Source organism: Bufo bufo, chromosome 4, assembly GCF_905171765.1.
Source record: "Bufo bufo chromosome 4, aBufBuf1.1, whole genome shotgun sequence".
Lineage (NCBI taxonomy): Eukaryota > Metazoa > Chordata > Amphibia > Anura > Bufonidae > Bufo > Bufo bufo.
Genome location: NC_053392.1, coordinates 192,004,052 through 192,292,409, shown reverse-complemented (window position 1 = coordinate 192,292,409; position 288,358 = coordinate 192,004,052). Strand labels below are relative to the sequence as shown.

The following is a 288,358-nucleotide window of genomic DNA, read 5'->3' as shown; positions in this document are numbered from 1 at the left end:
GCAGATATAATATGCAACATGGTAGGGAGGTACCAAATATGTGTAGGGTGAAGTAGAGATTTTGTGAGCATATAATGAGTAGCATTTTGAGAGTATTATGTCTAATTGCACACAAAACTGTCTGAGTATGCTGATTATTCTGTTTTACTTAATTGTTCATATTTAATCACTTCAAAATGTATATTGAATGCTTGAATAGAGAATTTTTCTATGAATTTCTACATCAATCCTGGCCTTCATTGTCCCTCAGGACTGGAGTTTTCCTGGCTTAATGAATATTAACATTGATGAGAGTAATTACAGAAGACAATTTTGATGGTGGTCATTACTGTTTAGTAAATCTAACACTTCATGCTTTCATTCCAGTCTTTTTTGAAACATTTCAGCAGACGGAAAACTTATAACAGTGATTAATGAAATACAAAGGGCTTATAAACTTGCAATTTAATATAATTCCTTGGTACAGGTGCAGATTCAGGATTTTAATCAAGGGAAGGGCAGATACATTCTGGCTTTTAATGTGCCCCACAAAATATTTTCCTTACTTTGATCAAGCCCCATCACCACTCTGTAAAATAGATGATCAACAAGAGAAGGAAAATTAAAACAGATCATTACTCCTTACTTTTGTTTCCTGTCCCTACACTCTGCCCCTAAAAACAATAGGTTGCAGTTTACAGTAAACAAGTTGTACAGCGCCTCCTGAATATAATAGCTCCATACACAGTGCATCCTAGATATTACAACACAACACACTGTATTCCCCAAATAAAACAGCTCCAAACATTGTGCCTCTGAATAAAAAAAATGCTATAACTTAGCATTTTTACTTACAAATTTCCACCATGGCCTTGATTAAAGACAAGCTCCCACTGTAACCATGGGCGCAGCTAAAGGTTCATGGGTCCCGGTGCAAGAGTTCACTTTGGGCCCCCTTCCCTAAGTGATTTGTGGCAAGGGAAAGGGGTGCACCAAGCATTTCTGCTGCCTGAGGTAAAAATTTAAACGGACCTACCTCCCAAGCTAAATTCTCATCCTAACCCCTTCCCTCCAGCCGTACGGTTAAAGACATACTTGGAAAACATTACATATGCAGTGTTCAACTTCTTATTAGTAGTGGGGTCCTGTATTTGTAATAATGTCTTTATATGCTGTGTGTATGTAGCTGCAAATTCCTAATAACAGGCTGGTAAACAAACCACTACACCTTTCAGGGACGTTCCAGTGGCAGCTACCAGTAGATCGGAGAGACTGGCAACTCGTGGGTTAAATTGACAAGTTCACTGTGGATTTTATTGTGTCTGTGTTTTTGTGAATGAAACACCCCTTGCTTCAGGTGTTGCTTGTTGGTAATTTACTTTTCCCATAAGTAGCTGCTTCTCACTCTTGGAGGTGCGGTTTATAGATTTTCTTTCTGCCTTCTAACTAGCTGGTCGGTTGTACTCTGTGGTGCTTCTGGAGTTGCCAGTTTTCTAAGCAAGATCCACAAGCTCAGGCGTTTTCACTGGGCCAGGGATCATTTAAAATGGAGTGTGGCAAAATGGAAGACTGTTCTGTGGTCAGACGAGTCACGATTCGAAGTTCTTTTTGGAAATCTGGGACGCCATGTCATCCAGACCAAAGAGGACAAGGACAACCCAAGTTGTTATCAACGCTCAGTTCAGAAGCCTGCATCTCTGATGGTATGGGGTTGCATGAGTGCATGTCGCATGGGCAGCTTGCATGTCTGGAAAGGCACCATCAATGCAGAAAAATATATTCAGGTTCTAGAACAACATATGCTCCCATCCAGACGTCATCTCTTTCAGGCAAGACCCTGCATTTTTCAACAAGATAATGCCAGACCACATTCTGCATCAATCACAACATCATGGCTGCGTAGGAGAAGGATACGGGTACTGAAATGGCCAGTCTGCAGTCCAGATCTGTCACCTATAGAGAACATTTGGCGCATCATAAAGAGGAAGGTGCAACAAAGAAGGCCCAAGACGATTGAACAGTTAGAGGCCTGTATTAGACAAGAATGGGAGAGCATTCCTATTTCTAAACTTGAGAAACTGGTCTCCTCGGTCCCCAGACGTCTGTTGAGTGTTGTAAGAAGAAGGGGAGATGCCACACAGTGGTGAAAATGGCCTTGTCCCAACTTTTTGGGGATTTGTTGACACCATGAAATTCTGATTCAACATATTTTTCCCTTAAAATGGTACATATTCTCAGTTTAAACTTTTTTTCCGTGATTTATGTTCTATTCTGAATAAAATATTAAAAGTTGGCACCTCCACATCATTGCATTCCGTTTTTTTTCACCATTTGTATAGTGTCCCAACTTTTTGGGAATCCGGTTTGTATTATACCTTGTACCTCACATATATGTACACTGCTGTATATACTATATATATCTTAACACACTGCATCTATTATACCTCATACCTCACATATCAGTACACTGCTGTTTATACTATATATCTTAACACACAGCAACTATTATACCTCATACCTCACATATCAGTACACTGCTGTTTATACTGTATATTTTAACACACTGCATATATTATACCTCATATCTCACATATCAGTACACTGCTGTATATACTGTATATTTTAACACACTGCATATATTATACCTCATATCTCACATATCAGTACACTGCTGTATATACTATATATCTGTACACAATGCATCTATTATACTTAGTACCTCACTTGTCAGTACACTGTTGTATATACTATATATCTGTACACACTTCATCTATTGTACCTTATACCTAATATATCAGTGCACTGCTCGGTTTACTACATACCTGTGTCCACTGCATCTATTATACTGTATAATAGATGCAGTATGTATGGGGTGCAAACAAAGAGAAAGGAGGAGGACCTCCTCCTACCATTCCATTCTAGTCTCAGTGGAGAGCTGATCGTGCAGTTCTTCTTAATGCTGTTGGAGGTTGAAGGACCTGTGCTGATGCTCTGTGCAGTTTCTTTACTAGATTTACAGAACCTGTGAAGATGATGTCATCACAGGTCCTGGCAGATGCTCCTATCTAACCTGGAACTACACTATTTCTTGTTCAGTTCCTTTACTAGATATATAGGACCTGTGGTGACGTCATAACAGGTCCTTTAGCTTTCTCCACTGATGATAGGGATACTATGCTAGAGCTGGACAGTAATAAGTGTAATCAGGGGGTGGACCCTATGGTCCACTGCAGGCCCCTTTTCCCCACAGGTCCCATAGCAGCTGTGTGGTCTGCCTCTATTAGAGGTATGCCACTGTCTGTATACATGGTTATCATGTGCATAATGCCTAAGTAAAAAATTATTTTAAAAAATGTAGTTCAAAGGGGTTTTCCGGGAGTAGCATATTGATGACCTGTCTGCAGAGTACGTCATCAATAATCGGTGAAGATCCAACACCCAGCACTGTTATCGATCAACTGTTTGAAGAGGCTATGGTGGTCTAGTGAGCACTGCAGCCTCCTCACAGCATACTAAGAGACACTGTGGAGCAGCTTTGGTATTGCAGCCAAGCCCATTCACTTGAATGAGACTAAACTGCACATAGGCTATGTGACTGATGAAAGTGACCTCACTGGCCTAGGAAGAGACCGCAGCACTCACCAGAGCACCACGGCCTGCTCAAACAGCTGATAGAAAGGGTTGCTGGAAGTCAGACCCCCATAGATCAGATATTGATGACCTTTCATCAAAGAGGTCATCAATATTTGACTACTAGAAAACCTTTTTTAATGACTTGATGTTGGTTTCTTCCTCACTTTCATTCATACAGCTATTTTATTAATGTGATATTCTGTCAAATCTCTACTTTTAGAAATATGGATGCCATGTTTAAGAAATCTTGTAAAATCTGTATTTATCATCAGCCAGGGACATATTGTTTGTTAAAGGATTTAGACATTAAAAGGGTTGGCCACTTTCTTGTGACAAAGGTGTATTTAGGATGACTATATGGCAATTACTAATAGAGCTTGTTGATATTCTGTTACATTTTCTGTATTTCATAAGGTATGCCCCCTTGTTTGCCATTTTGTTTGTGCTGTCCACAAGATGGCTGTACATGGACGGTCATATGACCAGACACATCATTCAGCCTCCTCCATTCAAGCACACTAGGAAAACAAGTGAGCATTACTTAAAGAGGACCTTTCACCTATTCTTACTCTATGAACTAAGTATACAGCCATGTGGAGCGGCGCCCGGGGATCTCACTGCACTTACTATTATCCCCAGGCGCCGCTCCGTTCTCCTGCTATGCCCTCCGGTATCTCCGTTCCCTAAGTTATGGTAGGCGGAGTCTGCCCTAGCGCTGGCCAATCGCATTGCAGAGCTCACAGCCTGGGAGAAAATAACCTCACAGGCTGTGAGCTCTGCGCTGCGATTGGCCAGCGCTAGGGCAGACTCCGCCTACCATAACTTAGGGACTGGTATCTCCGCCTACTATAACTTAGGGAACGGAGATACCGGAGGGCATAGCGGCAGAACGGAGCGGCGCCTGGGGATAATAGTAAGTGCAGTGAGATCCCCGGGCGCCGCTCCACATGGCTGTATACTTAGTTCATAGGGTAAGAATAGGTGAAAGGTCCTCTTTAATGAAACATAGAAAATGACACAGAATTTCAACAAAGGCTATATTAATAAGTCCACTTACATGCAAATTGTCAACAGTAGCCAGAAAGTGGTCAAGCCCTTTAATGTTATATTTGTAAACATTATTATATAAAGCAATTTTAATGTCACACAAAAAACATTATTATACAAAGCAATCTTTCATATTAAATTCAAACTTAGTCTTCTAGTTTTTCAGCATAAAATTATTTGTTGCAAATTTAAGGGGTTCTGCACTTTGATTTAACTGATGATCTATCCTCTGGATAGATCATCAGCTTCTGATCGGCGGGGGTCCGACACCTGGGACCCCCGCCGATCAGCTGTTTGAGAAGGCAGCGGCGCTCCAGCAGCGCTGCGGCCTTCTCACTGTTTACCGCCGGCCCAGTGACGTCACGACTAGTATCAACTAGCGTGGGCGGGACTAAGCTCTGTTCACTTGAATGGAGCTTAGCCGCGCCCACGCTAGTTGATACTAGTCGTGACGTCAGTGGGTCGGCGGTAAACAGTGAGAAGGCTGCAGCACTACTTGAGCGCCGCTGCCTTCTCAAACAGCTGATCGGCGGGGGTCCCGGGTGTCGGACCCCCGCCGATCAGAAGCTGATGATCTATCCAGAGGATAGATCATCAGTTAAATGAAAGTGCAGAACCCCTTTAAGGTTTACTCATCATATGACTCATTCTTTCACAAAGGACACAGCTTCAAAAGGACATACTTACTGTAACACCATACAGCTTTCTATCATTATCTCGGATTATGTTAACAGATCACAAAGATGTAATGTCAATGAAAATATTAAGTATAACATTTAAAAGACACTATTTCTTTTTACCATTCCAATACATCAGAAGACTGATATGGGTCAACTATAATAAAAGTAAGCAGACAATAAGAGAAAATTTGCAAGAATACTTAAAAATTAAATTTTTTATAGTATCATGTTTTATAACCAACACAAATTGTTTAAAAAAAAAAAAAAAGAACAACTGCAAAAAAACAGGTGTTACATCAATTTTTAATGTGGATAGGGTCCTTCTGACTCTCCCCCAGATTGGGTTGTTGTATTTCAACGTGCTTGATTCTTATGTTCTTAGGGAGACAAGTTGCCACCAGAGGAGTCTGGCAGCGGTGTTCTTCCCTCTCCCCATTGATAACACATCTATTCTCATCCAAGCATGCATGTGTATGGGAGGGGGGGGGGGGGTTGCTGTCAGCTAAACAAGTATTTCATGTATGATGTGGATCGTAAATTTTTGTCTGGCATCTCCCGTTGCTGAGCACCACGCATTGGATTACCTTCACACCGCATCTACGCTGACTTTGATATTCAACAGCGGCTGTATTAGTGGGAGCAGTGCCGCCGTGTCTCTTTCTCTCCCTGCGCAAGTATTTCATGTATGGCCAACACCACCATTTTGAAATTCAAATACCCCAATCCTCAGGTCTGCTGTATTCCATATAAATTCACCTTCTATGTAATGTACAATAAACAACGAGAGACAGTATATACAGTAAGTCGTGTTGTAAAAGTTCATTTATTCTGGTACTATTATTTAAAATTCTGTAGTTCTCCTAAATAACTAAAAACTGTCTCTTTTAGGTGGCTACCCTGTTAAGGTCTAACCCTTTATAGAGCTTTGAAACATGACTCGGAAGAACAGCCAGTCTGGAGATACTCTCCTGTAGACAACACTGCTTTGAAGAACTTGCTCTTAATCAGTACAGAGTACAGTTCTGGTGCTGCATTTTTTTGGTTGGTGGAATGTGTACTGCCATTCTGAAAATATCAATAAAGATGGTTGATGATGGAGGTGGATCAGTACCTTCTGTGGTGCTATTATTTTATGTATAATTCTAGGAATGAACTGGATGAACGTATGTCTTTTTTCAGGCTTACAAACTATTGGGGTCATTTATCAAACCGGTGTAAATTAGAAATAAATTAGTTGCCCATAGCAACCAATCAGATTCTACCTTTCATTTTTGACTGCTACTTTGGAAAATTAAAGGTCGAATCTGAATGGTTGCTATGGTTAACTAAGCCAGTTCTACTTTACACCAGTTTGATAAATGACCCCATATGTTACTAAAATAAGAAGCATATGAAAGTACACATTCAAAAATCTATAATCCTTATAACTTTCACACACTGTTTGGGTGTAATTTATCAATAATAAAATTTTAACTGTGGTCTGCTTTATTATGTTTGGATCTGCTAGCATAAGCAAAGGCCAGTGACAGTGGAAGAAAAGTGGAGAAATGCAAAAGTGGGAAAATATTTGTGGTTTCTAGTTATTAGGAGCAGTGATGAGCAAACGAGTCAAGATGGCAATAGTAGTAGTGATAGTGGCGGCAGATGCTTTGCATTAATGTTGGTGGCAGTAAGCGATTAATAGCAAGCAGCAGCTGAGGCAGCAGTGGCTGCAGCAGCAGTCATATGGTACATGTTAGCAGGCAGGCAGCAGCATGTTTACGGAAGATGATGGTTGGTAGTGTTGAGCGCGAATATTCGAATATCGAATTTTTTTCACGAATATCGGCACTTCGCTAATTCGCGAATATTTCGAATATAGTGATATAAATTCGATATTTCGAATATTCGTTTTTTTTTTTTTATTGTTATATTTTTTTCTTTCCCACTTCCCTAAAGTTGTTCTTACCTGTCCTTTGGATTCCTGGCTTCCTGGCTGCTCCAGTCAGTGCCCGTTGCCGCTTCTGCCGACTTCCGTGCTCATGGAGCGTCCCCATCACCATGGGAACGTCTCCATATACTAGAATGTACTGTCGGATTTGAGAATTACGTGAAAAATCGCAATTCGATTATTTCAAGTTATAAAATTCGAATTTCGATTTTAACTTAGCACTGCTATATTTAATTCTAGCCTAATATGGAATATAGCAGTGCTAAGTTAAAATCGAAATTCGATTATTATAACTTGAACGAATATAACGAATGCATTCGTCATATTCCACAAAACGAAGATAACGAAGTATTCTGCATCTTCGTTTTAGCTACCTCTTCATCAACTTCGCTAATTCTAGCAATCATATAGGAAAGTTTACTATAGAGACAGCTATGTTTAATTCGCTATGCGATTATATTACTTTGCTTTTTTTTAAAAAATAAATAGAATAATTATAATAATTATCAGGTATTATAATTATTCTATTTTTTTTTTTTTAAAAAGCAGTCATATAATCGCATAGCGAATTAAACTTAGCTGTCTCTATAGTAAACTTTCCTATATGATTGCTAGAATTAGCAAAGTTGACGAATAGGTAGCTAAAACGAAGATGCAGAATACTTCGTTATCTTCGTTTTGTGGAATATGACGAATACATTCGTTATATTCGTTTTGTGGAATATGACGAATACATTCGTCATATTCGCTAATTCTACCAAGCCAACCATAGTAAACCAGGTCCAAGTTAAAATCGCAATTCGATTAATTCAAGTTATAATAATCGAATTTCGATTTTAACTTAGCACTGCTATATTCCATATTAGGCTAGAATTAAATATAGCAGTGCTAAGTTAAAATCGAAATTCGAATTTTATAACTTGAAATAATCGAATTGCGATTTTTCACGTAATTCTCAAATCCGACAGTACATTCTAGTATATGGAGACGTTCCCATGGTGATGGGGACGCTCCATGAGCACGGAAGTCGGCAGAAGCGGCAACGGGCACTGACTGGAGCAGCCAGGAAGCCAGGAATCCAAAGGACAGGTAAGAACAACTTTAGGGAAGTGGGAAAGAAAAAAATATAACAATAAAAAAATAAAAATAAAAAATTCAAGTTATAATAATCGAATTTCGATTTTAACTTAGCACTGCTATATTCCATATTAAGCTAGAATTAACGAATATGGAATATAGCAGTGATAAGTTAAAATCGAAATTCGATTATTATAACTTGAATTAATCGCATTGCTATTTCAATAGGAGAGTAGCCTTTAAGTTAAAAATCGCAATACGCGATTATTTAAATCGCATATTAATTGCGATAACAAGAATAATGACGAATATTCGATTTCGACGAATATAAAACGAATATTCTATCGAATATTCGCGAATTTCGTCGAAATCGAATATGGCACCTGCCGCTCATCACTAATGGTTGGCAGGTCGCAGCAGTGGCATGATGGCGGTGGTGGCATGACGGAGTGCACAGCAGCAGCTGTACAGAACATGATGGTTGGAAAATGGCATAAGTGGCATGAAGGAGGCCGCAGTATGCAACTGTAACAAAGAGCCTCCTTTCTGCGCCACTGGCATCCTGCCTCTGTGCAGGAGCGAGGAAGTGGCCGGCGTCCTCATCTCCATGGAGGCCAGGGAGTACATATAATCGTGTTTGAACTTCCACAGCTCTCACACAAGTTATCAACAGGGACACTCTCTTGACTGCCTGCCGTACGGTGTGGTGGGGTTTTATTGACACCTCTTATGAAAAAGGAAGACACCCCTCTTGGAATGGGTAGTGAAGACTGAGAGGTCTCCACTGAAAGCCTTTTTGGGGGCAGAAGGGAGGAGCAGCAGGATGAACTCTGTGATCCCCAGCTCTACGGCATGTTATTGGACTCTGAAATCAAATTCATGTCATCCTGCTGCGACTAAGAGGAGGAGTGAGCCATCCAATCCACAATCTCATTCTCTTTCTCCTCAACTATAATGTTGTGCTTTTTCTAAACCAGCAGGGACAACTGCAGCCTACTACTACTACTTCTGGCCGGATAGTTGGTGCTGCTACTACTCACAATTTGGCTCTGGGTGTTTCGTTTTGAACCCTTCTATAGCCGTGACATTTTTGGGCCTTTCAGATAATGTTATGCACTACCCTTTGTATTAGGCTTCTTTCACACGGGCGTCATATATTGGGCAGACTAGATGGGCCAAATGGTTCTTATCTGCCGACACATTCTATGTCATGTTTTTGGCCCGGATAAGATGCAGGTGCGTCGCAGGAAAATTTGCAATTTTTCTGCGCGAGTGCAAAACATTGTAATGCACTTTGCACGCGCGTGACAAAAATCGGCATGTTTGGTAGCCAAACCTGAACTTCTTCACAGAAGTTCGGGTTTGGGTTAGGTGTTGTGTAGATTGTATTATTTTCCCTTATAACATGGTTATAAGGGAAAATAATAGCATTCTTAATACAGAATGCATAGTAAATTAGGGCTGGAGGGGTTAAAGAAAAATAAAAAATGATTTAACTCACCTTAATCCACTTGCTCGCGCAGCCCGGCTTCTCTTCTGTCTTCTTCTTTGAGGAATAGGACCTTTGTTGACGTCACTGCACTCATCACATGGTCTATCACATGATCTTTTACCATGGTGAAGGATCACGTGACGGACCATGTGATGAGCGTAGTGACGTCATCAAAGGTCCTATTCCTCAAAGAAGAAGAACCCTTAAATTATTAACTCACCTTAAATTATTATAAAAAAAATTTTAACCCCTCCATCCCTAATTTACTAATTCTGTATTAAGAATGCTATTATTTTCCCTTATAACCATGTTATAAGGGAAAATAATAATGATCGGGTCTCCATCCCGATCGTCTCCTAGCAACCGTGCCTGAAAATCGCACCGCATTTGCACTTGCTTGTGGATGCTTGCGATTTTCACGCAGCCCCTTTCACTTCTATGGGGCCTGCGTTGCGTGGAAATTGCACAATATAGAGCATGCTGCGATTTTCACGCAACGCACAAGTGATGCGTGAAAATCACCGCTCATCTGCACAGCCCCATAGAAATGAATGGGTCCAGATTCAGTGCGGGTGCAATGCGTTCACCTCACGCATTGCAGCCGCGTGGAAATCTCATCCGTGTGAAAGAGGCCTTAGTGTAGTAATCACATACATATGCTGCTAGTCTGCTAGTTTGAATATAACTATTGACCAAAATATAAATAAATAAATAAAAATGTTTTAGAAAAGGGAAACAGATTTTGGCCTAAATTAGCTATCACTCCTAGATGTGTGCTACTCTATGTTTTGGTGTAGTAATCAGGTATATAATCTGCTGGTTTGAATATAATTAGAGATGAGCAAATCAAAGCTGACAAAGTGGAATTTGTTTCGAATTTCAGGAAAAATTTGATTTGCAACGAATGCGAATTTCCTCGCGCTTCGTGGTAACGAATCACATTTTTCCTAAAAAATGGCAACTACACATGTGAGGACTGAGGACATGGGGCAAGGATTTCTGGGAAGGCGGGATCACCCTGATTGTCAGCCAATCAGCAGCCAGCCAGCCCTGTAATGTCACAGCCCTATAAATAAGGCAGCCATTTTAGATTCTGCAATTTTCCAGCGTTCAGAGTGCAGGGACAGACGTGTGAAGGCGCTAGTGACAGCTATTAGAAAAACGATTGTGGGAAAAAAAAGAGCGTAAAAACAATTTATAAGTGCAGGGAAAGTATTGGGAGGAATCATTTCACAGCATCTTAGTGCAGGGGGAGACGTCAGAAGGCGCTAGGGACATTGATAGGAAAGTGATTTACAAGTGCAGGGAACGATTATTTGGGGATCCAAATAGTCATTAGACAGCTCTGTCATTCAAGCTTTTTGTTATTGGGCTGCAAGTCTTAGTATCTTATTCAGTACTACAAGAAAAATATATGCGCATTTCACTTCTGCATTTATTTCTGTTGAAAGGGTATAGGGGTGTATTTCAGTAGCAAAGAAAAATATATATACGCACTGCAATTTTGAAGTTAATTCTTGTGAAAGCGTATAGGGGAGTATTTCAGTAAAATAAGAAAAATATATGCGCACTTCACTATTTAATTGTTTTCTGGTTAAAGCATATAGTGGCATATTTCATTCCAACAAGAAATATATATTCTCAGGTCACTTCTGCAGTTATTTCTGGTGAAAGCGTATAGGGCCCTATTACAGTAAAAAAAGAAATATATGCGCACTGCACTGTTGCAGTTATTTCTGTTGAAAGCATTTAGGGCTGTATTTCAGTAAAAAAAGACAAATATATAAGCACTGCACTGTTGCAGTTATTTCTGGTGAAAGCATATAGGGGCATATTTCCGTAACAAAGAAAAATATATACGCACTGCACTGTTGCAGTTATTAGTGGTGAAAGAGTATAGGGACGTATTTCAGTAAAAAAAAGACAAATATCTACGCACTGCCTGTTGCAATTATTTCCGTTGAAAGCATATAGGGGGGTATTTCAGTAAAATAAGAAAAATATCTACACACTGAACTATTGAAGTTATTTCTGGTGAAAGCGTATAGGGGCGTAATAGAGTAAAAAAACAACAATATATTCTCAGTGCATTTATGCAGTTAATTCTTGTGAAAGCCTATAGGGGCGTATTTCAGTAAAATAAAAATATATACGTACTGCACTGTTGCAGTTATTTCTGGTGAGAGCATATAGGGGTGTATTTCATAAAAAAAAGATAAATATATACACTGCACTGTTGCAATTATTTCTGTTAAATGCGTAGAGGGGCGCATTTCAGTAAAATAAAAAAAATATATACGCACTGCTCTGTTGCAGTTACTTCTGGTGAAAGCATATAGGGGCATATTACAGTAAAGAAAAAATATATATAATCTCAGTGTATTTCTGCAGTTAATTCTGGTGAAAGTGTATAGTGACCTATTTCAGTCCAACAAGAAAAATATATGCCTAGTTCACTTCTGCAGTCATTTCTGTTGAAAGCGTATAGGGGTGTATTACAGTAAAAAAATAAAAATATATCCGCATTTTCACTGGTGCACTTATTTGTGGTGAAAATCTGCCAAAAAAGTGAAATTCTGAAATTTTATCTCTATATTCCATTAATTCTTGTGGAACACCTAAAGGGTTAACAAAGTTTGTAAAATCAGTTTTGAATACCCTGAGGGGTGTAGTTTCTAAAATGGGATCATTTTTGGGTTGTTTCTATTATGTAAGCCTCACAAAGTGACTTCAGACCTGAACTGGTCCTGAAAAAGTGGGTTTTAGAAATTTTCAGAAAAATTTCAAGATTTGCTTCTAAAGGAACTTAGGCAGCAGACGGAGTCACACAGGCCGGCGCTTGCTCCCCTGCATTAATCCCACTGGGGGGCTCATGTGACGTAGCAGGTAGCCCATGCGCTAGCCTTAAAGGACCCTGTCACCCTGACCCTGCACTGGTAAGCGGGCAGATTGGTGAATAAATTGTATCGGTGACTATATTGCGCTGCCGCCGGCGGGATGAAGGGGGGGGTGGCACGTGCAGACTCACGGCACGCTTGTAGTGGGTCGGCTTGAACAGGGCCGTCTTTAATATTGATTGGATCCTGGGCGAGAATTTACTTGGGCCCCCTGGATCCCACCTTCCCACACCCTAGCAGGCAATCACGCCCTCCACCACTATATATAATATAGCTTACAGTGAATGACTGTAAATACTTACAGTTCTGAAGAGCAGGCTCAGGATCAGTGCTCAGGGCAGCAGGGCTCATTGATGGAAGTGGGCACTGCTATGCAGTTCATGAAGGAGACTGGGGCTCGGCACACCCTAGCATTACAGTGCACCCCAACACCCCAAAGTATGCAGTATAGCACCCTATAGTATACAGCACCCCACAGTATGCAGTATAGCACCATATAGTGTACAGCACCCCACAGTATGCCTTACATAGTATAACACACCACAGTATGCAGTATAGCATCCTATAGCATACAGTATAGCACCCCACAGTATACAGTAGAGCAGTATAGCACTCCACAATATACAGCACCCCACAATATACAGTAGAGCAGCATAGCACCCAGTATACATCACCCCACAGTATACAGCACCCCACAATATACAGCACACCACTGTATACAGTAGAGCAGTATATCACCCAGTATACAGCACCCACAGTATACAGAAGAGCAGTATGGCACCCGGTATACAGCACCCCACAGATTAGCACCCAGTATACAGCACCCCACAATATACAGCGCCCCTCAGTATACAGTAGAGCAGTATAGCACCTAGTATACAGCACCCCACAATATACAGCACCCCACAGTATACAGTAGAACAGTATAGCACTCAGTATACAGCACCCCACATATGCAGCACCCCACAGTATACAGTAGAGCAGTATAGCACCTAGTATACAGCACCCCACAATATACAGCACCCCACAGTATACAGTAGAACAGTATAGCACTCAGTATACAGCACCCCACATATGCAGCACCCCACAGTATACAGTAGAGCAGTATAGCACCCAGTATACAGCACCCCACAATATACAGCATCACACAGTATACAGTAGAACAGTATAGCACCCAGTATACAACACCCCACAGTATACAGTAGAGCAGTATAGCACCCAGTATACAGCACCCCACAATATACAGCACCCCACAATATTCAGTAGAGCACTAGAGCAGTATAGCACCCAGTATACAGCACCCCACAGTATACAGCACCCCCAGTATATAATCTCATATAGCAGCCCAAGTATATAATCATATACAGCAGCCCCTCAGTATATAATCTCATACAGCAGCCCCCCAGTATATAATTTCATACAGCAGCCCCCAGTATATAATCCCACACAGCAGCCCCCAGTATATAATCTCATAAAGCAGCCCCCCCAGTATATAATCTCACACAACAGCCCTGTATATAATCCCACACAGCAGCCCCCAGTATATAATCCCATACAGCAGCCCCCCCAGTATATAATCTCATACAGCAGCCCCCCAGTATATAATCCCACACAGCCTCCCCCAGGATACAATCCTCAGACCCTTCCCAGTAGTCACATCCAGCCCAGACAGACTCTCTCCCCTCTACAGACGCTGCTGAGCAGCCATCCCTGATCTTCCTACTCTACAGACAGTTGGCCAGTGCCTGTGATAGTAGAGCGCTGCCGACCCACGTGACCAACCCTTCTTCTGCAGCTGCAGCAACACTGAATCCTGGAAGAAAGAATGGACCTTTGATTACCTCATAGCCAAGTGACCAGTAATATTGCTATGTTACTGGTCACATTGTGATCATGCCATGTAAGGTCCTTTCTCCCACAGCTCTCACTATCTCACAGTTCACTCTGGAGTGCCAGTGTTCTGTCAGAATACTATACCTTACCTGCACGCAGACAGGCATGGCAACACCCCCCTGTAGCTGACAGCCTGACACCTGGGGCGGACGGCCCCCTCCCCCGCGGCACGCCACTTGATGTAATTGAAATTGTGGGCATTGGTCAGCGGGGCTCAAGAGGCAGCTGCCTTGGGCCCCCAAAAACAATTGGGCCCGGGGCAGCTGCCCCTTTTATCCCGCGTTAAAGATGGCCCTGGGCTTAGGACAACATAAAAAAATAAAAATAAGGTGCATTAAAGGGGCAGGGGCAGAAGAGGGCAGGGGAACAAGCCCCTTTTGAGCCCTATGTGTGAATGTCCCTGCTCACAGAGCTTTTTCTTTCAACATTGCATATACAATAAAAATGCTGCCCTTTTATTGTATATACGATGTTGAAAGAGAAAACTCTGTGAGTAGAATAAAGTATACTGAATGCTTTTACCTACGGGTCTGCTATATTTTGGTTTCATTTTTAAAGGAGTGTATGAAAGCGGTGGCCGCAGGTCAATCTATATACTGTGGAGGAAATTAATATGCTCGTTGCTGGTCGGTACAGAGATTGAAAAGGTGGTGAGTAGGGATGAGCGAACCCGAACTGTATAGTTCGGGTTCGTACCGAATTTTGGGGTGTCCGTGACACGGACCCGAACCCGAACATTTTCGTAAAAAAGCCGGGTTCGGGTTCGGTGTTCGGCGCTTTCTTGGCGCTTTTTGAAAGGCTGCAAAGCAGCCAATCAACAAGCGTCATACTACTTGCCCCAAGAGGCCATCACAGCCATGCCTACTATTGGCATGGCTGTGATTGGCCAGTGCAGCATGTGACCCAGCCTCTATTTAAGCTGGAGTCACGTAGCGCCGCACGTCACTCTGCTATGATCAGTATAGGGAGAGGTTGCAGCTGCGACGTTAGGGCGAGATTAGGCAGATTAACTCCTCCAAAAGACTTCATTCTGTGATCGATCTGCAGCTGTGGATCATTGAAGTGCTATTATTGACTTGCTCACTTTTTTGAGGCTGCCCAGAGCGTTTTTAGATAACTTTTTTTCTGGGGTGATCGGCGGCCATTTTGTGACTTGTGGTGCACCAGCACAAGCTATCACCAAGTGTATTTAACCATCGATAGTGTGGTTATTTTGTGCTATATCCTACATCAGCTGCAGGCTGAGCCTGTGTCACCGAAGTGCATTTAACCATCAACAGTCTGCTTATTTTTTGGCCATATACTACATCAGCTGCAGGCTGAGCCTGTGTCACCGAAGTGCATTTAACCATCGACAGTCTGATTATTTTTTGGCCATATACTACATCTGGTGCAGGCTGAGCCTGTGTCACCCAAGTGCATTTAACCATCAACAGTGTGGTTATTTTTTGGCCATATATTACATCAGGAGCAAGTTGAGCCTGTCACCCAGCGCCTAAAAAATAGACCTGACATTTCTATTCAACCAAATCTGTACTGTTTTAGCTGGTCAAGTTATTTGTAGTGACCGTAAAAGCACACTTTTTTTTCTGGGTTAAAAAAACATTCCCAAATTTGCCATTATCAAAATAACTAGTTTCTGGTATTTGAGGCCTACTTGAAATCTATCCCAAAAAGAATATCTTACATTGAAGCTAGTGATAGTGTCATTCAGAAAAACCTAAGACACACGCTAGCGTGCTGATAGAAATCTGATTCTGTGATTAAACCTATACCTGTCACACAGCGCAAAAAAAACAGGCCTCACATCTCTATTTAACCAAATCTGTACTGTTTTAGCTGGTCAAGTTATTTGTAGTGACCGTAAAAGCACACTTTTTTTTCTGGGTTGAAAAACCATTCCCAAATTTGCCATTCTCAAAATAACTAGTTTCTGGTATTTGAGGCCTACTTGAAATCTATCCCAAAAAGAATATCTTACATTGAAGCTAGTGATAGTGTCATTCAGAAAAACCTAAGACACACGCTAGCGTGCTGATAGAAGTCTGATTCTGTGATTAAACCTATACCTGTCACACAGCGCAAAAAAAAACAGGCCTCACATCTCTATTTAACCAAATCTGTACTGTTTTAGCTGGTCAAGTTATTTGTAGCGACCGTAAAAGCACACTTTTTTTTTCTGGGTTGAAAAACCATTCCCAAATTTGCCATTCTCAAAATAACTAGTTTCTGCTATTTGAGGCCTACTTGAAATCTATCCCAAAAAGAATATCTTACATTGAAGGTACTGATAGTGTCATTCAGAAAAACCTAAGACACACGCTAGCGTGCTGATAGAAATCTGATTCTGTGATTAAACCTATACCTGTCACACAGCGCAAAAAAAAACAGGCCTCACATCTCTATTTAACCAAATCTGTACTGTTTTAGCTGGTCAAGTTATTTGTAGTGACCGTAAAAGCACACTTTTTTTTCTGGGTTGAAAAACCATTCCCAAATTTGCCATTCTCAAAATAACTAGTTTCTGGTATTTGAGGCCTACTTGAAATCTATCCCAAAAAGAATATCTTACATTGAAGCTAGTGATAGTGTCATTCAGAAAAACCTAAGACACACGCTAGCGTGCTGATAGAAGTCTGATTCTGTGATTAAACCTATACCTGTCACACAGCGCAAAAAAAAACAGGCCTCACATCTCTATTTAACCAAATCTGTACTGTTTTAGCCGGTCAAGTTATTTGTAGTGACCGTAAAAGCACACTTTTTTTTTCTGGGTTGAAAAACCATTCCCAAATTTGCCATTCTCAAAATAACTAGTTTCTGGTATTTGAGGCCTACTTGAAATCTATCCCAAAAAGAATATCTTACATTGAAGGTACTGATAGTGTCATTCAGAAAAACCTAAGACACACGCTAGCGTGCTGATAGAAATCTGATTCTGTGATTAAACCTATACCTGTCACACAGCGCAAAAAAAACAGGCCTCACATCTCTATTTAACCAAATCTGTACTGTTTTAGCTGGTCAAGTTATTTGTAGTGACCGTAAAAGCACACTTTTTTTTTCTGGGTTGAAAAACTATTCCCAAATTTGCCATTCTCAAAATAACTAGTTTCTGGTATTTGAGGCCTACTTGAAATCTATCCCAAAAAGGATATCTTACATTGAAGGTATTGATAGTGTCATTCAGAAAAACCTAAGACACACGCTACCGTGCAGATAGAAGTCTGATTCTGAGATTAAACCTTAACCTGTCACACAGTGCAAAAAAAAACAGGTCTCACATTTCTATTCAAGCAAATCTGTACTGTTTTAGCTGCTCAAGTTATTTGTAGTAACCGTAAAAGCACACTTTTTTTCTGGGTTGAAAAACTATTCCCAAATTTGCCATTCTCAAAATAACTAGTTTCTGGTATTTGAGGCCTACTTGAAATCTATCCCAAAAAGGATATCTTACATTGAAGGTATTGATAGTGTCATTCAGAAAAACCTAAGACACACGCTACCGTGCAGATAGAAGTCTGATTCTGAGATTAAACCTTAACCTGTCACACAGTGCAAAAAAAAACAGGTCTCACATTTCTATTCAAGCAAATCTGTACTGTTTTAGCTGCTCAAGTTATTTGTAGTGACCGTAAAAGCACACTTTTTTTTCTGGGTTGAAAACGGGAACAATGAGGAAAACATCTAATAAGGGACGCGGACGCGGACGTGGACATGGACATGGTCGTGGTGGTGTTAGTGGACCCTCTGGTGCTGGGAGAGGACGTGGCCGTTCTGCCACAGCCACACGTCCTAGTGTACCAACTACCTCAGGTCCCAGTAGCCGCCAGAATTTACAGGGATATTTGGTGGGGCCCAATGCCGTTCTAAGGATGGTAAGGCCTGAGCAGGTACAGGCATTAGTCAATTGGGTGGCCGACAGTGCATCCAGCACGTTCACATTATCTCCCACCCAGTCTTCTGCAGAAAGCGCACAGATGGCGCATGAAAACCAAGCCCATCAGTCTGTCACTTCACCCCCATGCATATCAGGGAAACTGTCTGAGCCTCAAGTTATGCAGCAGTCTCTTATGCTGTTTGAAGACTCTGCTGCCAGGGTTTCCCAAGGGCATCCACCTAGCTCTTCACCAGGGGTGGAAGAGATAGAATGCACTAACGCACAACCACTTATGTTTCCTGATGATGAGGACATGGGAATACCACCTCAGCACGTCTCTGATGATGACAAAACACAGGTGCCAACTGCTGCGTCTTTCTGCAGTGTGCAGACTGAACAGGAGGTCAGGGGTCAAGACTGGGTGGAAGACGATGCAGGGGACGATGAGGTCCTAGACCCCACATGGAATGAAGGTCGTGCCACTGACTTTCACAGTTCGGAGGAAGAGGCAGTGGTGAGACCGAGCCAACAGCGTAGCAAAAGACAAAGAGGGAGCAGTGGGCAAAATCAGAACACCCGCCGCCAAGAGACTCCGCCTGCTACTGACCGCCGCCATCTGGGACCGAGCACCCCAAAGGCAGCTTCAAGGAGTTCCCTGGCATGGCACTTCTTCAAACAATGTGCTGACGACAAGACCCGAGTGGTTTGCACGCTGTGCCATCAGAGCCTGAAGCGAGGCATTAACGTTCTGAACCTTAGCACAACCTGCATGACCAGGCACCTGCATGCAAAGCATGAACTGCAGTGGAGTAAACACCTTAAAAACAAAGAAGTCACTCAGGCTCCCCCTGCTACCTCTTCTGCTGCTGCTGCCTCGGCCTCTTCTGCTGCTGCCGCCGCCTCGGCCTCTTCCTCCGCCTCTGGAGGAACTTTGGCACCTGCCGCCCAGCAAACATGGGATGTACCACCAACACCACCACCTGCGTCACCAAGCATCTAAACCATGTCACACGGCAGCGTTCAGCTCTCCATCTCACAAACATTTGAGAGAAAGCGTAAATTCCCACCTAGCCACCCTCGATCCCTGGCCCTGAATGCCAGCATTTCTAAACTACTGGCCTATGAAATGCTGTCATTTAGGCTGGTGGACACACACAGCTTCAAACAGCTCATGTCACTTGCTGTCCCACAGTATGTTGTTCCCAGCCGGCACTACTTCTCCAAGAGAGCCGTGCCTTCCCTGCACAACCAAGTATCCGATAAAATCAAGTGTGTACTGCGCAACGCCATCTGTGGCAAGGTCCACCTAACCACAGATACGTGGACCAGTAAGCACGGCCAGGGACGCTATATCTCCCTAACTGCACACTGGGTAAATGTAGTGGCGGCTGGGCCCCAGGCGGAGAGCTGTTTGGCGCACGTCCTTCCGCCGCCAAGGATCGCAGGGCAACATTCTGTGCCTCCTGTCTCCTCCTCCTCCTACTCAGCTTCCTCCTCCTCTTCTTCCACCTGCTCATCCAGTCAGCCACACACCTTCACCACCAACTTCAGCACAGCACGGGGTAAACGTCAGCAGGCCATTCTGAAACTCATATGTTTGGGGGACAGGCCCCACACCGCACAGGAGTTGGGGCGGGGTATAGAACAACAGACCGACGAGTGGTTGCTGCCGGTGAGCCTCAAGCCCGGCCTGGTGGTGTGCGATAATGGGCGAAATCTCGTTGCAGCTCTGGGACTAGCCGGTTTGACGCACATCCCTTGCCTGGCGCATGTGCTGAATTTGGTGGTGCAGAAGTTCATTCGCAACTACCCCGACATGTCAGAGCTGCTGCATAAAGTGCGGACCGTCTGTTCGCGCTTCCGGCGTTCACACCCTGACGCTGCTCGCCTGTCTGCGCTACAGCGTAACTTCGGCCTTCCCGCTCACCGCCTCATATGCGACGTACCCACCAGGTGGAACTCCACCTTGCATATGCTGGACAGACTGTGCGAGCAGCAGCAGGCCATAGTGGAGTTTCAGCTGCAGCACGCACGGGTCAGTCGCACTGCGGATCAGACACACTTCACCACCAATGACTGGGCCTCCATGCGAGACCTGTGTGCCCTGTTGCGCTGTTTCATGGACTCCACCAACATGGCCAGTGGCGATGACGCCGTTATCAGCGTTACAATACCACTTCTATGTCTCCTTGAGAAAACACTTAGGGCGATGATGGAAGTGGAGGTGGCCCAGGAGGAAGAGGAGGAAGAGGGGTCATTTTTAGCACTTTCAGGCCAGTCTCTTCAAAGTGACTCAGAGGGAGGTTTTTTGCAACACCAGAGGCCAGGTACAAATGTGGCCAGACAGGGCCCACTACTGGAGGACGAGGAGGACGAGGATGAGGAGGAGGTGGAGGAGGATGAGGATGAAGCATGTTCACAGCGGGGTGGCACCCAAAGCAGCTCGGGCCCATCACTGGTGCGTGGCTGGGGGGAAACACAGGATGATGACGATACGCCTCCCACAGAGGACAGCTTGTCCTTATCTCTGGGCAGCCTGGCACACATGAGCGACTACATGCTGCAGTGCCTGCGCAACGACAGCAGAGTTGCCCACATTTTAACGTGTGCGGAATACTGGGTTGCCACCCTGCTGGATCCCCGGTACAAAGACAATGTGCCCACCTTACTTCCTACACTGGAGCGTGATAGGAAGATGCGCGAGTACAAGCTCACGTTGGTAGACGCGCTACTGAGAGCATTCCCAAATGTCACAGGGGAACCAGTGGAAGCCCAAGGCGAAGGCAGAGGAGGAGCAAGAGGTCGCCAACGCAGCTGTGTCACGGCCAGCTCCTCTGAGGGCAGGGTTAGCATGGCAGAGATGTGGAAAAGTTTTGTCACCACGCCACAGCTAACTGCACCACCACCTGATACGGAACGTGTTAGCAGGAGGCAACATTTCACTAACATGGTGGAACAGTACCTGTGCACACCCCTCCCCGTACTGACTGATGGTTCGGCCCCATTCAACTTCTGGGTCTCCAAATTGTCCACGTGGCCAGAGCTAGCCTTTTATGCCTTGGAGGTGCTGGCCTGCCCGGCGGCCAGCTTTTTGTCTGAACGTGTATTCAGCATGGCAGGGGGCTTCATTACAGACAGACGCAGCCGCCTGTCTACAGCCAATGTGGACAAGCTGACGTTCATAAAAATGAACCAGGCATGGATCCCACAGGACCTGTCCATCCCTTGTGCAGATTAGATATTAACTACCTCCCCTTAACAATATATTATTCTACTCCAGGGCACTTCCTCATTCAATACTATTTTTAATTTCATTTTACCATTATATTGCGGGGCAACCCAAAGTTGAATGAACCTCTCCTCTGTCTGGGTGCCAGGGCCTAAATGTGTGACAGTGGCCTGTTCCAGTGGTGGGTGACGTGAAGCCTGATTCTCTGCTATGACATGAAGACTTATTCTGTGCTGACATGAAGCCAGATTCTCTGTTACGCGACCTCTCTCCTCTGCCTGGGTGCCTGGGCCTAAATATGTGACAGTGGCCTGTTCCAGTGGTGGGTGACGTGAAGCCTGATTCTCTGCTATGACATGAATACAGATTCTGCGCTGACATAAGGCCAGATTCTCTGTTACGGGACATCTCTCCTCTGCCTGGGTGCCTGGGCCTAAATGTGTGACAGTGGCCTGTTCCAGTGGTGGGTGACGTGAAGCCTGATTCTCTGCTATGACATGAAGACAAATTCTGCGCTGACATAAGGCCAGATTCTCTGTTACGGGACCTCTCTCCTCTGCCTTGGTGCCTGGGCCTAAATGTGTGACAGTGGCCTGTTCCAGTGGTGGGTGACGTGAAGCCTGATTCTCTGCTATGACATGAAGACAGATTCTGCGCTGACATAAGGCCAGATTCTCTGTTACGGGACCTCTCTCCTCTGCCTGGGCCTAAATGTGTGACAGTGGCCTGTTCCAGTGGTGGGTGACGTGATGCCTGATTCTCTGCTATGACATGAAGACAGATTCTGCGCTGACATAAGGCCAGATTCTCTGTTACGGGACCTCTCTCCTCTGCCTTGGTGCCTGGGCCTAAATGTGTGACAGTGGCCTGTTCCAGTGGTGGGTGACGTGAAGCCTGATTCTCTGCTATGACATGAAGACAGATTCTGCGCTGACATAAGGCCAGATTCTCTGTTACGGGACCTCTCTCCTCTGCTTGGGTGCCTGGGCCTAAAAGTGTGACAGTGGCCTGTTCCAGTGGTGGGTGACGTGAAGCCTGATTCTCTGCTATGACATGAAGACAGATTCTGCGCTGACATAAGGCCAGATTCTCTGTTACGGGACCTCTCTCCTCTGCCTGGGCCTAAATGTGTGACAGTGGCCTGTTCCAGTGGTGGGTGACGTGATGCCTGATTCTCTGCTATGACATGAAGACAGATAAGGCCAGATTCTCTGTTACGGGACCTCTCTCCTCTGCTTGGGTGCCTGGGCCTAAATGTGTGACAGTGGCCTGTTCCAGTGGTGGGTGACGTGAAGCCTGATTCTCTGCTATGACATGAAGACAGATTCTGCGCTGACATAAGGCCAGATTCTCTGTTACGGGACCTCTCTCCTCTGCCTGGGCCTAAATGTGTGACAGTGGCCTGTTCCAGTGGTGGGTGACGTGATGCCTGATTCTCTGCTATGACATGAAGACAGATTCTGCGCTGACATAAGGCCAGATTCTCTGTTACGGGACCTCTCTCCTCTGCCTGGGTGCCTGGGCCTAAATGTGTGACAGTGGCCTGTTCCAGTGGTGGGTGACGTGAAGCCTGATTCTCTGCTATGACATGAATACAGATTCTGCGCTGACATAAGGCCAGATTCTCTGTTACGGGACCTCTCTCCTCTGCCTGGGTGCCTGGGCCTAAATGTGTGACAGTGGCCTGTTCCAGTGGTGGGTGACGTGAAGCCTGATTCTCTGCTATGACATGAATACAGATTCTGCGCTGACGTAAGGCCAGATTCTCTGTTACGGGACCGCTCTCCTCTGTCTGGGTGCCGGGGCCTAAATGTGTGACAGTGGCCTGTTCCAGTGGTGGGTGACGTGAAGCCTGATTCTCTGCTGTGACATGAAGACAGATTCTGCGCTGACATAAGGCCAGATTCTCTGTTACGGGACCTCTCTCCTCTGCCTGGGTGCTTGGGCCTAAATGTGTGACAGTGGCCTGTTCCAGTGGTGGGTGACGTGAAGCCTGATTCTCTGCTATGACATGAAGACTTATTCTGTGCTGACATGAAGCCAGATTCTCTGTTACGCGACCTCTCTCCTCTGCCAGGGTGCCTGGGCCTAAATATGTGACAGTGGCCTGTTCCAGTGGTGGGTGACGTGAAGCCTGATTCTCTGCTATGACATGAATACAGATTCTGCGCTGACATAAGGCCAGATTCTCTGTTACGGGACATCTCTCCTCTGCCTGGGTGCCTGGGCCTAAATGTGTGACAGTGGCCTGTTCCAGTGGTGGGTGACGTGAAGCCTGATTCTCTGCTATGACATGAAGACTGATTCTGCGCTGACATAAGGCCAGATTCTCTGTTACGGGACCGCTCTCCTCTGTCTGGGTGCCGGGGCCTAAATGTGTGACAGTGGCCTGTTCCAGTGGTGGGTGACGTGAAGCCTGATTCTCTGCTATGACATGAATACAGATTCTGCGCTGACATAAGGCCAGATTCTCTGTTACGGGACCTCTCTCCTCTGCCTGGGTGCCTGGGCCTAAATTTGTGACAGTGGCCTGTTCCAGTGGTGGGTGACGTGAAGCCTGATTGTCTGCTATGACATGAAGACAGATTCTGCGCTGACATAAGGCCAGATTCTCTGTTACGGGACCGCTCTCCTCTGTCTGGGTGCCGGGGCCTAAATGTGTGACAGTGGCCTGTTCCAGTGGTGGGTGACGTGAAGCCTGATTCTCTGCTATGACATGAATACAGATTCTGCGCTGACATAAGGCCAGATTCTCTGTTACGGGACCTCTCTCCTCTGCCTGTGTGCCTGGGCCTAAATGTGTGACAGTGGCCTGTTCCAGTGGTGGGTGACGTGAAGCCTGATTCTCTGCTATGACATGAAGACAGATTCTGCGCTGACATAAGGCCAGATTCTCTGTTACGGGACCGCTCTCCTCTGTCTGGGTGCCGGGGCCTAAATGTGTGACAGTGGCCTGTTCCTGTGGTGGGTGATGTGAAGCCTGATTCTCTGCTATGACATGAAGAAAGATTCTGTGCTGACATCAGGCCAGAATATCTGTTACGGGACCTCTCTCCTCTGCCTGGGTGCCGGGGCCTAAATGTGTGACAGTGGCCTGTTCCAGTGGTGGGTGACGTGAAGCCTGATTCTCTGCTATGACATGAAGACTGATTCTGCGCTGACATGAAGCCAGATTCTCTGCTATGGCATGAAGAGACTGATTCTCTGCTGACATGAAGCCAGATTCTTTGCTATGGCATGAAGAGACTGATTCTCTGCTGACGTGAAGCCAGATTCTCTGCTATGGGACCTCTGTCCAATTGATATTGGTTCATTTTTATTTTTTTTATTTTTATTTTAATTCATTTCCCTATCCACATTTGTTTGCAGGGGATTTACCTACATGTTGCTGCCTTTTGCAGCCCTCTAGCTCTTTCCTGGACTGTTTTACAGCCTTTTTAGTGCCCAAAAGTTCGGGTCCCCATTGACTTCAATGGGGTTCGGGTTCGGGACGAAGTTCGGATCGGGTTCGGATCCCGAACCCGAACATTTCCGGGAAGTTCGGCCCTCGAACCCGAACATCCAGGTGTTCGCTCAACTCTAGTGGTGAGAAAAGACAAAATAAACTGAAGATCAAGTGAAGGAGCCACCTGAAAAGTTTTTGAGCAAGTTTCTACTTTAGTGCATAACACGGACCTAATACTTTATATTCCTTATTACATGTTTGAACTATAGGAAATGTGGACCAATCTTCCTTCTTTTAGGACAGCAGCTAAAAATCTAGCCTCCTCATACTGCTGCCAAATCCAGACCTTGTCATTGGGCCACTCGGTAGTCTCCTCATGCTGCTTCCACCTCACCACTAGTGACGAACGAACATCGGCCGTGACAATCAAATGTTCGCGAACCACAAGTTCGTGGCGAGCACCATTCACTTTAATGGCAGGCGAACCTGAAAAACCTTCAGCCACCAAATACTTACTAGAAGTGCACAAATAGTCCCACAACATGGACAGTGACATACTAGAGGGGGATCAATGATAAAATTCCCACAAAAAATATGTATTTTAATCATGGGCCATTTTTATGAGTCTTAAAAGGAAATTCTCAAAAATGTGCCCTGCTAGAGCCTAGAATTTTTTTTTTTTAGGCCACAGGAGTACGGACCCTAAAAATTAGGCATTCACCTGACATAAAATACATTTTTGATTATGTGGCTCGAGGTACATTATGCGGGCACTGAATAACAATTGTACTGTAGACCAATGGAGTGCAGGCCCCAAACATTAGGCATTAACCGTACAGAAAAGATCAAATGATTATGTGGCTGGAGGTATTTTAGATTGTCATTGGATATCAATTTTACTGCAGGCCAGAGGAGTACAGGCCTCAAATGTTAGGCGTTCACCGGACAGAAAAGATCAAGTGAATATGTGGATGGAGGTATATTGGACGGTCATTGGATAAAAATTTTACTGCAGGCCAGTGGAGTACAGGGCCTAAACATTAGGCATTCACCGTACAGAAAACATCAAGTGATTATGTGGCTGGAGGTACATTAGGCGGTCAGCGTATAATAATTTTACTGTTGGCCAGTTAGATTATGGGCCCCAAAAATTATGCATTCATCGTACAGAAAAGATCAAATGATTATGTGGCTGGAGGTATATCAGATTGTCATTGGATATCAATTTTACTGCAGGGCAGTGAAGTACAGGCCCCAAACATTAGGCATTCACCGGACAAAAAAGATCAAGTGATTATGTGGCTGGAGGTATATTTGACAGTCATTGGATAACAATTTCACTGCAGGCCTGTGGAGAACAGGCCCCAAACATTAGGCATTCACCGGACAAAAAAGATCAAGTGATTATGTGGCTGGAGGTATATTAGACGGTCATTGGATAACAATTTTACTGTAGGCCAGTACAAATACATGTCAAATACATATGTTTAAAAGAACTAAAAATATAAAATTGGATTAAAAACATGGCGAACAAAATCCCCCCTTTTGAATAAACCCCAAATCATAATAGGTGAAATTCGATAACATGTGGTCGTCACAGGTGTTGAATTCCTTCAAGGCCCTAACAATTTGGCATTCACTGTACAGAAAAGATCAAGTGATTATGTGGCTGTTGGTATATTAAACGGTCATTGGATAAAAATTTTACTGCAGGCCAGTGGAGTACAGGCCCCAAACATTAGGCATTCATCGGACAGAAAAGGCCTTTTATGCAGCTGTATTTACATAAGACAGGGACCATTCTTTGTTCTAGGTGATGGTGGATATGTGTGGGCTGACATGGGAAAATTCTAATAAACGTGGTCATCACAGGTGTTAAATTCCTTTGAGATCCATGCCTCATTCATTTTTAGAAATGTGAGGTAGTCCACACTGTCGACAGCTAGGCGAGTGTGCTTATCGGTCATGATCCTGCTGCGCTGAAAGTCCTTTCGGACAGGACTAGAGATGACCTTGCGGTTCATGGCGAACTTGCAGCAGGCCAGGAAAATCTCGGGCCATTTCAGAAGATCTTACACGGCCATGGCTCGCCTTGCTGACATTCAGCGGTGACACAACCTGCCCGTCAGACATCCTATTTGTGACTGCCCGACGCAATGGAACTCAACCTCGTATATGCTCGATAGGCTGCTCCAGCAGAAACGTGCAGTTAACAACTACCCTGTATGAACTCTGCGGCAGGACAGGTTCTGGGGAGGTTGTTTTTTTTCCACCGCACCAGTGGCTGCTCATGCGTGATGCATGCAGACTTCTGCAGCCATTTGATGAGATCACCAAACTGGTCAGTCGCAGCCAGGGCGCCATCAGTGACATCGTAGCTTTTGCCTTCTTTCTGGAGCATGCATTGCGTTGTGTCATTGATCAAGCCGTCGAGGAGCAGGAGCAGGAAGATGAGGAAGTAGCAATGCTGGATGAATTCCCAGGGGGGCTACTCCATCTGAGACAAGTCAACAACAGGAGTCTGAAGAGGAGTCAGAGGAGGATGGTGCCGGGGAGGAGGAGGAGCAAGAAGAGCATGTTTTAAACCTTTCTGGGATCCCTGGTGTTTTCCGTGGCTGGGGGGAGAAGAACAAAGACAACATTATCCTGGATGATGAGCAGGAGCCAGGCCACTACACCGCTTCCAGTTTAGTGCAAATGGAGGCCTTCATGCTCCAGTGTTTTAAGAGGGACCCCTGTATAAAAAGCATAAAGGGCAAGGACCAGTACTAGGTGACAAAGTACTTAGACCCCCGGTACAAACAAGAAAATGGCGGAAATGTTCTACCATCACAGAGGACTTTCAGAATGCAGCACTTCCAGGCCTTGCTTAGAGAAATGCTGCATTCTGCTTTTTTGGGCACTGGCAGAGGAGTTTCCACTCTCAGAGAAACACTTGTGGGTACCAATCCAACAGCGCCTGCAAGAAGAGGGCGGTTTGAAGATGTGTTGGTCACTTCTGATATGAGAACATTCTTTCAGCCGACCCATCGACAGCTGTCCTCTGGATCCAGCCTCATGGAACGCCTAGACCGACAGGAGTCCGACTACATCGGGTTAACGGCCGATTTGGACGCTCTGAGAAGTGATGAACCCCTGGACTATTGGGTGGGCAGGCTTAACCTCTGGCCAGAGATTGCACAATTTGCAATGGAACTGTTGGCTTGCCCCTCGTGAAGTGTCCTGTCCGAAAGGACTTTCAGCAGAGCAGGGGGGATCGTGACCGATAAGCGCACTCGCCTAGCTCACGACAGTGTTGACTACCTCACATTTCTAAAAATGAATGAGGCATGGATCTCGAAGGAATTCAACACTTGTGACCAGTAGACAATTATTGATTAAAATTCGTCATGACCGCCCATATCCGCCACAAGCCATAATAATTTATGGTCCCTGTCTTCGGTAAATACAGCGGCATAAAAGGCCTTTTATGTACGTTGAATGCCTAAATTTTGGGGCCTGTAATGGCCAACACTTCTGTATTCTGTTAATGCCTAATGTACCACCAGCCACAGAATACAAATGTATTTGCTGTCAGGTAGAGTTGAGCGAACCCGAACTGTAAAGTTCGGGTTCGTACCAAACTTTTGGGTTTTCGGCACCCGGACACGAACCCGAACATTTACGTAAAAGTTCGGGTTTGGGTTCGGTGTTCAGCAATTTTTATGGCGCTTTTTGAAAGACTGCAAAGCAGCCAATCAACAAGCGTCATACTACTCGCCCCAAAAGGCCATCACAGCCATGCCTACTATTGGCATGGCTGTGATTGGCCAACTGCAGCATGTGACCCAGCCTCTATTTAAGCTGGAATCACGTAGCGCCGCCCGTCACTATGCTCGGATTAGTGTAGGGAGAGGCTGCAGCTGCAGCTGCTGTGAGGGAGAGATCAGGGAGAAATCTTATGAAGAACTGCTTTTTTACTCAGCGATCTACAGCAAATGTGTTTTGTGGGTGCAGTGCCCTGAGCCAACAACTACTGAAAACGAACTTTTTGTTCTTCAGTTATTTAATATTAATACATTTTATGCAATGACAGTGCACCAGCACAGGCTATCTGCATGTCTGCAAGTCCAGAAATACAGCTTTTTGCTTACTGGGGTGAAAAAAATACATCTGTTTCATATAGTGCACATCTGGGATTAGACGTGAATAAGTGAGTGTCACATTTAGGCCAGAAATACAGCTTTTTGTTTAGTGGGGTGAAAAAAATTAATCTGTTTCATATAGTGCACATCTGGGATTAGACGTGCATAAGTGAGTGTCACATTTAGGCCAAAAATATGACTTTGGCATACTGGGGTGAAAAAACCCTCTGATATACTGCACATCTGGGATTACACGTGCATAAGTGACTGTCAATTTAGGCCAGAAATACGGCTTTGGCATACTGGGGTGAAAAAAGCCTCTGATATACTGCACATCTGGGATTACGCGTGTATAAGTGATTGTCACATTTAGGCCAGAAATACGGCTTTGGCATACTGGGGTGAAAAAAGCCTCTGATATACTGCTCATCTGGGATTACGCGTGTATAAGTGATTGTCACATTTAGGCCAGAAATACGGCTTTGTGCTTACTGGGGTGAAAAAAAAACTCTGATATACTGCACATCTGGGATTACACATGCATAAGTGATTGTCACATTTAGGCCAGAAATACGGCTTTGGCATACTGGGGTGAAAACAGCCTCTGATATACTGCACATCTGGGATTACACATGCATAAGTGATTGTCACATTTAGGCCAGAAATATGGCTTTGGCATACTGGGCTGAAAAAAGCCTCTGATATACTGCACATCTGGGATTACACATGCATAAGTGATTGTCACATTTAGGCCAGAAATACGGCTTTGGCATACTGGGGTGAAAAAAGCCTCTGATATACTGCACATCTGGGATTACACGTGCATAAGTGATTGTCACATTTAGGCCAGAAATACGGCTTTGGCATACTGGGGTGAAAAAACCCTCTGATATACTACACATCTGGGATTACACGTGCATAAGTGATTGGCACATTTTGGCCGGAAATATGGCTTTGGCATACTGGGGTGAAAAAAGCCTCTGATATACTGCACATCTGGGATTACACATGCATAAGTGATTGTCACATTTTGGCCAAAAATACGGCTTTAGCATACTGAGGTCAAAACAGCCTCTGATATACTGCACATCTGGGATTACACATGCATAAGTGATTGTCACATTTTGGCGAGAAATACGGCTTTGGCATACAGGGGTGAAAAAAGCTTCTGATATACTGCACATCTGGGATTACATGTGCATAAGTGATTGTCACATTTAGGTCAGAAATATGGTTTGGCATACTGGGGTGAAAAAACCCTCTGATATACTGCATATCTAGGATTACACGTGCATAAGTGATTGTCACATTTAGGCCAGAAATACGGCTTTGGCATACTGGGGTGAAAAAGCCCTCTGATATACTGCACATCTGGGATTACACGTCCATAAGTGATTGTCACATTTAGGCCAGAAATACGGCTTTGGCATACTGGGGTGAAAAAACCCTCCGATTTACTCCACATCTGGGATTACATGTGCATAAGTGTTTGTCACACTTAGGCCAGAAATACGGCTTTGGCATACTGGGGTTAAAAAACCCTCTGATATACTGCACGTCTGGAATTACACGTGCATAAGTGATTGGCACATTTTGGCCAGAAATATGGCTTTGGCATACTGGGGTGAAAAAAGCCTCTGATATACTGCACATCTGGGATTACACATGCATAAGTGATTGGCACATTTTGGCCAGAAATACGGCTTTGGCATAGTGGGGTGAAAAAACCCTCTGATATACTACACATCTGGGATTACACGTGCATAAGTGATTGGCACATTTTGGCCTGAAATATGGCTTTGGCATACTGGGGTGAAAAAAGCCTCTGATATACTGCACATCTGGGATTACACATGCATAAGTGATTGTCACATTTTGGCCAAAAATACGGCTTTAGCATACTGGGGTCAAAACAGCCTCTGATATACTGCACATCTGGGATTACACATGCATAAGTGATTGTCACATTTTGGCGAGAAATACGGCTTTGGCATACTGGGGTGAAAAAAGCTTCTGATATACTGCACATCTGGGATTACATGTGCATAAGTGATTGTCACATTTAGGTCAGAAATATGGTTTGGCATACTGGGGTGAAAAAACCCTCTAATATACTGCATATCTAGAATTACACGTGCATAAGTGATTGTCACATTTAGGCCAGAAATACGGCTTTGGCATACTGGGGTGAAAAAGCCCTCTGATATACTGCACATCTGGGATTACACGTCCATAAGTGATTGTCACATTTAGGCCAGAAATACGGCTTTGGCATACTGGGGTGAAAAAACCCTCCGATTTACTCCACATCTGGGATTACATGTGCATAAGTGTTTGTCACACTTAGGCCAGAAATACGGCTTTGGCATACTGGGGTTAAAAAACCCTCTGATATACTGCACGTCTGGAATTACACGTGCATAAGTGATTGGCACATTTTGGCCAGAAATATGGCTTTGGCATACTGGGGTGAAAAAAGCGTCTGATATACTGCACATCTGGGATTACACATGCATAAGTGATTGGCACATTTTGGCCAGAAATACGGCTTTGGCATAGTGGGGTGAAAAAACCCTCTGATATACTGCACATCTGGGATTACACGTGCATAAGTGATTGGCACATTTTCGCCAGAAATATGGCTTTGGCATACTGGGGTGAAAAAAGCCTCTGCTATACTGCACATCTGGGATTACACATGCATAAGTGATTGTCACATTTTGGCCAGAAATACAGCTTTGGCATACTGGGGTCAAAACAGCCTCTGATATACTGCACATCTGGGATTACACGTCCATAAGTGATTGTCACATTTAGGCGAGAAATACGGCTTTGGCATACTGGGGTGAAAAAAGCCTCTGATATACTGCACATCTGGGATTACACGTTCATAAGTGATTGTCACATTTAGGCTAGAAATACGGCTTTGGCATACTGAAGTGAAAAAACCCTCTGATATACTGCACATCTGGGATAACACGTGCATAAGTGATTGTCACATTTAGGCCAGAAATACAGCTTTGGCATACTGGGGTGAAAAAACCATCTGATATACTGCACATCTGGGATTAAACGTGCATAAGTGATTGTCACATTTAGACCAGAAATACGGCTTTGGCATACTAGGGTGAAAAAACCCTCTGATATACTGCACATCTGGGATTACACGTGCATAAGTGATTGGCACATTTTGTCCAGAAATATGGCTTTGGCATACTGGGGTGAAAAAAGCCTCTGATATACTGCACATCTGGGATTACACATGCATAAGTGATTGTGACATTTTGGCCAGAAATACTGCTTTAGCATACTGGGGTCAAAACAGCCTCTGATATACTACACATCTGGGATTACACGTGCATAAGTGATTGTCACATTTAGGCCAGAAATACGGCTTTGGCATAGTGGGGTGAAAAAACCCTCTGATATACTCCACATCTGGGATTACACGTGCATAAGTGTCTGTCACACTTAGGCCAGAAATACGGCTTTGGCATACTGGGGTGAAAAAACCCTCTGATATACTGCACATCTGGGATTACACATGCATAAGTAATTGGCACATTTTGGCCAGAAATATGGCTTTGGCATACTGGGGTGAAAAAAGCCTCTGATATACTGCACATCTGGGATTACACATGCATAAGTGATTGTCACATTTTGGCCAGAAATACAGCTTTGGCATACTGGGGTCAAAACATCCTCTGATATACTGCACATCTGGGATTACACGTCCATAAGTGATTGTCACATTTAGGCGAGAAATACGGCTTTGGCATACTGGGGTGAAAAAAGCCTCTGATATACTGCACATCTGGGATTACACGTTCATAAGTGATTGTCACATTTAGGCCAGAAATACGGCTTTGGCATACTGGGGTGAAAAAACCCTCTGATATACTGCACATCTGGGATTAAACGTGCATAAGTGATTGTCACATTTAGACCAGAAATATGGCTTTGGCATACTAGGGTGAAAAAACCCTCTGATATACTGCACATCTGGGATTACACGTGCATAAGTGATTGGCACATTTTGGCCAGAAATATGGCTTTGGCATACTGGGGTGAAAAAAGCCTCTGATATACTGCACATCTGGGATTACACATGCATAAGTGATTGTCATATTTTGGCCAGAAATACTGCTTTAGCATACTGGGGTCAAAACAGCCTCTGATATACTACACATCTGGGATTACACATGCATAAGTGATTGTCACATTTAGGCGAGAAATATGGCTTTGGCGTACTGGGGTCAAAACAGCCTCTGATATTCTGCACATCCGGGATTACACGTGCATAAGTGATTGTCACATTTAGGCCAGAAATACTTCTTTTTGCTTACTGGGGTTAAAAAAAAACTCTGATATACTGAACATCTGGGATTAGACGTGCATAAGTGACTGTGAAATTTAGGCCACAAATACCGCTGTCATATAAAGTAAAAAAAAAAAAAAAAAAATTGAGTGCAATACCCTACATCAGGGTTTTTATTGGCGGTTAATTATTTTTAACAGACTTAACCACTTTTTACTTTGCTTGGTGAACGCTAACTATGAGGAAAACATCTAATAAGTGACACGGTCATGGTCGTGGTGGTGGTGTTGGTGGAGCCTCTGGAGCAGGGAGAGGACGTGGCCGTTCTGCCACAGCTATACGTCCTACTGAACCTACTACCTCAGGTCCCAGTAGCCGCCAGAACCATCAGCGATATTTGGTCGGGCCTAATGCCGTTCTAAGGATGGTAAGGCCTGAGCAAGTACAGGCGCTAGTCAATTGGGATCCAGCACGTTCACATTATCTCCCACCTAGTCTTCTGCAGAAAGCGCACAGGTGGCGCCTGAAACCCCTGCCCATCAGTCTGTCACATCACCCCCGTGCATAACGGTGAACCTGTATGAGCCTCAGGTCATGCAGCAGTCTCTTATGGAGTTTGAAGACTTTGCCGGCAGGGTTTCCCTAGGGCATCCAACTATCCCTTCCCCAGGGATGGAAGACATAGAATGCACTGACGCACAACCACTTATGTTTCCTGATGAGAACATGGGAATACCACCTCAGCACGTCTCTGATGATGACGAAACACAGGTGCCAACTGCTGCATTTTTCTGCAGTGTGCAGACTGAAAAGGAGGTCAGGGAGGAAGACTGGGTGGCAGACAATGCAGAGGACGATGAGGTCCTAGACCCCACATGGAATGAAGGTCGTGCACTGACTTTCAGAGTTTGGAGGAAGAGTTTTAGTGGTGAGACCGAGCCAACAGCGTAGCAAAAGCGGGAGCAGGGTGCAAAAGCAGAGCAGCCGTCGCCAAAACTGTTCGCCTGCTACTGGCCACCGTCACTAGGGACCGAGCACACCAAAGGCAGCTTCAAGGAGTTCCCTGGCATGGCACTTCTTCACACAATGTGCTGACAACAAGACCCGGGTGGTTTGCACGCTGTGCCATCAGAGCCTGCAGCGAGGCATTAACGTTCTGAACCTTAGCACAAGCTGCATGACCAGGCACGGGCTGCAGTGGAGTAAGCACCTTCAAAACCAAGAAAGGGCTCCCTCTTCTGCTGCTGCCTCGGCCTCTTCCTCCGCCTCTGGAGGAACGTTGCACCTGCCGCCCAGCAAACCAAGGATGTGCCACCAACAACACCACCTCCGTCACCAAGCATTTCCAACATGTCACACGGAAGCATTCATCTCTCCATCTCACAAACCTTTGAGAGAAAGCGTAAATTCCCACCTAGCCACCCTCGATCCCTGGCCCTGAATTCCAGCATTTCTAAACTACTGGCCTTTGAAATGCTGTCATTCAGGCTGGTGGAGACGGACAGCTTCAAAAAGCTCATGTCGCTTGCTGTCCCATAGTACGTCGTTCCCAGCTATCACTACTTCTCCAGGAAGTTTCGGATAAAATCAAGTGTGCACTGCGCAACATTATCTGTGGCAAGTTCCACCTACCCACAGGTACGTGGAGCAGTAAACACGGCCAGGGACGCTATATCTCCCTAACTGCACACTAGGTAAATGTAGTGGCGGCTGGGCCCCAGGCGGAGAGCTGTTTGGCGCACGTCCTTCCGCCGCCAAGGATCGCAGGGCATCATTCTTTGCCTCCTGTTGCCTCCTCTTCCTACTCGGCTTCCTCCTCCTCTTCTACCACCTCCTCATCCGGTCAGCGACAGACCTTCACCACAAACTTCAGCACAGCCAGGGGTAAACGTCAGCAGGCCATTCTGAAACTGATGTGTTTGGGGGACAGGCCCCACACACCGCAGGAGTTGTGGTGGGGTATAGAACAACAGACCGACGAGTGGTTGCTGCCAGTGAGCCTCAAGCCCGGCCTGGTGGTGTGCGATAATGGGCGAAATCTCGTTGCAGCTCTGGGACTTTCCGGTTTGACGCACACCCCTTGCCTGGCGCATGTGCTGAATTTGGTGGTGCAGAAATTCATTCACAACTACCCCGACATGTCAGAGCTGCTGTGTAAATTGCGGGCCGTCTGTGTGCACTTCCGACGTTCTCATCCTGCCGCCGTTCGCCTGTCTGCTCTACAACGTAACTTCGGCCTTCCCGCTCACTGTCTCATATGCGACGTGCCCACCTGGTGTAACTCCACCTTGCACATGCTGGACAGACTGTTCGAGCAGCAACAGGCCATAGTGGAGTTTCAGCTGCAGCATGCACAGGTAAGTCGCACTGTGGAACAGCAACACTTCACCACCAATGACTGGGCCTCCATGCGAGACCTGTGTGCCCTGTTGTGCTGTTTAGAGTACTCCACCAACATGGCCAGTGGCGATGACGCCGTTATCAGCGTTACAATACCACTTCTATGTCTCCTTGAGAAAACACTTAGGGCGATGATGGAAGAGGATGTGGCCCAGGACGAGGAGGAGGAAGCGGGGTCATCTCTAACACTTTCAGGCCAGTCTTTTAGAAGTGGCTCAGAAAGAGGATTTTTGCAACAGCAGAGGCCAGGTGCAAATTTGGCCAGCCAGGGCCCACTACTGGAGGATGAGGAGGAGGAGGATGAGGAGGTGGAGGAGGATGGGGATGAAGCATGTTCACAGCGGGGTGGCATCCAACACAGCTCGGGCCCATCACTGGTGCGTGGCTGGGGGGATACGGAGGACGCAGACGATACGCCTCCCACAGAGGACAGCTTGTCCTTACCTCTGGGCAGCCTGGCACACATTAGCGACTACATGCTGCAGTGCCTGCGCAACGACAGCAGAGTTGCCCACATTTTAACGTGTGCTGACTACTGGGTGGCCACCCTGCTGGATCCCCGTTACAAAGACAATGTGCCGTCCTTAATTCCCTCACTGGAGCATAAACGGAAGATGCGCGACTACAGGCGCACGCTGGTAGACGCGCTCCTGAGAGCATTCCCGACTGACGCCGTGGGACAAGTGGAAGCAGAAGGGGAAGGCAGGGAAGGAGGAAGAGGTCGCCAACGCAGCTGTGTCAGCACCAGCACCTCAGAAGGCAGGGATGCAGGGTTAGCATGGCCGACATTTGGAAAAACTTTGTTACCTCGCCGCAACAACCGGCCCCAACTGCTGATATGGAGCGTGTTAGCAGGAGGCAGCATTTGAACAACATGGTGGAACAGTACCTGTGCACACGCCTACACGTACTGACTGATTGTTCTGCCCCATTCAACTTCTGGGTCTCCAAATTGTCCACATGGCCAGAGCTTGCCCTGTATGCCTTGGAGGTGCTGGCCTGCCCTGCAGCCAGTGTACTCTCTGAACGTGTTTTTAGCACGGCAGGAGGCGTCATTACAGACAGACGCAGCCGCCTGTCCACAGCCAATGTGGACAAGCTCACGTTCATTAAAATGAACCAAGCTTGGATCCCACAAGACTTGTCTGTACCTTGTGCAGAATAGACATTTATACCACCATCAAACATACATTCTTGTACTCAAGTCAAGTGCAATGATACTTTGTTTTATTTTTTTTTTATTTGTCCCAATATTTTGGGTGCTACCTACCCCAATAATAAAAAAAAAAAAAAACATTGTTGGCTACCTCCTCCTCCATTGCTGCCTCCACCTACAACATCACATTCACCGCCTCCTCAACCTCCGACTCCATATCCACCTCCTTCTCTGAGTTGCAGGTTAATAATTTGTAATTTTTAGTTATTTTATTTCATTTTAAGTTTTTTCCCTATCCACATTTGTTTGCAGAGCAGTTGCCATGCTCTTAAGCACATTTTACTGCCTTTTACATCCCTCTAGTCTTTTCAAGGACTATTTTAGAGCCATTTTAATGCAAGTGGCAATTTTAGTGCCCTAAATTGAAAAAATTCTTATTTTCAATTGTCGGGTGACATTTTAACATTTTTGGCGTATACAAACCCCTGCTGTGCCTGGGTGACAGGGGCCTAAATCTCTCAAAATCCTCTGTTCTATTGCTGGGTGACTAGAACCCCTTTTTGCCGTGAATGAACCCCTGCTCTGCATTGATGACAGGGAACTAAATTTAGTGAAAACATCTGTTACTGATCGGAAGATGCGCGACTACAAGCGCACGCTGCTGATGGCATTCCCACCTGACAGCGGGGGAACAGTGGAACCACAAGGCGAAGGCAGAGGAGGAGGAAGAGGTCGCCAACGCAGCTGGTGCACCGCCAGCACCTGAGAAGGCAGGGTTAGCATGGTTTAAATGTGGAAAAGCTTTGTCAGCCTTGGAGGTGCTGACCTGCCCTGCAGCCAGTGTATAGTGTGAATGTGTGTTTAGCACGGCAGAGAGCATTATCACAGGCCACAGCCAATGTGGACAAGCTTCTGTTTATTAACCACCTCAGCTCCCCTAGCTTAAACACCCTTAATGACCAGACCACTTTTTACAATTCTGCACTACACTACTTTCACGGTTTATTGCTCAGTCATACAACTTACCACCCAAATGAATTTTACCTTCTTTTCTTTTCACTAATAGAGCTTTCATTTGGTGGTATTTCATTGCTGCTGACATTTTTACTTTTTTTGTTATTAATCAAAATTTTTGCAAAAAAATTACATTTTTCACTTTTAGTTGTATTTTTTTTTTTTTAAAACTACATTTCTATATACATTTTTCTCTAAATTTATTGTTCTACATGTCTTTGATAAAAAAAAAATGCAATAAGTGTATATTTATTGGTTTGGGTAAAAGTTATAGCGTTTACAAACTATGGTACAAAAATGTGAATTTCCACATTTTGAAGCAGCTCTGACTTTCTCAGCACCTGTCATGTTTCCTGAGGTTCTACAATGCCCAGACAGTAGAAAAACCCCACAAATTACCCCATTTCGGAGACACCCTAAGGTATTCGCTGATGGGCATAGTGAGTTCATAGAACTTTTTATTTTTTGTCACAAGTTAGCGGAAAATGATGATTTTTTTTTCTTACAAAGTCTCATATTCCACTAACTTGTGACCAAAAATAAAAACTTCCATGAACTCACTATGCCCATCACAAAATACCTTGGGGTGTCTTCTTTCCAAAATGGGGTCACTTGTGGGGTAGTTATACTGCCCTGGCATTTTAGGGGACCTAATGCGTGAGAAGTAGTTTGAATTCCAAATGTGTAAAAAATGCCCTGTAAAATCCTAAAGGTGCTCTTTAGAATTTGGGCCCCTTTGCCCAACTAGGCTGCAAAAAAGTGTCACACATGTGGTATCGCCGTACTCAGGAGAAGTTGGGCAATGTGTTTTGGGGTGTCTTTTTACATATACTCATGCTGGGTGAGAGAAATATCTCTCTAAAAGACAACTTTTCCCATTTTTTTATACAAAGTTGTCATTTGACAGAGATATTTATCTCACCCAGCATGGATATATGTAAAATGACACCCCAAAACACATAGCCCTACTTCTCCTGAGTACGGTGATACCACATGTGTGACACTTTTTTGCAGCCTAGGTGGGCAAAGGGGCCCAAATTCTAAAGAGCACCTTTAGGATTTCACAGGGCATTTTTAACACATTTGGATTTCAAACTACTTCTTACGCATTAGGGCCCCTAAAATGCGAGGGCAGTATAAATACCCCACAAGTGACCCCATTTTGGAAAGAAGACACCCCAAGGTATTCCGTGAGGTGCATGGCGAGTTCCTAGAATTATTTTTTTTGGCACAAGTTAGCGGAAAATGTTGATTTTTTATTATTATTTTTTTTCTTACAAAGTCTCATATTCCACTAACTTGTGACAAAAAATAAAAACTTCCATGAACTCACTATGCCCATCACGAAATACCTTGGGGTGTCATCTTTCCAAAATGGGGTCACTTGTGGGGTAGTTATACTGCCCTGGCATTTTTGGGGCCCTAATGCGTGAGAAGTAGTTTGAAATCCAAATGTGTAAAAATGCCCTGTGAAATCCTAAAGGTGCTCTTTAAAATTTGGGCCCCTTTGCGCACCTAGGCTACAAAAAAGTGTCACACATGTGGTATCGCCGTACTCAGAAGAAGTAGGGCAATGTGTTTTGTGGTGTATTTTTACATATACCCATGCTGGGTGAGAGAAATATCTCTCTAAAAGACAACTTTTCCAATTTTTTTTATACAAAGTTGTAATTTGACAGAGATATTTCTCTCACCCAGCATGGGTATATGTAAAAAGACACCACAAAAGACATTGCCCTACTTCTCCTGAGTACGGCCATACCACATGTGTGACACTTTTATGCAGCCTAGGTGCGCAAAGGGGTCCAAATTCCGTTTAGGAGGGCATTTTTAGACATTTGGATTCCAGACTTCTTCTCACGCTTTAGGGCCCCTAAAATGCCAGGGCAGTATAAATACCCCACATGTGACCCCATTTTGGAAAGAAGACACCCCAAGGTATTTCGTGAGGGGCACGGCAAGTTCATAGAAGATTATTTTTTTTGGCACAAGTTAGCGGAAATTGATATTTTTTTGTTTTTTCTCACAAAGTCTCCCTTTCCGCTAACTTGTGACAAAAAATAAAATCTCCCACGGACTCAATATGCCCCTCAGCGAATACCTTGGGTTGTCTACTTTCCTAAATGGGGTCACATGTGGGGTATTTATACTGCCCTGGCATTTTAGGGGCCCTAAAGCGTGAAAAGTCTGCAATATAAACGGCAAAAAAAATTTATGCATTTGGATTCCGTGAGGGGTATGGTGAGTTCATGTGAGATTTTTATTTTTTGTCACAAGTTAGTGGAATATGAGACTTTGTAAGAAACAACAAAAAAACAAAAAAAATCAATGTCTGCTAACTTTTGACAAAAAAAATTAAAAATCTTCTATGAACTCGCCATGCCCCTCAAAAGTGATCTTTTTATAGCGCCGCTGCGATTTTACGGTGTTTTTGCAGTGATCAGAAAAAAAAATATTCTGCCACTGCGGTGGGGCTGACTGAACGCAAGTGTGCGCACAAGATCAGGCCTGATCGGGCGAACACTGAGTTTTTTGTAGAGGCTATAGAACATGTCCTATTCTTTTCCGCAATTGCGGGCAAGAAAAGGCATTTTCTATATAGTTCTGGCAATGTGCGGATCCGCAAAATGCGGAAAGTACATTGCCGGTGTCCGTGTTTTGCGGATCCGTGGTGTCCGTATTTTGCGGATTCGCGGTGTCCGTGTTTTGCGGATCCGTGGATCCGCAAAACACATACGGACGTCTGAATGTAGCCTTACAGGGGGGTGATCAATGACAGGGGGGTGATCAGGGAGTCTATATGGGGTGATCACCCCCCTGTAAGGCTCCATTCAGACATCCGTATGTGTTTTGCGGATCCGTGGATCTGCGGATCCGCAAAACACATACGGACGTCTGAATGGAGCCTTACAGGGGGGTGATCAATGACAGGGGGAGTCTATATGGGGTGATCACCCCCCTGTCATTGATCACCCCCCTGTAAGGGTCCATTCAGACGTCCGTATGTGTTTTGCGGATCCACGGATCCACGGATCCGCGGATCCGCAAAACACATACCGACGTCTGAATGGAGCCCTACAGGGGGGTGATCAATGACAGGGGGGTTATCAGGGAGTCTATATGGGGTGATCAGGGGTTAAAAAGGGGTTAATAAGTGACAGGGGGTGGGGGGTGTAGTGTGGTGGTATTTGGTGCTACTTTACAGAGCTGCCTGTGTCCTCTGGTGGTAGATCCAAGCAAAAGGGACCACCAGAGGACCAGGTAGCAGGTATATTAGACGCTGTTATCAAAACAGCGTCTAATATACCCTTCAGGGGTTAAAAAAATCGCATCTACAGCCTGCCAGCGAACGAACGCCGCTGGCAGGCTGCAGATCCACTCGTTTACCTTCGGTTCCTGTGAACGCGCGCCTGTGTGCGCGCGTTCACAGGAAATCTCGCCTCTCGTGAGAGGACGCGCCGGCGCGTTCAGGAGGAATAACAGGGCCGCCGTCAGGACGCAATCCTGCGTACGGCGGTCCTGTAGTGGTTAAAATGAACCAGGCATGGATCCCACAGGACTTGTCCGTACCTTGTGCAGAATAGACATTTATACCAGCCTCAACCATCCATTCTTGTACTCAAGTGCACTTATTCTTTGTTTTATTTTGTTATATGTCCCAATATTTTGTGGGATACCCCAATTTAAAAATAAAAAATAACACAAATCAGTGTTGGCTACCTATTCCTCCTTCACCGCCACTTCCACCTACACCGCCACGTCAACCTGCACAGCCACATCCACCCATCCACCGCCTCCTCAACCTCCTACTCCTAGATCCAGATTGTTATTTTTAATTTTTCTGTATTTTATGTTATTTTAAGTCATTTCCCTATCCACATTTGCCATGCTCTTAAGCACATTTTGATGCCTTTTGCAGCCCTCTAGCCCTTTCAAGGACTATTTTAGAGCCATTTTAGTGCCCAAAAGTTCAATGGGGTTCAGATTCGGGGTCAAGTTTGGGTCAAGTTTGGGTCCCGAACCCGAACTTTATTTTCAAGTTCGGCCGAACTCGTTGAACCCGAACATCCAGGTGTCAGCTCAACTCTACTGTCAGGTAAATGACTGTCTGCAAATTTTTTGGGCCTGTAATGGTCGACACTTACTTCAGTATCCTGCGAATGCCTAATGTACCACCAGCCACAGAATACAATTTTATTTGCTGTCAGGAAAACGCCTGTCGGCTAATGTTTGGGGCATGTAATGGCCGACACTTACTTATGTTTCCTGTAAATGCCAAATGCACCACCAGCCACAGAATACAAATTTATTTGCTGTCAGGTGAACGCCTGTCGGCTAATTTTGGGGGCCTGTAATGGCCGACACTTACTTCTGTATCCTGTGAATGCCTAATGTACCACCAGTCACAGAATACAATTTTATTTGTTGTCAGGTAAACGCCTGTCTGCAAATTTTTGGGGCCTGTAATGGCTGACACTTCAGTGAATGACAAATTTTTCAGACTGGAATTTAAAATCAATTGGTTTGTAAACGTTTCTCTCAATTGTGGAACGGATGCGGACACATTTTACAGTCGTGTGAATGGACCCTTTATGTATTTGACATGTATTTACCGGCTGCTGTCAGTTCTGGCTGATTTAGGCTACTTTCACACTAGCGTTCGGAGCGGATCCGTCTGATGTTTCATCAGACGGATCCGCTCCGATAATGCAGACGTTTGCATCCGTTCAGAATGGATCCGTCTGCATTATTACTTAGAAAATTTTCTAAGTCAGAAAGTAGCCTGAGCGGATCCATTCAGACTTTACATTGAAAGTCAATGGGGAACGGATCCGCTTGAAGATTGAGCCATATAGTGTCATCTTCAAGCGGATCCGTCCCCATTGACTTACATTGTAAGTGTGGACGGATCCGCTCGCCTCCGCACGGCCAGGCGGACACCCGAACGCTGCAAGCAGCGTTCAGGTGTCCGCTCACTGAGCGGAGCGGAGGCTGAGCGCTGGCAGGCGGATGCATTCTCAGTGGATCCGCCTCCACTGAGAATGCATTGGGGCCAGACGGATGCGATTCGGGGCCGCTCGTGAGCCCCTTCAAACGGAGCGCACGAGCGCACACCCGAACGCTAGTGTGAAAGTAGCCTTAGACCGAGCTATTACACTAAAACCGAGCAATATTACAAAAAACTAAATACACGTTATAACTGTACAAACGATTTATATAACTTATTAGAAAAAAAAAAAAATTATGGCAACTTTTCCTGGCCTGGCATTGCCTCTTCTCCATGGCCTTCATGCGCTCCTGAATGGCCCGCATATCATTGCGCTGCTCCTTTTCCATTTTGGCAATTTTGGCCTTCAATGTCTTCATTCCTGTATGAAAAAAAAAATATTAAATAACATTATTTGCAACTCTTATTAAACCTTTAAACCTCATTTTTAGCAGAATGAACTGACCGATTGTTACTATTTTGGGGGGCATATGCCTTTTTTGATGGCTTGGTGTTGCACTTTTAGTGATGTTAGGTAGAATAAATTAATATTTTCTTTTAATTGTTTCTTTTATTTTTATTTTAAAGTGTTCACCGGAGGGGTTAGATCATAGTATATTTATATAGAGACGGTCGATATGTACACGGCGGTACAAAATATGTCTGTTTGTCTATTGTTTACCTTTTTTTTTATTTTTTATTTAAAGTCTTTGTACAAATTGACGATTTAAATCTCAATACGTTAGTTAGTGATCTTTATGATCATTATATAGTTTATTAGTTAGTGATATTTCAGTACAGTATAATTTTATTTTGTTTGTTAGTTAGTGATAGTTCTATTGAGTTTAATATGATTTATTTGTTAAATCAATTGTTTTAATGTAGATTAAAGAGTTATTGCCCAATGTTATTTTTTTGTATTACTATAGTGTATGTTCTCGCCTCATTGTTGGCCCTTTTAATGTTTATGCACATGTTATGGATACATAATCATATTGCTATGTGCACATATTTACCCTCCTGCCGGGGGCTGGTGATCACCTCCTTTTCCTCCGAGTCCTGAGATGGGGTGGTGCTGGAGGGTACAGCACTTTCCACCTCCTTCACTTCTCCCACATCTGGTGGGGGTGGCTCAAAAGGCTGGGAGGGTCCGGCCTCCTCCTCCTCTTCCGCCTCTACCTCCACAACCTCCAAGGCCTCCACCGATCACCTTCTCTGAATGGAGGGAATAGGAACTTCTGTGATCACAGAATGTCCAGATTTTAGATAAACAACTCCAAAATCTTGTGTTTAGATGGACAACATTGTGTACGCAGTCCAGTGCAATGAGGAATGCTCAGAACTGTATATTGGCAAAACAAAACAACAACTACATCAGGTATGGCTCAGCATGAGAAGAGCCAAAACCTCTGGTCAAGATTCAGCCGTGTACTTACATCTAAAAGAAACAGGTCACACCTTTGAAGACAGTCAAGTACGTGTTTTGGATAAGGAGGCCGATTGGTACAAACGAGGTGTGAAGGAGGCCATCTACCTAGAAATGGAGAAGCCAAGCTTGAATAGAGGCGGGGGGGGGGAGGTTAGACATCTATTTTCTGCCACATACAATGCTGTCTTGACACCTTTTTCTGGGAGGTCATCACCTACTGACTCCAATTAGGAAAATGGATTAACACCTTTGACCCCATGCAGGGTATAATGACCCCTGACCCCATGCTGGGTATAATTACCAGATGTTGATTCAGTTACATATTTATTCCCAGAGAATTCTTGTACAGTCACTCAGAATTGAGAAAGCTCGTTGGAAGAACAAGTGAAACGTTTTCAAGAAATCTACAGTAAGTCCAGTTGCCTTGATTTATTCTTTACAGATATACCATGACCTGGATAAATGAGAACCTTCACAGACAAACCAACACATTAATTAGGAGTCTCAGAGCAGAGTTAACACTTATTGCGTTTATAGATTCACACCATGCTACTTTAATGGGGAATTAAAAAAGATGAGGCCTATAAACTCAACCACAAATTCATGGTTTATTGTTCCCTCTAAACCAAATAGGTCAGAGTGGGGGTCTCCATAGTCCTGGGTCCATAGCCTGTAGGAATGAGGCTAGGCCTCAGGCTTCTACTGCAGACACAGTGATGGTTCAGTCCGTCACTTGTCTGGCACAAAGCCAACACATCACATCACCCAAAGGACACCATCCCCACAATGAAACATGGTGGTGGCAGCATCATGCTGTGGGGATGTTTTTCAGAAGCCGGGACTAGGAAACTGGTCAGAGCTGAGGGAAAGATGGACAGGTATATTCTTGAGCAAAACCTGTAATACTCTGTGCATGATTTGAGGGTAAGACGGAGGTTCATCTTCCAGCAGGATATTGACCTTAAAAACACTGCTAAAGCAACACTTGAGTGGTTTAAGGATAAACGTATAAATGTGTTGGAATGGCCTAGTCATAGCCCAGATCTCAATCCAATAGAAAATCTGTGGTCAGACTTAAAAATTGCTGTTCACAAGCGCAAACCATCAAATTGGAAGGAGCAGAATCAGTATGGCAAGGAGGAATGGGCAAAAACGCCTGTGGTAAGATGTGGTAACTGCTCATAGAGACTTATCCAAAGCGACTTGGAGCTGTGATTGCCGCAAAAGGTGGCTCTACTAAGTATTGACTTTAGGGGGGTGAATAGTTATGCACATTGACCTTTTCTGTTATTTTGCCCTATTAGTTATATGCTTTACAATTAACCAATTTAAAAGAAGGTCTAAGTTGTGGGCATGTTCTACATATTACATGATGGAAATCCTCAAACAATCCATGTTAATTCCAGGGGGTGAGTAAACGAAAAAAAGAACAAAGTCAAGGGGGTGAATACTTTTGCTTAGCACTGTATACATTATAGAGTGTTGGCAAAACATACAAAAGTTATTTACGTATGTACCTGGGCATTTTTAGTCCCGGATTCTTTTTATGAAACGGGGGTGTCTTCTCTTCATGTCTGACCATTTTTTTATAATGGCCAGACGGCGGTGTTTGCGACCCATTTGGCGCCACATTTCATAGGTCAACTCCCGCACAATCCTCTGTTTCTCGGCGTGGGACCGGGTGTGGTCGTAGCCCCGACCCAACATCCGCTGCAAGACAAAAATGCAAGCATATAATCCTAATTTTTAACAATAATAGTATTGAAAATAATTTACTCAAGTAAACGGCAAAAAGTATTTAATGCTTTGAGGTGGAAATATTAGATTTAGGCCGCCTGCATCGCCAGTATTTGCTGGTTCATTTAGAGTTACCCAGGGTGCATCCCGGGGAGACGAACCAGCTGTACACCCCATACCATACCGTCACTTCACTAGACAGGTACATCTCTGCTAAGCTGGACAGTATCTGATAGCTCAGACCCCACCCACATACAGTCATAATACAATCCCATCTTCTAACCGTAACAGCAAGGCCGCATGCACACGGGCGTGTTTTTTCAAAACTACGGACCGTACAAACCCATCCTGCCGTCCTGCAGAGTGGACAAGCGCATGGCGTCATTGGTTGCTATGATGACGTGCGCTTCCAGGCCACCACCGCTGTACTTTGATACACTTGTATGATCTATACAAGTGTATTACTGTACAGTGGTGGCGGCAAGAAGCGCACGGCGTCATAGCGAGTTAGCATTAGCAACCAATGACGCCGTGCGCTCGCCACTCTGCAGGGTAACCTAACATAGTGGGTGTAATGTCACAGGAATACTTAGTGCAAAAATCAATAATCTCTAGCGAGACATTATAAAATGTGAAGTTTGGTGCACTTAAGAAAAATTAGAATTGCAGAAGGTCGCACTGGCGATTTTTTTATAACACTCTTTATGCATATAAAGCGATTGTTAAGACATGCAGATGAAATGTAATCAAATACACTACTTTAATGTAAGATTACTTACAGTCACCAGGAGTTCTTCCTCTTCGTCATTGAACTTCGCTCCAACCATGGCATCCATCTAATTGCTAGTCGGTGCAAACCAGTTCCTGTTGGCCATGCCTTCCGAGCGCATGTGCTCTTGCGATTAATACTTTGCCGAAATTTTGCCGATAAAAAAAGAATGCTTGTCAATCGCAAATTCCCTTAATACTTCTGGTATGTCAGTGTCCATGTTGTGGGACTATGTGTGCGCATCTACTAAGTATTTTGTGGCTGCAAATATGACCTGGAGGTTTTTCAAGTTCGCCTGCGATTAAAATAAATGGGACCCACCATTTGAGCAAGTTCGAGCGATCGCGTTCGCAAACCGTCCCATCAGATGTTCGTTCATCACTAGAAGTAGGTGTATCGCAGCCCTCAATCATTATTTGGTGGAGGAAGGTATATAGCAATAGCACCCCTCAATCAGTATTTTGTGGAATAAGTTATATAGAACCCCTCAATCAGTATTTGGCTGAAACTGGTATATAGCACCCCTCAATTAGGATTTGGTGGAAACAGGTATATAGCACCCCTCAATCAGGATTTTGTGGAAGAAGGTATATAGCACCCCTCAATCAGGATTTTGTGGATGCAGGTGTATTACAGTCCTCAATCAGTATTTGGTGGAAGAAGGTATATTGCACCCCTCAATCAGTATTTGGCGGAAGGAAGTGTATTGCAGCCCTCAATCGGTATTTGGTGGAGGAAGGTATATAGCAAAAGCACCCCTCAATCAGTATTTTGTGGAAGAAGTTATATAGCACCCCTCAATCAGTATTTGGCGGAAACTGGTATATAGCACCCCTCAATCAGCATTTGGTGGAAACAGGTATATAGCACCCCTCAATCAGGATTTTGAACCGCACCGTGACATTACCTCCCCCTCCATCCTGCCTCCGGAGAATGACATGAATGTCAAAGACCGATTGGACTAACATGCTGACACCCTCTTCCGAAGGCAAACACAGGGAAATCGGAAGCAGATACCTGCACCGAAGCAGAGGCGACAAAACGGCCGCAGGCAGAGCTTCACCAGGAGAACGAGATCTAAAAAGATCTCAAATACGAAATTAAGTCAAAGGGATACAGAGGTACACGGGCAGGTTCACATGTGAAGCTGCAACCAGCACGCTGCCGCTAGCAACCAGCCAGTACGCCAGGGGGCGAGCAGCCAGCCTACATAACTATACGTCACGGTGAACCGCACCGTGACAACACATCGGCGGTCAGGACTTTAAAGATGGTGCCTAATCTGGGGCTGCCACACTTTAGTTGCAGGGCTCCATAGAAACTTTGTGTAATTCTCTAATGCATTGGAGTCTGGGATTAAAGCAATCTAATGATTGCTTGTTATAGTTCCCTAGGGAAACTATTAAAAAGTGTAAAAAAAAGTTAAAAAATTGAAAAAAAAAATTAACTTTAAATCGCCCTCCTTTCCCCAAAACTAAAATAAACAATTAAGGAAATAAACATCATGGGCATGACCACTGCAAAAACGCCCGTACTAATAAAATATAAAAATATTTATCCCATATGGCAAATAGCGATATGGAAAAAAAAAGTCAAAATGGCCAATTCACCATTTTATGGTCGCTTCACCTCCCACAAAAATTGAATAAAAAGTACTACACACTTCAAAATACTATCAATGAAAAGTCACATTGCCCGGCAAAAAAATACCCCTCACACAGCTCCGTACACAAACCCTAGAGGTGAAAAAGTTTTTTTTTTCAAAGATTTTTCAGTATTAAAACTAAAAAAAATATACTATGTTGTAATGTAATAATCATACTGGCTCGGAGAATGAAAGTAACAGGTCAGTTTTACCGCATAGTAAACACTGTAAAAACAAAACCCATAAAACTGTGGTGTAATTGTGTTTTTTTTTTTTTTTTTTATAATTCCACCCCAGTTGGATTTTTTTTCCTGCTTCTCACTACATTGTATGCAACCGTAAATGGTGCCATTAGACCAAATAGATGCCCTCGTACATCAATGTGAATGTAAAAATGTAAAAAAAAATATGGCTTTGGGAAGGCTGGGAGTAAAAAATGAAAATGAAAAAATGGGCAATCGCCGGATGATTAAGAGGTTAAAGGGGTATTCCAGCACAATCAAAAAGAGTTCCCCTGGGCAACAAATAGTATAAAAAGAACAAAGCTCTAAAACTCACCTCTCGATAGACCAGGAATGGCTAGAATTGCTTCTCAGCCAATCATTAGCTGAGGAGGGTTCTCACTGATTGCTGATAGACATTCCCAGCCATTTCCTGTACATTATAGGTCATCAGTGTGGGGTCGACATCTGGGATCCCCTTCGATCAGCTGTTTGAGGAGGTCTCAGCAATCCTGTGCATGCCACGGCCTTCTCGCAGCTAAGGCTACTTTCACACTCGCGTTTGGTGCGGATCCATTTGTATTATCTTTAACATAGCCAAGATGGATACGCCTTGAACATCATTGAAAGTCAAGGGAGGACGGATCAGTTTTCTATTGTGCCAGATTGTGTCATAGGACATGGATCCGTCCCCATTGACTTACAATGTGTGCCAGGACGGATCTGTTTGGCTCAGTTTCGTCAGACGGACACCAAAACTCTGCAAGCAGCATTTTGGTGTTCACCTCCAAAGCGGAATGGAGACGGAACGGAGGCAAACTGATGCATTCTGAACGGATCCTTATCCATTCAGAATGGATTAGGGCAAAACTCATCAGTTTTGGACCACTTGTTTGTGAGAGCCCTGAACGGATCTCACAAACGGAAAGCCAAAACGCCAGTGTGAAAGTAGCCTTACCCTAGGTCAGTGACGTCAAATTTGTTAAAAAGATCATGATTGAGCTATTTTGGTCTGCATAGCTATGTTCTATATTTCCAGAATTCTGCTTGTCATTGTAAACTGACTGTGCTTACATACATATATATATATATATATATATATATATATATATATATATATAAAATAACTTTTTCATGTAAATGAAGTAAGAAAGACTTGCAGTTTGGATAATTAATACTAAATCAGATACTGAAGTCATACGGTGGGGGTGGACACATTTTCCTATCTTTGACACAATCTGTCCTCTTCAGAATCCCACTTCTTTCACACATTGTGGGGTATTTTAGTGTAGAAAATGAATCATACCATAGCAAAGTCTTATTTTATATCAAAAGCAAGCCCAAGATCAGGCTGTGGCTAGAAGTAACAGATAGAAATCTGATTTTCACTCAGTGACAGAATTAATCCATCTTCTATGCTGAAAAAAATACAAATTGATGGCATTTGCCCTTTCCTAAGCATAAGTCTTTTAAGGGAGCATACTTTTTGTGTTGGCTGTCATGGTAGTAAAATGTCCAAATCATTTATACAAAATACTGTATCAGCGTGTCATCTGCGGCTCACAAATGAATATTGATGTGAGCTGTGTCAAAATATGTATTGATTTCAGGATATTTCAGAATATATCATTGTTATTTAGAGACATGGTTTGAATGTGTCATTTTATTGCAGAATAATGGTCTGTAGGTGCCACACAGACAAGATACTATTTAAAAACTGGCAGCGCTGACTATCAATCGACCTCATGGACTTAAAAGGTATCTGCGTATGTTCAGAAAACTCTTAAAGGGCATCTGTCAGCAGATTCATGCTGCAGTACTTCAGAGAAAAGATTCAGAGAAATTCAAGATAAATGTCTATCACTTCAGCTTGGGCTATGGGCAACAAATGGTTGCCATTTGGCTGGTAAGCCACTGGGATTACCGCTGGGAGGCCAGTGCGGCATTTAATATGGACTGCAGCTGCTATAGAGGAAGCAGGGGGAAGAGGCTGCTATGGGGCCTGGACTCAGAAGGGCCCCACCCAGGAAGAGGACTGAAATATTTTATTTTCAGGGCCCCCTCAACAGTATTATACAGTATAATGGCATTATATACAGTCACACTATATACAGTGACATGACATACACTATATGGAGCTTGGTCTGATAAAGCCATCTTGACTAGCCACAGGAGTGGGGGTTGTGAAGAAGTTGTTGGGGGGTGCAGGGCCTTTAAAAAAAAATAATCTGTGGGACCCAGTGATTTCTAGTTACGTCACTGACATACCAGCTACATTAATTATTGGGATCAGGTGGTGATCGAATTTCTGAAAATGTAAGATCTGTCTAAATCGGGTGTGTATTTAGATTTGAAACCAAATCAATTATACCTAAATCGAAAGTCCTTCTATCTCTATGAAAAACTGTGCATTACATTCTAGTCTCTTCCCCTCTCTCTCCTCTGAAAAAATAAAATCTCCCAAATCGAATTATTAGAAATCCTGCATCTATATAATCTGAATATTTTTTGACAATTTGGGTCAAATTTTATTCTATGCAATTAATTCTCTATTGTCTACTCAGGATTCTAGACCTTAAATTCAGCTTCTTCTTTCTGGTGGGAATTGGCACTCAGGACTCTATCCTGACATCGGCAGAAAGTGATGGATTATGATGTGGCAGTGGTAATTTTTTGTCCAATGTGGTTTTGATGTACTACTTTGTCATTAACTCCTAAGTGTGAGTATGCCATAAGGCTGGGTTTACACTGTGCATCTTGCTTGTATTTTGAAATGTAGTGATGAGCAGCATAGGAAATATTCAAATTTGTGATATTTCGCTAATTTTTGGCCGAATATTCGCCATAAATCTGCAAATTTGAGAATTCTTGATCTCCAGTCATTGTTTACTTGATTGCGACAAATCGGCAATGTAATATATTCGCGATAAATTCGTGATTAGAATATTCAACACTATTCTCGAATACGGATATATAGCACTATATTCAAAATATTCACAAATTTTCAGTGGTGATATTCGCGATTTAAATTTACGATTCGAATATTCACGCTCAACACTATTGAAATATAGGAAAACATGCATCTTGAAAATCATAAGTATGAAAGTAATTTTTGAACATGCACTTGCATTGATAAGTAAAAATGCCTATATTTTTTTAAAACACACAACATAGCATGAATCTAGCTTATCTTATTGGGTGAGGGGGCATATCCTGAACAAAAGATGGAGTGTCAATACATTACTTATCCTGTACTGATCCTCAGTTACATCTTGCATTATACTGTAGAGTGGGGGTGGATGGGTATCAAAACAAGTTTAGAGAGCATAGGGCCCATCATCTACTTAAGCTTAATAAGTGTCCTCCGTCTCCTGGACTCCTTTGCAAAAACAGGCCGCATCCATATGTAGTACAGTTTGCTTGTCATTGTTATCATCAGATACTGACCTTTTCTCACGCTCAGACTACTCCTCCTCCTACTCCACTCCATTGCCAGCCATCAATAATGGAATGTGTGGCCAGGAAACAACTTTGCGTGTCCAGCAATCTGCTGGTGCAAAAGCAATGTGCAATGTAAAATGTGTCACCAAAAATTATATCTGCCAGTTAAACCAGATGGCAACACATCATTTTTGTCTGTTTTTATTTTCTGATTGGATATTTTGTTATTCTATTTTCTGAACATGATTATGAAGGCTGCCATTTTGCCTGAGCTGTTCTTAACAGCATTTAGAACTCATTAAGAAAATTGCTTTATGAGAGCCCCATCATATTGCGCAGGGGTTCATGTACAAACAGTCATAAATAACATAGCAGCAGACAAGTCAATAATTAGAACAAGAGGAATGAGGGCCCTGCTCGCAAGAGCTTACAATCTATACAAATACAATACAAAAGTATTCAGACCCAGTACTGGTTTGAAAACTGTAAAATATTTTTCGTGGGACAACCCCTTTAATTACCACTTGGGCAAGTTGCTGTCACTGCCTTACCACTTAGTGGATTCTGCTTCTTTTAGGGAACTCATTTTGTGCGCTCAGCCTCAATGGAACATGCCTAGCCACAATGATTTCTCCAAAAAAGCTATCTCTGCCTTGTACTATCACATGGAGGAGAACAGGGGTTGCTCCTTGAAATTTCCGTTGTGCGGCAAGGTTCAAGTCACAATGTCTTTATGCCCTTTTTGGTCAATGTATTTTGTCGCAGCATCACAGAAGTGACAAAAATGTTTGTCTTGGCTATTTATCGCCAATAGTGATGAGCGGCAGGGGCAATATTCGAATTCGCGATATTTCACGAATATTTGGGCGAATATTTGCCATATATTCGAAAATTCGCGAATTCATGATCTCCAGGCATTATTTTCTTGATTGCAAAAATTCGCATGAACTGGTATTTTAAAAAAATCAAATATTCGCGATTACGAATATATTTAGCGATATTCTAAATATTCGCAAATTCTCGAAGTGCCGATATTCGCGATTAAAATTTGCAATTCGAATATTCATGATCAACACTAATCGCCAATCCCATCATGCCACAACTGTTGTCTGCCTACTATGTTGTTCTGTACTATATGGCTGCTGCCTCCACCGCCATGGCTGCTACTCCACCTACTGCCACCACAATTAGCCCTACCCAGCACCACATACCGCTAACCAACTGCACACACATCTATTCTACCACCTTGTCTGTGACCATGCTGCTCCTGCTGCTGCTTTTGCTACCATCCCTACACAGACACACACACATATCTATTCTACTGTCTTGTCTGGGGAGTGGGGAGGTAGTGGGTGTGAAAGATCAAAAATTTAAGAAAAAGAGAGAAAAACAGAATAGAAAAAGTATGAGTCCTAGGGGACCTTAAAGAACTCCCACCAAAAATGTTATTCTCTGACCTGTTAGAAAGGTACATGATGTAATCTGTAGTGAATGTAATTTTCTTACCAGTGACTGTATTTGTGAGTTATCCCCTCCCTTCTGCTTCTTACCTGTGTCATGTGACACAGCATCTTATGTGTGGCCAGGAAGTCAGTTTCTCTATGTATTCCTATAGGAGCCTCACTCTCGGTTTCATAGCAATGAATAGAGACATAACTGATTGCCTGTCCTGTGTCAGTTGGAGATCAGTGAGTTGATCACATGATATCATTTTCTAGCAGGTCAGAGAATAAACATTTTGCTGGTATTTCTACTCTAAGGTGTCATATACCAGTTTTTAATTGGAGAACTTTTGAAGCAAATAAAAAAATAAAAAATGAATTGAACGTAAAACAAATTTTAAGGAATTTGCTCGTCTTTAATATATTTTCTAAGCTTTGTTTTAGTGATGAGCGGCAGGGGTAATATTCGAATTTGCGATATTTCGTGAATATTTTGTAGAATATTCGTCATATATTTGCAAACTTGAGAATTTGCGATTATTTTCTTGATTGCAAAAATTGGCAATGTAATATTCGCTCAATGCGCGCGCAATACAGGCGTGGGTCACTTTTGCTACATTTTCCAAGCTGATAGAAGTTTCCTGAGACTGGAGAAAATGGTTGGCACGGTAGAACATTAAAAATGGCTTTATATGCAGATAGAGTGCTCCAATATATTCGCGATTGCTCTAGTCGGCACTAATGATGCAAATATTTTGGCGCAATACGTGAAACTTCACATTTTAGCAGGTCTGACTAGATATTAGCGATTGGTGCACTATGTATTTTTGTGACATCACAGCACTATGTCTGTAACATGTATGTATGGACAGCAGAACCTATCACACTGCCTAACACCATGCACTGGAACCTATCAGCTACACTATATCAGGATCTAACCTACACTGACTATCTGTATTATATATATAAGCTATCTATCTATCTATCTATCTATCTAATGTAATGAGTGGAAAGCACGGAGCACAGCAATGACACTGCTGTCTCTCTCAGAACTTTAAAAAACTGTAGAAAATGGCTGCTGGGGAGGTTAGTAAGTAACTTGTAGTTAGTAAAGGGTAGGCAACTTTCCTATTGGTTGCTAGGGATGTTGCTAAGATCAGACAAACACATTGCAGCCTTCTGATTGGCCCACAAGCAAAAAGCGGGGGGGGGGGGGATCATGGGTTCAGATGAGAAAAACATCTAGAATATTCGGAAATACGAATATATATCACTATATTCTAAATATTCGCAAATTCTCGAAATGCCGATATCAGCAATTAATATTTGTGATTTGAATATTCACACCCAACACTACTTTGTGTAACTGCTTGTGATCAAGCAATCAAGAGGGTTATGAGTCATGAGCAGGGAAAGCTAAACATTCTGTCTCCCACATTCTGTGTGTGCCACATATACCTATGTTACATCAGGAATGGACAACCTTTGTCCCAGGTGCCACATTTGGACTCCAATGCCATTCTGTCTTGCCCCTGTCTATTTGAACTCAGAATACTTGTCTGCATGGCTGCTCACTACAGTTTCGCTTCAGAAAACATATTGACCCAAGTTTACTAATCTGTCTGGATGTACACCAGATTTATCACAGTTGCCCAGGTTGGATAATACATCTGGCGCAGGATAGACATTTTTCTTATGATAATGTGGACGTTGGGTCAGAAAAGTTTCTGCATCCCTGTGTTACATGATAGTAGCATATTTTCCCAGTGAAATGGACTATTCATACTGTACTAATTTACCTCATGCTAAACCATGCCCCCAAAACCATGCCACTTTATTCCCATATACTCAAGAATCAGTCATGGCTGGAAGTGTTGGAACCCTTGAATTTTTTTTCCAGAAAATGAAGTATTTCTCCCAGAATATTACTGCAATTGTACATGTTTTGTTATACACATGTGTATTTGCTTTGTGTGTATTGGAGCAACACAAAGAAAAACTATCTAATTTCACGTAAAACTCCAAAAATGGGCCGGACAAAGTTATTTTCACCCTCAACTTAATATTTCTGATGCACATCCTTTGGAAGAAATAACTGAAATCAATCACTTTTTATAGCCATTAACAATCTTCTTACACCTGTCAATGGAACGTTTGGACCACTCTTGCAAGCTGCTCCAGGTGTCTTATATTTGAATAATGCCTTCTCCCAACACCAATTTTAAGATTTCTCCACAGGGATTCAATGGGATTTAGACATAGACTCATAGCTAGCAACTTCAGAACTCTCCAGCACTTTGTTCCCATCCATTTCTGGGTGCTTCTTGAAGTATGTTTGGCGTCATTGTCCTGTTGAACGCAAACCCATGACCTGGGACACAAACCCAGCTTTCTAACACTGGGCCTTACCTTGTGACCCCAAATCCTTTGGTAATCTTCAGATTTTGTGATGCCTTGTTCACAATCAAGGCACCCAGTGCTAGAGGCAGCAAAAGAATCCGAAAATATCTTTCAACCTGCACCATATTTGACTGTAGGTGCTGTGTTCTTTTCTTTGTAGGCCTCATTCTGTTTTTGGTAAACAGTAGAATGATGTGCTTTACCAAAAAGATTTATCTTGGTCTAATCTGTCCACAAGACATTTTCTTGGAAGAATTATGGCTTACTCACATACATTTTGGCAAACTGCAGTCTAGTTTTTTTTAATGTTTTTGTGTCAGCAGTGGGGTTCTCCTGCCCAAGGGTGTAACTACCATAGTAGCAGACCATGCAACTGCTATGGGCCCAGGACAAGAGGGTGCCCAGTCTTAGTTGGGATTATTCCCTCTTCTACTGGAGATAAAAACTTGGTCAGGACTCTACTTTCTAAAGGAACAACCTTTAGCAAATGAGGCAGTGGAATAATGGCCCAAGGATCATTGCAAAGGGTTTAGGTAGAAACCCTTCTGTCCTGTGTGGGAGGCCTGGTTTGATCCTAGCTATGTGACCCTTACTTCTCTATGTGCACCACTTCTACTGCCATAGCATTTAATTTCATTTGAATGTCGACAGATAGTCCGTGCTGAAACTGATGCACCTTGAGCCTGCAGGACATGAATTTCTTTGGAACTTGTTTGGGACTGCTTATCAACCATCTGGACTATTCTGCGTGACAATCTTTTATCAATTTTTTTATTCTGTCCACGTCCAGTGAGATTAGCTACTGTGCCATGGGTTGTAAACTTCTTGATTATGTTGCGCACTGTGGACAAAGAAACATTAAGATCTATGGAGATGGACTAATAGCCTTGAGATTTTTGATATGCTTCCACAATTTTGGTTCTCAAGTGATCAGACAGTTCTTTTCACCTCATTCTGTTCTCCATGCTTAGTGTGGCATACACAGGCATACAATGCAGATATTGAGTCAACTTTCCCCCTTTTTTTTATCTGGTTTCAGGGGTGATTTTTATATTGCCCACACCTGTTACTTGACACAGGTGAGTCTGAACAAGCATCACATGCTTGAAATAAAGTTGTTTACCTGCAATTTTGAAAAGGTGCCAACAATTTTGTCCGGCCCATTTTTGGAGTTTTGTGTGAAATTATGTCCAATTTGCCTTTGTTTCTCAGTTTTTTGTGTTGTTCCAGTACACACAAAGGAAATAAAGATGTGTATAGCAAAACATGTGTAATAGCAATCATTTTCTGGGCGAAATATTTCATTTTCTGGGAAAAAAATTGGGGTTGCCAACATTTTCAGCCATGACTATATGTGCTGGCGACTAAATAATGTAGACATATCTTGGGCCTCCTTGTACCAAACACTAAAATCCATGTCAGCTATGGTCTACAGTAGAATTGACCTAAAGTTCATGCCAGTGTCTGTCGTAAATTATAGTAAAGCTAGCGGGGTACAGAGGCTCCTCCCTCTCCCGCTAAGCTTCTTCCCCTATGTTTCACAAAAGCATGTTTATATTTTGGGTATGACACATTCAGTGATGAATTGTACATTTTTATGAGAATCATTTGTAACCCTTCTTTAGCGATCGACATTTCTCTGAAGAACTCAAGTTTCACAGTAAAATATGGTTCTTTGTAATGACTACTTTTACACCTAAATGTGTAAACCACATTACACTCACACCAGATATGTTATTAAGGTGTACCAGTTCATAAATGAGTGATAATGCTCTGTGTCTCTCTGTGACCTTTTTACTACAAAATCACAGTGAGATAAAGTTGTCACCGTGATTTTGTAGTAAAATGATCACAGAGAGGCAAAGAGCATTATGAATCATGTTAATGCTTCATGTCTCTGCTTTTCGGAGCAGGGTTTGGCATTCTTTCACACAGCAGATTCCACGCACGGCATCCGCTCGTCTCGTGTGAAACAGCCCTAAGGCCTCTTTCACACAAGCGAGTATTCCGTGTGGGTGCATTGCGTGACGTGAATCCGGACCCATTCATTTCTATGGGGCTGTGTACATGAGCGGTGATTTTCACGCATCACTTTTGCATTACGTGAAAATCGCAGCATGTTCTATAATGCGGGTTTTTCACACAACGCAGGCCCCATAGAAGTGAATGGGGCTGCGTGAAAATCGCAAGCATCCGCAATCAAGTGCGGATGCGGTGCGATTTTCACGCACGGTTGCTAAGAGACGATCGGGATGGGGACCCGATCTTTATTATTTTCCCTTATAACATGTTTATAAGGGAAAATAATAGCATTATGAATACAGAATGCATAGTACAATAGGGCTGGAGGGGTTATAAAAAAATAAAATAAATTTAACTCACCTTAATCTACTTGTTCGCACAGCCGGCATCTCTTCTGTCTTCTTCTTTGAGGAATAGGACCTTTGATGACGTCACTACGCTCATCACATGGTCTGTCACATGATCCATCACCATGGTAAAAAATATCATGTGATGGACCATGTGATGAGCGCAGTGACGTCATCAAAGGTCCTATTCCTCAAAGAAGAAGACAGAAGAGATGCCGGCTGCGCAAACAAGTGGATTAAGGTGAGTTAAATTATTATTATATTTTTTTAACCCCTCCAGCCCTATTGTACTATGCATTCTGTATTCAGAATGCTATTATTTTCCCTTATAACCATGTTATAAGGGGAAATAATACAATCTACACAACCTTGAACCCAAAACCTGAACTTCTGTGAAGAAGTTCGGGTCTGGGTACCACATTCAGTTTTTTATCACACGCGTGCAAAACGCATTGCACCCGCGCGATAAAAACTGAACAACGGAACAGTCAAAACTGACTGCAATTGGGTACCTACTCACGTGGGTTTGCTGCAACGCATCCGGACCTTATCCGGACACGCTCGTGTGAAAGAGGCCTAAGTCTTTGACTTGTGTTCCTGGTCGCTAACTGCCCATGCAGCAACTGAGCTAAACCCCACAGTTTCATACATCTAACAGCGTCACACTGACTTATCTGGTGAGATTTGCCAGTGTACTCATTTTTAACTGCTGACAATTCTACTACTACTGTGCTATTTTTTCAAAGAATATTTTTTTAACCTTTTTTGTCCTACTGGAGAACATGGTTAACAGTCCTTTGATCTCTTGTATAATGCCTTAGGATACATGCATTACTGTTCCAAAGCATTTTAGCGGCCCCTAAATGCCATGGTACAGAGAGAGCTCAATGACAGTCAATGAGTGATTAAATAAGTCACCCTACTGTAAGCTGAAAAAATGCTTCCAGCATGAACAAACGCTAAAGATTCTCATAAGAATGCTGCAGAATTGAGTGAATACACTAATTAGTAAATCACAAACCATGACATTTCTAATTGATTATTCTTTACATACTGTATTGGGTAACAAACTGCTTAGATCAGTGCTCCTATTAGTCTTGTTAATGGAAGACAGATGTACTTCAAATGGTCAGATTTTATTAAACTGAAGGTAAACTGGACAGGAAGCAGTTCTAGCTGCCTGGACCTCCCCTCAAGCAGTTGTTATCACAGTGGAATCCTGCCAAAACCTGTATATTCCTGGGGAGAAAATGTTGCATGCTTTACTTCAAGAATAGACCAGAAATCCACATTAATTACCATGTGTGATGGGGAAATAAAAATGCTTTTTGAAGTCCTAGTATGTACAGTAGGCAAAGGGATAACTGTACAGCTCGGACAAGCCCAAGCCCCCCACCCCAAACAAATGAATTCTATCATGTGAAACTGCTACCAGTATAATAATGTTGCAGTAACCTAAGGCCCCTTTCACACGAGCAAGTTTTCTACGCGGATGCAATGCGTGAAGTGAACCCATTGCACCCGCACTGAATTCATTTGAATCGCTCTGTGCACATGAGCATTTTTTTTTCAAGCATCATCTCTGCGTTGCATGATAATCACAGCATGCTCCTTATCAAGCATTTTTCACACAGACCTGGCTCCATAGAAGAAAATGGAGCTGCAAACTTACCGTATGTTACTTAGCAACAGTGAAGGTCTATGCAACAGGAAGTTGCTCTTTCAAGTATCTGCATCCTGCTTGTCCTGTGAGGAACAGCTCCAACAGTTTGCAGCCAGCCCTTGCAATGCATCTGCCACAATGCCGAAGACACCGAAATCTATGGATGTGGAGAACTTGATTATACTGATAGAAGAGAGGCCCTCTATTTGGGACAGCCGGACCGGGGAGTACCATGACTGGTACAAGAATGATGCTGCCAGGGTGGAGATAACCCAGGAGATCTTCACCAAAGTTTGGTCCAAGAGGACTGAAAAATCTCACCATAGTTTAGGTAATCAAAATGTATTTTTGTTTGTGAACATTACCTTATATTAAATAGCATAGTACATGTCATAAACTGTAGTGTGTAGCATGGCACATGTAATTTTTTTACATTTACTTTTTTAAATTTTTGGTTACATTTTTAGTTGATGAAGTTAATAGCAGATGGCGGAGCTACCGGGACCAGTTGTGCTAAGAAATGACCTAACAGGGCCGCAGTGGATCCAGTCTGCTAAAAAAAGACCTTATCTTTTTAAAGAGCAACTTATGTTCCTCATAGATCTTATTGATTTAATACCGTAAGTTGTATTCATTTTATGACCATAACATGTATATCTATGTTTGTCAAATATTTTATAATTGCAAGCTATAACCATAGACACTATAGTGAACAGACCGAGCGGCTGCTAGCCCTACTATGAGAGATCAGTCTTGACTAGCCACAGTAGCAGAGGAAGGCAAGAAGTTGTTTGGGGGGGGGGGGGTAAACTGTTTGAAAATGTGCACTGGGTCCCAGTCATCTGTAGTTATGCTACTGGGCATATGTGTTGGCCCATAACCAGTATACATTATAGGTTGAAACTTTTTAGTGACAAATATGCAATATGCAAGGTATTTTAATGTTTGCATTGTGCCTATGGCGCTTTTATAATTTGTAAGATGTTGCCCATGTCACTGCCCTTTATTGTTTGTTTCCTATAGCATTTTTTTAAACTTGTTATGTAATAAATAACTTACTTTCAGAGGTATTTTGGTGCATTGTCCAATTTCTCCATACACGCACACATGTTTAAGTACTTTATGAAACATTACGAGCACAAATATGAGTTACATAGTATTATTTTATTTGTTCAAAAAACACATATGTTCCAAACTTTATTAATAAGGTATTAGTGTATACTTGACACCTATTACTACAAAAAAGAAATGAACCTCAAATATGTAAGCTCGCAACCCACGTCAAGGGTCCTTATTGGCTTGCTAGTCCCTAACTAACACATAAACTAAACATTATTCTATCCAGGAAATGTGCAAATCAAAGTATTCTTGCGGAAAGTAAAAATACAATTTTGAGTATGCCAACGGGTACTGGACTGTTGTTGTGAAGGAAAGGAACATTGAGGGGACCTAATGTAATCTGCAAATAACTCCCTCAGCTGATCCTGCTCTTCCCAGGTGCAAGGTGTTGGTTTTTCCAGTTGCAGTAGAAATTTCCATATCATCATTATGCTGTAGTAAGTTCTGACAAAATTATGTAACACTATACTACACATGCTTTGATGACATAATTGAAATTCTCAGGATCCAGCTGAATAGATGATTGGAACACACGCCAATTACTAGATAAGATCCCAAAGGCACACTTGACGTACCTGCTTAGCCGATAATTGAATGTTTGACGTATGTCATCTAAACCATGCCCGGGAAACGGACACATAAGGGTGGAAGAAAGGGCAAACACCTTGTTACCAACTATTATGTATGGTACTGGGAGTCCTGAGGAGCCATGGAGATTACAAGGCTTGGGTTGGGCCAGTTGGTTTGCCTAAAGCCACCGACACATTCTGGAATCCCTGAAGAAAGTGACCACTACTGCCTAGTTGGTATTGGCATCACAAAAGGAGCATCCAAATTGTGGAACAGGTTGCCTTCACCATTCAAGCAATAGTAGACGTCCCCATCCTAAATTCATAATCCAGAGCAGTGAAAAAATTACACAATAGTGGCTGCAAGATATGGGTCACAGATTAAACATGGTGTAGGAAGGACAAAGAAGGTATTTACCTCAGGGTAATATTCACACACAGCGCCTAATATTTGTGTCTTGTAAAGTTATCCCGGGACGCAACTCCTCCAACAGCAGGTCAAATGTATTGATAGACATGAGGCAGTAATTGAAGAATTTAGGTGGGTGCTGCCATAGGGCCGCATATAAAGTCTGAAATTGGCCTTTTCAAGCCCGCTCAGAAATAATTGGATGCACCCACATCCGCTTCCTGCACAGTTCCCCCTTAACACATCTTTCTACAAACTCCAAACCGCTGGGGGACAAGCCAGGGAAAGAGGACATTCTGCTAAGGAAATTTAATCTCCACATTCCACAAACTAAGCAATATATGTAAACCTACACACAAAATGGAGCTTTCCTAAACAAGAAAGCATGCTGGGGCTATCTATATGTGTTTGGAGTTATCATGTGATAAATGAGGATGGAGGCGTTTGTTTGTTTTTTAACACGTGTGAAAGACGCATGGATTGCGGAGTCCACCCAGATGGAAAAAACTCACTCATGCAATCACATTCAAAACTGACCAAGTTTCACTGAGCGCATCTTGAATGCATCCTGACATACTCTGTAATGGTCGTGACAAAGAGGCCTTAATATTTGGTGTCCTAGGAAAAACCTCTAAATACTTTAATTTTTTTATATGCCCTCTTTTTCACAAATAAGCATAAATGTTCATAAAAATGAACAATGGACTGTAGAACTGCATAAACTTGCAAAATGACAAATAAATAAATGGAAGTTTTTGATCAGGGGTTAAGCTCATTTGGATCCAAATGCAAGTGTGACCCTAGCAATTCTCTCTATTTTTTTTTTTATATCTTTTTCTCAGTAGTATTTTGTGAACAGGAAAAACTATATCTTACAGAAACAGCAATAATCACTTAAGTCATAGGAGGATAGACTTTGTTTCAGCCTTTAGGCACCATATTGCAATAGGAAAAAGCCCTGAAGCAGGTGATGGTATTTTCAAAAATAAAATGCATGAGAGAGCTGTGGTTTCAAGCCAGCTTTTGTATAATTATAGTCAGTCATTCAATCAACATATAGGAACTGTGCTGTTTCTACTAATATGAATTTCATAATTCCATAATTAGTGCTTTATATAGTAAAATGGATGTAATTACTGTTCAACTCATTAAATCAGTTTCACTGTCTCATTGAATTAGAAAGCATGTTTTTTTTCTATCATGTGACAACATGTTTTTTTAGCAGGCTCTATAGACAACAAGACGTATACATAGAGCAGATGTCAGATGGTAAAGTTGTGTTGCTTGCAGATCATGTTGCTTCTGCCAAGTCTCGCGAGCTTTCATTCAGACACAGTTTCTATTAATGTCTGTACTATCGAATTTACAGAACTGAGGCAGCAGATGCACTTCTAGGCACTCAACTACTTAGGATCTTCACAGTTTCTAACTTAAACTTTCAAACATTTATACAGGTAAGTGTCACTATGTTTCTGTGTTTCAAAAAGTCTCTTAAGCTATGTGTTTTGAAATGATCTGTTGACTGAGAAAATTTCAGAAATAATTAATACTGTTTTAGTATGTGTTAGACTGTATTCAGCCTGCCGTCATCTGCAGAAGAGCCTGGAGTATTTATTGTAAAATGTATTTTCAAAATTGAACCTGACGATTATTTATTATGTTTTATTTTATTATTGTGCATGGTTTTCTAGTAGATAGATGGCAACAAATTATTTATTGATATTGCAATATTTCTTTAATGAATTATTTGAGCTGCTACATGGAGATGTACATATTTTGCCACTATAGAATATCTTTTATGTATAATGGAATGATTTGTATGACAATGTCCGAAACAACGTAAGATTACAATCTGAATTAAATTATTGATAAATATAATACATCATTTATAATATATATTATATAATTGCATATAACAATGTTTTATGTTAGTTGTTAAGTAATATATATTAATATAATAAAAAGATTTCTGTTAGTGGTCTGTAACTTGTGGCTCTCCACCTGTTCGGAGATTATTAGTTACAAGAAGCCATAAAAGCTGCACACTTTCACTGTCTGCAGACCTGTGATTTACACAGTTACATAAATACATACATAGTCAAAGTTTATATTTATAACTTTTTAGAATTTCACTCATAGCTATTGGAATTACAGATCCCTTCTGTTCATCTGACATCTGAACTAAATATTTAAAGAGAAGATAGATGATTCATCTATACAATATAACCTTCTAGAGTAGTCTGCCAGTGGCAAAATAAATAAAAAAAAAAAAAAAAAAAAAATATATACATTTAATATAAAATAAAACATAAATAAATAAATTGAATACTAGAAATATGTTGTTTTTTACCAGTTATTTTTAATCATTTTGTGAACTTATTGTGATATAGCTACTGCTTTCAGAACTTTGTAGAACAAAGTAGTACTTCACAGGGAACTTGCTTTCCAACTTTAACATCGTCAAGGATTCAAGCATGTTACCATAATTGGCTTTATTTATGTTGACTCTACTCTATTGTTAAGCCTGCCAATGAAATAAAAATGTGCACTAAAAATAATTTAATAATAACTGTGCAATGTGTTAACTTAGGTGGAAAATATCTTAGAAGCTAAAGGAAATTATAATAATCGCATCCCAGAAGCTCTGTGCACTTAAAGACAGACAAACAACACTGAAGTCCATTCTAATTAACATACACCATGAATAGATTTATTGTTATGGTAGCTACAGTGTGACAGACGAACATCAATACAGCTTTGTAATATATTTTTATAAACACTAGTTTATTACATTCTGTCTTCTTCTGACAGTTGTTAAGCTGTGCAAGAAATAGGATTAGTGCATCTAATATTAGAGGAAATAAAGTTATAATTATGTAAAGGGCATATGAGGGCAGTGGAGAATATTCGGTTCCTAGCTTCAAGACAATGCAAGAGACTATATTCTTATAAATAATGGCAGATAATGATTTTCCTTTCTGTAAATACAATGCTATCCAAAAGCATGGTTATTAGTGTTGATCGAGCACCAAAGTGCTCGAGTGCTCAATTAGAACACCTCGGGATGCTCGGGTGCTCTACCGAGCACCCGAGCAAAATGGAAGTCAATGGGAGAACCCAAGCATTAAACCAGGCACCCCCTGCTCTGAAGAGGAGAGGGTGTCTGGTTCACAGGAAAAGGTCAGAAATTAATGGAAACCCCACTGAAATGGTTCGGGAACAGCATGGGGAGGATGTCTGGATGCATCTTGGACTCCCAGGTCGCTGCTGGGAACAATGTTGTCAGAGTAGTACGCCAATTTTACAGACTGATAATACGCACAAAACCGAAGATAAAAATCGATTTTAGAGGAAAAATTGTTAGGAAACATTACTTCCTGTATATATACTTGTATATAAAGTGCAAGTGCTGCCAAAAATTACAAGCAAGAGGCACTCCAATACAACCTGTATATCACATAAAGGAGGGCCTCATTCACATTGTGGTACAATTGTTCAGGTAGTGGGACTCCTACACTCATAAAGCCTATGCACTAAGTGAAAGGGCTGCCAAAATTTACAAGGAACCGGCACTACAATACACCCTTTATTACACATAAAGGAGGGCATCATACACACCTTTGAAAAATTATGATTAATGGCTGGTGACTAGTGTTGAGCACGAATATTCGAATAACAAATTTTAATCGCGAATATCACCACTTTGATAATTCGCAAATATTTAGAATATATTGCTACGGTATGTATTTGTTTTTCGAATATTCATAATTTTTCATCATCCAAATGAAGTGAACAGTACACATGATTCCTCCGTGCTTAGGGTGTCTGGTTCCCAAAAAAACTGTTCTTATCTGTCCGGGCTCCCTAGGATTTCAGCGCCCATTGCCCATTTCCATGCGCATGGAGCATCCCCATCACCATGGAAACGCCTTGGGATTAGAATATACCATCGGATCTGAGTTGAGCATCTCACAACAGCGAATAGTCGTGTTCACTTCAGATGGAAAAAAATGACGAATATTCTAAAAAGTCAATATATAGCACTATTGCTATATATTCGTTTTTTATAATATTCGTCATTGAAGAATATTCTAAAAATACGAATATATAGCAATAGTGCTATATATTTGGTTTTTTTAAATATTCGTCATTTTTTTCCATCTAAAGTGATTTGTCATTGGCCCACAAGCAACTTAAGCAGGGTGGAATCAAGACTTCAGATGGAAAAAAATGACGAATATTCTAAAAAACAAATATATCGCACTATTGCTATATATTATTTTTTTTAGAATATTTGTCTTTTTTTTCTATCTGAAAACATGATTCCTCTATGCTTCTTGCTTGTGGGCCAATGAGTCATTGGCCCACAAGCATGAAGCAGGGAGAAATCATGTTTTCAGATGGAAAAAAAATGACAAATAGTCTAAAAATACGAATATATAGCAATAGTGCTATAGATTAGTTTTTTTGAATATTCGTCATTTTTTTCCATCTGAAGTCTTGATTCCTCCCTGCTTAAGTTGCTTGTGGGCCTATGACAAATCACTTCAGATGGAAAAAAAATCTGAATATTTAAAAAAAACCCGAATATATAGCACTATTACTATCGAAAAAAACGGAAAATGTCCAGCTCCAGAGATAGTGGTAGAAAAATCAGTATCTTTATTATGTGGTGGTTGAAATCTTCAGTACAGTCAATGCATTTCATACCATCATATATTCAAGGTCCTTCCTCCGTTTTTTTCGCTACTTACTATCGCCTTCAGGTGTGACTTCCGTGCTCAATATAGTGGATTAGCAGGTGAGAGCCGTCTTCTACCTTTATTGGGACTGTTTTCATAGCACTATTGCTATATATTCGTATTTTTAGAATATTTTTCACGGACGACTATTCTAAAAAACTAATATATAGCAATAGTGCTATATATTCACTTTTTAGAATATTCGTAATTTTTTTCCAACTGAAGTGAACACGACTATTCGCTGTTGTGAGATCCTGAACTCAGATCCGATGGTATATTCTAATCCCAAGGTGTTTCCATGGTGATGGGGACGCTCCATGCGTACGTCAATGGGCACTGACTGGAGCTGGCTGAAATCCTAGGGAGCCCATACAGATAAGAACTGTTTTTGGGGAATTAGACACCCTAAGCAGGGAGGAATCATGTGTACTGTTTTCTTCAGATGGATGATGAAAAATTACGAATATTCTAAAAATGAATATATAGCAATATATTCAATATATTGCTATATATTCATTTTTTCGAAGATTTGCGAATATATGACGAATATTCTACAAAGTATTAGTCAAATATCGCGAATTCAAATATAGCCCCTGCTGCTACACTACTGGTGACCCTCAAAAACATTAGGAGCAAGGGCCTGCTGGTGACCCTCTAAAACATTAGGGGCGAGGGCCTGCTGCTGATCTGACCAACTAAAACATTAGGGTGAGGGTCTGCTGCTGAGCTGACCATCTAAAACATTAGGGGTGAGGGTCTGCTGCTGAGCTGACTCTCTAAAACATTAGGGGCGAGGGCCTGCTGATGAGCTGACCATGGAAAAAAATATGGGCGAGGGCCTGCTGCTGAGCTGACCATGGAAAAAATTATGGGCGAGGGCCTGCTGCTGAGCTGACCATCTAAAAAATTATGGTTGAGGGTCTGCTGCTGAGCTGACTCTCTAAAACATTAGGGGCAAGTGCCTGCTGCTGATCTGACCATGGAAAAAAATTATAAGCGAGGGCCTGCTGCTGAGCTGACCCTCTAAAACATTAGGAGCGAGGGCAGCCTAATAAGCATGATATGATGGAGGAGGAGGATGAGAAAAAGAAGATTGAACCATATACCCTTTTTTGTGGTGGAAGGGGTGCATGAGAATACAGTGTATTCAATACACCATATAAGCCACATTTAAAGTGCCATTATGTTCAGCCACTTCCCTCTGGTTGAGTAGAGAAGTCAGGGGCATTCCAGGCCTTGTTCATTTTTATAAGAGTCAACCGGTCAGCATTTTCAGTTGACAGGCGGATGAGCTTATCAGTTATTATGCCCCCAGCAGCACTAAATACCCGCTCTGACAAAACTCTGGCGGCATGGCAGGCCAGCACCTCCAAGGCATAGATCGCCAGTTCGTGCCACGTGTCCAGCTTGGACACCCAATAGTTTTAAGGTGTGCTACGTACTCTTTCACCATCTTCCCAAATTTTTTCCTCCTTGTGACAGTAGGCCCCGCATCAGAGTAAGGTTGTTGGTGGGGTGTTATGAAACTGTCCCAGGCCTTGGAGAGTGTTGCCCTGTCTCTGTTGGAACTTCTGTGTGTTCCCCTCGTCTCCCTTCCTCAGTTGCCCAAGGAACTACGTATTCTGCCGCCAGCGTTGTCAGCTGGAAATTTTTGGAGCAGTTTTTCCACAAGGACCTTCTGGTATTGCACCATTTTCCTAGTCCTCTCCACCACAGGATTGAGAGATGAGAAGTTCTCTTTCTAGCGGGGGTCGAGAAGGGTGAACAACCAGTAATCGGTGTTGGCTAAAATGCGTACAACACGAGGGTCATGGGAAAGGCAACATAACATAAAGTCAGCCATGTGTGCCAGAGTCCCAACAGACAAGACTTCGCTGTCCTCATCAGGAGGATGACTCTCAATATCCTCATCCTCTTCCTCCTGTTCGGCCCATCCACGCTCAACAGATAGAATAAACCTGCTATACTTTTATAATGAGTCAAAAACACATAGATCTATATAGCGATCACCTGTAAGTCAGGGGCCTAGGGGCTAGGGGCTAGGGCCATTTTTATATGGGGTAAGGTTCTGGACGGGGTCCCTCTTATCAGGGCGGGTGGTCTGTGGTTAGGCTATCAGGGCCAGATTAGCACCCCCCTGTAGGGCAATATCAGGGACAGTTCTTTGCCCACCCTGTCCTTCAATACCACATCATCATCTTGCCCAGGGATGGATGTTTTTTGCTTTCCCTCCTGGATTCATCGATGTGCACTGGAACCCCCCGGATTGTGGTATGACATATGGTTTCTGATTTGGTGCCGCCGAGCACTTGTTATTGCCTACCACATCTATGCTTTTTGCTTAACTTTAATAATTTTATTTATTTTCATTTTGAGGGATATCTTTTCCATTCACACGTCCGCAAAATGGGTCCGCATCCGTACTGCAATTTTGCGGAACGGGTGCAAACCCATTCATTTTCAATGGGGCCGGAATATGCTGTCAGTATCCGCATTTGCGGATCCACATCTGCATTTGCGGATCCGCACTTCTGCATCTGTGCTTCTGTTTCCACAAAAAAATAGAACATGTCCTATTCTTGTCCGCAATTGCAGACAAGATTAGGCATTTTCTATTATAGTGCCGGCGATGTGCGGTCCACAAATTGCGGAATGCACATTGCCGGTGTTAGTGTTTTGCAGATCCGCAAAACACTTACGGACGTGTGAATGGACCCTCATAGTAAAATTATTAAAGGTTACGTTTTATCTTTATGTATATTGTAATGGATTGCCTTCCTTGTACAATGTTATAATATACTTTCTATGTTAGAAAGTATATTATAGTGCATTTATATTGTGCGGCAGTTGTGTGCGGTTCTGCTGCGATACTGCAGGTATATAGAGGGACAAGCGTTATTGGAACAAATAATTTCTACTAGTGTGATATACCAGTCGTCCCCAAAAAAAACTGATTGAAGCGGGGTGTTATATACCAATATACTTTCTTTATAGTGCATTTGGGTACTGTATAGTGCATTTGCGCATGCGCGTACGTGAAAATTATATTACCGATATTTCGCATTGAAAAAAAAAGTAATGGAGATCGCAAATTCGAATAATACATCTGGTATGTCACTGTCCATGTTGTGGGGCTATTTGTGCACTTCTAGTAATTATTTCTTGGCTGCAAATATGAGCTGAAGGTTTTTAAAGTTCGCCTGCCATTAAAATGAATGGGACCCGCCACAAACTTGCGGTTCGCGAACATTTGATCGCGTTTGCGCGATCGCGTTCGCAAATCGTCCCGGCAGATATTCATCCATCACTAGTTGTGACTATCTGATAATATTTTCAATCAGAGCAACCAGGTTAAGCGCTATGGACAGTGTTGCTAAAAGCTTTTAATTGTGGAATATTGGATAGCAAGAGGGAAGGGACAGTGCAAGGAGATCATAGGGAGAGTTTTTACACACTGTAGGGAGATCATAGGGAGAGTTTTTACACACTGTAGGGAGATCATAGGGAGAGCATAGAGAGACTGCAGAGACAGTGCATGGACTGTAATCTGAAGCTGAAGGGATCCATAGGAGACAGCACAGTTTTCATCAATCACTGTGTACGGCACAGAGATTTTTGAATTGGAGTCAATAATATCTAATTCTACTGTTATTAAGGTGTCCACCTTGTTTACTAGATAAGCAATTCTATTAGGCCTTGATTCTCAAATTGAGGTTAATATTCTCTCTACTTCTACTGTTATTAGGGTGTCCACATTGTTTAATAGATAAACAATTCTATTATGCATTGATTCTAAAATTAGGGTGAATAACCTGTCTACTTTTACTGTTATTGGGGTCTCTACCTGCCTGTCACAGTAACTGTTTCACTACCAGAGAGGACTAGCTATGCATGTTGCTGCAATGCACAATTTTGTACACCGAGAGACACTATCCCTGCATGCCTGGCTATAGCTTCATGACAAATTAATTCATAAAGCTAATTTCTAGGAGAAATTCAGCAAAGCGTTTGAATAAAAATTTTTAAAACTTTGCTCATCTCTAGTAATAATATACTTGAAATATATAAAAATATATAAAGGTATCTCTGAAAAGGGCAGACTTTTGTGGATAAAATTGAGCCACCACACAGCTCCTTAGACAAATATAATACATAAGGGTTCATAATATGGCATTGCAAAGCAAAAATCAGCCTTTAATTATTATTTTTTATATACAATTATAAAAACACAAGAAAATTATACAAATCTGGTAACAATGAAATCTTACTGACCCAGAGAAAAAGGGAATTAGCCAGGGTTTCCACATAATGTAAAAACAAAACCCAGAAAACTATGGCAAATTTTTTAATTTTTTTTCCATTGTCATCCCATTTGGAATATTTTTTCCAGCTTTCCACTACATAATATGCAATAACAAATGGTGCCATTAGAAAGTGCAACTTATCCCACATAAACAAGCCCTCATATGGCTTTGTTAATGGGAAAATAAAAGCCCGGAAAAAAAAAAGAAAACACAAAAAAAATGGAGAATTGCAGGCTGTTGAAAGGGTTGAAAAATGTAATAGACTTGGAAATGAACTACAAAACTCTGAATATTGGTTTGAATGAAATATGATTTAAAAATCAGAAAAATATCCAATAATGAATTACTGAAATATCTTTCTGTTCCTAACATGGTGATATTATGGTACAATAAGAATAATTTCAACAGCATAGGATGACTACAAAGTTAATAAATACGACATAGTCACTTCACTTAATGTGATGTGGTCTGCAGTAAACTTCTGTAATCTATGACTATAACTAATATGTTGATTGGGACAAAACCTGGGTAAGGTTTATTTGAAATACTTTATTTACTGTATTTAGTTTTTTAAACTCAGTACTCCATTCCACTGAAATTAGCTCCTAGTAGTCCAGCTGGCCTACTACCAATGTTAGGTTCACCTAGCTTATAGGTATGGCATCAAACTGTGCTGTACTCTTGCTTGCAGAGGCAACTGCCTCCAGGACACCTGTCAGTTATCAAGCTCATTTGATGACTCCAAGTGTGTCTTTCATAGTGGGTGCATGCACCACGGCTCCCACAGAATATGGTTGGATTGACAACCCTTTCTATCTGCTAGTAGCATAGCAAGCATTTGCAGTGGCTGTGTATTAGGCACACTTGATGAGTCAAAGAGCTGATAACATAGTGGGCTTATGCACCACGGTGTCCGCAGTTACTTGGTTGGATTGACAACCCTGCTTCACTGGTAGCAGCATCGCAAGCATTGTGAGCGCAGTACATTGCCTGTAAAGTGATAAGAGTGAGAGTTAGTGCACATGCTCTCCCCCCTCAAATTCACTGAATATTTTCCATCTGTCAGTGGAGTGGGGACTTAATTTTTAACCATGTTTTTTATTTTGGTTCGTTAATTATAATTAAATAAGTGTACCACGTTCACATTCAGATTTTAACTTGCAGTATCAATAAAAGCGAAGTATTAATTCACACCTGGGGCAAGATAGGTTCAACGCCTGTTCAGGCATCTGTAAATGACTATAACTATAAACAAATGTAATGGAGAAATGGAGAGCTTGTCCACCCGCATCAAACCAGATTGTTTTTTTCCTTTTAGCAAAGGATCACCAAAAACAGAGTGTTGGCATCCTGATTAGATGCTAAAGGCAACTAACTGATCAACATTCACCTAATATTTGTAAAGCATGTACAGTAGGTGTTCTTTAAAATGTATCTCCCCCTTTTCTCATTATTTCATTTTTAGGTCCATAACTCTAGTCTGAATAATTTATTAATATATCTTCATAGTAGTCAAAGCTAGAGTTAAAAGATAACATTGATGACTACCAAGAGTCACCACTGCAGGGAGCTTACTGCATATTGTCTTCCAAAATGTATCATTCAACTGTGCTGTACTGTGATCTTATTTATTTTTGAATTGCTGCAAACTGATGTACTTTGGTAGAAGTTTGTCTCAAAGAAATCAATCTCAAAGAAACAGATTTCATATACTGTATATACACCAGTGTCTTAGTCCAGTAATGATTTGTTTTTACAGAATCATGACATACAGCAAAAACAGCATGGTGCTGTGTTACCCAGAAACATCTATGTGATGTTAACTACTTTTAAGTTTAAAAAGCCAAAAGTACTATAGGAATTATACCATAACTTGCAACCATAAATTTTCTGGTTAGCCAATAAAGGTCCTGCTATAAAACATGAAAAATTAGAATGAAATAAAAAATTTTTAATAAATGATTGAGAAACTGGTGTCATATTCTGATACAGTTGTCTGAATATATATCACAAACACAAAAAAGAGGTGAAGAAGGTGATGATAAGAAATTAATGCATTTATAACAATTTGGGTCATTTTTATTAATGAACACTAGTGGACAGATAAGATGTATGACATTCAGTTTACTATGCTATTTTAGTTTAATAAAGACAATAAATTACTATGAATAACACTGTCAATTAAAATTTATTTAAAATCCCATAGTTATAGCCTCATTGGTGTATTTTTATATAGAGCAACACATTATTTTAAAGTCATAAGGGAAATGCTTCTATATATATTAATTTGTTTGAAATAAAGATTGTATTTAATTTATGTTTGCACTTACAGTACGTTCTCTACATGTCCAGGAATACTTCCATTGCTGTAGGCATGAGGATTAGTACACTGTTATTTAGTGAGTATCAGTATGTACTATGAAAAGAAAACTTCAAAAATTACATTCGGACAGTTCACCGAATTTTCCAAAAAGATATGATTTGATCCGAATTTTTTAATGACAAAACACATAAAAAAAACTGCTATTTCCTCTGCGGCAGAGAGCCTGTATATTGCTGCAGAACACTGTGAATTGCAGAAACATGCATAAGTAGTCGATTCACCTGTTTAGTCAGTTATGGGGCCAAAACTGGCCAAATTACTCAATTGTGAACTTAAACTTATAGGTCAATGTTAGCGTTAGGTATAAAGAACTGTGCAGTGGCCCAAGATTGTACTATAGAGTAAAAGAGTGCACCCCTTTTACACCATTGTCAGCTGATATGCTTATATAAGTAGTGGCCCCATGACACAGTGGAGAGGGTGTCCTCGTGGTTTATTTTTCCCTTCTTCTGATCCATCACAAGAACAACCCCCTGTCTTTTGAGCCTCCACCTTCACACAATTAGCATTTGGTCAGTAATCTACCAGTAGGCCAAAAAAAAACAGTAGTGAATCCAAAACAGAGATGACACATGATTGGAATATTTGCATGTCTTCTGTGTTTTGGCTTCCAAATTATGAGCATATCCTGATGCAAAATAGGGACCGTGTGATAGAGGCCTAACAGATGGTCCAAAGACAGGATCCATTGTGTTTTTTATTTTGGTCCAATCACAGTGGAGTGGTGAGGAGGCAACTGCATGAGGAGTCAACACAATGGCCCAGTCACAGAGTGATGAGGGTGGCAACAGCATGAAGAGTCAACACAGTGGCCCAGTTACAGAGTGGCGAGGGTTGCAAATGCATGAGGAGTCAACATAGTGGGCCAGTCACAAAGTGGTGAGGTGGCAACCGCATGAGGAGTCAACAAAGTGGCCCAATCACAGAGTGGGAAGGTGAACAACAGCATTAACAGTAACAGCACAAGATGGTGGGTGGCAGCAGGAGAAGATAGCAGCAGAGCCAGCAGGTGTGTGGCATCAAGTGGTGGCAGCATCAGAATAGTGTCTGAAGCAGGTGGCCAGGAGAAACGGTTCCCCCGGTTATACCTTTGTGAGAGGTGATGTGGCAACCGCATGAGGAGTCAACATAGTGGCCCAGTCACAGAGTGGTGAGAGTAGCAACAGCCAAATGGTGATAAAACGGCTGTCACTACACAAGCAACTCAGCATGCATCTGGCCATTTGCGCATTTGGACTCGGTGGGACGCCCTGTCTCCATCTCCACTGCATACTGCCACGGTGGGTTGGGTTCATCTTACTGTTCTTCCTCATTGTCCTGTACCCTCTCCTGCAACTAGAGATGTCCCGAACTATTCGCCGGCGAACAGTTCTGGCGAACATAGCTTGTTCGCGTTCGCCGCGGCGGGCGAACATATGCGATTTTCAGTCCGCCCCCTATACATCATCATTGAGCAAACTTTGACCCTGTACCTCACAGCAGACACATTCCAGCCAATCAGCATACCCTCCCTCCCAGACCCTCCTACCTTCTATCAAAAAGCAAGGACAGCATCCATCTTAGATTCATTCTGAAGCTGCAGTGTCACAAATTTGACTAAGTTGTAATCGCAATGCGATTAATACAGGTTATATTAATCGCATTGCGAATTCAACTTAGAGCTGGGTTCCTAATGGTTGTATTGCTAGAATATAACGAAGATTGAGAATATAGTGCTATATTCGTTATATTCGTCAATTCTAGCAATACAACCATTAGGAACTCAGATCTAAGTTGTAATCGCAATGCGATTAATACAGGTTATATTAATCGCATTGCGAATTCAACTTAGAGCTGGGTTCCTAATGGTTGTATTGCTAGAATATAACGAAGATTGAGAATATAGTGCTATATTCATTATATTCGTCAATTCTAGCAATACAACCATTAGGAACTTAGCTCTAAGTTGAATTTGCAATGCGATTAATGCAGGTTATATTAATCGCATTGCAAATTCAATTTTCCACACTCTGCTTCAGCTGCGTAATTTTCCATGGGAGTTTTGCCATGGATCCCCCTCCGCCATGCCACAGTCCAGGTGTTAGTCCCCTTGAAACAACTTTTCCATCACTATTGTGGCCAGAAAGAGTCCCTGTGGGTTTTAAAATTTGCCTGTCTATTGAAGTCTATGGCGGTTCGCCCGGTTTGCGAACATTCGCGGAAGTTCGCGTTCACCGTTCGCGAACGGAAAATTTTATGTTTGCGACATCTCTACCTGCAACTCCTGCTACTCTCCTGTCACTTATGCAGAAAAAACACCCATTTCTGTATACATTGCTTATGCGTGAAAGTCCTCCTCTCTCCCAGTTCAGCTCCCACAGGGCTCAGGTGGCACTGCTCATAAAGTCGGTCCAACATGTGGGGAGTGGAGTTCAAAGGGGGGAAATGTTGCATGTCAGGCAATGTTGGGGAACACTATTCTGCCCTTGCAATTCAAGGAGGGCATGTTTTGCAGGGTAAGAGAAGCTTAAGTGAATGCACAGTTTCCTGGCTATTTTCAGGATGTCTTGCAGTTGAATGGAAGACTTCAGGATCTGCTTTACAACCAGATTATGCATGGTTCAGCTCCCCTTGATGCAGCGCCGTCCATGTTTCCAATTTTCAGTGGGCGAGGATAGAACCAGGATTCAATTTCCTCTTAAAGATGCGGAACAGTTCCTCCCTGATGTGCAAAGCAGGTGAAGAACATTGTGACACCACCATGATCTGCACAGGTGCTATGCTGGAGTAGTACTCCATATTGTTCCCGCAGTGGAGGCTGAGGACAAGGTGGAGGATGAGGGGGCAGAGGAGGAAATTGACACATGACTCACAGCTCGAGAACATGGAGGTGGTAGTGCCGACAACTGGCCAAGTTACTAGGGAGGCTGGGCAGGAATCACATTTGCCCAGTGGGCCATAAAGGAGATACATTGCCCTTGACCATAGTTACAGCTCCACACTTTGGCGCTGCCATGAACTTTAGCAAACACCTACAAGCTCAAGGACTAGCACACCTTTTGTTCAACATACGTGTGCAGGGCGTGCATGGCTGGTACAGCCTTTTTGGGAAGTAATGACCGGTTAGGACTCTCCACCTTGGCTTGGCACAAGCCATCAGTTCTCTGAAAGGTGCAGAGTCCACTACATGGGAAGGAAGGGACTGTAGTACCAGCAACTTGGCCAGGAGCACGTTTAGCTTCTGTGCCGTTGGATGAGTGCACGTATACTGTTGTCTTTTTGCAATCTCCTTGGTGATCGATTGCTGGCGAATCAAGTGATGAGGAGTAGGAGTAGGAGATCAGGAGCATCAGGACTATCAGGACCAGTAGATGATGGGAAGGAAACACAGCTCCCTTCTGCTGAGGTGGTGGAGGCTTGACTGCTGGAGAAGTAGTGCAGGCCACTGGGTGATGCAGTGGTAGCTTCATCAGGCTGTGCCACTAAATTAGCACCACAGTTTTCCCAGGCCAATTTATGATGACTCTACATGTGTTGATGCAGGGCCGTGGTGCCAACATTGGCACCCTGGCCACGTTTCACCTTCTGCCCACAGATTCTACAAATGAAAATGTTTTTTCATCAATGTCTTGATGAAAAATTCCCACACCGGCAAGTATGGCATTTTCCCTCACCACTCCATGCTGACTGCCTGCTGCTGTTGCCTTCGTGAACCTGTACACCACTAGTTCTTTCTGGACAGATATTCTCCTGAGTAGCAGACAGTCTACTCCAGGCACATTTGGCTCCAGACCTCACACTGCTGCCACCCTGCTGACTAATAACCACATTAGCACCCTGCTGGCTCAGCTGCTGCCTAATGCTCAAGTTGCCACCTTCATCCCCTGAGGATGATGAATCCCCCTCTTCACCCGACTCCCACGTGCGATTAGCTACATCATCATCCACTACTTTCTGCACGTCACTAATGTCACCCTCATCAGTCTCAAGGCCACGTGCCTAATCTCTCGCACTACCTGATCCCACACAACTCTCATGCTGGCAACTAGATCCCCTACTGGAGAAAGCAGCGGATCTCTCCTCCAGATCTTGGCTGGGCAGTAGCTGCTGACTGTCCTCAATAAGCTCATCCTTGCTGAAAAGCAGAGGAGATCCGACAGCATACAATACTTCCCAAGCACAAGGAACAGAAATTATAAGAGGCAGGCTCAGAACAGGTGAGGGAAAATAGCTTGTTCCCAGGCCATGCCAACTAAGCTATGTGTCAGAGGAACCCACCAACTCCTGGATGGGGGTGTCTGATGTCACTTGACATGATGTTGAAGGCCGAATCAACCATTCAAGTACAGCTCAGTTACTGGTCAAAATAAGACCACTGGATGACACTGGCAGCTCTGGCCTGTCGCTGCGATAGCTGCTACCACTCCCTTCTTCTGCTGCTACGTCTGCCAGCTCTAGAAACATTTTGTGCAATGCATGTTCCCTTAGAAAGGCTTGGCACCTGTCTGTCAGATATACTGTACTATAACAGTAACTGTAAGTGTAAAATAGGAGTAGTGTCAGGCCGCAATTTTACCTCAATTACACAATTAAGGATTCATGGATTTCCTTATGTATAAAAGAACATAAACACCCTAAAATATGTAGTACCAGGCCACAATTTCACCCCAATTACACAATTAGGAATTAAAAAATTGAAATATGTGAAAAAGAATGCGAAAACCCTAAAATTTGTAATATCAGGCCACAATTTTGCCACAATTACACAATTAGGGATTAACAGATATACTTATGTATAGTGATGGCCTTGCAGTTCGCCCGGCAGTCGGTTTGCGGTGAACTTTGCATGTTTGCGATCCGCCGAACATGCGAACATATGGCAATGTCCGCGCGCACCATATTCTTTTGTATTGCGCTGAACTTTGACCCATGACACATCCATCAGGTGGGACAGGACAGCCAATTGAGATGTTTCAGCACATGGACACACCCCCAACCCTAAAACAGAACCCGATCTGGCAGCCATTTTACATTATGTGTTTTGCTGGTGTATTGAGAGGCTGCATTTTGGAGCAGGGACAGGCTGTTAGGAACTTAGGGACACCAAACGCTAGCTAATAGGGACACAAAAGTCCTTTTAAGGACTGGTAAAGTTGTGCTATCGATATGTGTGATACACAAAGGGGTGTGATATACTTATAATATACTTTCTAACATAGAAAGTATATTATAGTGCATTTGTATGCTTCCAGAAAATACTGATTGATGGCTGCGATCTATCAGCTTCCACAAAATAGTGATTCAGGTTTTCCATATACAGTACCTTTATCCACAAAATTACTGCTTGAGGGTGATATACCAGCTTCAACTAACAACTGATTGAGGCCTGCCATATATCAGCTTCCACAAAATAGTGATAGAAGTTTTCCATATACCTGCATCCACAAAATTACAGCTTGAGGGTGATATACTAGCTTCAACTGACAACTGATTGAGGCCTGCCATATATCAGCTTCCACAAAATATCAATAGAGGTTTTCCATATACCTGCGTCCACAAAATTACTGCTTGAGGGTGATATACCAGCTTAAACTAACAACTGATTGAGGCCTTCCATATAGCAGCTTCCACAAAATAGTGATAGAGGTTTTCCATATACCTACATCCACAAAAAAAAGATTGCGGGTTTTGATATACCTGCTTCAACTAACAACTGATTGAGGCCTGCCATATATCAGCTTCCACAAAATAGTGATAGAGGTTTTCCATATTCCTGCATCCACAAAATACAGATTGCGGGATTTGATATACCAGCTTCAACTAACAACTGATTGAGGCCTGCCATATATCAGCTTCCACAAAATAGTGATAGAGGTTTTCCATATACCTGCGTCCACAAAATTACTGCTTGAGGGTGATATACCAGCTTCAACTAACAACTAATTGAGGCCTTCCTTATCTCAGCTTCCAAAAAATAGTGATAGAGGTTTTCCATATACCTGCGTCCACAAAATACAAATTGCGGGTTTTGATATACCTGCTTCAACTAACAACTGATTGAGGCCTGCCATATATCAGCTTCCACAAATACTGCTTTTCTCTAGGGACTTTGGCACAGGGTCATTTTGAAAATGACAGGCAGAGGAAAAAGCAGGCCGTTCCGCAGGGGTGGTAGGGGTCAGGCAGGTGCACCCGGCCAGAGCCTAAGTGGGAAGTTGGAGAAGGTGCGTGCAATTATGTGAAAGGACGCACCAGCCTTAAGCTTCTGCACCCTCCTCATCCTCTGTATCTGCACCCTCCTCACTCTCTGCTGTATGCACCCCCAAAGACACCACCACCATAGCCCCTCCACTGGAGTCATAGGAATTATTTTCCCATCCATTCCCTGACCTTACCAATGCGCAGCCATTCTTGGCATCGGATGAGGAAGCGGAGGTAGCAACGGCCGCCACCCAGCGGTCTGACGACAGTACATAAATCAGCCCAAGGAGGGTGGTCCCCGCTGTTGCTGCCTACTCTGAGATCTATAATGTCAGTGGTGGTAAAGGTGACGATGATGACGTGTCGATGGACGTCACTTGTGCCCACAAGAGAGGAAGAGGAGGGGAGTTCAGAGGGAGAGACGAGCAGCAGATAGGGAGGAGAAGGAGGAGAAGCAGGAAGAACTCGCAGTGCACAAGAGGCAAAAAGCAGACTGCAAATGTATCTAGAGCGAGCCAGCCACCATGCATGGTCAAATCTTGCGCTCCCAGGATGCCTGCACATGGCTCCGCAGTGTGGGCTTTTTTTAACGTGTCAGCTGCTGACAATAGTGTTGCCATCTGCAGCCTGGGCTGTCAATGCATAAGTCGCTGTTAGCCCAACACTCACCTAGGGACGACCGTCTTAAGAAGGCACCTGGCCTCCCATCACCGAGCCAAGTGGGAGCAATGCTCAACGTCATGCCTCTTCTCCTTCTCTTCTCTCCTCCCATTTGTCCTACACTCCACCTTCCACCGTGCCATTGTCGCGTTCATCTGGCACAAGGCAGGCTTCCCTGGCCCAAATATTAGAGCGTAAAAAAATGAGGACGCTGGCTAATCCTATTGCCCAACGGCTGACCGCTGGCTTGTCGGAACTGCTAGCCCGCCAACTACTGCCATATAAATTGGTGGACGCGGAGACCTTTAGAAATTTTGTGGCCATTGGCACACCGCAATGGAAGGTTCCCGGAAGGAAATATTTCTCCCAGAAGGGCATCTCTGAACTATATGGCCACGTTCAGCGGCAAGTTAAAATATCTCTGGCACACAGTGTCGGTGCCAAGATACATCTGACCACAGACACGTGGTCTAGCAAACACGGGCAGAAAAGGTACATAACTTTTACTACCCACTGGGTGAACCTTCTGACGGCCATCAATCACATAACCCGTGGCACCTGTGTGGATTTGGTGTCACCGCCAAGGATTGCATGCAGGCCTGCCTCTTCTTCTCCACCTCCTACTCCATCCTCTGTCCCCTCATTGGTTGACTCCTCCTTTTCCACTAATACTGCCTCTTCCGCTGCACCCCCCAAGCTCCCCAGAACCTATTTGATGTGCCAGGTGAGACGTTGTTATTCTGTGGAACTCCACCTTGTATATGCTTGATAGGCTGCTCCAGCAGAAATGTGCCGTTAACGACTACCTGTACGATCTCTGCTGCAGGACAGGTTCTGGGGAGCTTGGTTTCTTTTCACCACGCCAGTGGCTGCTCAAGCGCAAAACACATGCAGACTTCTGAGGCCATTTGATGACATCAACAAACTGGTCAGTCGCAGCCAGGGTGCCATCAGTGACATGGTACCTTACGCCTTCTTTCTGGAGTGTGCATTGTGTCGTGTCATTGATCAAGCCATAAAGGATCAGAACCAGGAAGATGAGGAAGTCACAATGCTGGATGAATTCCCAGGGGGGGCTACACCATCTGAGACACATCAGGAGGAGTCTGAAGAGGAGTCAGAGGAGGATGGTGGCTGGGGGTAAAAGGAGGAGGAGGAGCAAGAGCAGCAGGCTTTTAACTTTTTGGGTATCCCTAGTGTCGTCCGTGGCTGGGAGGATGAGACCGAGGATGACATTCTCCTGGGCGATGAGCAGGAGCCAGGGCACTCCAGCACTTCCAATTTAGTGCAAATGGGGGCTTTCATGCTCCAGTGTTTGAAGAGGGACCCCCGTATAAAAAGCATAAAGGTCATGGACCTGTACTGGGTGGCAACGTAATTAGACCCCCGGTACAAACACAAAGTAGCCGATATGTTACCAGCATCACAGAGGGCTGTCAGAATGCAGCATTTCCAGGCCTTGCTGCGAGAGATGCTGCATTCTGCTGTTGCGGGCACTGGCAGAGGAATTTCCACCCACAGCGAAACAGATGCGGGTACAAATCCTACTGCGCCTGCAAGAAGAGGGCGGTTTGAAGATGTGTTGGTCACTTCGGATATGAGATCTTTCTTACAGCCAACCCATTGACAGCCGCCCTCCAGATCCAGCCTCAGGGAACACCTAGACCGACAGGTGTCCGACTACATTAAGTTAACGGCCAATGTGGACGCTCTGAGAAGCAAGGAACCCCTTGACTACTGAGTGTGCAGGCGGCTTGACCTGTGGCCAGAGCTGGCACATTTGCCATGGAACTCTTGGCTTGCCCCTCGTCAAGTGTCCTGTCCGAAAGGACGTTTAGCGCAGCAGGGGGGATCGTGACCAATAAGCGCACTCGCCTAGCTAACAACAGTGTGGACTACCTCACATTTTTAAAAATTAATGGGGCATATATCTCAGAGGAATTCAACACCTGAAATGACCATGTGTAATTGAATTTCCTCATGCCAGCCCACACATATCCGCAACCACCCAGAACAAAGAATGGTCCTTGTCTTATGTATATACAGCGGCATAAAAGGCCATTTATGTCAGGTGAATGACAAATTTTTGGGGACTGTACTGGCCGACAGTTACATATTTATCCTGTGAACCACTTAATGTACCTCCAGCCACAGAATCCAAAGTTCTTTGCTGTCAGGTGAATACCTATTGGCTGATTTTTGGGGCCTGTACTGGCCGACAGTAACATATTTATCCTGTGACCGCCTAATGTACCTCCAGCCACAGAATCCAAAGTTCTGTTGCTGTCAGGTGATTGCCTATTGCCTAAATTTTGGGGACTCTACTGGCCGATAGTTACATATTTATACTGTGATATCCTAATGTACCTCCAGCCACAGAATCCAACGTTCTTTGCTGTCAGGTGAATGCCTATTGGCTAATTTTTGGGGCCTATACTGGCCGACAGTTACATATTTATCCTGTGACCGCCTAATGTACCTCCAGCCCCAGAATCCAAAGTTATTTGCTGTCAGGTGAATGCCTATTGCCTAATTTTTGGGGCCTGTACTGGCCGACAGTTACATATTTATCCTGTGACTGCCTAATGCACCTCCAGCCACAGAATCCAAAGTTCTTTGCTGTCAGGTGAATGCCTGTTGCCTAATTTTTGGGGCCTGTACTGTCCGACAGTTAAATTTTTTTATCTCTAGCCGCATAATCACACCCTTGTCTTACTCCTCTGCCTCTCATTATGGTGGCGTATGAACCGAGTTCCCCATAAGGACCTTCTAATGTCACAGGGTCATGTGACTGTGCCCCCCACCCCATACTGTGCCCCCTTATACCCTGCATTGTGCCCTCTTACCACACCCTGTGTAGTGCCCCTAGTTATTCCCTGTACTGTGCTCTCTTATACCCTTTTATCCGGTCACGGTATGGCAGTGTTATCCGGTCACTGTACAGAGGTGTTATCCGGTCAATAGAGATGTCGCGAACATAAAATTTTCAGTTCGCGAACGCGAATTTACGCAAATGTTCGCAAATGGGCGAACCGGGCAAACCGCCATAGACTTCAATAGGCAGGCAAATTTTAAAACCCACAGGGACTCTTTCTGGCCACAATAGTGATGGAAAAGTTGTTTCAAGGGGACTAACACCTGGACTGTGGCATGCCGAAGGGGGATCCATGGCAAAACTCACATGGAAAATTATGTAGTTGACGCAGAGTCGGGTTTTAATCCATAAAGGGCATAAATCACCTAACATTCCTAAATTGTTTGGAATAACGTGCTTTAAAACATCCAGTGTGTGTATACGATCAGGTATGATGTTGTATCGATCAGGTAGTGTAAGTGTTACGCCCGCTTCACAGTGACAGATCAAACTCTGACAGACCAAACTCCCCGTTTAACGCACCGCAAACAACCGCAAAGAGTTGTCAATAGTTGACACACTCATGACATAAATTTTATTCCTCTATGCGTCAATCTTGGTGTAGTGATGACTGTGCTCGTGCGCACGTTCGGGAGATTGCAGGCAATGGCGGTTTTTCAAAGCCTATGGTCATGCTGAGGTAGTTCAGTGACAGTTAAGTGACCCAGAAAACAATGATTCTGCAGTGTGGGCCCATTGTTGGCATAGTAGGCTTTAATGATCACCTTAGATGATCACAAAGAAAATTTATGTTTTTTCTATGAAAAATTATCCAGCCGATCGCTTTTGGTCTGTTCACAATGAAGCAACGACCTTATCATCTGGGGTGTGCCAACATTGCCAACACACTCATAGAGGTGATCGCTTAATTGTGATACTCAAGCCCTTTCACCACAACAAGGTAACGAACACAAAGGGGAATTGACACATGTATGTGCCTTTTTTTTTGTTTTGTTTTTGCAGCCACAGTGCAGCACCAGAGGCCAGATAAATTAGGCATGTACACATGCCTGAAAATTAGGTATTGTTGCAAATTTATGTTTTCCAGGCAGAAAGTGTACTAAAACTTTGCGGCTTGAACCCTAGTTGGTGGCGAAGAAGTCACGCAAGTCATCCGGCATGCAGAGATTAAATACAGCAGCGTGGGGACCATTTTTAGGCTACTTTTACACTTGCGTTCGGTGCGGATCCGTCTGGTATCTGCACAGACGGATCCGTACCTATAATGCAAACGCTTGCAGATCTGATTTTTTCACATCATGAAAACTCAGATCTGACAGTATATTCTAACACAGAGGCGTTCCCATGGTGATAGGGACGCTTCAAGTTAGAATATACTAAAAGAACTGTGTACATAACTGCCCCCTGCTGCCTGGCAGCACCCGATCTCTTACAGGGGGCTGTGATCCGCACAATTAACCCCTCAGGTGCCGCACCTGAAGGGTTAATTGTGCGTATCATAGCCCCCTGTAAGAGATCAGGTGCTTCCAGGCAGAAGGGGCCAGACCCCCCTCCCTCCCCAGTTTTAAATTCATTGGTGGCCAGTGCGGCCCCCCCTCCCTCCCCAATATTATATTCATTAATGGCCATTGCGACCCCCCTCCCTCCCTCCCCAGTATTATATTCATTGATGGCCAGTGAGGCCCCCCCTCCCTCCCCAGTATTATATTCATTGGTGGCCAGTGCGGCCCCCCTCCCTCCCTCCCCAGTATTATATTCATTGGTAGCCAGTGCGCCCTCCCCTCTCCCCCCCCTAATTAAAATCACCAGGCCCCCCCCCATCATTGGTGGCAGCGGAGAGTTCCGATCGGAGTCCCAGTTTAATCGCTGGGGCTCCGATTGGTTACCATGGCAGCCAAGACGCTACTGCAGTCCTGGCTGCCATGGTTACTTACCAGTAGGAGGAGCGCCCGGCCGGTCACAGACATCGCAGGTAAGCATAATGCTTTTAAAATTGCTAAGTAACCATGGCAGCCAGGACTGCAGTAGCGTCTTGGCTACAATGGTTTCCGATCGGAGCCCCAGCGAATAAACTGGGACTCCGATCGGAACTCTCCGCTTCCACCAATGATGGGGGGGTGATTTTAATTAGGGGGGGAGAGGGGAGGCCGCACTGGCCACCAATGAATATAATACTGGGGAGAGAGGGAGGGGGGCCGCATTGGCCACCAATGAATATAATACTGGGGAGGGAGGGGGGGCCACACTGGCCATCAATGAATATAATACTGGGGAGGGAGGGAGGGGGGCCGCACTAGCCACCAATGAATATAATACTTGGGAGGGAGGGGGGCCGCACTGGCCACCAATGAATTTAAAACTGGGGAGGGAGGGGGGTCTGGCCCGTGCTGCCTAGCAGCAGCTGATCTCTTATAGGGGGCTATGATACGCATAATTAACCCATCAGGTGCGGCACCTGAGGGGTTAATTGTACGGATCACAGCCCCCTGTAAGAGATTGGGTGCTGCCAGGCAGCAGGGGGCAGTTATTACACAGTTCTCAGTATATTCTAACCCATGGTGATGGGGACGCTTTAAGTTAAAATATACCATCGGATTGGAGAAAACTCCGATTCTATGGTATATTAATAGGGACTCCTGACTTTACATTGAAAGTCAATGGGGGACGGATCCGTTTGCAATTGCAACATATTGTGTCAACGTCAAACGGATCCGTCCCCATTGACTTGCATTGTAAATCAGGACGGATCCGTTTGGCTCTGCACGGCCAGACGGACACCAAAAACGCTGCAAGCTGCGTTTGGGTGTCCACCTCCTGAGCGGAATGGAGGCGGAACGGAGCCAAACTGATGCATTCTGAGCGGATCCTTATCCATTCAGAATGCATTGGGGCTGTACGGATCCATTCGGAGCCGCTTGTGAGAGCCTTCAAACGGAACTCACAAGCGGAACCCCGCACGCAAGTGTGAAAGTAGCCTTAGCCCAAGGCATCTCATCAGGCCTTTTTTAGTCAAATGCATCCCCCACTGTCAGTCCCTTCGGGATCCATGCCTCATTCATCTTAACCTGCTCAGGACCGCCGTACGCAGGATTGCGTCCTGGCGGCGGCCCTGCTCTTCTGGGTGGACGCATATACTCGTCCTCTCGCGATAGCCGAGATTTCCTGTGAACGCGCTCAAACAGGCGCGCGCGTTCACAGGATCGGAAGGTAAGCGAGTGGATCTCCAGCCTGCCAGCGGCGATCGTTCGCTGGCAGGCTGGAGATGCGATTTTTTTAACCCCTAACAGGTATATTAGACGCTGTTTTGATAACAGCGTCTAATATACCTGCTACCTGGTCCTCTGGTGGTCCCTTTTGTTTGGATCGACCACCAGAGGACACAGGTAGCTCAGTAAAGTAGCACCAAACACCACTACACTACACTACACGCCCCCTGTCACTTATTAACCCCTTATGAACCACTGATCACCACTGATCACCCCATATAGACTCCCTGATCACCCCCCTGTCATTGATCACCCCCCTGTCATTGATAACCCCCCTGTAAGGCTTCATTCAGATGTCCGTATGATTTTTACGGATCCACTGATACATGGATCGGATCCGCAAAACACATACGGACATCTGAATGGAGCCTTACAGGGGGTGATCAATGACGGGGGTGATCACCCCAGATAGACTCCCTGATCACCCCCCTGTCATTGATCACCCCCCTGTCATTGATCACCCCCCTGTAAGGCTGCATTCAGATGTCCGTATGTTTTTTACGGATCCACGGATACATGGATCGGATCCGCAAAACACATACAGGCGTCTGAATGGAGCCTTACAGGGGGGTGATCACCCCATATAGACTCCCTGATCACCCCCCTGTCATTGATCACCCCCTTGTAAGGCTCCATTCAGACGTCCGTATGATTTTTACGGATCCACTGATACATGGATCGGATCCGCAAAACACATACGGACGTCTGAATGGAGCCTTACAGGGGGTGATCAATGACGGGGGTGATCACCCCATATAGACTCCCTGATCACCCCCCTGTCATTGATCACCCCCCTGTAAGGCTGCATCCAGATGTCCGTATGTTTTTTACGGATCCACGGATACATGGATCGGATCCGCAAAACACATACAGGCATCTGAATGGAGCCTTACAGGGGGGTGATCACCCCATATAGACTCCCTGATCACCCCCCTGTCATTTATCACCCCCCTGTCATTGATCACCCCCCTGTAAGGCTGCATTCAGATGTCCGTATGATTTTTACGGATCCACTGAACATGGATCAGATCCGAAAAACACATACGGACATCTGAATAGAGCCTTATAGGGGGGTGATCAATGACAGGGGGGTGATGACCCCATATAGACTCCCTGATCACCCCCCTGTCATTGATCACCCCCCTGTCATTGATCACCCGCCTGTAAGGCTGCATTCAGATGTCCGTATGATTTTTACGGATCCACTGATACATGGATCGGATACGCAAAACACATACGGACATCTAAATGGAGCCTTATAGGGGGGTGATCAATGACAGGGGGGTGATCACCCCATATAGACTCCCTGATCACCCCCCTGTCATTGATCACCCCCCTGTAAGGCTGCATTCAGACATTTTTTTGGCCCAAGTTAGCGGAAATTATTATTTTTTTTCTTACAAAGTCTCATATTCCACTAACTTGTGTAAAAAAATAAAATCTCACATGAACTCACCATACCCCTCACGGAATCCAAATGCGTAAAAATTTTTTGACATTTATATTCCAGACTTCTTCTCACGCTTTAGGGCCCCTAGAATGCCAGGGCAGTATAAATACCCCACATGTGACCCCATTTCGCAAAGAAGACACCCCAAGGTATTCCGTGAGGGGCATATTGAGTCCATGAAAGATTGAAATTTTTGTCCCAAGTTAGCGGAAAGGGAGACTTTGTGAGAAAAAAAAATAAAATATCAATTTCCGCTAACTTGTGCCAAAAAAAATAAAAATTCTATGAACTCGCCATGCCCCTCATTGAATACCTTGGGGTGTCTTCTTTCCAAAATGGGGTCACATGTGGGGTATTTATACTGCCCTGGCATTCTAGGGGCCCTAAAGCGTGAGAAGAAGTCTGGGATCCAAATGTCTAAAAATGCCCTCATAAAAGGAATGTGGGCCCCTTTGCGCATCTAGGCTGCAAAAAAGTGTCACACATCTGGTATCGCCGCACTCAGGAGAAGTTGGGCAATGTGTTTTGGGGTGTCATTTAACATATACCCATGCTGGGTATATGTGAGATTTTTATTTTTTGTCACAAGTTAGCGGAAAGTTATGATTTTTTTTTTTCCTTACAAAGTCTCATATTCCACTAACTTGTGACAAAAAATAAAAACTTCCATGAACTCACTATGCCCATCACGAAATACCTTGGGGTGTCTTCTTTCCCAAATGGGGTCATTTGTGGGGTAGTTATACTGCCCTGGCATTTTAGGGGCCGAATGCGTGAGAAGTGGTTTGAAATCAAAATCTGTAAAAAAATGACCGGTGAAAACCGAAAGGTGCTCTTTGGAATGTGGGCCCCTTTGCCCACCTAGGCTGCAAAAAAGTGTCACACATCTGGTATCCCCGTACTCAGGAGAAGTTGGGCAATGTGTTTGGGGGTGTCTTTTTACATATACCCATGCTGGGTGAGAGAAATATCTTGGCAAAAGACAACTTTTCCCATTTTTTTATACAAAGTTGGCATTTGACCAAGATACTCACCCAGCATGGGTATATGTAAAATGACACCCCAAAACACATTGCCCAACTTATCCTGAGTACGGAGAAAGCACATGTGTGACACTTTTTTTGCAGCCTAGGTGGGCAAAGGGGCCCACATTCCAAAGAGCACCTTTCGGATTTCACCGGCCATTTCTTACAGATTTTGATTTCAAACTAATTACCACACATTTGGGCCCCTAGAATGCCAGGGCAGTATAACTACCCCACAAGTGACCCCATTTTGGAAAGAAGACACCCCAAGGTATTCGCTGATGGGCATACTGAGTTCATGGAAGTTTTTATTTTTTGTCACAAGTTAGTGGAATATGAGACTTTGTAAGAAAAAATAAATTAAAAAAATCATCATTTTCCGCTAACTTGTTACAAAAAATAAAAGATTCTAGGAACTCGCCATGCCCCTCACGGAATACCTTGGGGGTGTTTTCTTTCCAAAATGGGGTCACTTGTGGGGTAGTTATACTGCCCTGGCATTCTAGGGGCCCAAATGTGTGGTAAGTAGTTTGAAATTAAAATCTGTAAGAAATGGCCGGTGAAATCCGAAAGGTGCTCTTTGGAATGTGGGCCCCTTTGCCCACCTAGGCTGCAAAAAAAGTGTCACACATGTGGTATCTCCGTACTCAGGAGAAGTTGGGCAATGTGTTTTGGGGTGTCATTTTACATATACCCATGCTGGGTGAGATAAATATCTTGGTCAAATGCCAACTTTGTATAAAAAGATGGTAAAAGTTGTCTTTTGCCAAGATAGGGCATAGTGAGTTCATAGAAGTTTTTATTTTTTGTCTCAAGTTAGTGGAATATGAGACTTTGTAAGAAAAAATAAAAATAAAAAAAAAATCATCATTTTCCGCTAACTTGTGACAAAAAATAAAAAGTTCTATGAACTCACTATGCCCATCAGCGAATACCTTAGGGTGTCTACTTTCCGAAATGGGGTCATTTGTGGGGTGTTTGTACTGTCTGGCCATTGTAGAACCTCAGGAAACATGACAGGTGCTCAGAAAGTCAGAGCTGCTTCAAAATGCGGAAATTCACATTTTTGTACCATAGTTTGTAAACGCTATAACTTTTACCCAAACCATATTTTTTTTACCCAAACATTTTTTTTTTATCAAAGACATGTAGAACAATACATTTAGAGAAAAAATTATATATGGATGTCGTTTTTTTTGCCAAATTTTACAACTGAAAGTGAAAAATCTCATTTTTTTGCAAAAAAATTGTTAAATTTCGATTAATAACAAAAAAAGTAAAAATGTCAGCAGCAATGAAATACCACCAAATGAAAGCTCTATTAGTGAGAAGAAAAGGAGGTAAAATTCATTTGGGTGGTAAGTTGCATGACGGAGCAATAAAGTAGTGTAGGTCAGAAGTATAAAAAGTGGCCTGGTCATTAAGGGTGTTTAAGGTAGGGGGGCTGAGGTGGTTAATAAAGGTGAGGTAATCTAGACTTTTTTGACCTAGGCGACTTCTCTTCTCAGTGACAATACCTCCTGCTGCGCCGAAGGTCCTTTCTGACAGGACACTTGAAGCGGGGCAGGCCAGAAGTTCTATCGCAAATTGGGATAGCTCAGGCCACAGGTCAAGCCTGCACACCCAGTAGTCAAGGGGTTCATCACTCCTCAGAGTGTCGATATCTGCAGTTAAGGCGAGGTAGTCTGCTACCTGTCAGTCGAGTCGTTCTCTGAGGGTGGACCCCGAAGGGCTGTTGCGATGCGTAGGACTTAAAAAGCTCTGCATGTCATCCTTCAACAACACGTCTGTAAAGCGTCCTGTCCTTGCCGGCGTGGTCGTGGTAGGAGGAGGATTACTTTCACCTCTTCCTCTGTCAGATTCCAGTTGTGCTGTGACATCACCCTTATACGCTGTGTAAAGCATACTTTTTAACTTGTTTTGGAACTGCTGCATCCTTTCCGACTTCCGGCAATTCGGTAACATTTGAGCCACTTTCTGCTTATACCGGGGGTCTAGTAGCGTGGACATGTTCAGTAAATTGTTGTACGTAATGGAGAGTGACTTTTTTAGAGGTGTGGTTAGTATAGTGAAGTTTTCTAGCCATGTGGGTTCTGAAAACTTACAATCTGAATCCTTTTCATATTGTATACAAATATTTCTGAAGTCCCACATTTGAATAGGGGTAGGAGGTTCTCTACCCAATTTGACATAAATGTCTTCCAGAGGCAGAATGTGATTAGTATCTATCATCTCACCTATTCTAACACCACCCAAAGAATGCCACCAACTTTTGTCTCTCCCTCCCATTTTGTCAAAGAGGTAAGGTAGTACATTAAGTGGGACTAATTTTGATAATTTACTTCCTTTTGGGGGAGCCACAGAGGAATTGCGATGACTAATGAGCATACTTTTAGACAGTATGCACATCCCCGGACAAAGAGAGAGTGGAACATCTTGTGACCACATTATAGCATTTCTGTGTATCCCTAGCATGGTTCTCTCTAGCTAGTTGAATGGCTCTATTATATAATGCCATATCGGGTAACGATATACCACCTTTATGCTTTCTTTGGGAAAGAAGTGAATAAGCCAGTCTAGGCCTTTTAGTATTCCATAAAAAGGTTGTGAATACACTCCTAACTTGAGCATAGAAAGAAGCAGGTATATGTATCGGAAGGGCTTGGAATAAATATAAAAGTTGGGGTAAAACAAATGTTGATAAAAGGTTTTTCCTGCCAAACCAGGACATGTATGGTACTTTTAGAGAGGAGATGAAAGATCTGATTTTAGAAAGTAGTGGGGTATAATTAAGTTTAAACAAAAGGTTCAGATTAGCAGGGACACGAACTCCTAAAAACTTAATTGCCATAGTGGGCCACTTAAACGCAGAGGAACGTTTGAGTGAGGCTAAGACACTATTTGGAATGTTGATTGGGAGGGCTTCTGACTTGGAAAAATTAATCTTGAAATTAGAGACTATACTATATTTATCGAATATGGACATGATGGTGGGTAAAGCTTCTCCAGGATTGGAGATTACTATTAAAAGGTCATCGCCAAATGCTGCAGACCTATGGTGCCTAATTTTAAGGAGAAGCATTTCTAAGCATAAGATGAAAAGGGAAGGTGAAAGGGGGCATCCCTGCCTGGTCCCATTTGTGATGGGGAAGGCATCCAACAGGGTCCCATTTACTAAGACTTGTGCCATGGGACATGAGTATAGCGAGAAAATGGCTGAAACAAATACAGACGGAAAACCAAATTTCAATAGAGTAGCTTTCATGAAGTCCCAGCTAACCCCGTTGAATGCCTTCTCCGCATCAGTCCCTAACAATAGCAGGGGTGTATTAGTAACTTGGGCGTTGTGAATTAGGTGGATCAGCCTCCAGATATTGTGTTTCCCTTCCCTTCCAGGGACAAACCCAACTTGTTCAGGATCAATAAGTTTGTTAAGCATGGGGGATAACCTGTACGCTAATAGTTTGGACCACCATTTCAAGTCGCAATTGAGTAAAGAGATGGGTCTGTAGCTCCCACATTCCTTTCCTTCTTTGTGCAAAATTGTTATATGTGCCCTCAAGGCCTGGGGAGCCAGCGACGAACCCCCTAACAGTGAATTGCAGAGTTCTGTGAAATGAGGAAGCAGAAGCTTTTTAAATTTCTTGTTGTAGATAATTGGAAGTCCGTCAGGTCCCGGACTCTTCCCTATGGGGATAGAGCTGAGGACCTTTTCTACTTCTGAAATAGAAAAGGGTTTGAGGAGTTGCTGTCGTTCCTCATCTGATAGAGAAGGGGAATTAATTGAGGTCAAAAATTCACCTATGAGAGTTGCATTGGTTTTCTCTAGTGGGTCTGAATCTGTATTTGGTACGGGGAGATGGTAAAGTTTAGAATAAAACGTCTGAAAAGATTTGGCTATAAGAGGTGTGGAAGTTACTCTTAAGGAGGGGCTGGACTTAATAGAAGGAACAAAGGTTTTCTCCCTCCTCTTCTTAATTAAGTGGGACATCATTTTGTTCCCTTTGTCCCCATGTTCATATATTTTACTTTTCAGGCGTAAAAGGGATCTGGCTTCTTTGATGTTGAGAAGATCCTTAACTCTACGTCTCAGAATAGTCAAAGCTTCTTTATGCGCCTCAGAGTGTGTTAATTTATGCAATTTTTCTTGTGTTTGTATCTGAGAGAGTAATGACATCAACTCTTTTGTGGATTTCTTTTTAACATATGAACCCAAAGCTATCAGTTCGCCTCTTATATAAGCCTTGTGGGCTTCCCAGAGTGTGGGGGTAGAAATTTCAGGAGTGGCATTGGTTTTGAAGTAGTTTTCTAGCTTATCTCCTAATGTGTCTATGTAAGCTTGTGTTTCCAGAAGTGTAGTGTTCAATCTCCACGACCAGGCCCTGTGTGGGAGGCACTGGAGAGAGAGCGACATCATAACGGGGGCATGATCTGATACCACCAGGTTCCCTATCTCTGCACCTTTTACGCATTGTATATGGGAATCTGGTAAGAATAGGTAATCTATCCGACTGTATGAATTGTGTACATGTGAAAAGAAAGTGAAATCTTTCTCTGAGGGATGGATAGTTCTCCAAACATCAATCAGGCGCAACTCTGCCATAGCCAACATCAGTCTCACCATTTGTTTTCTAGCTATATTGGCGGGTCTTTGGGTGGGGGTATCAAGTGAGATGTTAATATCTCCACCTACTATCAGCATGCTCTCAGAGAAGTCTTTAATCTTTTTGAGAGCCTTAATTAACCATGGGACTCTTGCCACAGAACTATGTCCGCTTTTTGTTTATATAGCAGGTTAAGAATCTTTCTTCTTTTTTGAAGGGCATTAAGCCCATTCACATTATGGGATAAAACATTTAAGTTAGCCATAACCTCATTAGGACAAGTGAAAGTGTTTGCGTACCATGGGCCTTATAAAAGTGAAAAACTAGGGTAAACCAATTTTTACAATGAACTTTGGCAAAGAACAAGGGGAGGAAATTATTGATTGATATGATCAATACCTGAGGTGTTAGCGTTTCACCTGATCCAACCATGTCATCCCCAGAATGTGAGTGAAGAGGACATGTCTGACCTGTGAGAACACCACACCCCCGCTGGGAGGGAAGGAGAACCTTTGGCATCAAGACTGGCTGCATTTTGTAGATATCAAATATTACACCTCATTGCATAACGGGTGAAAAACATGGAAACAATTGACTGCAAACCTAAAAAGGTGAAGAAGCCATATGAGAACTTTCATACCTTTCCAGATAGAATTAACTATAAAAAAGTAAGTGCAAATGAAGTTCCAGGCACACCCGCCATCATGAATTTGACGGCCAGTGAACCAAGAAGCATTTGTATGCTTAAAGGAAAATTTTAGCAAAGAGAGCATATAACTTGCATGAAACACAAATTCAGAACTGTTAAGCTAGAGCAAATATAACCCTTGAAACAGTTACAATCATGTGGTCGCCAGATGACCACGTAAGGTCGACTCTGATGGACGACCGTAAAAATGTAGGAGGGAGGATATGAGAAGCTCCACATCCTCCTCAAGTGATCTTTCTGTTCTTCGGAGACTTTGGCTTCTTAACGACCTGCCACGTTGGAATCTTAGGCAAGTCAGGAATACCCAGATCCTCTGGCACAGGCATCCATGGTTGGACTTCAACAGGAGCAATACCAAGTTTATCCCAGGCAGCTGCTAAGTCCTGTGGCGTTCTGATGACAATTTGCTGTCCTGCTTTGGATGTAGCCAGGCCAAAAGGAAACAGCCATCTCACTGGAAGCTTATGTGACCTGAGTGCTTCTGTAACCGGTTTCAAAGCTCTTATTTTCGCCAGGGTACTGGATGCTAAGTCCTGGTAAAATTTATAAGAGATATCTTTAGTTTCTCTTGCGGCTCTTAATATGGAAGCCGTGTCTAAATAGCTCAGTAGGCCACAGATTATATCCCTAGGGGGACCATTTTTAGGCAGTTTTGGCCTCAGAGCACTGAGGGCTCTCTCAATTATTATCTGGGAGGCTTTGTCCTCTCCCACTAGTGAGGCAAAAATGGCGGTTACTGCATTAGTGATCTCCCCAGGAGGGACGTCCTCTGGAACCCCTCTTATGCGGACATTCTTCCGCCTGCTTCTATTCTCCTGGTCTTCTAAGTGGAGAAGAGCAGAAGTGAGGTATGAGTTATGGCCTTTTCAAGACCTACGTACGGCCTCTCCATGGTTAGCTATAGCCGCCTGTGTCTCCTCTAACGCCATGACACGACCCACAATTTGCTTTACCTCTGTCTTTATGTCAGAAATGTCCTTGTGCAGGGGTTGTAGCGCCTTATATAATGTCTTCTTGAAGAAGGCTCTAGACAACGGAAGATCCACAGTCTCCGCTCCCTCCAACATGGCGCAGGAGCTCTCTCCATCTGAGTCCTCTGTCTGCGCGGCTGCTCTGGCACCTTCCGGCGCCATCTTGGACCTGTGTGCCATAGAGAAACTCCTCTTTTTGAGAAAACGATCCATCATTGATTGAGTATGGCACGATTTTTGTGTGACTGAAGCTGTGTCACTTCTATCTTTGTTAGGCTTCACCATGTTAGGGGGATAAAAACACCCATAATGCTGGAATAGCAGCGGCGTCTGTGAGGAACTCTGAGATCAGGCGTCCATCTCGGCTCGCGGCTAGCTCTGCCCCCCGTATCCAAGCCTTTTGACTAGGAAAAACTATCGACTTCAAATATTCCTTTAGTAACAGTATCCGTGTGATACTACCACCATTACCTTCATCATTTACCAAAAATCCACACATTCATTTGACTGAACATCAAAAAGTGCTTTGTTACTAGAACTTTTATAGATGGAATGTAATTGTAAATATCTAAAATATTCTCCTAACCCTTACTCTTTAAGAGTTCTAAGTTTCTCATATGCCAAAACCTTTCTATTTTTGACAACTTCTAATTAGAGATGTCGCGAACATAAAATTTTCCGTTCGCGAGCGGCGAACGCGAATTTTCGCAAATGTTCGCGAACTGGCGAACTGGGCGAACCACCATAGACTTCAATAGGCAGGCGAATTTTAAAACCCACAGGGACTCTTTCTGGCCACAATAGTGATGGAAAAGTTGTTTCAAGGGTACTAACACCTGGACTGTGGCATGCCGGAGGGGGATCCATGGCAAAACTCCCATGGAAAATTACGTAGTTGACGCAGAGTCGGTTTTTAATCCATAAAGGGCATAAATCACCTAACATTCCTAAATTGTTTGGAATAACGTGCTTTAAAACATCAGGAATGATGTTGTATCGATCAGGTAGTGTAAGGATTACGCCCGCTTTACAGTGACAGACCAAACTCCCCGTTTAACGCACCGCAAACAATCCATTTGCACAACCGCAAACTCCCCATTTGCACAAGTTTGGATATCAAGCTAGCCATGTCCCGTTCCTTGTCCTCACTGATGTCATTGAAGCTCTCTTCCTCCACCCAGCCACGTACAACACCAAGGGTTCCCAAAAGGTGACAACAAGCCCCCTGGGACGCCTGCTGTGGTTGGTCTTCCACCTCCTCAAAGCCACCTTCCTCCTCTGACTCCTCTTCTTCAGACTCCTCTCTCTGCGTTGCCTCTCTCTGCGTTATTATAAGGTGTGTTAAGTAGTACTATTCTTATCAGTTTAATTCCTGTTACGTCCCCTATCAGGGGACGTGTATATGGCATTAATTTTAGGAACGTGGAGATGGAAAAAGATGCTTGGTCGGTCCTCCTACTTCAAATTTGGGGCACTGCGCATGCAATCTAATGTGCCGCCAGATAGTTGTGGTGTGTTTTGTTGTTCTATTCTTATCAGTTTAATCCCTGTTACGTCCCCTATCAGGGGACGTGTATGGAATAGATTTTAGACAACCGCAAAGAGTTGTCAATAGTTGACACACTCATGACATAAATTTTATACCTCTATGTGTCAATCTTGGTGTAGTTATGACTGTGCTCGTGCACACGTTTGGGAGATTGCAGGCGATGGGGGCTTTACAAAGCCTATGGTCGTGCTGAGGTAGATCAGTGACAGTTAAGTGACCCAGAAAACAATGATTCTGCAGTGTGGGCCCATTGTTGGCCTAGTAGGCTTTAATGATCACCTTAGATGATCACAAAGAAAATTTATGTTTTTTCTATGCAAAATTATCCAGCCGATCGCTTTTGGTCTGTTCACAATGAAGCAACGACCTTATCATCTGGGGTGTGTCGACATTGCCATTGCCAACACACTCATAGAGGTGGTCGCTTCATTGTGATATGCAAGCCCCTTTCACCACGACAAGGTAACGATCACGAAGGGGAATTGACACATGTATGTGCCTTTTTTTTGTTTTGTTTTTGCAGCCACAGTGCAGCACCAGAGGCCAGAAAAATTAGGCATGTACACATGCCTGAAAAATTAGGTATTGTTGCAGCCGCTGCTGCAGCAGCGGCCGGAAAAATTGATGTTTGTTTCCCAGGCAGAAAGTGCCCTAAAACATTGCGGCTTGAACCCTAGTTGGTGGCGGATAAGTCACGCAAGTCATCCGGCATTCAGAGATAAAATACAGCAGCGTGTGGACCATTTTTAGCCCAAGGCAGCTCATCTCATCAGGCCTTTTTTAGTCGAATGTATCGCCCACTGTCAGTCCCTTCGGGATCCATCCCTCATTCATCTTAATAAAGGTGAGGTAATCTAGACTTTTTTGACCTAGGCGACTTCTCTTCTCAGTGACAATACCTCCTTCTGCACTGAAGGTCCTTTCTGACAGGACACTTGAAGTGGGGCAGGCCAGAAGTTCTATCGCTAATTGGGATAGCTCAGGCCACAGGTCAAGCCTGCACACCCAGTAGTCAAGGGGTTCATCGCTCCTCAGAGTGTCGATATCTGCAGTTAAGGCGAGGTAGTCTGCTACCTGTCGGTCGAGTCGTTCTCTGAGGGTGGACCCCGAAGGGCTGTGGCGATGCGTAGGACTTAAAAAGCTCTGCATGTCCTCCATCAACAACACGTCTGTAAAGCGTCCTGTCCTTGCCGGCGTGGTCGTGGGAGGATTACTTTCACCTCTTCCCCTGTTAGATTCCCGTTGTGCTGTGACATCACCCTTATACACTGTGTAAAGCATACTTTCTAATTTATTTTGGAACTGCTGCATCCTTTCCGATTTGCGGTAATTTGGTAACATTTCAGGCACTTTCTGCTTATACCGGGGGTCTAGTAGCGTGGACACCCAGTACAGGTCGTTCTCCTTCAGCCTTTTTATATGAGGGTCCCTTAACAGGCACGACAGCATGAAAGACCCCATTTGCACAAGGTTGGATGCCACGTACAACACCACGGGTACCAGATAGGTGACAACGAGCACCCTGGGATGCCTGTTGTGGTTGGTCTTCCTCCTCCTCAAAGCCACATTCCTCCTCTGACTCCTCTTCCTCAGACTCCTCTTCCAGCGTTGCCGCAGGTCCAGCAAGCGATGCTGATAAGGCTGTTTCTGGTGGTGATGGTGACCACAACTCTTCCTCTTCACGCTTATCTACGGCCTGATCCAGCACTATTCGCAGGGCACGCTCCAGGAAGAAAACAAATGGGATGATGTCGCTGATGGTGCCTTCGGTGCGACTGACTAGGTTTGTCATCTCCTCAAAAGGACGCATGAGCATACAGGCATTGCGCATGAGCGTCCAGTAACGTGGCAAAAAAATTTCCAGTTCCACAGAGGCTGTCCTAGCACCCCAGTCATACAAATACTCATTGACGGCTTTTTCTTGTTGGAGCAGGCGGTCAAACATTTGGAGTGTTGAATTTCAACGTGTCGGGCTGGCGCAAATCAAGTGCCTCACTGGCATGTTGTTTCGCCGCTGGATATCTGAAAAGTGCGCCATGGCCGTGTAGGAATGCCTGAAATGGCCACACACCTTCCTGGTCTGCTTCAGGACATCCTGTAAGCCTGGGTACTTATGCACAAAGCGTTGTACGATCAGATTACACACATGTGCCATGCACGGCACATGTGTCAACTTGCCCAAATTCAATCCCGCCAACAAATTGCTTCCGTTGTCACACACCACTTTGCCAAATCAACCCCAAGACGGCGTGACACTGCCGTATCCGAGATGTGGAATAGCCCCTGGGGAGCTGGGGGGGGTCCCGTTGATGTGGAGCAAGACGCAGCAGCAGAAGAGGACTCAGCCGAGGACGTTATGGAAGAGGATGGAGTAGGAGGAGTAGAGGAGGTGGCAGCAGGCCTGCCTGCAAGTCGTGGCGGTGTCACCAACTCCTCTGCAGAGCCACGCATTCCATGCTTGGCAACCGTCAGCAGGTTTACAAAATGCGCAGTGTAGGTGATATACCTGCCCTGACCGTGCTTTGCAGACCAGGTATCAGTGGTCAGATGGACCCTTGCCCCAACACTGTGTGCCAGACATGCCATTACTTCCTTTTGCACAATCGAGTACAGGTTGGGGATTGCTTTTTGTGCAAAGAAGTTTCGGCCGGGTACCTTCCACTGCGGTGTCCCAATAGCTACACATTTTTGGAACGCCTCAGACTCCACCAGCTTGTATGGTAAAAGCTGGCGGGCTAAGAGTTCAGACAAGCCAGCTGTCAGACGCCGGGAAAGGGGGTGACTTTGTGACATTGGCTTCTTACGCTCAAACATGTCCTTGACAGACACCTGACTGTGGGCAGATGAGCAGGAACTGCTCAAGGCGAGATACGGAGTGGCGGATGGTTGAGAAGGGCAAGGAGGACAGCAGTGGTTGACGTGGCTGAAGATGCTGGACCAGGAGGAGGATGGCGGCTTTGAGTTTGTGTGCTGCTTGTACTTATGTGTTGATCCCATAGGCGTTTGTGATGTGCGATCATGTGCCTTCGCAAAGCAGTTGTACCTAGGTGGGTGTTGGACTTCCCACGACTCAGTTTCTTTTGGCACAGGTTGAAAATGGCATCGCTGTTGTCAGAGGCAGAGACACAAAAAAATGCCACACTGCTGAGCTCTGCAATGACGGCATTCTGGTGGTGGCAACAGCATGCGTTGATTGGCGGGCTGTCTGGCTGACCCCGGGTGCCGATGCATGCTGTCCGACTGTGCCACTAGCTCCTTGCGACGACCTCCCCCTGCTTCCAACTCGTCTCCTCCTCCTCTCTGTCTCCCCATCTGAACTTTCCCCCTGTTCTTCTTCTCTTCTAGCGGGCACCCACGTGACATCCACGGACACATCGTCATCATCAACCGCTTCACTTGTATCTGACAACTCAGCAAAGGAAGCAGCAGCGGGTACAACATCATCATCATCACACCGTACGTCCATGTGTGTAATGCTGCCTGACTAAGACATATCCCTGTTATCTACATCCTCTGGCAATAATGGTTGTGCATCACTCATTTCTTCCAACTGATGTGTAAATAACTCCTTTGACAGATCAAGTGAAGCGGCTGTGGTGCTAGTGTTGGTGGTGGCGGCAGGCGGGCGAGTGGTAACTTGAGAGGTGCCCGAAGCTAAGCTGGAGGAAGATGGTGCGTCAAGGTTCCGAGCGGAAGCTGTAGAAGATTGGGTGTCCTGTGTTAGCCAGTCAACTATGTCCTCAGAACTTTGAGTTCAGGGTTTGTGGCCTCTGAACACTGGGCATTATTCTAGGGCCAAAGGGAATCATAGCACCACGATCACGATGGCCCCTGCGGGGTGGCCTGCCTCTGACTGTCATATTTTTTTTAGTTAAGTTGTACTATAATTGCAAGGTACTGTGACACCAGATATGAGTGGCACTGTGCACTGGCAGAAGTTGGCAGAGTAGACGCTGTAGGCCTGACGCACACGCTTGCAGACAACTAACTGCTATTCAATCTATTACAGTCAAAATTGTATTATTTTTTTTTTAATGTGCACTACTGTTACACCAGATATGAGTTGCACTGGTGTGACACTGTGCGCTTGCAGGCCCTGAAACTCACACTTGTGAAGGAAAATGACTGCTATTATTTCAGTCCAAAAAGTGTTTTTTTTTTTTAAATGTGCACCACTGTTACACCAGATATGAGTTGCACTGGTGTGACACTATGTCCTTGCAGGCCCTGAAACGCACACTTGTGAAGAAAATGACTGCTATTATTTCAGTCCAAAAAGTGTTTTTTTTTTTTTAAATGTGCACCACTGTTACACCAGATATGAGTTGCACTGGTGTGACACTATGTCCTTGCAGGCCCTGAAACGCACACTTGTGAAGAAAATGACTGCTATTATTTCAGTCCAAATAGTTTTTTTTTTTTTTTTATGTGCACCACTGTTACACCAGATATGAGTTGCACTGGTGTGACACTGTGCCCTTGTAGGCCCTGAAACGCACACTTGTGAAGGAAAATGACTGCTATTAATTTAGTCCAAAAAGTGTTGTTTTTTTTTAAATGCAAGCTATTGTGACACCAGATATGAATGGTGGCACTGGGCAAGTGGGCACGGTATACACTGTGAGCCTGTGACACACACACTGGCAGGCAGGCAACTGCAATTAGATTACACAGGAAAAAAAAAAAAAGCAGACTGATTTTCTAGCCCTAAAAAGGGCTTTTTGGGGTGCTGTCCTTACAGCAGAGATCAGATGAATCCTTCAGGACTGTAGTGGACACTGAATACACTAGCCTAGCTATCGATTTCCCTATTAAATCAGCAGCAGCTACACTGTCCCTCCTCTCACTAAGAATGCAGCTTCCGAATGAATCTAAAATGGATGCTGTCCAGGAGGTGGGAGGGTCTGGGAGGAAGGGTCTGCTGCTGATTGGCTGGAATGTGTCTGCTGACTGAGGTACAGGGTCACAGTTTACTCAATGATGACGAATAGGGGGCGGACCGAACATCGCATATGTTTGCGCGCCGTGGCGAACGCGAACAAGCTATGTTCACCGGGAACTATTCGCCGGCGAACTATTCGGGACCAGCCCATTACTCAGCAACTTAAATGGGTTGTCTCACTTCAGTAAGTGGCATTTATCATGTAGAGAAAGTTATTACAAGCCACTTACTAATGTATTGCTATTACCCATATTGCTTCCTTTGCTGGCTGGATTCATTTTTCCATCACATTATACACTGCTCTTTTCCATGGTTACAGAGCACACTGCAATCCATCAGTGGTGGTCATGCTTGCACACTATAGGAAAAAGTGTTAGCTTCTCTGGTAGCTGGGACCATGGGAGTACACACAGGCTAGTGCTTTTTCCTACATTGTGCAAGCACGACCACCACTGATGGATTGCAGGGTGGTCGGTAACCATGTAAAAGAGCATTGTATAATGTGATAGAAAAATGAATCCAGCCAGCAAAGGAAGCAATATGGACAATCAGAATAGATTAGTAAGTGGCTTGTATTAAGTTTCTCTACATTCTAAATGCCACTTACTGAAGTGAGACAACCCCTTTAACACCTTAAGGACCTTGCCATTTTTCACCTTAAGGACCAGGCCGTTTTTTGGAAACTTGACATGTGTCACTTTATGTGGTGATAACTTCGGAATGCTTTTACTTATCCAAGCCATTCTGAGATTGTTTTCTCGCAACACATTGTACTTCATGATAGTGAAAAATTTTAGTCAATATAATTCACCTTTATTTATAAAAAGATCCCAAATTTACAGAAAATTTGGAAAAATTTGCAATTTTCAAAATGTGAATTCCTCTGCTTTTAAGGCAGATAGTGATACATCATAAGAGAGTAATTACCTTACATTCCCTATATATCCACTTTCATGTTTGCATCATTTTGTAAATGTCATTTTATTTTTAGGATCTTATAAGGCTTAGAATTTTAGAAGCAAATTTTTAAAATTTTAAGAAAAATTTCAAAATCCACTTTTTTAAGGACCACTTCAATTATAAAGTCACTTTGTGGGGCTTACATAGTGGAGAAAACCCATAAATGACCCCATTGTAGAAACTACAACTCTCAAGTTATTTAAACAGATTTTACTAACTTTTTTTTAACCCTTTAGGTGTTCCACAAGAATAAAAGGAAATGGAGATGACATTTTTAAATTTCACTTTTATGGCAGATTCTCCACACATCAAGGGTTAACAGCCAAATAAAACTCAATATTTATTACCCTGATTCTGCAGTTTACAGAAACACCCCATATGTGGTCGTAAACTGCTGTACGTGAACACGGCAGAGCGCACAATTTTCGAAAGAAAAACAATCATGTTTTTATGTCTCCATTTTCAGAAAGCCAAATCTTTTTTATTTTTTGGGCGATTGTCTTAGTCAGGTTATAATTTTTTGCGGGATGAGATGACTGTTTGTTTGGTACTATTTTGGGATACATACAGGGAGTGCAGAATTATTAGGCAAATGAGTATTTTGACCACATCATCCTCTTTATGCATGTTGTCTTACTCCAAGCTGTATAGGCTCGAAAGCCTACTACCAATTAAGCATATTAGGTGATGTGCATCTCTGTAATGAGAAGGGGTGTGGTCTAATGACATCAACACCCTATATTAGGTTTTCATAATTATTAGGCAACTTCCTTTCCTTTGGCAAAATGGGTCAAAAGAAGGACTTGACAGGCTCAGAAAAGTCAAAAATAGTGAGATATCTTGCAGAGGGATGCAGCACTCTTAAAATTGCAAAGCTTCTGAAGCGTGATCATCGAACAATCAAGCGTTTCATTCAAAATAGTCAACAGGGTCGCAAGAAGCGTGTGGAAAAACCAAGGCGCAAAATAACTGCCCATGAACTGAGAAAAGTCAAGCGTGCAGCTGCCAAGATGCCACTTGCCACCAGTTTGGCCATATTTCAGAGCTGCAACATCACTGGAGTGCCCAAAAGCACAAGGTGTGCAATACTCAGAGACATGGCCAAGGTAAGAAAGGCTGAAAGACGACCACCACTGAACAAGACACACAAGCTGAAACGTCAAGACTGGGCCAAGAAATATCTCAAGACTGATTTTTCTAAGGTTTTATGGACTGATGAAATGAGAGTGATCTTGATGGGCCAGATGGATGGGCCCGTGGCTGGATTGGTAAAGGGCAGAGAGCTCCAGTCCGACTCAGACGCCAGCAAGGTGGAGGTGGAGTACTGGTTTGGGCTGGTATCATCAAAGATGAGCTTGTGGGGCCTTTTCGGGTTGAGGATGGAGTCAAGCTCAACTCCCAGTCCTACTGCCATTTTCTGGAAGACACCTTCTTCAAGCAGTGGTACAGGAAGAAGTCTGCATCCTTCAAGAAAAACATGATTTTCATGCAGGACAATGCTCCATCACACGCGTCCAAGTACTCCACAGCGTGGCTGGCAAAAAAGGGTATAAAAGAAGAAAATCTAATGACATGGCCTCCTTGTTCACCTGATCTGAACCCCATTGAGAACCTGTGGTCCATCATCAAATGTGAGATTTACAAGGAGGGAAAACAGTACACCTCTCTGAACAGTGTCTGGGAGGCTGTGGTTGCTGCTGCACGCAATGTTGATGGTGAACAGATCAAAACACTGACAGAATCCATGGATGGCAGGCTTTTGAGTGTCCTTGCAAAGAAAGGTGGCTATATTAGTCACTGATTTGTTTTTGTTTTGTTTTTGAATGTCAGAAATGTATATTTGTGAATGTTGAGATGTTATATTGGTTTCACTGGTAAAAATAAATAATTGAAATGGGTATATATTTGTTTTTTGTTAAGTTGCCTAATAATTATGCACAGTAATAGTCACCTGCACACACAGATATCCCCCTAAAATAGCTAAAACTAAAAACAAACTAAAAACTACTTCCAAAAATATTCAGCTTTGATATTAATGAGTTTTTTGGGTTCATTGAGAACATGGTTGTTGTTCAATAATAAAATTAATCCTCAAAAATACAACTTGCCTAATAATTCTGCACTCCCTGTACTTCTTTTTGATCGTTTGGTATTGCACTTTTTGTGATGTATGGTGACAAAATAATTAATTTTTTGGCACGGTTTTTATTTTTTATTTTTTACGGTGTTCACCAGACGGGTTTGCTCATGTGATATTTTTATGAAGCAGTTTGTAACGGATGTTGTGATACCTAATACGTTTTATTTATTTTTTTATATTTTGGTTTTAAACAATAAAAGCATTTTTTAAACAAAACAATTATGTTTTTATGTCTCCATTTACTGAAAGCCATATCTTTTTTATTTTTTGGCCGATTGCCTTATGTGGGGTCTCATTTTTTGTTACTTACTGCTTTTTGATCGCTTGGTATTACACTTTTTGAGATGTAAGGTAATAAAAAATGGCTTTTTGGCACTTTTTTTTTTTTTACGGTGTTCACCAGACAGGTTGCCTCATGTGAAATTTTTATAGAACATGTCGTTATGGATGTGGCAATACTTAATATGTCTGTTTTTTTAAATATATTTTGGTTTTAAACAATAAAAGCATTTTTTGAAACAAAAAAAATATGTTTTTATGTCTCCATTTTCTGAAAGCCATATATTTTTAATTTTTTGTCCGATTGTCTTATGTAGGGACTCATTTTTTGTGGGATGAGATGACAGTTGGATTAGTATTATTTTTGTGTACATATGACTTTTTAATCACTTGGTATTACACTTTTTGTGATAAAAAATTGCTTTTTTTTTTGCAGTTTTTTGTTTTTACAGTGTTGACCGGACAGGGTGGATTATGGGATATTTTTATAGATCAGGTTGTTACGGACTCGGCGATACCTAATATGTGTGTTTTGTTTTTTTTTAATATTTTTTACAATTTTATGTCTCTTTTTATGGGGAAGGGGCTTTTTTTAATTGAAACTTTAATTTTTTTTATTGTTAAAAACACTATCTCACTTTTATTATTTTTCATTTTTGTCCCACTATGGGACTTCAACATTTCAGGGTCTGATCCCTGTTTCAATACAGCACAATATATCTGTATTGTGCTGTATTGAACTGTCAGTGCCTTAGGCCTCCTGCATACGACCGTATAGCTTTTTCAGTGTTTTGCGGTCCGTTTTTCACGGATCCGTTGTTCCGTTTTTTGTTTCCGTTGTGTTTCCATTTCTGTTTTTCCGTTCCGTTTTTCCCTATGGCATATACAGTATACAGTAATTACATAGAAAAAATTGGGCTGGGCATAACATTTTCAATAGATGGTTCCGCAAAAAAACGGAACGGAAACGGAAGACATACAGATGCATTTCCGTATGTGTTCAGTTTTTTTGCGGACCCATTGACTTGAATGGAGCCACGGAACGTGATTTGCGGGCAATAATAGGACATGTTCTATCTTTAAACGGAACAGAAAAACGGAAATACGGAAACGGAATGTATATGGAGTACATTCCGTTTTTTTTGCGGAACCATTGAAATTAATGGTTCCGTATGCGGACCATATATACGGAACGCAAAAAACGGACAGTAAACGGGGAAAAAAACGGTCATGTGCAGGAGGCCTAACACTGTAAGATGCTGACAATTGTCTAGAAGACCCAGCCCTGGGGCTGGATCTCTTGGGCTTCCGTAGCTGGCAGTCCCGATGCCTGTGCAAGGCATTGGGATTGCCATAGCAACCATCGGATCCCCATTAACGCAGCATGGGGACCCGATGGGAATGTACAAGCTGCCGCAAACCCCCTGTATGTTGCGGTCGGCGTGATCCGCAGGCATCTGTGTTTTCACCAATGCTGGAAGATACAGCAGGGGCCCAGCTTTCAGTATCAAGGTCCTGAACGTGTTAATATACAAACTGAAAAGAATGGCGTGGTATTAAACAAGCAGGAAGTGCTCAAACCCACATGCAGTTGTGCATATATATAGGGGAGCAGATCCTGCAACTGTGGCCCCTTGCTAATGATGATCCCCAGCAAAAATGCATACAGTGGCGGATGCCTGCAGTGAACCACAAGTACCACAATAGACATCCTACACAAGATAGCAATTATGTGGATGTGATAATCAATATAACAAAATAATAACAAAGACAGGTGCACTCTGCGGTCTTACTAAACCCTCAAACTGATTTTAAAATTGAGAGATTAGCCAACATGTCCTACGGTGTAGGACATGTCTGAGCCCGAGCACCGCGCCAAGGTTTCTCAAGTAGCTCGGGGACCTAACACTCACCTACCTGTGCCATATGGGCAATACCAGGAGCCAGTGGGCAAATTACAGGAGCATGAGGCCGACTCACAAACAACTCACCAGTTACCTCCAGCATGTAGCCATGCTAGCAATGGGAGGAGGGAGGAGTCTGCAAGTCCCACTCAAGACTGGCTGATATGGCCCAGGCCTCACAGGTGCACCTAAATGTGGCCTGTAGATGGAAAACAGGCACATTTAAATTGGAGTTTATACACCTCCAGGCATCTCTAGATATACAAACTGAAAAGAATGGCGTGGTATTAAACAGGCAGGATGTGCTCAAACCCACATGCAGTTGTGCATATATATATATATATATATATATATAGGGGAGCAAATCCTGCACTTGTGGCCCGTTGCTAATGATGATCCCCAGCAAAAATGCATACGGTGGAGTATGCTTGCAGCGAACCTCAAGTACCTGAACGTGTTAACTAAGAAACTGCTAGCTGACTGTTTCCTATACATAGCAGTTTGGGTTACATAGTGTATAGATCATTGTCAGTATCACAGTGAACACTTGTACCACTTTAGTAATGAATCATAACATTAATCCTTTAACAGTGAACTAGCTGGTCACAGCATGTCAATAAAATGTTGGATGAAGGTAGTGCCAAGGATATCACCTATCTGAATGAAGCAGATCATGCAGCTCCTATGAGGCCTGTGGAGGTAAGGGGGCTTGGATGATAGACCACACCCACTTATAACAATTAATACATTAGCTTCAGTCCAAAATCCAGACTAAGTGCCCGGACCCTACCTTCCAGCTCCCCTTAATGCTTACCCTGTGCTTGCAATAATCTTCTGATACATGATTCCATCGTGGCAATGTGTTCATGACAAAATGTTTCAATTCATACGAATACCATAATAACATTGAAATTAATCTTATTCATATAATCCAAATTGTCCTTAATTACAGTGATAAAAAATATAAAGTGCAGGTGTGCAGAATACTGTACAAAATTAATCACCAACAAGGCTCACCCTTAGACTCCATGGACCCGATAGAAGTCGGAGTTGTAGTCCCCCTAGGGAGTAGAAAATCTAAACCAATATAAATATCAATTACATGGAATATAAAAGGACACATGTAACTCCTAAACCCTAGAAAAGAGAAAATGGAGGAGCAGAATACAGAGAGATTAACCTCCCCAAAAAAACTTCAACCAGTAACTTTAAATTCCACATTCTGGCCATTAGGCCTCAACATATTTTAATAGCAAATCCAGTATAGTTATTTCCTTTTAAGTATTGCTCCTATATCTCTCCCACATCTAGGTAAAGGAACATGGTCTAAAATCCTGAACCTCAAGTCTCTTTCAGTGAGTCCGGCATCAAAAAAAATGTGTGGACGCTGGCAAATCAAGTCTTTTCTGTCTAATTGTGTATCTATGGTGATTTAACCTGGTTTAGTTAAGTAATGTTGAATCATAATACTCTACCTGTGTTTTGATGCTTCCCAGTGTCCCCCTTAAAATGAGGGGCAGTTCACACAATTATTGCATGGATAATATTTTCTTTTTGAACCAAAATAACTGCTAAACTGAACTTTCTTTCCCTATATCAGCTCTGACGACCCTATTTTTCAAATTGTCATTTCTTTTGTAAGAGAATAGTGGAGGGTTAAGTGAAGTCTCATTCACACGTCTGTGTTTTGGTCAGGGATTTCCATCAGTGATTGTGATCCAAAACCAGTAGTGGAGCCTACACAGAGATAAGATATAAGGTAAAGATCTGCACCTGTTCTGTGTTTAGAGCCACAGCTGGAGGAAAAAAAGGAGACAATGCGGCAGCACTCTGCAAATCAGACAAAGTACAACAATGCTTACAAAAATTATGGTGCTAATACTACGCTTATTTATAAAAGCGAGATGCTTGGTCAATGCATTTTGTACAAAACCATCTAAGCCCGTATGCCAAACGTCAAGGCGATCTCTGTTACACGGGTCCTAACACTAAATACTACAGGTAGTATTTAGTGTTAGGACCCGTGTAACAGAGATCGCCTTGACGTTTGGCATACGGGCTTAGATGGTTTTGTACAAAATGCATTGACCAAGCATCTCGCTTTTATAAATAAGCGTAGTATTAGCACCATAATTTTTGTAAGCATTGTTGTACTTTGTCTGATTTGCAAAGTGCTGCCGCATTGTCTCCTTTTTTTCCTCTAGTTCTTTGCCATGGCGGCGTGCACCTGCGCACTGGGAGGTGCTGACTAACCCTCTTTTTTTGTAGAGCCACAGCTGGTTTTGGCTCACAATCACTGATGGAAGTTGCTGGCAAAAATACTGGCTGCCCAAAATTTCCCAGTGTTTTCTGATGATACTGGCCACCTTCTGGCGGTCTTCATTATACTGCGACACAAACGAAATCCTAGGACTATCACGGGACCTATTTGAAGGTGACATTAATTGCCTCCTATTTAAATGGTTGGCCCACTCCTTACACTTATGTACCAATTTCCCAGGATAGTCCCTCTGGTAGAACTTCTCGTCCATATGTTTATGTAATGTATGTGTGTGTGTATGCTTGTGTAATTGTAACGGTCATGTACACACACACACAGGGGGGAGGATAGTGACCACTGCGCTCCACCCTCACCCCTGGCCCTGCCTACTTGCCTCACGAGTCCTGATGACAGGGGACAACTGGACGGCAGTCCCTAACTTAGTATACGTGCGGGAAGGACAGACAAGACAAATAACGGATAGTGAACGGACCGGGTCAAAACCAAGAGGACAACGCAGTACAGAGGGATAAGCAAAGAAAGGTCAGGAGAAGCCGGGGTCATAAATACCAGGAGAGTCGAGAAGTACCAAAGGAGTCTGCAAAGAATAGTCAGGTGGAAGCCGAGGTCAATATACCAGGAAGGATGCGCAGTACAGGAGGAGCAGGCAAATAATCGTCAGGGAACAGGATCAGGTAAGTACACAGGTATCCAACAACTGCCAGGAACCTAAATTAACAGGCAACCTGTGGCCAGTAGGCTGCCTGTTTTTATAGTGGGGAGTGAGGGTCATGTGACGTGGCCAGCGTCACATGACCAACAGACTGACCAGTCGAGCACCGAGTGATCAGCTCGGCGCTCAAGGCAGACCTAGGAGCAGGGAGCCTCCCAGCTAGTAAAGCCGCCCTGGTAACGAGGTCAAACACAGATCCTCGCTCCCAAAGCTAAGCAGCAGGTCTGCGGCTGATGGGAGACCGAGTGTGCCTTCGGCACCCCGTTACAGTAATGGCGTCATGGGGGAGTCATTCAGGGCTTCCATTACATAATCTATGAAAATTATAGGATAACAATTTTTGCCTGGCTGAAACCTAGCACTCATGCCGGAAATCGGCTGGATCCCCGCCGAATCCCATTATAGTTTATGAGGTCTGGCTGTGAGCGGGAGAATCTCGGAATCCTGGATCCGGTGAACTCTTGCAGGCAGTTCTTTGTCAGAACACCCAGCTGGATACGTTCACCGAAAAAGTGAACTAAGTCTTAGATTGCAGTGCTATATTGTACATTATACCTACTAATATAACCCTACAGTATGTGTACATGTTTTTTCAAAAGCACCCCCACGTTATCAAAACCAGTAATGACGTATAATGTAGCATCAATGTATCTACTTAAGGCACAGTTCATGGGTGGGGCAGGGGAGGGATAAGTGATGGGAGGGCCAGGTAGAAGGAAGGCTAGGGAAAGGCCATGGGGGGCCAATTTAAATTCTTGCTATGGGGCCAAAAAAATTCCATGTAGCTGATAGATTTTATTATTCTTTTTAATTTGGACTGTTATTTAAATCCCCGGATATATATGTAAGGTTTACTTGTTTGCAGATGATAAAAGTTGTGCCATAGGGTTGATATTCCTGGAGGTATCTGCAACATGGAAATGGATTTAGGTATGCTGTGTGTCAAAATGGAGAATGTGAAATAAAAGGTCTAATGACTGTTATTTGGCATGATGGTTTTAGATGATTTCTAGATAGTAAAAATGTTATCCATTAGCTATAAGCAAATAGGAGCAAATGAGTACAACAAATAAGTTAATTTACTCTAGAAAAGGTCAGGGACCAGGGTCATACTGGACATTTTAGGACACTGTAATTACCATGATATATGGAATTTTAATGATTAATGATTATACACCCCCACACACAAATGATCATTGGTTGAAACCTGAATATTGCAAAGATTATACGCTGTTATGTAAAATGTTCTATAAATTTTGTGACTTTTTGTGGATGCACTTGTGGAAGGTGATCAGGGCATGACAGCTACTAATAAACTTATTTTATTTTTATTCTGACCCATTCCTTCAGACATCCAGGAACAAAGATTGTTGCTGACTGAGACAGTGGACGCTTGGGCACAAAGCAGGTGAGCATTTATTGCCTATACATATTGACTCCACTCTGTCTGCCAGTATGCATGTTCCTTTGTATTGCCTAAGGTACCATTTATATAATATTTTGATTACAATCTCCCAGGGGATATTTTTGTTTTACTGCTAATTAATGTGCCATATAAAAGTGCCGAGTACATGTTATTGATATCGTTGAGTCAATTGCATTAACTACCTTTGTATATTGTTCTGTCTTTTCCCTTCTGGAGTGACGGTAGCTCTATCCCCGTTGGTGAGTCAGGATAGCACTCTTGCAGTTCCATATTGTGACTATGAGCTCTGAGGCACATGGTCAGGAGTGACATAGGGATTCTTTGCATTACAGATAGAAGTGTATGTGTGCAAAAATGCATTGTTTCTTCTTTCTATCTTTTAACATGTTAATATTTGGGTCCATGCATTTTTTTATCTTTGCTCATGGTACTACATCTCTCTTTATTCAAGTTCAATATTGCCTGTTCTTTTTGCTCCACTGGTGTGAATATTACTTTTCTATACACCCTGTACAGAATTATTAGGCAAATGAGTATTTTGACCACATCATCCTCTTTATGCATGTTGTCTTACTCCAAGCTGTATAGGCTCGAAAGCCTACTACCAATTAAGCATATTAGGTGATGTGCATCTCTGTAATGAGAAGGGGTGTGGTCTAATGACATCAACACCCTATATCAGGTGTGCATAATTATTAGGCAACTTCCTTTCCTTTGGCAAAATGGGTCAAAAGAAGGACTTGACAGGCTCAGAAAAGTCAAAAATAGAGAGATATCTTGCAGAGGGATGCAGGACTCTTAAAATTGCAAAGCTTCTGAAGCATGATCATCGAACAATCAAGCGTTTCATTCAAAATAGTCAACAGGGTCGCAAGAAGCGTGTGGAAAAACTAAGGTGCAAAATAACTGCCCATGAACTGAGAAAAGTCAAGCGTGCAGCTGCCAAGATGCCACTTGCCACCAGTTTGGCCATATTTCAGAGCTGCAACATCACTGGAGTGCCCAAAAGCACAAGGTGTGCAATACTCAGAGACATGGCCAAGGTAAGAAAGGCTGAAAGACGACCACCACTGAACAAGACACACAAGCTGAAACGTCAAGACTGGGCCAAGAAATATCTCAAGACTGATTTTTCTAAGGTTTTATGGACTGATGAAATGAGAGTGAGTCTTGATGGGCCAGATGGATGGGCCCGTGGCTGGATTGGTAAAGGGCAGAGAGCTCCAGTCCGACTCAGACGCCAGCAAGGTGGAGGTGGAGTACTGGTTTGGGCTGGTATCATCAAAGATGAGCTTGTGGGGCCTTTTCGGGTTGAGGATGGAGTCAAGCTCAACTCCCAGTCCTACTGCCAGTTTCTGGAAGACACCTTCTTCAAGCAGTGGTACAGGTAGAAGTCTGCATCCTTCAAGAAAAACATGATTTTCATGCAGGACAATGCTCCATCACACGCGTCCAAGTACTCCACAGCGTGGCTGGCAAGAAAGGGTATAAAAGAAGAAAATCTAATGATATGGCCTCCTTGTTCACCTGATCTGAACCCCATTGAGAACCTGTGGTCCATCATCAAATGTGAGATTTACAAGGAGGGAAAACAGTACACCTCTCTGAACAGTGTCTGGGAGGCTGTGGTTGCTGCTGCACGCAATGTTGATGGTGAACAGATCAAAACACTGACAGAATCCATGGATGGCCGGCTTTTGAGTGTCCTTGCAAAGAAAGGTGGCTATATTGGTCACTGATTTGTTTTTGTTTTGTTTTTGAATGTCAGAAATGTATATTTGTGAATGTTGAGATGTTATATTGGTTTCACTGGTAAAAATAAATAATTGAAATGGGTATATATTTGTTTTTTGTTAAGTTGCCTAATAATTATGCACAGTAATAGTCACCTGCACACACAGATATCCCCCTAAAATAGCTAAAACTAAAAACAAACTAAAAACTACTTCCAAAAATAATCAGCCTTGATATTAATGAGTTTTTTGGGTTCATTGAGAACATGGTTGTTGTTCAATAATAAAATTAATCCTCAAAAATACAACTTGCCTAATAATTCTGCACTCCCTGTAGTAGTATAGCATGTACTTGATAGCAGGACCGCTGAAAGATGTATAACTGTTGGAGGCAAGTTAGGGTAATGCCTGAACTGTCTAAATTCTATGAGGGCCTTTTAATCCAAGAAGGGGTCTGTCATGAAAGGGTAGGTTACAGTGCAGCCCTCTACTCCACCTACACTACTGTCCCTATATACTTGCATGATCTTTCCTAAGTGATGGACCACAACTGGATGACAATCATTTCTTAGATAAGTGCAGGGGCATAAACCAAAATGGAAATACAGTAGAGTAGTCAGTCAGAGGAAAAATTTGACAGGTAAAACCAGGACCAGATCAGAATCCAAAATCATATACAAATATTCTGCAAAGTGAAATCAGGAGAAAACATCAGAGACAATAAAGTCAGCAGGCAGAGGCGAGGTCACAAATTAGCAGAGTCAAAAAACATGAGGTCACGTCAGAGGTACAATCAGTAACCAGAGGCAATGTCACAGAAACAGGCAAAAGGTCAGTGATCCAGAGTAGCAAACTCACAACTAGCTAGTGAGGCTTAGAAAACCTATCAGAGGGACCTGCGGCCATCAGCTGCCTATTTAAATAGCCCCCCCTCAGCCTCGCTGTCAGTGGGGCTAGTTGTCAGTGAGGCTACCATAATGTGGCTGGACTAGTCAAGAAAGTGTGTGACAGGGTCTGATTATGTGTGTTCAAATTCATGCGGAGTACATAGGTCTCTGGGCGTACACAGTATGAACAAGTAAAATTCTGAAAGTACAAAGTGCATTGACTGTGTGAATGTTTTCTGTACTACTATTATTGTTTCTAAATCTATGACTCATCCTAAATCTGTGATAGACTAAGTGTCTTTTTGACATGAGTTGAAAATCTGTCTCTCAATCGTTAGATCGACTAAGGCTACTTTCACACTAGCGGAAGCCTTCTCCGGCAGGTGTTCTTTCATACATCAGTAATTCCAGTTATCCTTAAAGAGGACCTTTCATGTTTTTTGTTTTTTTTATTCTAGATAAATACCTTTCCTTACAGAGTACCCCCTGCTGATGCTGCCATCCTGCCTGTTTTTTTTTCTTCAAATATCGCTCCTATGCCCTGCTGTGCCCCCCTGCAGTTTTCCCGCTCAGTATGTTAATCATAAATAAAATAAAAATATTAAATAATAAAATAAAATAAATAAATAATAAATCTGTACAGGAAGGAGAAGGGTTTCTCAATGGGCATCTCCTTCTCCCTGGCTGTGCCGCGATCCAATGACAGCGGAGAGCGTCACACACAGAGAGGGAAAAAAAAGCTCACCATCTCCCTGGCTGGCAGGGTGGCAACAAGGAAAGGTATTTATCTAAAATAAAAATAAAAAAAAAACATGATAGGTCCTCTTTAATCCTGCTATTGGGGTGAAACTGTGGTCTGACAGTACAGAATTTGGAGGGTTCACGTTCTTTTATATATCATAGCCAACAACCTTTTTTTTTTTTTTTTATTTGGGTAGACCCCAAAACATTGGTAAATATTAAAAATATAACAAAGACAAAGTGCGCTGGAGTACAACAATGGCTGGGTGAGGCCGGTATACATGTCTATTCTGCACAAGGTACGGACAAGTCCTGTGGGATCCCTGCCTGGTTCATTTTAAACTGCTCCACCATGTTGGTGAAATGCTTCCTCCTGCTAAGAGGTTCCATATCAGCTGGTGGTGCTGGTTGTTGTGGTGTGCTGACAAAGCTTTTCCACATTTTGGCCATGCTAACCCTGCCTTCTGAGGTGCTGGCGGTGCCCCAGCTGCATTGGCGACCTCTTCCTCCTCCTCTGCCTTCGCTTTGTGCTTCCACTGTGCCCCCGCTGTCAGGTGGGAATGCCATCAGCAGTGCATCTACCAGCATGCGCTTGCACTCGCGCATCTTCCGATCACGATCTAGTGACGGAATTAAGGACGGTACGTTGTCCTTGTAATGGGGATCCAGCAGCGTGGCCACCCAGTAATCTGCACAAGTTAGAATGTGGGCAACTCGGCGGTCATTGCGGAGACACTGCAGCATGTAATCGCTCATGTGTGCCAGGCTGCCCAAAGGCACCGACAAGCTGTCCTCTGTGGGAGGTGTATCGTCTGTGTCCTCTGTATCGCCCCAGCTACGCACCAGGGATGCCCATGAGCTGGTGTGGGTGCCACCCTGCTGTGAACATGGTTCCTCCTCCATCTTCTCCTCCTCATCCTCCACCTCGTTATCCTCCAGAACTGTGCCCTGGATGGACAATTGTGTACCTGGCGTATGTTGGTGCAGGAACCCACCCACAGAGCCACTTGTGAATGACTGGCCTGAAACCCTTGTAAATTATCCCTCTTCCTCCTCCTTCTGTGCCACATCCTCTTTCATCATCGCCCGAAAACTGACCATGTTGGTGGAGTACTCGAAACAGTGCACCAAGGCACACAGTTCTTTCATGGAGGCCCAGTCATTGGTGGTGAAGTGGTGCTGTTCCGCAGAGCGACTCACCCGTGCATGAAACTCCACTATCGCCTGCTGCTGCTTGCACAGTCTGGCCAGCATGTGCAAGATGGAGTTCCACCTTGTGGGCACATTGCATATAAGGCGGTGAGCCGGAAGGCCGAAGTTATGCTGCAGCGCTGACAGGCGAGCAGCAGCAGGGTGAGAACGCCGAAAGTGCTACACAGACGGTCCGCACTTTCTGCAGCAGCTCTGACATATGGGGGTAATTTTTCAGAAACCTCTGCACCACTATATTCAGCACATACGCCAGGCAAGGGATGTGCGTCAAACTGGCTAGTCCCAGAGCTGCTTCGGTCTGTTGTTCAAGGCCTGTCCACAGCTCCTGCGCGGTGTGGGGTTTTGTCCCCCAAACAGATAAGTTATAAAACTGCCTGCTGTAGTTTACCCCTGGCTGTGCTGAAGTTGGTGGTGAAAGTTACGCTGACCGGATGAGGAGGCAGTAGAGAATGAGGAAGCGGAGTAGGAGGAGGAAGCAACAGGAGGCAAAGAGAATTGCCCTGCAATCCTTGGTGGTGGAAGGACATGCGCCAAACGGCTATCCGCCTCAGGCCCCGCCACCCCTGCATTTACCCAGTGTGCTGTACAACAAGTTCTGATATCAGATAGATTCTTTCCTATTCTCTCCATCACAGCAGCAGCATACTATCCCTACACTAGTAAGAGCTGAGTGATGTGCAGCGCTACGTGACTCCAGCTTATATACAGGGAGTGCAGAATTATTAGGCAAGTTGTATTTTTGAGGATTAATTTTATTATTGAACAACAACCATGTTCTCAATGAACCCAAAAAACTCATTAATATCAAAGCTGAATATTTTTGGAAGTAGTTTTTAGTTTGTTTTTAGTTTTAGCAATTTTAGGGGGATATCTGTGTGTGCAGGTGACTATTACTGTGCATAATTATTAGGCAACTTAACAAAAAACTAATATATACCCATTTCAATTATTTATTTTTACCAGTGAAACCAATATAACATCTCAACATTCACAAATATACATTTCTGACATTAAAAAACAAAACAAAAACAAATCAGTGACCAATATAGCCACCTTTCTTTGCAAGGACACTCAAAAGCCGGCCATCCATGGATTCTGTCAGTGTTTTGATCTGTTCACCATCAACATTGCGTGCAGCAGCAACCACAGCCTCCCAGACACTGTTCAGAGAGGTGTACTGTTTTCCCTCCTTGTAAATCTCACATTTGATGATGGACCACAGGTTCTCAATGGGGTTCAGATCAGGTGAACAAGGAGGCCATGTCATTAGATTTTCTTCTTTTATACCCTTTCTTGCCAGCCACGCTGTGGAGTACTTGGACGCGTGTGATGGAGCATTGTCCTGCATGAAAATCATGTTTTTCTTGAAGGATGCAGACTTCTTCCTGTACCACTGCTTGAAGAAGGTGTCTTCCAGAAAATGGCAGTAGGACTGGGAGTTGAGCTTGACTCCATCCTCAACCCGAAAAGGCCCCACAAGCTCATCTTTGATGATACCAGCCCAAACCAGTACTCCACCTCCACCTTGCTGGCGTCTGAGTCGGACTGGAGCTCTCTGCCCTTTACCAATCCAGCCACGGGCCCATCCATCTGGCCCATCAAGACTCACTCTCATTTCATCAGTCCATAAAACCTTAGAAAAATCAGTCTTGAGATATTTCTTGGCCCAGTCTTGACGTTTCAGCTTGTGTGTCTTGTTCAGTGGTGGTCGTCTTTCAGCCTTTCTTACCTTGGCCATGTCTCTGAGTATTGCACACCTTGTGCTTTTGGGCACTCCAGTGATGTTGCAGCTCTGAAATATGGCCAAACTGGTGGCAAGTGGCATCTTGGCAGCTGCACGCTTGACTTTTCTCAGTTCATGGGCAGTTATTTTGCGCCTTGGTTTTTCCACACGCTTCTTGCGACCCTGTTGACTATTTTGAATGAAACGCTTTATTGTTCGATGATCACGCTTCAGAAGCTTTGCAATTTTAAGAGTGCTGCATCCCTCTGCAAGATATCTCACTATTTTTGACTTTTCTGAGCCTGTCAAGTCCTTCTTTTGACCCATTTTGCCAAAGGAAAGGAAGTTGCCTAATAATTATACACACCTAATATAGGGTGTTGATGTCATTAGACCACACCCCTTCTCATTACAGAGATGCACATCACCTAATATGCTTAATTGGTAGTAGGCTTTCGAGCCTATACAGCTTGGAGTAAGACAACATGCATAAAGAGGATGATGTGGTCAAAATACTCATTTGCCTAATAATTCTGCACGCAGTGTAGAGGCTGGGTCACATGCTTCACTGGCCAATCACAGCCATACCATTAGTAGGCATGGCTGTGATGGCTTCTAAGGGCACACTAGTTGAACGCTTCTTGATTGGCTGCCCTGCAGCCTTTCAAAAAGCGCCATTAAATCGCCAAACACCGAACTCGAACCCAAACTTTTACTAAAATATTCGGGTTCGGGTCCAGGGCCAAAAAATCCTAAAGTTCGGTACAAACCCGAACTTTACAGTTCGGGTTCGCTCAACCCTATCTATGAGGATATGGGGGTGACACTAAAGGTGAAATTGCTGGTTTTGTACAAAGTCCCAGCCATCTTGGGAAAATAGTGGAGCTGCATAAGCCAGTCATGAGTACATGGGTGCAGTGGAGTGTTTGGTGGAGGATCAGGAAATGGTGATAAATGGCCTATACATGGAGAGGAGTTAGATTATGGGATGTGTTAAGCCACCTTAAAAAAATGTGTTTTTAGGGACCGCCTAAAACTGTGTATATTGTGATTTAACCTAATTTCTTGGGGTAGGCCATTTCAGAGAATTGGTACAGCTCAAGAGTAGTCTTGAATCCGGGAGTGAGAGGTTCGAATTATGGTGGATGTCAGTCATATCATTTGCAGAGCGTAGAGCAGGGATAAGGTGATAGACAGAGATGAGGGAAGAGATTTAGGAGAGTGCAGCACTGTGGAGAGCTTTGTGGGTGAGAACGAACAGTTTAAATTGAATCCTGTACTGTATGGGCAACCAGTGCAATGACTAAGTGGAGGAATCGGAGTAGCGGTTATACAGATAGGTGATCCTGGCTGCTGCATTAAGGATAGATTGGAAAAAGAAAAAATCTTTTGAGAGGGAGGTCAATTAATATTGAGGTACAGTAATCGAGGTGGGAATGGATAAAGGCAACAATTAGAGTTTTTGTTGTTTCCATAGTGAGGAAAAGGCAGATTCTAGAGATATGTTTGAGGCGCAGGCAACATAAGGGGGCAAGGGACTGAATATAGGGGGGGAAGGAAATATCAGTGCCAAACATAACACCAAGACAGTGGGCGTGCTGCCTATGTATCATGGTAGTGCCACACACTGAGAGGGAGATATCAGGTTTAGGTATTTTAGTAGATCGAGAGAACACAAGAAGTTTGGTTTTTGAAAGATTCAGTTTCAGATAGACAGAGGACATGATGTTGGAGACAGCGGACAGGCAGTCACTGGTGTTCTGTAATACAACAGGGGTGATGTGGGGAAGGACATGTATACACTGCGTGCAGAATTATTAGGCAAATGAGTATTTTGACCACATCATCCTCTTTATGCATGTTGTCTTACTCCAAGCTGTATAGGCTCGAAAGCCTACTACCAATTAAGCATATTAGGTGATGTGTATCTCTGTAATGAGAAGGGGTGTGGTCTAATGACATCAACACCCTATATTAGGTGTGCATAATTATTAGGCAACTTCCTTTCCTTTGGCAAAATGGGTCAAAAGAAGGACTTGACAGGCTCAGAAAAGTCAAAAATAGTGAGATATCTTGCAGAGGGATGCAGCACTCTTAAAATTGCAAAGCTTCTGAAGCGTGATCATCGAACAATCAAGCGTTTCATTCAAAATAGTCAACAGGGTCGCAAGAAGCGTGTGGAAAAACCAAGGTGCAAAATAACTGCCCATGAACTGAGAAAAGTCAAGCGTGCAGCTGCCAAGATGCCACTTGCCACCAGTTTGGCCATATTTCATAGCTGCAACATCACTGGAGTGCCCAAAGGCACAAGGTGTGCAATACTCAGAGACATGGCCAAGGTAAGAAAGGCTGAAAGACGACCACCACTGAACAAGACACACAAGCTGAAACGTCAAGACTGGGCCAAGAAATATCTCAAGACTGATTTTTCTAAGGTTTTATGGACTGATGAAATGAGAGTGAGTCTTGATGGGCCAGATGGATGGGCCCGTGGCTGGATTGGTAAAGGGCAGAGAGCTCCAGTCCGACTCAGACGCCAGCAAGGTGGAGGTGGAGTACTGGTTTGGGCTGGTATCATCAAAGATGAGCTTGTGGGGCCTTTTCGGGTTGAGGATGGAGTCAAGCTCAACTCCCAGTCCTACTGCCAGTTTCTGGAAGACACCTTCTTCAAGCAGTGGTACAGGAAGAAGTCTGCATCCTTCAAGAAAAACATGATTTTCATGCAGGACAATGCTCCATCACACGCGTCCAAGTACTCCACAGCGTGGCTGGCAAGAAAGGGTATAAAAGAAGAAAATCTAATGACATGGCCTCCTTGTTCACCTGATCTGAACCCCATTGAGAACCTGTGGTCCATCATCAAATGTGAGATTTACAAGGAGGGAAAACAGTACACCTCTCTGAACAGTGTCTGGGAGGCTGTGGTTGCTGCTGCACGCAATGTTGATGGTGAACAGATCAAAACACTGACAGAATCCATGGATGGCAGGCTTTTGAGTGTCCTTGCAAAGAAAGGTGGCTATATTGGTCACTGATTTGTTTTTGTTTTGTTTTTGAATGTCAGAAATGTATATTTGTGAATGTTGAGATGTTATATTGGTTTCACTGGTAAAAATAAATAATTGAAATGGGTATATATTTGTTTTTTGTTAAGTTGCCTAATAATTATGCACAGTAATAGTCACCTGCACACACAGATATCCCCCTAAAATAGCTAAAACTAAAAACAAACTAAAAACTACTTCCAAAAATATTCAGCTTTGATATTAATGAGTTTTTTGGGTTCATTGAGAACATGGTTGTTGTTCAATAATAAAATTAATCCTCAAAAATACAACTTGCCTAATAATTCTGCACTCCCTGTAGTTGTGTGCCATTAACTTAAAGATGGTACTGGAAAGCAAATATACTGATGGTCTGTACAATTGGGGCTGTGTAGAGAGAGAAGAGGAGAGGATCAATGACTGAACTCTGAGGAACCCCAACAGCAAGAGGGAGAGGAGAAGAAGTGGAGCCAGTGAATGATACACTGAAAGAGCGATATGAAGAAAACCAGGAAGGGCACTGTCATTTAGGCCGATAGATTGAAGCATGGTGAGTAGAAGATGGTGGTCTACAGTGTCAAAATCTGCAGAGAGGCCAAGGAGAATAAGCAGAGAGTACTCACCATTGCATTTTGCTTTCAGGGGGTCATTTGTCACTTTTGGTGAGGGCAGTTTCTGTAGAATGTAGGGTGCAGATTGTAATGGGTCAAGGAGAGAGTGAGCAGGAGAGACAGCTATAACATTTAGCAAATTTTTCTTGGTTATTTGGTTGTATCCGTCTACCTTACCACTAGTAGAGATGGCCTTGCGGTTCGCCCAGCGGTCGTTTTGCGGCAAACTTTGCTCGTTCGCGGTTCGCCGAATGGGCAAACATATGGCGATGTCCGCCGGCGCCATATTCTTTGACATTGTGAAGAACTTTGACCCATGACACATCCATCAGGTGGGACAGGACAGCCAATTGAGACGTTTCAGCACATGGACATACTCCCTACCTTATAAATAAACCTGATCTGGCCGTCAGTATTTTGCCAGTGTAGGGAGAGGTTGCTGTGTGGAGCAGGGACAGACTGTTAGGGACACCAAACGCTAGCTAATAGGGCCACAAAAGTCCTTTTATGGACTGGTATAGGTGTGCTATAGATAGGTGTGATATACTTATAATATACTTTCTAACAAAGAAAGTATATTATAGTGCATTTGTATTGTGCAGCAGTTGTGTGCGTTTCTGCTGTGATACTGCAGCTATACAGAGGGGCAAACGCTCATGGAACAAATAATTTCAAATGGTGTGGTATACCAGTTGCCCTCCCAAAAAATGTATTGAGGCAGGGGTGTGATATACCAATAATATACTTTCTATATAGTGCATTTAGGTAGTGCAGCATTTGTTTGCGGTTCTGCTGCGTTATCACATCTACACAGAGTGACAAATGCTATTGGAACAAATAATTTCAACTGGTGCGATATACCAGTTTCCCCCCCCAAAAAATGATTGAAGCAGAGGTGTGATATTCTAATAATATACTTACTATATAGAGAATTTGGGTAGTGCAGCATTTGTTTTCTGTTCTGCTGCGTTACCGCAGCTACACAGACTGACAAAAGCTATCTGAATAAATAATTTCTACTAGTGTAATATACCAGTTGCCCCCCAAAAAGCTCATTGAAGCAGGGGAGTTATATACCAATATAATATACTTTATATACAGTGCATTTGGGTAGTGCAGCATTTGTTTGCGGTTCTGCTGAGTTACCGCAGCTATACAGAGTGACAAACGATATTGGAACAAATAATTTCAACTAGTGTGATATACCAGTGGCCCCCCAAAAAAAACTGATTGAAGCAGAGGTGTGATATACTAATAATATACTTTCTATATAGAGAATTTGGGTAGTGCAGCATTTGTTTGCTGTTCTGCTGCGTTACCGCAGCTACACAGACTGACAAAAGCTATTTGAACAAATAATTTCTACTAGTGTGATATACCAGTTGCCCGCCCAAAAAACTGATTGAGGCAGGGTGTGATATACCTTCTTCCACAAATACTGCTCTTCTATAGGGACTTTTGTCACAGGGTCATTTTAAAAATGACAGTCAGAGGAAGAGGCCGGCCATTCTGCATGGGTGGTAGGGGTCGGGCAGGTGCAACAGGCCGGAGCCTAAGTTGGAAGTTGCATAAGGTGCGTGCGATTACGTCAAGGATGCACCAGAGTTGGTTGAGTGGCTCACTCAGCCTTACGCTTCTGCACCCTCCGCATCCTCTCTATCTGCACCCTCTTCACTCTCTGCTGTGTGCACCTCCAAAGACACCACCACTACCATATCCCCTCTGCTTGAATCAGAATTGTTTTCCCATCCATTCTAAAACCTTACCGATGAACAGCCATTCTTGGCATCAGATCAGGAAGAGGAAGTATCAATGGTCGCCACCCAGCAGTCTGACGACAGTACCCAGATCAGCCCAAGGAGGGTCGTCCCCGCTGTATCTGCCTACTCCGAGATCTCTAATGTCAGTGGTGGTGAAGGTGATGATGATGACATGTCAATGGACATTGCGTGGGTGCCCACAAGAGAGGAAGAGGAGGGGAGTTCAGAGGGAGAGACGGAGCAGCAGATAGGGAGGAGAAGGAGGAGATGTAGGCAGAACTTACAGTGCACAGGAGGTAAAAAGCAGACTGCTAATGTATCTAGAACGAGCCATCCACCATGCACAGTAATATTTGGCACTCCCAGGACGCCTGCACATGGCTCCGCAGTGTGGGCTGTTTTTAAGGTATCCGCTGCTGACAATAGTGTTGCCATCTCCAGCCTCTGCTGTCAACGCATAAGTCGCGGTAAGCCCAACACTCACCTAGGGACGACTGCCGTAAGAAGGCACCTGGCCTCCCATTACCGAGCCCTGTGGGAGCAACACCATCAGAACCCACAAAGCCACACTCCCGGCTCTCCAAGTCCTGCCTCTTTTCCTTCTCCTCTCTCCTCACATTTGTCCTCCACTCCACCTTCCACCGTGCCATCGTCACGTTCATTGGCAAAAGGCAGGCTTCCATGGCCCAAATGTTCGAGCGTAAAAAGGTGATTACGCCGGATAATCCTCTTGCCCAATGGCTGACTGCCAGCTTGTCGGAACTTCTAGCCCGCCAACTACTGCCATCAGGGGCGGACTGAGAACCCTCAGGGCCCCCGGGCAAAATAAATCAAGGGCCCCCTTACAGGCCCCACCCATGTTCTGCTGCAAGCCCCACCCTTGTCCCGCCTCCATGTCCCGCCTCCAGCCACACCCTACACAAGCTTTAATAAGATTTCAAAGTTAAAGCGACACAAAAGGCACCCAGACCCCTTCAGCTCATTGCAGTGGTCTGGGTACAGTGTCCCTTTTGCAAATGGGGGCTCTGCGGATGGCACTGTTTTGGGGGCGCTGTGGATGGCACTGTTGTGGGGGCTCTGTGGGTGACACTGTTGTGGGGGGGATCTGTGGGTGACACATATTTAGCACCTTATGCTATATATGTGTCATCCACAGATCCCCCCATAACAGTGTCGCTGTGAGTGAATGACCCCCAATACAGGGTCTGGGGGCCGGCATCTGGTGTTGTAATGGCAGCAGGGCCCGGTGCAGTCACTGTATTCTATTACACCGGGCCCCGCTCACTGTAATACTAATATTCATATGTGAACAACTTGAAATCCTCTGCGATCCTCTCCCTCTGAGCTCTCTGTACTCACAAACTCAGTAGCAGGCCGGGTGGCAGCGCAACTCACTGACGTCACGCGCCTGCTCCGCCTGCTTCATTCATAAAGTGGGAGGAGCAGGCGTGTGACGTCAGTGAGTTGCGCTGCCGCCCGGCCTGCTACTGAGTTTGTGAGTACAGAGAGCTCAGAGGGAGAGGATCGCAGAGGATTTCAAGTTGTTCACATATGAATATTAGTATTACAGTGAGCGGGGCCCGGTTGTAATAGAATACAGTGACTGCACCGGGCCCCGCTGCCATTACCAGGCCAGCATAACATTCGGAATCGGGGGTGCTGGCCACAGTGCTACAGACTAAAAAAAAATACCTAGTAGCCATTGGCTCCTGAACTGAAAAATTTAGGAGCCAAATAAAATTTTTAGTCGCCAAATCAAAACTGAATCAAAATTTTGGTATCGTGACAACGCTACGCTGATCAGATTGGCGTAGGGTTGTTTCGATACCAAAGTTTTGATTCGCTTTCGTCACCATAAAAACGTATTGCGATACTCAATACCGTGCAAAAAAACACCAAAAAAAGCCGCGTGCATTTTGCATTTTATGAAACGTTCGGCCCATAATAGAACAGTCCTATCCTATTTTTTGGGGTGCCAAGGTGACTAAAAATGGCGAATGCTCACCGCATAGGAGATATTTTTTAATAATTTAATAGTTTGGACTTTTCGGACACAGCACTATGTAAAATGTTTATTTATTGTTTATATATTTTATATGTAAAATTGGGAAAGGGGGGATTTAAACTTAAAGAGGACCTTTCACCTGTATAAACTATGTGAACTGAGTATGCTGCCATATAGAGCGGCGCCCGGGGATCTCACTGCACTTACTATTATCCCCGGGCGCCGCTCCGTTCTCCCGTTATAGGCTCCGGTACCTTTGCTTTTTAAGTTATAGTAAGCGGAGTCTGCCCTTGTCCTGTGGGCGTCTCCTTCTCCTAGGCTGCAGCGCTGGCCAATCTCAACGCACAGCTCACAGCCTGAGAGGTTTTTTTTCTCCCAGGCTGTGAGCTGTGCGCTGCGATTGGCCAGCGCTGCAGCCGAGGAGAAGGTGACGCCCACAGGACAAGGGAAGACCCGCCTACTATAACTTAAAAAGCAAAGGTACCGGAGCCTATAACGGGAGAACGGAGCGGCGCCCGGGGATAATAGTAAGTGGAGTGAGATCCCCGGGCGCCGCTCTATATGGCAGCATACTCAGTTCACATAGTTTATACAGGTGAAAGGTCCTCTTTAATGTTTGAGGGTACTTTCACACTAGCGTTTTTCATTTCCGGCATAGAGTTCCGTCACAGGGGCTCTATACCGGAAAAGATGTCTTCAGGTCAGTCTTTTTGACTGATCAGGCAAAAGATAAAACCGCAGCATTCTACGGTTTTATCTCTGGCGAAAAAAACTGAAGATTTGCCTGAATGCCGAATTCAGCATTTTTCCCCATAGGAATGTATTAGTGCCGTATCCGGCATTCAAAATACCGAAATGCTGGATCCATCCTTCCGGTTGAACCGTGCGATTTTCACGCATGGTTGCTAGGATGAAAGTCTATTCACTGTATTACTTTCCCTTATAACAACATGGTTATAAGGGAAAATAATAGCATTCTTTAATGCAGAATGCGTAGTAGAAGGTCAATATAATAAATATTGGTGGCGCAGTGCGTCCCCCCCCAACATAATAAACATTGGTGGCGCAGTGCGCCCCCCCCAGCACCCCAGTATAATAAACATTGGTGGCGCAGTGCGCCCCCCCCCAACGTAATAAACATTGGTGGCGCAGTGCGCCCCCCTCCCTAGTATAATAAACATATAAACATTGGTGGCGCAGTGCGTCCCCCCCCCAACATAATAAACATTGGTGGCGCAGTGCGCGCCCCCCCTCCCTAGTATAATAAACATATAAACATTGGTGGCGCAGTGCGCCCCCCCCAGCACCCCAGTGTAATAAACATTGGTGGTGCAGTGCGTCCCCCCCCCAACATAATAAACATTGGTGGTGCAGTGCGCCCCCCCTCCCTAGTATAATAAACATATAAACATTGGTGGCGCAGTGCGTCCCCCCCCCAACATAATAAACATTGGTGGCACAGTGCGCGCCCCCCCTCCCTACTCCCTAGTATAATAAACATATAAACAATGGTGGCGCAGTGCGCCCCCCCCTCCCTAGTATAATAAACATATAAACATTGGTGGCGCAGTGCCAATGAGGGTTAAAAAAATTAATAAAAACATTGAGTGCGGCGCCCCCCCCCCAGTATAATAAACATTGAGTGCGGCGCCCCCCCCCAGTATAATAAACATTGAGTGCGGCCCCACCCCTATAATAAACATTGGTGGGCAGTGCCAATGAGGGTTAAAATAAATAAATAAAAATTAACTCACCTCCTCCAATTGATCGCGTAGCAGCCTGTCAAAGGACCTGTGGTGACATCACTGTGCTCATCACATGATACATCACATGATCCATCACCATGGTAATGGACCATGTGACGGAGCTCAGTGACGTCACCACAGGTCCTGAAGAAAGAACAGGAGAACAATTGGAGGAGGTGAGTTAATTTTTATTTATTTATTTTAACCCTCATTGGCACTGCCCACTGCGCCACTAATGTTTATTATAGAGGGGGGGGCGCACTCAATGTTTATTATACTGGGGGGGCGCCGTACTCAATGTTTATTATACTGGGGGGGGGCGCCGCACTCAATGTTTATTATACTGGGGGGGCGCACTCAATGTTTATTATACTGGGGGGGGCGCCGCACTCAATGTTTATTATACTGACCTCTATGACAGGGAGCTGCGATCAGCGGCAGTTAACCCCTAAGGTGCCGCTCCCTGTCATAGAGGTCGGGTGCCGCTATTTGATTCCGGCACCCGCCTCCTGTATTTGTATTAACAGCTCAGTTATCTTCATTGGTGGCGCAGTGGCCACAGCCCCTCCCCCTGTCCCTCTTCTTATTGGCCGCGGCAGCACAGGGGGAGGGAGAGACTCTTCCACTCTGCGCTGCTGATAAGAAGTGATAGTTCAGCTTCTGTGCCCGCCGCTGTATTCAGAGCTGCGGCGCGGCTCTAGTCGCAAATGGAGCCCTGGGGGATAACATTAACACATAATGTTATTCTGCGGCGGGCCCCCATTCCGCCCGGGCCCTCGGACCATGCCCGAAGTGCCCGACCGGTCAGTCCGCCCCTGACTGCCATATAAACTGGTGGACTCAGAGGCCTTTAGAATATTTGTGGACATTGGCACACCGCAATGGAAGGTCCCCGGAAGGAAATATTTCTCCCAGAAGGGCATCCCGGAGATATATGGCCATGTTCAGCGGAAAGTGAATGTATCTCTGGCACACAGTGTCGGTGCCAAGATACATCTGACCACAGACACGTGGTCTAGCAAACACGGGCAGGGAAGGTATATAACTTCTACTGCCCACTGGGTGAACCTTCTGACGGTCATCAAGCATGCAACCCGTGGCACCCGTGTGGATTTGGTGTTACCGCCACGGATTGCATGCAGGCCTGCCTCTTCTTCTCCTACTCCATCCTCCATATCCTCCTCGCCTGACTCCTCCTTTTCCACTACGATCGCCTCTTCCGCTGAGCCCCACAAGCTCCCCAGAACCTATTTGACGTGCCAGGTGAGACATTGCCATGCTGTGCTGCGGCTGTTGTGCCTGGAAGCCAAGAGCCACACCGGTCCTGCACTCCTTTCAGCTTTGCGGTCACAGGCCGATCAATGGCTAACCCCGCTCAATTTGACAGTTGGTAAAGTGGTGTGTGACAACAGTGCCAATCTGCTGAGCGCACTGAAACAGGGCAAAAAGACACATTTGCCAGCACAAAATGGCGGACATGTTACCAGCATCACAGAGGGCTGTCAGAATGCAGCACTTCCAGGCCTTGCTTAAAAAAATGCTGCATTCTGCTTTTGTGGGCGCTGGCAGAAGAATTTCCACTCACAGAGAAACAGTTGCAGGAACCAATCCAACAGCGCATGCAAGAAGAGGGAGGTTTGAAGATGTGTTGGTCACTTCGAATATGAGATAATTCTTGCAGCCAACCCATTGAAAGCCGCCCTATGGATCCAGCCTCAGGGAACGCCTAGACCGACAGGTGTCCAACTACATCGCGTTAACGGCCGATGTGGACGCTGTGAGAAGCAAGTAACCCATAGACTACTGGGTGTGCAGGCTTGACCTGTGGCCAGAGCTGGCAGAATTTGCCATGGAACTCTTGGCTTGATCCTCGTCGAGTGTCCTGTCCGAAAATACGTTCAGCGCAGCAGGGGGGATTGTGACCAACTACTACCTCTTATTTCTAAAAATGAATGAGGCATGGACCTCGGAGGAATTCAACTCCTGTGACGACCACGTTTAATTAAATTTTCTTATGCCAGCCCACGCATATCCTACAATGCCAAGAACAAAGAATGGTCTCTGTCTTATTTAAATAATGAGACATAAAAGGCCTTTTCTGTCTGTTGAATGCCTAATTTTGTGGGCCTCGGAGCAGGGGGGATTGTGACCAACTACTACCTCTTATTTCTAAAAATGAATGAGGCATGGACCTCGGAGGAATTCAACACCTGTGACGACCACGTGTTTCAACTATTATCATTAGGGTTTTTTTCAAGAGGGGGGATTTTGTTATCCATGTTTTGAATCCAATTTTATATTTTTAGTTCTTTTAAACATATAAGTAAAAGCAATATAAGCACTCACCATCTGGAACCAATAGTAAAGTATAAGACAATATTTATTACTTTAAAATATTAAGAATTGTAAATAGATGACTGTATTAACAGTAAAAACTTCAGAAATATAGTTGATATTTAGAGCAGTGATACAGTTCACACATTGACAGATAAGTGCATAAAAATTGCGTAAAAAGTTGCATAAAAAATGATAAAGGAACAATGTCTCTTAATATACGGATAATTGTGCAAAAGTGCAAAAAGTGTAAAAATTTGCAAAAAATTTGCAAAGAGTGAGACGCCGGCTCTGTAGCGAGGTAAGCTACAAGAAAAATTCCATCTGGAGCCACAAAGAAAAGACTCAGACACACCAGGATGGGTGAGTGGCTGTGTAACGGGTGGGATGCCCCCGATTCCAGCCGTATCTAAACAAGTCTCTTGTAAGTAGAGACACTATATTCATATAATATACCCTCCAAACGATATACAAATAAAAAGTCTGCAGGTAATAGAAACGCCACACATCTATATCCCTTAAGTGTGAATTCCACAACAATTCTATTATTAACAAAGACGGTCTCATCCACTTGACCCTATTGGTACAAATCTAGAACAGTACCTTATAACCAAAGACAATAAGTTACTTAATATTACCACTAACATATGTCTCCAGTACAATCTCCAGAGAGATCCCAATAAGTACGGACATTGCTATCCATTATTTGGAACAGTTTTACCAATATGCACTTTAATAGATGGATATGGTTTTAAACATCTATATTAATCCTCAATGACTATTTGAAGCAACATATCCTACACCAGTATTTTATGAACATTTCTTTGCACATTTTTTGCACATTTTTACTTTTTGCACTTTTGCACAATTATCCGTATAAATTTAAGAGACATTGTTCCTTTATAATTTTTTATGCAACTTTTTACGCAATTTTTATGCACTTATCTGTCAATGTGTGAACTGTATCACTGCTATAAATATCAACTACATTTCTGAAGTTTTTACTGTTAATACAGACATCTATTTACAATTCTTAATATTTTAAAGAAATAAATATTGTCTTATACTTTACTACTGGTTCCAGATGGTGAGTGCTTATATTGCTTTTACTTGTATCTATTACCACATTTGTGACGGGGTGAGTCACACACTATAAAGCACCCTTACCTATTTTGCAAAGGAGGGTGAGCGACTACAAATTGTGTTATTTATCTTTTAAACATATGTCTTTGACCTATATTTGTACTGGCCTTCAGTAAAATTGATATTCATTGACCTTCTAATATACCTCAAGCCACATACTCTCTTGATCTTTTCTGTACGGTGAATGCATAATTTTGGGGGCCTGTAGTCCACTGGCCTGCTATAAAATTGATATCTAATGACCGTGTAATCTACCTCCAGCCACATACTTGTTCTTTTCTGTATGGTGAATGCATAATTTTTAGGGCCTATAGTCCACTGGCCTGCTGTAAAATTGATATTCAATGACCGTGTAATCTACCTTCAGCCACATACTTACTTGTTCTTTTCTGTACGCTGAATGCATAATTTTTGGGGCCTGTAGTCCACTGGCCTGCTGTAAAATTGATATCCAATGACAGTGTAATCTACCTCCAGCCATGGAGGAATTTAACACCAGTGACGACCACGTGTTATCGAATTTCAACTATTATTATTAGGGTTTTTTCAAGCAGGGGGGTTTCGTTAGTCATGTTTTTAATCCAATTTTATATTTTTAGTTCTTTTGAACATATGCATTTGACCTGTATTTATACTGACCTGCAGTAAAATTGATATCCATTGACCGTGTAATATACCTCCGGCCACATAATCACTTGATCTTTTCTGTAGTCCAGTGGCCTACAGTAAAATTTTTATCCATTGATCGCATAATGTACCTCGAGCCACATAATCAGAATTTCTTTTATGTCAGTTGAATGACTAATTTTTAAAGCCCATACTCCCGTGGCCTAAAATATAATTTTTCTAGGCTCCAACAGGGCACATTTCAGAGAATTTCCCTTTAAGATGGATATAAATGTCCCCTGATTAAGATATATTACTTGTTGGAATTTTTGTCATTGATCCCCCTCTGGTAAGTCACTGTCCATGCTGTGGGACTACTTGTACACTTCTATTAAGTATTTGGTGGCTGCAAATATGAGCTGAAGGTTTTTCTGGTTCGCCTGCCATTAAAGTGAATGGGGCCTTCCGCGAACTTGCAGTTTGCAAGCATTTGATCGCGTTCGCAAACTGTCCTGGCCAATGTTCGTCCATCACTAACCACTAGCTTCAGGATAATAAAGTGTATGTAACTGTTTAAAGGGTTTCTGTCATGAGAAATAACGTTATGTAGCTGACTGACATTAGCGATGTGCTAATGTCAGCAGTACATAACAGTGTGCTTTCTAAGTCTGCCTGACGCCGTTCTCTTAAAATAAAGACTTTTAAAATATGCTAATGAGCCTCTAGGTGCTATTAAGGCGTTGCTTCAGCACCTACAGGCTCGGTCTACGCACCCTTTGGCACGCATAGGTCCAGTTGATTTACTTTCTAGTTCTCCTCATCGTTCCATAAATCCTGCGCCTGCGCCGTCCCTTTCTGTATTCGGCGAAGGCGCAGTAAGTGAAGGACGCGCTACTGCTGCCGGCTTCCTCACTGTTCCTGCGCCAAAGGAATTAAGTGTGGCTAGGTATATAAATCTTGTGTGCACATGTATTACATATGCATATACATATATTGACAAAGACCCTTAGGGGTCCAAACATCGCATTGGTGTTGTGTTTTGGGCATGCTATAATAAAGAATAATTTTAATCAAGCTATTGGATGCTGTCATTATGCTCTGAGATGGTAGAGGTAAGCCACACTTCACACTGCAAAAATGTAAAACCCACTGCTGAAATATCAGAGATGCAGAAAGAGCATTATATCAACAAGGTGGTTTAAGGTAGTGAGGACATAGCAAAGCCTTCCTTGGGCTGTGACCTAAGCCACAGCTGAAGCAAAAGATAATGGCAAGATTCAAAAGCACAACTTATCTCGTGGGAAGATGATGACACTCTACAACAATTTATTTTGCCTATGAGCCAGAGAAAGACCCTGAGGGTGTGCCCCTAGGAGAATGGTTAATGACAGCAATCCTCTTTTTTAGCTTCCACTAATTACAAGTATCATGCTGGCTCTGCAGAATCCATTAGCTCTACTTAAGAAAAGGATATTGATTCAATTCCAATTAATCAAATAGAATATTGGTAAAAAAAAAAAAACATATATGAAATAGTATGAGTATTATTGTAAACCTTATGATTACCCAGCTAATGTATAATTTGGCGCTATGAAGATGAAAATATGGCACCCAGAGGAATGCCTAGGGAGAAGCAAGGGATGGGGAAAACAAACTTCTAAGTATGCATGATACCATAGCTAAGCAATTGGATTTAGGGATAAGTGTCATGAGCCAACCTTTTAAATGTGTCTGACATAAACATGTATGCATCCTAAAACATAAAAAGGAAATAATATAGAGGCAGACTAGGTAGACTATATGTTTTTTTCTGCTGTCATTCTTCTGTGTTTCTTTGTTTTACAATTGTGTCCATCAGATGCATAATTTAACATATATGTATGTCCCGGCATGTAGGTTAAATGGAGACCATAAACACAGTGTTAACAGCCCAATAATGATACTACTTCATACTGTATATGGTACAGGCAATGTATGAAATGCAAGCATCATATACAATGCCTAGGCATTCTATGCCTAAAGTATTTAGACAAAGTGTGAAATGTCTGTTCTGTTTCAGTCTTTTGCCTGGGTATTGTGTATAATGCCTAGGGAATATATAGAATGCTCAGTACCCTTTAGTCAAAGTATGAAATGTTAAGTATTAAATGTTAAGAAGCCTTTATTTATGTGAAAACATGATAGAAGGAAATGGAAAATAAATGAAATGCAAAAGAAATTTATCTTATGGAATAAAACGACCTCCATAAAAGCTTACTATTCACTTCCTAGTACAGTTTAGACTACTTTCACACTTGTCATGGATCGGCACAGACGGATCCGTTCAGATAATGCAACCGTCTTCATCCTTTCAGAACGGATCCGTTTGTATTATTTTTAACATAGCCAAGACGGATCCATCATGAACTCCATTGAAAGTCAATGGAGGATGGATCCGTTTTCTATTGTGCCAGATGGGGAAAAGGGATCCAACCCCATTGCCTTACATTGTATGTCAGAACGGATCCGTTTGGCTCAGTTTCGACAGACGGACACAAAAACACTGCAAGCAGCATTTTGGTGTCCGCCTCCAAAGTGGAATGGAGACGGAACGGAGGGAACTGATGCATTCTGAGCGGATCCTTTTCCATTGAGAATGCATTAGGGCAAAACTGATCTCACAAACTTACAAAATGAAATGGTTACATAAATATTTATATTTATCAATGTTAATCTCATTAGTTCTTCTATTTTTCTTTTTTAAATCGTTTGTATCGCTCTACTTTATGTATCATACAATTTTTTTTTGTAAGGCCATGTTAGGTATTTTTTTTCCTGTGGTCTAATATGCTTGCAGTTTGAAGTGTTTTTAGTACAGTTTTTTACATTCACTCTCTTTATACACACATGCCTCCTGGTGTTTATAAAGTTTTACAGAAAAATCCTATGGAGAAAAAAAGACAGAAAAAGCCATACCTTGGGCATACAAATATTTTGATACAAATGCTACTGATCATTAAATGCTGTGCCTGAAACAACCTTAAAATTAGCCATACATATTACCATAATTATTATCATTTTGAAGTAAATGTCAATTATTAAAGTAGCACTCTAGGAAAGATCAAGGAGTGTTGTTTTAATGGTAATTGGTAATTGTGTCTGTGATCATAACTGATCAATTCCAACCATCACTTTCATTGATACAGACTTTAACTACTAGCATCTACAGATCCAGCAAATCTTATTGGCATTGAAAAGTTTTATACCGTAGCTAGTTAGTGGCAGATTCACTGCTGCTTTTATATATCGATTGCTGCCTGCAATATATTTAGCTATGGTTACTAGTTATATTGGATGAACCATTCCTACATCTATGAATTATGTTTTTGGGCTGAAACTTAATATAACAGATTATTATATCTATTGCAGTTATCAGTTATGTGGTACAAGCCGATACAAGGAAAGAATATCTCTGCAATCTGCTTCACAGTGATTTGTATCTTTTCCTCAACTATCTGCAGTGATGAAGATGATATTGTTCTAACAAAATCTGGAAAAGTAAAAGGAATACAAATATCAGTGTTTTCTAAGACAATTACAGCTTTCCTCGGGATACCATATGCAGAACCACCACTTGGAGCTTTGAGATTTAAAAAACCTGAGCCGATCCAACCATGGTCTGAAGTGTGGAATGCTACAGAATATGGAAATTCCTGCTACCAATATGTTGATCAAACATTCCCTGGGTTTTCTGGGGCTGAAATGTGGAATCCAAATACACAATTAAGTGAAGACTGTCTTTACCTTAATATATGGATACCAAGTCCAAAGCCAAGAAATGCCAGTGTCATGATTTGGATATATGGTGGTGGTTTTCAGACAGGAACATCCTCATTAGATATTTATGATGGCAAGTTTTTAGCTCGGAATGAACGTGTTATTGTAGTATCACTGAACTATAGAGTGGGGATTTTAGGCTTTTTGGCTTTTCCTGGTAACCCAGAAGCACCAGGAAATGCTGGCCTGTTTGATCAGAGGTTAGCACTTCAGTGGATTCATGAAAATATTGCAGCATTTGGTGGTAATCCAAAAAGTATAACTCTTTTTGGAGAAAGTGCAGGGGGAGGGTCTGTCAGTTATCATTTGCTTTCTCCTAAAAGTCATCCGTATTTTACCAGAGCCATTATGCAAAGTGGAACTGCAAATTCCCCTTGGGGTGCTATTAGTGGCACAGAAGCCCATAATCGAGCTCTGATTATAGCAAACATGTTGAGCTGTTCCTTCAGAAATGAGACAGAAATAATTGCTTGTATGCGGAGTAAGACTCCTCAAGAAATGATTGAAAGGTCACTTTCTATTGTAACAGATAAATCATTAATAGAACTTAATCTTCCTCCAGCAGTTGATGGAGATTTTCTCATTGATTTACCTGAAAATCTTCTGCAACTTGGACAACTTAAAAGAGATGCACAGATATTAACGGGTGTTAATAAGGATGAAGGGACATATTTCTTAGTTTACCAAATACCGGGGTTTAGTAAAGACCACGAAAGTTTTATAAATCAAACTCAGTTTCAAAAAAGTGTAAAACGAGCATTTCCCAAAGCCACTGAACTTGCAGTCGACTCTGTAATTTTTCACTACACAAACTGGGAAGATGAACATAATCCAGTTCTTAATCGTGATGCCATGGCAGATATAATTGGGGATTACAATTTTGTTTGTCCGCTGCTAGAATTCACAAAGAGAAATGTGGAACTTGGAAACAAAGCCTATATATACTTCTTCAACCACAGATCGTCAAAACTAGCATGGCCGGCTTGGATGGGAGTTGTGCATGGTTATGAAATTGAATTTGTTTTTGGAATTCCAATGCATAGGAGACTCAATTACACAAAAGAGGAGGAACAATTGAGTAGAACAGTGATGAAGTTTTGGGCCAATTTTGCAAAAACTGGGTAAGTTTGATTTACCTCTTCAAAACTAAAAATAATCTATTCCTACTTTCAGCATTGTTTTTAAACATAATGTGATAACTTGACAATGATGATATCCAATTCTATAACTATTCATGTATTCTTAACTATGAAAACTAGAAATTTTAATGCATGTATAATATACTGTATATGCTGTTTGTATTTGGACATAAACCTTGAATTTCAAAATCTTTCATTATATATGGTTGAGCACTATATATGGAAGCATTATGCTGTGCAAAAATATATTTTAAATATTAAGTTATTTATTGTTCTACTATTAAGTATACTCTATCAGATTAATGCACCGTTATATCAGACAACACAGAGCACTTTTTCAAACAAAATTTTTAAAAAACATGCTTCTGTTTCTATATGCTGCTGTCATCTAAGTATTCCATTGCTTCCCGGTGTTCTTTTGATTTCCTTCAGAATGTTAACATAATGCACCCAGAGCTGGTTAGAAGAAGCAGTTTCCTATAGGGCTCATGCACATGACCGTTGCTGTTTTATTGTCTGCAAATTCTGGATCCGCAAAAAAATTATGCCAGATGTCTGCATTCTGTATTTTACAGAACTTAACAGCAGGCCCCTAATAGAATAGTCCTATCCTTAACTGTAATGTGGACAATAATAGGACAGTTTCTATTATTTTGCTGAACAGATATATGGAAATTGAATGCACACTGTGTCATTTCCTTTTTTTTGGCCCCATTAAAGTGAATGGTTCTACAAACAGGTCATAAAAAAAAAAAAAATTAAAAATGGAATGGACATGGGCAAGAAATACGTGTGTATTTCTTATACTTATATATAGCCCTTATACTGATGGCAATTGACTGACCTGTACTATAAAATGAATCATTTCCCTGTCTATGTGTAATGCAAGGCACCAACAAACAGACCAGTGATGAAAGCAAAAAGGTGTTTATTCACCAGAAACATAAACGTCCAGGACACTTGCTGGTAACAAGGAATAATAACAAAAACCAGGCAAGGAGATTCCAGGAATAGTCCCAACCAGTGCCGAATGATGCTGTGCACTTGGCAGTCGAGTCACTCCAGATCTTGGGTCCGCTGCAAAGGACAAAGTTCCTGGCAGTCTTCAGTCACTAGCAGTTGTGACCTATACCTGGTTGAGGGGAAATAACAGTGGGCACTGATCACCCTGAGAGACCTCCTTTTAAATGCCTGCTGACCAATCCCAGGGTGCCAAGTGTCCACTACCATAGGTGAACAAATTGCTCTGCACCTGAGTACATGGCCTAAGGCAATCACAAGTTGATTAACCCATGGCTGGCTCCCTAATCCACTTTGCTCTTGTGAGTCAGTATATTATGCGCCACTGGTCGACGAAGCGCATAAGAAGCGCGTACTCGCGACCGTGTATCCCTTTGCGAACCTGCCCTCGTGCGTACGCACGGACGCATGATTGACTCAGCGCGAGTAAGCGAGCGCGTGGACCCAGATGCGGAAACGGAAGTCGCAGGAGACACCGGAGACAACCCTGGCCGCGGCGTCTTGTCACTCGCCTGGCCACTCTGTCCCCGGGACTCCGACGGTCCTCCCCTCCGATGTCCACGCGAACGCATCCCCGCACTGGCTCACAAAAGGGTCAGCGCTGGTGCATCAGAGACACGCATAACCTGTCCCGCAACTCCACAAGGACCCCTCTTGGTTCCCCTGGAGTGCAAAGCAGGTGAGGATCTTACATTACCCCCCCCTCGAGGAGGCGGCTCTGAAGACTCCAAGCAAGCTTTCCCCGGATTATCCCGGTGAAAGGCTGCCACCAACTCATCCGCATGCACCTGGCGAGCAGGTATCCAACATCTTTCCTCTGGACCAAAACCCTTCCAGTCCACCAAGTATTGAAGAGACCTTTGGACAAAACGAGAGTCCAAAATTCTGTTCACCTCGAACTCCGGTACCCCTTGGACCTCCAGCGGGGATGGGGTCTGAATGAAGGGAGCGGAGTCGGCTGCCGATTTGAGAAGTGAAACATGAAAGGTGTTCACTCCTCGGATCGACGGTGGAAGAGCAACCTTGTACGTAACTCGGTTGATCTTTTGTATCACTGGGTATGGGCCAATGAATCGAGGACCCAACTTGGAAGATGGCTGACGCAGCGGAATGTTCCGGGTGGAGACCCACACCTGATCTCCCACCTTAAACTTTTGCTCTACGGTGCGATGACGATCAGCAAACTTCTTCTGTTGCGCCACCGCACTGCGGAGATTCCGCTGGGCCGACGACCAAATGGGATGTCTATCCTCGAACCATTGATCCACCACCGGTGAGTCAGTGGAGGGTCCGGCCAAAGAAGAGAGTCTTGGATCCCTGCCCCCCACGCACCTGAACGGAGACATCTTAGTGGAAGCATGCTCAGAGTTGTTATAAGCCACCTCCGCAAAGGGTAGATACGCTGCCCATTCCTCCTGGCAGTCTGACACGAAGCACCGGAGATATTGCTCCAGGGTCTGGTTAGTCCTTTCCGTCTGACCGTTGGTCTCTGGGTGAAAACCAGAAGAAAAAGACAAATTAATACCCAATCGGGAGCAGAAAGAACGCCAGAAGCGAGAGATGAATTACACTCCTCTGTCTGAAACAATGTCATCCGGCGCTCCGTGTAATCGAAAGACATGATTCAAGAACAGATCTGCCAATTCTCTGGCCGAGGGCAATCCAGGGAGTGGGATAAAATGGGCCATCTTACTAAAACGGTCCACCACTACCCAGATTACCGTACTTCCAGAGGACCTTGGCAGATCTGTGATGAAATCCATGGAAATGTGAGTCCATGGAGCCTGGGGAATTGGCAGTGGGAGTAAAGTCCCAGAAGGGGCAGACCGGGACGGTTTACATCTGGCACAAACAGTACATGCCTGGATATAGGCCTTAACATCCACGGACATGTTGGGCCACCACACGTGACGTTTAACAAGGGCAAGTGTTTTCTTAACACCCAAATGCCCGGCAGACTTTGAGTCATGAAGCTGTTGGATGACCTTCAATCGAAGGTTAATGGGTACAAACCATCGACCCTCGGGTTTGTCAGGTGGACTCTCTGCCTGTGAAGGCTCAAGAAGAGAGGACAAGTCCTCCATTACTTCTGCGGCCCCCAGGGCAGCAAGAAAACATTTAGTTGGGAGAATGGTTTCTGGCTCAGAGTCCAGGGCGGAAGCAGCCTCGGGGAAGCAGCGGGACAGGGCATCTGCCTTCACGTTTTTGGAACCTGGTTTATAAGTGAGGCGGAAATTGAAGCGGGTGAAAAACAATGCCCACCGGGCTTGTCGGGAGTTGAGTCTTTTGGCACTCTCTAGATACTCCAAATTTTTGTGGTCAGTGTAAACCGTGATGGGATGTTCTGCACCCTCTAGCCAATGTCTCCACTCTTGAAAAGCCAATCTTACTCCCAGAAGCTCTCTATTGCCGATATCATAATTACACTCGGCTGGAGAGAGCTTCCGAGAGAAGAAGGCACAGGGATGTAACCTCTCAGGGTCCCCAGAATACTGTGAGAGAACTGCCCCTACACCGACCTCTGAGGCATCGACCTCGAGAACAAAAGGTCTGGAGGTGTCTGGATGAGTAAGAATTGGTGCCGTGCAAAAGGCCTGTTTCAGCGTCTCAAAGGCTCTGACTGCCTCTCTCGTCCACTTAGAAGGATTAGCTCCCTTTCTCAGTGAGGTTGGTGAGAGGTACTACTATCGCAGAAAAATTCTTAATAAACTTGCGGTAGAAGTTGGCAAAGCCTAAGAAACGCTGCAACCCCTTAAGATCCTTAGGCTGAGGCCAATCCAAGACAGCAGAAAGTTTGGATGGGTCCATAGCCAATCCCTTTTCTGAGATAATGTACCCCAGGAAAGGCAACTCCTTCACCTCAAACAGACACTTCTCAAGTTTGGCATAGAGGCGGTTCTCCCTCAGCTTCTGGAAAACCTGACACACGTGTCTCCGATGAGAGACCAGATCCGAAGAGTAGATTAGTATGTCATCTAGATAGACAACAACACATCTATCCAAGAAATCTCTGAGAACATCGTTGATGAACTCCTGGAAGACCGCAGGAGCATTACAGAGACCGAAAGGCATCACGAGATACTCGTAATGCCCGTCTCTGGTATTAAATGCGGTCTTCCATTCGTCACCCTCTCTAATGCAAACTAAATTATAAGCACCCCTTAAATCGAGTTTGGTGAAGACTCGGGCCCCTGCCACCTGAGAAAACAGATCATCAATCAGAGGCAGTGGATACCGATTCTTCACCGTAATCCGATTAAGGGCACGATAATCGATGCAAGGTCTCAAGCCTCCATCCTTCTTCTCCACAAAGAAGAATCCAGCTCCAGCAGGGGAAGTGGATGGATGAATGAAATTCTTCTCAAGGTTCTCTTTAATATACTCCCGCTGAGCCTGAACCTCAGGCCCAGTGAGATTATAAAGATGCCCTCGTGGTGGCATGGTACCTGGCAACAGGTCTATAGGACAATCATATGACCTGTGGGGAGGTAACACATCAGCCCCCTGAGGACTGAACACATCTCGGAAATTATGATACTGCTGTGGTAAAGTACTTAATACTTCCATGGAGGCTAGTGACAGGTCGGGACGAATGCACTTAGTAAGGCATTCCGTACTCCACTGACAAATAAGACCCGAGCGCCAGTCCACTACTGGATTATGGAGCCTTAACCAAGGGAGACCCAAAATCACGGGAGTGGATGGCATGTCAAGGACAAAAAGGCTTAAGGTCTCCCGATGATCAGCCCCCACCGTTACCTGTATTCCCGGAGTCATCCACACTGCACGACCATCTTGAAGAGGGGAACCATCAATCGCGGTCACTGACATGGTGGTTTTCGGCTGGATCAACGGGATGCCAAGTCGACGAACCAAGGTTGAGTCCACAAAATTCCCAGCGGCCCCAGAATCGATTAGTGCTGAAAACTCATGGACCTTGTCTTGCCACCGTAAGGATATGGATACCATCACCCGGCTTGGAGGAGGGATAATAGCACCTAGGGGGTTCTTCTCTATGCCCCCTAGGTTCATTCGTTTCCCGCCGGCAGGAGGGGACAGGTTTTAACGAGGTGTCCAGACTTTCCGCAAAATAGGCACAGGCCTTTCTGTTGGCGACGAGCTCGTTCTGCCTGTGTGAGATGGGAGGATCCAACCTCCATTGGCTCTTCGGCCAATTTAAGAGGCCCTGGATGTGGTCGAGAGGATGAAAACCGAGACGACCGTTCCACTCGCCTCTCACGGATTCGCCTGTCGGCATCGATTGCCTGAGAGATAGCCATTTCCAACGAGAAGGGGGTAGGCAAGGCCAAAAGAAGATCCCGGACCGCATCCGAAAGTCCCAAACGGAAGCGATGGCGTAGGGCTGCGTCGCCCCAGGTGGTGAAAGCTGCCCATCGCTTGAATTCTGCAGCGTATTCTTCAGCTAGGCGGCGGCCTTGTTGAATATGCTCAAGATTGGTCTCTGCGGTGCGAGTACGATCCGGGTCATCGTAAATCACAGCCATAGCCTCGAAGAAGGCGTCCACTGACGAAAAAGCTGTATGGTCTTGAGGCAAATTAAATGCCCAACGTTGGGGGTCTCCACGTAGCAGTGACATTACAATCCCAATTCTCTGCCTGAGAGTGCCAGAAGCCATCGGACGCAACTGGAAATAAAGGAAACAGGAGTCCCTGAAGTTTAAGAACTCCTGTCACTCTCCTGTGAAGGGGTCAGGCAGAGGGATCTTAGGTTCTGTTTGATGCCTTGCGATAGTGACGGGTAGTGCTGAGGCTCCCTGGATCAGCTGCTGAACCTCCTCCATCACAGTTGTCAGTTGCTCTTGGATTTGCGCTGCAGCGGCTGCTGGTATATTTGGGCGTCGTTGGAACAGCAGGTTAACGGCTCCCGTTAATTCACTCAGCTGCTGCTGGATCTTGTCCATGGCAACTGTTAGTTGGGCCCACTGTTCTGTAATGCAAGGCACCAACAAACAGACCAGTGATGAAAGCAAAAAGGTGTTTATTCACCAGAAACATAAACGTCCAGGACACTTGCTGGTAACAAGGAATAATAACAAAAACCAGGCAAGGAGATTCCAGGAATAGTCCCAACCAGTGCTGAATGATGCTGTGCACTTGGCAGTCGAGTCACTCCAGATCTTGGGTCCGCTGCAAAGGACAAAGTTCCTGGCAGTCTTCAGTCACTAGCAGTTGTGACCTATACCTGGTTGAGGGGAAATAACAGTGGGCACTGATCACCCTGAGAGAGCTCCTTTTAAATGCCTGCTGACCAATCCCAGGGTGCCAAGTGTCCACTACCATAGGTGAACAAATTGCCCTGCACCTGAGTACATGGCCTAAGGCAATCACAAGTTGATTAACCCATGGCTGGCTCCCTAATCCACTTTGCTCTTGTGAGTCAGTATATTATGCGCCACTGGTCGACGAAGCGCATAAGAAGCGCATACTCGCGACCGTGTATCCCTTTGCGAACCTGCCCTCGTGCGTACGCACGGACGCATGATTGACTCAGCGCGAGTATGCAAGCGCGTGGACCCAGATGCGGAAACGGAAGTCGCAGGAGACACCGGAGACAACCCTGGCCGCGGCGTCTTGTCACTCGCCTGGCCACTCTGTCCCCGGGACTCCGACGGTCCTCCCCTCCGATGTCCACGTGAACGCATCCCCGCACTGGCTCGCAAAGGGGTCAGCGCTGGTGCATCAGAGACACGCATAACCTGTCCCGCAACTCCACGAGGACCCCTCTTGGTTCCCCTGGAGTGCAAAGCAGGTGAGGATCTTACTCTATGTACATAAGAATCCAGGTGGTCTAAATGAGCATGTGTGACCACCAGCACTGGGCATGTTACGTGAACTTTCTGAGAGGGAATAAAAAGAACAGCAGGGATCAGCATAACTGATGTAACAGCAATATCCAGACATCTGGAGCATTTTTATATTTTATTTCAATTGATTCATTCATGAGGTAGATTTATCAAGATTGGATTTATCTACACAGTTCTTAATATCCCTGCGCTGTCAGAGAATGCAACTAAATTATGGTGTGGCACATAAATGAAGATAAATGTGCCAGGCCCACCACATGCTCACCACACACCCTTTTTGGAGAGTGGCAAAGGCAGAGTATAAATGCCACTTGCAACTAAATTGTGTCTCAATGGTGTTTAAAAAGTCACAAACACAGAGCATGCAACTTATTTTCACCAGAAAACTGGTATTGGGAGTGATACATTTCTAACCCCAAAACTGGTATTGGGAGTGATACATTTCTGTTTTGTGTGATCTAACAGTGTAATTTAAAGTTGTTGTTGCCAGGTTAAGAAAATTCTTTAGAAAGAGTTCAAAGTGGGATAAAAAAAAAAAATAGATACTCACCATTACTGATCACCCTTTACTCCTGTTCTGATGCTCTCCAGATCACTGCTGGTGTGTGCTTTCTGGTCTGCTCTCAATACCCAGGAAATGCCTGGAGATGCCTCCTCAGCCCATAACTCTAGTTCTTCACTTCAACCAGGTATTGGCTGAGCAGTAATCTCTAGGCACTGTAACAGGAGTAGTGTGAGTAAGGGTGAGTATATTTTCTGTTAATATTTTGAATCCTACTTTTAGCCCTTTAACCGGGTGGACACAACTGGTAAGGAGCTTTTATTTCTCAAACTTTTCTTGTTGCTGTGGTACTGCTTTACCCCTATTTCCTTTATATATCTATAAGGCCTCAAGTAGCTTTGTAGGCACCCAGTGTGTAGCAGTGTGGTATAGTCATATTATGAGAGAAATATAAACCGTATTTCAAATTAGTTTATAGTAAACAAAGTATGTTAGCAATTTCTTTTCTCATTTTACTATTTATAACAAGACATTGTCAAGCTATTGATCTTTCCTTATTATTTCCTACACCAAGTGTAATTGCATAAAAGGAGAGTACAGATATTGTCTGCATTTAGTTAGAAGTTACAGGAGATCAGGAAAGTGGCATTTCAAAAAAAATAAGTAAGTTATTATTATTATTTATTAAATTGCCTTTCATTACATGGCACTGTACATATCAAAGGTGGTGTACATACATGGTATAAAACAATTGCAATAAGCATGAGCAAGAGATGGGGGAAAGATACAGTGGGTGAGGGTAAGGCTGGTCATACAGCAATATAGCAGCATATATTTATTATATATTTTTTGTGTGCTATAAATATATATAAGTATACCATTTTTTTTTATTTATAAGAAAAGAAAAGGTAAAAAAAAATGTCCAAATTTCTAAATGATTAATTCTTTAGGGGCCAACATTTAAAACAAAAAAAGTAACTTTGAAGGAGTTTCTAATGTTATGGTGCTGTACAGTGCCCTAAAACCAGAAAGATAAGCTGCCAAATTTCAAAATGTGCCCCAGTCCTTTGAAGTCTCACAATACAAACATATGGTAATGGTTTCAGAAATGTTTTTTCTTTAAAATCTTTTGTAACAGAAAAAAAGGAAAAAAAAAATTTTTTTTTCATTATTTTCAGTTTTTCCTTTAATATATTTTTTCATATTATTTCTGTCATCTAAAGAAAGGTCTAATGTGTCCAGTGAAAAATAATATCAAACCCATTACGAAATTGAAAAATTGGCGTGATAAGGAAGGGAGGTAAACACTGTTAATAAAACAACTGATTATTATTATGATTGTGATCCATTTTAAAATAAATGTTTGCATTCCTGTTTCCTATAGAACTTGGATTTCAGTGTGATTATGTACTGTGGTTATATGCAATCCTTGTTGATTGGATTCAATTGATTCTATGAAAATCTGCCCATTCATTTCTATACTGAAGAGGGTTCTCTGATTTCAGAGTTACCATATATATCCATTGTATTTTAAACTACAGGACACCATTAGGTATTGAAGTTGCTACACGGCCATTAGCAATGAAGACTGACTATATAGGGCGGTCTTCATTAGTTAAATGAAAGGCAGCTGCAGGCTAACTGGCCGGCGGTTCTTTACCACAGCACAGCTGCAACAAGACTGGATCACAACCGTGCCGCGTGGTTGCATTATTATTATTGTTGTTATTATTATTATTATTTTAGTATACTTAGAACAATAATAAAAAAAAAAACAAGATACCCATTACCCTGAACTCTGTTCATTGTCATGGTGAAGATCCTGTCCTCCCCACTGCAGCAGCCATGGCGTAATGTTTTACCTGCCATGATTATGTGTCCGTATATGACACAAAATCACTATGGCCAGTGATTAAGCGCAGTGGTTATGTGCAGAAATAGGAAAATGCTAAAAAATCCGCAGCACTCGCCAGTGTGGAAAATCAGGTGGTGATTTATTCACAAATCAGCATGATAAAAGCCATGCTTTTACCATGCTGATTTGTGAATAAATCACCACTTGATTTTCCACACTGGCGAGTGCTGCAGATTTTTTTGCATTTTCCTAGACGTTGGGACCATTAGCCAGGATCCCCATCTGCGTGCACCACCACTTTTAAAGGTACCTTTAATGGTTTTTCCCATTATGGGATCAGTAGTGCTGCCAAAACCTCTGTGTATATATGTGCAGAAATAGTCACGTGCATTTTGTTAAAATAACTCCGATTTATAATTTTGTGCTGTACTGTAGCTTTACAAGTCTATCTATCTAATCTATCTATCTTTTTATAATGCAGTTAAACTTTATAAAGTTACTTAATGCTAAACATCCACAAACACCAGATTAAAATATTTGAAGAGGATATTGGCACCCATTCAAATATTGGTTTAGAGTTAATGCTATAAATACTTTCTGGATGTAGCAGCTGAGATTAGCTCAGATCTTTCTACGTGCATTCCAGATAGACAGATTTGAATTGACTTGACAGCTTGCATTACTGACTAACAGTTTACCAATAAAGGCATCATCTCAATCCAATTAGCTGCTAATTTTCTCTCAATTTATTGCATTTTTCTTCTACTGGTTAATGCAATATAAACTGATGCAGTTACAAAATAAAGTTACTAGGAAATTGAAACCAATAATCCCTGTATGCTTCTGCCTAACAATATCTGCTATAGTGTGGGCACATTTTAGTGTTACTATTTTGGTCACAATAACTGCACTGCCTATGATTCTACTAAACGGACCTTCTATTTTCATTTAAATCTAGTGGAGCAGAGGGACAGGTCTGAGTATTTTGCACATCATATGTAAACTAAAATGTGACCATATTATGGTCAGCTGAAACCAGCGTTTTTACTGCATGACTAGAGACCTTGAATTTTCAATAAAACTCAGAAGAAAAAAAAAATAATAATAATATTAATATTATTATTATTATTATTATTATTATTATAATTTCTGATATTTTCTCAAATGACCAAGTGGCTTATAACTCATTTTTCACTCAGTATTTTTGATGTTTGGGTCAAACACAGTGGAAACATAGTTTAAAATCCATCTACAATGTAAAAAAAAATACATTACAAAAAAAAGATAACACCAGTAACAATATATTTTACAATGATTGACTACATTATTTGCATTAAACAGAGTGTACAGAACAGAGTACAAGTTAGGTTTGTTTGGAACAGATGGTAGTTGCTCACAGAAGTACAAATGCAGCCTAGATAAGTCAAGGACAACAGGAGATCTAAATGGATCTGAATTTCAACACAGGGACCAAAACTGAGCAGCAGTAAATACTGAAAATAAGAACTCTCAATAACACTGGACTTGCAACTATTTAGTATATGATTACTTATGCAGATTCTTGACATTGAATTGCATTGTTAGTTGTTTGCTCCTAGCATTTTTAATTTTTTTTTTTATTATTTCAACACTGCCTGAATCATTCTGGGCATGCTCTCGTTCAGATTCATGCATTTTTTGACCAAAATCTGTTCCCAGGTCTCCTCTACATGTTCCCAATGTTGGTGCATACTGGTCGACTCACTTGGGTATGAATACAGCTTTTTCTTCAACTCTACCCACAAGTGTTCAATTGGGTTGGTTGAGGTCTGGGGACTGTGGGGGCCAATCTAGCACCTCTACTTCATTGTCATTGAACCATTTTTTTCTTCATTCTCTGCTGGAACACAATGTCCTCCTTTTCCTACCCATAGTATTTGAGTGTACAAAGTAACTCGTCTTGTAGACCAACATCAATCCTGGTCAAGTAGCCAACGTCTTTCGCTGTGAAACAACTTCATATCATCAGCCTTCCTCCACCGAACGTGACAGTTCCTTCAATTTTTTTATCCGTTAGCCCCCTTTTCCTTGCTTCTTCAAAACCCATTTGCACTCATCAGAGCCCAATCTATTTACTTTTCGCCTCATTGCTTTAAATTACCCATTTCCAATCTTCTAATGTCCACTGTTTGCATTTTTTTTGCAAACGCGAGCTGACACTTCTTATGACAATATTGAAGTCGAGGCTTCTTCACCTTTTTTTGGGCTACCAAACATCTGAACATCTGTGATATCACTATTATTAAGCATATTGATACGAGCCACCTCCACTGCTGTGTTTGTCGTGCCAGAACTGATAGACCTTGTGATGAGCTGACAAGTTGACACCAATACTTTAATATTGTTATAATATTTTGGATTGTATTTTATGAATTATATACATTTTAAATGTATTAATGTTACTGTGAGCTAGCCATATGTATGTATTTGTATTCATTGAAAGTGCCGAGTTAGAAGGCCGGCAGTGCTCCAGTTTAATTGTGTTCTGGTGAGCATCCTCATATAGAGTGACTCCAATATTTTGTCTGGACATCCACCTCTTGGCTTTGGAATATATGGATGGACTTCATTTCATATTCATCCAACTGTCATGGCTCTCACATTATGCAGTTTAGAAATTTTCTTTGCTGAGATACCGCTATCAATGAACTGGATGATGCTGGATGGCTGCTCCTGGCATTGAACCAGTGACCTTTCACCTGGCAATCAACCTAATAACACACTGAGGTACTAGGGGATCTTGTAATTTGTAGTATACAAGAAGAAAAAGTATACAAGAAGAAAAAGATTTTCGACACTGCCTGTCCAAAAAAAAGTCCCCACCAAAAAAATAAAATAAATGATTCTCAATGGGGTTAAGGTCTGGACTCTGTGGTGGCCAATCCATATGTAAAAATGATGTCTCATGCTCCCTGAACCACTCTTTCACAATTTGAGCCCAATGAAATATGTCCGTGCCATCAGGGAAAAACAAATCCATTGATGGAATAACCTGGTCATTCAGTATGTTCAGGTTGTCAGCTGACCTCATTCTTGGAGCACATACTGTTGCTGAACCTAGACCTTACCAACTGCAGCAACCCCAGATCATAGCAGTGCCCCCACAGGCTTGTACAGTAGGCACTATGCATGATGGGTGCATCACTTCATCTGCCTCTCTTCTTACGCTGATGCGCCCATCACTCTGGAACAGGGTAAATCTAGACTCATCAGACCACATGACCTTCTTCCATTGCTCCAGAGTCCAATCTTTATGCTCCCTAGCAAATTGAAACCCTTTTTTTTTCTGGTTTTCCTCACTGATTAGTGGTTTTCTTACGGCTACACAGCTGTTCAGTCCCAATACCTTGAGTTCCCACGAGATGTGTCTTTCGACATGGTTGTTTAAGAAATGAGAAGCAACTCATTGCACCAGTTGGGGTTAAATAACTTATTGCCAGCTGAAAGATAATCGCCCATGCAGTAATTATCCAAAAGGAGGCTCATACCTATTTGCTTAGTTAAATCCAGGTGGCAACTTTTTTTTGGACAAGCAGTATATATATATATATATATACAGTATACATACACATACACACACACATATATTTGCAAATATAGTAATCAATGTACCATTTAGATGCGTTTTATCACAGGTGGCAGATTGAGATAAAAGATGATATAGTGACCATAAGCAGAAAAGTTGGAATGTCTAAGCAGTCAGCTTCCTTTTACATGGGAAATTATCAGTGGTGATTATACAAACATATGTTCCTGATAACTGTCCTTTGTAAAAGTGCTGCCGATCACCTAATAAATCTTTCAGTTGCTATATAAAATCATTGAATCAATGAATCTATATCGGGATGAAAGATTAAAATAGTGATCATTCATCCCAATATGGAGGGGGTAATTGTTGCACGTAATTGTAGCTCTGCTGTGGCCCATTTATCAGCAAATGATCAGGAATGAATAGTTTGTTCCTGATCATTGACCTCTGCATTGTGCTGCATAAAAGGGTTCTTAAAAGTTGTAGCTCTTGGAGCCCAAAGATCTCAGTATGAAATCCAAGTAAGATAACACTGGTGCTCTTTTAACTAATAAGCAAAATATGGTGTTTGTTTATAGCGACACTGTACTTCTTTGAGAAGAAAATGGATTATAGTTTATTACAGTTTATACTGATTGTATAATAATATAGTTTTTCTATTTGGTGACCTCTGAAATGATGTGACCATGTCGGTGCTAGAAGGATCTTTCAATAACTTATTGATTGCTGAATTATATATTTAAATGAAATTGTCTTTAGTATGGGGCTTTTGCACATGGGCTACACGGCAACACAGGTGCACTGGCTATATGGTAATATTGTTTACAGATAATTGGACGTGCTGACAGATTAGTCAGATTTTTTATGACATTGGTAGGTCACAGCTGCAACAGGAAAAATTGCATAGGATTGCAATATGTTGCTATGTAACTCTAGAATGAATGAATCACCAAATATTCTGATTAATATCCAACTCAGATTTTTACCAAAAACAGGTCCAATGCAACTTGTTTAGAAATGATTTGTTGATCTCTTTATTATGAGGACATATATTAAAGATTGGGTTTACGGTATATTTAGCTTATAGGTATACTTCATAAATGAATCTTAAAGGGGTTATCCAATTTAAAAAAAAAAAAAAAACACATGTGCCGAGCCCCTTACAGGTCATATACTTACCTCACTCCCAGTGCCGCTCCTGGTCCCCGCACCACCACTGCTGCTTCTCCCTGTACACGGATGAAAACATCCAGTGTCGGGGGAGCAGCCAATGGCAGGTGGGGACGAGCCTCCCAGGAGCGGTGCCGGGTGCCGTGAGCGGGGTAAGAAATTATCTGTGAGGGGCCCGGCACATGTGTTTTTTTTTGAGAAATTTGATAACCCCTATAATTAAAGAGGACTGGTCTCTACCAATTACTTGTGAATAGTGTTGATCGAGCACCATAGTGCTCGGGGGCTCGGGCGAACACCTCGGGATGCTCTACCGAGCACCCGAGCACAATAGAAGTCAATGGGAGAACCCAGCATTAAACCAGGCACCCCCTGCTCTGAAGAGGAGAGAGTGTCTGGTTCATACGATACGGATGCATCTTGAACTCCCAGGTCACTGCTGGGAACGATGTTGTCCGAGTAGTATGCCACTTTTCCAGACTGACAATAATATGCACCAAACCAAAGGAAAAAAATCGATTTTTAGATGGAGGAAAAATTGTTAGGAAACATTATTTTCTGTATATATACTTGTATGTAAAGTGCAAGTGCTGCCAAAAATTACAAGGAAGACGCACTCCGATACAACCTGTATTTCGCATAAAGGAGGGCCTCATTCACATTGTGGTGCAATTGTTCAGGTAGTGGGACTCCTACACTCATAAAGCCTATGCACTAAGTGAAAGGGCTGCCAAAAATTACAAGGAACCGGCACTACAATACACCCTTTATTACACATGAAGGAGAGCATCATACACCCTTGAAAAATTATGATTGATGGCCTGCTGGTGAGCTGACCCTATAAAAAATAATATGCAAGGGCCTGCAGGTGAGCTGACCCTTAAAAGATTTTAGGTGCGGGCCTACAGGTGAGCTGACCCTGTAAAAGATTGTAGGTGAAGGCCTGCTGGTGAGCTGACCCTTTAAAAAAATTATATGCAAGGGCCTGCAGGTGAGCTGACCCTGTAAAAGATTTTAGGTGCGGGCCTGCTGTTTATCTGACCCTGTAAAACATTATATGCGAGGGCCTGCAGGTGAGCTGAACCTGTAAAAGATTGTAGGGGAAGGCCTGCTGGTGAGTTGACCCTCTAGAAAATTATATGTGAGGGCCTACAGCTGAGCTGACCCTTAAAAAAATTATATGCAAGGGCCTGCAGGTGAGCTGACCCTGTAAAAAGATTTTAAGTGCGGGCCTGCTGTTTATCTGACCCTGTAAAACATTATATGCGAGGGCCTGCAGGTGAGCTGAACCTGTAAAAGATTGTAAGGGAAGGCCTGCTGGTGAGTTGACCCTCTAGAAAATTATATGTGAGGGCCTACAGCTGAGCTGACCCTTAAAAAAATTATATGCAAGGGCCTGCAGGTGAGCTGACCCTGTAAAAGATTTTAGGTGCGGGCCTGCTGTTTATCTGACCCTGTAAAACATTATATGCGAGGGCCTGCAGGTGGGCTGAACCTGTAAAAGATTGTCGGTGAAGGCCTGCTGGTGAGTTGACCCTCTAGAAAATTATATGTGAGGGCCTACAGCTGAGCTGACCCTCAAAAAAATTATATGTGAGGGCCTGCAGATGAGCTGACCCTGTAAAAGATTTTAGGTGCGGGCCTGCTGGTGAGCTGACCCTGTAATAGATTTTAGGTGTGGGCCTGCTGTTGAGCTGACCCCGTAAAACATTATATGTGAGGGCCTGCAGGTGAGCTGACCCTGTAAAAGATTGTAGGTGAGGGCCTGCTGGTGAGCTGACCCTCTAAAAAATTATATGAGAAGGGCATATATGCGGGGGCATTATATGCGACGAAAAAGCATGTTGATATGATGGAAGAGGAGGAGGAGGATGAGAAAAGGAAGATTCAACCATATACCCTTGTTTGTGGTGGATGGGTGCATGGGAATACAGTGTATTCAGTACATTATAAACAACACATTTAAAGTGCTTTTATGTTCAGCCGCATTCCTCTGGTAGAGTCGAGAAGTCATGGTCAATCCAGGCCTTGTTCATTTTTATAAGAGTCAACCTGTCAGCATTTTCAGTTGACAAGCGGATACGCTTATCTGTTATAATACCACCAGTAGCACTAAATACCTGCTCAGACCAAACGGTGGCGGCAGGGCAGGCCAGAACCTCCAAGGCGTAGAGCGCCAGTTCGTGCCACGTGTCCAGCTTGGACACCCAGTAGTTGTAAGGCACTGAGGGATCATTGAGAATGCTGACACGGTTTACTATGAATTCCTTCACCATCTCCCAAACTTTTTCCCTCCTTGTGACACTAGGCCACGCATCAGGGTGAGGGTGCTGGCGGGGTGTCATGAAACTGTCCCAGGCTTTTGAGAGTGTTGCCCTTCCTCCGTTGGAACTGCTGTGTGTTCCCCTTATCTCCCCTCCTCGGTTGCCTAAGGAACTACGGACTCTGCCGCTAGCGTTGTAAGATGGAAATCTTTGGAGCAATTTTTCAACAAGGATCTTCTGGTATTGCACCGTTTTGCTTGTCCTCTCCACCAGAGGAATGAGAGATGAATAGTTCTCTTTGTAGCAGGGGTCGAGATGGGTGAACAACCAGTAATCCGTGTTGTCTAAAATGCGTATAACGTGTGGGTTGCTGAAAAGGCAGCCTAACATGAAGTCAGCCATGTGTGCCACAGTTCCAACAGGCAAGACTTCGCTGTCATCATCAGGAGGATGACTCTCAATCTGCTCATCCTCTTCCTCTTCTTCTGCCCACCCACGCAGAACAGATGGAATTAAACTTCCATGGGTACTACCCTCTGTAGCGGAGGCAACTATCTCCTGCTCCTCCTCCTCTTCATCGTCCAATTCGCGCTGAGAAGATGAACTGAGGGTGGTCTAGCTATCACCCTGTGTAATGTCTTCCCCCATTTTCACCTCTTCCACATTCAAAGCGTCATCCTTAATTGTGAGCAGCGAGTGTTTAAGTGGACACAGAAGTGGGATGCTTATGCTGATAATAGCGTTATCGCCGCTCACCATCTGTGTTGATTCCTCAAAGTATCTTAAAACCTCACAGAGGTCAGACATCCATGCCCACTCCTCACTTGTGAATAGCAGAAGCTGACTGGAAAGGCGAAGACCATGTTGCAGCTGGTATTCCACTACTGCCCTCTGCTGCTCACAAAGCCTGGCCAACATGTGGAACGTGGAGTTCCAGCGCGTGCTCACGTTGCACAACAGCCGGAGAGCTGGCAATTCCCAGTGCTGATGCAGCGTTGACAGACCGGCTGAAGCTGTTGATGACTTGCAGAAATGTGCACACATGCGGCACACCTTCACCAGTAGCTCAGGCAAATTGGGATAGGTTTTGAGAAACCGCTGAACCACTAAGTTTAAGACGTGGGCTAGACATGGGATGTGTGTGAGCTTGCCGAGCTCCAAAGCCGCCACGAAGTTACGCCCATTATCAGACACAACCATGCCTGGTTCTAGGTTGAGTTGCGAGAGCCATAGCTCAGTCTGGTCTCTTATGCCCTGCCACAGCTCTGCGGCGGTGTGCTGTTTGTCACCTAAGCAGATTAGCTTCAGCACGGCCTGTTGACGCTTCCCCACTGTAGTGCTACACTGCTTCCAGCTACAGAATGATGGCTAACTGGTGCTGCAAGAGCATAATTCTGGGGTGGGAGTGGAGAAGGAGGCAGAAGAGGAGAAGTGGGGGTTGGAGCCACTAACGTAGGTGGTGGTGGAAACCTAGGGCCCGCAATCCTTGGCATCGGTAGCACCTGTGCCATCCCACTGTAAGAATCGCTCCCAGCCTCCACAACGTTCACCCAGTCGTGGTTAAGTGGAACTTCCCAGTAACTGCATTGGTCAGGGAACATGTGATGTTATGGAACACATGTTGGTGTAAGGCAAGCACGGCACACCTTGAAAAATAGTGGCGGCTGGGGACAGCGTAACGCGGGACGGCTGCTGACATCAGGCTGCGAAAGGCCTCAGTGTACACAAGCCTAAATGGCAACATTTACGGGGCCAGTAATTTGGAAAGGTGAGCATTTAGTGCTATGGCCTGTGGGTGGTTGGCTGGGTAATTGTGCTTGCGTTCAAATGCCTGGGGTAAGGACATTTAAATGCTGCACTGGGACTTGGAAGTGGATGTGGTCGCTAATCGTGCTGGTGAAGGTCCAGGTGCAGGGCGGGAGGCATCCGGGCCTGCGCCTTCGACAGGGGATTGGCCAACACATAACACAGGGGACGAGGAGGCAGTAGTGTGACCCGCAGACACAGACTGTGAACCCAGGCATTCGGCCCACTTATTATGGTGCTTGGATGCCATGTGGCAGATTATGCTGATGGTGGTGAGGTTGCTAGTGTTCACGACCCTGCTCATTTTGGTATGGCACAGGTTGCAAACTACTATTCTTTTATCGTCTGCACTTTCCTCAAAAAAGCGCCATACTGTGGAATACCTACTCCTTGGCAATGGATATTTCCGCAAGGGGGTGTGTAACATCACAGAGTTATGTTATGAAACTCTTTTACCCTGCTACAACCTGTTAAGTGTATCTGCATTGTCATCCTGTGTAATTTAACGTCACATCCTCACTAATGTGCATTATAATGTATATTGAGGTAATTTTAATGTACACCAGCAGGTGGCAGCAATGTTACCAGGAACTTAGTTCAGTTTCAGCATTTCTAGACTGGAATAGTACATTCCAGTTTAGCTCCCCCCTCTTTGAGCAGAGTGGGCTCCCCCCCCTTTGAGCAGAGTTCAGTTAGTGTGCCAGCCACCCCGGCTAGTGGAATGCTGTGCTGGTAGGAGCTCCCAGTTCTAGGGATCCCAAACCAAAATCTTGTCTCGGCTGAGACCAAAGATCATTCCCAGCCGGAGCCTTCAGCCTCAGCTGGTGACAAGCAAGCAGGCACCTCCAGAACTCCAGGAAGAACCATACCCTGTGAGCATAACTGTGAGTACTATCCAGAGACCAGGAGAAGCCAAATTCATCCTCAGCTAGTCAGTCCCCCACATAGCAGAAGATAGACAGAGCAGAAGATAGTAATTCCTGCCATATTCTCTAGGCATATGATAGAAGCAGAAGACAGATTCCTGCCATACATTGCCAATACCTGCTGGGACCCAAGACTATTGCTGTATCTCGTGTGGATTAATGCTGCATCCAGTAAAGACCAGTTTGAATTATATTCCAAGTCTGGATCTCATTCATTGCTACCAAGTTCCTCAATTACTACTACTAGCAACACACTCATTTATTGCAAGTGAGCCAGGATCCAGGAGTCCAGCCGTACCCAGGTAGGATACACCATTGACACTATACCCACTACTATACAGAGACATTATACCACTCTGGCATTCCTAACCTGGTATGTGAGTTGCAACACCTTAAAGGGCCCTGTGACTGTACCCTGCGCGCGCTGCAATTGGCGTCACAAACAAAAACTCTTAACTATCATTTACACCTGACCCAGTCATTGCATATTATAGCGTCAGTGTGCATTATTCCAATCCGGCTTACTGCAGGTGCCCCGTGGAACAGTTGCGGGTCTGATTGTTGTGGCCCGCCTTCTCCCTTTTACCACCCCACTGCCTCTTCCAGCCTGTTGTGGTGCTGCGGATCCTTCCCCCTCTGTACTACTGTCTTTGCTCGGCTTGCCACCTTCCCAGGGTGGGTAAGTGACTTCATCGTCCACCACATACTTCCTCACTCTGCTTATCCTCCTGACTTGTTTACCTAACCACAACCTCAGTGATTAACAACTGTGTCTCATCCTCCTTATAAACCTCTTGAGACAGTAATTGCCGTTGACTTATTGGCAACTGTGTCTCATCATCATCCACCTCATTAAACAGTAATTGCCGTCATCTTCTTGTGACTGGGGATGTTCAAGAGTTTGGGAATCAGGGCACACAATCTGTCTCTCTTCAAACGTGCTTTGCGAGAGGGCCAAATCAAGGAATTGTGCAGAAAATAGCTCCTCAAAATATCCGAGTGTGGGATCACTTGTTTGCCCAGACTCTCCATGGTTGGAGAAAGGAGGATAAGGGTAAGGATTGTGTTGAGCAGACTGTTGGCTACAGACTGGACTTGGTGGCAGACAGGGTGGTGCTTAAGCGACTGGAAGCATTATTTGCTGCAATCCAACTGACCACCTGGTCGCACTTGTCTGACTTCAAGATTGGTGTCCTGTGCCGCCCTGCAAACTTCAACATGAAGCAAGGTATTGTGGATGATTGTTTTTCTTGTGCTCTGGCAGCAGGCACAGTTTCACCACACCCAGGGCCACGGCCTCTGCGTGCACCATCAGCATCATGGCCACTTCCCCGTCACTTAATGCTCGCCTTCTTCATATTAAATGTTATATATGTTTGAAAGTATGTCACACGTACAGTAGCATAGGATTTTGAAGTGTATGCGCAAATTTTTTTTATTTGGGATGTGGAAACGTCACACAGGAGATATCCCGCAGATAATGTCAATGCTGTCACCAGCGGCTAATAAAAAATTACTGGGAATGTCACAGTTATTTGGGATGAGGAAACGTTATACAGGAGAGGTACCACCAGTAATGTCACTGTCCAAAGCGTCTACGTAAAAAGTACACTGTATGTCACAGATACATTTTTCAAGCATTTACACTGCAGATGTGGCACTGGTATTGTCAGAAGCGGACAATGTCTATTGAAAAAGTACACTGGATGTCACAGATATTTTTGGGATGCGCACACTTTACACTGGAGATGTGGCGCAGCTAATGTAACTGTCCGCAGCGGACACCGTCTATTGAAAAAGTACACTGGATGTCACAGATATTTTTTGGATGCGCACACTTTACACTGGAGATGTGGCGCAGCTAATGTCACTGTCCGCAGCGGACACGTCTATTGAAAAAGTACACTGGATGTCACAGATATTTTTTGGATGCGCACACTTTACACTGGAGATGTGGCGCAGCTAATGTAACTGTCCGCAGCGGACACCGTCTATTGAAAAAGTCCACTGGATATCACTGATATTTTTTGGATGCACACACTTTGCACTGGAGATGTGGTGCAGCTAATGTCACTGTCTTTCGCACATACAAAATTGTCTGAACTATTAGAATCTTGTGCATTGAATGCTGTAAGGGAAAAAAAAATTGAAAACACACTATTTGCCTTTTTTTTGTCACCTCATCCCCACCCAAAAAATTGAACAGCAGTGATCAAAAAGTTGTATATACCACAAATAGTACTATTAAAAACTACAGTTAATTCTGCAGAAAACAAGCTCAAACAGCTCTGTGGACTAAAATATATAAAAAAAAGTTATGGTTGATAAAAATATTTTTTTTTTTTTTTTTTTAAGTAATAACAAAATTAAAACTATACAAGTTTGGTATCGTAATTCTATTGATCTGCAGAATAAGGCTGTCATGTCATTTTAATGCACAGTGAAGGTTGCAATGTCAAAATCCCCCAAAAAATGTAGAATTTTATTTTATTTTTTATTTTTTCAATATTACCCCACAAAGATTTTTTTTTTTCATTTTCCAATACAAGATATAGTAAACTAAAGGCTGCCATTAAAAAATGCAAAAAGAAAGGCAAAATGAAAGCACATCAAAATGACTAAAATACTCTATCTCCTGTGTCCCCACCTATCCCTTGGTTGAACTTAATAGACTTATGTTGTTTTTTTTCAACAGTATTAACTATGTAATATACAATGTCATCTCTGTTTGACCCTTTATAATGGGTTATGCACACAACCGTATGTATTTTGCGATCTGCAAAACACAGATCTGCAAAAAATACGGATGACGTCCATGTGCATTGCGTATTTTGCGGAGAGAGAACAGCTGGCCCCTAATAGAACAGTCCTATCATTGTCCGTTATGTGGACAATAATAGGATATGTTCTATTTTTTTTTCAAAAAGGAGATGTGGACATACGGAAACAGAATGCACACGGAGTAACTTCTGGACCCATTGAAAAGAACAATTCCACATACGGTCCTCAAAAAAACAGAACAGACATGGAAATAAAATACAGTTATGTGCATGAGCCCTAAGTCATACAGACAGACAAGCCATTGTATCATTACCCGACAGTTAAAAAAAAAATTGTATGTTTTTATTTCAACATAAAAAAATGCATATACCATTCTATAAAGGTGAGTTATAAGAATGTAAAATGTTTCATGTCAACTTTTATGTTTTTGTTACAGTGAGTGACATTTTACAGTATTGCAGATTTTAGTCAAAGATATGTAAATATATATATGCTGCAAGTGATCTATCTATAGCTTATCTCCGCTGACCGAAGCATCAATCTTAATAGGGAGTGGAACAAAGCGTCTCACTGAAACTAATGAAGAAATTCATAAAAAGAAATATGGCTATGGCCCAACTGGTTTTCTGTCCAGCAATCCACAAAGTAACTTACACCATTTCTGCTGCCTGGATAAAGTAATGTTATGTTTTCTCTTATACTTTCTTGCCAACTCACTAATCAGCAAAAGAAATACTGACAGTCTCCAGCACGATGACAGTAGGCTGGAAACTTTAGCAGCGTTATAAAGTATCCTGACTTTTCCTCCCTTTCACACACATTAACAATATTCTATTATCGCTGCCAGAGGAAGACAAAGATGCTTCTATGCACTTTCAATAAAGCTGCAAAGACTGATTGATAATTGCGGGGAAATAAGAAACAAGTGAGAGTGTCACGATGTTATCGGAAATAGGGGTCAGCGAACCCGTTGAAGTTCGGGTTCGCCGGGTTTGGCCAAACTTCAGGTCAAAGTTCTGGTTCGGGACCCGAACTTGACCCCGAACCCGGACCCCATTCAAGTCAATGGAGACCCGAACTTCACTTTATTATTTTCCGTTATAACATGGTCAGAACGGAAAATAATATCATTCTTAAGATAGAATGCTAAATAAAATAGACATTGAGGGGTAAAAAAAAAACAAAAAAAAAAACCTCACCTCATCCAATTGATCGTGCAGCCGGTATCCTCTTCTTTGTTCAGGACCTGCAAAAGGACCTGCGATGACATCACCACCCTTACTACGTGGTGAGCACAATGACGTCATCGTAGGTCCTGCTGAATAAAGATAGAAGTATCTTCTATCTTCATTCAGCAGGACCTGCGGTGAGCTCGGTGATGTCATCACAGGTCCTGCTGAATGAAGATAGAAGGATCACCCGAACACCCAACCCGAACTTCAGTGAAAAAGTCCGGGTTCGGGTCCGGGTACCCGAACTCACAAAGTTCGGTACGAACCCGAACTTTGCAGTTCAAGTTTGCTCAACCCTAATCTTAAAAAAATCAACCCATTAAACACTTATACAGTAGCATTATTGTATGATTGAAGACATTGATATAACAATATACAGTATAGTAAAGTCATGCTTCATGGTAGCCAATCAATTTTCCCTGTAAAAAAAACAAACAAAAAAATATTCTTACCTAATTTATTTGCTTGTGACGGGACGGCCACCAACATCTTGATTGAAGATATCACACAAAATCCCGTGCACTGTGACGTATGTCATCAACACACGGGCTGACATGATGACATCATCTAGGACCGCGTGAGATTTTGCGATAAATTTCCATTCAAGATGGCGGCAGCCGGCCCGTCGTGAACAAATAGATGAGGTAAGTATGATTTTATTTTTTATTTTACACTCAGATGCCGCAATCAGCTATGAATGCAGCATCTGAGGGGCACAATGACGTGAGAGCAGCACAATCGAATAAATGTGGTTTGTGAAAAAGTAATTAATCACAAAGTGATTTTATTTTTTTATTCAGAGAAGCAGCCGAATCGGATTATTGAATACTTTGCTCATCTCTAGTTGCAATGTAAGGGTCACACCAGAAGGTCAGATATTTTTTTTCATTGGCAATCGATTAAGTGAGTCGCCTGCATTGAAAAGACATTCAATTACACAAAACAATAACCGTTGTAGGAAGGCGCAAGGGGCTGTCATTGATGGAAGGTATGTGTCACCGAAATTCCTGGCTGACACAGTTTTTTTGTTAGTATGGCTGTAAAGCTAATCCGGGCCAGCTCCTACTGGAAGTAGCCAAAGTGCTGGGTGGGTGGCTTTTCCCCACACCCCGGGCCGGGTCTTTTTTGGCCTATATAAAACCCAGCCAGCAGTCTCAGCCCGGGTGTGGTTTTTCCGCCATCTGACAGAGAAGCTGGGGAGTCTCCGTGTTTTGGGACCTGTGAATTTGTGCCGTATTAAAGGGCTGAGAGCTGCATGTCGGGAAAAGGGCCCTAAAGCCTGCTGTGGACTGCGGATGGAAAACTGCTAACCAGGTGAAGATTTTGTTCTATGGACATTGCATGGTGTGAACAAACACCAAGACTGTGAACGGTCATTTTGTTTTTCCTTATGTATGAATAAACACTGAACTGTTTAAGTTAAAGACTTTGTGGTTGCCTCTATACTGCGTCCGCTAGCCTGTCTACCAGAGCAAAACTCCACCCCGTTAAAAATGTTTTGTTGTTTGTTATTGTGATCATTGCTTGTTTGTCTCCTAGAGCATTTAGACTACTTTCACACTAGTGTTTTAGTTTTACGGTATTGAGATCCGTCATAGTGGCTCAGTACAGGAAAAAAAAACGCTTCAGTTTTGTCCCCATTCATTGTCAATGGGGACAAAACTGAACTGAACGGAATGCTCCAAAATGCATTCTGTTCTGTTTAGTTGCGTTCCCATACCGAAGAGCAAACTGCAATACATTGTAGTTTGCTTTCCATGCTGGGATGCGGAGAAAGACGGATCCAGCATAACCCCCAATGAAAGTCAATAGGGACGGATCAGTTTTCTCTGCCTCAATAGAAAATGTATCCATCCTCCATTGACTTTCAATGGAGTTCATGATGGATCCGTCTTGGCTATGTTAAAGATAATACAACTGGATCCGTTCATAACGGATGCAGGCGGTTGTATTATCAGTAATGGAAGCGTTTTTGCTGAACCCTGCCGGATCCAGTAAAAACGCTAGTGTGAAAGTAGCCTTACACTGCTAAGGGCTGGCCGATTTCTGATTTTAGATGGGGGATGTGTTGACTACTAACAATCTTTTCAGACAGCCAGATTTGACCCATCCATGAAAAATGAACAATTTATCGCTCATCATTCCCTCTCTGCACTCTAGTACCTATGAGGATAATTTCTCAAATTTGAGCAATTATATGTAAATTCAAATGATAATCGCTCCATCTAATAGGCCCTAAGCCTGAGCAGACCTTGCACTGTGAAAATAGTGATATAGCTTTCCTGACAGTCTGGCTTTCAGATTCCCTGTCCTCCGTCCGGCGTAGGGCCTGGACGGATACAGGGATGTCCTTTTGAACAGCTCACTCTAAGACAGCATCACTATACTGTTTGATCGTCAGCTTCAGGGAGAAAGTGACCCTCCCTCCCACCCCTGAAGTTGATTTTTAACTTCATTTTTTCAATCCCCATAGCATGCGGAGTGGGAGTAGGCGTGGCCTAACCAGGTAGGGGCGGGGCATGAGGGTGGGGTTTTTAAGTCCATCTTTTGAGGGTGGCCGGAATGGCCACCCTACCTGCCCCCTTACTGTGACTATGTCATCCACAGTGCCCTGCCCCTTTAAAGCTGAACTATAGCAGTAAAGAAAAAAGGCTGGGTTGTTATGGAAACCTGGTGTAAAACTGTGTGTATGTGGAGACTAAGGTCCTGCAAGCTTCTATTGGCTGATAAGGGTCATTTGACCAGGCTTCCAATGTTTAATGCATTTTTGGGGAATATCTCAGGAACATCCTAGAGAGCGGAGACCCGGTCTAAAACCTTCCCGGACACCTGATGTACCTGTGTGCCAAATTTTGTGATTGTTAATGCAATGGTGCAGACATACACACAGCTTTATAATATATATATTCGGGACAACAGTGGAGCGCTCATCAGTGTAGCTGATCATCCCCATGGACAACAAGCACTCCCTTGAAGACAAGCATCCCTGGACAACGAGCATAAAACTTATTTTTATTAAAATATAGTGGACCGAGTCACAGAGACAGCTTCCCATATCCCTCTACAGAGGCAATATGGACAACCACAATACATTAGTAAGTGCCTTGTATTAACTTTCTACATGATAAATGCCATTTGTTTTGATGCACCCACTGAGTTGCTTTGAGGGATTATTTGCGGACCAAAATCCACTCACTAAACTGATCTTGTGGATTTATAAGAGGTTATGTACCCCTGTGCTTATGCCAAAAACAGCATTCATAGGACTCTAGGAGAGGGATTTGGGAATTTCCTTTACCCCGTGAAATACTGTATCACTACTTTTTTTGACCCCTCATAAGATTTCCAGATGTGTCCGAACACAGGAGAATGGTTTGAAAGTTCTCGCTAGGTGGTATAAAACTCCCGACACCACGTGTTTATACAGTGCTAGTGGGTCGGATACCTGTTGGAGATGTTGAAAACAGAGAGGTTCCTTTTCACATTTGGTGGACCTTCCACCTGATCGAGACTTGGCGGTTGAGATTTTTGGCAATTGCAATAAGATTTGTAACATGTCAGTTCCACTTTCAACTCAATTGGCCCTGCTTGGAATCTCACCCACCAACTATACTCAGGACCCCTCACCGCTTTTGAAGTCCCCCCTCACAGCAGCCCACCTTTTAATTCCTAATTTTTGATTTCCACTGAACTTCCACCTATATCTCAATGGATGGGAAAGGTTGATCATATATAGAGATTTAAGGAGATCTCTGCATGGAAGACCCATAGCCAAGTATAAGAGTCGTTGGAAAGCTTGGACCTCGTTCCGGATATTTGAATGACTTTTATCTAGTTGTTTTGGGACTATCCCCTTAGGGGGAATACAGTTGTATTCTATCAATCAATAACTCACCACTGTTGTCAGCTTATTCTCTAGCTTATTGTTCAGTACCTGTTAACTTTATTCTTCTTAATTACTTGTATGTTTACTTTTATCTTCAATAAAGAATTGAAAATTTTGAAAAAAGCACAACTTGTCGCTCAAAAAAAGCAAGCCCATATATGGCTATGTGATCGGAAAAATAAAAGTTATGGCTCTGTGAAGGCATGGAGTGAAATGCAAGAACGGAAAATCTTCACGTTCTGAAGGGGTTAATTAATGCTAAAAATCGTTGTCAAATGTGCTTATTTCAATTTCCTGCACCAAATATAATTTAATCTATATTAAAAAAATAAACAAAATAAATGCAATTTGCTGAAGTGAGACGACCCCTTTAACTTGGAATGGTAACAGGAAAAAAGTTTGTGCTGTAAAGTATAAGCACTGAACTGACAGTTTTAGGCTACATGCACACGACCGTTCCGTTTTTTGCGGAACTGAACAGGCGGCCCATTGTAGAAATGCCTATTCTTGTCCGCAAAACGGACAAAAATAGGACATGTTATATTTTTTGGGGCGGGGCTATGGAACTGAGCAACGGATGTGGACAGCACACGGAGTGCTGTCCGCATCTTTTGCGGCCCCAATGAGGTGACTGGGTCCGCAACCGAGCCGGCTTGGATGCAAACCAAAACAATGGCCGTGTGCATGAGGCCTTATCCCTCACTAGATGTTCCTCTGCTATTCATAACCAACCTGCATATAAAGCCAAGTATTGGAAATCTAGATATTTATAAAATGTTCCTTCAGATTCAAATAGCTTTTTATGTATGGCTAAAACTCAAAATAGTATGCAAATTTGTGGAGCATGTCCACTTAGAAATCCATTTCTCCCATACGTGCAGATTTGCTTTAGTCACCGCACTGTCTTGATTTATGAGCGTACATACATCTAGAGGTAATACAGAGGATGGCTTTTTCCCGTAACATAATCTGATACAGTTTTGGAATATCCCACGTGGTGCCCTGTACTATGGATTTGGTATGTTGATGATGGTTTGGCTTTCTTTGCAAGCTTGTGTAACTGATGCCTGTGGAACTATGCCAACCCTGAATTCCCTGGCCTCATCTGTAAAATTTAAAATGGAAACTGAATCTAAAGGAAAACATCCTCTTCTTAGTCACCCACATATAGACTTTCAGAAAGGCAGCAAATAGACACATATCTGTCATTTGTTAGCAGAGATTTACAACAGGGTTGTCTCATGTAATATTTGCCTATTAGCTCATACATATTTTTAACGATTTACAGCGAGTAAACCTAATCACAACATTTTATTTTTTACTTTTGTTTTAATAATTTATTTACTGAAAATAGATTAACCTCTTCAGTACCGAGCCACTTTTCACCTTAAATCCCAGGCCGATTTTTGCAAATCTGACATGTGTCACTTTATGTGGTATTAACTTTGGAACGCTTTTACTTATCCAAGCCATTCTGAGATTATTTTCTCATGACAAATTGTACTTCATGACAGTGGTAAATTTGAGTCTATATATTTCACTTTTATTTATAAAATAATCCCAAAATTTTTAAATTTACAATTTTCTAAATTTGAATGTTTCTACTTTTTAAAACAGATAACTATTTTATGAGAGATTACTATCATTCAACATTCCCCATATGTCTGCTTTATTTTGGTATCATTTCATAAATGTCATTTTAGACATTAGAAGGCTTATAAGTTTGGAAGCCATTTTTCAAATTTGCAACAAAGTTTCCCAAAACCCTTTTTTAAGCACCAATTCAGTTATAATGGGATTTTGAGGGGTTTACGTAAGAGAAACCACCCATAAATGACCCCATTTTAGAAACTGCACCCCTCAAATTATTCAAAATTGATGTTACAAACCTTTTTAACCCTTGAGGTATTCCACAAGAATTAAAGGAAAATTAAGGTGAAATTTCACTTTTCTGGTAGATTTTTTATGTTAATCATTTTTCTTCTTGCAAAACAGCAAGGGTTAACAGTAAAATAAACCTCAATATATATTACTCTGATTCTGAAGTTTACAGAAATACCCCATATGTGGTGGTAAATTGCCCTATGGGCAGAAGGAAAGGAGCGCCATATGGATTTTGGAGGCAGATTTTGCTAGAATGGTTGCTAAATGGCACCATTTTGTATTTGAAGAGACCCTGACCTACCCCTACAGTGGAAACACTCAAAAAGTGACCCCATTTTGGAAACTACACCCATTAAAGAAAATATTAAGGGGGTTACTGAGCACTTTGCCCCCATAAGCGTTTTACAGAATTCGGAAACACTTGGCTGTGAAAATGAAAAGTTTCATTTCTTCCAAGATAATGTTCTTTAGCCCCAAATTTTTCATTTTCACAAGGGGTAAAAGGAAAAAAAGCACCCCTTAATTTGTTTTCTATTTTCTCCTGAATACAGCAACACCCCATATATGGTGGTAAACTGCTGTGGCAGGACTCAGAACAAAAGGAGCGCCATATTGCTTTTGCAGCACAGATTTTGATGGATTGGTATACTGGTGCCATTGTTTTTTTATTTTTTAAGTGACTGTCTTATGTGGGGGCTAATTTTTTGTGGGATAAGTTGACGTTTCCATTGGTACCATTTTAGGGTACATACAGTCAGGTCCATAAATATTGGGACATCGACACAATTCTAACATTTTTGGCTCTACACACCACCACAATGAATTTGAAATGAAACGAACAAGATGTGCTTTAACTGCAGACTGTCAACTTTAATTTGAGGGTATTTACATCCAAATCAGGTGAATGGCGTAGGAATTATAACAGTTTGCATAGGTGCCTCCCACTTGTTAAGGAACCAAAAGTAATGGGACAATTGGTTTCTAAGCTGTTGCATGGCCAGGTGTGTGTTATTCCCTCATTATCCCAATTACAATGAGCAGATAAAAGGTCCAGAGTTCATTTAAAGTGTGCTATTTGCATTTGGAATCTGTTGCTGTCAACTCTCAAGATGAGATCCAAAGAGCTGTCTCTATCAGTGAAGTAAGACATCATTAGGCTGAAAAAACAAGACAAACCCATCAGAGAGATAGCAAAAACATTAGGCGTGGCCAAAACAACTGTTTGGAACATTTTTAAAAAGAAGGAACGCACCGGTGAGCTCAGCAACACCAAAAGACCCGGAAGACCACGGAAAACAACTGTGGTGGATGACAGAAGAATTCTTTCCCTGGTGAAGAAAACACCCTTCACAACAGTTGGCCAGATCAAGAACACTCTCCAGGAGGTAGGTGTATGTGTGTCAAAGTCAACAATCAAGAGAAGATTTCACCAGAGTGAATACAGAGGGTTCACCACAAGATGTAAACCATTGGTGAGCCTCAAAAACAGGAAGGCCAGATTAGAGTTTGCCAAACGACATCTAAAAAAGCCTTCACAGTTCTGGAACAACATCCTATGGACAGATGAGACCAAGATCAACTTGTACCAAAGTGATGGGAAGAGAAGAGTATGGAGAAGGAAAGGAACTGCTCATGATTAGGGTTGAGCGAACCCGAACTGTAAAGTTCGGGTTCGTACCGAGTATTAGGATTTTTGGACCCCGGACCCAAACCCGAACATTTCCATACAAGTTCGGGTTCGGGTTCGGTGTTCGGCGCTTTCTTGGCGCTTTTTTATGAACAATGACCCAAAGCATACTGCAAAAGCAACCAAAGAGTTTTTTAAGGGAAAGAAGTGAAATGTTATGCTATGGCCAAGTCAATCACCTGACCTGAATCCGATTGAGCATGCATTTCACTTGCTGAAGACAAAACTGAAGGGAAAATGCCCCAAGAACAAGCAGGAACTAAAGACAGTTGCAGTAGAGGCCTGGCAGAGCATCACCAGGGATGAAACCCAGCAACTGGTGATGTCTATGCATTCCAGACTTCAGGCTATAATTGACTGCAAAGGATTTGCAACCAAGTATTAAAAAGTGAAAGTTTGATTTATGATTATTATTCTGTCCCATTACTTTTGGTTCCTTAACAAGTGGGAGGCACATATGCAAACTGTTGTAATTCCTGCACCGTTCACCTGATTTGGATGTAAATACCCTCAAATTAAAGCTGACAGTCTGCAGTTAAAGCACATCTTGTTCGTTCCATTTCAAATCCATTGTGGTGGTGTATAGAGCCAAAAATTTTAGAATTGTGTCGATGTCCCAATATTTATGGACCTGACTGTAAGACTTTTTGATCGCTTTTTGTGAGGCTAGGTGAACAAAAATGGCTGCTTTGGCATAGTTTTTTTTTATAGTTTTTTTACAGCATTCACCTGAGGGGTCATATAATGTGATATTTTTATAGAGCAAGTTGTTGGCGGCGATACCTAATATGTCTATCATTTTTATATTTGTTAAGTTTTATACAGTGAAAGCCTTTTTGAACAGAATAAAATCTTTGTGTTGCCTTTTTCTAAGAGCTATATTTTTTTTTGTTTTTTTGGGCGATTGTCGTAGGTAGGGTCTCATTTTTTGCAGGATGAGATGACAGTTTGATTGGTACCCTTTTAGGCTAAATACACCTTTTTGATTACTTTGCATTACACTTTTTGTGAGGCAAGGTGACCAGAAAATTTATGTTTTGGCACAGTTTTTATTTATTTATTTATTTTTACGGCATTCACATTACGGGGTGGATCATGTGATATTTTTATAGAGCTGGTCGATACAGGTGTGGTGATACCTAATATATCTACTTTTTTCTTTTTCCCATAATTTTCTTTTAAATTTATTCTGCAAAAATAACCCCTTTTTTTTACTTGAAACTTTAAATTTTTTGGTAAAACTTCATTTTTATTACTACTTTTTTCACTTTGTTTTTTGGCCCATTCTGGGACTTCAACTTTTGGGGGTCTGATCCCCTTCACAATGCATTACAATTCTTCTGTATTGTGATACATTGGCTGTAAGTGTATTACACACTGTAATACACTTACAGCTTCCTGCCTGTGAGATCCAGAGGGCTGGATCTCACAGGCTCACACGGAAGGCGGCCACGATGCCTAAGGAAGGCATTGGGCTGCCGTCCAAGCCATCGGGTCCCTGTCACAGCAGCTCGGGGACCAAATGGACACCACGCACCCTGCAGGATACCGCACATGCCATGGTCATCGCTGAAAGCAAAAATGCAAGGGTTAACGCGCCAGCATCTGTGTTTTCACCGATGCCGGCGCATACAGCAGGGGTCCTGCTATCAGTGACTGCCGGACCCCTGCAGCTGATTTGATTCGGCAGGCGCAGCTCCTGCGCCTGCCCAATTAGAGTTCCATAGCTGTTCTGACCTGGGATTTGTGACCCTTTTTCCAGCTGTGCTGGAGCTGGTATGCTATGGGTTAAATATATATATATATATATATATATATATATATATAAAATTTATTTTATTTTTACTTTTTATCTCCTAATCCAAAATGTAAGTCCTCCTGAGAACTGGAGGAATAGATCTGTAACAGCATGATCCATGTTAATTCACCAAGGCTCTGTTGCCAGTAACATATGGTTAAATGTGTTTTTTAGTATCCATTAGGATATACTGTATAACATAAACATTAATGTAAATAATTACATATATGACATTTACATAAATATCACCAAACAGCAAATGCAGTAATTATGTTATTTTTCAATTCAGTATTTCTTAGAATATCATAGATATCAATAAAATAGAAATAAATGTAGTCTTTCTTGAATGTTTTTACTTACTACAGAGATATAAATTTATTGTCACTCAGTGTTGCTTCCTAAGTGGACAGTTTGATTTCACAGAAGTGTGATTGACTTGGAGTTACATTGTGTTGTTTAAGTGTTCCCTTTATTTTTTTGAGCAGTGTATGTATATATATATGTACAGTACAGACCAAAAGTTTGGACACACCTTCTCATTCAAAGAGTTTTCTTTATTTTCATGACTATGAAAATTGTAGATTCACACTGAAGCCATCAAAACTATGAATTAACACATGTGGAAATATATACATAACAAACAAGTGTGAAACAACTGAAAATATGTCATATTCTAGCTTCTTCAAAATAGCCACCTTTTGCTTTGATTACTGCTTTGCACACTCTTGGCATTCTCTTGATGAGCTTCAAGAGGTAGTCCCCTGAAATGGTTTTCACTTCACAGGTGTGCCCTGTCAGGTTTAATAAATGGGATTTCTTGCCTTATAAATGGGGTTGGAACCATCAGTTGCATTGAGGAGAAGTCAGGTGGATACACAGCTGATAGTCCTACTGAATAGACTGTTAGAATTTGTATTATGGCAAGAAAAAAGCAGCTAAGTAAAGAAAAACGAGTGGCCATCATTACTTTAAGAAATGAAGGTCAGTCAGTCGAAAAATTGGGAAAACTTTGAAAGTAAGGGCTATTTGACATTGAAGGAGCATGATGGGGTGCTGCGCCAGATGACCTGGCCTCCACAGTCACCGGACCTGAACCCAATCGAGATGGTTTGGGGTGTGCTGGACCGCAGAGTGAAGGCAAAAGGGCCAACAAGTGCTAAGCATCTCTGGGAACTCCTTCAAGATTGTTGGAAGACCATTTCAGGTGACTACCTCTTGAAGTTCATCAAGAGAATGCCAAGAGTGTGCAAAGCAGTAATCAAAGCAAAAGGTGGCTACTTTGAAGAACCTAGAATATGACATATTTTCAGTTGTTTCACACTTGTTTGTTATGTATATAATTCCACATGTGTTGATTCATATTTTTGATGCCTTTATAGTCATGAAAATAAAGAAAACTTTTTGAATGAGAAGGTGTGTCCAAACTTTTGGTCTGTACTGTATATAGTGGCGATTTGAACTGTAAAATGCATAGGAAAGTCCCGGAAGGGTGGTATATCTCTCCCACGTTCCTCAACTGGCTGAGGTGGGTGAAATGGTGAAATCTGGAATGATGCTGGCTTTACTAAATATAGTTGGTAGAGCTATTTTCTTTCTTTATTCCGGGCTGGATTTTACTTGGATTGGGATGGTAGGTTTTGGCAGTGGGACCTCCTAATTCACCCTCCCAGTCCGGGGCAGGTGTTTACCTAGCAGGAAGGCGATCGCAAGTGAAGCCTACCCTAATCGGGCCAGCATAAAGAACCTCCCAGGGTGTCAGTTTGGGAGAGTGTCTGTGATACTGGAGCAGAGGCTCTGTGTGTGGTCTCAGTCAGGAGGACTGAGGGGCCACAAGGCTATGCAAAGCCTGATCTCTTCCCTGTGTGGACTGAAGCTTGATGAGTGGAACCTGCTAAGGCTTGGAGCCTGAGACCCTGACACTAAGCAGTACTTAGAGGTGATTCAGGGAAACCTATGTGTTTAGGTAGAGCCCAGACGGGCAGGAATTTATTTTGTATAACTGTTTATGTTTACGCGGACGTGCCGCAATAAAACACAGTTTTCCTGGTGTCTGTGAAGATATCTGTGAGTGTGACCCCCTGAAAGAGAGCTACCCCTTACTATATATATATATATACACTCACCTAAAGAATTATTAGGAACACCATGCTAATACGGTGTTGGACCCCCTTTTGCCTTCAGAACTGCCTTAATTCTACGTGGCATTGATTCAACAAGGTGCTGATAGCATTCTTTAGAAATGTTGGCCCATATTGATAGGATAGCATCTTGCAGTTGATGGAGATTTGAGGGATGCACATCCAGGGCACGAAGCTCCCGTTCCACCACATCCCAAAGATGCTCTATTGGGTTGAGATCTGGTGACTGTGGGGGCCATTTTAGTACAGTGAACTCATTGTCATGTTCAAGAAACAAATTTGAAATTATTCGAGCTTTGTGACATGGTGCATTATCCTGCTGGAAGTAGCCATCAGAGGATGGATACATGTTCTCATTCTGTTTACGCCAAATTCGGACTCTACCATTTGAATGTCTCAACAGAAATCGAGACTCATCAGACCAGGAAACATTTTTCCAGTCTTCAACAGTCCAATTTTGGTGAGCTCGTGCAAATTGTAGCCTCTTTTTCCAATTTGTAGTGGAGATGAGTGGTACCCGGTGGGGTCTTCTGCTGTTGTAGCCCATCCGCCTCAAGGTTGTGCATGTTGTGGCTTCACAAGTGCTTTGCTGCATACCTTGGTTGTAACGAGTGGTTATTTCAGTCAACGTTGCTCTTCTATCAGCTTGAATCAGTCGGCCCATTCTCCTCTGACCTCTAGCATCAACAAGGCATTTTCGCCCACAGGACTGCCGCATACTGGATGTTTTTCCCTTTTCACACCATTCTTTGTAAACCCTAGAAATGGTTGTGCGTGAAAATCCCAGTAACTGAGCAGATTGTGAAATACTCAGACCGGCCCGTCTGGCACCAACAACCATGCCACGCTCAAAATTGCGTAAATCACCTTTCTTTCCCATTCTGACATTCTGTTTGGAGTTCAGGAGATTGTCTTGACCAGGACCACACCCCTAAATGCATTGAAGCAACTGCCATGTGATTGGTTGACTAGATAATTGCATTAATGATAAATAGAACAGGTGTTCCTAATAATTCTTTAGGTGAGTGTATATATATATAGTAGTTCTCCAAAAAAGAGGTAGCACTCCAATATAAAAAGTGAAATGACCCACTTTATTCCCCTCTGCAACGTTTCAACTGCTCATTGCAGTCTTTATCAAGCTTGATAAAGACTGCAATGAGCAGTTGAAACGTTTTTTTGGAGAACTACTACCATTGATGACTACTTTGCCCATGGTCGGAGGAATTTGCACCAGGATTCACCATATAGTGCTGCTGATTTTCTTTGTTGGATATATATATATATATATATATATATATATCAATTTCAGTTAGTGTCAATTTAGATTTTTGCACGAACGCACCATCAGCGTACGTTCATTTTGCAACCAATGAGCACTGATCGGTAGTGTCCATTACTGATCGCGTCTGCTCAGTTTGCGCTGCAAGTTTTTTTTTCTGAAGAAAATACATTTTTTTCTACAGACTTTTTCTGTGCAGAAATTACCTTTTTTTTTGCAGAAAACTTTTTTTTTCAACTTTTCTTCTACATTTTATTTCAAATTTATTACAAGCCTCTTCACGTGTAAGAAACACTACATACACACCCCACACTAAATAAAGGTTTACACGTTTCACACATCACACCCCAATAAAATAAAAATGTCCCATTCATCCCAATAAGTGCTGAAGAGGCATACGCCATCCTTGTCTCCGATACTGCGTCTGCCAGTGAGGGAGAAGAGGATCCCACTTTTCTCTATTCCTCTACCCCCTCATCATCATCATCATCCGCTGATGAGGGACCCTCTAGAAGGCGTCCCAGGATAGCAGCGGAGGCAGCCCCCCAGAGTGAGCCCACATGGACCCCACCCCTTGATGATTATCAGCCCCAAATTCCTGAGTTTGTGGGCAACTCAGGAATTCTGATAGATTGTGCGGACTTCACTGAGCTAGATTTGTTCAAAATCTACTTCTCTGAAGATTTTGTAAATCTAATGGTGGCCCAAACCAATTTGTACGCCCAACAATTCATTGATCAGAACCCTAGTTCACCATATGCTAGACCCCAGTAGATGCAGCAGAGATGAAGAAGTTTTGGGGACTCGTGCTGCATATGGGCATAGTAAAGAAGCCAAACGTTAGGCAATATTGTGCCTGACATTTTCTACCAGACTCCAATTTACAGTCAGACCATGATCCAGAAGCGATTTAAATGAATCTGAAAATTCTTGCACTACAACGACAATGCACAGTGCCCACCCCAAAGCGACCCAACATTTGACCGACTGTTCAAGGTTAGGCCTGTCATTGACTACTTCAGCAACAAGTTTGCTAAGGTGTACAACCCAGAGACAAATGGCAGTGTAGATGAGTCCCTATTATTGTTCAAAGGGAGGATTAGAGTCCGCCAATACCTGCCTAGCAAACGATCAAGGTATGGCATAAAAATATACAAACTCTGCAAGAGTAGATCCGGGTACACCCACAAGTTCCGCATTTACAAAGGGAAAGTTTCCAGAATAGAACCCCCAGAATGCCCCACGTCCTAGGAGTAAGTGGGAAGATTGTGTGGGAATTACTGCACCCACTGCTGGATAAGGGTTACCACCTCTATGTGGATAACTATTATACCAGTATCCCCCTATTCAGGTCCCTAACTGCCAGGGGTACTGTGGCTTGCGGCACAGTATGCAAAACTCAAAGAGGCCTCCCTAGATCCCTGGAAGGGCAACCACTGAGAATGGGCGAAAGTAGGGCTCTCCGCAATGATAATATGCTGGTGGTTAAGTACAAGGACAAGAGGGACGTTCTTGTACTGACCACCATTCACACTAACGCCAGCTCCTCTGCCGCTGTACGAGGCACCACTACCACTGTCCCCAAACCAGACTGCATCCTTGATTACAACTCCTATAACAGCACTCACTAATAGCCCCTAATAAATATGAAAATAGTCGCATATGAAATATAGCAAAAATCTTTATTGATATAAAAATATATATAACATTGGTGAAAACAAGGGGGGAGGGAGGCCACAAGGACCCCTCACCACCAAACCCCTGGTAGTAGAGACCACACAGGAGCAGCTACAGGTCAACAGCCCAAAGGAAATATGGTGAATGGTGCCAGGAAACAATATATGTACACTGCTCAAAAAAATAAAGGGAACACTTAAACAACACAATGTAACTCCAAGTCAATCACACTTCTGTGAAATTAAACTGTCCACTTAGGAAGCAACACTGAGTGACAATCAATTTCACATGCTGTTGTGCAAATGGGATAGACAACAGGTGGAAATTATAGGCAATTAGCAAGACACCCCAATAAAGGAGTGGTTCTGCAGGTGGTGACTACAGACCACTTCTCAGTTCCTATGCTTCCTGGCTGATGTTTTGGTCACTTTTGAATGCTGGTGGTGCCTTTACTCTAGTGGTAGCATGAGACGGAGTCTCAGGTAGTGCAGCTTATCCAGGATGGCACATCAATGCGATCTGTGGCAAGAAGGTTTGCTGTGTCTGTCAGCGTAGTGTCCAGAGCATGGAGGCGCTACCAGGAGACAGGCCAGTACATCAGGAGACGTGGAGGAGGCCGTAGGAGGGCAACAACCCAGCAGCAGGACCGCTACCTCCGCCTTTGTGCAAGGAGGAACAGGAGGAGCACTGCCAGAGCCCTGCAAAATGACCTCCAGCAGGCCACAAATGTGTATGTGTCTGCTCAAACGGTCAGAAACAGACTCCATGAGGGTGATATGAGGGCCCGACGTCCACAGGTGGGGGTTGTGCTTACAGCCCAACACCGTGCAGGACGTTTGGCATTTGCCAGAGAACACCAAGATTAGCAAATTCGCCACTGGCGCCCTGTGCTTTTCACAGATGAAAGCAGGTTCACACTGAGCACATGTGACAGACGTGACAGAGTCTTGAGACGCCGTGGAGAACGTTCTGCTGCCTGCAACATCCTCCAGCATGACCGGTTTGGCATTGGGTCAGTAATGGTGTGGGGTGGCATTTCTTTGGAGGGCCGCACAGCCCTCCATGTGCTCGCCAGAGGTAGCCTGACTGCCATTAGGTACCGAGATGAGATCCTCAGACCCCTTGTGAGACCATATGCTGGTGCGGTTGGCCCTGGGTTCCTCCTAATGCAAGACAATGCTAGACCTCATGTGGCTGGAGTGTGTCAGCAGTTCCTGCAAGACGAAGGCATTGATGCTATGGACTGGCCCACCCGTTCCCCAGACCTGAATCCAATTGAGCACATCTGGGACATCATGTCTCGCTCTATCCACCAACGTCACGTTGCACCACAGACTGTCCAGGAGTTGGCAGATGCTTTAGTCCAGGTCTGGGAGGAGATCCCTCAGGAGACCGTCCGCCACCTCATCAGGAGCATGCACAGGCGTTGTAGGGAGGTCATACAGGCACGTGGAGGCCACACACACTACTGAGCCTCATTTTGACTTGTTTTAAGGACATTACATCAAAGTTTGATCAGCCTGTAGTGTGTTTTTCCACTTTAATTCTGAGTGTAACTCCAAATCCAGACCTCCATGGGTTGAAAAATTTGATTTCCATTTTTTTATTTTTGTGTGATTTTGTTGTCAGCACATTCAACTATGTAAAGAACAAAGTATTTCAGAAGAATATTTAATTAATTCAGATCTAGGATGTGTTATTTTTGTGTTCCCTTAATTTTTTTGAGCAGTGTATATGCAGCCAATTGAGTACACAATTTAAACATAATAGGACAACTGTTATATATATAAACACAGATATCCTGCAATCCTGCGATGTGTGAGGGCCATGTGGAAACAGGAACCTAGGCCCGATGCCAGAGATACACAAAAATAGGTAGTGACAGGTCCGCACAATAAAGCATGAATGCATAAGCTACATAACAAAAAAAAAAATGTAATGGCAAATAATTACTTGAATCAATTACCCATGGTAGACTGATGACCTGAGGCTCACAATGTGCTAGGTCATCAGTCCACCATGCCAGGACTCAAAAAAGATGCAGGGTGTGTCACAAAAGAGGGATAAGGAAAGACACCATTTACCAATGTGAAACCTGCCCTGAAAAACCTGGCCTATGCATGCAGGACTGCTTCAGAATCCACCATTCTTCCATGGAATATAAATTTTTATGCTCCCTGAAATATTTCAATTTTATATCTGATTTTGTACACCTCGCTTGATATCCACTTTCCAACAACCACTACATATTCTTTTCTGTGAGACACCTGTTTGGTAAAAAGTACCCTTTCCACCACTTAAAATGTTTGTACAGGGGTGCTGTTTCCAAAATGGGGTCACTTATTGGGGTTTTTCATTTCTGGGGACCTCAGGAAATTTTTTTAATGCAACATGGCAGCTAAAATCCATGTCTGCCAATTCAGGCCTGCAAAAAACATATTTTGCACTTTGCCTGTAGAGGCTTGCTGTGCGCCAAAACAGCAGGGTACGAGCACATATGGGGTGTTCACAAAATGGGGAGAAAATGGGGAACATATACTGGGGTGCATTTTCTCCTTTAACCCCTGGGTCTGCTAGTAATCTTTCATTTTTACAAATGTGTGCTTTAAAATACTCTCTCTAGTCTTTCTGCCTTCTGTGAGACACCTGTTTGGTAAAAAAGTACACTTTCCACCAATTAAAATGTTTGTATGGGCTTGTAGTTTCATTAATGGGGTCACTTTTGGGGGTTTCCACCATAGGGCCACCTCAGGGTGTCTTCATATGCGACATAGCTCCCAATTACCATTCCAGCTAAATCCTCTTTCCTAACCGCCATATGGTGCTCCTTCCACTCTGAAGCCTGCCGTGCGGCCATACATCATTTTCTGAGCACATATGGAGTGTTGACGTATTTGGGGAGAAATGGGTAACAAAATGTGGGGTGCATTTTGTCCTGTTACCCCTTGTGAAAGTGAAAAATGTGGGTGTAAAGCAACTTTTTCTGCAAAACATTTAAATTTTTCATAGCTCCCAATTACCATTCCAGCTAAATCCGCTCTCCAAAAGCCATATGGTGCTCTTTCCACTCTGAAGCTTGCCCTGTGGCCATACATCATTTCCTGAGCACATATGGGGTGTTGACGTATTCTGGGGGAAATGGGTAACAAAATGTGGGGTGCATTTTGTCCTGTTACCCCTTATGAAAGTGAAAAATGTGGGTGTAAAGCAACTTTTCTGGCCAAAAAAATATTTTTTCATAGCTCCCAATTACCATTTCAGCTAAATCCGCTGTCACCGCCAGTTCTGTGAGAAGGTCTGGCAGACGTTCTTCTCTACCTCTTGCACGACGTTCTTTGTTTTGGTTTTACTTTGTCATCTCCTTTCCTTTTCCCAGGTGTCACCAATTTAGACTAATTGTCTCCCTTTATATTCCCTCACATACTGCCTCACTTTGCGGTTTATACTACTTCCTGGATGGATAAGATGTTCACTGCTGGAGGCTGCTGCTACTGCTGTTTGCTAAGATAAGTCTTTTTCTATATTTGTGTTTCCTTGCTGGCTTGATTTTAGGTGACCCTGACTCCGTCTGTATTAAGTGCAGGAAGCCGGTGGTCGTGTCCCCTCACTATTATAGGGTCTTCAGGTGTTACACAGTCTTAGGTACGTGGGCATGCAATCGTCTACCATTCAGACCCTTGCATGGGCATAGAAGTCAGGGAGAGCTCTTAGGGTTTTATAGGGCTCACCCATATGCTCCTTAGTTTGGGATCAAGCCAGTTGGATGTTTATTTATAAGTTCCAGCTATCTGCAACATCATCCGTGACATTATAAACCGCCATAACCGTCTTAAGCATGGATCCGGTTTCAGCCTTGATTGACCGCATGCAAGGTCTTTCGCTGAAGGTAACAGATCTCCGTAAAACTGTGTCTCAGTTTCAGGTGACCGGTTCTGCTGGCGTTTATGGAGTTTGTTCCGAGCCTAAGATCTCGCTTCCGGATACGTTCTCCGGGGGTAGTGAGAATTTTGTTCGCTTTAGAGAGGCTTGCAAACTCCATTTTCGCCTACTTCCCCATTCCTCTGGTGAGCAGAGGGTGGGGATCATCATCTCGCTGCTCAGGGATAACGTTCAGTATTGGGCCTTTTCGCTGCCGGTGGGGGCATGGCCCCTCCGATCGGTGGATACATTTTTTGTAGCCCTGGGACAGATATATGATGACCCGGATCGTATTGCTCTGGCTGAATCTAAACTGCGTCTTTTATGCCAGGGTAAACAGTCTGCAGAGATATATTGTTCTGAAATTCGGAGATGGGAAGCTGATACTGGTTGGAATGATGCTGCACTCCGAAGTCAATTTTGCCATGGTCTTTCGGAAAGATTGAAAGATGCATTTGCTTTTCATGAGAGACCAGCGTCGTTAGAGTCTGCCATGTCTCTATCTGTTCGTTTTGACAGGCGTCTTAGAGAGAAAGAGGAGACTACTCCTTCCTGTCATATTCAGCCCAAGGACAGTGGGATTTTCTCATTCAGTGTGCAGGGGTCTCAGTCTCTCTCAATCCCCTCTGAGGAGGAGGCCATGCAGCTGGGTTTGCTTGCCTTTGATAGTAGAGGATTCAGCTCTCAGAGGAGGGTTTGTTTCTGTTGTGGGGGTATAATTCATTTGGCTAATGTTTGCCCCTCTAGGAGATTCATGGAGTTTTATGAGGGTAATAAAAGAAAAACAAGAAGAAAAAAACCCTCTAAAAACTTTCCATTTGCTACTATTGGCAAGGTTGATGCGGAAATTGAAGGTTTGCCGTTTGCTTGTAGTTCCCGTTTTCTCCTACCTGCCAGGGTGGTGCTAGACAGCAAGAACATTGTATGTGAGATTTTTGTAGATAGTGGAGCAGCTGTCAATCTCATTGATAATTAATTTGCTATAACGCATGGTTTTCAGGTATGCACTTTGGAAAAGGATATACCTGTTTTTGCTATCGATTCCGCTCCGCTTTCTCAAAGATCGTTAAAGGGCATAGTTCACAATATCCGTTTGACTGTGGCTGACGCTCATGTTGAGGATATGTCGTGTTTCGTCCTAAGCGGATTACCTACTCCTCTAGTGTTGGGGCTACCCTGGCTCACTAAACATAACCCCACCATTGATTGGCAAGCAAGGCAAATAAATGGTTGGAGGGAGTTTTGCAGAGAGAATTGCCTCACGGCGTCTCTTTCAGAGGTTTCTACCAAGACTGTACCATCTTTTCTCTCTGAATTTTCGGATGTGTTTTCCGAGAGTGGCGTCCAGGAGTTGCCCCCTCACCGGGAGTACGACTGCCCTATTAATCTCATCCCAGGCGCCAAGCTGCCACGTTTATACAATCTCTCCCAACCTGAAGGAGTCACTATGCGTACTTATATCTCTGAGAGCCTGAGAAAGGGACACATCCGACCCTTTGAAATCACCTGTTGCCGCTGGGTTTTTTTTTGTTAAGAAAAAAGATGGTTCTTTAAGACCTTGTCTGGATTTCAGGGAGCTGAACCGTATCACAATTCGTGACCCATATCCGCTTCCTCTGATCCCGGACCTGTTGGTTAACCAGATTGTTGGGGCTAAAGTTTTTTCTAAGTTGGATTTAAGAGGGGCATACAACCTAGTCAGGGTCAGGGAAGGGGACGAATGGAAGACGGCCTTCAATACCCCTGAGGGTCATTTCGAGAATTTGGTTATGCCCTTTGGTTTGATGAATGCTCCGGCCATCTTCCAACCTTTTGTGAACAGCATTTTTAATCATTTAATGGGGAAATTTGTACTGGTGTATTATAGATAACATTTTGATTTTTTTCTCCTGATTTCAAGACTTATCGGGACCACCTACGTCAGGTCTTGCTGATTCTGCGGGAGAATAAATTGTACGCTAAACTGGAAAAAAGTGTTTGCGGTTCCGGAGATTCTTGTTTTTTTTCCCTCCGCTTCTGGTTTTCGCATGGACCCTGAGAAGGTCCGCGTTGTGCTTGATTGGGAGCTTCCTGAGAATCAGAAGGCGCTGATGCGCTTTTGGGTTTTGCCAATTACTACAGAAAGTTCATTTTGAATTATTCCTTTGTTGTTAAGCCACTCACTGATATGACTGAAAAGGGGGTAGATTTTTCCTAGTGGTCGGTAAAGAGAGTTCTGCTTCCGCTCCCATTTTGGTACAACCTGATGTCTCTCTACCTTTTATTGTTGAGATGGATGCTTCTGAGGTGGGTGTGGGTGCGGTCTTATCTCAGGGTCCCTCTCCTGCCAAATTGCGACCGTGTGCCTTTTTCTCAAGGAAACTCTCCTCTGCAGAGAGAAATTACGATGTGGGAGATAGGGAGTTGTTGGCCATCAAATTAGCTTTTGAGGAATGGCGCCATTGGTTAGAGGGAGCCAGACACCCTATTACCGTGTTTACCGACCATAAGAATCTGGCCTACTTGGAATCGGCCAAGCGTCTGAACCCGAGACAGGCCAGATGGTCTTTGTTCTTTTATAGGTTTAATTTTGTTGTCACGTTCCGCCCTGGGGTTAAAAATGTGAAGGCGGATGCCCTGTCATGTTGTTTTCCGGGAGGGGGGAACTTTGAAGACCCGGGTCCCATTTTGGCTGAAGGGGTGGTTGTCTCTGCTCTTTATCCTGATTTGGAGGCAGAGGTTCAGGCAGCCCAGGCAGAGGCTCCTGATCTTTGTCCTCCTGGGAGGTTGTTTGTGCCTCTCACTTTACGATACAAGGTTTTTAAGGAGCACCACGAAACTGCCTTGCTGGGCACCCGGGGAGTAGAGCCACAGTGGATCTCATTGCTCTGAGATTCTGGTGGCCGGCTCTTCGTAAGATAGTTGAGGGTTTTGTGGCAGCTTGTGAGACCTGTGCTCGTGCCAAGGTCCCTCATTCACGGCCATCGGGTTCTCTCCTCCCGTTACCCATTCCTTCCCGTCCTTGGACGCATCTGTCCATGGACTTCATTACGGACCTGCCTCGTTCCTCGGGGAAGACTGTGATTCTGGTGGTAGTGGACCGTTTTAGCAAAATGGCACATTTCCTTCCCTTTCCTGGGTTACCCAATGCTAAGACGTTGGCGCAAGCGTTTGTTGATCACATTGTTAAATTGCATGGCATTCCTTCAGACATCGTTTCTGATAGGGGCACGCAATTTGTTTCCAGATTCTGGAAGGCCTTCTGTTCTTGCTTGGGGATTCGGTTGTCGTTCTCTTCTGCTTTTCACCCGCAGTCGAATGGTCAGACCGAACACGTCAATCAGAATCTGGAGATATATCTGCGCTGTTTTGTGGCGGAGAATCAGGAGGATTGGTATTCTTTTTTGTCCCTTGCTGAGTTTGCTTTAAAAAACCGTCGCCAGGAGTCCTCTGATAAGTCACCATTTTTTGGTGCATATGGGTTTCATCCGCAGTTTGGGACATTCTCTGGAGAGGGGTCTTCTGGTTTACCTGATAAGGAGAGATTTTCCTCGTCTTTGTCATTTATTTGGCAAAAGATTCAGGGTAATCTGAAGAGGATGAGTGAGAGATATAAGCGTGTGGCGGATAAGAGACGTGTGCCTGGTCCGGACCTGAATGTGGGTGATCTGGTGTGGTTGTCTACAAAGAATATCAAACTGAAGGTTCCCTCCTGGAAGTTGGGTCCTAGGTTTATTGGGCCTTACAAGATCTTGTCCGTCATCAATCCCGCTGCCTTCCGTCTTGATCTTCCTCAGACTTGGAAGATCCATAATGTTTTTCACAGGTCCCTATTAAAACCTTATGTTCAACCCACTGTACCCTCCTCTTAGCCTCCTCCTCTGATTTTTGTTGATGGCAATCTTGAATTTCAGGTCTCTAGGATTGTGGATTCTCGCATTATCCGCGGTTCTCTCCAGTACCTCGTTCTTTGGGAGGTTTATGGTCCTGAGGAGAGTATGTGGGTCCCAGTGGCGGACATTAAGGCCACTCATCTCATCAGGGCTTTCCATAGGTCTCATCCTGAGAAGGTGGGCTCTGAGTGTCCGGAGTCCACCCGTAGAGGGAGGGTTACTGTCATCGCCAGTTCTGTGAGAAGGTCTGGCAGACGTTCTTCTCTACCTCTTGCATGACGTTCTTTGTTTTGGTTTTACTTTGTCATCTCCTTTCCTTCTCCCAGGCGTCACCTATTTAGACTAATTGTCTCCCTTTATATTCCCTACCATACTGCCTCACTTTGCGGTTTATACTACTTTGTGGATGAGGTGTTCACTGCTGGAGGCTGCTGCTGCTGTTTGCTAAGATAAGTCTTTTTCTTTATTTGTGTTTCCTTGCTGGCTTGTTTCTAGGTGACCCTGACTCCGTCCGTATTAAGTGCAGGGAGCCGGTGGTCGTGTCCCCTCACTATTATAGGGTCTTCAGGTGTCACACAGTCTTAGGTATGTGGGCATGCAATCGTCTACCATTCAGACCCTTGCATAAGCATAGCAGTCAGGGAGAGCTCTTAGGGTTTTATAGGGCTCACCCATATGCTCCTTAGTTTGGGATCAAGCCAGTTGGATGTTTATTTATAAGTTCCAGCTATCTGCAACATCATCCGTGACATCCGCTTTCCAAAAGCCATATGGTGCTCCTTCCACTCTGAAGCCTGCTGTGCGCCCATACTTCAGTTTTTGAGCACACATGAGGTGTTTCTGTAAACTCCAGATTCAGGGTAATAGATTTTGAGTTTTGTTTAGCTGTTAAACCTTAATGTGTTGAAGAAAAAAAAAAAAAAATGTAAAATCTGCTAAAAAAAAGTGAAATTTAGAAATTTCATTTCCATTTTTATTTAATTCTAGTGGGGCACCTAAAGGGTAAACAAAGTTTGTAAAAGCAGTTTTGAATAGCTTCAGGGGTGTAGTTTCTAAAATAGGGTGATTTATGTGTGGTTTCTAATATGTAAGCCCCAGAAAGTGACTTCATAACTGAACTGGTCATGAAAAAATTGGGGTTTGGAAATGTTCTTAACATTTTTTAGATTTGCTTCTAAACTTCTAAGCTTCTAACGTCCCCAAAAATTAAAATGTAATTTTCAAAATGATTCAAACATGAAGTAGACATATGGGGAATGTAAAGTAATTAGTTTTTAAGTTACACTGCTCAAAAAAATAAAGGGAACACTTAAACAACACAATGTAACTCCAAGTCAATCACACTTCTGTGAAATCAAACTGTCCACTTAGGAAGCAACACTGAGTGACAATCAATTTCACATGCTGTTGTGCAAATGGGATAGACAACAGGTGGAAATTATAGGCAATTAGCAAGATACCCCCAATAAAGGAGTGGTTCTGCAGGTGGTGACCACAGACCACTTCTCAGTTCCTATGCTTACTGGCTGATGTTTTGGTCACTTTTGAATGCTGGCGGTGCTTTCACTCCAGTGGTAGCATGAGACGGAGTCTACAACCCACACAAGTGGCTCAGCGTAGTGCAGCTTATCCAGAATGGCACATCAATGCGAGCTGTGGCAAGAAGGTTTGCTGTGTCTGTCAGCGTAGTGTCCAGAGCATGGAGGCGCTACCAGGAGACAGGCCAGTACATCAGGAGACGTGGAGGAGGCCGTAGGAGGGCAACAACCCAGCAGCAGGACCGCTACCTCCGCCTTTGTGCAAGGAGGAACTGGAGGAGCACTGCCAGAGCCCTGCAAAATGACCTCCAGCAGGCCACAAATGTGCATGTGTCTGCTCAAACGGTCAGAAACAGACTCCATGAGGGTGATATGAGGGCCCGACGTCCACAGGTGGGGGTTGTGCTTACAGCCCAACACCGTGCAGGACGTTTGGCATTTGCCAGAGAACACCAAGATTAGCAAATTCGCCACTGGCGCCCTGTGCTCTTCACAGATGAAAGCAGGTTCACACTGAGCACATGTGACAGACGTGACAGAGTCTGGGGACGCCATGGAGAACGTTCTGCTGCCTGCAACATCCTCCAGCATGACCGGTTTGTCATTGGGTCAGTAATGGTGTGGGGTGGCATTTCTTTGGAGGGCCGCACAGCCCTCCATGTGCTCGCCAGAGGTAGCCTGACTGCCATTAGGTACCGAGATGAGATCCTCAGACCCCTTGTGAGACCATATGCTGGTGCGGTTGGCCCTGGGTTCCTCCTAATGCAAGACAATGCTAGACCTCATGTGGCTGGAGTGTGTCAGCAGTTCCTGCAAGACGAAAGCATTGATGCTATGGACTGGCCCGCCCGTTCCCCAGACCTGAATCCAATTGAACACATCTGGGACATCATGTCTCGCTCTATCTACAAACGTCACGTTGCACCACAGACTGTCCAGGAGTTGGCAGATGCTTTAGTCCAGGTCTGGGAGGAGATCCCTCAGGAGACCGTCCGCCACCTCATCAGGAGCATGCACAGGCGTTGTAGGGTGGTCATACAGGCACGTGGAGGCCACACACACTACTGAGCCTCATTTTGACTTGTTTTAAGGACATTACATCAAAGTTGGATCAGCCTGTAGTGTGTTTTTCCACTTTAATTTTGAGTGTGACTCCAAATCCAGACCTCCATGGGTTGAAAAATTTGATTTCCATTTTTTTATTTTTATGTGATTTTGTTGTCAGCACATTCAACTATGTAAAGAACAAAGTATTTCAGAAGAATATTTAATTAACTCAGATCTAGGATGTGTTATTTTTGTGTTCCCTTTATTTTTTTGAGCAGTGTATTACTATCTATTATAAAAGTAGGTAAATAGAAATTTGGAAAATTGCTAATTTTTTAATTTATTTTTTGTAAATTTGGTATTTTTTTATAAATAAAAATGAATTTTTTTTTTACTCCATTTTACCAGTGTCTTGAAGTACAATATGTGATGAGAAAACAATCTAAGAATGGCCTGGATATGTAAAAGTGTTATAAAGTTATTACCACATAAAGTGACACATGTCAGATTTGCTAAAAATGGCCTGGTCCTTAAGGTGAAATTTGGCAGGGTCCTTAAGAGGTTAATGTACTTTATTGTACATGTACACCTTAAGTACTCTATGTCCTATATCTATGCCTAGACATCTTATGTTATGTTCTATACACAAGCACAAATTTTATGGAATGTACACAAATCCTAAAGCATTCTAATATAAAGTAATAATTAAAAGTAAAAATATTAATAGTAAATTAAATGCTAAACTAAAAACTGAGCAATGTATTCATCAACAAAAAATTGTTATACAATAAAAATGAAACAGAATTTCTCATATCATTTAAATAAATTTTTAACCCCTTTAACAAACACGCCTAAAAAGATCTTAATGACCAGACACCTTTTCTTACTACTAAAATTATTTTTATTTTTATTTTTTTACATAAAACCCAGGGCTGTTTATTAATTTTATTGGAGATTTATTGTTTGTTTTATTTGGGTGAAACTGATTTTTTATTTTTTTTTTATAATTTCTTTTCAAGCTATTGCTCCTTATTCTTCAAGTATGCATGCTGACAATAAAATTATTGAAATGGGTGCCTTATTTTGCCAGTAATTATGTTATATAATATGTATCATTTTGTGTGAATTGGGTGGATATCGCAAAGGTCCTAATTGGTGAGGAGGACATTAAAAATTTTCTTTTATCTGTATTTTAATATTTCTTCTGTCACTTTTTGAGTATATTTTTGGCAAATATGTCCCCCTTAAGAGGTCATTAAAAGACTTCTGGGGGACACTGACTTTTTTTTGTATTTTTCACTTCTCACACTATAACTGGGACATTCAAATGAGAAAAGCTTCAAGTGAAAACAGTCCATTGTGGGGGCATTGTTCACATACAGATCTGATCAGGGTCTGCTAAGACCCAGCAGCTTTACTCTGCCCCAAAGACACCTGGTAATAATGCAATCACCAGATCCAATAAAGGAAGAAATTTAGCTGCTTCTTCTGTTTACTGTATAGCACTATGTATGAAAGAAAGTAGAAGACAGGATCGGTCATAAACCACTTCTGTCTTCTCCTCGGTGACAGCCGGGGAACTGACCTGATCATATTAGATTGCAGGAGCAGAGCTTTACATGTAAGCTGCTCTGGATTAAAGCGCGGCACCAGGCATCATATATCTAAGCATCACACATATACGACACGTGGTCATCATCAAGTTTAATTGTACTTACAGCATCATTACTCTTCTAAAAGTATTTAAAAAAATAATACATTTCTTAGACAGCCATCTTTTGTGCTTAACTTGTGTTTTAGGGTATTTTGTCTTCCTACTGCATGTTTCTCTCTATGCCATCCTGTTGGCAGTCTTTTTCTATTGTGATGCAAGTTCAGGGTTCTCGTTCAATCAGATATTTTCATACTTCTGCTTCCTGTTCCCTGTTGCAGCTTGTGGTCTCAAACAAATTGAGATTAATATAGAATCTGTTGCTACACCCCCTCTCTCTCTGTTATTTACTTAAAGGGGTTGTCCAAGTAATATTTTTATTAAAATCTGCTTTGGGATTGTTAAAATAATTTTAAAACCATATTTTCTCCAGCCCCCTCTAATCCAGTGCTTCCACTCCTTCCTTTTTCCTTGAGTTGCAGCCAGTGATGCATTCTTTTGGCTTCAGCTGGGTCTATCCATATACCACTGCGGCCAATCACTGGCCTCAGCAGTGTATGGCTCAAGAATACTGAGACCAATGATTTGCAGCAGTGAGACATGGGTACATGGGACATCACCGCATTTACAGAGAGTCTGTATGTAGAGAAAGGGGGACTGCAGGCTGTTGGAAAGAGCAAAATGCCATTTTCTCCTACTATGGTCTATATACAAAATGTTATATATTCACAAAATGTAGAATTTAATGATAAGTACAGTATAAGTTTTAAGCCAATGTTCAAATGATATATCAACAGTGGTATCTGTTTTATCGTTATAAAAACATTTGTACACCGATTCTTTGCTATAATTAAACTCAGTTACCCACGATAATCTCATAAAAATCTCATCTAAATATGTTAATTTTGTATCTATTACAACAAGAATTTTCAAGAGAGTGTTTCTTGACTAGGGCATAATGATAATTTTTAGTTCTGTTTCATGGACCATGACTTTCAAATGGTCCGATGGTGAGTTAGAAGCTCTCATGTAAACACATTATCTTTGTGTGATAAAATATTAAAACTTTTCCTGGAGCATGAATATCTTATGTGCTTTATTTTGCTTGGTTTACTTTGAAAGCAAATTATTTTAAATGGTGGTAGCTGATAGTGTTGGGCGCGAATATTCAAATAGCGAATATTAATCGTGAATAAAGGCACTTCGAGAATTCGCGAATATTTAGAATATAGTTATATATATATATTCATAATTTCGAATATTCTAGATTTTATTTTCATTAGTAACCTCCTTTCTTGCTTGTGGACCAATGAGAAGGCTGCAATGTCTTTGTCTGAGCTTAGCAACATCCCTAGCAACCAATAGGAAAGTTGCCTTCCACTTACTATATAAGAACCTCCCCAGCAGCCCTTGTTTGCAGTATTTTCAGATCTGAGAGAGAGAGCATTGTTATTGCTGTGCTCTCTGCTTCCCTGTGTCACTACATTAGATAGTTAGTTAGTTTATATATATAATACAGATAGTTAGTGGGAGATTGTCAGTGTAGGTTAGATACTAACATTTTAACAGGAGTGTGTTGACTTTTTATATCCACTGTACATACATACATATAGCACTATGTATTTAGCATGTATGTATGGACAGCAGAACCTATCAGCTACATGGTAGGTTCTGCTGTCCATACATACATGCTAAATACATAGTGCTATATGTATGTATGTACAGTGGATATAAAAAGTCAACACACTCCTGTTAAAATGTCAGGTTTCTGTGCTGTACAAAAATGAGACAAAGATAAATCATTTCAGAACTTTTTCCACCTTTAATGTGATCTATAAACTGTACAAACTGAAATCTTTTAGGTAGAGGGAAGAAAAAAATATAAAAATAAAATAATATGGCTGCATGAGTGTGCACACCCTTAAACTAATACTTTGTTGAAGCACTTTTTGATTTTATTATAGCACTCAGTCTTTTTGGGTATGAGTCTATCAGCATGGCACATTTTGACTTGGCAAGATTTGCCCACTCTTCTTTGCAAAAACACTCCAAATCTGTCAGATTGCGAGGGCATCTCCTGTGCACAGCCCTCTTCAGATCACCCCACAGATTTTCAATTGGATTCAGGTCTGGGCTCTGGCTGGGCCAGTCCAAAACTTTAATCTCCTTTGGTGAAGCCATTCCTTTGTTGCTTTAGATGTATGCTTTGGGTCATTGTCATGCTGAAAGATGAAGTTCCTCTCCATGTTCAGCTTTCTAGCAGAAGCCTGAAGGTTTTGTGCCAATATTGACTGGTATTTGGAACTGTTCATAATTCCCTCTAGCTTAACTAAGGCCCCAGTTCCAGCTGAAGAAAAACAGTCCCAAAGCATGATGCTGCCACCACCATGCTTCACTGTGGGTATGGTGTTCTTTTGGTGATGTGCAGTGTTGTTTTTGCGCCAAACATATCTTTTGGAATTATGGCCAAAAAGTTCAACCTTGGTTTTATCAGACCATAACACCTTTTCCCACATGCTTTTGAGAGACTTCAGATGTGTTTTTGCAAAATGTAGCCTGGCTTGGATGTTTTTCTTTGTAAGAAAAGGCTTTCGTCTTGCCACTCTACCCCATAGCCCAGACATGAAGAATGTGGGATTGTTGTCACATGTACCACACAGCCAGTACTTGCCAGATATTTTCTGCAGCTCCTTTAATGTTGATGTACTCCTCTTAGTAGCCTCCCAGACCAGTTTTCTTCTCGTCTTTTCATCAATTTTGTAGGGACGTCCAGTTATGCCATATTTTCTCCACTTGATGATGACTGTCTTCACTGTGTTCCATGGTATATCTAATGCCTTGGAAATTATTTTTTACCCTTCCCCTGACTGATACTTTTTAACAATGAGATCCCTCTGATCCTTTGGAAGCTCTCTGTGGACTATGGCTTTTGCTGTGGGATGTGACTAAGAAAATTTCAGGAAAGACCAACTAGACTAGCTGAGTCACTTTAAATGATGGCAGGTGTATGCTGACTCCTATTTAACATGATTTTTAATGTGTTTGCTTAATTCTGAACACAGCCACATCCCCAGTGTGCACACTTATGCAACGACATTATTTATTTGTTTTTGTTTTCTTCCCTCCACCTAAAAGATTTCAGTTAGTTTTTTAATTGAGTGGTACAGTTTATAGGTCACATTAAAGGTGGAAAAAGTTCTGAAATGATTTATCTTTGTCTCTTTTTTTTACAGCACAGAAACCTGACATTTTAACAGGGGAGTGTAGACTTTTTATATCCACTGTATGTATTCTACATACATACATACATACATAGTGCTGTGATGTCACAAGTTCACTACTATACCTAGGGCACCAATCACTAATAAGTAGTCAGACCTGTTAAAATGTGAAGTTGCACGTATTGCGGCAAAATTTTTGCATCATAAGTACCGAATTCACAATTGCGAATATATTGGAGCACTCTATCTGCATATAAAGCTATTGTAATGTTCTGCCGTGCCAACCATTTTCTCCAGTCTCGGGAAACTTCGAGCAGCTTGACAAAATTAGCTATAATGACCCACGCCTGTATTTTGCGTGCACTACGCGAATATTACATTATTTTTCGCGATCAAGAAAATAATCTCAAATTCACTAATATATGATGAATATTCTACTAAATATTCGCGAAACATCGCAAATTCGAATATTGACCCTGCCGCTCATCACTAGTAGCTAATAAATAAAATAATGCTTGTATGAAGGGATAACACACAAAATTACCATTAGCCCTAGATAGGACCTGTACTTGGTTGATTTTAGAAGTGTTTTGTTTTTATTATATTAGCACTGATGACATGTTAATTATATTACATGCTTAATTGTTTTAGACAAGATAGAAAGAAGCTGATAATTAGAGATGCATCACAATATATGCTACATATTTAGGCATATGGGCATCCTGTTAAATAAGGATTTTTTTTCAGGAAAAATTAAGACAGATGAAAAGATGGTGCTCCTGAAACCTTGTCTCTGTGAGCAGTCTTTCTTTTGTGTGCTTCTGATGTCAAATACCTTCAGACAAATGAAGAGGTTACTTCCTATCAGCTCTAGTAGCTTTTTATTAAAAAACTAAAACAAAAAACAACTGCCAATCTTTGTGAAATTTCACATTCCTCTCTGTCTTGCACTTTAAAAGGATTCTCAGGGACCAGGAACTACTTTCTGCATTGCCAGTGCAGTGTTTGAAAAAAAGAAAACTCTCCTATCACTAGCAATCCAGCTCTAGTGCTGAACTCCCTTCTCCCCACTTGACTTCACTTCAAGACTGGCTATTCAATGGCCTAGGTGGTGATATGTAAAATCATGGCACATACTGGCTGCCTCTTGTAAGGCCAATGACTGGCTGGCAGCATTCACGTGTGTGTAGGTGACACAACATCACACTTCCAAATTAGTAGGGACAAGAAGCAGAGCTTGATACTTGAACTAGAGTGCAGATGACTAGGGTTGAGCGAACCCGAACTGTAAAGTTCAGGATCGTACCGAACTTTAGGATTTTTGGACCCCAGACCCGAACCCGAACTTTAGGATTTTTGGACCCCAGACCCGAACCCGAACATTTTCGTAAAAGTTCTGGTTCTGGTTTGGTGTTCGGCGCTTTCTTGGCGCTTTTTGAAAGGCTGCACAGCAGCCAATCAACAAGCGTCATACTACATGCCCCAAGAGGCCATCACAGCCATGCCTACTAATGGCATGGCTGTGATTGGCCAGAGCAGTATGTGACCCAGGCTCTATATAAGATTGAGTCACGTAGCGCTGCGCGTCACTCTGCTGTTACAAGTGTAGGGAGAGGATGCTGCTGGTCTTGTGATTTCAGGGAGAGCATAGGAGAGAATCTAACTGCCTGCCCTGAGCTCATTGACCAAAAATACTAACTTTTAGAATTCTGTTAGTTAGGTGGGTGGCGGCGGCTGCCATTTTATGCATGCTAGGGTGCACTAGCACTGCAGCTGAGCTTTTGGGACATTGCAAATCACCATTTTTGGGGGCAAACTACAACATCTGGATTAGTCAGTGTGCAATTTAAGGTAGAAATACACCCATCATTTTCTGGGGTTTGAAAAACACACTTTTTTTTTCAAAAAACAGTATTTGCCAGATCTGCAAGTGCTAAATTCAAGTTAAATATATACAGCATTCATATTCTGTTAGCAAAAAAAAAACTTTTTTTGCATTCTACAACATTTGGATTAGTCAGTGTGCAATTTAAGCTAGAAATACACCCATCATTTTCTGGGGTTTGAAAAACACACTTTTTTTTTCTCAAAAAACAGTATCTTCCAGATCTGCAAGTGTTAAATTCAAGTTTAATATATACAGCATTCATATTTTTTTTGAGCAATCTACAACATCTTTATTAGTCAGTGTGCAATTTAAGGTAGAAATACACCCATCATTTTTCTGGGTTTTGAAAAACACACTTTTTTTCCCCAAAAAACAGTATTTTCCAGATCTGCAAGTGTTAAATTCAAGTTTAATATATACATCATTCATATTCTGTTAGCAAAAAAACACTTTTTGGGCAATCTACAACATCTGTATTAGTCAGTGTGCATCTTAAGCTAGAAATACACCCATCATTTTCTGGGGTTTGAAAAACACACTTATTTGACAAAAAACACTATTTTAAGGCCTTGCAGCATCAGCACGTGTGAAATTACAGGCTTATATACTGCTGTCAAATTCAGTTGTTAAACAAACAGTCGTTTGGGCTCCAAAAATTTAGTTTGGCATCCTTTGATGCAGATGTCATTGTGAGATACACCCTTAATACATTTGGGTTACATTCAGAGATTTTAAATACCGCCATTTAGTGCACCAATATTGAATTCAGGCATACAGAGGTTCAGGCCCTGTGAGATACCACCTCTAAATACAGGTGTTTGAATTAGGCATTTGAAATACAGCCATTTGAAATACAGCCTTTTTGTGCAAAGATATATTTACTTCAGGCTTACACAGGTTTAGACTGTGTGAGATACCCCCCTACATACAGGGGTTTGAATCAGGTATTTGAAATACAGCCTTTTTGTGCAAAGATATATTTACTTCAGGCCTACACAGGTTCAGACCGTGTGAGATACCCCCCTACATACAGGAGTTTGAATTAGGCATTTGAAATACAGCCTTTTTGTGCAAAGATATATTTACTTTAGACTTACACAGGTTTAGACCGTGTGAGATACCCCCCTACAACAGGGGTTTGAATTAGGCATTTGAAATACAGCTTTTTGAAATACAGCCTTTTGGTGCAAAGATATATTTACTTCAGGCCTACACTGATTCAGGGCGTGTGAGATACCCCCCCTACATACAGGGGTTTGAATCAGGCATTTGAAATACAGCCATTTGAAAAACAGCCTTTTTGTGCAAAGATATATTTACTTCAGGCATACACAGGTTCAGACCATGTGAGATACCCCCTACATACAGGGTTTTGAATCAGGCATTTGAAATACAGCCATTTGAAATACTGCCTTTTTGTGCAAAGATATATTTACTTCAGGCATACACAGGTTCAGACCATGTGAGATACCCCCTACATACAGGGTTTTGAATCAGGCATTTGAAATACAGCCATTTGAAATACAGCCTTTTTGTGCAAAGATATATTTACTTTAGGCCTACACAGGTTCAGACCGTGTGAGATACCCCCCTACATACAGGGGTTTGAATCAGGCATTTGAAATACAGCCATTTGAAATACTGCCTTTTTGTGCAAAGATATATTTACTTCAGACCTACACAGGTTCAGACCGTGTGAGATACCCCCCTACATACAGGGGTTTGAATTAGGCATTTGAAATACAGCTTTTTGAAATACAGCCTTTTTGTGCAAAGATATATTTACTTCAGGCCTACACTGGTTCAGGGCGTGTGAGATACCTCCCTACATACAGGGGTTTGAATCAGGCATTTGAAATACAGCCATTTGAAATACTACCTTTTTGTGCAAAGATATATTTACTTCAGGCCTACACAGGTTCAGACCGTGTGAGATACCCCCTACATGCAGGGGTTTGAAATAGGCATTTGAAATACAGCTTTTTGAAATACAGCCTTTTTGTGCAAAGATATACACAGCTCAAAAAAATAAAGGGAACACAAAAATAACACATCCTAGATCTGAATTAATTAAATATTCTTCTGAAATACTTTGTTCTTTACATAGTTGAATGTGCGGACAACAAAATCACACAAAAATAAAAAAATGGAAATCAAATTTTTAACCCATGGAGGTCTGGATTTGGAGTCACACTCAAAATTAAAGTGGAAAAACACACTACAGGCTGATCCAACTTTGATGTAATGTCCTTAAAACAAGTCAAAATGAGGCTCAGTAGTGTGTGTGGCCTCCACGTGCCTGTATGACCTCCCTACAACGCCTGTGCATGCTCCTGATGAGGTGGCGGACGGTCTCCTGAGGGATCTCCTCCCAGACCTGGACTAAAGCATCTGCCAACTCCTGGACAGTCTGTGGTGCAACGTGACGTTGGTAGATAGAGCGAGACATGATGTCCCAGATGTGCTCAATTGGTTTCAGGTCTGGGGAACGGGCGGGCCAGTCCATAGCATCAATACCTTCGTCTTGCAGGAACTGCTGACACACTCCAGCCACATGAGGTCTAGCATTGTCTTGCATTAGGAGGAACCCAGGGCCAACCGCACCAGCATATGGTCTCACAAGGAGTCGGAGGATCTCATCTCGGTACCTAATGGTAGTCAGGCTACCTCTGGCGAGCACATGGAGGGCTGTGCGGCCCTCCAAAGAAATGTTCCCCCACACTATTACTGACCCAATGCCAAACCGGTCATGCTGGAGGATGTTGCAGGCAGCAGAACGTTCTCCACGGCATCTCCAGACTCTGTCACATCTGTCACATGTGCTCAGTGTGAACCTGCTTTCCTCTGTGAAGAGCACAGGGCGCCTGTGGCGAATTTGCCAATCTTGGTCTTCTCTGGCAAATGCCAAACGTCCTGCACGGTGTTGGGCTGCAAGCACAACCCCCACCTGTGGACGTCGGGCCCTCATATCACCCACATGGAGTCTGTTTCTGACCGTTTGAGAAGACACATGCATATTTGTGGCCTGCTGGAGGTCATTTTGCAGGGCTCTGGCAGTGCTCCTCCAGTTCCTCCTTGCACAAAGGCGGAGGTAGCGGTCCTGCTGCTGGGTTGTTGCCCTCCTACGGCCTCCTCCACGTCTCCTGATGTACTGGCCTGTCTCCTGGTAGCGCCTCCATGCTCTGGACACTACGCTGACAGACACAGCAAACCTTCTTGCCACAGCTCGCATTGATGTGCCATCCTGGATAAGCTGCACTACCTGAGCCACTTGTGTGGGTTGTAGACTCCGTCTCATGCTACCACTAGAGTGAAAGCACCGCCAGCATTCAAAAGTGACCAAAACATCAGCCAGGAAGCATAGGAACTGAGAAGTGGTCTGTTGTCACCACCTGCAGAACCACTCCTTTATTAGGGGTGTCTTGCTAATTGCCTATAATTTCCACCTGTTGTCTATCCCATTTGCACAACAGCATGTGAAATTGATTGTCACTCAGTGTTGCTTCCTAAGTGGACAGTTTGATTTAACAGAAGTGTGATTGACTTGGAGTTACATTGTGTTTTTAAGTGTTCCCTTTATTTTTTTGAGCAGTGTATTTACTTCAGGCCGACACTGATTCAGGGCGTGTGAGATACCCCCCTACATACAGAGGTTTGAATCAGGCATTTGAAATACAGCCATTTGAAATACTGCCTTTTTGTGCCAAGATATATTTACTTCAGGCCTACACAGGTTCAGACCGTGTGAGATACCCCCCTACATACAGGGGTTTGAATCAGGCATTTGAAATACAGCCATTTGAAATACTGCCTTTTTGTGCAAAGATATATTTACTTCAGGCCTACACAGGTTCAGACCGTGTGAGATACCCCCCTACATACAGGGGTTTTAATTAGGCATTTGAAATACAGCTTTTTGAAATACAGCCTTTTTGTGCAAAGATATATTTACTTCAGGCCTACACTGGTTCAGGGCGTGTGAGATACCTCCCTACATACAGTGGTTTGAATCAGGCATTTGAAATACTGCCTTTTTGTGGAAAGATATATTTACTTCAGGCCTACACAGGTTCAGACCGTGTGAGATACCCCCCTACATGCAGGGGTTTGAATTAGGCATTTGAAATACAGCTTTTTGAAATACAGCCTTTTTGTGCAAAGATATATTTACTTCAGGCCTACACTGATTCAGGGCGTGTGAGATACCCCCCTACATACAGTGGTTTGAATCAGGCATTTGAAATACAGTCATTAGAAATACAGCCTTTTTGTGCAAAGATATATTTACTTCAGGCCTACACAGGTTCAGACCGTGTGAGATACCCCCCTACATACAGGGGTTTGAATCAGGCATTTGAAATACAGCCATTTGAAATGCAGCCTTTTTGTGCAAAGATATATTTACTTCAGGCCTACACAGGTTCAGACCATGTGAGATACCCCCTACATACAGGGGTTTGAATTTGGCATTTGAAATACAGCCTTTTTGTGCAAAGATATATTTACTTCAGGCCTACACTGATTCAGGGCGTGTGAGATCCCCTCTATACATACAGGGGTTTGAATTAGGCATTTGAAATACAGCCATTTGAAATACAGCCTTTTTGTGCAAAGATATATTTACTTCAGGCCTACAGAGGTTCAGACCGTGTGAGAGACCCCTCTACATACAGGGGTTTGAATTAGGCATTTGAAATACAGCCATTTGAAATACAGCCATTTTGTGCAAAGAAATCTTTAATTGAGGCCTAGTCTGGTTCAAGCCGTGTGAGATACACCCTTTGCATACGGTCGTTCTTTTTTACTATTAATTAAACACCCATTTAGGGCAAGATCCTCTAATTCAAAAAAATATGAGGAGAGCTCCTGTTGCAGGGAAAGGATGTGGTCGATCTGTGCCAGCTACAAGCAAAAGTGAAACCCCTTCCTCAGGTGTGAGTAGGCGACAAAACCTGCAGCAGTATTTGGTCGGGCCAAATGCTGCTCTGCGAATGGTGAGGCCTGAACAAGTACAGGCGATAGTAGATTGGGTTGCTGACAGTGGATCCAGTTCCTTCATTGTCTCCCACCCAGTTTCCTGCTAAAAGACCACAGTTGGCACCTGCAGCCGATGTCCATCAGTCTTTCACCTCACCCCCTTGCAAATCAGCCAAGCAGTCTGAGCCCCAAGTCATGCAGCATTCTCTTCTGACTTTTGATGACTCTGTTAGCAGAGTTTCCCAGGGCCATCCACCTATCCCTGCCCCAGAAGTGGAAGAGATTGAGTGCACCGATGCCCAACCACTTATTTGTCAAGATGAGTACATGGCAGGACCATCGCAGCACGTCTCGGATGATGACGAAACACAGGTCCCAACTGCTGGGGCTTTCGAATGCGTGCAGACCGACAAGGAAGTCAGGGGTGAAGACTGGGTGGAAGATGATGTGGAGGATGATGAGGTCCTCGACCCCACATGGAATCAAGGTCATGCGAGTGACCGATGTAGTTCGGAGGAAGAGGCAGTGGTCGCACAGAGCCACCAGCACAGCAGAAGAGGGAGCAGGGTGCAAAAGCGGAGCGGCCGTCCTCTAGACAGTACGCCTCCTACTGCCCACCGCAGCAAGGGACCGAGCACACCAAAGCCAGCTCCAAGGAGTTCACTGGCGTGGCAGTTCTTCAGACAATGTGCTGACTACAAGACACGAGTGGTTTGCACGCTGTGCAATCAGAGCCTGAAGCGAGGCATAAACATTCTCAACCTGAGCACAACCTGAATGACCAGGCATTTAAGTGCAAGGCACGAGCTGCAGTGGAGTAGACACCTCAAAAACAAAGAAAGGTCTCTGGCTCCACCTGCTTCCTCTTCTGCTGCAGTCGCGGCCTCTTCATCCACCTCTGGAGTGACAGTGCCACCTGGCACCCCACAAACAGAGGATATGCCAGCAACACCAACACCTGGGTCACCAAGCATTTCCACAATGTCACACGGAAGCGTTCAGCTCTCCATATCCCAAACGTTGGAGAGGAAGAGGAAGCACCCCCCTACCCACCCGCGATCCCTAGCCCTGAATGCCAGCATTTCTAAATTACTTGCCTTTGAAATGCTGTCATTCCGTCTGGTGGAGACGGATAGTTTTAAAGGCCTTATGGCGGTGGCTGTCCCACAGTACGTCGTGCCCAGCCGCCACTACTTTTCAAGGCGATCCATCCCTTTCCTTCACAACCAAGTAGGGGACAAAATCAGGTGTGCACTGCTCAACGCCATCTGTGGCAACGTGCACCTGACTACGGATACATGGACCAGTAAGCACGGTCAGGGCCATTATATCTCCATAACAGCACACTGGGTAAATGCAGTGGCGGCTGGGCCTGAGGCGGATAGCAGTTTGGCGCATGTCCTTCCACCACCGAGGATTGCAGGGCGCTTCAGTTTGCCTCCTGTTGCTTCCTCCTCCTACTCCGCTTCCTCATCCTCTACCAGCTCCTCATCCGGTCAGCATAACACCTTCACCACCAACTTCAGCACAGCCAGGGGTAAACGACAGCAGGCAGTTTTAAAACTTATCTGTTTGGGGGACAAACCCCACACCGCGCAGGAGCTGTGAACGGGCCTTGAACAACAGACCGATGAGTGGTTTGTGCCAGCCAGCCTCAAGCCCGGCCTGGTGGTGTGCGATAATGGGTGAAATCTCGTAGCAGCTCTGAAACTAGCCGGTTTGATGCACATCCCTTGCCTGGCACATGTGCTGAATTTGGTGGTGCAGAGATTCCTTAAAAATTACCCTGACATGTCAGAGCTGCTGCATAAAGTGCGGGCCATCTGTGCGCGCTTTCGGCATTCTCACCCTGCTGCTGCTCGCCTGTCAGCGCTGCAGCGTAACTTCGGCCTTCCCGCTCACCGCCTCATATGCGACGTGCCCACAAGGTGGAACTCCATGCACATGCTGGCCAGACTGTGCGAGCAGCAGCAGGCGATAGTGGAGTTTCAGCTGCAGCATGCACGGGTGAGTCGATCGGCGGAACAGCACCACTTCACCACCAATGACTGGGCCTCCATGCGAGACCTGTGTTGCGCTGTTTCGAGTACTCCACCAACATGGCCAGTGCCGATAACGACGTTCTCAGCGTTACTATCCCACTTCTATGCCTCCTTGAAAAAACGCTCCTGGCGATGATGGAAGAGGATGTGGCACAGGAGGAGGAGGAGGAAGAGAAATCATTTCGTAGGGTTTCCGGGCAGTCATTCCCAAGTGGCTCCGAGGGTGGGTTCCTGCACCCACAAACCGAAGGTACACAATTGTCCAGCCAGGGCACAGTTCTGGAGGATGACGAGGTGGAGGATGAGGAGGAGGAGATGCAGGAGCAGGAACCATGTTAACAGCAGGGTGGCACCCAGACTAGCTAATGGCCATCACTGGTGCGTGGATGGGGGGATACAGAGGACAGATGATACACCTCCCACAGAGGACAGCTTTTTGTTGCCTCTGGGCAGCCTTGCACACATGAGCGATTACATGCTGCAGTGTCTCCGCAACGACCGCAGAGTTGCCCACATTCTAACTTGTGCTGATTACTGGTTGGCCACGCTGCTGGATCCCCGTTACAAGGACAACGTACCATCCTTAATTCCGTCACTGGAGCGTGATCGTAAGATGCACGAGTACAAGCGCATGCTGGTAGACGCGCTGCTGGTGGCATTCCCACCTGACAGCGGGGGCACAGTGGAAGCACAAGGCGAAGACAGAGGACGAGGAAGCGGTCGCTAACACAGCTGGGGCACCGCCAGCACCTCAGAAGGCAGGGTTAGCATGGCCAAAATGTGGAAAAGCTTTGTCAGCACGCCACAACAACCAGCACCACCAGCTGATATGGAACGTCTTAGCAGGAGGCAGCATTTCACCAACATGGTGGAGCAGTATGTGTGCACACGCCTACATGTACTGAATGATGGGTCTGCCCCCTTCAACTTCTGGGTCTCCTAATTGGGCACATGGCCTGAGCTTGCCTTTTACGCCTTGGAGGTGCTGGCCTGCCCTTCCCTGCAGCCAATGTATTATCTGAACGTGTGTTTAGCACGGCAGGGGGCGTCATGACAGACAAGCGCAGCCGCCTGTCCACAGCCAACGTGGACAAGCTCACGTTCATTAAAATGAACCAGGCATGGATCCCACAGGACTTGTCCGTACCTTGTGCAGAATAGACATTTATACCAGCCTCAACCATCCATTCTTGTACTCAAGTCAAGTGCAATGATTCTTTGTTTTCTTTTTCTTTTGTATTTGTCACAATATTTTGGGGGCTACCTACCCCAATAAAAAAAAAAAGAAAAACATTGTTGGCTCCTCCTCCTCCATTGCTGCCTCCACCTACAACACCACATTCACTGCCTCCTCAACCTCCGACTCCATATCCACCTCCTTCTCTGAGTTGCAGGTTAATAATTTGTAATTTTTAGTTATTTAATTTTATTTTAAGTTATTTCCCTATCCACATTTGTTTGCAGAGCAGTTGTCGTGCTCTTAAGCACATTTTACTCCCTTTTACATCCCTCTAGCCTTTTCAATGACTATTTTATAGCCATTTTAATGCAAAAAAGTGCCAATTTTAGTGCCCTAAATCTCTCAAAATCCTCTGTTCTAATGCTGGGTGACAAGAACCCCCTTTTGCCGTGAATGAATTCCTGCTGTGCCTGGGTGACAGGGGCCTAAATCTCTCAAAATCCTCTGTTCTATTGCTGGGTGACAAGATCCCCCTTTTGCCGTGAATGAACCCCTGCCGTTCCTGGGTGACAGGGGCCTAAATCTCTCAAAATCGTCTGTTGTATTGCTGGGTGACAAGAACCCACTTTTGCCGTGAATGAACCCCTGCTCTACATTGCTGACAGGGAACTAAATTTAGTGAAAACATCTGTTACTGATCGGAAGATGCGCGACCTATAGCGCCCGCTGATGATAGCATTCCCACCTGACAGCGGGGGCACAGTGGAAGCACAAGGCGAAGGCAGAGGAGGAGGAAGAGGTCGCCACGCCACCAGCACCTGAGAAGGCAGGGTTAGCATGGCCAAAATGTGGAAAAGCTTTGTCAGCCTTGGAGGTGCTGACCTGCCCTGCAGCCAGTGTATAGTGTGAACGTGTGTTTAGCACGGCAGAGAGCATTATCACAGGCCGCAGCCAATGTGGACAAGCTAACGTTTATTAAAATGAACCAGGCATGGATCCCACAGGACTTGTTCGTACCTTGTGCAGAATAGACATTTATACCAGCCTCAACCATCCATTCTTGTACTCAAGTGCACTTATTCTTAGTTTTATTTTGTTATATGTCCCAATATTTTGGGGGATACCCCAATTAAAAAATTAAAAAATAACACAAATCAGTGTTGGCTACCTATTCCTCCTTCACCGCCGCTTCCACCTACACCGCCACGTTAACCTACACCGCCACATCCACCGATCCACCGCCTACTCAGCCTCCTGCTCCTAGATCCAGATTGTTATTTTTAATTTTTCTGTATTTTATGTTATTTTAAGTCATTTCCCTATCCACATTTGTTTGCAGAACAGTTGCCATGCTCTTAAGCACATATTGATGCCTTTTGCAGCCCTCTAGCCCTTTCCAGGACTATTTTAGAGCCATTTTAGTGCCCAAAAGTTCGCGTCTCTATTGACTTCAATGGTGTTCGGGTTCGGGGTCAAGTTCAGGTCAAGTTCGGGTCCCGAACGCGAACTTTTTTTTCAAGTTCGGCCGAACTCTTCGAACTCGAACATCCAGGTGTCCGCTCAACTCTACCGGTGACATATAAATCTTTTTTTTTTTTTTTTTTTTTTAACTGCATCCTGCCTGCCTGCCTGCCTATATGAAAAGGGTCTTGGAGAACCCCTTTAATATGGTCTTGACTTTTAAGGATTAGATGAAGATCTGTTGTATAGCACAAATGCCTGGTTAAAGGGGTTATTTGAAATGAAGCTGCGATCACATGCGGCCACATATTCGGCATGTGATCCCATCATAGGATTACAACCTGCAGTGCATGTGTGAGTCTGAATCTCTAACTAATGCTTTAGCGAGCGATTCAGACTCATTCATTTAGCATGTTTGGCACGTGATCCCGGAAGTGGCTGCAGCAAGGGTTCGCAGCCGCGTCTTGGATAACCCCTTCAAGTATTAACAACAATTGCATCTGACAACAACTGAATGATATCCAACATTGCAGACAAACTTTACAGCATATTTCTGCCTTTGACCCATGCCTACTAAATTTAACAGTTAACATTTCCGCACCTTAACTTTGTGGGACTCATATTGACTGTCCGGTCAAAGGCTATACAATTGTTTTACATAAATAAAAATATAAAAAATGTTTTTACTCTAAGACCATATGACCATGTATACTCAGAAGACTTTCTTTATCTGTTCAATGGAAAGGTGCCTTGAGCACATACGGTAACAAGCAATACTGTTGGGTAAGAATAATACTGTTGTATCTCAATAGGAGATACTTATCCTATCCCATGCTAAATTTTCCATGTACAATTTGTGAAATATGTATGTTCCTTTTAGATTTTGTATACAATTTTCAATTCTGTACTTACCGTTAATGTCCATGCCAGATGCATCAAAGCTGATTATTATTTTTTTTTTTGTTGTTATGTTGGAGTTGATACATCACTGTCCAGCCCTCTGCCATTTATTTACCCCTAAAGAGAATCAGTCAGGATGGGACCTTTTAATGTATTTATAAAGTATGTTTTTATTTGTGGTGGCTAAACATAACTAATGGGAAAGGTTGGTTATCTGAAACAGACCTGGTTAAATTTGGTGTGAATCCCATGATGCATCTCCATTCAATTTTATGGGCTGCAGGAAATAGCCAAGTACAACTGCTTGGCTATCTCTGGCAGTGTCATAAAGTTGAATAAAGCAGCAGACACACGTGTGAACAAGGACCCACCAATCAGACATTTTTACCCTATCCTAGGGATAAGTTGTTGCCGTGGGATAACCTCTTTAATAAAGTAATTGATCAAAAGTGATAAGTTTTCTTTAAACATTGCTATTCTCTTACATAAATGTATTATTATTATTATTATTATTATTCATAATAGAGACATCACAATCATAATTTTTATGTAAACTATATTAATAATTTGTTTAAAATGTGTTTAGATGTGTAGATGTGGAATTCCCTATATTCTATTAGTTAATTTAGTAATAATCTGATCTTGCTTACCCTTAATGTTAAAGAAGTCCAGCTAGGCTCCATGTGCTCATTTTAGTTGTTAAATCTATTATCCTACTTCACCTTGATGGACATCTGCACTACCCTCAGTTAATCAAAAGCTGTCACCATTCTTCGGGAGTTATTATAATACATGCATTTAGTTTAGATAACATGTCTCATAAAGCATGTGTGCTAACCCTGCTACATCCGTATGTGTATGAAATTAAGACAAATATTGATGATGAAATTAATTTGAAGAAGGTAGAAATTCAAATTCTTTAAGCTTAAAAAAAATACATGAATCTATATTCCATATATGGATTTTTCTGTTATGGCACCTATGACTGCAAGGAACAGCTAATCATTACTCCCGAACCAGTCCCATCTCATGTCATGCTCAATAAAGAAACTGATACTGTACAATTTCTTCTTTAGTGGGTGGTCTGTCACCCAGGGTTATCTAATGCAGATGGCTCTCCACTGTCAGATATAAAGTATTGAAACTTACACATTGGTATTTATCCAGATGACTAACTCCATCCATCTTGATCCATCTATGAAGTTTTATTCTGCCAAATTCTGCTCTATGTGGCCAGGGTGGACCTTTACTGTGAATTGAAGTCTGCAATGAGCTGCTTTACAGTCCCTCCACTCTGTTCTGAGCCCCATCCTGGGAACTTGATAGAGTAGAATTTGGCAGAATAAAAATTCATAATTACACTACTCCTGATGAGAAAAGCGCCACAAATGGTATGTTTGTACTGTTCTCCCCAGCTCGCAGTATGTTCAAAAGTGCTGACACACTCCCTTTACAACTGTCTCATTTTATCTTGTGGGGCCCATATCGTACAATCACTGAGTGACTGTTATTCCTCAGAGTCTTAAAAAGGTGTTCACTGAAGGTGAAGGTGTCTAAAAGAGCAGGACAGGGTTCGGCAGGTGTGATTGGCTCTATTACAAGCAGGGGCCGCAAGATCAAAAATAGGGAAAACATATTTTGATAAGCCCTTTGTTGTCTAAAAGCAGCCATTTCAATCAACTGAAAATTTACAAAAATAAAGCCACCAGAAACACTTGTATATGGTATAAGAATGTCTTATGCTTCATTTTTCTTTAAAATTCTTTAAACAGTTTGTCTCCCTGGAGTGATAAAAAAAAAAGCTCAAATATGACCAAATGTTATCATTATAGATCCAAATAAAGTTTTTACCCTTAAAATACAGCTTAGCCTACTTCATATTAGAATTTTGGCTTTCCGTTTCTGAGATCCGTCATGGGCTCTCAGAAGGAGTCCAAAATGGATCAGTTTTGCCCTAGTGCATTCTGAATGGAAAGGGATCTGCTCAGACTGCATCAGTTTTCCTCTGTTCAGTCACCATTTCACTCTGGAGGCAGACACCAAAACGCTGATCTGTCCTGACACACAATGTAAGTCAATGGGAATAGATCCATTTTCTCTGACTCAATAGAAAATTGATCTGTCCCCTATTGACTTCCAATGGTGTTCATGACGGATCTGTCATGGCTATGGAAGACGTAATACAACCGAATCCGTTCATGATGGATGCATGTAGCTGTATTATTGTAACAGAAGCGTTTTGCAGATCCATGACGGATCCGCAAAAAAATGACGGATCCGCAAAAAACCCTAATGTGAAAGTAGCCTAACTTCCTGGGATAGGAGGCAGATCTGTAGCTTTTTCCCTCCAGAAATAGGCTTCCCCTATTTACCACTCTAATTTGGACTTCAGTATGTAGTGAAGTGTAGGAGGGATGGTGGAAAAAGTACAAAATAAATCAATGCACACAACAAAGTTTTGTATTATGCATACATTTGCTGTTTTTATGCCATTTCAACAATACTGCCTGAACACTGTATACTATGTGGTATAGAACACTGTGACACTGTTTTTGTAAAGTAGGGCAATGTATTTATTGGGTGCAGTAAAAGTTCTCTAAATAAGCAGTCAATGCCAAGCTTCATCTTCAAAGACAAGCTTGGTCTGTGGGATATTGCTTTGTCACGGACTAACGAGAATTGTATTTGCCTGATATAAGGGTGGATTTGCCCAGTTTTCTAAAAACTTGTTAGACTGTTTTGGTAGAAATACTTGACAATGAGGTAGACATTGCCATCTTCAACTATATTCTTTAATGGATGTCTGTTCAAAGAGGCACCATTAGAAACTACAGTTAATTTTAATTTGGTAAAAGACAGATGTTGCTTTTCAGTTTATTATGGTAAAAAAAAAATTAAATAATGTAGATAAAGTATTAGAAAACAGATGGGAACAGATTCCCCAACTTAATGTTTAAAGAGCTACAGTATAACATGAGGACACCATGTATTATATAATATCAGTGATGCAGAGATTTTTCTGTCCACCTCCACACTAGTTATTTCAATGCCATACTTCACATCAATTTACTGCTTTATATATATATATATATATATATATAATGTGGGGATTCGCTTTGGTAGTTAGGATCAGTGGGTGCAGAACAGAGGAAAAGTACAAGTTCTTGGTTCAAAACATCAGTGTTTATTCACACATGAAAGCAAAAACTAAAACGTAAGTTGATTGGTGATCGCTCACACACATGAAAAGTTCATATACAAAAGTCACCTTTTCTCCTGGGTGTTACCTGTTGGTAGTTCTGCTTTGTCAAGTCCACAGGCAGGCGTTAGGCAGCCTGTTCACACTCACAGGAGTCTGAGCCCTCGGATCACAGCACACAGACCTTATGAGCTCCACTGTCAGGCGGAGGTAATCCTCTCCACCTGGCAGTGCTGGCTGGTTTTTAAGCCTGGCAAAACCTGGCCTGGAACATGGGGAGTAGTCACCCACCCAGTACTTTGACTACTTCCAGTAAGAGCCGTCCCGGATCAGCTATTACAGCCATACTAAGTATCAAGGTGTCAAACAGCAACTGCTGCTGACACATAAAACCAGCTCTTACTCCACCGAGGCCAGGAACCTCAGTGACACGTACCTGTCATCCACAATGATTCCTTGTACCTTCTTATATTATATAATGAAAGATGTACAGATTTTAGAATGACCATGGTACAGGCAGAGAATTAGGATAAACAGTAGAATTTTATAGCTCAGAATAACAGAACATGCCTTTGAGGGTCTGTAAAAATGATCCCTGGTGAAGCTTATTCTTTGGATGATGTGTAAGTAGAAAAGCCAACAAGCCATTTATTATTATATATATTTTTTTATTATTATTATATTATTTAGACACAGGAACAGAGCAACAAACTGAATATTTGCCCGGGATGAAGAACTGGCTAGCTACAGTTCCAGCTACTATCTGCCATTGTAGATGTCGATCAGCATTTGTTTGCCTGAGACGACAGAGGCTGGTTAGAATAGTCAAAGGTTATATGCATGGCTCTCAAACTTGTAGTTTGAGGGCTTTTTTAAATAAAAAGTACTGTAGAACACTTAGTAGTATGCAACTGACTTATGTTGCTTTTCCATCTCTTATGTTGCAATTCATTCTTTAATCCACAAATGTAAAATTGTCTTGGTCAAAAAGCTCAGTTCTGTCTATCTGTATTCCTAAGCTTGATAAATAGGTCACAGAGAATAGCACAGTCTGCACAGTGTACTGATAAATCCTATAACACAGTGTGGCATTCAGAGCTTTTAATTCTGACTGATATTACAAGCATGTGTTGTGTGTTTTGAATATGGACGAGAAACCAAAGGGCTGCTTATATAAAGAATGGAATGAAAAATATGAGCAGAGTATGTAATAACAGTCGTTACGTTCAAATATCTCTCGTTTAGCAATCCAAATGGAGCACAGTCTCAGGAAAACAGATGGCCAGCTTTCACACTTGATGAGCAACATTACCTTATTTTAGACACAGAAGACTTAAAGACAGATCAGAAAATGCGTGCCAAGCAGTGCAGATTCTGGAACAAATTCTATCCCAATATCCTGCAGATAACAGGTAAATATAACAGAAAGATCAAAACAACTTTATAATCTTAACATATTGCTCAAAATAATGATAGTATTCTCACTGCAATTTACTTGTTTTGAATAAAAATAGTCTGTGCTTCCATGTTTACAACTGTTAAAATGTTTGCTACCATAGTAATGGTAAAAAAAAAAATATATATAATAGAATGAGTCTTGTGTATTAGAAATGTCCAAGAGAAAAAAAAATTGTAGAGTTATTATCATGAAGAAGGACAGGCACTCTTTTTCAGGGGGTCACCTTAAGCTTCATTCATATCTGCATCAGGAACTCCAGAATGCAAGTCAAAGATGGACCCATCACATGATGTATGGCATCTAATGGACTCAAATGGCTGACTGTATTTCTGAGCTATCCCCTCCTTTCTGATCCTCAGCTGTCATGTGACCAGCACTCTGACTTTACAAATAAAACAGTATCTTATGTGTGGATAGGAAACCAGTTTTTCTATGTATTCCTATGAGAACCTCAATGTCAGTCTCATAGGAATGAATAGAGAAGTAACTGGCTTCCTGTCCTGTGTCACTTGCACAGCAGAGTGTTGATCACATGACACAGTTAAGGATCAGAAGGGAGGGGATAACTCACAAATACAATCACTGGTAAGAAAATTACATACACTACAGTTTACATCACATACTTTTCTAACAGGTCACAGGATAAAGTTTTTTGAAGGAGTGCTACTTTAACAACTGTTTTTGCCAAAATATGCTAACTGTATCACTACTCTGTACATTTTCTAGATTTTGGCACTTGAACACAGTCATCAAATGTTGTCCAAAACATTGATCCATAATAGTTCCAGTTTGTTTGAAGACTCAAACAGGTTTTCCTCTAGGATTTAACTTTCTGTTGAACCATTCATGTTACTTTACCTCTAACTTCATTAGGCTAGGTCCATGCTAGAAGTAAAATCTTTCAACAGTCTGCTCTGACAGTAGAACAGCCTACTGCATATTATCATATCTAGCATAGCTTGCGCATTGACTATGAAGCGACCTGGCGGGGATCTATGTAGTGTTTGCACAAACTGCCACAAGCATCAATTTGTGCAAGCACAAATGCTAGAAATTGTCCGGATCCCCGCCGGGTCCCATTATAGTCCTTGGGGCCTGGTGGTGCTCCAACCTTTCCGAATAAATACTATGAATTACAACAGGCTGTTCCTTTGCCAGAGCAGCCTGACAGAAGATTTTAATGCTGGTGTGAAATTAGCCTAAGTTTATTAGAACTTGTTGCAGTGAATTATCCCCTTAGCAGAATCTTTGCAGCATCACGCTTTGAAGTAAAAATTCTATTTACAGTGAAATATATGGTCATTGATATCTGATGACCTTAGTTTCAAATGGTTGCTTTGGTATTGACAATTTCCCATTTTGACTGGTAAAGAAAGGTCTCTCCTACCTCTGCTATGGAATATTGCAGCTCTCTTGAAATTTTTGTATGACCCTTAGTGACCTAGTTCAATTTTGTTCTCCTTCCACAGTGACTTGTCACACTTTTTAAAGACAAATTTTTAATCTGTGCAGTATTACTTCCATTGAATAATTTTCTATATATTTATACCTTCACAAAAACATTCAATATAATGTAACAATACAAACAGCTGTTCGACCTTCCAGTTTCAGGACTGCAATAAGCTGGAAAACCTTGGACCCCATTTATTATAACTGTCAAACAGAAAAAAAAACTGTCCTTATTGCCCATAGCAACCATCTAGAGGCCAGCTTTCAATGCTTTTCCTGTTATTGGAAAATAAAAGCTACATATGACAGGTCGCAATGGGGAACAATTTTTCACAGTTATCAGCAAAAAATAGCCCCTTAATTCCATTTGATGAAATATGTCAATTTTAAAACCATTTGGCTGTTCAAGTAATGATTTAGGAGTTTCAAAGTAATTGAATAAATAATTACTTAATGTACTATTTTTATGATTAGATATTAATCGACATTTAGTACATTTATTAGAGTATGGATCTCACTCATTTAAGGGGTTCAATATGTATCGGTTACACTTACAGTGCACAAAAGTAAAAAACAAAACAAAACAAAAACCATAAAATGGTTCATTTTATATGGCTGTTTTTTTAGGTTTTTTTTCACTGACGCCTTTCTGAGGAATGACAATTAAAATGGCCCCCTTCCATTGCATAGGGATTGCTGGTCAGTGAAAATGGACAAAATTGGATATGTCTTATTTTTTTATGTCCATTATTCATGGACCATCGAACATAAATTATAAAAAAAAATGGCCATTTTGCATCAGTATGTGCTTCCATTTTCTGTCCGTCTATCTGCATTTAATGGTTGTTTTGTGTGTATGTGTATATATATATATATATATATATATATATATATACACTCACCTAAAGAATTATTAGGAACACCTGCTCTATTTCTCATTAATGCAATTATCTAGTCAACCAATCACATGGCAGTTGCTTCAATGCATTTAGGGGGGTGGTCCTGGTCAAGACAATCTCCTGAACTCCAAACTGAATGTCAGAATGGGAAAGAAAGGTGATTTAAGCAATTTTGAGCGTGGCATGGTTGTTGGTGCCTGACGGGCCGGTCTGAGTATTTCACAATCTGCTCAGTTACTGGGATTTTCACGCACAACCATTTCTAGGGTTTACAAAGAATGGTGTGAAAAGGGAAAAACATCCAGTATGCGGCAGTCCTGTGGGCAAAAATGCCTTGTGGATGCTAGAGGTCAGAGGAGAATGGGCCGACTGATTCAAGCTGATAGAAGAGCAACGTTGACTGAAATAACCACTCTTTACAAGCGAGGTATGCAGCAAAGTATTTGTGAAGCCACAACACGCACAACCTTGAGGCAGATGGGCTACAACAGCAGAAGACCCCACCGGGTACCACTCATCTCCACTACAAATAGGAAAAAGAGGCTACAATTTGCACGAGCTCACCAAAATTTGACTGTTGAAGACTGGAAAAATGTTGCCAGGTCTGATGAGTTTCGATTTCTGTTGAGACATTCAAATGGTAGAGTCCGAATTTGGCGTAAACAGAATGAGAACATGTATCCATCCTCTAAAGGCTACTTCCAGCAGCATAATGCACCATGTCGCAAAGCTCGAATCATTTCAAATTGGTTTCTTGAACATGACAATGAGTTCACTGTACTAAAATGGCCCCCACAGTCACCAGATCTCAACCCAATAAAGCATCTTTGGGATGTGGTGGAACGGGAGCTTCGTGCCCTGGATGTGCATCCCTCAAATCTCCATCAACTGCAAGATGCTATCCTATCCTATCAATATGGGCCAACATTTCTAAAGAATGCTATCAGCACCTTGTTGAATCAATGCCACGTAGAATTAAGGCAGTTCTTAAGGCAAAAGGGGGTCCAACACCGTATTAGTATGGTGTTCCTAATAATTCTTTAGGTGAGTGTATATATATATTATATATATATATATATATCTTATATTATAAAAATGAGTTTCTGTCTGTCTGTTCATTATGCGCGACCAAACGACTGTAGCGATCTTCACCAAATTTGCCACACAGGTACATCAGGCGTCCGGGAAGGTTTTAGACCACGTCTCAGCTCTTTAGGGCGTACCGTTCCTGAGATATTACCAAAATATGACCTGCATTATCCAAGTCTTTCTGTTCATATCCCAACCGCCATACACACGGTCATATGTCCCTTATCAGCCAATAGAAGCTCGCATGGTCCTTAGTTTCCACATATGCAGTTTTACTCCAGGTTTCCATAACAACCCCGGCATTTTTTTTCACTGCTGTAGGTCAGCTTTAAGTTAGGGCTACAGGACGACAATAAGTCACACGACACATAGGGCTCAACTATGCTGCTACATGCATCCATCTTGGATGGATTTTTTGCGACTGTCGTGTCGTAGTCGCAGCATGTCGCAGTGCAACACTATAGCCTATTATTATAAAAATTGTTGAGACAAAATTTCATGCAGCACATCGTCATGTAGCCCTAGCATTAAAGGGGAAGGGCGCTGTGGAGGTCACTGTTAAAGGGGAGGGCGCTGTGGAGGTAACTGTTAAATGGGAGGGCACTGTGGAGGTCACTGTTAAAGGTGTGGGCACTGTGGAGGTCACTGTTAAAGAGGCAGGGACTGTGGATGTTACTGTTAAAGGGGCAGGGCGCTGTGGAGGTCACTGCTAAAGGAGCGTACACTATGGAGGTCACTGTTAAGGGGGCAGGGCCACTATTAAAGGGACAACTGCTGTGGAGGTCACTGTTAAGGCAGCAGGGTACTGTGAGGTCTCTGTAAAGGCAGCAGGGTATTGTGCAGGTCACTGTTAAGGGGGAGGGCCCCTGTTGAGGTCACTTTCAAGGGAGTAGGGTGCTGTAAAACTCATTGTTACAGGGGCGGGCTGCTGTGAAGGTCAAAGTTAAGGGGATGGGCTGCTGTGGAGGTCCCATTTTAAAGTGGTGGGGAACTGTGGGGGTCAGTGTTAAGGGGTGGGGGACTGTGGAGTTCACTGTTAAAGAGGCAGGGTGCTGTAGAGGTCACTGTTATCAGGGATACTGTCTATCTTTTAACGACACACACAAAAATTAAATGAAATAGATGAAATATACCCCCCATTAATTATTAATTTAACATCAGGCCATGTGAAATGCCCTTTAAATGAATGCTGACCAACTTGAATATTGTCAATAATTAAGCTACTTATGGATTTTCAAAGAAAAATGGAAAATAATGCATAAGCAGTGCTCCTATTGGGATCCACCTATTTGGAAATAGAACAATTTCAATAATAAGAACATTATCTATGTATATTGCATTATTTTTTAAATATATTTTATTTTTTTTATATTTTGCAGCAAATATAACAAAAGACAGACCACAAAATGCCGATTATGCTGACCCTTCGACTATAAACACCAATTATGTTACATAAAAAAGAAATATATATATGTTCTGTTTCAGTGCAATCAATTATTCAAAGCCTCACTAACCTTAGAAACCAATGCCCCCCAACAATGTAATCTTCACTACTCTTAAACTGTGCTCACAAATGCCATTCAGAAAGCATAAACGTTTCATAATCTGCTCAATCTCTGAACTGGAAAAATACTTTACCAATAAATTTTTTCAATTTTTTTTAACAACTTAGCTGAATGTTTGCTTTTTATTATGGTCAGTCTCAGTTTTCTCCAAATAAAGAGCTTTTAGCTGCTCCAACACCATCTGTAGAGACAATGTAGTGGGCCAACATTGCAGCAAACAACACTTGGCCACCAAACACCTCACATAAAACAACCTAGGGAGTGAAACCCCAAAGCGGTTTTCTCACACTAAAGAAAAAGGTATGGTAGAAGCTGTAAAGAGACCTACCTACTCTATATTGTCTTGATCAAATATCCAACCTCACGCACCCCTAAAATTTGTACTTGGCCACAATTCCATATACCATGTAGAAGCCCATATACCATGTCCCACCATCTTCAGAAAGTGCAATTCCTTGAAAATCTTCTATTATTAGATTTCCCAACTTACCAAGATGAAAAAGTTCTGATTGTTAGGAAAAATTATTTCTCATCCTACCCTATAATTGCAAAATCGACTGGACCTGTAGGTATGATATCACAATATGTTCTCTCTCCTCAGTGGCATTTACCAAATTTGCCAGAAATAGTTCTATACTTGAGCATACTGAATAACTTGAAAAGAAATGAGACCAAAAGACGATCTGTTACCAGCATATTAAAAGACAATTCTGGAGCTTGTTGTTGGGCCATTCCTCTATAATCTTTTTTAAAAATAAGGATAAAACTGGGTGTTACAATTTGGGGATGGTCCCTGCTCACTCTGGCCAATCAGTGCCGCCTCGGTGAGACTTTACAGAGACACACACCCATTACACTCACATGTACCTTTATTCCTAACTTACAGTAGGACAAATGGAGGAATGGCACAAACATAAATTCATTAAAAAAAAGATTATCTGAAATTATTTCATAAGGAATGTAAGTAGTTACTAAAACAGTCATGTCAGGAGAGGTGATAGGTCCTCTTTAATAGCTTTTCATGAGAGATCTAGGTTCTTAAAATAAGCACTCCCATAAACATTTTTATGCTCTGGCCCATTAGAAAGTTAAATAATGTAAGTTCTACTGAAGGTAATCTTTAACTGGTGACTAAATTTGTTTGTTATCCACTCCTTTCTGGACCCTATCTGTGTCATGTGACTAACACTCTGACTTCTGGAGCAGAGAGAAAATTCAGATCCCTCTATTACAGCATCTCAGCCCTGTACATAAAAAAAGGGTTTATTAAAAGCCCAGAAATGGCTTGCAATAAAGACCAATTTAAAAATAAAAAAGATTTTTAGATCAAAATGAGTACAGTGCAATAATAAAAAAAATACTTTAATGAATTTTTTTGTTTAAGTTTTAAAAATCATATAAAGTATGCAGGGTAACAGACAAAAACGTCAGTAAGTGATAATGCATTTAGGCCGAAATCCATTTATTTTTATCTCCACACAGTTCGGATGTAATTTATTTTTTGGAGGTTGTTGAATTTATTAAAACCAGCACAAAGGTGCTGACGTGTCTTACAATACGCAGTTAGCGCACATGAGTGATAACATGATATTAGGGCTCAATCTATTTCCGTTTATTTCTATCTCCACACGGTTCCAATTTATTTTATTTTTTTTGAGGGTGGGGTTGTTGAATTTATTGAAACCAGCATATGCGTGATTACGTGTCTTACAATACCCAGCGTAGTGCAGAACATTATCTGTGAGTAATAACCTACCTAATATTAGGCCTAAATTTATGTATTTCAATCTTCAGTTCATTCCAGTTTTGGTGAGATGGGAGGGTGGGGGGGAAAATAGTTTTATAGTAGTTTGTCAACTTGTGTTTTACACTGGAGAATTTTTTTTATCTCAATGTTTTAACGAGGAAAATACATTGGGTACAAATCTGTTAGTGGCACAGATACTGTAGTATTTCCAAAGTCGAGTGTCAGTAGAAGTGTCTTCAGTGTGTTTGTGTAAAAGGAAGGCCATCATATTTTCTTTAATTTCCAGAAAGTAGATTTGCAAACAGTTCCATATTATGTGTGACTGTGTACATTTAGGCCCAAAAATATAAGGGCTACGGAAAGGTTTCAAACATAAGACACAGAATCGGAATGTGGGTAGTAGCAGCAACTGCTATCTGGCCAGAAGTAGCAGTAGTAGTAGTAGTAGAAGAAGTAGTAGTGGAAGAAACCAGCGTCTCGCTGAGGCCTAGTAAACAACCAGGGCGGGGATACAAAACACAACAAGCAGAACACTTAACTTCTGAGGATGATGGATGAACAGGACTTCAACAAGAACCACACTCCATCTCTTCCAAAAACAAATGAATCTATCCAGAGCATGGAGTGATGGGTAAAGTCAGACTAAATAGGGGAAGGTAAAGGTCACATGATCCACACCTGAACAGGAGGTGTGGACATACCAGCAACACACAAAGTGAAACCAAAAGAGGCTGTCAGATCACTAATGTGCAGCCAGTCTTTCAGACCTTCTAACACCTTTTACAGGTGTGACAGTACCCCTCTTCTATGGGTGACCTTTGGGCACCCAGGACCGACCTTATCAGGATGAGCTCTGTGGAATGCTCTCCCCAGACGACTAGTATTAACTAGCATTAACATCGGTCGCTGGAACCCACATCCTCTTCTCTGGTCCATAACCTATCCAATGAACGAGATACTGGAGGGATCTCCGGAGTCCACAATCCTGCTTATCTGAAATTCTAAAATGCCGTCCACCATGACAGGAGCGGGATGTAAGGAGGACGGCTCAACAGGTTCGACACATTTCTTTAACAACGATTTATAAAATACATTATGGATTTTCAAAGCCTGAGGAAGTTCAAGACGGAAGACTGCAGGGTTAACAATGGCAGTGATCTTATATGGACTAATAAATCTTGGGCCCAACTTCCAAGAAGGTACCTTAAGTTTAATGTTTCTTGTTGACAACCACACAGAATCACCCACTCTCAGGTCCGGACCACTCATACATCTCCTGTCAGCCACACGCTTATACCTGTTGGCCATCTTTTTCAGGTTATTTTGGATTTTCCATCAAATAGAAGACAAAGAAGAGAAAAATTATTCCTCCTCAGGAATGCCAGAATTTTGAGCACCAGAAAATGTACCAAACTGTGGATGGAACCCATATGCCCCAAAAACGTCAACTTATCAGTGGATTCCTGTCTACGGTTATTTATAGCAAACTCAGCTAACAACAAAAATGATGACCACTCTTCCTGATTCTCTGAAACAAAACATCTCAAGTAAGTCTCCAGATTCTGATTAGTGCGCTCCATCTGTCCGTTCGACTGAGGATGAAAAGCCGAAGAGAAGGACAATTGTACAACCAGACGAGTACAGAACGCTTTCCAGAATCTGGAAACAAACAGAGTCCCTCTATCAGACACCACATGAGAGGGAATGCAATGTAGTTTCACAATGTTATCGACAAACACCTGTGCAAGAGTTTTAGCATTGGGTAGACTAGGTAATGCAATAAAGTGTGCCATTTTACTAAAACGATCGACAACCACCAGAATCACGGGTTTTAGGTAAATTAGGTAGAATTAGGTAAATCTGTGATAAAAATCCATGGACAAATGGGTCCAAGGTCTGGATGGGATGGGCAATGGAAGCAGAGACCTGGAAGGCCGCTTATGTGTCACCTTAGCACGTGCCTAGGTATCACAGGCTGACACATAGTCCTCAACACACTTATGCAACCCCGGCCACCAGAATCTGCGAGAGATGAGATCGACAGTCGATCTGCTGCCAGGTGCCCAGAAAGCACAGTACAGTGATGCTCCTCGAACACCCTGTGACGGAATACGGAGGGAAAAAACAATTTCCCTGGAGGACAAGAGTCCGGAGCATCATCCTGTGCCTCCAACACCCTGGTCTCGAGATCAGGATAAAGAGTGGATATGACTACCCCTTCATATAAAATGGGACTAGGGTGCCTTGGGTTCAGTCACTTAGCCGACTACAGGTAGGTCAGATTCTTGTGATCCGTAATTGGATGAATTGCTCCTTCCAACCAATGATTCCATTCCTCGAACGCCAACTTAAATGAACCTGTCACCTGGATTTAGTGCATAGAGCTGGGGACATGGGCTGCTAGATGGCCGCTAGCTCATCTGCAATACCCAGTCCCCACAGCTCTCTGCGCTTTTATTGTGTTAAAAAACAGTTTGGATCCATATGCAAATGACCTGATATGTGTCCTGTATCCGGAGATGAGTCAAGCGGAAAGGAGCCCAGCACCGCCCCGCTGTGGGGACTGGTTATTGCAGATGAGCTAGTGGCCATCTAGCAGCCCATGTCCCCAGCTCTATGCACAAAACAGGTTCTCTTTAATGGCCAGAAATTCCCTATTCCCCACATCATAATTCCTTTCAGCCGTCGAGAGTTTTTTAAAGAAAAATGCACATGAGCGCCATTTACTGGGTAAAGGACCCTGCGACAAGATTGCTCCTACCCCTACCTCGGACACGTCAACCTCAACAATAAATGGCTGAGACGTCCGGTTGCACCAGAATAGGGCTGAAGCAAAACATTCCTTTACAGCAGAAAAGACATGTAATGCCACATCAGACCAGATAGAAATATCAGCACCCTTCCTAGTCATGTCTGTTAAAGGTTTAACCACTGATGAATAGTTTAAGATAAATTTACGGTAGTAGTTGGTAAACACCAAAAACCGCATAAGCGCTTTCAGATTTTCGGGTCGATCCCAGTCCAACACGGCACGGATCCATGAGAAAACCTAAGGATGAGAGCAGGTAACCCAGAAATTGCACTTCCTGTACAACAAATACACACTTTTCCATCTTAGCATACAACTTATTCTTAGGGATGAGCGAACCCGAACTGTATAGTTCGGGTTCGTACCGAATTTTGGGGTGTCCGTGACACGGACCCGAACCCGAACATTTTCGTAAAAGTCTGTGTTCGGGTTCGGTGTTCGGCGCTTTCTTGGCGCTTTTTGAAAGGCTGCAAAGCAGCCAATCAACAAGCGTCATACTACTTGCCCCAAGAGGCCATCACAGCCTTGCCTACTATTGGCATGGCTGTGATTGGCCAGTGCAGCATGTGACTCAGCCTCTATATAAGCTTGGGTCAGGTAGCGCTGCACGTCACTCTGCTGATTCAAGCATAGGGAGAGGTTGCAGCTGCGACGTTAGGGCGAGATTAGGCAGATTGACTCCTCCAAAAGACTTCATTCTGTGATCGATCTGCAGCTGTGGATCATTGAAGTGCTAATATTGACTTGCTCACTTTTTTGAGGCTGCCCAGAACGTTTTTAGATCACTTTTTTTCTGGGGTGATCGGCGGCCACTTTGTGACTTGTGGTGCGCCAGCACAAGCTATCACCAAGTGTATTTAACCATCAATAGTGTGGTTATTTTGTGCTATATCCTACATCAGCTGCAGGCTGAGCCTGTGTCACCGAAGTGCATTTAACCATCAACAGTCTGGTTATTTTTTGGCCATATACTACATCAGCTGCAGGCTGAGCCTGTGTCACCAAAGTGCATTTAACCATCAACAGTCTGATTATTTTTTGGCCATATACTACATCTGGTGCAGGCTGAGCCTGTGTCACCCAAGTGCATTTAACTATCAACAGTGTGGTTATTTTTTGGCCATATACTACATCAGGGGCAAGTTGAGCCTGTCACCCAGCACCTAAAAAATAGACCTGACATTTCTATTCAACCAAATCTGTACTGTTTTAGCTGGTCAATGTATTTGTAGTGACCGTAAAAGCACACTTTTTGTTCTGGGTTGAAAAACTATTCCCAAATTTGCCATTCTCAAAATTACTAGTTTCTGGTATATGAGGCCTACTTGAAATCTATCCGAAAAAGGATATCTTACATTGAAGGTGCTGATAGTGTCATTCAGAAAAACCTAAGACACACGCTAGGGTGCAGATAGAAGTCTGATTCTGTGATTAAACCTATACCTGTCACACAGCACAAAAAAAAACAGGCCTCACATCTCAATTCAACCAAATCTGTACTGTTTTAGCTGGTCAAGTTATTTGTAGTGACCGTAAAAGCACTTTTTATTTTCTGGATTGAAAAACTATTCCCAAATTTGCCATTCTCAAAATAACTAGTTTCTGGTATTTGAGGCCTACTTGAAATCTATCCCAAAAAGGATATCTTACATTGAAGGTACTGATAGTGTCATTCAGAAAAACCTAAGACACACGCTAGCGTGCAGATAGAAGTCTGATTCTGTGATTAAACCTATACCTGTCACACAGCGCAAAAAAAAACAGGCCTCACATCTCTATTCAACCAAATCTGTACTGTTTTAGCTGGTCAAGTTATATGTAGTGACCGTAAAAGCACTTTTTATTTTCTGGATTGAAAAACTATTCCCAAATTTGCCATTCTCAAAATAACTAGTTTCTGGTATTTGAGGCCTACTTGAAATCTATCCCAAAAAGGATATCTTACATTGAAGGTACTGATAGTGTCATTCAGAAAAACCTAAGACACACGCTAGCGTGCAGATAGAAGTCTGATTCTGTGATTAAACCTATACCTGTCACACAGTGCAAAAAAAAACAGGCCTCACATCTCTATTCAACCAAATCTGTACTGTTTTAGCTGGTCAAGTTATTTGTAGTGACCGTAAAAGCACTTTTTATTTTCTGGATTGAAAAACTATTCCCAAATTTGCCATTCTCAAAATAACTAGTTTCTGGTATTTGAGGCCTACTTGAAATCTATCCCAAAAAGGATATCTTACATTGAAGGTACTGATAGTGTCATTCAGAAAAACCTAAGACACACGCTAGCGTGCAGATAGAAGTCTGATTCTGTGATTAAACCTATACCTGTCACACAGCGCAAAAAAAAACAGGCCTCACATCTCTATTCAACCAAATCTGTACTGTTTTAGCTGGTCAAGTTATATGTAGTGACCGTAAAAGCACTTTTTATTTTCTGGATTGAAAAACTATTCCCAAATTTGCCATTCTCAAAATAACTAGTTTCTGGTATTTGAGGCCTACTTGAAATCTATCCCAAAAAGGATATCTTACATTGAAGGTACTGATAGTGTCATTCAGAAAAACCTAAGACACACGCTAGCGTGCAGATAGAAGTCTGATTCTGTGATTAAACCTATACCTGTCACACAGCGCAAAAAAAAACAGGCCTCACATCTCTATTCAACCAAATCTGTACTGTTTTAGCTGGTCAAGTTATTTGTAGTGACCGTAAAAGCACTTTTTATTTTCTGGATTGAAAAACTATTCCCAAATTTGCCATTCTCAAAATAACTAGTTTCTGGTATTTGAGGCCTACTTGAAATCTAGCCCAAAAAGGATATCTTACATTGAAGGTACTGATAGTGTCATTCAGAAAAACCTAAGACACACGCTAGCGTGCAGATAGAAGTCTGATTCTGTGATTAAACCTATACCTGTCACACAGCGCAAAAAAAAACAGGCCTCACATCTCTATTCAACCAAATCTGTACTGTTTTAGCTGGTCAAGTTATTTGTAGTGACCGTAAAAGCACTTTTTATTTTCTGGATTGAAAAGCTATTCCCAAATTTGCCATTCTCAAAATAACTAGTTTCTGGTATTTGAGGCCTACTTGAAATCTATCCCAAAAAAGATATCTTACATTAAAGGTACTGATAGTGTCATTCAGAAAAACCTAAGACACACGCTAGCGTGCAGATAGAAGTCTGATTCTGTGATTAAACCTATACCTGTCACACAGCGCAAAAAAAAACAGGCCTCACATCTCTAATCAACCAAATCTGTACTGTTTTAGCTGGTCAAGTTATTTGTAGTGACCGTCAAAGCACACTTTTTGTTCTGGGTTGAAAAACTATTCCCAAATTTGCCATTCTCAAAATAACTAGTTTCTGGTATTTGAGGCCTACTTGAAATCTATCCCAAAAAGGATATCTTACATTGAAGGTACTGATAGTGTCATTCAGAAAAACCTAAGACACACGCTAGCGTGCAGATAGAAGTCTGATTCTGTGATTAAACCTATACCTGTCACACAGCGCAAAAAAAAACAGGCCTCACATTTCTATTCAACCAAATCTGTACCGTTTTAGCTGGTCAAGTTATTTGTAGTGACCGTAAAAGAACACTTTTTGTTCTGGGTTGAAAAACTATTCCCAAATTTGCCATTCTCAAAATTGTGGTGAACGGGAACAATGAGGAAAACATCTAATAAGGGACGCGGACGTGGACATGGTCGTGGTGGTGTTAGTGGACCCTCTGGTGCTGGGAGAGGACGTGGCCGTTCTGCCACAGCCACACGTCCTAGTGTACCAACTACCTCAGGTCCCAGTAGCCGCCAGAATTTACAGGGATATTTGGTGGGGCCCAATGCCGTTCTAAGGATGGTAAGGCCTGAGCAGGAACAGGCATTAGTCAATTGGGTGGCCGACAGTGCATCCAGCACGTTCACATTATCTCCCACCCAGTCTTCTGCAGAAAGCGCACAGATGGCGCATGAAAACCAAGCCCATCAGTCTGTCACATCACCCCCATGCATATCAGAGAAACTGTCTGAGCCTCAAGTTATGCAGCAGTCTCTTATGCTGTTTGAAGACTCTGCTGCCAGGGTTTCCCAAGGGCATCCACCTAGCTCTTCACCAGGGGTGGAAGAGATATAATGCACTAACGCACAACCACTTATGTTTCCTGATGATGAGGACATGGGAATACCACCTCAGCACGTCTCTGATGATGACGAAACACAGGTGCCAACTGCTGCGTCTTTCTGCAGTGTGCAGACTGAACAGGAGGTCAGGGGTCAAGACTGGGTGGAAGACGATGCAGGGGACGATGAGGTCCTAGACCCCACATGGAATGAAGGTCGTGCCACTGACTTTCAGAGTTCGGAGGAAGAGGCAGTGGTGAGACCGAGCCAACAGCGTAGCAAAAGAGGGAGCAGTGGGCAAAAGCAGAACACCCGCCGCCAAGAGACTCCGCCTGCTACTGACCGCCGCCATCTGGGACCGAGCACCCCAAAGGCAGCTTCAAGGAGTTCCCTGGCATGGCACTTCTTCAAACAATGTGCTGACGACAAGACCCGAGTGGTTTGCACACTGTGCCATCAGAGCCTGAAGCGAGGCATTAACGTTCTGAACCTTAGCACAACCTGCATGACCAGGCACCTGCATGCAAAGCATGAACTGCAGTGGAGTAAACACCTTAAAAACAAGGAAGTCACTCAGGCTCCCCCTGCTGCCTCTTCTGCTGCTGCCGCCTCGGCCTCTTCTGCTGCTGCCGCCTCGGCCTCTTCTGCTGCTGCCGCCGCCTCGGCCTCTTCTGCTGCTGCTGCCGCCGCCTCGGCCTCTTCCTCTGCCTCTGGAGGAACGTTGGCACCTGCCGCCCAGCAAACATGGGATGTACCACCAACACCACCACCTGCGTCACCAAGCATCTCAACCATGTCACACGGCAGCGTTCAGCTCTCCATCTCACAAACATTTGAGAGAAAGCGTAAATTCCCACCTAGCCACCCTCGATCCCTGGCCCTGAATGCCAGCATTTCTAAACTACTGGCCTATGAAATGCTGTCATTTAGGCTGGTGGACACACACAGCTTCAAACAGCTCATGTCACTTGCTGTCCCACAGTATGTTTTTCCCAGCCGCCACTACTTCTCCAAGAGAGCCGTGCCTTTCCTGCACAAACAAGTGTCCGATAAAATCAAGTGTGCACTGCGCAACGCCATCTGTGGCAAGGTCCACCTAACCACATATAAGTGGACCAGTAAGCACGGCCAGGGACGCTATATCTCCCTAACTGCACACTGGGTAAATGTAGTGGCGGCTGGGCCCCAGGCGGAGAGCTGTTTGGCGCACATCCTTCCGCCGCCAAGGATCGCAGGGCAACATTCTTTGCCTCCTGTCTCCTCCTCCTCCTACTCAGCTTCCTCCTCCTCTTCTTCCACCTGCTCATCCAGTCAGCCACACACCTTCACCACCAACTTCAGCACAGCATGGGGTAAACGTCAGCAGGCCATTCTGAAACTCATATGTTTGGGGGACAGGCCCCACACCGCACAGGAGTTGTGGCGGGGTATAGAACAACAGACCGACGAGTGGTTGCTGCCGGTGAGCCTCAAGCCCGGCCTGGTGGTGTGCGATAATGGGCGAAATCTCGTTGCAGCTCTGGGACTAGCCGGTTTGACGCACATCCCTTGCCTGGCGCATGTGCTGAATTTGGTGGTGCAGAAGTTCATTCGCAACTACCCCGACATGTCAGAGCTGCTGCATAAAGTGCGGGCGTCTGTTCGCGCTTCCGGCGTTCACACCCTGCCGCTGCTCGCCTGTCTGCGCTACAGCGTAACTTCGGCCTTCCCGCTCACCGCCTCATATGCGACGTACCCACCAGGTGGAACTCCACCTTGCATATGCTGGACAGACTGTGCGAGCAGCAGCAGGCCATAGTGGAGTTTCAGCTGCAGCACGCACGGGTCAGTCGCACTGTGGATCAGACACACTTCACCACCAATGACTGGGCCTCCATGCGAGACCTGTGTGCCCTGTTGCGCTGTTTCGAGTACTCCACCAACATGGCCAGTGGCGATGACGCCGTTATCAGCGTTACAATACCACTTCTATGTCTCCTTGAGAAAACACTTAGGGTGATGATGGAAGAGGAGGTGGCCCAGGAGGAAGAGGAGGAAGAGGGGTCATTTTTAGCACTTTCAGGCCAGTCTCTTCGAAGTGACTCAGAGGGAGGTTTTTTGCAACACCAGAGGCCAGGTACAAATGTGGCCAGACAGGGCCCACTACTGGAGGACGAGGAGGACAAGGATGAGGAGGAGGTGGAGGAGGATGAGGATGAAGCTGGGGGGAAACACAGGACGATGACGATACGCCTCCCACAGAGGACAGCTTGTCCTTACCTCTGGGCAGCCTGGCACACATGAGCGACTACATGCTGCAGTGCCTGCGCAACGACAGCAGAGTTGCCCACATTTTAACGTGTGCGGACTACTGGGTTGCCACCCTGCTGGATCCCCGGTACAAAGACAATGTGCCCACCTTACTTCCTACACTGGAGCGTGATAGGAAGATGTGCGAGTACAAGCGCACGTTGGTAGACGCGCTACTGAGAGCATTCCCAAATGTCACAGGGGAACCAGTGGAAGCCCAAGGCGAAGGCAGAGGAGGAGCAAGAGGTCGCCAACGCAGCTGTGTCACGCCCAGCTCCTCTGATGGCAGGGTTAGCATGGCAGAGATGTGGAAAAGTTTTGTCAACACGCCACAGCAAAGTGCACCACCACCTGATACGGAACGTGTTAGCAGGAGGCAACATTTCACTAACATGGTGGAACAGTACCTGTGCACACCCCTCCACGTACTGACTGATGGTTCGGCCCCATTCAACTTCTGGGTCTCCAAATTGTCCACGTGGCCAGAGCTAGCCTTTTATGCCTTGGAGGTGCTGGCCTGCCCGGCGGCCAGCGTTTTGTCTGAACGTGTATTCAGCACGGCAGGGGGCGTCATTACAGACAAACGCAGCCGCCTGTCTACAGCCAATGTGGACAAGCTGACGTTCATAAAAATAAACCAGGCATGGATCCCACAGGACCTGTCCATCCCTTGTGCAGATTAGATATTAACTACCTCCCCTTAACAATATATTATTCTACTCCAGGGCACTTCCTCATTCAATACTATTTTTAATTTCATTTTACCATTATATTGCGGGGCAACCCAAAGTTGAATGAACCTCTCCTCTGCCTGGGTGCCTGGGCCTAAATGTGTGACAGTGGCCTGTTCCAGTGGTGGGTGACGTGAAGCCTGATTCTCTGCTATGACATGAAGACTGATTCTGCGCTGACATAAGGCCAGATTCTCTGTTACGGGACCTCTCTCCTCTGCCTGGGTGCCTGGGCCTAAATGTGTGACAGTGGCCTGTTCCAGTGGTGGGTGACGTGATGCCTGATTCTCTGCTATGACATGAAGACAGATTCTGTGCTGACATACGGCCAGATTCTCTGCTACGGGATCTCTCTCCTCTGCCTGGGTGCCTGGGCCTAAATGTGTGACAGTGGCCTGTTCCAGTGGTGGGTGACGTGAAGCCTGATTCTCTGCTATGACATGAAGACTGATTCTGCGCTGACATAAGGCCAGATTCTCTGTTACGGGACCTCTCTCCTCTGCCTGGGTGCCTGGGCCTAAATGTGTGACAGTGGCCTGTTCCAGTGGTGGGTGACGTGAAGCCTGATTCTCTGCTATGACATGAAGACTGATTCTGTGCTGACATGAAGCCAGATTCTCTGCTATGGCATGAAGAGACTGATTCTGTGCTGACATGAAGCCAGATTCTTTGCTATGGCATGAAGAGACTGATTTTCTGCTGATGTGAAGCCAGATTCTCTGCTATGGGACCTCTGTCCAATTGATATTGGGTCATTTTTATTTTTTTAATTTTTATTTTAATTCATTTCCCTATCCACATTTGTTTGCAGGGGATTTACCTACATGTTGCTGCCTTTTGCAGCCCTCTAGCTCTTTCCTGGGCTGTTTTACAGCCTTTTTAGTGCCCAAAAGTTCGGGTCCCCATTGACTTCAATGGGGTTCGGGTTCGGGACGAAGTTCGGTTCGGGTTTGGATCCCGAACCCGAACATTTCCGGGAAGTTCGGCCGAACTTCTCGAACCCGAACATCCAGGTGTTCGCTCAACTCTACTTATTCTCTCTTAGGATCTGTAACACCTGATCCTGATGAGTTTCCATATTAGGCGAATAAATTAGTATGTCATCAATGTATACAACAACAAAACTCCCCACCAGATGATGAAATATGTCATTGACAAAGTGCTGAAAAACCGCAGGAGCATTGTTTAACCGAAAGGGCATGACCAGGTTTTCAAAATGACCCTCAGGGTTAATAAATGCGGTCTTCCACTCATCTCCTTCCCTGATCCTTACCAGATTATATGCCCCCCTCAGATCCAATTTAGAGAACACCTTGGCACTAAACAAATCCGGAATCAAGGGAAGGGGGTAAGGATCATGGACAGAAATACAATTGAGCTCACGGAGGTTCAGACATGGTCTCAGGGTACCATCCTTTTTCTTTACAAAGAAAAACCCAGCAGCCACTGGAGATTTGGACGGTCTAATATTTCCCTTTGCCAAACTCTCGGTGACATACTCTCGCATGGCCTTTCTTTCGGGTTCCAAAAGATTATACAACCGAGATTTGGGCAATTTAGCTCCGGGTATAAGATTAACGGGACAGTCCTGCTCCCGGTGCGGAGGTAACTCCTGGTTACCACTCTCAGAGAACACATCAGAAAATTCTGAAATGAACGAGGGTACAGTTTTAGTGGTAACCATAGAGAACGATGCATTAAGACAGTTGTCCATGCAAAAATCACTCCAATCGAGAATCTGTCTCGCTTGCCAGTCGAGGGTAGGGTTATGTTTGCTTAACCATGGTAGACCTAACACCAATGGAGCAGGCAGACCCTTCAACACATAACAGGAGATAGATTCCCGATTAAAATCACCCACTCACTACCTGCGACAGGCATTTTTGGGTGAGAGGTGCTGAGTCGATTGCAAAGACAGAAATATTTTTCTCTAATGCATTAGCAGTCAATCTATGAATGCGCACAAACTGTCCATTAATCAAGTTAACGCCTGCCCTGCTGTCGATAAATGTTTTGATTTTCACAGTTTTGGACTCTAGCGCCACCTAGGCAGACAGGAGAAAATGGGTACTACCAGTAAAAGACAAAAGTAGGTTTCTTGCTCCCCACCCACACCACCAATAGTAATTTGGGGATTAAATGTCTTTTTCTTTTTGTTTACACCTTGATGCTGCAAGTATTCACAAAATGTCTCTTCTTGCCACAACAAAAGCACACTCCTTTCACATGACCCAAGCTTTGTCAGTAGTTCCAGGAGTAGTTCCTTCTAACTGCATAGGCTCATCACAAGGCACAACCACTAGTGTCTCTCCACCATAAGTATCAAAGGAAGCAGTACCCCTGTTGGACAGCACGTCCTAAAGGTGAGGACCCCTAGATCTCTCCTTCAGGTGTCTATCAAGACGTACAGCAAGGGACATAGCTACTTCCAATGACAGAATTGACTACGGAGAGCAGGATCGTTCCACTCTGTATCGGTAGCCCATCTCCTAAATTCAGAGCAATAGGTCTCCGGGGAATGTTCTCCCTGCCGTAAACTCCGTAACTTGGTCTCGGCCTGAGAGATCCAATCCAGGTCATTGTAGATAAGATCCAAGGCTCTAGAATTCATCTACCAATCGGAGGGACGATGACCCGGTCGGCAGAGAAAAAGCCCAAGATTGGGCGTCCTCTTTAAGCAACAAAATAATCATACTCACACGTTGACACTCATCCCCAGAAGAGTATGGACGCAGCCCAAAGTATAATTTACATGACTCCCTGAACCGGATACAAATTGTCACTACCCCCATAAAACCTGTCCCGGAGAGCCACCTTCGGTTCAGGGTAGGCCTGGGATCCACCACCAGAACCAGCAGCCTGTGGTCTCTGAATCTGAAAAACTGTCGCGTGGAGGTCCGCTACCTCCAAAGTCAGGTCCTGCAGCTGTTCGACCAGTGCAGACATAGTATCCATAGCTGCACAGATCAGAACAAAAATAGCGGTATTGGCTCTGGATAATGTCACGGATGTAGCAAGGGAGAACACCAAAAGACAACAATAAAAAAGGGAAAAGACACTAGGCCTCACCGCTAGGGAAGGAAAAGGGTCACCACCTATAAAACCCTGCACCTGGCCCTAACTCCTATCTGTATGGGCACCTCTCGATGGTAGAGTTGTCCATACACAGGAACCTAGAAAACCCTGATGACCTTCGGATGCCCTAAAGATAATGATAGGGCAGAGACAACCCGTTTCTTCCCTGATGAAGGAACCAGTGTCTCACTGAGGCTTAGTAAACAACCAGGGGGGAATTCAAAACACAACAAGCGGAACACTTAACTTCTAAGGATGATGAATGAACAGAACTTCAACAAGAACCACACTCCAGCTCTTCTAAAATCAAATGAAGCTATTCAGAGCAAGGAGTGATGGGTAAAGTCAGACTAAATAGGGGGAGGTAAAGGTCACATGTTCCACACCTGAACAGGAGGTGTGGACATACCAGCAACACACAAAGTGAAACCAAAAGAAGCTATCAGATCACTCATGTGCAGCCAGTCTTTCAGACCTTCTAACATCTGTCACAGTTGTGACAAGTCCTCTCTTTCTATACTGCCCCTTCCTAGTGGGGCACCTTAAGAAGTGGCAAGAAAGCCCCACCACATCCTATGGCAGACAGTCAAGAGAATGTCACTGAATACAACTTGTGCGAGAGCAGTCACCATTTTGGCTGTCCTGAGAAGGAGGTTCGGGAGGAGGCTGGGGAGCACATTCATAGCTGTGTTGATGGTGGTGGTAATGTTGGCACCTGTAGCCATGGCATTAGCAATGGGGGCAGCGACAGTGGCAGTCGGGGCAAATGCAGAGCAAGGGGGGGGGGCAATGAGCCGAGCATAATATCTGACAGTCTGATGCAAGCGGCAGGGAAGGTGAGGACTCCAATGATGACTGTGTGCTGGACACAACCGTGGAGCCAGATTGGGGTGCTGAGGAAAAACCAACATCCGTGGAGAAGGGTGGTGGTGGTCGCGGCAACAATAAAGAGCAGAGGCGACTTACCTTCTAAATAACAGCCAGGGCCACGTCTGCTTCAGGATCTGGGGATGCTGCTAACACTGTGGGTGGGTTAGGCTAAGGCTCCATTCACACGTCCGCAAATGGGTTCGGACCCATTCATTTTCTATGGAGACGGAATGGATGCGGACAGCACACAGTGTGCTGTCCGCATCCGCATTTGCGGAGCACGGCCCCGATCTTCGGGTCCGCAGCTCCACAAAAGATAGCACATGTCCTATACTTGTCCGCAGCTGCGGACAAGAATAGGCATTTCTATAGGGGTGCCAGGCGGGTGTGTTTGCGGATCCGCAATTTGCGGGTCCGCAACACACCACGGACGTGTGAATGGAGCCTTAGTTAGGTTAGGCCCAAAACTTGCTAGGGCTAAGCCAAGCTTGGATACTTGTAGAGGTGTGCATGCAACCTCCATACTTAGTTTTTTCTCCATAAGGCAGGCACACAAATCCACAGTGGTGTGCTAGATGTAAAGGATTAAAATAAGCCGTAAGGTCGTAGGTATAAGAGGTCTATTGCACCACATGAGGCGACATCATTGGATCCTCTAGGAAAATAAAGCTAGCCAGCATTTCCAATCAAAACAAGTCTGTCCTCCTCCTGGTCCTCTTTGTGGCAGCCAACCCACATCCCCAAGCAATACAATATCTTTGTCAACATCATCATCATGTCTGGCCATAAAAAAACTCCACCAGCAATTAGCTTGTCTACAAGCTGAACCCCCTCCTGGCTATGCTGCTGCAGGTACAGTTGCTGCTTTTCCATTGTATTAGTGCCTTATAATCTCAAGTGACGGGGAATGTTGGCAACTCTGTGCAGCTGTCACTGTGCGGCAAGCTGCACTCCATGGTGGATACCTGGAGCATCTGTTAACTGCCGTTTCTGGGTCCGCCTGTGAGATCCGTTTCAAGGCTCTCACAAGCGGCCCAAAACGGATCAGTTCAGCCCCAATGCATTCTGAATGGATAAGGATCTGTTCAGAATGCAACAGTTTGCCTCCGTTCGGCCTCCATTCCGCTCTGGAGGCGGACACCAAAACGCTGCTTGCAGCGTTTTGATGTCCGTCTGACGAAACTGAGCCAATCGGATCCGTCCTGACTTACAATGTAAGTCAATGGGGGCAGATCAGTTTTTACTGACACAATATGGTGCAATTGAAAACGGATCCGCCTCCTATTGACTTTCAATGTAAGTCAAAACGGATCCGTTTTGAACGGATACAAGCGTTTGCATTATAGGTGCGGATCAGTCTGTGCAGATACCAAACGGATCCGCACCTAAACGCAGGTGTGAAAGTAGCCTAAGGAAGGGACAGTACATGTCTTTCACTACCCACTGGTTTAATGCTTTAAGAAACAGTGGAAAGGCAGCACCATGTCCAGGTCTTTAAAACCACCTCTTTCCCCCCAGGTCCCACTGCAGCCACTTATCTGCCTCCTCCACCTCCTCCTCCATGGACATGGTCCCATCACCAACAGCAGCAGGGCATAGTGTTCTTTCCACTCCCCCTCCTTCCTATCACATGTCAATTTAAGTGTTGTCATGCAGTGTTTGAACTAATGGCCTGGGCAAAAGTAGCCACACAGGCGAGCAGTTGCTAAAGTACATCAAGCATCAAACATGCCACTGACTCTCACCCCGCCGACTCCATCTGGGCAAGGTGATCAGCGACAATGGATGCAACATTATGGCTCTCCTGGACCTGTGGGAAATAACACATGCTCTCTGCATGAACTTAAAAAAAAAAAAAAAACACACTGGCTTGTGCAAGGTGCTGGCAAGGTCCAGAAGACTATCCCTCTTTTCAGCCATTCTCATGTTGTAAAGAACACTCTACTAGACTTGCAGCATCAAAATGGTCTCTGCCCCCTGCAGAGTTACCTTCTCCCACTGCTACAAGTACCAGAAGCAAGCAGCAGCCAGTTCAGTTTCCAACATGATGGAGCAGTTTTTCCACGCGCCACACAAGGCTGAGGCCAGTCAGCAAGCTGAGAGTTTCTTCCTCAATGCCCAGGTTCAGGCCTATCTACACTCCAGTCTACATTTCTGGGCAGGAAGACTGGAACTGTGGCCCTAACCGACACAATACACTCTCTTTTTTCCTTCTTGCCCAGTCTCTGGTGTAATCTCATAGTGGGTTTTCAGCACCTCAGGGGTGTGGTAACACCCAAATGAAAAAGTTGTCCTCTACCAGTGTCCAAAACATAATTTTTGCCAAAATGAACCGAGCCTGGATTGGGTAGGATTTTCACACTCCTCCGGCTAAAGGCAATGAATAGATCTGGACTTGCTGATGGTGCCCTATCTTGCCACTATTGCTGCCTGCCATCCTGAAACCATCATGCCACTGCTGCGGCTTGCTGACCATCATGTTCTGTACAGCTGCTGCTGCCTCTATAATGCCACTGGTCCTTCATGCCACCCTTTTTGGTTTGCCGCGAAGCAGCGAGCAGGAAGAGAGAAAGGAGACGGCACGTGCACACTGTGAGCCTTCCCTTCACACATCTGAGGATAGGTCATCAATATTAAAAGCCTGGAAAACCCCTTTAAATGATACACCAACTCGGGAGTACATTCAATATTGTTGCCCAAATATTTAACAAACATTTTGGCAAACTATCCTGTATAGTCATAGATCCCCCTCCCACTTAAAAACAAAACTTGGCACTTGGAATGACTAATATAAAAACCAGAGAAAAACTAAAGTCTGCAAAAAAAAAAAAAAAAACTCCAGACATATCTCTCACAGGATGTGCCAAAAACAAAACTATTGGGGAGATATATCAAACTGGTGTAAACTGGTGTAAAGTAGAACTAGCTTAGTTGCCATTCAGATTCCATCTTTCATTTTTCACAGCTCCTTTGGAAAATGTAAGGTGGAATCCGTTTGGTTGCTATGGGTAACTAAGCCAATTCTACTTTACATCAGTTTGAAAAATCTCCCCCTATATCTTCTGCAAACAATGCCAAATGAAGAGTCAATTTTCCAATTGTAATTCCTTAGAAAACCTCACAGATTTTGAGAAATCTAGAAAAAGACTCCAAAGCAATATTGAAAAATGGTGAAAATGGACACCTTTATCTTGCTTCCTTCTATAAAGGGAATAGAAATATAATATAGTGACAAAAAAAAAGTCCTGCAGTACACACACGATCCTGAGGGTTCTTTTAAAGAGCAATCAGATATGTTTGTGATGGTAGACCACCCGAGTAAAACTCACCTTTTGTGGGGAAATCTAGACTTAAAAATGAGATTAGTCAGGAAGAAGCAGGTTGATATAAAACCTTATCTTTTTTAGTAATAAGAATATTTAATATGAGCAATGTTAATCTGCTTAGAAATATCAGTTCCATTCACAAAGTTGTAAAGGTACCTCCTGACGAAGCCTACGTGGCGAAACACGTGTTGAGGTCGAAGCAGTGGGGGAACTGTGTCACCATTTTTCAGCAGCAACATGGGTAGGTAACATGGTATCTGGATTAGGGTGGGACTAGTGATTTACAGTTATTGTTATATGCCATCTTTATGAGTAGTATTGTACCGTCCAATTATACCCTACAGCATCCATTGCTGGGACACTGTGAATAAGAGCTAGGTAGTTGTTCAACACTAGGGGACAGCAATTGCACCCGCAACTACTCCAATATTCACAGCTTCTGTTAATTGTCTGTTACCTGCTGTATATGGTCACATTATCCCCCATTGTGATTCTCCACATTGCAGAGCCCTTTTGTGGCCCAGTCTCCATGTTCTGTCCCTTTTGAGTCTCACCAGTAATGTCCATGTGATTTATAATTAATAAAATGAGATTTTTTTACCTTGTTAAATCCTTGCTCTTTTTTTGTACACCATTCACAAAATTGTAAAACCTTATGGTTGTCAGCACTTAGGGCCTTGAAAAACTCCAAAAAGGCATGCTATTTGAGCATGCAAACAAATTTCCCTCTGTATCACAATCTATGGACAGCAGTTGTGAGCAAGGTTCTTATGCACAAGAAAAACTACCCCTGCCTTTCTGTCCACTGCAGGAGATCCATGCACTGCTCCCACCTATAATTTATGTATTCTTGGGAAGTCCTCTTCTCTAATAAGCATCTCCTTCAGCAATGCAATGTCCTCTTTTAAACACTAAAGATGTCACAACACCTTAATACCCTTGTTTTGGGATCAAAGACCTTTGACTTTCCATGTGACTACCTTAATTTCAAGTTGTGGCCATAGACCCTCAAAAGACAAAAGAAGAATGGGCATAATTCCCTTGGGAGAAGCCCCGACCTATGAGAGAGCTAAACACACACACTACTCAATCTGAGCACTAAACGGACAAATCCAGAACTACTGTACCACTTCTAAATCTCAGTATAACTATATTAACCATGGTGCCGTTCTACCTTACCCTCTAATGTAGGATAACTGATCACAACATAAACAAGTGCATAAAATTCTAATAGAACATTGCCAAAGTCTACAATCAGATATGTGAGTCAACACTATCTCAATGTCCAATACAAAATACAGTCTTGCCCCTTGGCAGGTCAAAATCCAAATGTCGCAATCATAACAGCTAGAAAATTGTTCACACTTTTCCTTTCACCCACTTTCCCTGTTTAGAATATGTCAGCCTCTGCTTATTCAGTATGATCCGGCCTTTCTGCTGGTAGTAAAAGATCCCAATCCTTTTGTTGCAGTGGAGATTTTGTAGATCACTGAGGAGACGAGCTCTGTGAACCAGGTGACTCTCCTTGTGAGGAATTATCAAAAAACACCTTAGCATCTGCAGATTCCTGGATGGATATAAATGAGACATATGGAGTATGTACAGAGATCTCCACATTTTCAACTTTGCTGAATATACCAGTTGAAATGGTATGTTCCTTTTAAGGAGAGCCAGGAAGGTGCCATAAATGGATCTTCGTCTCCTCAGCTGAATAATCAGCAAATATGAGCACCCTATGACCCCTCAACATTAATGCATCTCCATGGCTCCTAGAGGCCTGTAACATATTTTCCTTTTCCATATAGTCCAAGTAGTTTGTGATTACTAGTCTGGAGTTCACCATACAAATCCCCTCAATCTCATTAGTTGTCAAAGTTGGCTCACCCAATGTGTTCTCTCCTCTTTCCTCAAACTTTGCAAGCCCAAAGATTAGCATAGGTTCAGTTAATAGATTTGGCACAACAGCTGATTAGCTATATAGTTAAAAAATAATTTTCTGCCTGTATCTCTCCCTCGACAGTAAAAAAACGCTGCTGTGCTTCTGTCATCTTATTACTGCTGCACAACTTCCTCCTATATATTATTCAACATGTCCTGTACTGTTATTCTCAAAGTGGTAATTAGAGTATCTGCTTATAATCCACGGCATCAGTAACTTTTCATGCTGGTCTCGTGGAATGGAGTCAGAAACATCTAACTTCTCTCTGAGGCCAGATCCAAGTTGATGGAGATGGTGTCATCTTGGACATCGCTGCCGTACTATTCAATGAGTCACTGAGGGATGTTTTCTGCCCACTCCAAAACAAGTAGGTAGCGCTCCATCCAGGTAAAATAGCAGACACATGGGGGGGAGCTTTGCACTCATATTAGTACACCATGTAAAGTCCATTTTGAGAGAAGTGGACAGTTTTCTCAAGGAAGAGGGGATACTAACGCCTCATGAGCCTACTTATCAGCGAAACTGGAAGTTACCATAAACAGTTTTTATAAGTAAAAAAGTGTACATTAAAAAAACTCTGGAAACTGCCCTATATTTCTATAAAGTCATACATGGTTCATCTAACTATATTGTCCCAGTTTTTCAGTATTAACGTTATAAATCTGGTTGTGCCATGAGGCCTTAGTGACCAATAATATAGTTGTATCAACGCCCACAGTACTGAACTTGAATAATTAAAAGCAAGACATGGCTTTTCATCTTACATCCTCCACAACAATGAGAGGAAGTGGTGGTACTAGCATTTAAAGAGAGCCCATCACTATGAAAAACCTTTTTAAATAGGGTCACATATTAGCCTACCATCCCCTACCCCTTCCAGAGCACATAGTTGTATTACGTCTTTGTTTTTCACAGAGCTATAGTGCAACTTCCATTAGTCTATGAGATATCTACTGAACCTCCGTTTGCCTCCAATTTCCATACATAATCTAACAGAACTAATGAATGGCATGCTTTTTTAGACTCCTTATGTAACAGGGTATTGCCTGCTAAAAATGTGCTTCTTGGGGAGAATATTTCCATAAATATGTAGTCTGATGGACTGCAGTATCCGGTCCATGTATTGCTCTGTATCAAGGCTCTGTGTATCATACAGGCTGTGTACCATTGTGTATGATCCCCATTGATGATTTAATCCATCTATTATTATATTAAGTAAAAATGAAGCTTTGCTTGCAACTAATTCCTTTAATGCAATGACTCAACACATATGTGTTATAGACAGACAATTTCTAATTTCCTCTACAATTATTGTGACAATATAGGAACAAGAACTTATCTGAGCTTTTCTAATGCTTCCCAACCCTATATGTACTTTTCATGGTTTAAAAAAAAAACTATAATTTTTGATATACTAGTAAATACAGTTTTCTATGTTGTTTTCATTAGATAAAACTTTTCAATGGATATGTCATATACTTTTGGCATCAAACCCGACACAAGGGCAGTTTATTTAAATTAGAGGTGGAACAGAACACACTAATCTTACTTTATTAGCGACAGTCTCATTTCTGTCTGAGGCAGTCATTTCACATAGATTGATGAGGTCAGTGTTAATAAGATGCATGACTTATGATTTGATTTGCGTGACCTTATCACTAAGAAAGTAAACAGGTGGCAATGATATATCACACTGTGTGTCCTTCTACTGCCTTTCAGGATGTGAATTCCTCAATGGAATTGGAGTGCTACATTGGATTGAATTTCTACAAAGTAATTAACCAGATCAATTATGTATGAAGACATATGTTTAATGATGTTTATGTTTCTATTGTCACAGGTGTTATTATCAAGGGCTGCTTTATTACATTAAGTTCCATTGAGATTTGGAAAAGTATAAAAGCCCAAAATTGTAGGTATTCTAAGTAGTAAATCTGATGTTTAAGTTAGATGAAATAAGTTTTCGTACAAAAGTTTTCTTACTTCTGCAATTAAACAACAAACCAACATAAATGGAGATAGGACAATCTTCACCATTCATTTGGCAGCAGCATTACCGTGACTGCTTTCATAGCTGCAATTGTTTTTTATTCAACTTTATTAGAGTCTTACTGTTCACTGTTCTGTTCCATGATAAAGAACATTCTCGCCTTGCTGGCAGCTGGCAACAAGTATATGAGCAAATACAATTCTGTGCAGGGGATGATTTTGCTGAATTGGGACAATAGCTTTACTTTCTGTGCTTTAGATTACAAATCTATTGCATTGGTCAATAAAGTATACAAATAGTGATTTTAGAGTATAAGATATTTTATAAAAAGTTATTTTATAATTATATTACATTTTACAGGCAAGTTTAGATAGGTATTTCTTGTTATGTGACACTTTATTTTCATGTTCTTTTCCATCTCAATTGGTACAAAAGCTCTACCAAGCATAAAGATTGCTATAGTATAGACCAGGGGTACTCAACTGGCAGACCGCGGTCCAAATCCAGACCGCGGTTGCCAGCTGTCTGGACCCCTGCAGTGGCGTGCTAAGTGGGAGGTGGTCCGTCCCGGGTGCTGCTCTCAGGAGGTGCCAGAGTCCAGAAGCAATGAGCGTTCCTTCAATACAGATAAAAAAGCGCTCATTGCTGGAGCGCTGGGAGCTGATGTCCTGTCCCTCACCGCTCAGCTCCCTGTGCTCCTCCCCTCCTTCAGGCCGGCGGCGCTCAGAATGGTGAAGCAGGAAGACTTCTTCCTGCTCCACCATTCAGCTGCAGGCACTGATCATGCTGCCCACCTGTGTAGGCAGAGCCTGCATCCCGGAAATCTTCATAAGCTCTGTCCACACAGTGCTGCAGAGCAATCTTTGTCTGCAGGGGAGAGAGGACTGTGAGCTTCAGGAACAGGACAAGGTGAGTAGTTACTGTGCTTTTTTTTAACACAGAGCGGTCATAATGGGCATTTCTACTCTGGAGGGGATACAATGAGCATTGCAAATGTGAAGGGGGCACAATGGGCATTTATACTCTGGAGAGGGCTCAATGAAAATGTCTACTCTGGAGAGGACACAATGGAAATGTCTACTCTGGAGGGGGCACAATGGGCATTTCTACTATGGAGGGGGCACAGTTCACAAAGGGCATTACTACTATGAAGGAGGCACAGAGGGCATTATTACTGTGAAGGGGGCACAATGGGCATTACTAGCACAGAGGGCATTACTACTATTAAGGGGGAATAATGGGGAATTCTACTATAGAGGGGACACAGAGGGCATTACTACTCTTAAGGGGGTACAATGGGTATTATTACTTTGAAGGGGGTACAATGGGCATTACTACTATTAAGGAGTATTATTACTGTGAAGGGGGCACAATGGGGATTATTACTATGAAGGGGGCACAATGGGGATTATTGCTATGAAGTTGGAACAATGGGGATTATTACTATGAAGGCGGGAAATGGGGATTACTACTGTGAAGGGGGCACAATGGGAATTATTACTGTGAAGGAAGCCAGAGAGGGCATTACAACTGTGAAGGGGCACAGATAGGGCATTACTACTGTGAAAGGGGCACTTAGGGTATTCATACTCTGTGGGGAGGAACTAAGGAGGCATCGCAATGTGTCAGGGACACTAAGGAGCATCATAATATGTGGGGGAACCTAGGTATCACCCTGCCGTGAGAGTGCACTTAGGGGTATCATACTCTGTGGTGCACTAAATGGATATCATACTGTCTGAAGGGCATTAAAGGGGCATCATTATTGTTAGGGGGCACTGAAAGGACATTCTTACTGTTTGGTCGGCAGAAAGGAGATTAAGTGGGCTTGGAGGTGTGGATTATTGTAAAAAAAAAATAATAATGCAGAGTTACACGCCAATGTTGTTGTCCCTCCTTATATATTTTTTTGTTTTGCAGCTCAGACCTTCACTGCGGTATGTGGACCTTTACAAAAAGTACTTGAGTACCCCTGGTATAGACTAATGTATGCGGAGCCATGTAACTAATGTTGAGTGAAGCAAAGCATTCAAAGTGGAATTCTGCCCAACGTTTAGGAAAACTTTGATTTGCAACATAATGCTTCACAGCCAGCCAATCTGCAGATAACCATCACCTGTCACAGCCCTATAAAACCCTCATCTCATGCGGTCTCCTCCATTGTCCTGTGTGCTGAACTTAGGGAGAGAAGGGGCAAGCGCTCATGCGCTAGGGACAGTGTTGCTAAAAATGATTAATAGGAGTATATTAGAGAAGGACAGTGTAGGGAGAGTGCAGAGAGACTTATTCTACATCAGTTTCATTTATTTATTCCTATATTTACTTAGTCCTATATCCACCATAAACTAAGATATGTAATTATATACCAATAAGATGGAAGCCTTTATTATTCCACTGCCAGTGTGCCAACCAATACCATGCAGTCTGCACACCTTAAAGGGACCGGGTTTTAATGATGATCATCCTCATCTTTTTCTGGCTTTACTTCTTCCAAATCATCCTTCACAGTCTCCATGTCCTAGAAAAGTCAGCAAGATGCAGAGACAGGAGGAGCTGGATGTTCCTAATTACATATTCTCATCAATATTAGATTACATGGAAAATAATAAAAAGTAGATGGCAGAAGAAAGGTTCCCACCTGTAGGGCAGGAGAGCACTGGGGTTGGAGAAGTGGGTACAGCTCATGTTTAAAGGGGCAATAACGGTGCCGCAGCACTTCACTGCAGCATGACTGCAAGGGCCACTCCATGTGGCTGTTCCCTAAGGCAGAGTGGTCTGGGTATACCTGATTTATAGAGACTAGTGACTAATTAATTTGCAACTAATTGAATTTGTTGTCGAACTTCAACAAAGCTGCCAAATCAAATTTTTCAAAACTTTCTCAACTCTACTTGTAAAAATATAAACTAGATATGCTGTTTTTGAAACAAAGAAAATACTTAAGTAGAGCTTATACTCCTGAATCTAAATTCACACCTGATCTGAGCAAGACGCAGACAAGTTGGTTGGGGAACCAGGAAGGTAAAGCCCCTTTTGCTCATCCTAGAAATTAGCCATAACTCAATTACAGAATAATCAAGTCATGATAGTTTAGATTGACCAATGAGCTATTAGGGTAAGGCCACATGTTCAGGTTTCCTGATGCAGTGTTGGAAGCCAAAATCTTATATTCGAATCATGAATATTAATTGCAAATATCGGCACTTTGAGAATTCGCAAATATTTAGAATATAGTGATATATATTCGTATTTTCAAATATTCTAGATTTTTTTTTCATTTGAACCCATGATACCTCCCTGCTTCTTGCTTGTGGGCCAATGAGAAGGCTGCAATGTCTTTATATGAGCTTAGCAACACCCCTTACTATATAAGAACCTCCCCAGCAACAATTTTCTGTAGTTTTATGAAGTTCTGAGAGAGACAGCAGTGTCATTGCTGTGCTCTGTGCTTTCCACTCATTACATTAGATAGATAATTAGATAGCTTAAATATATATAATACAGATAGTTAGTTGGAGATAGTCAGTGTAGGTTATATCCTGATATAGTGTAACTGTTGCAGTGCAGGGTGTTAGGTAGTGTGATAGGTTCTGCTGTCCATACATACATGCTACAGACATAGTGCTGTGATGTTACAACAATACATAGTGCACCAATCCGTAATATGTAGTCAGATCTGCTAAAATGTGAAGTTTCACGTATTGCCCCAAAATATTTGCATCATTAGTAGTGTTCAGCGAGCATGCTCGGCCGAACTGCTGTTTGGCTCGAGCATCGCTATGCTCGGCACATTGGAGTGCTTGGCCAAATACTGTGGGTGCTTGAGTACAATTTAATACAATGAAAATCAATGGAAGACCAGAGCATCAAACCAGGCACCCCCTGCTCTGAAGAAGAGAGGGTGCCTGGTTCACAAAAAAAGGTTAGAAATTGATGGAAACCCCATCAAAATGGTTTGGAAACAGCATTAAGAGGATGGCTGAATGTGTCTTGGAATCCTATTATCTACGACGTGCAATAGACAACTACACAAAGGCTATATGCCAAAAGCCAGGTATGTGCAAGCCATCAATCTTCCGGTCCGTGGACCACATAGTTGGAACGCACCGGGTACAATACGAAATCATATGGAGGTGTGGATCGCACAGACAGGTCACCAGCTCTCCTGAACTCAATACATGTACATAGCATAGTGTGTTGTATATAAATAACATATTTGGAGGAAATATGTGTGCCACATAATCTACAATGACAAATTATGGGGGATATAAGGGCTTAAAAGGATACAAAAAAAGGGAATTAACAAGATCAACATATAGGTGTACATTGGAAATAAATATAAAACAAATATAATTTTAAACAGCAAAATACATATATATATATATATATATATATATATATATATATATATATACATAAAATGCAAAATATAGATATATAGATAAAAAAATATTAATATAGATAAAAATATAAATATAAGTATAAATACCCATATGAGCATGGCTGTAGAAACAGAAAAATAACCTGTGCATATACCATGCTCCAATTTTTTTTCAAGAATGTAAAATGTAAAATGCTTGAAGTTATGACTTCACTGGTATTATTAATTGGTTTGTGCATGCACATATATCCATATGTAACTGATGTAAAACAATAATATATATATATATATGCATACACACATGTACATGTACATAGACATGCACAACATATACACACACATACATACGTGGACCGCCACATAGTATACCAATAGAACCAATAATACAATAATGTCTGAAATTGATTTCCCATTATTTCGACTACCCAACTGTGAACTACCTTCCAAGGTGTAGCTACTACTTGATGTGCTTCTAAGTTTTGTTAGAACTCAAAGGACGCAGAATATTGACACGATACATCCAGTAAGTCAATGAATTTTAATAGTGACTGTATTCCAAACTCTCATTTAGGCCAAGGGGGGAAAGTGAATTAAACCGATAAATCCAGTACATTTCTCATCTGCACAGCTGGGAGTAGGATTGTGGTATCAGATCTATGGGGGTTAGTATTAACCTCGTGTGATCACCAGCATGTGCTTTAGAGAAATGTCTGGGCACCCCATGTTTAAGATACTGTCGTTGGATGTTGGAACGATGGTTGTTAAGCCTTTCCCTTAGTATTTTTTGTCATTCTAACAATATATTGCAGGCCACAAGGGCACTACAGCATATAGATGACATATCTGGAGTTGCAATTCATATGATGTTTCAGGGGAATAATGTTGGAAACAGTGACTATATTTAAATTATCAGAAATGCTACAGCAGCACAGGCAGCGTTTGGACCCACATTTGAAGGATCCTTTAGGTGGACTTATAGATTCTTCAGTTTTCTTACCGGAATTCTGGGTGATTAATTTAGGACAGGAGGGTGCCGGTAGATCTTTGAGGGTATGTGCTCATCTGAACGTGATACCAGGTATCTTTGGAACCAAATGACCAACAATGGGGTCTAGATGAAGAATGGACCAGTGTTTCTGGAATATCATCTTTATAGAATTATGGAACAAATTATACCTAGTGAAAAAGTTGAATTGTGTGTTCTGCGGTTTAGTTTGGACAGCAGTAGTACGGGGTTTTAAGCAATTCGCCTGACTCTCCTTTGAGATACAAGACATTGAGTCGCATATAAGACTTGAGGGGTATCCCTTATCCCTAAATCTTTTTCGCAGTAGGTCTAACTGGTCAGTCAAGATCTTATTATCTGAACAGTTTCTACGGACCCTCCTCATCTGTCCGTAGGGGATGTTTTTCTTCCATTTATGGAAATGACAACTACTGAAATCAAGGTAGCTATTAGCGTCAACTTCCTTAAAATATGTACTGGTCATGATCCGATTCCCATTCGTCTGAAGATGTAGGTCTAGAAAGACAATCAAATTGGGATCTGAATGGACGGTGAATTTTAGATTCCAATTGTTCTGGTTCAATTGCTCAATATATGCGGAAAGGGAGGACTGGCCCCCCCTTCCATGTAAAGATGATGTCGTCAATGATGTCGTCATGATGTTTTCATGCTCCTGCAACCCCTCTTGGCTTTGGAAGGCTCCCATGAACAAATTGGCATAGGAGGGGGCAAACTTGGTTCCCATAGCAGTTCTGCATGTTTGTAGAAAAATTCCTCCTGGTATTTAAAATAATTATGAGTTAATATATATTCAATGGACTCAAAAATAAAAATATTTTGGTTGGGGGGTGAATATATATCCTCCTCCAAGAAGCCTTTTACTGCTTTTAGACCCAAGTGGTGTTGAATGTTGCTGTAGATGGCCGAGACATCCAATGTCACAGATAACCACCCTGATTCCCACTTGATGTCCTGTAGGAGTTGAATCAGGTGGCTCAAATCCCTCAAATATGATGGTAGATGCTTTACATACCTTTGTAGGATTTGATCTACATAGACGGATAAGTTGGATGTTAGTGAGTCGATCCCTGAAATAATTTGGCGGCCTGGAGGATTATTAAGACTTTTGTGGATTTTTGGTAGAAAATAGAAATATGAAATAGATGGAAATGCAATCTTCAGGAACTGGGTGTCCTTTTTCGTGAGGATTTCTTTCTTCTGCATGACCTCTGTCTATATGGGTAATGTGAGAGAGTGACTGGAAAAGTAGTAGAGAATCGTTATATTTCGCCTAGGTTTCTTTCATATACCATGTACTACGCTACAGGAGGTGGATATCTCAACTAGGAAACCTGGGTGAGATATCAGAAATCCAGGAAAAGATGGTCTGCCTTAGCAAAACATAGTTTGCTGTGGACTTAAATGGTAAATGGTGTTGTCGGGCCTGGATTTTAATGGAATGAGGATACAGGTTGGTAGCGCGGCTCCTCATTCCCTTCCTGTCCAGAACAAGTTTCATATAGAGCTCTCAGCCAGGTGATGAAGCTCAGCTCATTTTTGGGCTATAAAGGTTTGCACTATGAGCATGTCTGGGTGGGGACTGGTTGAACTGACTGGCTTTTACCATTGCTGCTGAAGTCTGCTAAAGCAACAAAACGGACACTGTGAGTTTATTTTGAATTGTGTTGTGTGGCTTGTAGTAGGCCGCCTGTATAGAAAGGGTTAGTTAGAGGTCAGCCGAGCAGGAATTTATTTTGTATCTTTGCCTGAATGTAAAGGCCTTATATTTTGTTTGTGGACGAGAATAAAGTAAACAGGCAAACCCCTGCGTGAACTGTGCCATTGTTTCACTGTCTCTGACTGCTGTGCCTACTACTATTGAGCTGACCCCCACAGTAATTAGAGTCTTCTTGAAAGATTCCGTTGGGTCTCCTTGAAGTTTCATATAGTAACCTTCATCGGACAAGATTCTCATGGCTTCAATATGATAAGCGCCAGAGTCAAGGATAACTATACCCCCTCCCTTATCGGCACTTTTGATGACAATTTCTTTATTGGATTTTAGGGAGGAGATAGCTTTTTCTTGGACTCTAGTGAGGTTACGTTTTGGATTCATTTCTTTACCCTTAGAATTAACCAAGCCGTTTAGATCAGTGAGTACCATGTTATAAAATGTCTCCAAGTGGGGACCACGATGTTCAATTGGATAAAAGGTAGATCGTGGTTTGAATTGCGATGGAATAGGATGTTCAAAGAGGTCATCCATTAGGGCATCTATATCATCTTCCTCTTTTATGGCCATTATAGGATTAGTTGTGGTTTAGGTGATGGAATTAGGGTCCATATCTTTTAGCACAAAGTGACGTTTCAAGGTCAATTTTCGTAAATACTGGTTTAAATCCACAAATAATTCAAACATATCGGGTCCCTTCGTAGAGCAGAATGATAATCCTTTTGAGAGTACTTCAACCTCAATATTGCTAAGATTATAACTTGAGAGGTTGAATATTCCTTTTTCTTTTTCCTTTGGGTCTCTACTGGATTCTGATATTAGCTCTGCTGTTCGGGTCTAGATTTTTTTACATCTGGACCTGTCTGTCTTTCCCCCTCTGCACCCTCTTCTTCGGACGTGACTCTTTTGTTTTTTCGAGAGAGTGGCTGGATCGGACTGTAGAACTGGGTTATTTTCTGATTTCGCTGTGAGCGTATATTCTGAAAAGGATTGGGTTGAATCGGAGGTGAGTTAACCAGGTATGGAGATAATTGCTGAATACTAGAATGTTGGTCTAGGTCCAGTTTGGATCCCAGCCAAGGGAGACAAATGAGTGAGAGACGATTGGTCTGCTAGATTGATGGTAGGGCTAAAAAGGTTTCCAGACTGGATGTGTCCTCACTATAGCCAGATATATTATCTATTACATCAGTTCTGATTGATTCTGAGGTTTAGTGGAACCAGGTGACTTATTGGAAGGAGTATGCGTCCCTATTATTGGGAGAAGAGGATTTACAGAGGTCCCTAGAGGAAATGAGGTGTAGGATATATCAGTGGTGGGGTTGTTGGTATTATATATAAATGTGGACTGTTGTGTTGTATTCGGTGTTGTTGGTTCTGTAGTCATATTATGCGGTGGGAGGAAACCTGGCACTGCACCGCTCCCTCCAGAGTCCTGTCTCATTATCCCGCATGTTATATCATGTCTGGGTTCTGTGGCTATGATGGGGCACTTCAACTTGGGTGAGCTGTTGAGGCCTGTGCATGGCACCTTTGTGATGTCTATATTGTTGTTGTGAGCCATGGTAGAGAGGACTTGCAGATATGCAGATCTTCGTTCAAGGAGTGTTATCTTGGTATGATTTTGGGGGAGGTTGGGGTCTTGGGACCCCATTAGAGTAGGGTAGCGGTCTCCCAATGTTGAGTGTTACTGATCGGTAATCTCAACTCTCTGCACATATTCTTACGCTTTTCACGTACACTCATAAGAGATTTAGAACAATTGTCAATCTTCTCATTCCACATGGAGATAAAATCAACATTGTTCAAGAATACAGGTTGGGATATTGAGCTTCTTAAGTTCTCTGAAGATTCTTTGTTGAAGACCTTGCAGGTCATTCCGTAAATACAGGGAACCCGAGGCAGCCTCATATGCTCCAACCGGTTCTTCCCCAGAGGAAGACCGGTACATGATGCAAAAAGTATAGAATAGATTGATGGCTTGCACATACCTGGCTTTTGGCATATAGTCTTTGTGTGGTTGTACGTCGTAGATAACAGGAGTCCAAGACGCATCAAGCCATCCTCTTAATGCTGTTTCCAAACCATTTTGATGGGGTTTCCATCAATTTCTAACCTTTTTTTGCGAACCAGACACCCTCTTCTCTTCCGAGCAGGGGGTGCCTTGGGTTCTCCAATTGACTTCCATTGTGCTCGGTAGAGCATACGAGCATACCGATGTGTTTGGCCAGAGCACCCGAGCACACAAGCACTTTGGTGCTCGATCAACACTAATTATTAGTGCTGATTAGCGCAATTGCAAATATATTGGAGCACTCTATCTGCATATAAAGCCATTTTTAATGTTCTGCCATGCCAACCATTTTCTCCAGTCTCAGGAAAGTTCTAGCAGCTTGGAAAATGTAGCAAAAGTGACCCACTCCTTTATTGCGCGCGCATTACGCGAAAATTACATTGCCGATTTTCGCAATCAAGAAAATAATCGCAAATTCCCAAATTTGAAATATATGACTAATATTATATGAAATATTCATAAAATATTGCAAATTCGAATACTGCCCCTGCCGCTCATCACTACTCTGCAATGAGACCCCAGAAGTGAAGGCAGAAGCCAGGCATGGGTAGCCACCCTCCATTCACTGCTATTAGAGTTAGGAAAATAGCCATATGTTGGCTCTGCAATTCCCACAGTCCCATAAGCAATAGTAGCGGCAGCAGTAGAAACAGATGAAACAGTCAAAGCAGTAGATGGGCATATAGCTGTTTAGGGGTGGTACTAATAGTAGTAGTAGTGGTGAATGTGTATTGGTAATGGTAGTGGCAGCAGGGGATTAGCAGCAAGGAATATTAGCTGCAGTGGTGGTGGCAGCAGCCAACATACAGTATCATAAACCAAATAAGGACCATGGGCGCAACAAGTGAACCTAAAAATCCCAGCACACCATGGTTAGTGCAGATTAAAAAAAGGGCTCTGCATTGGTAGTAAGTGTAAGCAGTGCAGTCAATGTCAAAATACAATGCCTACTTTACTCCAAAGGAGCAATCTTCTCACCAACAATGTAGGCACTGTGCCCTTGATGGTCTCCTCATAGCCTCCTTGTCAATGTTCCCTCCTGTGGACTTGTATGGTTCACCAAAAGTGGTGTACATAGCCACACTGCAGCTCCTCACACTTTCAAATCGCTGTTTGCCAGCAGGATCAACACATTTTTTATCACAATCCACCAACAGTCACAGTAATATGGAGACGCAAAGAGACAGAGCCTTGTGTAGGATCATTTAAGGTAAAACAGCCTGCTGTATTTACTCAGAATACTCACAAGATGAACATCTTGTATAAAACATGTAGTACAATAGTAGGAATCATCTCAGAATGGAGCTCATAAGTGTCCAACTACTTTCACCACCAAAGGCTTCTTCAGTCATACGGTATGGAACATGATGGTAGGCAGACCAACGGTGGCATGATGGTGGCAGCAGCCAGACAGTACAGAACATGATGGTAGATAGATATGGCCTTGCAGTTCGCCCCGGCGGTCGTTTTGCGGCAAACTTTGCGTGTTCGCGATTCGCTGAACATGCAAACATATGGAGAAATTTGCGCCCGCCATATTCTTTTACATTATGAAGATCTTTGACCCATGACACATCCATCAGGTGGTACAGGACAGCCAATTGAGACATTTCAGCACATGGACATTCCCCCTACCTTATAAATAAACCTGATCTGGCCGCCATTTTACATTCAGTGTTTTGCCAGTGTAGGGAGAGGTTGCTGTGTGGAGCAGGGACAGGCTGTTAGGGACACCAAACGCTAGCTAATAGGGCCACACAAAAGTCATTTTAAGGACTAGTATAGGTGTGCTATCGATATGTGTGAAACACAGAGGGGTGCGATATACTTATACTTTTATAATGAGTCAAAAACACATAGATCTATATAGTGATCACCTGGAAGTCAGGTTATTGCCTACCACATCTATGCTTTTTGCTTAACTTTATTAATTTAATTTATTTTCATTTTGAGGGATATCTTTTCCATTCACACGTCCGCAAAATGGGTCCGCATCCGTACCGCAATTTTGCGGAACGGGTGCAGACCCATTCATTTTCACCGGGGCCAGAATTTGCTGTCTGCATCCGCATTTGCGGATCCGCACTTCCGCATCCGTGCTTCCGCAAATAAATAGAATATGTCCTATTCTTGTCCGCAATTGCAGACAAGATGAGGCATTTTCTATTATAGTGCCGGTGATGTGTGGTCCACAAATTGCGGAATGCACATTGCCGGTGCCACTTATGGACGTGGGAATGGACCGTCATAGTAAAATGATTAAAGGTTACGTTTTATCTTCATGTATATTCTAATGGATTGCCTTCCTTGTACAATGTTATAATATACTTTCTATGTTAGAAAGTATATTATAGTGCATTTGTATTGTGCGGCAGTTGTGTGCGGTTCTGCTGCGATACTGCAGGTATATAGAGGGACAAGCGTTATTGGAACAAATAATTTCTACTGGTGTGATATACCAGTCGTCCCCCCAAAAAAATGATTGAAGCGGAGTGTTATATACCAATATACTTTCTTTATAGTGCATTTGGGTACTGTATAGTGCATTTGCGCAACGCGAAAATCATTGAAAAAAATAATGAATGGAGATCGCAAATTCGAATAATACATCTGGTATGTCACTGTCCATGTTGTGGGACTATTTGTGCACTTTTAGTAATTATTTCTTGGCTGCAAATATGAGCTGAAGGTTTTTCAGGTTTGCCTGTCATTAAAATTAATGGGACCCGCCGCAAACTTGCAGTTCGCGAACATTTGATCCCGTTCGCGAACTGTCCTGGAAGATGTTCGTCCATCACTAATGGTAGGCAGGCACACTGCACATTGGTATTGATAATTTACAATGGTAATAATTTTAATGTTTGCACTGAAATGTGTTTGAAATACACACTCTGATGCAGTAATATTGGCCCTTCACTAAAACTTGGGTATGGCCATGCCATTTTCTTTGCAGTGATGTTAAACATCTTCTGAACTAGATGCTGTGATACAGTAATGCCTTTAATTTTTGTTACTTGTGTGAAATGTTATATGCTGCTGTATCCTATCCACGCATTATCTAGCAACATTGCATGTTTTCATTATACGGCTACAATAATGGTTTTATGATTGCCGTACTATTATTGCAGTAAAATAGTTGAAGGCTTTTTTCAAAGAATAACACGTTCACAAAAATACTTGTGTCACAATGCTATTTTTTGTAGTGATGATAAATGTCTTTTGAACTAGATGCTGTAACGGCATCACTAACAGTTATAATTTGCGTTACTGATATGAAATGTGTTTGCTTCTGTATCTGTTATCTTGTAGCATTGTACAATGTGCTCAGTAACACAGCTACAATAATGGCATTATGATTGGCATATTATTGCAGTAAAATAATTGAACACTTTTTTTTTTTTTTAAAGAATAAACTGTTCAATAAAATATTTGTGTCAATGCAAATTTTTTTGCAGTGGTGATAAAACTCTTTTTAATTAGATGCTATGATGCAGTAATGCGTTCATTAACACTGTTATAATTTGAGTTAGTGATGCCAAATGTTACAAAATGTGTTTGTTGCTGTATCTACCCATTATCTTGAAGTATTGTACAACGTGTTTAGTAACACAGCTAACACACTAAAATACCCAATTACAAATGTTTTTTTGCAGGAATCTGTAATGCAGGACTAGTTGCCAGAAGCTGATCTGACAGTAGCAAGACAGAAAATACACCTAATAGTGACAGTTCTCACTACCTTACTCTCTTTCCCTGATTTCATCCCTTAATATACCCCAAATTCCCAAATATATCTCCTATTCTCCTTATATTATCTTCTTATACTGTCCCTATCACAGTATATCAGTAGTTTATGTCTGCTGCAGATCCTTTTAGCACACATAGTCACAGCATATCCTTCCACTTCGCAAGTACAATGCAGAATGGTATCCAGCTTGTTGTGCCCAGCAATTCCATGCCTGCTGCCTTATTGGCTGATCCAGGCTGTCTGTCAGCCTGCCTCTGAGCCAATCAGGGCAAGCTCACCCCCCCCCCCCCACTTCCTCCCAGTGTTATGTGAAAATCCTTCTTCCTTCCTCATGGTTTAGACCTCCAACAGTAAAATGGAACTGTGCAACGTTTTACGAGATTCATCCAAAACAAACAAAAAAAAATTCTGATTCATTTTGCATACTAATGTTTGTGAAATTCATAACAAATCTGATTAATTTAGAATGGAATCACGCATCCTTACTTCAAAAGTAAAAAATGTATACCTGGGGACAGTCTTTACAGAGCAAAAAATTTCAAGATATAATTGCTTGAGATTTTATCTGAATATTTTGAGAGATTTTTATCAATGCAGTTAAAGAGGACCTTTCATCAGCATCAAGTATGTAAACTGAATATACATACATGGAGAGCGGCGCCCAGGGATCCCCCTGCACTTACTATTATCCCCGGGCGCCGCTCCGTTCTCCGGTTACAGGCTCCGGTAAAGTCATAGTTAGGCTCCACCCATTTGAGCCTGCCGCGGTCTCCTTCTCCTATACTGTAGCGCTGGCCAATCGCAGCGCTCAGCTCTTAGCCATGCTATGAGCTGAGCACTGCGATTGGCCAGCGCTACAACATAGGAGAAAGAGACGCCGGCAGGCTCAAATGGGTGGAGCCTAACTATGACTTTACCGGAGCCTGTAACCGGAGAACGGAGCGGCGCCCGGGGATAATAGTAAGTGCAGGGGGATCCCTGGGCGCCGCTCTCCATGTATGTATATTCAGTTTACATACTTGATGCTGATGAAAGGCTAAGTTCTCACTTCAGTTATTTGGTCAGTTATTTCCATCAGTTATTGTCAGCCAAAACCAGGTGCGAGTAAAAATCACAGAAATGGTGCAGATCTTTGAATTTTACTTGATCTCTGAGTAGGCTTCACTACTGGTTTTAACTCATAATAACTGATGGAAATAACTGACCAAATAACTGAAGTAAAAACTTGGCCTAAGTCTGTTTTCTGATATAGGTCTCAGAAAAACATACTACGTGTGACTTTTAGGGTACTTTCAAATATAGCCTTTTATTGGCATTTTTCTGCCACTTTTTGTTTGGCAGAGTTTCTTGCATCAGTGTTTTCTTGCTTCTTTTCAAAATCACAACATTCTGTAGCCTGGTGTTTTGTCACCGGCTTCTCTGTATGGTTAAAAACACCATGAAGAAAACACGTGGCATTGCACAGTATGTGTCAAAACATTAGGAAAAAAAATCTGCAGAAAGCATAGGTGGCCAAAAAATGCCTGTGATAATTTGCTCATTTGCTTTTTTTTTGTTTTCTTTAATGCTAAGAAGAGGCCCTAGCCAAATTCATATGTGTAATGTTTTCCACCATTTTTGTGTTAACAACAGAATCATAGCAGTGATGAGCGGCATGGGCAATATTCGACTTCGCGATATTTTGCAATTATTTATTCGAAAAATTCTTGATCTCCAGTCATTATTTTCTTGATTGCAAAAATCGGCAATTGGAAAATGTGCGAAAATGTGCGATACGAAAATTAGCGATCAACACTACTCCTAAAGTCAAAGATATTGCAGCCTTCTTATTGGCCCACAAGCAAGAAGCAGTAAGGGATCATAGGTACTTATGAAAAAAAATCTAGAATATTTGCGAATACAAAGATATAGACTATATTCTAGATATTCACAAATTCTCGAAGTGCCAATATTCACGATAAAAATTTGCGATTAGAATATTTGCAATCAACACTAAATCATAGGACACTTCAATCCCTGTATTCATGAACAAGACTGCATGTGTTGAGGACTACAGTGCTCTCATGCTCTGTAGGCAAAACATTTTCATATCAACCTGATAAGTCATGCAATATTGATCCATAGAGGTCAACCCTTTCAGATCAATGTTTTATGACCTATCCTGATATAATACATCTTTCATTCTGAATAATAAAACGTTCACATGCCCATAAATATTTCTTTTTTTCCATGTCTTCAAATGTAATCACTGAATGATAAAAGATAAGTAGACAAAAAATGAACCAATCACCGCAGAAAAATGCCTCTAAAACATTACCTTTATTCCACAAGTTAAAACCAATAAATATAACAAAAATGACAGTGGTCAACTCAAAATAAAACTGATTACACGTACAATGTTGCAACAACCCCATTGGGTCAGATTTATCAATATAATATGATTATCCACAAAGACTCATGATGGCAGCAAGGCATCCAGTGTTCAATTTGTGGTGTAGTGGTCCTAGGAGAGATCAACAAAGCTCTGGGATTGCCTTATGTTGACCCTGGTAGAGCACCTGTCCTTCTGCTACAAGTATAATCACCTATTTTGGAGGCTATGTGGTACCCTGGTCTCTGATCATTCATACAAGCATTATATAAAGCACCTTTTTATCTGGATATCTTTCAAATAAGTGTATTTTATCAGCATATTGACATCTGAAGCCAAAGAGAAGGCAAATGAACAGTGACACACATAAGTACTAGGGATGAGCAAATCAAAATTGCCGAAGTGGAATTCGATCTGAATTTCAGGAAAAATTTGATTCGCACCAAATCCAAATTTCCTCACGTTTCGTGGTATCGAATTGCATTTTTTCCTAAAATGGCTGCAGCACATGTGAGAACATGGAGCAAAGAACTCTGGGAAAGTGGGATTACCCATAATGCCATGCATGCAGCCAATCAGCAGCCAGACAGCCCTGTGATGTCACAGCCCTAAAAATAGCCTCAGCCATCTTGGATTCTGTCATTTCCAGTGTACTTAGTGCAGGGAGAGACGTCAGCAGGCGCTAGGGACAGTGCAGGGAAAGATTATTTAAGGTATAGGGAAAGGATAGGGAGGAATCATTCCAGAGCATTTATGTAGAACAGGGTTCAGTAGGGGAGGTTACAGCCTGGGTAATAAGAACAATCCTATTACACCTTGCTGCACTGACTGGGGATTCAAATTGCCATTAAACAGCTCTGTAATTCCAGCAAAACGTTCTTGTTATTGGGGTGCAAGTGCTGTTTGATACAGCCATTAACAGGGTTTATTACAAGGAAATATTTCTACATCTTATTTGCCTTTATGGGGTGCAGTTTTATGTTCTATCTAAAGCATTTATTGGCTTGTAATAGTGGGAAAAACAGGGATTATTAGCTGTTGTGTGGTGAAGTGCGAAAATTACAGCCCTTTTTGTCGTATATTAGTGTCAAAAGAAAAATATATTTGCCGTTCAGCGATGAAGTTATATGTTCTAAAGCCTTTTATGTCTTGTATAAGTGAAAAACATAAGGGCCTATTTGCCGTTCAGCGGTGCAGTTATATGCTCTAAAACCCTTTTGTGGAGTATGGGCGCGCGCATACTCACCCGGCAGTTCTTGTCACTGCTGGGCTATCGTCTCCAGAGTAAAGCAGGGAGCTCTCTCCGCTACCTGCTTCACTTTTCTTCTGAGCTCTGACGCTCCCCCTGCAGGCCGCAGATCGCGCTGCTGGCTGTGGGAGGAGTGCTGAAAGCCCGGGAATCGGCCTCCAGCACAGCCAGCAGTGCGATGTGAGAGCACGTCATTAGGGAAGAAGGAAAGTATGTTTTTTTTTCTCATAAAGCTGCAGACTGGAGGCAAAAGAGGGGCCACAACAAGAGTGAGGGGGCACGAAAGTGGGCATTTTTACTGAGGGGGCACCTAATCTGCCATAACTACTTTGAGGGGACACTTAATCTGGCATAACTACTGTGAGGGGGCACATATGAGGGCATATCTACTTTGAGGGGGCACATATGTGGGCATAACTACTATGAGGGGCACATAACTGGGCATAACTACTGTGAGAGGGCACAAATCTAGGCATAACTACTGTGAGGGTGCACATAATCTGGCAAAACTACTGTAAGGGGGCACATGTGGGCATAACTACTATGAGGGGGCACATAATCTGGCAAAACTACTGTGAGGGGGCACATAACTTGGCATAACTACTGTGAGGGGGCACATATCTGGGCATAACTACTATGAGGGGCATATAATCTGGCATAACTACTGCGAGGGGGCACCTAATCTGCCATAACTACTTTGAGGAGGCACTTAATCTGGCATAACTACTGTGAGGGGGCACATATGTGGGCATAACTACTGTGAGGGGGCACATATCTGGGCATAACTACTATGAGGGGGCACATCATCTGGCAAAACTACTATGAGGGGGCACATAACTTGGCATAACTACTGTGTGGGGCCACATATCTGGGCATAACTACTATGAGGGGGCATATAATCTGGCATAACTACTGTGAGGGGGCACATATGTGGGCATAACTACTGTGAGGGGGCACTTTTCTGGGCATAACTACAGTGAGGGGGCACAAAAGTGGGCATAACTACTGTGACAGGAACAAAGGTGAGCATAACTGCTGTGAGGGGCCACAAGGAGGGCATAACTATTGTGATGGGGCCACAAGGGGGGATTCATTACTGTGAGGGGCCACAATGTGGGCATTAGTACTGTGTAGTAGCACTTAGGTGAAATGTCCTAGATTACCCTGCTATACATTGGCATGGCTCAGTCTTACAGGCCAGCAGAGCACCCCCTGCTGGTGATTTCAAAGGGGCAGTCACCATCCCTTCCTTATGTGATTATTCTTTTGATTTAATGACCACAGGGACCTTGTTCTGGATCCAGTGGACATCATGCCGACACCAGCGACACCCTGGATGAGGTAGGACCAGATTTTATTAGGACTGGGTTAGTGTAGCCATGCATTGGGCTTAGGGCTCTTTAACACGAGCTAATCTTGTGCAGGTAATCTGCTGCGTGAAAGAGTGCCAAGCCCCGTTCTGGACAGCAGAGACATGGAGCATTAACATGATTATTTATGCTCCTTGCCTCTCCTTGATCTTTTTACTACAAAATCACAGTGACAACTTTATCTCACTGTGATTTTGTAGTAAAAAGATCACATAGAGGCATTATTAATCATGTTAATGCTCCATATCTCTGCTGTCCGGAATGGGCTTGGCTCTCTTTCACGCAGTGGATAACCTGCACGGCATCCTCTCATGTGAAAGAGCCCTCTTTGTAAAAATAGGGGGGGGGGGTGTCCAAAGTTTGCATTGGGGCCCATAACACTTTAGTTACACCACTGGTTAGGGGGAGTGGCAGCAGGAATCGCAGTGAGAGACCTGAGCTCCCGGTGTCATCTAGCGGTCGTGTCTTGACCAGAAACCCAGCTGTTCTTGAATGGTTGACTCGGTAATCCACTTCATCCCAAGTGACATAATACATCCCCAGCCAAGTGTCAGTGTGTTTGTCAGACACAACCCTTAGTTGGCATGGCCCGGGAGCAGGCCCTGTGCCCTCACCTGTCCTTAACCTGCCTCTGTCCTTTTCTGTTACCTCAGCCAGAGAAGTAATATTTGCTGTGGTCTCAGCCCCACTATACAGTGAGGGCGAGCTATTAGAGGACAGTCAGCAGCTACTGGCCAGCCAAGATGTGGAGGAGACGTCCACCACTTCCTCCGCTAGGCGGGCAAGTAGTGATGAGGAGAGTGGCTTGGAAGCTGGTGTTGCGAGCGGTGAGGCTCCTGACCCAGAGACCATTGAGGACATCAGTGATGTGCAGACAGTGCTTGATGATGATGATGTAGCTGATTGCACTTGGGAGCCGGGTGAATTAGGGGCTTCATCATCATCGGGAGAAGAGGGTGGCACCTTGCCCGGGAGGTAGCCGCAGAGCCAGCAGGTCGCTAGCGTGGCTGGTAGTGATGATCAAGCATTCTCGGCAGAACACCTGTTCGTCTCAAGCATCTCGATGCTCGGCCGAGTACCACATGTGCTCGAGCGCCATGCTCGAGTCTCTTCCCCGCACGTTTCTAGGCTGCTACGCAGCCAAAAAACATGCAGGTGAATACTGCCCTCACTGTAATGCCAGTAGCCATGTTGGCTACTGGCATTACAGTGATTGGCTGGCTGGAACGCGTCATCGGGTGCTATATAGCACCCGATGACACATGTTCGGCTCATTCGTAGTCAAGGAGAGTTGTGCATAGGAAGGGACAGAGAGTGTAGGGAGTGTAATTCAATATTTTTTTGTAAAAAAAGTTTCAGAGACCCAAAAGTCCTTGTAAGGACTATTGTATCTGACAGAAGCATTATATGTTTGTAGCGCAACCTGCGCTAAATTGCTCAGTGTTAGGGAGAGCTGTGCATAGGAAGGGACAGACAGTGTAGGGAGTGTAATAGAAACCTTTCAGAAACCTAAAAGTCCTTTTAAGGACTATTGTGTGTGACAGCAGCAATATATAGGGAGTGTAATAGAAACCTTTCAGAAACCTAAAAGTCCTTTTAAGGACTATTGTGTGTGACAGCAGCAATATATATTTTTTAGCGCATCTTGCGCTAAATATCGTGTAATAGGCCTCTGCGAACAATTAAATTATTTGCGCCACATCTCCTGTGAAAAGTATGCGCATCCCTAAAATATCAGTGACATCCAGTGTACTTTTTCCATAGACGTGTCCGCTGCAGACAGTTAAATTATCCGTGCCACATCTCCTGTGTAAAGTGTGCGTATCCAAAAAATATCAGTATCATCCAGTGTACTTTTTCAATAGATGGTGTCCGCTGCGGACAGTGAGTTAAGCTGCGCCACATCTCCTGTGTAAAGTGTGCGCATCCAAAAAATATCTGACATCCAGTGTACTTTTTCAATAGACGGTGTTCGCTGCGGACAGTGAGATTAGCTGCACCACATCTCCTGTGTAAAGTGTTCGCATTCCTTAAAATTTCAGTGACATACAGTGTACTTTTTCCGTAGACGTTGTCTGCTTCTGACAGTGACCTTACCAGGGCCACATCTGCAGTGTAACATGTGCGCTTCAAAAAGAAATTCTGTGACATACATTCTACTTTTTCAGTAGACGGTGTCCGCTTCTGACAGTGACCTTGCCAAGGCCACATCTGCAGTGTAACGTGTGCGCTTCAAACATTTATCTGTGACATACAATGTAATTTTTCCATAGACGGTGTCCGCTTCTGACAGTGACCTTACCAGGGCCACATCTGCAGTGTAACGTGTGCGCTTCAAAAATTTATCTGATACATACATTGTAATTTTTCCGTAGACGGTGTCCGCTTCTGACAGTGACCTTACCAGGGCCACAACTGCAGTGTAACCTGCGCGCTTCAAAAAATTTAACCTGCGCGCTTCAAAAATTTATCTGTGACATACAATGTAATTTTTCTGTAGACCGCGTCCGCTTCAGACAGTGAACTTACCAGGGGCCACATCTGCAGTGTAACGTGTGCACTTCAAAAAAAAATCTGCAACATACAGTGTACTTTGTCAGCTTTCAAACCATACTCCCCCCGGAACCCAAAGACTTTGGTTTTCCGGAAGCAGCTCGGCCGGTCATAGGAATAACGCCGCCGGATTGCCGGTCGTCATCGTTTATGGTCGGAACTATGACGGTATCTGATCGTCTTCGAACCTCCGACTTTCATTTTTGATTAATGAAAACATTCTTAAAAATGATTATGCTTTGGTTCGTCTTGCGCCAGTCCAAGAATTTCACCTCTAGCAGCGCAATACAGATGCCCCCGGCCGTTCCTCTTAATCATGGCCCCAGTTCCAAAAACCAACAAAATAGAATCTGAGTCCTATTCCATTATTCCAGCTAAAGTATTTAGGAGACCTGGCCTGCTTTGAACACTATACATTTTTTTAGTGGTCAGCTAAGCAGCAGGCACTCTCCCATAAGTTTTTAAATGGTCAGCTCACCTGTAGGCCCTCACATATAATGTTTTAGAGGGTCAGCTCACCAGCAGGCCCTCACCTACAATCTTTTACAGGGTCATCTCACCTGCAGGCCCTCACCTAATTATACCTAATCAGTAATTTGCACGCATGCTGCCTTGCTTGGATGTGGTAGCCGTAGTCGTTTCACAGGCTTCCTCTCCGGAATCAAACACTGATTCCCCCTTACCCGTGGTCACCATGGTTGGCGCTAAAAATAACATCGAAAGTTGATAGGGCAGACATCCGAATGGATCGTCACTGTCACGGGGACGTGCGATCGGCCCCAAGTTATCTAGAGTCACCAAAGCGGCAGCATGCCCTCGCCCATAATGCTTTAGATGGTCAGATCAGCAGGCGCTTGCTCCAAATGTTTTTGAGGGTCACCAGCAGGCCATCAATCATAATTTTTCAAGGCTCTGTATGATGCCCTCCTTTATGTGTAACAAAGGGTGTATTGTAGTGCCGGTTCCTTGTAATTTTTGGCAGCCCTTTCACTTTGTGCATTGGCTTTATGAGTGTAGGACTCCTACTACCTGAACAATTGTACCACAATGTAAATGAGGCCCTCCTTTATGTGATATACAGGTTGTATCGGAGTGCCTCTTCCTTGTAATTTTTGGCAGCACTCGCACTTTATGTACAAGTAAATATAAAGGAAAGAATGTTTCCTAACAATGTTTCCTCTAAAATCAATTTTATCTTAGGTTTTGTGCATATTATTGTCAACCTGTAAAAGTGGCATACTACTTGGACAAGATCGTTCCCAGCAGCGACCTGGGAGTCCAAGGTGCATCCAGACATCCTCCCCATACTGTTCCTGAACCATTTCGGGGGTATTTTCATAAATTTCTGACCTTTTCCTATGAACCAGGCACCGTCCCCTCTTCAGAGCTGGGGGTGCCTGGTTTAATGCTCGGGTTCTCCTATTGACTTCCATTATACTACGGGTAGAGCACCCAAGCATCCTGATGTGTTCGGCCCGAGCACCTGAACGCTATGGTGCTCGATCAACACTAGTGGCCGGGAGTCAACGGGGTGGCAGCAGGAGGTCGTTAGTAGCCGAAAAAAACCCGGGGTAGACCACCTGCTTCGCAGGAGCCTACCTGCTCGGAAAGTAGTGGTGCACGGGTTCACGGAAGCAGTGGCGGTAGCAGTCAGTCAGTGCGCAGTGTTGGGGGTAAAATCACCTACTCGGCGGTGAACATGGCCATATGTAAAATCTGTGGGCAGAATGTTAAGCGTGGCCAGGGTGCCAATGTTGGCACAACGGCCCTGCAGCGTCACCATAAAGTTGCCTGGGAGAACCATATCTCCAATGTGGTGGTCCAGACCACAGCAACTGCTACATCACCCAGTGGCACTCAGCCGCTTTCAGGCAGTCTGTCCTTCCCATCATCTGCTGGTCCTGATGCTCCTGCTCCTTGCTCTCCTACTCCTCGTCAGTTCCGTTTGCGCAGGCCCTTTGAGGAGGCCACGTTATTTGTCAGTCGCCAGGACTTTGGGATGAAAAACGTCATTCCACTGCTTTATGTCCTGGAACAGATGGTGGTAAATCTGGCTGGTCAGGAGACTGGAGACGTGGAGCCTAGATCTCACGGCCACATGAGCTCTGTGGGGGCTGAACTGGAGGAGATGAAGGAGGAGCAGATTGGAGCACAAGCAATGTGTAGCGAAATGGGTGGTTTTTATTCACAGGTGACAGGATAGGAGGAGCAGGAGCAGCCAGAGCAGCTACAGGGTAATAAGTAAGATGAGGCATAGGACCCAGACAAACTGAACTTCTATAGAGACATCCTATGTAGTGAGTTGGCCGCTGCCTATCTGCGCCATGGTCCATCCTCTTGCAGGTCTGACCTGGGGTCCCTCTGCTCTCACGTTCCTCTGCCATGGCTGCTTTGGCAGGGTGGGGGGGGTAGGAGCAGTTCCAGCTCCATCAACAGCAACTTGTGTCTAGAGTCGCTGATGAGCAGCTTTCTTCACCTGCCTAGTGAAGAAACCACTCACCAGCACCAGCAGCTAGACCTGCAGCAGGAGCTGAAGTATAGAGATGTCCTTGCGGATCGCCCGGCGGTCGCTTCGCGGTCAACTTTTCGCGTTCGCGATACGCCGAACATGCGAACATATGACGATGTTCGCATGCGCCATATTCTTTTGCATTGCGCCAAACTTTGACCCATTACACATCCATCAAGTGGGACAGGGAAGCCAATTGAGACGTTTCAGCACATGGACACACCCCCACCCTATAGCAAAATCCGATCTGGCAGTCATTTTACATTCTGTGTTTTGCCAGTGTAGGGAGAGGTTGCCTTGTGGAGCAGAAACAGACTGTTAGGGATACCAAACACTAGCTAATAGGGCCACAAAAATCCTTTTAAGAACTAGTATAGGTGAGCTATCGATAGGTGTGATATAATGAGGGGTGTGATATAATATACTTTCTAAAATAGAAAGTATACAGGGAGTGCAGAATTATTAGGCAAATGAGTATTTTGACCACATCATCCTCTTTATGCATGTTGTCTTACTCCAAGCTGTATAGGCTCGAAAGCCTACTACCAATTAAGCATATTAGGTGATGTGCATCTCTGTAATGAAAAGGGGTGTGGTCTAATGACATCAACACCCTATATTAGGTGTGCATAATTATTAGGCAACTTCCTTTCCTTTGGCAAAATGGGTCAAAAGAAAGACTTGACAGGCTCAAAAAAGTCAAAAATAGTGAGATATCTTGCAGAGGGATGCAGCACTCTTAAAATTGCAAAGCTTCTGAAGCGTGATCATCGAACAATCAAGCGTTTCATTCAAAATAGTCAACAGGGTCGCAAGAAGCGTGTGGAAAAACCAAGGCGCAAAATAACTGCCCATGAACTGAGAAAAGTCAAGCGTGCAGCTGCCAAGATGCCACTTGCCACCAGTTTGGCCATATTTCAGAGCTGCAACATCACTGGAGTGCCCAAAAGCACAAGGTGTGCAATACTCAGAGACATGGCCAAGGTAAGAAAGGCTGAAAGACGACCACCACTGAACAAGACACACAAGCTGAAACGTCAAGACTGGGCCAAGAAATATCTCAAGACTGATTTTTCTAAGGTTTTATGGACTGATGAAATGAAAGTGAGTCTTGATGGGCCAGATGGATGGACCCGTGGCTGGATTGGTAAAGGGCAGAGAGCTCCAGTCCGACTCAGACGCCAGCAAGGTGGAGGTGGAGTACTGGTTTGGGCTGGTATCATCAAAGATGAGCTTGTGGGGCCTTTTCGGGTTGAGGATGGAGTCAAGCTCAACTCCCAGTCCTACTGCCAGTTTCTGGAAGACACCTTCTTCAAGCAGTGGTACAGGAAGAAGTCTGCATCCTTCAAGAAAAACATGATTTTCATGCAGGACAATGCTCCATCACACGCGTCCAAGTACTCCACAGCGTGGCTGGCAAGAAAGGGTATAAAAGAAGAAAATCTAATGACATGGCCTCCTTGTTCACCTGAACTGAACCCCATTGAGAACCTGTGGTCCATCATCAAATGTGAGATTTACAAGGAGGGAAAACAGTACACCTCTCTGAACAGTGTCTGGGAGGTTGTGGTTGCTGCTGCACACAATGTTGATGGTGAACAGATCAAAACACTGACAGAATCCATGGATGGCAGGCTTTTGAGTGTCCTTGCAAAGAAAGGTGGCTATATTGGTCACTGATTTGTTTTTGTTTTGTTTTTGAATGTCAGAAATGTATATTTGTGAATGTTGAGATGTTATATTGGTTTCACTGGTAAAAATAAATAATTGAAATGGGTATATATTTGTTTTTTGTTAAGTTGCCTAATAATTATGCACAGTAATAGTCACCTGCACACACAGATATCCCCCTAAAATAGCTAAAACTAAAAACAAACTAAAAACTACTTCCAAAAATATTCAGCTTTGATATTAATGAGTTTTTTGGGTTCATTGAGAACATGGTTGTTGTTCAATAATAAAATTAATCCTCAAAAATACAACTTGCCTAATAATTCTGCACTCCCTGTATTATAGTGCATTTGTATTGTGCAGCAGTTGTGTGAGGTTCTGCTGCGATACTGCAGATATATAGAGGGACAAACGCTATTGGAATAACTAATTGCAACTGGTGTGATATACCTGTCACCCCTGAAAAAACTGATTGAGGGGTGCAATATATCTGCTTCCACAAAATACTGATTGAAGGGTGCAATATACCTGCTTCCACCAAATATTGAATGAGACCTACGATACATTTGCTTCCACAAAATACTGATTAAGGGGTTTGATATACCTGCTTCCACCAAATATTTATTGAGGCCTGCGATACACCTGCTTCCACAAAACACTGATTAAGGGGTTTGATATACCTGCTTCCACCAAATACTGATTGAGGCCTGCGAGATACCTGCTTCCACAAAATACTGATTAAGGGGATTGATATACCAGCTTCCACCAAATATTGATTGAGGCCTGCGTCACACCAGCTTCCACAAAATACTGATTATTGGGATTGATATACCTGCTTCCACCAAATATTGATTTAGGCCTGCAATATACCTGCTTCCACAAAATACTGATTAAGGGGTTTGATATACCTGCTTCCACCAAATACTGATTGACGCCTGCGATACACCTGCTTCCACAAAATACTGATTGAGGGGTGCGATATAAGTGCTTCCACCAAATATTAATTGAGGCCTGCGAGATACCTGCTTCCACAAAATACAAGTTAAGGGGATTGATACACCTGCTTCCACTAAATATTGATTGAGGCCTGTGATACACCTTCTTCCACAAAATATTGATTAAGGGGTTTGATATACCAACTTCCAATAAATACTGATTGAGGCCTGAGATACACCTGCTTCCGTAAAATACTGAATGAGGGGTGCGATATACCTGCTTCCACCAAATATTGATTGAGGCCTACGATACACCTGCTTCCACAAAATACTGATTAGAGGGATTAATATACCTGCTTACACCAAATATTGATTGAGGCCTACGATACACCTGCTTCCACAAAATACTGATTAAGGGGTTTGATATACCAGCTTCCACCAAATACTGATTGAGGCCTGCGATATACCTTCTTCCACAAATACTGCTCTTCTCTAGAGACTTTGGCACAGGGTCATTTTGACAGGCAGTGGAAGAGGTAGGCCATTCCGCAGGGGTGGTAGGGGTTAGGCAGGTGCACCAGGCCGGAGACTAAGTGGGAAGTGGGAGAATGTCCGTACAATTATGTCAAAGGACGCACCAGAGTTGGTTGAGTGGCTCACTCAGCCTTCCGCTTCTGCACCCTCCTCATCTTCTGTATCTGCACCCTCCTCACTCTCTGTTGTGTGCACCCCCAAAGACACCACCACCACACAACCATAGCCCCTCCACTCGAGTCAGAGGTATTATTTTCCCATCAATTCCAAGACCTTACCGATGTGCAGCTGTTCTTGGCATCGGATGAGGAAGAGGAGGTAGCAATGGCTGCCACACAGCGGTCTGATTACAGTACCCAGATCAGCCCAAGGAGGGTGGTCCCTGCTGTTGCTGCCTTCTCCGAGATTTCTAATGTCAGTGATGGTGAAGGTGATGATGATGACGTGTTGATGGACGTGTTGATGACGCGACGTTGGTGCCCAAAAGAGAGGAAGAGGAGGGGAGTTCAGAGAGAGAGATGGAGCAGCAGATAGGGATGAGAAGGAGTAGAATCAGGCAGAACTCGCAGTGAACAGGAGGCAAAAAACAGACTGTAAATGTATCTGGAGCGAGCCATCGACCATGCACGGTCACATTTTGCGCTCCAAGGATGCCGGCACATGGCTCTGCAATGTGGGCTTTTTTAACGAGTCAGCTGCTGACAATAGTGTTGCCATCTGCAGCCTGTGCTGTCAACGCATAAGTTGCGGTAAGCCCAACACTCACCTAGGGATAACGACCTTAAGAAGGCACCTGGCCTTCCATCACTGAGCCCAGTGGGAGCAACGTCATCAGAACCCACAAAGTCACACTCCCGGCACTCCATGTCCTGCCTTTTCTCTCTCCTCCCATTTGTCCTCCACTCCACCTTCCACTGTGCTGTTGTTGCATTCATCTATCAGAAGGCAGGCTTCAATGGCCCAAATATTCAAGCGTAAAAAGTTGATTACGCCGGATAACCCTCTTGCCCAACGGCTGACCACTGGCTTGTCGGAACTGCTAGCCCGCCAACTACTGCCATATAAACTGGTGGACTCGGAGGCCTTTAGAACATTTGTGGCTATTGGCACACCGCAATGGAAGGTCCCCAAAAGGAAATATTTTTCCCAGAAGGGCATCCCAGAGCTATATGGCCACGTTCAGCAGCAAGTGAATATATCTCTGGCACACAGACACGTGGTCTAGCAAATATGGGCAGGTAAGGTACATAACTTTTACTGCCCACTGGATGAACCTTCTGACGGCCGTCAAGCATGTAACCCGTGGCGCTCGTGTGGATTTGGTGTTACCGCCACGGATTGCATGCAGGCCTGCCTCTTCTTCTCCTACTCCTACTCCATGCTCTGTCTCCTCCTCGGCTGACTCCTCCTTTTCCACTGCTACCGCCTCTTCCGCTGAACCCCCCAAGCTCCCCAGAACCTATTTGACGTGCCAGATGAGACAATGCCATGTTGTGCTGTGGCTGTTGTGCCTGGAAGCCAAGAGTCACACTGGTCTTGCAATGCTTTCAGCTCTGCGATCACAGGCCGATCAGTGGCTAACCCCGCTTAATTTGACAGTTGGTAAAGTGGTGTGCAACAACGGTGCCAATCTGCTGAGCGTGCTGAAACAGGGCAAAATGACACACGTGCTGTGCATGACACACGTCCTGAACATAGTCGTGCAGCAATTCGTTGCCAAATACTCCGGGGTCAGGACATCTTGCGGCAGGCCAAGAAAATCTCTGGCCATTTTAGAAGATCTTACCCGCCCATGGCTCGCCTTTCTGACGTTCAGCGGTGACACCACCTGCCCGTCAGACGTCTGATTTGTGACAGCTGGACGCGCTGGAACTCCACCTTGTATGTGCTTGATAGGCTGCTCCAGCAGCAATGTGCCGTTAGCAACTACCAGTATGGACTCTGCAGCAGGACAGGTTCTTGGGAGCTTGGTTTCTTTTCACCGCGCCAGTAGCTGCTCATGTGTGACGCATGCAGATTTCTGCGGCCATTTGATGAGATCACCAAACTGGTCAGTCAGTGACATCGTACCTTATGCCTTCTTTCTGGAGCGCGCATTGTGTATTGTCATTGATCAAGCCGTCGAGGAGCAGGAGCTGGAAGATGAGGAAGTCACAATGCTGAATGAATTTCCAGGGGGTCTACTCCATCTGAGACAAGTCAGCAAGAGTCTAAAGAGGAGTCAGAGGAGGATGATGCATGAGGTTAGGAGGAAGAGCAAGAAGAGCATGCTTTGAGGGGGATGTTAAACTTTTTGGAATCCCTGGTGTTGTCTATGGCTGGGGGGGAGGAGACCAAGGACGACATTCTCCTGGGCAATGAGCAGGAGCCAGGGCGCGCCACCATATCCAATTTAGTCCAAATGGGGGCCTTCATGCTCCAGTGTTTGAAGAGGGACCCCTGTATAAAGAGCATAAAGGGCAAGAACCAGTTCTGGGTGGCAACGTACTTAGACCCCCAGTACAAACACAAAATGGCGGACATGTTAAGAGCATCACAGAGTGATGGCAGAATACAACATTTCCAGGCCTTGCTGTGAGAGATGCTGCATTCTGCTGTTGCGGGCGCTGGCAGAGGAATTTCCACCCACAGAGAAACAGGTGCAGGCGCCAATCGTACCACGCCTGCAAGAAGAGAGAGGTTTGAAGATGTGTTGGTTACTTCAGATATGAGATCATTCTCGCAGCCAACCCATCGACAGCCACCCTCCGGATCCAGCCTCAGGGAACGCCTAGACCAACAGGTGTCCGACTACATCGGGTTATCGGCCGATGTGAACGCTCTGAGAAGCGGCAAACCCTGGACTACTGGGTGTGTAGGCTTGACCTGTGGCCAGAGCTGGCACAATTTGCCATGGAACTCTTGGTTTGCCCCTCGTCAAGTTTCCTGTCCGAAAGTACGTTCAGCGCAGCAGGGTGGATCGTGACCGATAAGCGAACTCGCCTAGCTCAGAACAGTGTGGAATACCTCACATTTCTAAAAATGAATGAAGCATGCATGGATCTCGGAGAAATTCAACACCTGTGACCACCATATGTAATTGAATTTCCTCATGCCAGCCCACACATATCTTCTACCAACCAGAACAAAGAATGGTCCTTGTCTTATGTATATACAGCGGCATAAAAGTCCTTTTCTGTCAGGTGAATGCCTAATATTTGGTGCCTCTACTCCAGTGGCCTACAGTAAAATTGTTATCCAGTGACCGCCTAATGTACCTCCAGCCACATAATCACTTGTTCTTTTCTGTCCAATGAATGCCTAATTTTTAGGGCCTGTACTCCACTGGCCTACAGTACAATTGTTATTCAGTGACCGCCTAATGTACCTTCAGCAAAATAGTTATCCAGTGACCGTCTAATATATCTCCAGCCACATAATCACTTGTTCTTTTCTGTCAGGTGAATGCCTAATTTTTGTGTCCTGTACTGACCTACAGTAAAATTGTTATCCAGTGACCGCCTAATGTACCTCCAGCCAAATAATCACTTGTTCTCTTCTGTCAGGTGAATGCCTAATTTTTGTGGCCTGTACTTGCCTACAGTAAAATAGTTATTGTCACGGCGGGGAGTGGGGGAAACCCCCCACCTTGCGATGTTAAAGGAATAAGGAAGCTGCTAGGCCAGGACGACAGGATCAGGGAGCAGGTCACCTCCTAAAGCGTCCCTAATTCTGCCCTGACTCCTAACCGTATGAGTCAACCCAGATGGTAGGAGGGCTCATACTCCGGAACCTCAGGTCCCTACTAGCCCTCAGGAAATCCCTGGACTAGGAGCAGAGTAAGACGACCTGTTCCTCCACATCACGGATGAACAGGAGTCTCAACTGGCCAAGCTGCAAGGAGAAGGGAACATATACAGCATATGGATATGGTAGGTAAGTTAAACCAGTTCCACCCTACCTGCCACAGACACACTGACTGGAACCCGTGCACAAGTACTGATGTCCACACCAACATAAAAGGACACAGCACACAACAACAAATCACACAGGAAACCAGGACACCATAGCTGCACTAAGGTGAGACTGCAGCGGAGCATAAACTTAACATCATGACATTTACTTATGACCACAAGGGTGGCCCTCACTGGACATATGGCATAAGAAGACCAGGAGGATGACTCCAGCATACAGCATGGCTGGAGTACCCCTCTCCTTCAGGCATCCAGCGGAAGCTAAATAGCCCAAGCAGCCACACCCACTCACACACACTAGGATGGGAGTTAACCCTTTCAACACCAGACATGATATTGAAGCCACTTAAAGGGGAAATGCACACACAACTAAACCCCGTGCACACCAAACAGGGAAAATGCACACATACACTACACAAGTTGCCAGAGGCAACCGCATGCATAGACAGTGAGCAGCCCAGCAGTCAGCTCAGGCTGCTACACTGCCAACAACATCATGTTGCCAGCGGCAACCACACGTGAGGCAAACAACTCACAGCCCTCACCTGCGTTGAACAACCAAACTGACCGCTGGCAACTGCATGCGGCTCTAAGAGTCACGACCATGAACATAGTCGTGACAGTTATCCAGTGACCATCTAATATACCTCCAGCCACATAATCACTTGTTCTTTTCTGTCAGGTGAATGCCTAATGTTTGGGGCCTGTACTCCATTGGCCTACAGTAAAATTGTTATTGAGTGCCCGCCTAAAGTACCTCCAACCACATAATCACTTGTTCTTTTCTGTCAGGTGAATGCCTAATGTTTGGGGCCTGTACTCCATTGGCCTACAGTAAAATTGTTATTGAGTGCCCGCCTAAAGTACCTCCAACCACATAATCACTTGTTCTTTTCTGTCAGGTGAATGCCTAATTTTTGGGGCCTTTACTCCACTGGCCTACAGTAGAACTGTTATTCACTGACCACCTAATGTAGCTCTAGCCACATAATCACTTTTATTTTTCTGTCAGGTGAATGCATATTTTTTGGGGCCTGTACTGGCCTACAGTAAAATAGTTATCCAATGACCGTCTAATATATCTCCAGCCACATAATCACTTGTTATTTTCTGCCCGGTGAATGCCTAATTTTTAGGGCCTGTACTCCACTGGCCTACAGTACAATTGTTATTCAGTGACCGCCTAATGTACCTTTAGCAAAATAGTTATCCAGTGACCGTCTAATATATCTCCAGCCACATAATCACTTGTTCTTTTCTGTCAGGTGAATGCCTAATTTTTGTGTCCTGTACTGACCTACATACAGTAAAATTGTTATCCAGTGACCGCCTAATGTACCTCCAGCCAAATAATCACTTGTTATTTTCTGTCAGGTGAATGCCTAATTTTTGGGGCCTGTACTGACCTACAGTAAAATTGTTATCCAGTGACCGCCTAATCTACCTCCAGCCAAATAATCACTTGTTCTTTTCTGTCAGGTGAATGCCTAATTTTTGTGTCCTGTACTGACCTACATACGGTAAAATTGTTATCCAGTGACCGCCTAATGTACCTCCAGCCAAATAATCACTTGTTCTTTTCTGTCAGGTGAATGCCTAATTTTTGGGGCCTGTTCTCACGTGGCCTAAAATAAAAGTTCTTTAGGCTCAAGAGGGCACATTTTTGAGAATTTCCCTTTAAGACGCATAAAAATGTTTGCCATTGATCCTCCTCTGGTATGTCACTGTCCATGTTGTGGGACTATTTGTGCACTTCTAGTAAGTATTTGGTGGCTGCCAATATGACCTGAAGGTTTTTCAGGTTCGCCTGCAATTCGAGTCAATGGGGTCCTTTGCAAATATTTTATCGCGAACACGTGTTCGCAATCGTCCTGGCCGATGTTTGTCCATCACTACTGAACTAGCAGGTGGTGGCATACTTGGACAGTACCCTGTGACCCCACATTGAAGATCTGCTGGACTACTGGGCAGCCAAACTGGATTTGTGGCCGCAACAAGCAATCTTTGCCCTGGAAAAGCTGTTCTGCCCGGCCACTAGTGTGGCATCAGAGCAGGTGCTTAGTGCATCGGGGGCCGTAGTTACCCTACAAAAAACTCTCCTATCCACCCAAAATGTGGAGAGACTGACCTTTGTCAAGATAAATCAGGCGTGGATCAGCCAGGATTTTCATCCACCAATGCCTGATGCATCAGACTAGATCCTCCATGGTGCCACACCAACACTTTTACAAAAGATACCGTTTTCTTCTGGCTACCTGCCTTAGCTACTATTCTGATGCTGCCACCCGCCTGATACCACACATCTGATGCCAAGTGCTCCTTCTTTCACCCACCATCTTCAGATGGTACTTGTATTGCCACCCACCTCCCCACTCTGTCACCGAGTCACTCTGTGGTCTCCTGGCTGCCACCTCCACACTATGTCATTGTTAAACTCTGTGGCCTCCTGATGCTGCCGCCACCTCCACACTGTCATTGTGCCACTCTGTAGCCTCCTCCTGATGCTGCCGCCACCCCCAGACTCTGTCATTGGGCCACTCTGTAATCTCCTCATGCTGCTTTAACCTCACCACTATGTCATAGGGCCACTCTGTGGACTTCTCATGCTGTTTCCACCCTCCTCATTTCAAGACTGGGCCACTATTTTGGCTTTTACGCCTGTCTGACATCATCATTTTTTTGACCCTGGTGATCTGTCAGAAGGAAGGAAAGATGAGACGCACAATGGGTCCTGTCTGCGTAGCAGCTGTAAGGCCTGTATGGTCCCATCAGAATTGGCTTGTTATTTGGTAGCCAAAAGCAGGAGTGGGTACAAAACAGAGAAGACATGCAAATATTCCATTCACGTGTTATTTCTGTTTTGGATCCACTCCTGTTTTTTTTTTTGCATTACCAATACTGATGGATTACTGACCAAATGCTGACAGAGTGAAGGAGGATGCTCAACAGACAGGATCCGTTTTTTTGCGAGTTATTGTTGTTATGGATCAGAGGAAGGGCAAAATTATCAGTGATGTCAACACAAACTTACTGCTAACACCCTCTCCACTCTGTCGGGGGGCTCTACTTGTATAAGTCTTTAATGAAACAGGTTCTGTAGACAACTATGTGGAATCAGCTGGTGACGGTGTAAAAGGAGCGCGCTTCTTCTTGACACTAACATCGACTTGTAAGGCTGAGTTCACACTTGAGTTATTTGGTCAGTTTTGGCCCCGTGACTGCCCAAATGAGTGAAGTGCAGTGATTCTAAGAGCGACGCCTGTCATTTGCGTGTTATACTGCCTCACAGTATTATTTCACTACCACAGCAGACTCCCTATGTGTGTTACTGCAAGGCACAGTGTTCTACACCACTATGAAGGCTCTCTGCAGCCAGGAAATTGCAGTTTTTTTACGCGGTTCGCCGCAAATAAATTTAGATCAAACCAAATTTTTTCTAAAAATTTGCTGAACCGGCCGAATCGAATTTTTGAAACATTTGCTCATCTCTAATAAGTACCATCACTTGTGCATGTAGCACTGGTTATTTCACATACAATATTTCTCCACTATTTAACAGGCTGTTCACTCCTTCTGACAACAGGATAGTATTCAAGCCACTCAGCAGTGCTGTACATCCCTGTCTCCTCTTACCTTATCTGCAGGGTTCCATTATTATAACACAAACCTATTTAAAGCACTTAAAATGAACACTTGTATATCCAAGGCTTAAATTGATTCACAGAACACTGATGTTTGAGAGTGTAACCGTCTATTGTTTTAGGTTTGTAAACCTCCCTAGGTACAAGAGTTCTGTTCTCTTTGAAATCTACAGAGAAATGAGATGAGCACAGATTTTGATAGCATCCACAAGTTACTCAGTGGGATTTCATAGAAACAGCTGTAAAGATAACTCTGGAAAGTTTTCAGTACCATATGTATATCACACCAGCTGCAATGTTTTTACAATATAAAAAGCGATCTAGCAAAAGATTACATTCTACTCAACCTCAAGGGAAAACTATAAAATAAAGTGCACATTTATTCTTTATATATTAATTTTAGCAGCATCCTATCTCAAATACAACTTTGCTTAGGTCCCTGATAGTAAAGTCTTGAATCCTCCTGTATACCGTATTTTTCGCCCCATAAGACACACTTTTTCCCCCCCAAAAGTGGGGGGAAGTGCCCCTGTGTCTTATGGGCCGAATGCTGGAAATTTACATCGCGGTTTGCGTGCTGCAGCATCGCAGTCTGCGATGTATGAGGGAGGAGGGACTGTAGTAGGCGGGGAGAGCGGCGTGGCCGTGCAGGCACTGTACTCTGTCCCCGACCTCAGTGTGTACTGTATTATACATAGTGTTAATCATCAGATCTAAACTGAATAATAATGCGCTCCCCCTGCTCCCCATGTGTACCGTACTTACTGGTACATGTCTCGCTCCTGTAGTAAGCACTAGCAGCTAGCAGGCAGGCCGGGCGGCCGTAACTCACGGAGGTCACGTGCCTGCTCCACCTACTTTATGAATGAAGTAGGCGGAGCAGGCACGTGACCTCAGTGAGTTACGGCCGCCCGGCCTGCCTGCTAGCTGCTAGTGCTTACTACAGGAGCGTGATGTGTGTACCGGTAAGCACATGGGGAGCAGGGGGAGCGCATCATTATTCAGTTTAGATCTGATGATTAACACTACATATAATACAGTACATACTGAGCGGCGGGGACAGAGTACAGTGCCTGCCATCCCCAAATTCCCCACCCCATAACAGTTCATCATCCACAGATCCCCCATAATAGTGTAATGTACAGACTGCCATTAGTTCAAACTCACCAAAAGCACACCTTTTGGTTAAAAATATTTTATTTCTTATTTTCCTCCTCAAAAACCTAGGTGCGTCTTATGGGCCGGTGCGTCTTATAGGGCAAAAATATGGTAAATGTTTTTTTTTTGTTTTTTGTATTTCATGCAGAATTCAATGCTTCTCTATTTATGGGCAACACCTTTTGCAAAGAATGAGATGCAAGGAGAAAAGGTTCTCCTCACTACATCGTAAGAATATGAGAGGAATGAGAATTGTGAATTCTTAAATGAAAGTACTTGATAAGTCCTTTGTAGCAGTCACATATAAAGTTTCATGCAGAAGGATTTACAGAGTTGCAAAGACTCAGTGGGGCACAGCATGTCAGAGATATTCTCCGTCAGAAGCAACATTTTCTGTATTACAGAGATATTCTCCGCTGCCAGAGTTTCACAGATCAGAGTTATACTGGAATTTTTTTTTTAGAAGTTAAAGTGACCATAAATATTCCAATAATATAGCCAAATTGAAGTTGAGAGACAAACTGTGCATCTGACAGGTGGCAAAATATCTTGGTGTACATATATATTGTATATATCTAACTAAGGCTGTATCTTTGTCCCTTAATAAAATGGAAGTGAAAATATGTGTGGGGTAGGGGGCAGTAAAAAGCTTATATTTATATCTTGTGCATATAAATTTGTAAATAAGCCCCCAGAGGGGGAGGAGTATCGTTAACTAAAATATAACTTTTAATTCAATGTGCAACTAAAACACACCACTTAGATGCAAAATCTTAAAAACAGATGGGGTTCAAGCCTGGTACCCCAGTACTGGTAGAGAAGTAAAAAACCTGCTCCACCTGGTGAAAGGTGCGAGCAGTCTTACCAGACCAATAGAAATGCTGGGATCAGCGAGAGTTTCCGGGTGGGTCTGTCCAAGGACATCAGATGTAGGCCGGAGGCTGGTAGATTATTATGTTATTTATTCGCCCAACCATACGGGATCTGCCATGTAGAGGACTAGTGATGGACGAACATCTGCCGGGACGGTTCGCGAACGTGATCGCGCGAACACGATCAAATGTTCGCGAACCGCAAGTTTGCGGCGGGTCCCATTCATTTTAATGGCAGGTGAACCTGAAAAACCTTCAGCTCATATTTGCAGCCAAGAAATAATTACTAGAAGTGCAAAAATAGTCCCACAACATGGACAGTGACATACCAGATGTATTATTTGAATTTGCGATCTCCATAAAAAAAAAATTTCAATGCAAAATATCGGCAATTCAATTTTCGCGTACGCGCATGCGCAAATGCACTATACAGTACCCAAATGCACTATAAAGAAAGTATATTGGTATATAACACCCCGCTTCAATCAGTTTTTTGGGGGACGACTGGTATATCACACCAGTAGAAATTATTTGTTCCAATAACGCTTGCCCCTCTATATACCTGCAGTATCGCGGCAGAACCGCACACAACTGCCGCACAATACAAATGCACTATAATATACTTTCTAACATAGAAAGTATATTATAACATTGTACAAGGAAGGCAATCCATTAGAATATACATGAAGATAAAACGTAACCTTTAATAATGTTACTATGAGGGTCCATTCACACGTCCGTAAGTGTTTTGCGGATCCGCAAAACACAGACAACGGCAATGTGCATTCCGCAATTTGTGGAGATGGACCCTGTGATTGGAGCATGTGATCTGACGTCACCAAAGGTCCTTTAGCCCATAGTTCATCTTTTTAAAGAACTAAAGACCGGGAGAACTACGCGAACAAGAGGACAAGGTGAGTTAATTTTATTTATTTTTTAACCCTCAATTGATCACCTACTAAGCATTCTGTATTCAGAATGCTATTATTTTCCCTTATAACCATGTTATAAGGGAAAATAATACAGTGTATAGACAGTCACCTAGCAACCATGCGTGAAAATCGCACCGCATCCGCACTTGCTTGCGGATGCATGCGATTTTCACGCAACCCCATTCACTTTTATGGGGCCTGCGTTGCGTGAAAAACGCAGAATATAGAGCATGCTGCGATTTTTACGCAACGCATAAGTGATGCGTGAAAATCATCGCTCATCTGAACAGCCCCATTGAAATGAATGGGTCCAGATTCAGTGCGGGTGCAATCTCGCCCGTGTGAACGCAGCCTTAGTCTGGTAAGACTGCTCGCAGCTTTCACCAGGTGGAGCAGGTTTATTATTTCTCTACCAGTACTGGGGTACGTTTTTAAGATTTTGCATCTAAGTGGTGTGTTTTAGTTGCACATTGAATTAAAAGTTATATTTTAATTAACGATACTCCTCCCCCTCTGGGGGCTTATTTGCTGATTGATACTGGAGTGCTGGTGAAGCCTATACACATTTAGAGCTTCTATTGTGTTGTATTTTATATAAATTTGTATTATAAAAAAAATCTATTATGAGTTAAGGTCTTTTTACACAGACCAATAATCAGGAGAATTAACAGTGATAAGTATTTGTATAAATGCTTGTTCCAGATAATTGGCCTCTGTATAGTGTTCTAGGTTGTTCATTGGTTTATCTTGTCTTTCAGCCTGCACCAAAAATCATTGTTCTCATGCAACAGATCTTGCTGTCGAAACAACGATCTTCTGTCCAGGAACAATGATTACTATATGTGAATGCAGATGAGGATCAAGCAGTTATCATTAATATATGGTTTATTTGGTAGTGTAAAGGACCTTCAGCATTCCCCATCATGAGTCTTGAGAAAGGCCCTCCTGAGCTTTACTAATCATATAGATGACACCAGATTTATCACAGTGGCTCAGGTTGAATTATAAATTTGGTGTAGGGATATAAACTATACCAAACTATTACTTTTCTTAGTTTTAGACTAGAGTTGAGCGGACACCTGGATGCTCGGGTTCGGCAGGTTCGGCCGAACTTGAAAAAAAATTTTGGGTTTGGGACCCGAACTTGACCCAAACTTGACCCCGAATCCGAACCCCATTGAAGTCAATGGAGACCCGAACTTTTGAGCACTAAAATGGCTGTAAAAATATCATGGAAAGAGCTAGAGGGCTGCAAAAGGCAGCAAAATGTGCTTAAGAGCATGCCAAATGCTCTGCAAACAAATGTGGATAGGAAAATGAATGAAAAAAACATAAAAGACTTTAAAAAAAATTAGGAATGATGTAGGAGGAAGAGGTTAAGGAGGCGGTGAATGGGTGGATGTGGCCATGTAGGCTCACGTGGCGGTCTAGGTGGAAGCGGTGGCAAAGGAGGAATAGGTAGCCAACACAGATGTGTGTTATTTAGCATTTTTACATAGGGGTATCCCCCAAAATGTTGGGACATATAAAAAAAAAAAAGGAATAAGTGCACTTGAGTACAAGGATGAATGGTTGAGGCTGTTAGAACTGTCTATTCTGGTTCATTTTAATGAACGTGAGCTTGTCCACGCAGGCTGTGGACAGGCGGCTGCGTCTGTCTGTAATGACGCTTCCTGCCATGCTAAATACACGTTCAGAGAGTACACTGGCTGCAGGGCAGGCCAGCACCTCCAAGGAATACAGGGCAAGCTCTGGCCATGTGGACAATTTGGAGACCCAGAAGTTGAATTGGGCAGAACCATCAGTCAGTACGTGTAGGCGTGTGCACAGGTACTATTCCACCATGTTGTTCAAATGCTGCCTCCTGCTAACATGCTCCATATCAGCAGTTGGGGCTGGTTGTTGCGGCGAGGTGACAAAGCATTTCCACAAGTCGGCCATGCTAACCCTGCTTTCTGAGGTGCTGGCGCTGACACAGCTGTGTTGGCGACCTCTTCCTCCTCCCCTGCCTTCGCCTTGTGCTTCCACTTGTCCCCCGGCGTCATTCGGGAATGCTCTCAGAAGCCCGTCTACCAGCGTGCGCCTGTAGTCGCGCATCTTCCGATCACGCTCCAGTGAGGGAATTAAGGACGGCACGTTGTCTTTGTAACGGGGATCCAGCAGGGTGGCCACCCAGTAGTCAGCACACGTTAAAATGTGGGCAAATCTGCTGTCGTTGCGCAGGCACTGCAGCATGTAGTCGCTCATGTGTGCCAGCCTGCCAGAGGTAAGAACAAGCTGTCCTCTGTGGGAGGTGTATCGTCTGCGTCCTCCGTATCCCCCCAGCCACGCACCAGTGATGGGCCCGAGCTGCGATGGATGCCACCCCGCTGTGAACATGCTTCATCCCCATCCTCCTCCTCATCCTCCTCCTCCTCGTTCTCCAGTAGTGGGCCCTGGCTGGCCAAATTTGTACCTGGCCTCTGTTGTTGCAAAAATCCTCTTTCTGAGCCACTTCTAATAGACTGGCCTGAAAGTGTTAGAAATGACCCCTCTTCCTCCTCCTCGTCCTGGGCCACATCCTCTTCCATCATCGCCCTAAGTGTTTTCTCAAGGAGACATAGAAGTGGTATTGTAACGCTGATAACGGCGTCATCGCCACTGGCCATGTTGGTGGAGTACTCGAAACAGCGCAACAGGGCACACAGGTCTCGCATGGAGGCCCAGTCATTGGTGGTGAAGTGGTGCTGTTCCGCAGTGCGACTCACCCGTGCGTGCTGCAGCTAAAACTCCACTATGGCCTGCTGCTGCTCACACATTCTCTCCAGCATGTGCAAGGGGAGTTCCACCTGGTGGGCACGTCGCATATGAGGTGGTAAGCGGGAAGGCCGAAGTTACGCTGTAGAGCAGACAGACGACCGGCGGCAGGATGAGAGTGCCGGAAGCGTGCACAGACGGCCCGCACTTTACGCAGCAGCTCTGACATTTCGGGGTAGTTGTGAATGAATTTCTGCACCACCAAATTCAGCACATGCGCCAGGCAAGGGATGTGCGTCAAACCGGCTAGTCCTAGAGCTGCAACGAGATTTCGGCATTATCGTACACCACCAGGCCGGGCTTAAGGCTCACTGGCAGCAACCACTTGTCCGTCTGTTGTTCTATACCCCGCCACAACTTCTGCGCGGTGTGGGGCCTGTCTCCCAAACACATCAGTTTCAGAACGGCCTGCTGACGTTTACCCCTGGCTGTGCTGAAGTTGGTGGTGAAGTTCTGTCGCTGACCGGATGAGGAGGTGGTAGAAGAGGAGGAGGAAGCCGAGTAGGAAGAGGAGGCAACAGGAGGCAAAGAATGATGCCCTGCGATCCTTGGCAGGTGGAAGGACGAGCGCCAAACAGCTCTGCGCCTGGGGCCCAGCCACCACTACATTTACCCAGTGTGCAGTTAGGGAGATATAGCCTCCCTGGTCGTGCTTACTGGTCCACGTATCTGTGGTTAGGTGGACCTTGCCACAGATGGCGTTGCGCAGTGCACACTTGATTTTATCCGATACTTGGTTGTGCAGGGAAGGCACAGCTCTCCTGGAGAAGTAGTGGCGGCTGGGAACGACATACTGTGGGACAGCAAGCGACATGAGCTGTTTGAAGCTGTCCGTCTCCACCAGCCTGAATGACAGCATTTCAAAGGCCAGGTAGTTTAGAAATGCTGGCATTCAGGGCCAGGGATCGAGGGTGGCTAGGTGGGAATTTACGTTTTCTCTCAAAGGTTTGTGAGATGGAGAGCTGAACGCTTCTGTGTGACATGGTGGAGATGCTTGGTGACGGAGGTGGTGTTGTTGGTGGCACATCCTCTGTTTGCTGGGCGGCAGGTGCCAACGTTCCTCCAGAGGTGGAGGAAGAAGCCGAGGCAACAGCAGAGGAGGGTGCAGGAGGGGCCTGAGCCCTTTTTTGGTTTTAAAGGTGCTTACTCCACTGCAGCCAGTGTCTGGCACATAGAGGCCTGGTCATGGAGGTTGTGCTAAGGTTAAGAAGGTTAATGCCTCGCTTCAGGATCTGATGGCACAGCGTGCAAACCACTTGGGTCATGCCAGGGTACTCCTTGAAGCTGCCTTTGGTGTGCTCGGTCTCTGGTGACGGTGGCCAGTAGCAGGCAAACTGCTTTGGCGACGGCTGCTCTGCTTTTGCACGCTGCTCCCACTTTTGCTACGCTGTTGGCTCGGTCTCACCACTGCCTCTTCCTTCGAACTCTGTAAGTCAGTGGCACGACCTTCATTCCATGTGGGGTCTAGGACCTCATCGTCCCCTGCATCGTCTTCCACCCAGTCTTCCTCCCTGACCTCCTTTTCGGTCTGCACACTGCAGAAAGACGCAGCAGTTGCCACCTGTGTTTCGTCATCATCAGAGACGTGCTGAGGTAGTATTCCCATGTCCTCATCAGGAAACATAAGTGGTTGTGCGTCAGTGCATTCTATGTTTACCACCCCTGTGGAAGGGCTAGGTGGATGCCCTTGGGAAACCCTGCCAGCAGAGTCTTCAAACAGCATAAGAGACTGCTGCATGACTTGAGGCTCAGACACTTTCCCCGATATGCACGGGGGTGATGTGACAGACTGATGGGCATGGGTTTAAGGCGCCACCTGTGCGCTTTCTGCAGAAGACTGGGTTGGAGATAATGTGAAGGTGCTGGATCCACTGTCGGCCACCCAATTGACTAGCGCCTGTACTTGCTCAGGCCTTACCATCCTTAGAACGGCATTAGGCCCGACCAAATATCGCTGTAGATTCTGGCGGCTACTGGTACCTGAGGTAGTAGGTTCAGTAGGACGTGTAGCTGTGGCAGAATTGCCACGTCCTCTCTTTGCACCAGAGGCTCCACTAACACCACCACCACGACCATGACCGCGTCCCTTATTAGATTTTTGCCTCATAGTTAGCGTTCACAAAGCAAAGTAAAAAGTGGTTAAGTCTTTAAAAATAATTAACCGCCAATTAAAACCCTGATGTAAGGTATTGCACTCAAATTTTTTTTTGAACTCTAAACGACAGCAGTATTTTTGGCCTACATTTCAAAGTATCTTATGCACGTCTAATCCCAGATGTGCAGTATATCAGAGGGTTTTTTCACCCCAGTAAGCACAAAGCCGTATTTCTAGCCTAAATGTGACAGTCACTTATGCACATCTAATCTCAGATGTGCAGTATATCAGAGGGTTTTTTCACCCCAGAAACCAAAAAGCCGTATTTCTGGCCTAAATGTGACACTCAATTATGCACGTCTAATCCCAGATGTGCAGTATATCAGAGGTTTTTTTCACCCCAGTAAGCACAAAGCCGTATTTTTGGCCTAAATGTGACACTCACTTATGCACTTCTAATCCCAGATGTGCACTATATGAAACAGATGTTTTTTTTTCACCCCAGTATGCCCCAGTATGAGAAAGCCGTATTTGTGGCCTAAATTTCACAGTCACTTATGCACGTCTAATCCCAGATGTGCAGTATATTAGAGGTTTTTTTCACCCCAGTAAGCAAAAAGCTATATTTCTGGGCTAAATGTGACACTCACGTATGCATGTCTAATCCTAGATGTGCACTATATGAAACAGATGTTTTTTGTTCACCCCAATATGCCGCAGTATGAGAAAGCCGTATTTGTGGCCTATATTTTACAGTCACTTATGCACGTCTATTCCCAGATGTGCAGTGTATCAGAGTGTTTTTTCACCCCAGTAAACAAAATGCTGTATTTCTGGCCTAAATTTGACACTCACTTATGCACGTCTAATCCTAGATGTGCACTATATGAAACAGATGGGGTTTTTTTCACCCCAGTAAGCAAAAAGCTGCATTTCTGACCTAAATGTGACACTCACTTATGCACGTCTAATCCCAGATGTGCACTATATGAAACAGATGGGGTTTTTTTCACCCCAGTAAGCAAAAAGCTGTATTTCTGGCCTAAATGTGACACTCACTTATGCACGTCTAATCCTAGATGTGCACTATATGAAAAAATATATTTTTTTAACCCCAGTAAGCAAAAAGCTGTATTTCTGGACTTGCAGACATGCAGATATCCTGTGCTGGTGCACTATCGTTGCATAAAATGGCTGCAGATTATGTATTTAAATAGACAAAATGAAGTAAAAAAAGTTCGTTTTCAGCAGTAGTTGGCTCAGGGCAGACTTAAAAAAAATTGTTCACTGCAGCCACAAAACACATTTTCTGTAGATCGCTGAGTAAAAAAGCAGTTCTTCATAAGATTTCTCCCTGATCTCTCCCTCACAGCAGCTGCAGCCTCTCCCTACACTAATCTGAGCAGAGTGACGGGCGGCGCTACGTGACTCCAGCTTAAATAGAGGCTGGGTCACATGCTGCAGTTGGCCAATCACAGCCATGCCAATAGTAGGCATGGCTGTGATGGCTTTTTGGGGCAAGTAGTACGACGCTTGTTGATTGGCTGCTGTGCAGCCTTTCAAAAAGCGCCAAGAAAGCGCCGAACACCGAACCCGAACCCGAACTTTTACTTAAATGTTCGGGTTCGGGTCCGGGTGCCGAAAAACCTAAAGTTCGGTACGAACCCGAACTTTACAGTTCGGGTTCGCTCAACTCTATTTGAGACTATATTATATACCGGAATTTAAATTTGGTGCTAAATTTTGCATATTAGGCCATCAATCTTTCCCATGAAGCCACACCACTTTCCTGGTAAGTCATATCCCCCCTTGTCAAACTAGTTTTAGAGGATTTCCCAACAACTTGATGCCCCCAGTTGGGCCAAAAATTCTCTAAATTGTGGCATTTTTTTCAAAATTGTAACAAATTGTGGTGGTTTATGATAGTGTCTAGGTGCACTGACTAAATGTGAGTCATTGTACTTGTGTATTAGCTTTTTTCATCATGACTTTTTTATGTTATGAAGGAAATTTAAGTGTGGTGACCTTGGGAGATTTGCAACGTTTGCTACTTCTGTTCTGCTTTTACATTCTTATGTTAAAAATCAATGTATGCTATCAAAGATATGAAACAATTCTGGAAACCAAATGGAGAGGTAGTGACTTATACTAAAATGAACCCAAGGACAAAGAAGGAAATGCTGTCATCATAGACCAGCTGTGGTTACAACCCATATAGTGAATTTGAGCTATGGAGAAGTTGTGAAAGAAGAATACATACCCATGCATCCTGCAGCTGCTGATTTGCTAGATGATTTGGACAATCTAAGTCCTGCTACACACTATGCAGACATTGATGCGATAAAATGAACTCTGAAGACTATGCAACTATTGTCCTGTTTCTTAAGCCTCCCACACCTCCTCCAAAAGGATTTGGGAAGAATACAGGGGGAAGTACCATATGGCCAGGAGAATGAACCCCTTAATGATGAATGGCTTATTAGCCCTGATCTGGGCTAAGAAAAATTGGTTTGAGTTGAACACAGCTGTACTTTTTTTTCCTTAAATCGTTTACGAATTTATAGGAACAATAAATCAAGCTTCAATTTTTTAAATAGGAAGAACTTGCCTGAGTAAGCATGATATTGTGAAATACATAGGAATGAGGCATAGCAATATTTCAGAACATATATATTTAGATGCTATATTTTAGCACATAGCTGTCTGAATTTGCTTCTATATTCAGTCTCTTTATTTCTGATTGGTTACTTTATTAAACAATTCTGATTATTCATATTAAAAATGATGGCTAAAGAGGTGTGGCTAGACCCCCAATGCATATCTAATAAAATTGGCTCTATGGGTGTTGCCTGGCAGAAAATCCTTTAACCAACAAGGTGTCTGGCTGTTTGATTCTTAGGTTGACCGCATCTCTTGGCACAAAGGGAACCAGATTGAATCCCAATGGCAACCAGGTGTAGTCCCCTAGTTTAGGACTTGTACTAAATTGTAGTGAGATGAAATAAATATAACTAGTATTTACTCAGAACTTTAACTTTGCTTTTAGAAATTTAATTGCATCTTTATTCAAGCAAAAATATCAGATAATTGAAAACATAATTTCTCCTTCTTTTCATGCACAAATTTTCTCAATTAATTTGCTAATATAAACTGTCACTGATATTAGAAGGCTACATATTTACATAGAACAATTCAATAGCCAGAGAAAAAGTCTTTAACCCTTTCACTACCGAGACACTTTAATCTTAAATCCCACGCTGATTTTTGCAAATCTGACATGCGTCACTTTATGTGGTAACAACTTTGGAACACTTTTACTTTTCCAAGCCATTCTGTTTCCTCGTGACACAATGTACTTCGTAATACTGGTAAATTTGAGTCGATATATTTTACCTTTATTTATAAAATAATCCTATACTGGATTATACTGACAGGTTTTTAGAAGTCATGGATAGGTATGTCGTTTTTTAATAAATTGAGTATATATTTTATTTGAAAAAAATGTGCGGGCCATTTGATTGAATATTTATTACTGCCGCTAGGTGATTATAGCAGGGCTGTGCGTCATACCGGTTGAGCCATAACATAGTATGTATGTTGTGTTATAATTCCAAAATGTACCAAAACGGAAAAATTCACAATTTTCTAAATTAGAATTTCTCTACTTTTAAGACAGATAGTAATACCGCATAAAATAGTTATCAATCAACATTCCCCATAAAACTGCTTTATGTTGGCATAATTTTGTAAATTTTTTTTTTTTTAGGACGTTGGAAGACTTCAAAGTTTAGAAGCAATTTTTAAAATTTTCACCAAAATTTCCAAAACCATTTTTTAAGCACTAATTCAGTTATAAAGTGATTTTAAGGGGCTTAAATAATGGAAACCACCCATAAATGACCCTATTTTAGAAACTACACCCCTCAAATTATTTAAAACTGATGTTACAAACTTTGCTAACCCTTGAAGTGTTCCACAAGAATTAAATTAGATTTTTTATGTCAATCATTTTATTTCTTGCAACACAGCAAGGGTTAAGAGCAAAATAAACCCCAATATGCATTACTCTGATTCTGCAGTTTACAGAAATACCCCATATGTTGCGGTAAACTGCTCTATAGGCATGTGCCAGGGGTCAGAAGGAAAGCAGCGCTATATGGATTTTGGAGGAAGATTTTGCTAGAATGGTTTTTAGGCACTATTTTGTATTTGAAGAAACCCTGATGTACCCCTACAGTGGAAACCCTCAAAAAGTGACCCCATTTTGGAAACTACACCCCTTAAAGAATATATTAGGGGGAGTACTGAGCACTTTGAACCCCTAAGCGTTTTATGGAATTTGGAAACACTTGACTGTGAAAATGAAAAGTTTCATTTATTTCTATAAAATGTTGCTTTATCCCCAATTTTTTTCATTTTCACAAGGGCTAACAGGAAAAAAAAAACACCCCATAATTTGTTATCCATTTTCTCCTGAATACGTCAACACCTAACACCCCTTATGTAGTGGATAAACTGCTGTAGGGGAGCATGGCTGGATTCAGAACAGAAAGAACTCCATAAGGCTTTTGCAGATCATATTTTGATGGATTGGTTTATGGGTGCCATTGGTTTTCATTTTTCTGAGTGATTGTCTTATGTGGGGGCTCATTATTGGGGGGATCAGGTGACATTTTCATTGGTAACATTTTGGGGTACATAAGACTTTTTGATTGCTTAGTATTACACTTTTTGTGAGGCAAGGTGACAAAATAATAGCTGTTTTGGCAGTTATTTTTTATTTTTTTATAGCATTCATTTGAGGGGGCATCTCATGTGATATTTTATGGAGGTTGTTACGGATGTGGCGATACCCAATGTGTCAATTTTTTTTTTTGTTAAGTTTTACACAGTGAAAGCCTTTTTAAACAGAATAAAATCTTGTTTTTGTGTTGCCATTTTCATGAGAGCCATATTTTTATTATTTTTTGAGCGATTGTCTTAGGTAGGGGCTCTTTTTTGCGGGATGAGATAACAGTTTGATTGGTACCATTGTGGGGTAACTAAGACTTTTTGATTGCTTGGTATTACACTTTTTGTGAGGCAAGGAGTCCAGAAAATGACTTTTTTGGCACAGTTTTTTTTTTTTTTTTTTAACATAACACAGACACGGTGATACCCAAATATGTCTACTTTTACTTTATTTTGGGAAAAGGACGCATTTTTTTTACTTGAAACTTTTTATTTTTTTGTAAAACTTTATTTTCTTTTACTTTTTTCACTTTATTTTTTGGCCCACTCTGGGACTTTAACTTTTGGGGGTCTGCTCCCCTTTACAATGCATCACAATACTTCTGTATTGTAATGCATTGGCTGTAAGTGTATTACACTGAGTATAATACACTTACAGCCTGCTTCCTGTGAGATCCAGTTGGATGGATCTCACAGGCTCACACAGATGGCAGCCACGATGCCTGGGGAAGGCATCAGGCTGCTGTCCAAGCCATCGGGTCCCCATAACAGCAGCGCGGGGACACGATGGATGCTCCCTCCCTGCACGGACATTGCATGTCCTGCAGTCAGCGCTGACCTCGGCATATCTAGGTTTAATGCGTCATCATTGGTGTTTTCAGCTCCTGCACCCGCCCGATCAGCGCGCTGTAGTACTAAGTTGCTGGTAATTAAGCCACAGCAGCCAGCGCCTTACATGTACAGCACTGGTAGGGAACGGGTTGAAAGAAAAATAAAAATAAATAATTATTACATACATAAATGCAATAATGAATAAATCATTAAAATAAATATATGACTGAATTTACAAACATGACATTTTCTGAATTCCTTATTAGACCATTCAATGCTTTGCATTTCCAGAAACAATGTGAATAACGGCTCATTCTTTTTCAATTATTGTAAACGCATAGATTCAAATTTAGATTAATACACCCCTTGTATTTTTTCTTTCTTTTTTTTTGTAGGAAATATTGATGAAGTAGAACAACAGTGGAAGGATGAATTCCATCGCTGGAACAATTACATGATGGACTGGAAAAATCAATTTAATGATTACAGCAGTAAGAAGGAAAGCTGCACTGGTCTCTAATTAATGGCTTTACCCTATAGAGAACCACATACATAGTAGGCACATACATATTGGTAGCCATTTCAAGTTTGGTAATATTCAAATTAAACAGCAAAACATTTTAGGAGGTATAAAAATATACTTTATTATTGTTTGTGCATTATAAAGTCTTGTACTTCATCAAATCCTATTTGTATGTTAATCATTAAACACTCCAAAATAGGGGCGATGAGATCGTAAATTTACAGTACATATACAGACCATATTTATGTTAAAAGAAAACATCAAAACTAAAAAAATTCTTAAGCCAGGCTATGAAGTCTATGAAGAAATTGTTCTATTTGTTAGGAATATAAAAGAGCCACATGATATCTATAGGATAGGGGAATAACTATTATGTCAGTAGGGGTCCAACCACTGGGACTCACACTGACCATGTGATTGGGGATCTTGTACACTGCAGAATGTCCAAAATGAATGGAAAGGCAGGTCCATGTATCACTATGGGACTGCCATGCCACTCATCTCTATGGGTCAGGCACTTATACCTAACTATCTATCTATCTATTATCTATCTCCTATCTATCTATCTATCTATCTATCTATCTATCTCCTATCTATCTATCTCCTATCTATCTATCTATCTATCTATCTATCTATCTATCTATCTATCTATCTATCTATAGCAGTTCCTTTAAAGGTGTAGCTGTTCACATGCTTAACTGGCCCTACCAATCTAATAGTTATAATAGGATAGGGGCTAACTTGTTACAACTGGAATATCTCTTTAAATCTTTTAACATTCAATCATCAATTGCATTCAATTCATAAATAACTAATTTGGTATTAAGCTTTATTAATGTGCCTAGGGCCAAAAATATTTTGACTGAAGTTTCAGAACAGCACAGTGATACAGGATAGATACTGAAGCAGCGATACAGAGTCATATATGTGGTTCTTTACATAGGGTGAACATATTGCACGTGTAGCCTATTCAGCTGCAAGAGATCATGAACAGTAAGGGTGGAACCCAATGCAAACATAATAGGCTTTCCCCTGCCCCCTTTCACAGCTCACCCTCTCTGCAGGTCTCTAATAAATTAAAAATACACTCCATCATTTCCATTTCCCAATCTCAATGCTTGGCTAAGTAGTTCTGTGACTGCCAGATAGCCAGACTACTAAGGAAGTGTCATCAGTAGGTCTCTGTTCTACCCTAAACTACCAATAATGTTTTATTTGAACCCATTTTTTGATTAAACAGATAAGGACATTGACATGAACCCCTTCACTATTCTAGACCACCAGTGATTGATGTGAACTCCTGAACTTATGGTACTATCTGGTGTTAGACAGAGTCATGGTAGAGAGCATAGCTTTGTCTAGTATGCCAGAAAGTGGGGACTCACACATTCTTCTTACCCAAGCAGTCTTGATTATATTTGTTTATCTCTATGTTCACATGAGTCCAACTTTGAGCTAAGTGTTTTACTCAGGAATTTTAAGAAAACTGTAAATCTGTTTATACAGTTTAAGTATTTCATTTTTATATTGCAAATCAAAATTGATTCTCTAATGTTTTCCTCTATGTGTACCTACCATATGTTGAAAGTATATCAATACTGTATATCCTGTACATCCTGAACATGTGTATATGAATGTTCATAGAAAATATTGATGGAATGTAACTTGTTAGCAGAAATACAATAGCTAGTTTACATATTTTTCTACAAAGGATTATATTACTTCTCCTATACATGTGACACAAATGAAATTATTCCCTGGTGGAATAATAGGTATTATGACTCAAAGAAGGCAGTATCTTATCCTATCTACTATATTCTCTATCAATAACTTATCCTAAAAATACTGTTAATTCCCTCCAGTTGCTTAGTCCAAATGACATGACTGATGTAGCCAAAACATCCTACCCATACGATAATTTGCCAACTCCAGATGATTTATCCACAGCAACTATGTGGACACATGTAGAAATTAATCCATACTTCACATAATAAAACATATTTGACTGGGGCTCGCCACCAACACGGATCCATCATTTGCTAGGTTACAATGTAGTTAAAAGTAAGTTGACTTGTTAGAGGGACTATTTTATGCTATACAGACTACTATACAGAAATGTGTATGATGTATTACTAATGTTACTAAGAAGAGTCACAGATCTACACAAATAAAGAATATTGTATTGTTGTAAAACACTGATCTATACAGAATACAGTCATTTAAGTTGAAAAAATAAAGAGTTTGCAAGGCATACTGCCTAATATTGATCGGTATTGGTATTTGTATCTGTTTTGCATACACTGAAATACTAAAATGCATGAATTAACAGTTTCTGCAACTGTGGATTTTGGATGGAGCATACAGAATGCACAGAGGTCAAAATAATTTACACTACAAAGGATAGTTTGTAACAATTTTCAAGTGGAATGAATTCATAAAAATGTTGGTGTGCTGCAAGGTCACTTTCCTTAACATAGGACAGTAAATAAGAAACTAAGTGAGAAAACTACTAGAAGATACAAATAGCATGGTTCACCAAGGTTACTAGCTTTGTTATATCTTTTCATGACTTTAGGTCAAAGCTTCCAACCACACTCTAAAAAATATACAACCTTTCTACTTTGGACAAGCTGTGAAAGAGCTTGTCACAGTACAAGACCTTATCCCTTATTCACGGGGCAGGGGATAATTGTTTGAATGGAGGGTCATGTTGCTCCATTTGAATGGAGCATCTTCTTCTCCATTTTGCTTTATGGGTCTGGTGGAGATGTCAAATGTTTCTGCTATCTTTGAACTGAGCAGCAGACTCTCCATTCAGATGGGGAAATCCCATTTGACCCCCCGCAAAATCGACACTTATCAGGCAATACTTTTAATGAAACAGACACAACAAAAATTCATTTAAAAAATACAGTGGGAAAAATTTATGGATTATCCTAATCCATACTTTGTTAATCTATAATGCACAAAATTTGCACATGAAATTTACAAATTTGGTGCAGAGTTTTGAATGTTCTTTACCTAAGTTTAAATGTAGTTAAAGAGAAACTGTCACAACCAAATACAGTGCAATCTGCAGCCGGCGTATTACAGAGCAGGAGTTGAGCAGATTCTTATATAGTATTGTTAGGGAAGGTTCAGTAAAACTTGTAATTCATACATGCAAATCAGATGTTTTCCTGAGTTCAGTTGTACATGGGTGAGGTGTTTTCAGTGATTAATATCATTTTCTGTGTAAGTGTGTGTACAGACATAGCTATGAGTCACTGATAAGATGGCCCCTGTGTGTAACTGAACTCATAAAGCTCAGATATATAAATGTATAGCTTAGGGTACTTTCACACTTGCATTGTTTGATTCCGGCAGGCAGTTCCATTGCCTGAACTGCCTGCCTGATCAGGCAAACTGTATGCAAACGCATGCCATTTTTTCTGACTGATCAGGCATTTTTCAGACTGATCAGGCTACTTTCACACTTGCGGCAGAGTGATCCGGCAAGCAGTTCCGTTGGCAAAACGTATGCCAACTGATGACATTAGGCTACTTTCACACTTGCGTTGTTCTTTTCCGGCATAGAGTTCCGTCACAGGGGCTCTATACCTGAAAAGAACAGATCAGGTATGTCCCCATGCATTCTGAATGGAGAGTAATCCGTTCAGTTTGCATCAGGATGTCTTCAGTTCAGTCGTTTTGACTGATCAGGCAAAAGAGAAAACCGCAGCATGCTCTCCGGCTAAAAAAACTGAAGACATGCCTGAATGCCGGATCAGGCATTTTTTCCCATAGGAATGTATTAGTGCCGGATCCGGCATTCAGAATACCGGAATGCCGGATCCGTCCTTCCGGTATGCGCATGCGCAGACTGAAAAAAAGGTGAAAAAATAAATGCCAGATCCGTTTTTGCCGGATGACACCGGAAAGACGGATCCGGCATTTCAATGCATTTTTTCGACTGATCAGGCATTTTTAAGACTGATCAGGATCCTGATCAGTCTTACTAATGCCATCAGTTAGCATACATTTTGCCTGATCCGGCAGGCAGTTCCGGCGACGGAACTGCTTGCCGGATCTCTCTGCCGCAAGTGTGAAAGTAGCCTTAGTAAGACTGATCAGGATCCTGATCAGTCTTAAAAATGCCTGATCAGTCAAAAAAAGCATTGAAATGCCGGATCCGTCTTTCCAGTGTCATCCAGCAAAACGGATCCGGCATTTATTTTTTTCACCTTTTTTTCGGTCTGCACATGTGCGGTATTTTAAATGCCGGATCCGGCACTAATACATTCCTATGGGAAAAAATGCAGCTTCTCTTGTTATATAACATGCTATCTGCAGATTGCACGGCATATTGTGGTGACAGGTACTTTTTAAGGACTTTACCTTCTCATGAAACCAATCCATTACAAAATAGCAACTTGCTAGCAAAATCTTTAAAATGCTGCAGTTCCTAACACAAGCACTGATGGCAATGCATAGATACAAACAGCATAGACATCGCATGACAGTGTATCATAAAATCATATTTCTTTACAATAAAAAACTCATACTCTTGTGCCACATGTTAAAAGTATATAACTTCTATCAAGATGCTCCAAACTGATCATACAGAATCAACCGTTGTAATATTTGAAGAATCTTTATACTTTCAAAGTTTATGATATCTAAATATAAATAATATCTAAAAAATCTCTCATTTATCCTTTGAGTCCTAGGAGACCAGAGAGTGTTATATACAAATTTTCAGGGCAATATAAGCATATAGGATTAAAGAAATTTTAGTGATTAGTACCCGAAAATAATTTCAAGAAATTTGCACATCTCTAATCTAGATCCTTCTCACCAAGTGACTCTCCTAGTTTTACCGGCCTTGGATATGTGTTCCATATGTATTATGAATACCCGGAGGCCTTTCTGGATCATGATGATATATGGCTTTTTCTTTGCATGATGCAGCTTTAACTTGAATTTGTGGATTACACTGCAAACTGTGCTCACAGACAATGATTTCTGGAAGTGTTCCTGAGCCCATGCAGTGATTTCCAGTAAAAAATCATGCCTGTTTTTAATGTAGTACCACCTGAGGGCCGTATACGATGAGCATCCAGCATTAACTGTCTGCCTTGTCCTTTACACACATGGATTTCCCCAGATTCTATGATTTTTTTAACGATATTATGTACTGTAGATGGTGAGATATTCAATCTAGCAATTTAACTTTGAGGAACATTTTTTCTGAAATTGTTTGACAAGACAATGTTTAGATGCAGTTTATCAGTTACTTTTCCAGCCTTTTGTTGCACCTGTCCAAACCTTTTTGAGATGTGTTGCTGCCATCAAGCTATAATTGAGCTTTGTTTTTATGAAATGGTAACATGTCTCACTTTCAACATCTGATATGTGTTCTATGATCTATTGTGAATAGAGTTGAGTGAACCCGAACTGTAAAGTTCGGGTTCGTACTGAATTTTAGGTTTTTCGGCACCCGGACCCGAACCCAAACATTTACGTAAAAGTTCGGGTTCTGTGTTCGACGCTTTCTTGGCGATTTTTGAAAGGCTGCACAGCAGCCAATCAACAAGCGTCATACTACTTGCCCCAAAAGGCCATCACAGCCATGCCTACTACTGGCATGGCTGTGATTAGCCAACTGCAGCATGTGACCCAGCCTTTATTTAAGCTGGAGTCACATAGTGCCGCCCGTCACTCTGCTCGGATTAGTGTAGGAAGAGGCTGCAGCTGCTGTGAGGGAGAGATCAGGGAGAAATCTTATGAAGAACTGCTTTTTTACTCAGCGATCTACAGCAAATGTGTTTTGTGGGTGCAGTGAACAATTTTTTTAAGCCTGCCCTGAGCCAACTATTACTGAAAACTAACTTTTTTTTACTTCAGTTTGTCAATATCAATTCATAATCGGCAGCCATTTTATGCAACGATAGTGCACCAGCACAGGATATCTGCATGTCTGCAAGTCCAGAAATACAGCTTTTTGCTTACTGGGGTTTAAAAAACAATTTTTTTTTCATATAGTGCACATCTAGGATTAGACGTGCATAAGTGAGTGTCCTATTTAGGCCAGAAATACAGCTTTTTGCTTAATCGGGTGAAAAAAAAACATCTGTTTCATATAGTGCACATCTGGGATTAGATGTGCATGAGTGAGTGTCACATTTAGGCCAGAAATACAGCTTTTTGCTTACTAGGGTTATAAAAATCCGCTGATATACTGCACATCTGGGATTAGACGTGCATAAATTAGTGTCACATTTAGGCCAGGAATACGGCTTTTTGCTTACTGGGGTGAAAAAAACCTCTGATACACTGCACATCTGAGATTAGACGTGCAAAACTGAGTGTCACATTTAGGCCAGAAATACGGCTTTTTGCTTACTGAGGTGAAAAAAAACCCATCTGTTTCATATAATGCACATCTAGGATTAAACGTGCATAAGTGAGTGTCACATTTAGGCCAGAAATACGGCTTTTTGCTTGCGGGGGTGAAAAAACCTTCTGATATACTGCACATCTGGGATTAGACTTGCATAAGTGAGTGTCACATTTAGGCTAGAAATACGGCTTTTTGCTTCCTGGGGTGAAAAAAACCCTCTGCTATACTGCACATCTGGGATTAGACGTGCATAACTGACTGTGAAATTTAGGCCACAAATACAGCTTTCTCATACTGGGGCATACTGGAGTGAAAAAAACCCCCATCTGTTTCACATAGTGCACATCTAATATTAGACGTGCATAAGTAAGTTTCACATTTAGGCCAGAAATGCAGCTTTTTGCTTACTGGGGTGGAAAAAAAAACATCTGTTTCATATAGTGCACATCTGGGATTAGACGTGCATAAGTGAGTGTCACATTTAGGCCATAAATACA

At 43.1% G+C, this 288,358-nt stretch overlaps 1 protein-coding gene across 5 annotated transcripts; it reads left to right on the top strand.

Moving 5' to 3' along the window:
• Positions 1-63,765: 63,765 nt before the first annotated feature.
• On the top strand, positions 63,766-282,017 carry BCHE (butyrylcholinesterase). Of its 5 annotated transcripts, none has more exons than XM_040428177.1 (4): positions 63,766-63,848; positions 134,709-136,237; positions 205,696-205,862; positions 281,352-282,017. In XM_040428177.1, exons 2-4 carry the CDS (start codon positions 134,718-134,720, stop codon positions 281,474-281,476), a joined length of 1,812 nt encoding a protein of 603 aa, XP_040284111.1. In that variant the 5' UTR covers positions 63,766-63,848; positions 134,709-134,717; the 3' UTR covers positions 281,477-282,017. The 5 variants fall into 5 exon arrangements, with proteins under 5 accessions (XP_040284111.1, XP_040284110.1, XP_040284112.1 ...); XM_040428176.1 differs by lacking the exon at positions 63,766-63,848 and adding an exon at positions 111,662-111,738; XM_040428178.1 differs by lacking the exons at positions 63,766-63,848; positions 281,352-282,017 and adding exons at positions 111,662-111,738; positions 210,726-210,978.
• The last annotated feature ends 6,341 nt before the right edge of the window (positions 282,018-288,358 follow it).

Coding starts and splice junctions, on each gene's coding strand:
- BCHE (XM_040428177.1), top strand. CDS start 134,718: ATGTGGTACAAGCCGATACAAGGAAAGAATATCTCTGCAATCTGCTTC. Junction 136,238..205,695: donor GCCAATTTTGCAAAAACTGG/GTAAGTTTGATT, acceptor TCTCTCGTTTAG/CAATCCAAATGGAGCACAGT. Junction 205,863..281,351: donor CAATATCCTGCAGATAACAG/GTAAATATAACA, acceptor TTTTTTTTGTAG/GAAATATTGATGAAGTAGAA.